A 279,110-nucleotide genomic window follows, 5' to 3' on the forward strand; every position below is an offset into this window, starting at 1 on the left:
CGGTGCTACGTCAAGCGTGGGTGATAAAAAGAAAGAAACGATATGATTTTACGGATCGCCACCACCACCATCGACTGTCAATGAAATGGTTTTATAACAATCTCACGCGGGAACCGTCTAATAAAGAAATATTTTCGGTCAAAGCCACTACGGAGAGAGTTGCACTGCATAGTCGTTAGGAAAATTCATGAACTCTCTAGGATGGGCAAACAAGGTTGCAAACTTTTGATTTTATTTCTTTGCAAATATCTGAATTTTACATCTACAACATCATCACAGACATCGATCGCACAAATAAAACTCTCCGAAATGGCATCCAAAAAAACGGGAGGTGGAGGATACACATCATGAGTAGCATTTAGAATGAAACTACAGGATGGGTCAATACAATATGCTGGATTGATCAGAGCTATTTAGTTCGATTTCGAGCACGTTGAGAATATAATAACAGATACCGAGTACATATTACCTCTTTCCGGAGAAAAAAACGCCACCTGGAAGAAGCAGAAAGTTAGAAAATGGAACTAATATGCCGGTTTCAAGATACACGCAAGTACTATCAGGAAGTCAACGCATCCCACAAAGACTTCGTACCACAAGCCAACATATGCAGCGGGAGCCCATTGGTGAACAAACGTGAGGTGATCGAAAGGTGGAAGCAGCCAGTGTTGGGAATACTCACTTGCAAGAGATATATTAATTTGCTTCTATCTCAGTTTAGAAGCATGTTATTAAAAAACGGTGTATGAAGGGCATTTACATTGTCGTGTTATCTAAAATTTTGCCAAATAAAGTAGAGGTCGCACACGCATACCAAAGTCGTGAGAGAGCTGTGAGCACGAGGTGAGTTACATATGATCACCTCGTGCTCACAGCTCTCTAACGACTTCTGCATGCATGTGCGACCTCTATTTTATTCGGCAAAATTTTAGATAACACTACAACACTCCTTCAAAAAAAAATGTTGTTATTAGCTAGTCAATAGATGTGAAAAATAAATTATTTTTTTGTTCAGACACTGCACAACCACACGTTATGGTTTCCACTGCAAGTGGTTATGGGCCCAGACAACGGGCAATTAGTAGCAGAGAATGTTTCGAGACGAAGAACGCAACATAAGTGGACTAGGTGACGGAAGCGGAAGTACGAGGACGACATCTGCGCATGCTGAAGGAACTGCAGGAGGCAGCGGACGACCCGGCGCAAGTGGGCGTGCCTGTGGAAACCCAGTAAGACTACCGGCCATCGAGAATTCGAGAAGTTGCGAGGACGACAGAACTACGCATCATGAGCGTTTGCGATGAAGATGAGATTGATACGAGATGGCTCTTGGAGAGCGGTCAAAGCGGATCAAAGTGCCTCTCCTTTATTCCATCTAGGTGTAACATGTTTACAATTGATTTCCATCATATTTCCCTACCAGTTGATGTACCTACAATCCAACTTGGACTTGGACATTTGAATCATCAAGGTATGTTCAAACTGGCAACAATGGTGGGTGAAATTAAACTCAAGAAAGAAGCTAAACTGGAATGCGTGTGTTAAACATGAACAGGCAAGAGATTCGTTTTGTTCCGGTTCGTCGAGAGCAAAAGGTTTGCTGGATTTACACTCTTAGAAAAAATCATGTAAATTGAAGTTCTCTTGGATGCACATAAAAGGAGCGGTCGGTTTGACACAAATTTACGACTTCTATCAAAGTAAAGAAAAGCAAAAATAACCACACACATCGTAGGGTAATTCGCTAATTGTTGAACACTACCCAAATGTTGAACAGTTTCTGAATATTTTATTATAAATCTTACTTAAGTAATTTTCATCCAACGTAAACGTATGATGTAGATGCATATACATGTTGGTGACGATATTGCTCTAATTAATTTACAAAATTATACATATGTCAAAAAAAATTGATTAAAAATTTAGTACCACTGATGACACGATAACTGCACAGTTCTTAAGAATAATTTTAAGAAATTGCTGTTACGAAATAAGCTTTGCGGGCAAATCGACCACAAATATCAAAGGCACACCATAGTTACAAGAACTGGAAGGATGTCCTTAACAGTTTAACATTGTTTAAAATCACATTTTCATTGTAATTTAATTTGTAAAAAATATTTTTCTTATCACACTATCATTATGCATCCATGATCCAATTGTTGAACACTGGCATAACCTACGATGTAAGCATGACTGCCGGTTTTTTTTTTCACTTTACCTAACCGTGCATTTCATGGCGTTTCAAGGGCATTGGAGGGATGTTCCAGGGGTGTTCCAGTGGGCTTCAGAAAGATTCCAGTGGTTTTAAATGGGTTTCAAGGGCATTCCAAAGGTGTTCAAGAGAAATTCAGAGTGTTAAGGGGGTCCCATGAGTATTTCAAGGCGTTCCAGGAGGTCAAGGGCAACCCACGGGTTTTCAAGGGATTTTAGGGTAGTTCCACGAGTGTTCTTGGGGGTTGAGTGGGTCCCATGGGTTTCCCGGAGTGTTTCAGGGGCTTTTAAAGGCATACTTTTTTTTCTGTCGTTTTCGCTTCTAATCAAATCTTTTCAGCCATTGTTGCATCTAGTCATGTTTAAAACGATTTCAGTCCACTAGCGCTCTCTTCAAATGAGCGATTCCTTGTCATTTAAATGAATTGTCACTAGCTCGGACAAGCTAGGCACAAAACACGAAAAACCCGGAAAATATCCGCCAGAGTGAAAAAATATCGGATGTCGGGTCAAAGTCGGATCAAATTTTATCAAATGTTGGACCACTCTTGGACTCACATCGGGTAACTGTTGGGTCTATGTTGGGTTTGGTGGCCAAAATAAAAACAGGTGAATGATAGGTTGATGTCGGGTTATACGTCATCAATTACGAATAAAGCTTCAACCGTTCAACAATTGGCGAGAACCGTCCAACATTAGGATGAGCTAGCTTGAGGAAGCGTTCAACATTTGGATTACAGACCTCCCATACAAATGTTCTATTTTTTCTTAGAAAATGAAATTTAAGGGAATACAAATTCAATGGACAGTATGAGGGATGAGTAGATCTAGACGTTCACTGGATATTTTTCAACTAAAGTGAAATTATGTAAGGAAAAACAAACGAAAACCAAAATGCCAGTACTAACCGTTCAACAATTGGCGAATTACCCTAGTTGCTACTCCGTGATTGGCCAGAACAATCAAAGCTGCAGAGAGATCCAATGAATGGTGCTTGGGACTAGCTACACACTCTCAATGTGCACAAATCTAGAGTTCAATATTTGAAAGTCAATATCGGCGCCGGCCACGTCCTTACGATCATCGGGAAAGGGGAAGGCATGTTAGTTCGACAACCGTTGTTACTAGAAACCGTGGAATCCACAGCATCCCCACAGTTGTCTCGAGAAGGAGTATTTGTTAGTAGGGTAGGTTAAGGTGTGGATCTTTGGGCCACCTTTGGTAGGTTATATGATCCACAAGTTATATGAAAATACACGACACGGTCTACATCCCGATTATGATTTATATGGTCGCGATAGTAAGCGTAATGCACATACGTCAACGATCGTTCTATATTAACCCTAAAAGGGATACCTGGGGTCCATTGGACCCCAGGCGCCATTCAGAGCTCGTCTTTGATGGAACATACTCAGCGAGGAGACGAAACTGAGGCCATAAAGGTATCCCTTTTAGGGTTAAACGCGTCACCGCATTGATCGTTTACACAACCGTGAAAACCGACTTTCCCACGAAAGTTGTCGCGTGCTTCTGATTTCGCATTCAATATTCGCGTCCCCATCTCCCGACCGAGAAAACACACCGACTCGCGAAAACAGTCACGCGTTCCTCACAGTATTGAACTTAGAGTATACGGAGAATAAACTTTCAAGCTTAGATAGCTATTTTCGAATTATCGGTCTCTTTCTACTCATAAGTATAAGGGAGTAGAGATCAAAGTGGATAATGAAATGATAGATATGATAGAATTCGATAGGTAGCGAACAAGTGTGAAAATTTTTTTTAGAAGGTGAAATTAGGCAAGTAGGCCATGTATTGAACGAATACATCGAGTGCGTGAAACTTCTGCCGTGCGACCTGTGTTTTTAAACAGATCGGCTTGGTTGGTAGTTCATACCACCTTACCAAGACTGGCAAAAGTTTCAGGCACCCGACTGCCTATGTATTGTTCTGTTTTCATCACAAATTCTATCGATCGGTAGCTTTTTCGGAATTCGCTCTCCGTTCATAGGAGTATGCCTATATCGCGGCGTGTTCTTCCTATTAGCTTTTTCGATCTTATTGGATAGAAAACTTTTTCTTTTTGAGCCAAACTTTTCATATCATGTACATACTGATTTATCGACCGTATTCTATAATTAACTTGATGATTTTTGTGGCTATATCGGTCTCTTTCTACTCATAAGTATAAGGGAGTAGATATCAAAGTGGATAGATATGATAGAATTCGCTAGGTAGCGAACAAGTGTGAAAATTTTTTTATAGAAGGTGAAATTAGGCAAGTAGGCCATGTATTGAACGAATACATGGCCTACTTGCCTAATACGGTCGATAATCAGTACATGATATGAAAAGTTTGGCTCAAAAAGAAAAGTGTTCTATCCAATAAGATCGAAACGAGCTTGAAGTTTGTATGGGAAATCTTGGCCAAATATATGCAGAAATCTTAAGTTTTCGAATGTTGCCGCTAGGTGGCGCTGTAAGCGTTAAACATTCAAACCCTTCGGTACTTTTGTAGGTGACTATATGCCAAACAACTTTGTCGAAGACCGCAAAGTGATCCAACGTCTGGGAAAAAAGTTTTACCCCTGGTAAAGTGAGGTGAAACATTATTGATATTTTTCAAGTATATGTAAAGGAATAATATCAATAATGAAATCTCAATACTTTGATTTCTGCATACATTTGGCCAAGATTTCCCATACAAACTTCAAGCTTGAGCGCCCCATTAGAATTTATCGATTTCACTCAAATTTTGAACGTAGCTTCTGGGAGTCCAAAACAAATAATTAAGGAGGTAAGACTTGGCATTTTTCATTTTTTTTTTGTTTTTCATATAAGTGTGGGCCACTCTAATGATGGATGGACTTCCATTGCCTTGATCCTTATTCAACAGCGTGTTAGGTACCTGTTTGTATATCTCTAGACTCTCAGCAACGTCCAATTTCCAAGGTGAAGTTATAACTGTATACATTTCGCAAAATCTGAATATCCTCTGTAGTTACAGGGTGACCCTCTTCAAAGACATGTTCAGCAACTTTCGACCTGAAATCGTATTCCAAACCTCTACTCACTGTCCTCTGCGCCTTTCCCACCTCCGCCATATGTTCCCTGAATCTAACCTCCAAAGACCGTTTTGTTTGACCAACGTAGACCTTATCACAATGGGAGCAACTGATTTTGTAAACGCCAGCCTTGTTAAGGGTGTTAACCGGATCCTTTGTAGAGCCTAATGAAGTCTTCAACTGATTGCTTCATCATCAGGAGGAAGCTGCTATTTTCTAACTTTTACGGATGATGCAAGTCGAAAAGTTTTCGTGTATTTCATGACATCGAAGGGACAGGTGTTCACAGCGTACGAGGACTTCAAAGCAATGAGGGTTAACTCAAGAATGTAAGGTAGCTTGAAGCGTAACGGAGGTGAAAAAAAAAGGCGTGGACACCGTCTTCAGCCAAAGGCTGCACAGACTGAATTAAACTTAACACTAGACAAAGGACATACGGAGCATGCACCAGTGGATACGGAGAAGAGACTATTCTCACGAAAAGTTTCATCGTCCCGGAGCGGGAATCGAACCCTCACCCCACAGCATGGTGCGATTAGAAGCTTGGTGACCTTAACCACACGGCTACGAGGCTCCACTCGATGTGTTCACCAGACATCGTGTCCGTATACGCCGGAACAAAATGGAACCTGGGAACGCTTGAACCAGACTCTCATCGAAAAAGAAAGACCCATGTTGACGCGGTTACCGAAGAAGTTTTGGGTGGAGGACAGCAGCTTACTTAGTAAACCGATGTCCGACCAGATTGTTAGAAGCAATTACGCCAGAAGAGGCGTGGACTAAAGGAAGTCGAATCATCAACACCTAAAAGTTCTCGGTAAAAGGGCAATGTATCACATTCCAAAACAAAAGCGAAGAAAGTTCGATTCTAAGTCTGCGGGAGGAATCTTTATCGGATATTCCGAGAACTCAAAGGGGTACAGAATCTACGACCCGGACCTGAAAGATCTCATCATCAGTCGAAACGTGGGGATAGTGAGTGAAGGCGAGTTTGGATCGTTTTCTTCATTGGCGTGCGAACAACAACTAGTTGATTTCATGGAACTCTATACTTGGATTGAGCCAGAAGAGCAGATTGAAGTTGGGGCGATTGGAACTACAACCGTGGTACAACACGAAGATCAAGCGAACTATAGTGACCCCGTTGGTTCCAGTTATGCCATGCCTGATGGTGTGCTCCCACTGCAACTTATTAGACCAGCTGAACAGGAGCAAGGGTTGAGGCGCAGTGGTCGTGAGCGCTTCTTTCCAGGCAAGTATACTGAGTTTATGTGTCAAAATGCCGTCCCAACAGTTGAATATGACAATGATCGACCATGATGACCTGAAAACAACGAGGAACTGATAGACAGGTGGTATGGCACAAAGCGCGGCTGGGATGTTCGCAGCTGGACAAGGCACTACAAGAGTTAGTCCTTGCAAAATCTAATCAAGATTCGTACCTGTATTTCATCATCGAAGGAGAACGAATGACGTTTGTTACCGTATATGTAAAAGATTTTTTGATTTTTACAAACAATGCTGAAATGGAGCTTAACCCAAATAACATTTTTTAGTCAAATAGACTAGAAGAGGTTCTTAAAATCATCATAAAACTAAAATAAAAGATATAAGGTTTAATAACGGTTCCCAAAACCTCTACAAGACTAATCTATATATATATATATATACATATAAATGCAGTGGCATACGTGGGACCACGCATAACTTGCGAACGGATGGTCCGATTTGGGTCGTCTAAGTTTTGTTCCATTAGTTTTCACCCAAGGAAGGTTTATGTGGCAAAAAAACATGGGAAAATTTAGAGGTTTTGAAAATCGGGTTTTCATACATTTTGAACGGGACTTGGTAGGGACTTGATACGTCAAAAAACGCAGTAGGCAAGACAAAGTTTGCCGGGGACAGCTAGTTGGTTATGAAAATGAAAGATTTAGATGAAGCAAAGTTTTGTCTGGGACTGAAAAAAACAAGAGATTGCGAAAAAGGTCAGAATTTCATCGATCAGCTTAATTACATTAAAGAAATTTTGAAGCGATTCAATATGCCAAACAGCAAGTTTGAAGTTAGGCAAAACGAAGAGTTCAAGTACTCCCGAAGAAGCAGAAGCGATTAAAGCTGTTCCGTTCAAAGAGGCAGATGATTTCTTTTTATATGCGGCTCAAGTAACCCGGTGGTGAACATGGTGAGTCAGCGGTACTGAGAGGCCGTGAAACGTATACTCAAGCGTATACTGTGGTATCTTCGTGTAACCACTGAAGCTAGACTGGAATATTCGGCGAATGGCACCTCGCAACTGATCGGCTATACTGATGCGGACTGGGGAGGAGACGTGGATACGCGGAAATCAACTACGGGCTATATTTTCATGAAGATGTGAGGAGCTGTTTCCTGGAGCGTAAAATGACAAGCAAGCGTAGCTTTATCGTCCTGTGAGGTGGAGTTTATGGCACTATCGGCAACAGTTCAAGAGGCTCTCTGGTGGCAACAGCTACTGGAACCAATTGATGGCAAGCAGGTTGGTACCAGTTTTGTGTGACAACCAACCCGCAATCTGTATCGCGATCGCCGGAAATAATGGATTCAAACCCCAGACCAAACCTGTATTCATCCATTACCATTTCGTCAAGGACTCTATTGAAAATAAATGCTGAGCATGTGGAGTTCCGGAAGATGATAGATATCGTAGGTTAAGGAGGAGTGTTGAGGCATAGCGTGTGATTGTAGAAACCTACGATTTAGCGAGGTCCTAGCAATCGAGTTTGTTATTAGCTAGTCAATAGATGCACACAATTCACAATTCCATTGCAAGTGAGTATTTCCAACACTGGAAGCCTTCTCGATCAGCACCTGAATGCAGTAAGGGTCGATTTCTTCACCTCGGCTTAACCGGTAAGCCAGGCTTACCCATATAGTTAAACCAGGTTTAACGCTTAAGCCAGGGTGAAGAAATCGATTCTAAGGGGTTCAGGCATGGTGTTACGGCGGAAGGCAAATTGGGGGTTCGGACACTGGGTTTTTAGCAGCTTCAACAGCGGGCTTCGGTTGAAGACAGCTTTAAACTGCAAATTCATTTTATTAGATTTGAAGGTTAGGTTTTACATTACAAGGAACTTACACTATCAGTGCTGTTACGTGAGAACGGTCTTGCGAACCCCTGACCATTTGTCGGACTAAATTATATTGTGTGTTTGTTATTCTTCGGTGTTTCGCTTTGCATACTTGCTTGTTGACAGTTCGCTTTTACTATCGTAACAAACAACAGCAAGGATGCAAACGAACAAACTGTGTGTTCCACGGCAGAAAAACCGAAGATGTGAATATTTAATGAAGTATTATGTGTTATATATAACCGGATGTTTCGGCCAGGATATCTTGCCCCACGTTGTGATTGATTTAATTTGATCCCGGGCGGCGGAGAGCTTCGTAGCTTGGTCGGTTTGAAGCAGCCTGTGATGACGCCGGCCGACGACGTTGGAGCGAGATCCAACACCGGAATATAAATAAATTCTAGCTTTATAGCATGAGACAGTATAACAACTGTGTGTTTTACTGCATTGCTCTGCTGGAAGATCGGTTTCCTGTGCTGTGTTTGTAACAAGTGCTTTCCCCGCACATATGCTCAAAATCTGTTACTGTACTGTAATTAAGGTACGTTTAGTTCATTTGCGTTCATTTTTTAAAGAATAATAATAATTACGTATAGAATTCACACAATTAAAGTGGTCTTAGAAGTTCACTTGTGGTTTCAGTACTCAGTTATCTATTCTATACTTTCCTGTCAATCGCTTTCGTTCTCGCCTGTCAATATCGGAGAGGAAGCAGTGTTTCCAGCGGCAACACATGGGTTCAGGTGGCCAAAAATCAAAAATTGACTTTATTCAATTTGAGATTTAATTTCGGGAGTTACAAGTAGACCACTTGGATCAGTAAACCATAGAATGTTAGTTTGTAATTTATATATAGGGGAACTAACGCATTTTCGGCAGTTTTGTACTCTTCGTCATTAGGGGTTTTTTGAAGCCTGTAGGTCTCAGAGTTGGCCCCAAATCCTTCCCAACCAAGCTGAGTTATATGCCAAAATTTCAGACAATTCGGCCCACAAAAACCCCCCATGACGAAGAGAACAAAACTGCCGATAATACCCTTCGGCACCCTATATGTATACTAGCAGTCCCGGCAAACGTCGTACTGCCTGCCTACTCTGTTTTTTGACATCCGGTTCCATAAAGAAATGCCTCTAAAAATGGAATTTCTGATTTTCCCGTTTTTCTTGCTTTCTCGGTCACTTTTCCTCATTATTTTTTCGTAGGAACCCTGGCGGAGTGCAACAGGAAAAGAATCATGTCGATCTGTTCGCCCGTTCCCGAGCCTATTCGTGACATACAAACACCATTCCATTTTTATTTATATAGATAGATATATAGATATTATGGGAGTTGATATAGAAGAATCAACGTTTTATCGAGATATTGGTAGCAGAATGAGGCCATTGTCAATGTTTGATAAATGGAACAGAGATCTTCATACACAGATAAACGCCTAAAAGTATGCTGTTGTTAGACCCACAACAACCAGGGGACGACAGTTGAACGGAAGAGGAAGAAGGATGGACAGGAGCGAAGGGACACCAAACCCAGGAGACTTATGGGGATAGGTGTCAAGCGCGAGAAAGGTGACGCGCTCGTCAAGACCGAACAGTCTAAGTACTCGGACGTCTCTGGGCGATTCTGAATTTGAAGAACCTAGACGAGATCACCGAAGTAGAAGATATCTTCACGGCACTGCGGCAACAGAGCGAGGTGCAGGTGTTCACCGTAGCCGTTCAACTACGTAAGGGCCTGGCAGGGACACAGGTACCCTTGGTACAGCTAAGTCTGTTAGAGTAGGGAAACTAATATTGGGCCTGTCAGTATGCCCTCTAAAACTGCACGCGCCACCGGAGGTTAGCTTCAGGTGTCTGAAACCAGGACACAAGTAATAGGATTGAAAAGTCCCTGACAGGCAAGACGTTATATTGGTTCCGGAAAATCCGCGAACAACAAACGCGCACCCAACGGGAGGTTCAAGGTGTCCGGCCTTTAGAAGAATCGTGGCTGACAAATCACAGTGCAGGTAACGCAGCTGAACCTGATCTACTGTGACGCAGCTGATTTGTCCGGCAGTTTCTGAGCGGTGGGCGGATATCGCCATCATAGCGGGGACTTCTTCTGTAGCTGTTATGCGCCTCCACGGTGGTCGATCAAGCAGTTCACGCAGATTCTGGAGTGTATGACGACCGTGCTAACTGGGCGAAGGCCGGTGGTATAATAGCGGGGCCCTATCCTGCTAGAGGCATTCGCCATGCTAAGTAGATGTCGATTTGGTTAATGTCGGTTCCAAAAGTACCTTTAGTCGGAACGGTGCGGAATTGTTGAATTGTTTTTCTGGTGCACACTGTAAAAGTTGCAATGAATAACTTGTACTCACAGTGAGTCGGTTTGTCAAATCGTTCGGTTGAGTGATAATAATTCCTCCCACGTACCTTGGGGACATTCATATCAGCAAAACATCATCATAACGCCGCCGTCGTCACTCCCCTTTCTGTTCATCCCCGGCGGCAGCCAGCTTAACCTTCTCTCTTTTTGGTCATGCATGATGTTCGCACTAACAAAAAGCAGCAATCACATTGATATAGAAATTCAAGCATAGAATGTGGCAACGCTCTTGCAGAAACAATTTGAATTCCGAACGTGCATTCGTTCGGGATTTGCTCCTTCCGTTTGTTGCTTCCAGTTCACTCCGTGTTGGGTCGTTTAGTACCTACCAACAAATGCACCTAAGTGTTGCGTTTCAAGCGGCAAAGAGCTGTCCGACAATTGGGGAAACGAAGGATTTGTGATAAGCATGCTAAACGAGGAGATTTCCGATACGGATATGAGGTTGGGTTCTTGCTATTTTTTACGTTCTGTACTTGTAGTAAGGGATGTAGAGATAACATATCCAGTGAAACAGTTTTAGCCATGAAACGCATAAAAATATTTTAGTTTCCGTATGTTTTCTTACAATATGACTCAATCAGTGAAGTATGTTCAAGAGCTGTAATAAAAAAAATCCAGATTAATCCACCTAGTGGTGATAGTGCCTTTCTAGTCGAATATGTACACCGTGTAAAAAGATTCACCCACGCACTAAATGCACCATGTACAAAACGCTAATAAGACCGGTGATCCTCTACGGGCACGAGACATGGACCATCCTCGAGGAGGACCTACAAGCACTCGAAGTTTTCGAGCGACGATCTTCGGCGGTGTACAGGAGAACGGTGTGTGGCGGAGAAGAATGAACCACGAGCTCGCTGCACTTTACGGCGAACCCAGCATCCAGAAGGTGGCCAAAGCCGGAAGGATACGGTGGGCAGGGCATGTTGCAAGAATGCCGGACAACAACCCTGCAAAGCTGGTGTTTGCAACGGATCCGGTTGGCACAAGAAGGCGTGGAGCGCAGAGAGCACGATGGGCGGACCAGGTGGAGCGTGACTTGGCGAGCATCGGGCGCGACCGAGGATGGAGAGCGGCACACATTGGAGTAAATCACATCAAAACCTGATCATAAGTGGAAAAACTCAAAATGAAGTAATTGGGTTTTCCGTTGTGTTTTTGCCAAGTGTAGTTATCGTGTAATCGTTTGACAGCTAAGCAGTGTACAAATGTTTTGTTTACGCTTATCAGAAGAGGTTAAGTGAAGCTGAAGTTTAGCCGTTTTCTTTGATATAACTCACAGCGCGTGCTAGTTTTGACCGTACAAAAAGAATGAAATTGATAGTCAATCAATTCAACAATGCAGTTTGTTAAAGAAGGTTAATGTTGTTATTCTGTTAATTTGAAACCCAAAGAAATTGACGTTGAATTTACATACAATATATGAAAATATTGAAAAAAATATTTGATGGAATCCTTTACCGTACATTCAAAATGAAATAAGTTGATTTTCCGGCTGTTTCCGGAAAATCTGCGTTTAGTGTATGATAAAACTATTGTTCCTCTTTCAAATGCAGAAAGAAAACCTTCCGAATGTTTCCGATTTCAAAAGTTGCAACACTTTGAAAAAATCGTGATAATTATATTATTGTATGATATTATTTGCCTTAAAACACTATTTGGCCCTCTGAACGTATTTTTGCTGAAAACTAGAACTCAACAGCTTTCAAGCAAAAAAAGAAGTTAAAAATCGGTCAACTGGTTCAAAAGTTGTGATTTTTTGAAAAATTTTAGTTTTGAAAAATCTTGACTTTTACAATCATAAAATTGGTCACCCTAATGACGAAATAAAAAAATACGAAAACTATGAAATACGTTTCATTACTAATTTGGGTTGCATTTGGGTTGTGAAAATGCGTCAAAATAATTTTGATCAGTTTTGATGTACTAGGTGCTCCACTGTGCGGTATCAACAAACTGAGTATTGTGGCGTACTATTGTTGATTATGTCATGTCTTAATGATGTTGAACAAATAAATGTATGTATGTATGTATGTACACCGTGTCCAATAAGTTCTCATACAAAATACAAATTAAGAAAATATAATTGTATTTCACATCTGTGTTTCATATTTTCAAAATGAATGCATGTATTGAAGGGCCACATAATACTGTTTAGAAAAACATTATTTTCTATTTGTTTTTATAAGCCTAGCAGTACACTTGCGTTTTCTGAAATCCGTTTGCTCCGGCACGCAAGAAAAACGTCCGAAAAGTTGTTTATTCTACGGAAGCTAAATAGAGTCCACAAGGTTAAATTTTGAGTTTTTGTCCCAAGTATTGTACCAATTGGATATACTAAAGCTGAAACATTACAATTTTGGTGATGATATGGTAAGAAATTTGCTAGTAAGCTTCACTTTAGCTGATTTCCTTGAAAATGTTCGTTATATTAAAGAAAAACATCATAAAATGTAAATTTTGGACAAAATTTACCACAATAGGAATACAAGTACGTTTTAGAAGTGAGAATGTTGTGAATCAACCAGATATGATACAGTCATGCTTCTTTAACACACAAATCTCATTAAAACAGGTAAATGGACATTTTTGTTTGATTCACGTTTTATTTTGCACAAAATAAAATGGCTTCGTACTCCACCAATACAGAGTCTCATATTTTTGCACTTTTGGCCATAGTTACTACTGGCAATGGTGAGGACACGAACCTAATTTGTTTCAACTTCAAACCATTTCTCGTTAAAATGTGACGAAATACCAAAGAAATGGCGTGCGTGTCAGCTGAAATGGACTTACGACACATAAGCGATCAGCAGAGAAGGATAAAGGACAGTTGATTCCAAAACATATGCTGCATTTGATCAGTGTTAGTTTGCCCTTTAATAAATGTATTTACTTTGATAATCCTAATTACAGATGTGAAATGAATTCAATTTGATTTTGTATGAGAACTTATTGGACACGGTGTACTTATGATGTATCTATCGACGTAAGCCGAAGTGTTCCTAAATCATGAGAATACTTTATTTAGAAAAGCAAGAATTTTATCAAAAAAATGTCGCTAATTCGGTTTTGAACTGAAAACATAATACACGCTCGAGGTAGGATATAACTTTTTTCACAATCACGGACCACTTTGTGGTATTCGACAAAGTTTTTTCTGCATACTTTGGGCTACATTTTGTTATCATTAATTACAAGTTTCATTAAAGATTTTACCAAAAAAAAAAATGCAAGCAAGTGATGTTTCCCATACTAAATCTCATTCAAATTTAAATTTAAAGAACTTTGTTGGGGATTGATGCGATTAAGCTTTAATTCTCCCATACACCATTGACTCATCCTACTATATGTTTACACCACAAGAATCTGAAATGGTGTGATTTGATGAGATCGCTTTAGTTTTGTCAAGTTTTTGCTCTCTTACACATATTTATTGCTAACATTAATGTTGTGTATTTTGCAATTCCGACGAAGCACCCAACGCTGGTTATGCAAAACTACTGGTAGTCTCCAATGTGATCTGACCCGTTTTTCTCATTTTCCCATCAGCTTACAAAAGCGCCGCGGTTGATGGTTTAATTTTACATTTCACCACTTCCAGTGGGTCCCAAATATGCTCTGAGACTAGCTTCTTCTTAACTGTTCATTAGGTTACCTAAAGTACCGCGATTTGATGTGCTGTTTGCATAGATTTGGTTCACTTTTATATTTAGCCACCTCCGGCGGGACACCCAAAACCGGTTTCAAAACACTAACGGTAGTCTTAGATGCAGGCTGAAACTATTTTCCTGCTGACCATTCTTCAGGTTATCGAAAAAGTCGCTATTCAATATGCCGCGTGCATGGGTTTGGTTTGCTTTTACAATTCCCAACTTCCAGCGGGACACCTGGAACCGGTAACACTACCAGTAGTAACTAATGTGGTCATAAGCATGTTTTACTAATCGTTTATAATTTTACATTTGACCACTTCCGGTGGGACACCCGTTCCAAACGTCCGATTCGGTGTGAGACTATTTTCTTGCTTACTGTTCATCGGGTTATCTAAAGAATTCCGCGATTGGATGTGTTTCTTTCAAGGGATTGGTTCACTTTTATATTTGGTCACTTCTGGCGGGACCCTCAGAACCGATTCCGGAAAACTGCCGGTAGATTCTAATGTGGTCTGAGCCTATTTTCATGATAACCGTTAATCAGGTTATCGAAAAAGCCGTGATTTGAGGTGTTGTATGCGCGAGTTAGGTTCATTTTTATCTTTTGCCACTCCCGGTGGATCACCCGAAACGCTACCGGTTCAGATATGGTCTGAGACTATTATCCTGCTAACCGTTTGTCAGGTAATCGAAAATGCCGCGGTTTGATGTGTCGCATGCTTCGGTTTGGTTCTCTTTTTTATTTGTCCACTTCTGAAGGGACACCCGGAACCGGTTCCGGAACATTACCGGTTCATATGTGGTCTGAAACTATTATCCTGCTTACCGTTCATCAGGATATCGAAAATGCCACGGTTTGATGTGCCGCATACATGGGTTTGTAACATTTTCATGTCTGGCCCCTTCCTGGGATACCTATCCGGAACACCTAAATGACCATAACTCCGGAACGACTGAACCAATCCGAACCATTTTCAATAGGAAACAATTGAACCAGATTCCGCGTCGAATGAACCGTCGGTCATTTAAATCGGTTGACGTTTACTGTCCAAAATTTGATGTGAGTTTATTTTGATCACACACATACACACAGACATCACCTCAATTCGTCGAGCTGAGTTGATTGCTATATGTGACTCGACCCTCCAGGCCTTCTATCAAAAAGACATTTTTTCCGTGAACATATAGCCTTTCCAGTACACTTAGTGTACGAGAAAGGCAAAAATCCGTGGATGAATTTCTAGAGGATTTCGTGGAGAAAATTGTGGACGAATTCCTGGATCCTGTATGCATTCCTCTAAAATGAGCATGAGCATGAGCATGAGCATAGATGACCGTACTATTCGTAGTTGCTACTCCGTGATTGACCAGAACAATCGAAGTTGCACAAGGAACCAACAGACGGAGCTTGGGAGTAGCTTACCGTCCTCAATGTGCATCTTCGAGAATTCCAAACTTTATTAGGTCAATAGCGGCGCCGGCCACGTCCTTACGGTCATCGAGGAGGGAAAGGAATGTTATTATGACGTGCGTTGCTTACTAAAGACCGAGATCACCTCTGCGTCTCCACGTCTGTCATGGGAAGGACTTTTTGTTAGTGGGGAGGAGAAAGGGCGCATGATATGAGTTCACTTTGGTAAGTGGAGTGATTCATGCAACCCTATTAATATGAAACCACTTATTTTCATTTGGACTAAAACAAAACACATGCCGACATCGAAGATGACGAACCATTCAGATAGTTTTCGAAGTGCGAAAATTAACGAAAGAGAAAATAAAGTGATTTGAATCAACGTGGCTTTGGAACTTGGGCCGACACTTGACGTGACGAACAAGCGAGCGCGCGAAACTTTGCTGCTGCCGAACTACCGCACACTACTGACTGCTTGGCATCCCGTCGTCGGAGCCCCGCAGAGGAAAGAGGAAAAAAAAAATCGCAAAAATCTAGCAAAGCGAGCGCGCGAAACTTTGCTGCTGCCGAACTACCGCACACTACTCTGTATGCATTCCTCTAAAATTATCTTGAACGATTCCAATATATATCACTGGAGGAACTCCTCTAGAAATCTTCGAAGTAATTTAATGAAAATTTGTAGGTATTTCTGGAGGCATCTCTGGAAAAAATCTGGGATGAATCCCTAGAAAAGATGCTGGAATGATTTCTGTATTTAATGACGGAACCCCTGAATAATTTTTTGAAGAGATCCCGTGCGGAATTTCTGAAGGAATCACAAGAGGAATTCCTGGAGAAATTCCTGAAGGAATGCCTGGAGAAATTTCTGGAAAAATCCCTCTAGGAATTACCGAAGAAGTACCTGAAAAAAATCTGAAGGAATTCCTAGAGGGATGCCTGGAAAAGTTCCTGAAGGAATTCATGCAGGAATGTCCGAAGGAGTGCCTGAAAGAATTCCTGGATGAATCCCTGGAGGAATCGCTAGAGGAATCCCTTGTGAAATTCCTTGTGGAATCACTGGAGGAGGAATTCCTGGATGAATTCCTGGAGGAATACCTGGAGTAATTCCTGAAGGAATTCCTGGAAAAAAAATCATAGAGGAATTCCTGAATGAATTTCTGAAGGCAGCCCTGGATGAGTACCTGGAGAAATTTCTGGAGGAATATCTGGAAGAAACCCTAGAGAACCTCGTGGAGAGATTCCTGGAGGGATCCTTGGAAGAACTGCTGAAGGAATTCCAGGAGGTATGCCTGAAGAAAGCCTGAAGAAATGCCTGTAAGAATTCCTGGGGGAATTCTAGGAGGAATCCCTGGAGAAATCTTGGAGGATTTCCTGTGAGAATTTCTGGAGGAACTCCTGCAAAAATCCCTGATGAGTTCTTGGAAAAAATGCGAGAATTCCGAGAGGAAATTCTGAAGGAATCCCTGAAGTTTTTTTTTCTGGAGAAATTCCTAGATAAATTTATGATGAAATTCCTGGAGGAATTCTTAGAAAAACTTAGAAACTCATGGAAAATTACCTGAGGAAATTCCTAAAGGAATCCCTGAAGGAATCTCTAAAAAAAATTTCCTGGAGAAATTCTAGAAAGAATGACGTGAAGAATCACTGGAGCAATTCGAGAAGGAACCATTGGAGGAATCCATGGAGCAATTCCTAAAGAAAGTTTAGGCTGAATCCCTGATGGAGTACCAAGAGTAGATCTCGAAAAAATCCTGAAGGAACCCCAAAAAGTGTCTTCGTGGACGAACTCCGGGAGAAATCCCTGTAGCCCTTCCTGAAGGAATACCTCGAGGAATTCATGAAGAAACCTCAGGAGGAATCCCAATTGGAATTCCTAAGGGAATCCGTAACCATTTTTTAAAGGATAAATTCCTGGAGGAGTTTCTGGAAAAAAAAATCCATGAAGACATCTTGAAGAAATCCCAAGAAGAATCATTGGAGGAACTTTCAAAATAATCACTGCTGCTGTTCCTGAAAAAATCCCTCAATGAATTCCAGAGTGAATCCTTGGAGGTATTCCTGGAGGAATTCTAAGAGGTATTCCTGAAGAAACCCCAGGAGATATCCTGGAAGTCATCCCATAAGAAATTTCTTAGGAAATCCCAGGAGAGAACGAACTCCTGGAATTGTAGGAATCGCTGAAAAAAAAATCTGAAGGAATCCATGTCTGCAGTAGTTTGTGAACGAATTATTGAAGGAATCCTCAAATGAACTCATAAAGGATTTTCTAGTCGATTTTCTGAACGAATTCATGGAAGAAATCCCAGCAGAAATACTCGAACGATTCCAGATAGACTTATTGGAGCAATCTTTAGTGAAAATTTTGAAGGCATGCATGGAGAAATCACTGAAAATTTTTCTGAAGAAATACCTGCAGACTTCCGTTTTATTTTGTACCATTATCACAGATAAACAAACGTTACACTCTAATAATTCACATCTTACACTGAATTATCGGTCTATTTAAAAAAACAATGCTGGATGAGTGCTACTGGAAAATTTCGTCAATTCGGCTCGAGCCGAAAACATCTTTTATTGGGCCTTTTTTAAAGGATAGGAAGGAACTTTTGACAGCAATCTGGGCCTTGAAAAAGGCCCAATAAAAAAGTCACAACGTCGGGCAAAGCAAAACACACCGTTTTGAATAGACTGAAGAATCCAGTTTATCGGAAGTAAAAAAAATATAGTTGACCAGCTGCCCGTCCATGGCGCTCGCATTGTTTTTGTTGGAGATTGACGTTTGTTTACTACCGCCATCTAGTTCATGGTTGATCAAACTTGGCCCCTTTAGCATTGGGCGACCATGTTTCCGTGACTATGATTTGAATCGCAAAATGTTCGAAGAATTACGTCTGTTTGTCTGTACCAGTAGTGTCTCGTATCAGCACATGGATACTAGGGTGTCCCAAAATAGGATAAAGACGAAATCTCGCTTATATTGAATAATACGATCGAGCATAGTATTCTAATCGGAATTGTATTTTACTTGAACTTGAAAAACAAAGGAATAATGAGAAAATTCGAAATAAGTAAAATGGTAAATAGTTCTACTTTGACATTTGAGGTCAACCTTGTGTGACTGAGCCTGACATGTTTCGCACTGGGATTTCAAAAATGTTCCTATCTGACATACACGGTGAAAAAAAAAATCACTCAAAGTATGTGTTATATAAGCTGGGGACGAGACAAAAGGCTAAAAAAATAAAAATTACATATTTTCAACTATGGTGAATAAAAACTTCTAAAAATGAGTAAATATGTACTCTTGAACCATATATTGTGGTTTAAAACAAGAATCCCGATAGGACTTTAGGAGCCTATTGCACATGGTCAAAAAGCTCGGGGTGCAAATGATAGGTAGCTAAGGGTATTAGAAATAATCTTTTGTATGCGGACAACTTTCAGAAATGACGTTTAGAGGTCGCCCCAGCGAGATTTGTGAAAAATGGCAATTTTTCGTAATAAATTTCATATTAATATTTTTACTGCACCAAAATTGGCAATACCCACCATTTTTATATTTTTGCCTTTCTCGTACACTAAGTGTACTGGAAAGGCTATATGTTCACTCCAAAAATGACTTTTTGATAGAAGGCCTGGAGGGTCGAGTCACATATACCAATCAACTCAGCTCGACGAATTGAGGTGATGTCTGTGTGTGTGTATGTATGTGTGTGTGTATGTGTGTGTGTGAGTATGTGGTGTACAAAAACAAACTCACATCACTTTTTAGCAGTAAACCTCAACCGATTCTAATGACCGACGGTTCATTCGACTCGGAATCTGGTCCCATTGTTTCCTATTGAAAATGGTTCGAATCGGTTCAGCCGTTCCGGAGTTATGGCCATTTAGGTGTTCCGGACCGGTACCCCAGGAAGGGGCCAGATATGAAAATGCTACAAAACCATGCATGCGACACATCAGACCGCGGCTTTTTCGATAGCCTGACGAACGGTAAGCAGGAAAATAGTCTCAGGCCATATCTGAAGCGGTAGTGTCCCGGAATAGGTTCCGGATGTCCCGCCGGAAGTGGCAAAATATAAAAGTGAGCCAAATCCATGCACGCGACACATCAAATAGCGGCTTTTTCGATAACCTGATGAATAGTTTCGCAGGAAAATAGCCTTTGATACACCAGAGACTACCGGTAGTGTTCCGGAACCGGTTCCAGGTGCCCCGCCGGAAGTTGCCAAATATAAAATTAAACCAAACCCATGCATGCGACACATTGAATCGCGGCTCTTTAGATAACCTGATGAACGGTTAGCAATAAAATGGTATATTTGGGAAAACCAATAGTATTTTGGAACTGATTTCATGTGTCCCGCCGGAAGTGATCAAATGTAGCTGGGAACCATACCCATGCATGCGACACATTAAATAGCAGCTTTTTCGATAACCTGAAGAACAGTAAGCAGGAAAATACCCTTAGATCACAGCAGAGACTATCGGTAGTATTCCGGAATCGGTTCCGGGTGTCCCGCCGGAAATGGCCAAATATAAAAATGAATCAAACCCATGCATGCGACACATCAAATAGCGGCTTTTTCAATAACCTGGTGAACGGTAAGCAGGAAAACAGCCTTGGATCACAACAGAGACTACCGGTAGTGCTCTATAACCGGTTCTGGATGTAACGTCGGAAGTAGTCAAACATAAAAGTGAACCAAACCCATGCATACGACATATAAATTCATGGCTCTTTAGGTAACCTGATAAACGGTTAACAAGAAAATGATTTCAGACCATATTTGGGACAACCAGTAGTATTTCGGAACTGGTTCCGGGTGTCGGGCTGGAAGTGGTCAAATGCATATGGGAGCCAAACTCATGCATGCGACACATTAAATTGCGGCTTTTTTGTTAACCTGATGAACGGTTTACAAACAAACTAGTCTCAAATCACATTGAAGTCGATTGGTTCCAAATTGACTGAGTTATAGCATCAAGTTCCCAAAATAGGTGCCCTACTCAAATGGTCCTATGTGTAAGAGAACAAAATCTTGACAAAACTGAAGCAGGCTCATCAAATCACACCTTTTCAACTTCCTGAGGTGTAAATATACAGAAGAATGAGGGTTGCAAGGGAAAATTGAAATTTAATCGCATCAACCTCGAACAAAGTTTTTCAATCCCCTTTTGCGTCTAAAATCACTGCGCAGAATTTTGATCCGACTGGTTGCTCCTCGCGCCTTGAGATATGTTTTAGTTGCGTTGAAACGGCTATCACAGTTTTAATTTTCAAATGGTTTCATGGAAGATAACGTCGACGGAAAGATCGCAAGTACATAATCGACGAGAAAGGCACTATCACCACTAGGTGGATTAATCCGGGTTTTTACAGCTTGATTTAGATCCAAACTACTTGGGAAAAATAATTTATGACATATTTAGCAGGTAACTTTTAAGACCTGAATTTTTGAATTTACTGAAATTTGTCATTTATTGATATTCTGTCTACCCCCGTTGGTTTGAACGACACATCATGCAAACCAACGGGGTTCATTTTCTAATTTGAACTTCTAGTAACCCTGTGGGCATCGAAAAACACACTAATGGTAACACTTTTTGCTGTTTTGTTTTGATTCTGCGTTCCGTTTCACCCCGTTCCTTAAGCAGAATGGCGTTAAAACCATTTTTAGTTTGAACGATGTGCAGATTAGAGGGGGTCAAATTAAAAAGTGTTCAGATTAGATGAGGTCAAACCAACGGGGGTAGACGGTTCTTCGCATTTTACCCATCATAAAAAGTATCTCCACCTAATGCTAATTTAAAACAATTTCCATAAAAAGATAGGAAATTTTATAAGCAAAGACTTTGCCGAAGACAGCATGGCGTTTTTTCTATCCGTTTTAGAATTATTCACGATTTACTATTTGGTGAAATTTGAATTTTTAGGTTTTTTTTAAATGTCACATAAGAACTTCCCAAAAACACATGCAAAGTAAAAAATCACGTATGCTCAACAAGTTTTTGTCTTGAATGTGCTTAGGAATTATGGTGATATCATTTATTGAGTTTTTGCTTCCGTTGGGAAACCCATTTTCTTTTATATAGCAAGGTACATACTAGCGAGAAACTTTATCATTAGGTACCATTTTGAGATGCCTCAGTAGGCCATGGCATTTTTAACAGTTATGTACTGACAATGGTTTATTAACGAACATAAAACATAATCAAACGCACGGCCCATTTTCAATAACATTTAGAAGGTGATACATTCCGCGAAACATGCCGTTTTTGATTTTCAATGATGCTGTTCAAATCGTTCAAAGGCATGAATAAAACGGCCTAGTAGTCCCTATTTGGTCAACATATAGGACGATAAAAATTACGTCACATGTTTACGTCCATTACTGTTGTTTACCAATAATAGCCTACCTTGTCTTATGGTATGCCGTGTATGTGTTACGGTAATCAAATTGTTCTAACCTTCGATAACATTACGTTAACTCGCTGGTTCATCTCATCCCAGCCGTTTCAATTTGCCTCGGTGTATCTTATTTTCGGTGTTGATAGTTAAAGTTGATAGTTAAAGTCAGTAAATGTAAAAAAGACATGCTCTGCTTTATAGAATGTCTTGAATTGGAACTTATTATCTAAAATTTGGTATTCTTACGAAAGGTGTTTGTAATCGCGATTTGAATATGGGATGGATCAACGGGTTCGCCTTTTTTCACATTGCTACTGTTTCCTGGGCTGTTTTACTGGTTCAGGGCTTAAACGTCTTCGTGCGGAGAAAAAAATGAGAAAATCGACAGGAAAGTAAGATAAACGCGAAAATATGGCTCAATATTTTGTGGAGAATAACTTTAAAAAATCAACATACAGAACGAAGCTTGTCGAGAGAGCTAACTTTTCTAGAATTCTTTGCTAGTTAATTTTTGTATGAAGGGATTGAATAACAAAACATAAAAATCAATTAATGATATCATCATAATTCCTTAACACAATCAAGACAAAAACTTGTTGAGCATACGTGACTTTTCACTTTGTTTATGCTTTTTGAAAGTTCTTATGTGACATTTTTAGAAAAAAAATACCTAAAAATCATATTTCTCCAAATAGTAAATGGTGAATATTGCTTTTTCACTGAAATTTTTTCTTGCTTCGCTGAACAACATGACCTTTTCTCCCAGCGAAGGCTAACGCGATACAGAAAATCGCTGAATTTCACACTAACACTGCAGAAAATCTGTCAACAATAACTCTAAAACGGATGGAAAAAAACGCCATGCTGTCTTCGGCAAAAATTTTCCTTATAAAATTTCCTAACTTTTTATGAAAATTGTTTGAAATTAGCATTTGGATGAGATACTTTTTATGATGGGTAAAATGCGAAATATATCAAAAAATGACAAATTTTAGTAAATTAAAAAATTCAGTATCGAAAAGTTACCTGCAAATATGTCTATAATTGTTTTTGCTAAGTAGTTTGGATTTATATCAAGCTGTAAAAAATATAAAAATGGTGGGTATTGCCAATTTTGGTACGGTAAAAAATATTTGTACCGTCAAGGCGCCATTCACCGTGTGCCTTCGAATATTTTTTCATTATTTCCATATTATGATTGAATGATATGACAATTTCCCTTCAATTTCACCAATACAACACTAATGTATTGTTACCATGTCAAAACGCTCATTAGAAACATTTAAAAGTATCATTTTGACACTCAAGTGTGTTTACATGAAGCAGGTTTCTGCTCGTTCTGCATTCATAGTGAAAAAAACGAAAACTGCGGTAAGGTCGTTTAAGCGATAAACTAAATGTAGTAACGTTTTTATTCCACCAAGAAGCAATTAATTTCACATATCAGGTATGTATTTTGCATTACCGAAGTAAGTTTAACAAGAACGTACGATTACTCGTACTTTTTAATTGAAACAAAAAGGCACGGTAAATGGGTACCCTAAAAATCAATGGTCTCCATTTAGCGTGCCCCATATTGTCCCATATATCTAGAAAAAAAAAATGAAAATTTGAATATTCGTTATTCTAATAAAATCTTGCAAGTTATTACTTGCAATGAATTTAAACGAAGAAAATTCATTTGGCTGGGTTGTTTTGATCATTTTTAAACAAAGTAGAATAAAATTTCTCATACACGGTGAGTGGGTCCCTACTACCACGGTGAATGGTGACCTACCACGGAATTAGGCGACCCTACTGCCTACTACCCTTTACTTATTGTACTATATCACCAAATTTTGTGAAAAATTTTCTACTTCTGTGGATATTGCTTAGATCCATGCGAATGGATGCGAATCCTCTTAGATCCACGGTGAATGGTGCCTTGACGGTATGAAATTTATTACGAGAAATGGCCATTTTTTAAAAATCTCGCTGGGGCGTCATTTCTGAAAGTTGCCGTCATACAAAAGTTTGTTTCTCCCTTAGTTATCATTTGCAGGGTGAGCCCCAAAGCTTTTTGACCATGTGCAATTTTGGGAGGGACACCCTAATGGATACGCTGTTCACCGACCTCGTACATTGTGGGCGTGATCCCACGTGGAAAACTCGTTCTCGCACGCTTATTTGCACCCGGATAAACATCCAATTGCTATCTACTGACAGTCGCAAGCATCATCATATCGAATCGCAACTGGAGCACCGCCATCAAGATAGACAGTGGATAAATAAAACTAACACGAGTACGAGTACCTTTCCTGTAATAGAATTTCTCCTGTTAGCCAATACAGAATTTTCTGTGCTACCGTAAGTGTTGGATTCGATCTAGGTTGTTTGCCATTAAATGTTACGCACGTTGAGTCACGTTCGTATACCGCAGATAGACAGCATGCAATTCAATCAATAGATGTAGTTGATTACACGGAATACTGCCGTTCTACGCATAATTGTCCCATGTTATATGGGATTCCCATATAACATGGGACAATCATGCGTAGAACGGCAGAATAGCACTAGATGAAGAGTTTTTGAGAGAGTTTTCGAGAACGTGTCTTACCGTCAAACCTACGGCACGTCCTTACGGTTACCGGAATGGAATGGGGAATGGACGGACACTCCCGCTCGCCAGATCACGTTCAACTGGTTCAACCATCTTTCCTGCTGCTTTTCGCCTTCTTGTACAAAGCAGATCTGTGGCAAACATAAACTTTGCAGGGTTGTTGTTCTGCAGTCTTGCAACATGCTCTGCCCACCATATTCATCATTTTGCCATAAGGTTTAAGAAATTTACTTGACCGGTTTGTTTCTGGACACTTTTTCATTTATGAACATATTCATACATTTCTCAGTGTTCTTTGTGGCACATCCTACGTTTTCTGTATTTTAGAAGTAAATTGTTATTTGATGGAGATATTAATATAGGTCCTCACAGCATCACTGCGGAAGATCCGAAATTGCAATCACTGACTATACAGTGCGAGAAATAAGTATAAAGACAGAGCCGTTTTCCATACAAAATAATCAAGTTTAGGGATCAAAACCTCTTTTTCTAGCGAATCGATTGTTATGGAATTTTGGCTGCAACCTTAAAATAACTAGAATTTTGGCTAGAAATATAAATCATCATCCATGAGAACGTTTATATCGACTTTTCAGATAAGTATATAGACACTATTTCCATATAAAAATGTGTCTTTATAGTTATTTGAATCTGAAAAGTCGATATAAACGTTTTCATGGATGATGATTTATATTTCTAGCCAAAATTCTAGTTATTTTAAGGTTGCAGCCAAAATTCCATAACAATCGAAAGAGATATTGATCCCTAAACATGATCATTTTGTATGAAAAAACGGCTTTGTCTTTATACTTATTTCTCGCACTACACTGTAGAACGAACATGACTGACACATTTTTACCTCCAAAAATGTTATATCAATCACAAAATTTACCACCAGACCGCGAGAAATTCAATTTGTGAGAGTTGGCGGCCGACCATATTTCAAACAACGTCACGTGCTCGTTTTCCGATAAACCTGAAAATGGAGCATTTTATGCAGCAGTCAGGCGGCAACTCGTCAAAGCCATACGTTGTCAGTCGTCGTACAACTCAACCAGACGAGAATCATTGCGATGCTTCCGATACGTTGGAAAGCCTATCTGATAGTGCTGCATAGTGCATACCTGATGAGGCGTTGATTAGCGTTTCAAGTTGGGGACGTCGTCGGATAGGAAATTGGATAAGTTTAGCCATTTTTATAGCTGTGCGTGCGTGAACGACGCATAGCGATGTGACGTGAGCTGTATGAAGGGCGATCATAAATCAAACCAAAAAAAACTGCATGAAGTTGAAGGTGCGTTCGAATATGTGTGAATCTAATGAGTACATCCAAAATTCATGGCACGAACTGGGCTGCTCGTAATGTGGGTCGAAATTAATATTTCACCGAGTTCAGAAACAGCGGAACACTGTCTTATTGAGCAGGTGATTTATGTTTCTAGACGAACATTTGAAAAGGGCCTATCTGCTTTGCATAAACAAACATGTTTCTGTCTTTGTAGGGCCCATCTGCATCCACCCACGCACATCAACACCCTTATCAGAAAGAGTATTCTTCAAGCTATCTGTTAAGGGTGTTGATGTGCGTGGGTGGATGCAGATGGGCCCTACAGAGACAGAAACATGTTTGTTTACAAAAAGCAGATAGGCCCTTTTCAAATGTTCGTCTAGGTTTATGTTTCACATTAAATTGACAGTCCTGAGGGGGGCACACTAATTACCGTTCAACGCGAGTAGCTCAACCTATTACTTTTTTGGTTCTATTACTATTCTCTGTAGTTATAATAAAATAGTAACACTAATTTCTTGAGAAATTTAATGAACATTTTTTAAAAACTCCTTCAAAAGACGGCGCAGTTTTGTATCATGCACCATTGACAGAAGCATAAATCCCCCGCATATCGTTCGGATGCAAGCTCTCTTGTGCATCAGCCATCAATACCTACATCTATACTATTCTGATGCGGTTGTTTCGTTCATCTTTTGCTCTTATCTTCTCGTATTGCTATTGAGTCGAGCACCAGCCGCGAGTGATTCCTAGAGGAATTTTCTCAACCGTTACTCGTTGCCAGTGCTGAAAATTTCATTTCGACATATTTAAATTCAATCACGTCCAGCTCGTTTTAGAAGCTCAACCTGAGAATATGATATATGAAAAACTTGTGCGGCTAGACCAGCTCCACAAGAAAGTCACGGAAAACCGATCTTTTTCGAGTATTTAAGATAAATGTCACGGACTGCCGTCGAAAAATGCCAATGATATTCATGGTGAATATCAATTGGCATTTTTCGAATGTAGTCCGTGACATTCAAAAAGGAGCGGTTGTTCCGTGACTTCCTTGTAGAACTGGTCTTGCCGCACAAGTTTTTAATAGGGTGTCTGTACCAGTTATCGCACTACCTAAAGAAAACTATTTCTACAAAAATAAGAACAAGCCCGGCGAATGTCTTCGATATGTCAAATGATAGAGTAGTTTTCATACTTTACAGGGGAAATATAGAAACCGAGCGAAAACTACTTTTAGTATTTATTATGGCGTGTGCCAATGATAGGAACCCTGTACCAGTTATGGACACATTTGTTAATTTCAGTTCCACTTCGCACTGTTTACATGCATTCCTTACGGGGTTAGCCATAACTGGTACACTATGGCAAAATAGGGTGCAAGGAAGCCGAAAAGTTAAGGAAAATGAACTATTAAATAATTAGAATTTTCTATCATAATTTGGGCAAATTGTGAAGTTTGAATGATTGCAACCATTTTTTGTAATCGTGATCTGTTGTTCTCGATTTTTTTTTCCTGTAGATTTGCATCATTGAAGGTTGAAAATCAAGTATGGCAAATTTGAGGTACTATTGCCATAACTGGTACACTGGGCCTATATCATATTCTCAGGTTGTTGAGCTTCTAAAATGAGCTGGATGTGGTTGAATTTAGGGGCTGCAAAACGGTAAGTCGATAAGGGGAGCGTCCGACATAGCTCTGGTCCTCACAAGTTCCTACCTAATGCTTCCACGGGTCAAGCGATGACAAAGACCGCCAGCTAAGAGTTGTGTGCTTAGCTGGTAGTGAAGCCTGGGCACTGTTGTCCTTCTGACTTCAGCTATATTGAGGAGGTACGATCCGAGCGTCTGTTCACCAAGGAGGTGCGGCTCAAACAGCGTCTGTTCTGGCATCCAGCGGCTGGGTAAGAAACGCTGCACCACGCCCAGCTATAGCTATAGATACAAGGTGGTAGCCCCATCAGCGTGGTCGTTCCAGTGTTGGTTAGGACGTTAAACAGAACTGGCACGATGGCCCTCCGGCGAGACAGGATTATTGGCGTAGGCCCAATGAGCAACCCGTAGAAATCCCCATTACGAATAACATACAGAAGAAAATACGACTCGATACAATAGGCAAAGACCCACGCGACGACAAAAGGACTACGATTGGAAGCTTGGAACATGGAATTGCAAGTCACTAGGTTTCACAGGATGTGACAGGATAACTTACGACGCAACTTTGACATCGTGGCGTTGCAGGTACTTTGTTGGACTGGACAGAAAGTGTGGAAAAGCGGGCATCGAGCGGCTACCTTCTACCAAAGCTGTGGCACCATCAATGAACTGGGAACAGCATTTATTGTGTTGGGCAAGATGCGACAAAGTGTGATCGGGTGGCAGCCGATCAACGCAAGGATGTGCATGTTGAGAATTAAGGGCCGTTTCTTCAACTACAGCATCATCAACGTCCACTGCCCACACGAAGGGAGACCCGATGACGAGAAAGAAGCGTTCTACGCGCAGTTAAAGCAAGCATACGATAGTTGCTCTCCGCGTGACGTGACGTGGCGTGACGTAGACTTTGCAGCCTCCCGTGGTATGGTAGGCCGAAGCACCTTCTTCCCCCGCAAAGATATCCACAAAGCCATTTGGATATCACCCGACCATCAAACAGAAAACCAAATCGACCACGTTCTAATCGACGGTAAATTCTTCTCGGATATAACCAACGTCCGCACATACCGCAGTGCGAATATAGATTCGGATCACTACTTAGTCGCTGTATGCATGCGCTCAAAACTTTCGACAGTTATCATCACGCGTCGAAGTCGAACGCCGCGGCTCAACATCGAGAAACTTCGTAACGTAGAAGTGGCTCAAGACTACGCGCAGCAGCTAGCAGTGGCCCTACCAACGGAAGAGCAGCTTGGCGCAGCTACACTTGAAGATGGCTGGAGGGACATCCGATCCGCCATAGGTAGTACCTCGGCTACAGCACTAGGCTTCGCGACTCCGAATCACAAAAACGACTGGTACGACGGCGAATGTGAACAGTTGAAAAACGAGAAGAATGCAGCATGGGCGAGAATGCTGCAACACCGTACGAGAGCGAATGAGGCACGTTACAGACAGGCGCGGAACAGACAGAACTCAGTCTTCCGGATGAAGAAGCGCCAACAGGAAGAACGAGATCGCGAAGCGATGGAAGAGCTGTACCGCGCTAAGGACACACGAAAGTTCTACGAGAAGCTGAACCGCTCGCGCAGAGGCTTTATGCCACAAGCCGATATTTTTTTTTTTTTTTTTTATTATAGAGGTTTTAAACCTAGGTTCATTCGCCTCTTAGAACAAGCCGATATGTGCCGAGATAATCACGGGAATATTCTCACGAGCGAGCGTGAGGTGGTCGAGAGGTGGCGGCAGCATTACGATGAGCACCTCAATGGCGACGTTGCAAGTACCGAAGGTGGCGTAGTAACATATCTAGGAGTATGTGCACAGGACGAAAGACTTCTGGCCCCTGATCTCCAAGAGATTGAGGAGGAGGTTGGCCGGTTGAAAAACAACAAAGCCGCTGGAGCAAATCAACTACCAAGCGAGCTTCTAAAATACGGTGGAGAAGCACTGGTGAGAGCACTACACTGGGTCATTCCCAAGATTTGGGAGGAGGAAATATTACCGGAGGAATGGATGGAAGGTATCGTGTGTCCATCTACAAAAAGGGCGACAAGTTGGATTTCGGGAACTACCGCGCGATCACACTACTGAGCGTTGCCTACAAGATACTCTCCCAAATTTTGTGCCGCCGTCTATCACCGATTGCGAAAAAGTTCGTGGGGCAATATCAAGCTGGATTCATGGGTGAACGCACTACAACGGACCAGATGTTCTGCGCCATCCGCCAGGTGTTGCAAAAATGCCGCGAATACAACGTATCCACACATCACTTGTTCATCGATTTCAAATCGGCGTATGATACAATCGATCGAGAACAGCTATGGCAGATTATGCACGAATACGGATTCCCGGATAAACTGATACGATTGATCAAGGCGACGATGGATCGAGTGATGTGCGTAGTTCGAGTATCAGGCACACTCTCGTGTCCCTTCGAATCTCGCAGAGGGTTATGGCAAGGTGAGCTCTTTCGTGCTTACTGTTCAACATTGGCTTAGAGGGTGTAATAAGGAAAGCGGGGATAAACACGAGTGGACCGATTTTCACGAAGTCCCTTCAGCTACTTGGTTTCGCTGATGATATTGCTAATTGCTCGTAAATTTGAGACGATGGTGGAATCGTACATCCCACTAAAGAGTGAAGCCAAACGAATCGGATTAGTCATTAATATGTCGAAGACAAAGTACATGATGGCAAAGGGCTCCAGGGAGGAATCACCGCGCCCGCCACCCCGAATTTATATCGACGGTGATGAAATCAAGGCGGTTGAAGATTTCGTGTACTAGGGCTCACTGGTGACCGCCGACAACGACACCAGCAGAGAAATTCAGAGGCGCATTGTGGCAGGAAATTGTGAGGTGCATACCGAACTGAATCATTTAGTCTCCTACCCCCTTCCTGTGATGATAGTTCAATGCAGAATAATTTGACAGCCTCATTGTGTTGGCATCACTGCATGAACCACTGCTGCACAGCGGATATCGAACATGCGCGATCGCGGGCTTCGCCATCGCCATTGCAAAGTACAGTGTCGAACGGTCAGGACGTATCTACGTGGATCGGTGTGTCTCGTGTCGGGTTATCCGTACAGTAATATTTCCGCAGGCTGTTATTCGCATATTTGGTCGTGTATTTACAGAAATCATGCTTATTTTGGACTCCACAGAATAAAGTTCGCCGTAACACGAAGTTAACCATCTACAAAACGCTGATTAGACCGGTCGTCCTCTATGGGCACGGAACATGGACCCGACGTGCAGAGGATCATCAACGCGCCCTTGGAGTTTTCGAACGGAAGGTGTTGGCAATCATACTTGTTAAAACTAATTAGAACCTAAATTGAACTATTAATATTGTACCTAATTAAAACACATGCAAAAGCACTCACGCCGTTAACAGAACACTGAGCCAAATGGTTCTCAGAGAGTACAAGTAGGATAGGGACTCCGATCGGTAGCGTGCCGATCGTGTTTGCGCGAATATAGTATAGGACAGATAGATTATTTTGGCTCAGTTCAAGTCAGTCTTATTTCGATACCGGTGAAATATAGTCGGGTCCAACAAACCTACCCTCGAGTTCATTATTCCGCGAGTGAAAGAAAGACCGTAGAGTTTCCTCGAAAGTGGTGTCCCTCCCCACGTGGTCAACGGAAAAACGTGGTCGCCGCCGTTCCAAAGTGGTTTGCTGCTGTCTGTTCCTGTTGTTGCTGGTGGCCGTTAGTCTCTCGGCCGTGTTCTCGTCGACGTAGCCAGGTTTGCCTACAGAAGGTGTTGCGTACCATTTACGGCGGAGTGCAGATGGAAGACGGGACTTGGAGAAGGCGAATGAACCACGAGCTGCATCAGCTGCTGAGAGAACCAACTATCGTCCATACCGCGAAAATCGGGAGGCTACGGTGGACGGGTCACGTCATCAGGATGTCGGACTAAAATGGTTCTCGAGAGTCATCCAACCGGTACAAGACGACGTGGAGCGCAGCGAGCTAGGTGGGTCGACCAAGTGGAGGACGATCGACGGACCCTACACAGAGTGCGGAACTGGAGACAAACAGGCACGGATGGACCGAGTGGAATGGAGACGGCTACTATGTACAGCAGAGGCCACCCAGGCCTTTGCCTGATCGGTAAGGTAAGTAAGTTGTGCGGATACTACGGAGTCAGCTTTGAGCATCTCAGCTAATATGCGATCGACTCCTGGGGCCCTGTTCGATTTCATACTACGGATGGCTGTTTCTATCTCTTGCACTGATGGAGCTTCGGTGTTGACACGGGTAATGCGTCGAACCCTTGGCGGGTCATTCTGATGTGTTGATGGTGTGGCCGACACTTGAAAAGGGTTTCCAATTTGATCGAACTAGCGTTTCCACTAGTCAGTCGGGTAGTAACTGTTCAGACGTGTCGTCATTTTAGTCCCACTAAGGCGACGTGTAACATCATAGAGGAGATAGATATCGCCGGTGTTTGCGACTTTCTCGCCTTCGTCGGCTAGGGAGTCCACCCACTCTCCTTTGTCCCGTCTACATTTTCACTTCCTTCTCGAGAGCCGAATGGCGCTGACGGGCTACGGCTTTGGCTCCTCGTTGTTTCGCTCGCTCTATCGCTCTATCGGCTTTGACGCTGAACAGACGCTGTTTGAGCCGCACCTCCTTGATGAACAACGCTCGGGACGTACCTCCTCAATCTAGCTGAAGTCAGAAGGACAACAGGGCCCAAGTTGCACTACCAGCTAAGCACACAACTCTTAGCTAGCGGTCCTTGTCATCGATTGACCCGTGGAAGCATGATATTGGAAATTGTGAGGACCGGAGCTGTGTTGGACGCTTCGGGTTGTCAACTCATCATTTTGCAAAAGATAGTAATATACAAATGAGAAGCTAAAGCCTCTATAGACCACCAAATCCGTCGTATGTGGTATCGATCAAACCTGTATGGAAATATCATGGTAAAGCTGCCAATTCAGTAACAAATTTTGAAAACCACGTATAATCAATGGTGTAGCATTGATTTTACGTCGTTTTCAAAATTTGTTACTGAATTAATTTTGATGAACACGCCAACATGATTTGCAATACATGCATGCTTCTACGGAGAGGAGATCCACCATTGATACCAACATTGCATTAATCGCAGCTCATGAATAAGACCAGCTCCTACCTAATGTAATTACCAAGTTATGGATAGCCACGATCCTTCCAAAACGAACGCTTTTCGCGTTTATCCAACTATTGAGATAATGGGTAACTGGTTTGATATGCATGCATATGCAAATGTAAAAGCGGCATTGATTCACTTCATCCTGCTGATACCCAACCAAAGTTCGCTTTCTCGTGATTACCTTCAATCCCGATAGATCCAGCAAGAACGGTTTAGAGCGCGATAATTGAAGAGCCTTACCATGATGCCCTTATCTTTGCGGACACATCTACCTATAAATACAATTTCTGCATATTCATTAGCATGCTCATTTCCACGACGTTAAGGCTGAAGAACGCAGATATGCAGGCAGGCACAGAGAAATGTGGCCTGTTGTATAGGATACCTGGGGATAGGGCTTCAATCGGGAAACGTTCGATGAGCTGTAGTTTAGCCCGGGTTCTTTGCGGGCTCTACTCTGGAGCTCAACGAAAAGGGCACTTCCCGTACCAAGACACGGTGAAGCAGTCATAAAATGTTTAGCAACAGTTCTAACTGAGCAAATCACCATGATCTAGAGTGTAGAAGCAATTATAATAGACAAGTAAAATTGGCACAAATGTACAAAATGCAAATGCTGAAGGAAAACTAATTTACATAAATGCCGAGTTAGTGAGAGTTAAGAGATTCCGAGAAAGTTCAGGTTCTGGAATGTACATTGAACTAAATGGCATTCAGTTGGAATGGAATCGATGCAAACATTGCTAACAGACTATTAGTAACAGTGCGTTGACTCATTTTTTTGAATCAAAATCTCTGGCTTGTCCCTGGAGCTGACACTAGTTTTCCCAAGGAAAAATATCCCAAAAACAGACGAAAAACTCGATACAGCGTACATAATGATAGGAGCCTATTCTAGATTTTTGGTATAAACCACAAAATATAATCTTAGAGTGCATATTTACTCATTTGTTGACGTTTTTTATAGGTTGTGATTGAAAATATAAATATCACGCGTTGAAGGTGCACGGATTCAAAGATTATCAATAATTCAGAGTTCCAGAAAAAATATCTCAAAAATTTTCATATTTTAATAGTTTAGGTTTTTATCCACAATAATTATTATCAAACCTTTTTACTCGAGATCCACAGGAAATTTCGACAAATATTTCTCCAAGAGTGAAGTGGTTCTCTTATCTTAGATTTTTTGAATGGATGGCTTGGTTGAATGGATTAAACTTTGTGATGTTTATTCATGGAATAAAAAACCAGCATACCAAATTTTCCAGATATGCCAAAACCGGTTCCGGTCGTTCCGGTACAGACCTGTGCGCCGCCGCGCCACGCCGCCGCCGCCGACACTTTTTGTCCCACGCCGACGCCGACCGAGGTATCGGCGGCGCGCCATACGCCGCCGATTTTCATTTTTCGCGCCGGTGATCAGTGCACGAACAAAATTAAGTTGGAAATCGCGCCACTTGGGCGGTGGCTTTTATATTCGTCTGTTTTCCACTATAACTCAGTCAAATTTGAACCAATTGACACAAATTTTGGAATGTGGTGAGATAGGTATAGTATCTACCCGTGTACAACATTTCAAGTCAATTGATTCAGAATTGACTGAGTTATAGTTGAAAACAGACGAATATAGAAGCCACCGCCCAAGTAGCGCGATACCCTTTATAGAAAGTTGAGATAAAAAAAAATCTCACGATTACTATCATTAGAGTTTGATTACAATAATTGATTTCTTCACTCTTAGAACACACATTCACATCTTTCCAGAAGTTTCTTCAGAGAATATTCCAGGAGGATTCAGTGATGCCTCCTGGAGATCCACCTGGGATTCCTCTGGAAAAATCTTCAGGGATGCTTCCAGGATGATTTTTTTTAGAAGATCTCTCAGGAAGATCTCGACAGGAGTACCTTCAAAAATCACGTGATTTTTACTGAACAACAGCTGAATTTATCTGTTGTTCAGTCGTTAACCATAATGTTGTGCTAATTCACCACTGCTGAATAGGAGTCAAAGTCTGATCATTATTAAACCGCGAGAAGTTTATGTTTTGATTTGAGCGCTGCAATTCATCATCTCTAGGATGGCGTAGATAGGAAGGCATGCGGCTGGCAATCGACGGGTCTCGAGTTCGAATCTGGATTTAGGTAAATTTGTGTGTAGTTATTATTTCACAATAATTGTTCACAGCATTAAGTTCCAATCATAAACTCTTGTGATAATGCAAAACTTTTGCATTTTTTTATTTTTAATCATTTTTGCTCAAGTTGAATAACAGCTTTACTCTATAGTTGTAAAACGATTTAACAACAAACAGTACAGTTGGTACACAACACTATGCTTTATAGTTTCTCCAAATTTGTGTGAACAAAACCCGAACAAAGGTTGTGCCTGAAAATTATCCAAATGTTATTCAGCATCATGCTAAATCAATTTGTCGTAAAGGTGCTTGTAAAATGAGTGATTGTTAGTTGGGTAATAACTACACACCAATTTACCTAAATCCAGATTCGAACTCGAGACCCGTCGATTGCCAGCCGCATGCCTTCCTATCTACGCCATCCTAGAGATGATGAATTGCAGCGCTCAAATCAAAACATAAACTTCTCGCGGTTTAATAATGATCAGACTTTGACTCCTATTCAGCAGTGGTGAATTAGCACAACATTATGGTTAACGACTGAACAACAGATAAATTCAGCTGTTGTTCAGTAAAAACCACGTGTTTTTCATCATGTACTCTGAGTCGAAGCATGATGAAACGAAAGCGCTTATTTGACTTCTGAAAAACACATTATACAGATACATGTGCTAATTTTTACATGAACTTAACAAGAAGCAGAAAAAAGTCTTGTTTAACTATGTTGTAAAGGAATTACCGCGAGTCGAATAAAAATCTTATTGAACGTTTTAATAGTGTTTTAAATTATCATTGTTAATACAAATATGAAAAGTTCAATATTGGCTACTTATTCAATTGAAATAGCATTTGTACAGTGATGTGTACAGCATAATTATAGTTCAGCTATAATTACTATTATAGAGCAACAATTCAGCATGTATGCTTGTTTGCGGCTGGTGATTGTTAGTTGGGTTTCTCTAGGATCTAGTCCAGGAGTTTCCTCAGAGGTTCTTCCAAGAGATCCATCAGAAATTCCTGGAATTTGTTCAAGAATCCCTCCTGAAATTCCTTCGGTGATTCCTCTTGGAATTACTTGCAGATAATCTTTCAGAAATTCTGCAAGGATTGCTCTAGAAGTTCCTTCGGTAATCTCTCCAGGAGCTTGGTCAGGGGTCTTCCTAATAGCTCCAGGAGGATTCAGGGATGCCTCCATGTGTTCATTAGGAATTCCTTCAGAAGTTCCCTAAGCTATTTCAACGAGAGTTCGTTCAGGTATCCTTCCAGAAGTCCCTTCAAATATTCTTTCAGGAGGATACATAAATGCCACCTGAAGATTCATCAAGAATCCCGTGATAAGTTTCATTAAGAATTCCTGCAGGAGGTCTTTAGAAATTAGTTCAGGAGTTCCTGCATGGATTCCTTCTGTAGTATCATTAGAAATTCATACAGCAGTTCTTTCCAGGAGTTTCATCAGAGATTCCTGCTGAATTTCTTCAAGGATTCCTACAGAATTTTCTTCAGAAATCATTACAGAAGATCCTTCAGAGAATCTTATACGAAGATCCAAGGATACCACCAGGAGAACTCAGGGATTACCCCAGAAGTTTATTCAGCGATTCCTATAAGAGCTCCTTCCAAGATTTCTTCAGAATATCCTTAGGGGATCGTTCGAGAAGTTCATTTAGGAATTCTTCCAGAAGTTCTTTCAAGGATCGTTCAGGTTTTTTTTTTTCAGATTGTAGATTGGAATTGAGATTGTTTTCTGGAAGACTCACGGATCAGAGATTTCTCCTTCAGGGGTTCCCTTGGACTTCCTTCAAGGATTCCTCCTGTCTTTTTTCTGGAATTCTTTCGGGGATTCCTCTTGGAATTCCTCCGGAAATTCTTCCTAGTTTTTCTTTCGGGGTTTCCTCCTAGACTTCCTTCGAGGATTCCTCCTGAAATTCTTTCGGGGTTTCCTTCTAATATTCCGTCAAATTTCTTTGGTGGTTCCTCTTAAAATTCTTTCGGAGATTCCTCATTGAATTCCTCCAGAGATTTCTTCTGCACTTTATTTAGGGATTCCTCTTGAATTTCCTTTGAGGATTCCTCTTAGGGTTCATTATGGAATGGCTCCTGGAATTCCTTTGGGGATTCCTTTTGCAATTCCATCAGGTATGCCTCCTAGACATCCTACATGGGTTCCTCCTGAAATTCTTTCGGGGCTTTCTTCTGATATTCTAACGTGGATTTCTCCTGAAATTTCTTCGGGGTTTTCTCCTGAAATTTCTTTAATGATTTCTTGCTGGCTTTGCTTCCGTGATTTCTCATAGAATTCCTTCAGGGGTTCCTCCTGGAATTTCTTCAGGGATTCCCCCTGGAATTCCTTCGGAGGTTTTTCTGGACTTCCTTTCGAAATTCCACTTGAAAATCCTTCGGGTATTTCGCTTGGAAATCCTCCAGAGATTCCTCCGAGAACTTCTTTAGGGGTCCCCTTGGGATTCCTGCAGGGATTTCTCCTTTCATTTCTTCGGGGATTTCTCCAGAAATTCCTTCAGGAATTCTTCCAGGAATCCCGTAGGATATTCCTGCGGGTCCTACTTCAAAGATCTCTCCTGGACTTCCTTCGGGGATTCCTCCTGGGATTAATTCGAAGATTCCACCTTAAATTCCTTCGGGGATTCCTTCTAGAGTTCCTTCGGGGATTTTTCCTGAAATTTCTTTGGGGACTCCTCCTGATATTCCGTCAAGGATTCCTCCTGAAATTTCTACGGGAATTCCTCTTCGATTTTTTTCGGAGATTTCTCCTGAAATTCTTACGGGGTTTCCTCATGAAAGTCCTGCGGGAACTCCTCCTAGAATTATTTCAGGGGTCTCTCATGAAATACCTTCGAGGACTCCTCCTGGATATTTTTCGATGGTTCCTCCTAGAAATACTTTGAGGATTTCTTCTCGAATTCCTTGAAAAAAATCTGGAATTTCTTTGGGGGTTCCTCCTGGACTCCTTCTTCTGTATGGCTCTACGTTCCCAATAGAACATGGCCTGCCTCCCTTCAACTTAGTGTTCTTTGAGCACTTCCAGAGTTATTAATTGAAGGGCTTTTTTGCCTGCCATTGCATGAATTTGATAATGGGAGTCGAGAGCATTTTCCCGACCGGAACGGGAATCGAACCCGCCGTCTCCGGATTGGTGATCCATAGCCATAACCACTAGGCTAACTGGAGACTCCTGGACTCCCTTCATTAAATCCTCCTAGAATTTGTTCGGGGATTCCTCTTGATATTCCGTCGTGGATTCCTCCTGGAATTCCTTTGGTGATTATACTCTTAGATTTCCTTCGGGGATTCTTCCTTTTATTCTTTCAAAAAATCCTCATGGAATCACTTCTCCTGGAATTCCTTCGGGATTTCCTTTTTGGATTTCCTCGGTGATTTCTCCTAGAATTCCTTTGGGAATTTCTTCTGGCATTCGAAGAGTCTTCCTTCGAGGATTCCTTTTTAAATTTCTTTGGAGATTCCTCCTTCACTTCCTATGGGGATTCCTCCTAGAATTCCTTCGGGGTTTCTTTTTTGAGGAATCCGCTTGTAATTACTTCGGAGGTTCCTCCCGGAATTCCGTCGGAGGTGACCTCTGGGATTTCTGCAGGGATTCAAACAATGATTTTTCATAAGGGCCTAACTGACTTGATCGATTTCTCTTCGTTGACTCTCTTTTTCGATAATAACTTGATCAAAACAAACAAAATCATTATTCGTTTTGTTTCTATAACAACATGTAGTCGTCTTCTTCGCATTTCAACCAGAAAATCTTTGGAAAACTCAATACACATTCTGTGATAACACAAAGAGAAAATCGATTAAGAGAACTCGACAATGTCAGCTAGGCCCAAATGAAAGATAAGTGTCGTGAAATTTTCTCTTGTAATTTCTTCGGGGATTCTTTCTAAACTTCTTTCGCGGATTCCTCCCAAAATTCATTCGGGGAGTTCTCCTGATCGGGGATTACTCCTGGAATTCCTTAGGGATTTTCTTATGCAATTCCTTTGGGAATTTCTCTTCAATTTCTTCGGAGATTCCTGCTGGAATTCTTTCGGGAGTCCTCCTAGAATTCCCGCAGGATTTCTTATTGGAATTCTTTCAGTGATTTTTCCTAGAACTATTTCGAGAATTTCTCCTGGAATTCTGCCTGGGATTTCTCTTGCAATTTCTTCAGGGATTCCTCTTAGAGTTTTTTCGGGGATTCCTTTTAGAATTCATTCGGGGCTTTCTTTTGAGGGGTTCTTCCTTCGAGGATCCTTCCTAAAACTCCTTCGGAGATATTTTGTCAGGAATTCCTTCTGGATTTCCTTCGGGATTCTATCTTGAAATTGCTATGGTGATTCCTCTTCGAATTTCTTCGGAGATTCCTCCTAGAATTTCTTCGGGGATCCCTCACGGAATTCATCCGGGGATTCCGCTTAGAATTCCTCCGACAATTCGTCTTTGAATTTCTCCGGGGATTCTTCCTAGAACTCCTTCGAAGTTTCCTGCTGGAATACCTTATGGGATTCCTCCTGAAATTCCTTCTTGCTAGTATTCTCTCAGGAATTTCTGCTGGAATTCCTTCAGAGATTCCTTCTCGATATTTTTCGTTGATTTCTCCTGGAAATCCTTTGGAGATTCTTTCTGGAAATTCTTTAGATATTCCCGCTAGAATTCCGTCGGGGATTCCTCCTGGTATTCCTTTGGAAATTCCTGCTGTAATTCCCTTGGGATTCCTGCTAGAATTCATTGGGGGAATACTCCTGGAATTTCTTTCGAAGATTCGTCCTGGATTTCCTTCTGAAATTCCTCGAAAACTTCTATCAGAGATTCTTAAACCTCAGAGATTCCTGTAGAAGTTTCTACAGGGTTTCATACAGCAGTTCTTGCAGATATTAGTCCAGAATTTTCTTCATGAAATTCTTCAGGATTTTCTTTCAGGCTCCTCCTAGGATCCCTTTTGAGATTACTCCCTGAAATCATTCGGGGATTCCTTAGTTCCTATTTACTAGTGTGACTTTATTGTCAAGTTTGATAGCTTCTGAAGGTTCTGAGAAAACAAAACAAAAAACTTTAGCAAAATCAAAATTTAGTTGCCCTTTATTTATTGGAGTAATGCAACATTAATTACACTAAGGATACCGGTAATGTCTCAACAACATTTCCAATTGGGTTGTTTAATGAATAAGATATTGCTATTTTTTATAGCCATTAGGCTTACGATTACGAAAGAGCTCATTTTTCTGAGTATAACTTGATTTTATTGGATTCCACTACCTTTGTTTTTATGGTTAAATCAACAAATAAATTATTTTCGTGGACAGAATGACAGTTCAATCGATATAATGACAGTTCAACCCGAACAAAAAAAATGTCCCCATACAAACTTTAAATGCATTTAAAAATAGTGCCCGGACTCCAAAAATTATGAAATTTTGGATTTCGACTAATTTTTGGACGGAGAATTTGATTGTGAAATAAAGAACCTAATTATAAATATTTGTTATCCCTAACCTTGAAACGAGCCGCGAGTACTTCGGCTTCCCAAACTAACATAGTATTAAGGCAGTTTAAAATTTGAAAAAATGTAAACAACGTAAAACAAAAAAGTTTAAATCATTTCGGCTCATTTATGCCCATCCCAGCAAACATTTTAGTTGTACAGGAGTGGAACAAAATAACTCTTGAGCAAACTTTAGTATAAGAAACTGTTATTCAACTTGTTCTGGTTCTTGGGATGTGGCGCTCGAATAAGTAAAAAAATGTCTAATCACGCAGTGACGGACCTGAACAGAAATAAAAAAGATATTCTTTCTAAAATAATAGTTTATGTCATCAATGGTCATGAAAAAGTTCAGGCTACAAATTGTAGAGCGTAATGACAACTTTTTCGCTTTGCCAATATTGAAATTATGGTCAAATTTTGGTCACGCCGATTCACGCCGCCGCCGCCGGTAGAAATGGCATGCGCCTCAGAGCGCTAAGTGAGAAGATAAAAAATACACATTATACACAGCCTGCATGATGAGAAAGAGTGCGTGTAAAGAATTATCTTCTGCGTAGTCCGACTGCACGCGCTCGGCATCATTGTCGCATCGCGCACAACGGTGAGCGCAGGAAAACAAGAGAAAGTACAGTCCAACACACAGCTCACATCGCAGCGCTGCGCTGCTCTGTACTGCCGAGAGCCAACAACTTGCAGCTCAGACAGCGCAGATGTGTAGCACATTCCTAGAAATGAGCGAAGCTCACGCAGAAGAAGTTTGAGCTCTGCGACGTCTCACGCAGCTCGTGTGGCAACTTACACATTCGCACACTCACGCAAAGTTTTACGGCTGAGCGATGTGTGTTTGTTGCCGGTCTACATTCGTTGCAAAGCAGAGCGGCGCACATTTTATTGAAAATGTGTACGCAGAGCTGTTTATCAGTGTATCTATGCCATCTCTGGCCGCCGGTCAAAAATAGCCCTCACGCCGCCGCCGAGCAAAATATAGTCGGCGCACATGTCTACCGATAGGGAAAAGGAAGGACTTTGTAGAACCATATGCTGCTACAGAGTGCAGTTATAAGCTACTGCAACACGAATTTACACTAGTATTCAGTTCAAAGAAACGTCATGCTAAGAGCAAAATACCTGGGATTTCTTTACGAATACTTTCGAGGACATCTTCAAAAATTCCTTTAGGCATTTATTCAGGAGCTTCTTCATGGATTCTTTCAGAAATTCCACAAGGGACTTCTCCCGGAGTTTCTCTTTCGTGAATTCTTCCATGAGCATCTTGCAGGGTTCTGATAGTGATTGTTTCAGGGTTTGTTCCAAGAAGTGCATCAAGAATTCCTCCCACGATTCCTTCAGATGCATCGACGAATTCCTCCAGGATTTTTTTCCATAGCTTCCTTCAGTAATTCCATCATAGATTGCTCCAGAGAATTTTTCAAGTGTTCCTCTATGGGTTACACCAGACATTCCTCCGGGAATTTATCCTAGAATACCTATAGAGATTCTTCAAGTGATTGTTCTAGTGTTTTTTTGAGGATTCCTCCAGGAACTTCTTCAGTGATTCCCAAAGGAATGTCAACAGAATTTTTTTAGGTATTTCTGCAAGTGTTCCTTCAGAGATTTCTTTAAGAATTTCTTCATATATTCCTTCAAGAACTCCACAAGAGATATAATTCAATCTAGAATAATTCAATATAAGGTACACCGGGGCAAGTTGAAACAGCGGGTTAACATGGTGTCATCCAATGACGGTGAACAGCTCGAATGCCATAACTCATAGTTTTTGATTCAAACAATCTTTTGGCGAGAGAAAAATTGCTAAATTGTATTGAAATATAATTCAAAACTTCGCGTTTCATCTTGCCCCACCCGTTTCAACTTGCCCCGGTGTACCTTATTTCAGCAGGAATATCTTCCAGAAACCCCTAACAGGAAATTTTATCAGAGATGTGCAAAAAAAATCTAGGAGTTCTTTAAAACATTATACAAAACATTCTTTTTGAGTCCTTCCAAAGATTTCAATAATAATTCGACCAAAAATTATAGCAGACATGCATTCCTCCACATTTTTTTTCAACATAAATTTTTCCAGCAATTTGTTAAAAAAGTTTTCCTGGGATTTCTAAAGGAATTCCTCGTGGGATTGCTTCCTGGATTCCTCATGTTTTTTTTAATTTAGGGATTCCTCCATGTTTTCCTCAAGAATTCCTCCAGGAATTCACCCGGAAATTTCTTCTGTGTTTCTTTCAGGATCAACTCAAGAGATTATGTAAAAATTCCTCGAACGATTCCCCCAGGAACACTTTTAAAGAAATTCCTCTTAAAATTCTTTCAAGGACTGTTTAGGAATTCCTTTAGAATGCCTCTAGGAAGTGCTTCCGGGATTCCTCCTGGGGGATTCCTTCAGGTACTGCTACAAGAATTCCTAAAAGAGTTCCTCAAATAACTCGCCTTAGAATTCCTTCAGGATTACTCCAAGGATTCCATCTGCAATTTCTTCAAGAACTTTTCCTAGGATTCCTACAGGAATTTCTCAATGGATTCCTCCACGAATTTCTTCGGAGATTCCTCCAAGAATTATTCCAGGGATTCCTCTGAGAATTGCTGCAGGGATTCCTCTAAACAATCATCCAGAGATCCCTTCAGAAATGCCTCTAGAGATTCCTCAAGCAACTCCTCCAGGATTTTTTCTAGAGATTTCTCCAGGAGTATTTCCAGAGATTCCTCCGTTTATCCCACAGGCATTTCTCTTGGATATCCTCCAGGAATTCTTCCATGGATTCCTTCAAAATTTTCTGCAGGACTTAACTCGGAATTCCCGAGTGATTCTGTGATTCTTTCTGGAACAACTTATTTAAAAAAAATCTACGAAAATTCTCCCAGGATCTCTTCGGGAGCGTCCATAAATTACGTCACGCAAAAATTGCCCATATTCAACCCCCCCCCCCCTCCCCCATAGGTCACACTTTTTGTATGGGACCTCTGAATTTTTTGTATGGGTTGTCACACTTTGCTGAACCCCCCCTCCCCCCTAAAAGCGTGACGTAATTTATGGACGTTCCCTTCTTAAGATTCCTTCAGGAATTCCACCTTGTATTCTTTGAGGAACTCCTCCAGGAAATAATTCAGTACTTCCTCCAGGAACTGTTTAGGAGTTCCCTTAGAAATTCCTCTTGAAATTGCTTCCGGGATTCCTTCTGGAATGTCTTCAGGAACTCTTCTTAGGATTCCTCCAGAATTTATTCAAGATTTCTTCAGGAATTATTCCTGGTATTTCTCTACGAAGTTCTTAAGAGATTCATCCACGAATTTCTTCAGGAATTCCTCTAGGAATTTCATTTCATCTTGAGATTCCTCCAGCAACTCCGCCAGAAGTTCCTCTAGAGATTTCTCCAGGAGTTCTTCTGGAGATTCCTTCAGGCATGCCTCTAAGATATTCTCCAGGGATCTCTCCAAGAATTCCTACAAGATTTGTTTTCCAGAGATTCCTCCAAGAAATCCTCCAAATTTTCCTCAATGCTCCAAATTTTCCTCTAATAGTTGCTTCCTGGATTATTCCAAGAACTCCACCAAGAATTCCATCAGAAATTTATCCTGGAAATCTGCAAGAGATGCCTCTAAGGTTTTTTTTTCAGAGACTCATACAGGAATTCATCCAAAGATTTCTCCAGGAATTACTTAAGGGAATCCTCCAAGAATTCCACTAGGAATTCTCCTAGGCATTCTTCCAGGAAATTTTCCAGGCATTCTTCCAGAGATCTTTCTTGGATTCTTGCAGAGATTTTTCCAGGATTTTTTAAGCGATTCCTCCAGGAATTCCCTCAGATATTCCTCCAGGAATTGCTTCAGAGATTCCTCCAGAAATTCCTTCAGGAATTCCCCAGGAGTTTCTCCTGGGATTGTTTCAGGAATTCTTCCTGGGATTCCTTCAGAAATCCACGCAGGCATTCCTCCAGTATTTCATCGAGGAATTCTTCAGGGTCCCTTCGAGGAATTTCTCCAGGGATTCCTCCAGGCATTTTACCAGGGAACAATCAAGGAATTCTATCATAAATTATCTCAGTAATTCATCGAGGAATTTCTCTAGGAAATCCTTCAGGGATTCCTTCAGTAAATAAAGGAGAAATCTTCCAGGAGGAGAATTTCTTGGAATACCTTCAGGATTTTTTCAGGGATTCCTCCAGGTATTTCTCCACAAATTCTTTCAGGAATTCTTTCTCCAGGAATTCCTCCGGAAATTCCGCTCCAGGAATTTCTCAAGGGATTTTTTCAGATAAAGAAATCTCCAAGAATCCCTCTGAAAATTCCTCCAGCTATCACAAGAATACCTCTAGGAATTCCTCCAGGCAATTATCCAGGAATTTCTGCAGAAAATATCCCAGGAATTCCTCCAGGAACTCCTCCAGGAAATTCTCCAAGAATTGCTCCTGGACGTCCTTCAGAAATTATGTCAGCAATTCAGGAAATCCTTAAGGGATTTCTTCAGAGATTCTTCCAGGAAATTTTCCAGAAATACTTTCAGCAATTTTCAAGATATTCCTCCAGACATTCCTCCAGGAATTCTTTCAGAGGTTCCTGAATCCAGGAATTGATTCAGGGGTTTCTGCAGGTAATTCTCCACGAATTACTTCAGGGATATTATCAGAGAGTCATCCCGGGAATCCTCCAGAAATTCCTACAAGGGTTCTTCCAGGAAATCCTCCTGGAATTTCTCAAGGATTTTTTTCGAAAATTTCTCCAGCAATTTCTCCCAGAATTCCTCTGGAGATTTCTCCAGTAATTTTTCCAGGGATTGCTCCAAGAAGTTTCTCCAGGAATTTGTTCAGGATTTCCTGGTTGGGTCTCATCCAATAATGCTTCCAGGAATTACGTCAGGAATTTGTTTAGAAGTTTCTCCAGGCATTTCTCCAGGATACTCTTTAGAGATTTTCCCAGGAATTGCTACGGGGATTCCTCCTGAAATTCCTTCACAGATTTCTCCAAGAACTCCCCCAAGTATTTTTATTAATTTCTCTGAAATTTCACTAGGAAGTCACCAAGAGATTTATTCTGAATTTTTCTTCATGGGTCCCTCCAAAAAATTATCTATAAATTTATCTAGAACTTCTTCTTCCTCATGAGATCTCTTCAGGTATTTCTCTAGGTATTCGTCCCATAATTTATACAGGAATTCCTCCAGGTATACTTTCAGAAATTCTGCCAGGGATTCCTCCGGGAATTCCTCCAGGGATTCTATAGGGCTTCCTCCAGGCATTCCCGTAGGAATTGCTCCAGGGATTTATCAAGGAAGTCTTCCGGGATTCCTCAAATTATTTCTTTAGAAATTCCTCTCAGGTTCTCTTCCAAAATTCATTCAGGAGTTCCTTCGGAAGTTTCAAAAATCCTTCAATCATCTTTTCAGAGATGTACCCAAAAACTCCTCAAGGTTTATCTGATGATTTATTTTAATAGTTTTAAGAGTTTCTGGAGGAATTCCTCCAGCGAATAGTATTGGAAGATAATTTAGAAAGGACTCATACAGGAACCAGGAAATTCTAGTCTTAAAAACCCTTAACCCATATCCGCCCAGCGTCCTATTAATAGGACAGTCCTTTTGATATGAATATCTCCAGAGTTATGCAAAATTTTGGAATACTTTCTTCAGAGAAGATGTTCTCCACACCCATGCCTTGCTCACAGTGGACAATATAGTATGTGACTGGTTCACTAGGTGGCGTTAACGATGCTGGAAAGAATGCATATTGTCACGATCTGTGAGCATCATTTCCAATGCGAAAAACAAGTTATTTCCCTGGAATCTTGACAATGGTTAATAATTTACAGTTCATTTCTTCGGCAGAGTTGTTAATCAATACATACAAAAGTCGATGTATGTTGATTGTATGTTTATATGCTTGTATGTTTATATGTTTGTATGTTTGTCTATTTGTATGTTTATATGTATGTAAGAATGTATATATGTATGCCGGAACATAGGCATAACTCTGAAATGCGTCAAGAAATTTAAATCAAATTTGGTATACACATTCCTTAGGATGTGGACTGTGGAGGTGGTAGCAGGGATATTGAAATTCAAGATGGCGGCTTAGGTTCCAAGATGGCGATCAAAACTACAGAATATATGCTTTTTAACGGCAAGGCTGCTTCGGATACTATGCAATATGAGTATCTATCGATCGGGCTTGATGAGTAGAAGTCAAAAATCGATATTTTACGCCATTTTAAAATCCAAGATGGCGGACCATATCGAAGATGGCGGCCACGGAATGATAATTTGAGCTATGATACCATGCAATATGGGTATCTATCGATCGGGCATGATGAGTAGAAGTAAAAAATCGATTTTTACGCCATTTTGAAATCCAAGATGGCGGACCATATCCAAGATGGCGGTCACGGAATGGTAGTTTGAGCTATGATACTATGCAATATGGGTATCGATCGATCGGGCTTTATGAGCAGAAGTCAAAAATCGACATTTGACCCTATTTTGAAATCAAAGATGGCGGACCATATCAAAGATGGCGCCCATGGAATGGTAGTTTGAGCTATGATACCATGCAATATGGGTATCTATCGATCGGACATGATGAGTAGAAGTAAAAAATCGATTTTTTACGCCATTTTGAAACCCAAGATGGCGGACCATACCCAAGTTGGTGGCCGCGGAATGGTAGTTTGCGCTATAATACCATGCAATATGGGTATCTAAAGGATAGATGGTAGGGTAGCGGGTAGGATAAAGGGTGGAGCAGACGGTCGGGTAGAGGGTTTGGGTGAAGGATGGAGTAGAGGGCGTGGAGAAGAAGGTTAGGGTAGAGGATAGGGTAGACCATAGGGAGAAGGGTAGAATAGAGAGTAGGTTTGAGGGTAGGAAAAATGTTAGGGTAGAGAGTAGGGTAGACGACAAAGGATAGGGCAGTGGTTATAGTAGAAGATAGTTTAGAGGGTAGGGCAGATGGTACGGTTGAAGGTTAGAGCGTAGGATAGAGGGTTGGAATAGAGGGCAAAGAAGACAGTAAAGTGGAGGCTAGAGAATAGGGTGAAGAATTGAGATGAGATTAGATGAGCTGAGGTTCTTTTTTGAGATACCTTCAGGAATTCTTTCCAGGATTTCTTCAGGCATTCCTTTCCGAGAATCTTCTCAGGTTTATTCCCGAGATTCCTTCAGATATTGCTTCCGAGATTGCTGTATGGATTGCTCCGGAGTTCTCTTCAGGGATTTTTGCAGGCGTTGTTTGGGAAAATCCTGAATGGATTCTGTTAGTTATTCTGTTCTGCATTCTTCGGGATTTGTGCTGGAATTTCTTCAAAAATTCCTTTTAGGATTCCAGCTGTTATTCCTTAAGGGATTCCTCCCGCAAAAAAAAATTGAAAAAATATATGTTTCTTCCGAGATTGTTTTCAGGCAACCCTAGATCATAGAGACATCTTCTATGGTTATTGTAGGAATACCTGCTCAGCTTCCGGCCGGCATCCCTGTCATGATCTCTCTGAGGATTCCATCAGATATTCTTTACGGGATTCCTTCAGGAATAACTTCAGGGATTTCTGCCTGAAAGGATTCTCTCAGAAATTTTACCCAGCATTCTTTCACGGATTTCTTCTGGAATTACTTTTCAGATTCATTTTAGTATACTTCCAAAGTGTTCTGTCGAAACATATTCAGAGAATCCTAATGCAATTCTTTCTATGAGCCGGTCTTCTTTTTCTTTTGTTGGGTTCGAGGGACTTTAACCCGAAGGTCATTCGTCCCTCCTCTCTATGAGCCGGGATCCTCACTCTGGATTTATACAGCAATTCCTCCCGGGATTTCTTCTGTGATTATTTCAGGGATTCCTACCAAGCTTTCTGTTGAGATTCCCTCAGAACTGTACCAGATATGACTCTCAGAATTCCTTCTGTATATCCTCCCGGGATTCCTTCGTGGATTTCACATTATCTTTTCGATGTAACTTTGATAGTGCCCAGAATAACACCATAAAAACAACATATAGTTCACGAATAAAAAATCATGAAGTAGTACAAACATAAGTGGAGAAGACGTGTAGAGTATATCTGGTTGAAATTTTATATCAAAACATGGAATGATGATAAACCTGGGCGTGTTAGTGGAATACCTGTAAATACGAGACACCGAAGGCGACCATATAGTTGAGGTCTGTCGTATCTGTCAAAGGATGCAAATGAAATGGAACAGTACTTAACACGATTTTCTTTTCTAAATATGAAAAACTTCTGATAAGTTTACGTATGGTGAGTACGTAGAGAGAGATTGTGGGGTGCTGAAGGAAAAACTCAATTACTTTATTAGAAATCATTGTCAGTGTAAAATCTAGCTTCTAAAGTATTTTAACGTTTGCTTATGCCACACATTGTGAGCTCTCTTTATTTGATTTGTTAAAAAAAATGAGAAATGTTGAACACTGCAGTCGAAATTACATGAAATTACAAGAACCATGCATTGCATACTTTTAGGCGTTTATCGGATAATATTTCTGTACCAATTTATAAGTCCTTTTTCTATTTTTTTTTTTTTTTTGAGTGGTTATCATCTCTCTCACTTGTTTAGAGCTGTATTTTATCTATACGGATCAGAATATAACGATAGCGTAGCAGTTGGTCTGAAATAGAACTCGAGAACATTATCAGATATTGAGGAACTACTATGAAGAATATTTTTGGAACTACACCATAGACTTCCATTTTTTTTTTTTCATCAAATCATGCTTATTTTATTGGAACTTGACCTTTGATAACAAATTTATTTGAAGATTTAAATTGTGAGACACCTTGGGGGGACATTCGCACAAGACAAGGGACACTCGCACCTTGTCGCAGAGGGTTATACGGCAAGGTGATGGTGTTTCGCTCTTGCTGTTTAACGGTTTAACATCGCCTTAGAAGGTGTAATAAGGAAGGCGGGGATAAACACGAGTGGAAAGACTTTCACGAAGTCTGTTCATCTGCTTTGTTTCGCTGATGATATTGATCACAACATCGTGTGCGTTTGGAGACCCTCCGGAAACAATTAGGAGTCAACCGAAGTGTAGTTTTCTTTCTATGGCTTTCCTAAAAGCTTGTACAAAGATCTACTAAGAATTCTTGAAGTCCTCCCCGAGCTAGGTGTAAATCGCATAATCTTAGAGGATCATCAGTCTTATTGACGTTCAACGGTACATTTTTGGCTGCAGTTTCTTCTGAAGCCCTTACACGGAGTAGGCACGACTTAAGCTGATGAATATGCATCTTCCAAGACAAAATTTCCAGCTTCAATACACCTGCAGAGCTGATTCACTTCGTCATTCGTATAGGAGAAGTTCAAACTGAGAACTTACAAAAGAAGTTACAACAAGGTGCGTTTTCTCATATTTTCCTCTGCAATTTAAACGGCGCATTCTTCTACATTTCTTCGTCTCTTTATTCATCACCATTATAATGGATCCCGGCTCTTTTGTTCTGAATTAGTTAAATTACATATGCTAGTGTCCCTCACTGTTTCGCTTTGTTGTTTTCTTAGTTTTAGTTTATTACTTTCTCCACAGGGTACCGTTTAACAACTAATTGTTCTTATTATTGTTTCTTCAATGGTTTTGTGTTTTAAAGTTTCACCCTTCGCGATCCACTTCGTCCACGCGTTTGGGTATAGTTGGGTGGACGCGTGGAAGTCCTCTCGCGGGCGAAACTTAATACGCAATAATGTAAATAATTGAAAGGTAAAACAAATATGAAATAAATAAGTATATCCTTCCTAGTAAATCAATGGTACGGTAGATTGCTTCCTTCGGCAGAAAATAGTTTTAGTATTTTGGATATGAATTTGTTAAATTAACATTGCATTTCTTCGGGTGACTACTTTTGGGACTTAGCCAGGACACCTCTCAGAGGACTACACCCTAAAAGATTTCTACTCAGTAGCTGAGTTGGTCTTGTACGTCAATTCAATCGCTTTTTCTGCTCAGTGTTATTCAATATTGTCAATGAGTTGACCATTGTTTAAAGGAAAACCATAGGTTTGAACACTGAAGTGAGACTCACTTAGCCTCTCAGAAGAAACCTTTTAGAGTGTACTGCCCTTTGCGCGCCACCTGGCCGTCAACGCAAGAAAACATGAAGCGTTTCACTAGCTGCTTCGCTAAAATTATATAGCGCCATTCTTTTTTTTAATGCTGATGGTGGGGTGTAGCCTGGTGCCACATATTTCGAGAAATGAACGGAAATCGACCTTCTAGGAGCAGGAATTCCAAGAAGAGTGTATAAATCTATTTACAAAAGAGTGCCTTTGAAAGGGTTTTACAGCCCAAATGCTGCCAATTGCTGCGACCCACCTTCCACCAGCGGATTTAACTACCACTAAACTAATCAGACTCCTCGCGCCTTGTTTGCTTGTTGCTTCGTTCCTTCCGGATAAGTTCTTTCCTATATAGTCGTTCGCTCGCTTCCTCTTCTCACAAGCCTTTTTCTTCGATTAGAGTCTAGTATATACAAAGTGGTACATTGAATGGAATAGCCTTCTTTTGAGGACTGCTCTGCCGCACAATCTTCCACTCGCATTCGCCCATCAGAAAACGGTTTCAAATAGGATTTAATCCTGAACGGTTCCCATCCTTCCACCACTTGCATTCGGGTTTTGCAATTTATTGGTTCTAATCCTAAATCCCTACCACTTGTTTTTTTTTTTTTGTTTCTTTTAAGAAGGTGCTTATTATCACCAAGTTTTAACAATATCTAGCCTTTGACTTAACTATTAAACTGGTTGCTGCTCCGTTTGGGGACCCCTGGGCCTTCACACACACGCACACGCGCGCGTAAATCACACTCACACACATGACACATACATTACACAGTTTTGCTTATATGGTACAAGGATAGAAGACATGTCGTGTATATGTGGAAAGAGTACGGCAAATAGTAAAACGGACGATTTTCACACCATGTGAATCAACAACAGGGTTGCAAAGATCACGACTTTCAATCTCAAATGACTATCAAGATTCTCAAATGATAAAAAAATATCTTAACTCACATGAGAATCACTTTCGTCATCATCGTCAACCATTATGAGTGCATATTGACAAACGTGATACTTTTGCAACACTACTGGTAAGTATACTGCCAACAAGGAAGTATCCCATTTGGCATAAAGCCGTTTGGCATAACACACAATGGCCATTTGACATAATATCAGTATCATCTCTTATTTTCAATAAATTTTCATTCTTTACATAATTCCAAATGACGTTATGCCTTATGACCATTATGCTAATTACACACAAAAAAACGATTGAGGGTTTCAGCAAAGTTTCAGCCTTCAGTTCAGCAAAAGTGTTGCTGAAATTCAGCCAAATTTTGCTGATTTGTTCAGTAAACTATGCTGATCACCAGTAACGTTTTGCTGAAATTCATCAAACTTTGCTGAAAGTTCAGCAAAAAATTTTGCTGGACCCTTCAGCTCGGCAATATTCAGCAAAATATTGCTGAAAGCGTTTAGTGTGAGGGTACTCTCGCCAACAACTTTTATTGAATGGCGCTAAGATCGTCAATAGACAAAAAAAAGGATGAAGAAAGAAATTGTTTAGAAAGTGTTGGTTATTCACAATAGTGTTTTATTCTTGCTCGTGGCTGGACGAAACATGAATGAAACAAGACAAAAGAAAGCAAAATCGTTTCGAAACGAAGAAAAAAAAACAAACATTTCGATTTATATAACTTGGACCTAACAATAAGGTAATACGGACAACAAATTTGACAAACATTGCCAAACATCAATCTTTTGTTCTTTCGTAAGCGCAACTCAGCTCTTTTCTGTACATTAACATTTTACACCGGAATCGAACCCGGAACAATATTGGATACTTTAATGTGTGGTCTAGAAGAGTACATACATAATTTTACATACTGGGATGTGTTTTTGAAGATGGGGAGGGGGAGGGGGATGAAGAATGAAAGCCGAATTTGATTCGGCCGCAGGTGCTGCCCCCCTCCAGGGACCAGGTGAGAGGCCAGGTTGCACAGCAAGATCTCCCGGTCCCGCGACAAGAAGATGACGCGGATGGTGATGATGTTGGGTAGTGGTTGATGACCGTCGTGACCCTTAAAACCAGGGGGTAACACTGCTGCTGCTGCTGCTACTGCTGCTGATAGGACTCTAAGGGCACACCCGGGGATTAGGAGGGACGGGCGATCTACGATGCGTACATCCGGCTGATTTCGTTCTTGTACCGTTCCTGGATGTCCTTGCGCTTGAGCTTGAAGGCCGCCGTTACCAGGCCCATGTCCGGGGTCCAGATGTCCTTGCACAGGGTTACCACAGTTGGAATTTCGAAACGATGCAGTTTGCCTGGGGGTTGGGAAAGATTGAGAAGGGCGTGAAATTAGTTGAAATACTATGGTGTTTACTGAATGTAATGTTGCTAATAGGGTAACCAAGAAGCAACAGGACCCAACTTAAACCCTTTAAGACACTTGGGAAGATATTATAGCAAGATCGATAAAATAAAACGGATCTGTGTTATTTGGCATAAAATAATTTTGCATAAAGCCGATTGGCATTAGGTCACTTGGCATAAAGACATTTGGCATAAGGGTCATTTGGCATAATGGACACTTGACATAATAAAGAAGGTGCATTTCAATTACGCCAAATGTCCATTATACCAAATGATCGTTATGTCACACGTCTTTATGCTAAATGACTTTATGCCAAATGACACAGACCCTCGATTTTATAAGCAGGTTGCTAGAATTTGCGAACGAAACTTCTGCGGGAATTCGTGATGGAATTCTTGCAGAAATTCCTAGTTGAACTCCTGCGGGGATTCCGGCCGAAGCTCATAAAAGAAACTCCGGTGATGTACCTAGACTAGAGGAATTCTCGGTGGAACTCCTGCGGCAATTTCTGGTGGAACTTCAGTTGGAGTTCTCGGCAGAGTTCCTACAAGAATATCCGGTGGCACTCCTGGAGAAATTCCCGGTATAACTCCTAGAGGAATTTGCGGTGGAACTCCTAGAGGATGTTCCTGTGGATTTTATAGAGGAATTCCTGGTAAAACTTATGAAGAACTTCCCGGTTGTGGAACTTCTAAAAGTTTCCGGTGGAGCTTCTAGAGGAATTCTCGGTAGAGCTCCTAGAGGAATCATCGACGGAACTCCTTGACGTGTTCCGGATGGAATTTGTTAAGGTATTCCCGAGGGAACTGCTAACGAAACTCCAAATTGAAACCCTAGAAGGATACCCGGTCCAACTCCTGCGGAAATTCCTAGTGGGAATACGCCAGGGAACTGGAGTTACTGGAGTTCTCCTTAGAATGGGATACCGTTTAGATAAGAATTAACGGAAACAGTTTGAAACGCGTGTGTCTTCAACTGAAGTTTATAGGACACTGCATGCCGCGGTTGCTATGACAAATTTTTCGAGGTCCTCTGGGTTCCACAGAAATTCCATCCGACATTGCTCCCTGAAATCCTTCCTAAATTTTTCTTCAAATTTGTTCCAAGGCTCCTCCAGGGGTTTCTTGTGTTTCTTCTCGGGAAGTTCTTGATGAGATTCTGCCGGGGATTTACTGAGAACTTCTTCAAAAATTCCCAATGGAATTCTTCCAGGAGTTTCTCCTGAGATTCCAAAAGAGGTTTCGTCTGGGATTGCTTCAATAGCTCTTGTCCAGGATTCTTCCAGGAAGTACTCCCGAGATTCTTGCAGAGCATTTTTCTGAGATTACTTCAAAAGTTACTAAATTCCTTCCGAAACTTCTCTGTAAAATATTTCCGAGATTCCTTTAGGAATTTCTGCTAGCAATACCCCAGCAATTTTTCCTGAGATTTCTCCGGAAATTCCGTCCGTGGTTTTTTCTCAGGGATCCTGTAAGATAATTAAACCCTTTTGAAATGTTCCACTGCGGTGAAAGCATACCTTGAAATAAAAATCTTGTGTTCTAGTACCTCATTTAATCTACGCCCAAGTAACCATTAAGCCGTAAAAATAGCATTAAGTCAGCTCTATAGTCGAATATAGAACATGATTAACTAAGCTAATAGGTTCTATATCCTCCAATAGAGCTGCTCAAAAGCCTCTTTTGGCGTATTATTCAGCTGATATACGGCCTACTCCAACCCACCGTACCGAGTCTCTGAGCGAGATAGCTGTCAAAAGTGGGTCAAAGAAGAAAGAAAAAAAAAAGATTTGTTTATCTTCTGTCTTTTTCTGGCATCTTATGCTTCTGTCGATTTTTTTTGCTGCTCTATCCAGATTCCAGTCGATGTCCTCAAGGTCCTCTCAAGTCGATTCGCATCAATCAAGCTTTTCAACATCATGATGTTCTAATCTAATGCATTAGATTCCGTCCAGTAGCATCGGCCGAGGAAACAGTTCCATACGAAACCGAGTAAGAAGCTGATGGAATCCGAGAGATCACCATCGTTGCTTTGTCCGGAGACAAACTTGAATATGTTCTAGTGGGGTTTGCGGGTTTGAGATAGAGGAGGCGAATCCGTAGCATATAGAGGAGAAATTTGAGCTATATTTCGTTTTTTAACGGCCAGACAAATATTTAGGAATCACAATTCCGGATAAATAATAGCATTTAGGGAAACAGCAACATACGTGGTCGATTGAATGCGGTGATACTCGCTAATAACTTTTGTTTTCTAACCTTTCTGCTGAACATCATACACATTCAATATTACCCCACAGTTTGTTTTGATTGAAACCAGTTTTGATTGACACGGTTGTCAGGCAGTTTAAGCCGTTCAACAACACTGGCAGCCCTCTTATTCGGCTTGAAGGCACAGGGTTAACAAGCACTACAAGTTAGCGTTGTATACCGGTATACGGCCGATATTTGGGCTTACGATTGACAGGGCCTGTAAGCATTTGGATACCTCTTACAGAGCTTGTTGGCACTGGAAAGCTGGTCAACGGCCTATATAACGCTTATAACAGTGCTTAATGGTTACCTGGGCGTCTACAGGGCCCATGTAGCCGAGGCGGTAAACGCATGGGTATTCAGCATGACCATGCTGAGGGTGACGGGTTCGATTCCCGATCGGTCCAGGATCTTTTCGTAAAAGGAAATTTCCTTGACTTCCTTGGGCATAGAGTATCTTTGTGCCTGCCACACGATATACGCATGCAAAATGGTCATTGGCAGAGGAAGCTCTCAGTTAATAACTGTGGAAGTGCTCATAGAACACTAAGCTGAGAAGCAGGCTTTGTCTCAATGAGGACGTTACGCCAAGAAGAGAGAGAGAGGGCGTATACAAAGCTCTCCACACAGCACCGCGAAGGCGTCACTGCTCTGAGCAACGCTGGACTTGTTCACTTCTCCTGCATCCAGCAAGTTGTACACACGCATTCGGTGTAAAAGTATTCAGACCTTTTCTGGGATTCCTTAAAGATTCCTCCAGGAACTCCTTTCGGGATTCCTTCAGATATTCCTTCTGGGATTTCTACAGGAGCTCCGGGAATTCTTCAGGAATTTCATCCTAGATACTCAATAGTTTCTTTTGCAGTATCTTCAGAAGTTTTTTTATGAGTCCAGAACTGCCCCCACTGGCATAACAGTCTCATGTGAATAGAAAACCCGCAAAGATGGGACTGTTATGCGAGTGGGGGCAGAGAAGGTGTTCACGGAAAATATACTCGGTAACTCCAGCAATTTTACCCGGGATTTCTTCCGGGATACCTCCAGGAGTTCTCTCGGGGATTGCTTCAGGATTCTTACAAGAAACTCCCTCCAAAGTTTCGTCTGAGATTTCTTCCAGGAATTTCATGCGAGATTCCTCCCGGAGTTCCTTCTTGGATTTGTTCAGGAATTCTAACTGAGATAAAGAATTTCCTTCGATATTCCTCCAACTTCTTCGGGATTCTTCCAGAAGTTCCTTCCGGGATTCTTTCAGTAACTACTTCTGAATCTGCTTCCAGAATTCCGGGAATATATTCTGGGTTTCTGTCAGAAATTGCTTTTAGAATTTCCTCAGGAACTTTTTCGTAGATTTTTTTCGGAAACCTCTTACGGGGTTCCCTTGAGGACTCTTGCCGGGAATCTTCCGGGAAATCCTTCTGGATTACTTTTTAAGAAACTGCTTCCGAGATTTCTTCAGATTTTATTTTTCAGGATTAATCTTGGAACAGTTATTCTGGTTTCCTTTAAGAGTTCCGTTAGGAATTCTTGCAGATCCTTCTGCAATACCTCCAGAAGTTCATTCTGAAATTCTTTCAGATGTTTCTAATGGACATCCTTCAAGAGTTTATTGGGGAATATCTTGAGAAAGTCCTCCTGCAGTTTTGGAAGTTTGCCGATGTTTTTTTTTTGGATTTCTCCAGTTATCCCAAGTTTTCATCCAGTGATTTTTACGTACTTGCTCCCACAAATAGCTCTTTCCGAGACTTTACGGTGTTCTTTCGGGATTTCGGGAGTTTATCCTGAAAATTTTATCAGAGTTCCTCCCAGGATTACAGCAGGAGTTCTTCACTGTGTCTCTATTGAAGTACCTCTTGAGATTTCCTTTACAGGTTTTTCCGATATGCTTCCAGAGTTGCTCGCCGGATTCCTCCAAGGGATGCTTCCAAAAGGTTTTCAAAGTTCCTTCAGGAATTTCTCTTAGTGTGATAACTTTCCAACAGCTTTTCTCGTGATTTTTGCGAAAAATTTGCAGAAGCTCTTCCTGGTGGTTCTTCGAGAGTTTTCCAACGTTTCTCTTCGATTTCTTCACGGATTTATACCCATAGTCCCTCCCGGGATTTTTATTAGAGATTTTCAGAATTTCTTCTGCAATTTCCTTAATATTTCCTCCCAGAATTACACCCAGAGCTTTTTATGGAGATGTCCACGTTTTTCTCAGGATTTCTTCCGAAGTTCCTCTCGAGATTTCTCCAATAAATCTTTGCGAATTTTCTCACTACGGTTCTTTCAGCTGAATTCTTTCAGCTATCCTAGGAGATATTCAGAAGAAAAATCCCTGCAAGTTCTACGGTATCAATTATTGAAGTAATCGCATAAGCAGCATCCAGAATCTCGAGACGATTTCTGATAGGAGTTCCGGGATGAGCTCCGAGAAAATCCCTTAAAACAAATCTCAGGTGGCTCTCTGCAAGAAATTCGATAATCAACTACGAGGAAAAGCCTGGTAAAAGCTGACAGAAGTTACAGAAGAAACGTATGAGAAATATCAGCAATAGCTCCTGCAGAAATCCCAAAAGCCGTGCCGGAATCACATTCAGAAGAAGTGAAACGAAATTCTAGAAGAATTCAGAAAAAAAGAACTGTGAGAGATATCCCAGGATCAACACCGGAAAAAAATTTCTGAGCTCCCGGGAGAAACTCCGAGAGAAATCTCTTGCGACACTTCGAAAAAAAAATCCCGCAAGGCTTCTGGAAATATTCCAGTTAAAACTTCAGTAGAAATTCGGAGAGAAACTCCGTAAGAAAGCTCACGGAAATTTATTTGGAAAAAAATACAGGAGAAACATCGGAAGAAATCCCAGGAGGAACTTCTGCAAAAATTCGTGGGAAAATTCATAAGAAATCCTTGGAGGAGCTCTATTAGAAATCCCTGAATTAAGAATCTTGTAGCAATTCTTCTGGGGAAGTCCCAAGAACACCTGAAGGAATTGCGGAAAATCTTCAAGAGGAATCCCGAGAGAAACCCCAGTAGAAACTTTGCAAAAGCTTGCGATATATCTTTCAAAAAACTCCTGTGGAGATTAGGTCAAAACGCAGGAGGAACTCCGAGAAGAATCCTACGAGGGACTCTGGGAGCAATACCCGCGGAACCTCTGCAAGACATTCTGGAAGGAAATGGTATAGGATCCCCGTGAAAAACTCCAGGAGAAACCGGTCGGAATTCAGGAATCCTGGAAGATGTACAAGAATCCTGAAAGGACTTGTTCGAATCTTGAAAAAATGCTGGTGGGAATTCGAAACACTCTCCGGAAGGAATTAAATAAGAACACCCTGGGTACGGTTGGTCTACTTCGACACCTTCTCGATTTAGCATCAGGCATTTTTTCATCGGGGTTTGAAATGGGTTGCAGTCACACATTCCAAAACGACTCATTAACTACTTCTCAATACTGGCATCGTGAGATAACTGCAGTTGTCCTTTTTTTTTGCGATTGTAGAAGATTCCCATCCCGAAAAAGTGTCGCAACTCTTCACAGTCGGATATCTCGACCATCGAGGCCAAAGGTTTCTTCAGCTCCATGATCGACTTCAGAGTGCGGCAGACTATTGAGCGATCAGCTACGGTCTACGTACAACATCAGGATGAGTTGATCTCCATCGTCCAACTTTGTAAACAGGCAATAATCGTGTCCTGATCTCTTGAAGCCCATCTTCAGAAGTGCATCGTTGAATCGATCGTTCCAACATCTAGGTGACTGCTTTTAGGCTATACATAAATTTCAGCAATCGACAGATTTGACCAGGCTTCGCAGCTGAACTTCTTGAGGAATTTCCAGTGCAACTCTTATGAGAGTTCCTGCCGGAAAACTCCCAGGAAAATTCCAGGTAAAACTTCCATCTGAATTTCCAGTGGATTTGCTACAGAACTTTCCGAAGGAATTCCTGCGGAAATTGCAGAGATAAGCTACTCATTTCTGTGGAAAGTTGCGGTAGTTTTCCTTTAGGAATTACTTGTGGAGCTCTTGCGGGAATTCCGATCAGAACTCCTAGAGAAGAATTTAGAGAAGAATTGCCAGTGAAATTCCTACAGGACTTTCCAGCAGAATTCCTACAGGAACTCTTAGTGCAACTCCTAGAGAAATTATCTCTAGAACTCGTATATAAATTTTCATCTAAACTCTTGCGGGAATTGCTAGTGCATCAGCTACAGGAAATCCCTGTGAAACTCCTGTGTCCTGTGGCGATTTGCGGTGTATCCCTTATTCCTGGTTATAGTAGGTGTAGGTAATATGATCATTAACGAGGATTACTTCAGAGATTCCTACAGGAGTTCCTTCAGAGCTCCTTCATCCAGGAGGATTCAGGGTTACCTCTAGGAGTTTGATCATGCTTTAGTTTTCAGCAGACCTTCAGATATTCTGACAGGAATTCCTTCACGGATTACTCCGGAAGTTGCTTTAGATAGATATATAGATCGATAGAACTCATAGAGAAATTATTTTTGAAACTTTTAGAGGGACTCCCTGTGGAATTGCTAAAGCAAATTCCGATGGAATTTAGAGAAGAATGTCCAGTGAAATTCCTACAGGACTTTCCAGCAGTTGTTAGTGCAACTCCTAGAGAAATTATCTCTAGAACTCGTATATATTCTGACAGGAATTCCTTTACGGATTACTCCGGAAGTTGCTTAAGATATTCTTTCAGGAGAAATCGGGGACACGTCCAGCAGCGATGCACAGAAAAGATTCTCAGGGATTTCCATAGGAAATCCTTCAGAAAAATAATCTAGGAGTTCCTTCAGAGATTCCTCTGAAGTTCCTTCAGGAATAAGCCCAGGAATAGGGTTCTTTCAGAGATTTCTCGAGTTCCTTCAGGAATTCATCTAGAATTCAAACCAGGGATTTCTCCTGGTGTTCCACCGGGGATCTCTGTAGCAGTACCTTCAGGGATCTCTCCAGGTGTTCCATCAAGGGTTTCTACAGGAGTTCCTTCTGGGATCCCTCCTAGAATTTCTTTAATCATCCCTACAGGAATTTCATCAATAATTCCTTCAAGAGTTCCTCCAGGATTTTTTTTTTCAGAAATTTGTCCCTTGGAGTTGCATCTGAAATCCATCCTGGAATTGCTTCACCCATGTACAATATTATGTCGAGTAGATTCCAAGAGGTCATAAAGCCAAAATAAAATACGACTGTTCTCAAAACCTCATGAAAGTAAATAAAGCATCACATTGATTTCAGAGATTCTTTCAGTAGTTATTTAAGGGGTTTCTCTAAGAGCTCCTTCAGGTATTCCTACAGAAGTTCCTTCTAGAATTCAGGGAGAATCCAGAACAGGAGTTCCCTCACATATTCCTCCAATAGTTCCTTCAGAAATTTTTTAAGGAGGATTCTGGAATGCCTCCAGCAGATCCATCGGATATTCCTCGAGAAGTTCCTTCAGGAATTCCTCCGGGAGTTTCAGGGATTCACGAAAATGTTTTCTTCAGAGATTTCTCCTGGATTTCCTTCAGGAATTCCTCCAGGAACTCCTTCAATGATATCTCCAGGTTTTCCGTCAGAGATTCTTACAGAAGGATCGAAGTATACCTCCAGTAGAAATCAGGGATGCCCAGAAGTTTCTTCAGGGATTCCAACAGAAGTTCATTCAGGGATTAGTCCAGGAGTTCCTTCCGAGGATCCTCCTGAAGTTCCTTCAGGGACTGTTCCAGGAGTTCTTCCATGGATCACTCCTGTAGTTTTTTCAGAGATTTTTCCAGGAAGATTCCTTCAGGAACTCATACTGTAGTTCCTTCAGAGATTCTTCTAGGAACTGTTTTTTCATGATTTTTTTTTTAATTCCATCGGGAGTTTGTTCAGAAATTTCTCAGGTAATATCTCTGGAAGCTCCTCCAAGAAATCCTTCGTTGGAAGACATTCCCTGAGGAACTCTAGGAGGGATTACTGGAAGACCTCTCAGAGGAATTCCTGAAGCAACTCTTGTCAGAAAGAAATTTCATTGAAGGAATCCTGTTATAGAAATTCTGGACAGAAACTAGCTGATATTATATATGAATGTGTCTTTGAGCAATTCCAGAAAATAGCCCTGAAGGGTCCAAAGCCGATGCAGAGAGCAAGAAACTTAGCTTTTCCGTTGAAACTGAAACTGGACCTGTATAACATCTCCCATTTAATAAAAACGTTTCATATGCCTTTCCATACAGCCAATCATTATAGGTTTGAGTCCCCACTAATTTTATAGCAACCCCATAAAAATATCATCGCATGCATGGCGGGGCACAGATACTCACATTTCTTGCCGTGTTCGGCCAGCTCCTGCACTACGGCCTTCTCCATGACCGGGGACGTGCACAGCTCCTCGAACTCCATCCCCTTCAGTCCCTGCCGTTCGGCAATTTCGTCCAGATGCTGCGGATTGGGCACGATCAGCGCCACCGTGTGCTGCTTGGTCGAGTCACCGTACACGCAAATGTTCTCCACCACCGGGCAGGTCTTCAGTTCCGATTCCACCTTGCCGAGCGATACGTACTCGCCGGCCTGCAGCTTAACCAGATCCTTCTTGCGGTCTGTGGGAGGTGATCAAAAGTTACGATTTCTGCTTGGAAGAAACATTACCGACGGGAAGAACTTACCGATGATCTTGAGCACTCCGTCGTGGTGCACCTCGCCGATGTCTCCGGTGCGGAACCACCGTTGGCCATCTTCCTCGAAGAATTCCTCCTCGGTCTTGCCGGGCAGTTTGTAGTAGCCCTTGGATACCGTTGCTCCACCGACGACGATCTCACCCTGCGGGTAGGGTTTGTTCGTGACGCGGTAGTTACCTTCCTCCCAGTTGATCAGCCGGATGTAGTTGCTCGAGGACGGCGCTCCCACCACGTTGTACTCCATGGAGAACTCTGTGAAATGTGAGTGGATGAATTAGCCGAATGTAGTGAAGTGTTTGGCATAATACTCACTGTCAGTGACGGCAGCTCCGGCAGTCGTTTCCGTCAGTCCGTAGCCCTGGATCATCTCGACGCACAGACACAGCTGAATCTGTTCGTGGGTATCGGCCGCCAGCGGTGCACCGCCGGACATGACACCACGGATGCGTCCTCCCATCAGCTTGGCGATCTTCTTGAAGAGAATCCTACACGGGAAGAAATATATGTTCGTTTATTTGAGAATCGGAAGCGATTGAAAGGTGCTAGTACTTGTCCAGGAATGGCGTCTGATAACCTCGGGCAACCCATTTCGATTTGTACTGGTAGGCAAACTTGAAGAAGGCCTTCTTCATTGGCGCCTCGGCATTCACCTTGGCGTTGATTCCCTTCGAGATGCGATCCAGAATGAGCTGTGAACAAAATAAAATTGTAAGTTTTGATACTTTTCCGGACCAATTCTTTTACGGTTAACCTACCGGAACGGACGTCATACAGGTCGGTCGCAGAATCGAAGCGTCACCCTTGCATCCCTTCATAACCTTCGAGCTGGAATCGATCAGCGTCAGGGCGGTGGAGTATCCGATGGGGACACCGGTCAGCAGGCAGACACTTTCGGCCAATAGTTCGAACACGTGCGCCAAGGGCAGGAATCCGATCAGCACATCGTCCGGGTAGATCTTGAAGATGTCGCAGAAGTTCTTCATGGTTCCGATGCAGTTGGCGTGCGACAGGAGGACACCCTTGGGCGTACCGGTGGAACCGGACGTGTACATGATGATGGCCGTGTCGTCGGGCGTCGGGGAACATCCAGCTGTGGAAGATGAAGCTTTATGAGTATTATACATATCGAGAAAAGATACTAGTGTTATTTTCTGCAGATATTTCTTTAAAACTTTAAAAGAAACTTAGCACTCATGCTTTCAATCTTAGATCTAATCGCCTTATGAACGGAATTACTACAGGCTTTTTGTCACTTTTGGAATATCTTTTTTTTTATAAATTCCATAAATCTTTCGTAGAATTGTCGAGGAACTTCAACGATAGCATGTCCAGGAAAACGAAAGAAATAGGAAAGAGCTCACCATTGGCCATTGTCTTGAAAATGCTACCAGAAATGTTCTGCTATTTCTCCCAGGTGTATTCTTGAAAAGGCTACTCAACGGGATGTGAGTCGTTTGGCATAATTAGAGTGACTAGAGGGAAAGGTGGCGGCAACATGTTATGATTTTGACATATCTCCTACTCGTTTGTAATTGGAATTTGTATAGAATTGCAGATGAATGCTATTCTGGCACGGTAAAGGCTGGGTATGCTGCGCAATTCAGATCCCATTGTGATCCACTAGCCTCTGCCCAGCAACTCCTATCCCTACCTCCACGCGGTACCGGCCGGAAACTATGAGCAACCTTAGGGAAGATCGGGTAACCAACCCCGGTGGGAACTTTGGTCGTAGGCTGACAGGGAAGGGGGGGTTTGCTTCGGCAAACCTGAGCGTCTGTTCTCCAGGAGTTCCAGCGTCTGATCCCCATGTTAGGGGCGGCTGATCTACGTCCGAGTGCCAGGGAAGGACTCTAAGCTCAACTGTGCACTATGGTCCTCCGGAAAGTAGGGGGTTGGTGTCAGGTCCTACGAGCCAGCCGTAAAAAACCATTGTAACGGAAAATCAGCAACAGAATAATACGAACCGAGACCAACGGCAACGACCCCAGCGAACAAAAAGGACTTGCGATTGGAAACTCGGTACGTGGAACTGCCGATCTCTCAACTTCATTGGGAGCACCCGCATACTCGCCGATCTACTGAAGGACCGCGGGTTCGGCATCGTAGCGCTGCAGGAGGTGTGTTGGACAGGATCCATGGTGCGAACGTTTAGAGGTAATCATACCATCTACCAGAGCTGCGGCAACACACGCGAGCTGGGAACAGCTTTCATCGTGATGGGTGATATGCAGAGGCGCGTGATCGGTTGGTGGCCGATCGACGAAAGAATGTGCAGGTTGAGGATCAAGGGCCGATTCTTCAACTTCAGCATAATAAACGTGCACAGCCCACACTCCGGAAGTACTGATGATGACAAGGACGCATGTTACGCGCAGCTCGAACGCGAGTACGATCGCTGCCCAAGCCACGACGTCAAGATCATCATAGGAGATTTGAACGCTCAGGTAGGCCAGGAGGAGGAATTCAGACCGACGATTGGTAAGTTCAGCGCCCACCAGCAGACGAACGAAAACGGCCTACGACTCATTGATTTCGCCGCCTCCAAAAATATGGCCATACGTAGCACCTTTTTCCAACACAGCCTCCCTTATCGTTACACCTGGAGATCACCACAGCAGACGGAATCTCAAATCGACCACGTTCTGATTGACGGACGGCACTTCTCCGACATTATCGACGTCAGGACCTATCGTGGCGCTAACATCGACTCCGACCACTATCTGGTGATGGTCAAACTGCGCCCAAAACTCTCCGTCATCAACAATGTACGGTACCGGCGACCGCCATAGTGCAACCTAGAGCGACTGAAGCAACCGGATGTCGCCTCAGCATACGCGCAGAATCTCGAAGCCGCGTTGCCAGACGAGGGCGAGCTCGATGAGGCCCCTCTAGAGGACTGCTGGAGTACAGTGAAAGCAGCCATCAACGACGCAGCCGAGAGCACCATCGGGTACGTGGAACGGAATCGACGTAACGAATGGTTCGACGAAGAGTGCAGAACGGTTTTGGAGGAGAAGAACGCAGCGAGGGCGGTAATGCTGCAGCAAGGGACTCGACAGAACGTGGAACGTTACAAACAGAAGCGGAAACAGCAGACCCGCCTCTTTCGGGAGAAAAAGCGCCGCCTGGAAGAAGCGGAGTGTGAAGAAATGGAACTGCTGTGCCGTTCCCAAGAAACACGGAAGTTCTATCAGAAGCTCAACGCATCCCGCAACGGCTTCGTGCCGCGAGCCGAAATATGCAGGGATACCCGGGTAGAGGCTAATGGCAAACAAAGGACAAAATAATAACTGGTTTTGCCATCATATCTCGTTTTAACATTCTTCTGTTATTATGAAAAACTTAAAATGGCAAATCGATAGCAAAATATAAAATCATAGCAAATCTTGTCATTGATATGTTATTCATGAATAATGCTAAATAACACATCAATAACAAAAATTACTATCATGGTAAAATTTGCAATTTAGCACCTTTTAAAATGAATTGTATAAAATATCAAAACAATAACATAATTTACATTCCTAAATTTGCCATTATTTTGATATTGTGAGAAATTATTTATAAACATTAGGCACCATAACATATTTTACTCTTAATATACCATTGACTATTATAGTACCCCGTAGGGATTGCGATGGAGAAATCCAAAATGGTTAATAAGCATATCGCGAATGTTATCGCAAACAACCCTCCGCTGCGCAAACGTTCCTAGATAGGAGAAGCCAGGGTAGATCGCGGGGCAACGGTGGCTACGTTCATCAAAGTGAATTTGATTTTTAAGTTCGTTCCGTTTTGAGTTTTTAATTTCCACAACATAAAACTGTTTTTACATTGGTTGATGAACTTAAATTTTATTGAAGAAAAAAAAAAGAAATAGCTAATTTAACCTTTCTTCTGAATCTACCATTATTTTAAAATTGAATTTGAACAACTAAACCTACCATTATTTTGATCGCCACATAAACAGCTAAATTTGTTCTTATTCTGTTATCAATAACTCAAGAATGTCATATTTTGTTATTCACCGATAACAGTTAATTTGGGTCTTATTTTGTTATCAATATCTCAATAATAACTTATTTCGTTCTTCAATTTAATCCGCATGCTTTACCATTACTTTGTTATTACAATGGCAAAATAAGTTATTTTTAAGTTTTTCTACTACCAAAATTTTGTTATTATTTTTGTTATTTTAACTCTTATTTCAAACAAACAGATAACACATTTTGCCATTCAAGCATTCTGTTTTAATGGTAAAATTTGTCATTATTTTGCCATTAAGCTCTACCCGGGTAAAGACGGAGGCCTCTTGACGGACGGACGTGAGGTGATCGAAAGGTGGAAGCAGCACTTCGATCAGCACCTGAACGGCATGGAGAACGTAGGCACGGGAGCCCACGGCAACGGAAGGAACGACGACGCCAGTGCAGCGGAGGACGGAAATGAACCAACTCCCACGCTGAGGGAAGTTAAGGATGCCATTCACCAGCTCAAAACCAACAAAGCAGCTGGTAAGGATGGTATCGCAGCTGAACTCATCAAGATGGGCCCAGAAAAGTTGGCCACCTGTCTGCATCGGCTGATAGTCAGGATCTGGGAAACCGAACAGCTACCGGAGGAGTGGAAGGAAGGGGTAATCTGCCCCATTCACAAGAAAGGCGACCATTTGGAATGTGAGAACTTCAGGGCGATCACTATTTTGAATGCTGCCTACAAAGTGCTATCCCAGATCATCTTCCGTCGTCTGTCACCTAAAACAAATGAGTTCGTGGGAAGTTATCAAGCCGGCTTCATCGACGGCCGGTCGACAACGGACCAGATCTTTACCGTACGGCAAATCCTCCAGAAATGCCGTGAATACCAGGTCCCAACGCACCACCTGTTCATCGACTTCAAAGCGGCATACGATAGTATCGACCGCGCAGAGCTATGGAGAATCATGGACGAAAACGGCTTTCCTGGGAAGCTGACTAGACTGATTAAAGCAACGATGGACGGTGTGCAAAACTGCGTAAGGGTTTCGGGTGAACTATCCAGTTCATTCGTATCTCGCCGGGGACTGCGACAAGGTGACGGACTCTCATGTCTACTCTTCAACATCGCGCTGGAAGGTGTGATGCGACGAGCCGGGCTCAACAGCCGGGGAACGATTTTCACAAAATCCGGTCAATTTGTGTGCTTTGCGGACGACATGGACATTATCGCTAGAACATTTGGAACGGTGGCAGAACTGTACACCCGCCTGAAACGCGAAGCAGCAAAGGTCGGACTGGTGGTGAATGCCTCAAAAACAAAGTACATGCTGGTAGGCGGAACCGAAAACGACCGGATCCGTCTGGGTTGTAATGTTACGATAGACGGGGATACTTTCGAGGTGGTGGAGGAATTCGTCTACCTCGGATCCTTACTGACGGCTGACAACAACGTGAGCCGTGAAATTCGGAGGCGCATCATCAGCGGAAGTCGGGCCTACTACGGACTCCAGAAGAAACTGCGGTCGAAAAAGATTCACCCCCCACCACAAGCACCATGTACAAAACGCTAATAAGACCGGTGATCCTCTACGGGCACGAGACATGGACCATGCTCGAGGAGGACCTGCAAGCACTCGGAGTTTTCGAGCGACGCGTGCTAAGAACGATCTTCGGCGGTGTACAGGACAACGGTGTGTGGCGGAGAAGAATGAACCACGAGCTCGCTGCACTTTACGGCGAACCCAGCATCCAGAAGGTGGCCAAAGCCGGAAGGATACGTTGGGCAGGGCATGTTGCAAGAATGCCGGACAACAACCCTGCAAAGCTGGTGTTTGCAACGGATCCGGTTGGCACAAGAAGGCGTGGAGCGCAGAGAGCACGATGAGCGGACCAGGTGGAGCGTGACTTGGCGAGCATTGGGCGCGACCGAGGATGGAGAGCGGCAGCCACAAACCGAGTATTGTGGCGTACTATTGTTGATTATGTCTTGTCTTAATGATGTTGAACTGTTGAACAAATAAATGTATGTATGTATGTATGAATGCTATCTATCGGTATAAACTCCGGGATGCATTCCGGAGGAATTGTAATTGTAATTGTAATTGCTCAGTCCACACCCAGGCCGACAACTGTCAGCCCATCTGCTTGTAGGCAGATGTGGACCTACTAAGCCTCCCCCGTTAACATGTCCTACACCGAATTAGCACACCGGGATCTTCCACAGGCAGGCGCTGGCGTTACCAGTCCCAACAAGTGTCAGATACATTAAATAGATGGGGTAGAGGATATAAGAAGATGTGGGAATAGAATGGGAAGAGGCAGAAATGAAGAGATAGTAGAGAGGTTTCGATTTTGTTGCTGAAACAAGAAAAAGAAAGAATGATAAAGAACATTAGCGATATGTTCATAGATTTTGATTTGGACGATAATTTCTCATCTATTTTGTTTCCATATCGTTGCATCGGTGATCATTTTCATCGCCTTTTCCGTTTTTGTTAGGGCCATCTCGCGTTTTTTCGTCATGTCCTCTTTGCCGGTTGGCGACGTTCGGGATGTAAGTAGAAGTAGAAAAGCATGCGTTTAATATGATTAGTACGACCACAGAGAACAGACATCTATCTTCGCTTTCTGCCTTGTGTAAAACTTTGTAACGGTCATTTCAGAGTATGTGGTTATGCTCCCGTTGCGCGGCGCTAGCGTCCCATCAATTACATTGTTGTGTTGTCAAATTTGTTTCCAGTGCTCACCGTTTTTGGCCGTTTGGCGCTCGCGTCGCTTTGTGGGCTAGTGTATTTTAACGATGAACACTGCCATCGTGGGGTCAAATCGACTTTATATGTGGGGCAGTCTCCGTTGGTGGCGTTGAGGTGCACTTAAATCCTTTACACACGATTTCGACGTATTTTTGTTCGAGCTTAAACGTCTGTTCTCTGTGGTACGACAGTAATTGTGATTGCTCAGTACTTCCAGCCCATTTGTCCGCAGTACATATCAGGCATCCCGTTTTAACAAGTCCTACACAGAATTAGAAACCCGGATCTTCCACAGACAGTCCTAACTAGTGTCAGATAAGTTCAATTGAAGATAGGAAGCGGCAAATGAGAAGACAGTAGAGAAGGTTTGGTTCATTGGTAGCTGTGTTCATGTGATGTTTGTCTGACATTGAAAAACAATTTTCCGTAAGTGTTTAACTCTCCACCCCAAATTTGATACCGGAAAAATATCTGTTCAGATGTATAGTTTGGTAATTCTATGTCCACATTGAAATGGTTTTGTTAATACATCTTTTATCTAGAAGGAATAATATTGTTTACTGTAATAATTCAGTTAAAGGACAGCTAATTGTAATCCAGAATAAACCTACAGAAAATGTCTCAATAAAAAGTTAATTCTAGTTCAACTAACTACACAAACTAAAAAGTGTTATTTTATTTCACCAATGATTTCATCCTAATCTTGACCCTAACATAGTTTTGCGCTTAGTGTAAGTGGACGCCGCTTATGATTTTGGTTGAACAATGACCAAAAATAGTGTTGTTTCGACAATAGTCACATACTATGCCCTACGACATTGACGATTCTATTGTCTATGGCTCACCTATTTAGCGCCACCCAGCAGGGACTTGGTCTGATACCCAATTCAGTATATCCGCTCCACGTAATGTACCGCACCTCTTTTGATTTGTGATATATTACGCGGAACATTACTCTCTTCATTCTGATAGCGGCTATGTAACCCATTGGATTAAAAACCTCCATCAAACATGAAGCGATTAATCGGAGACTGAAGACTCTATACCAAATTTGGCTCAGAGACAGGTAATCAGTGAGGTCAGTTTTTCTCGTTTGTCAGAGACGATTGATACGTATTAAGACAAACTTTCCACTGCATCTGCCAGCAATAATCGGTGATCGATCAACATTTCGAGTACCCCAATTTACACAAGAATACCAAGGATCACCGCTCATGCTTTACAATACAGTTGGAAAAACTAGAACAACACCTGGCCACAATGATGCATAAAGCACTAAAGCGGACCGGAAGTGTAGGTGAGCCAGCCCCACCCTCCGGGATGCATTCCGGAGGAATTCTAGAAAAAAAACTCCAAAAGAGTCTTTGAGAGAATAATGGTAGGAATCCTAGGAGAAATCTGCACGGAACCGCCAAACTACCCAAAATTGAGTTCTTTTGACGCAACCCCATAGTTCGGCCCAATAAGCCAAATTTGAGTAAATCGATTAAACTCACACTAGGTAAATTGCCTTCACCTCCAGCAAAAACATTTACTTAAGAGTAGGTAAATTCAACCCAAGACCCCCCCCCTCATTCAACCCAAATTTGAGTAAACCTGCATTTACCCAAAATTGGCTTATTGGGCTCAAGGACCCCCGTTGGGTAGATGCATCTCTGTTTGTTTTTGACAACATCGGTGAGGGAAAGAGGGAAAACAACCTAATTTTGGGTAACTAGTTTATTCGATATACTCAGCTTTGAGTAAAATCGACCCAAAAATTAGGTAGTTTGATTTCTCCGTGTGTGTAAGTATTCCGAAATGAAGCTACAAAAAGGAAATTCCAAAGGAACCCTGTATGAGATTAGTGGAGGAGTTGCATTTGCGAACACCTGAAGGAGCTCCAGGATGAATTCTTGAAGGATTCCCAAAGGGAATCTTGAGAAGAATCCTTGAAAAAATCTGGGAACACTCACCATAAGAATCTTGGTAGAAATACTCACTAAATGAACCCTGGAAGGAATTCTCGGGAAGAATTCGAGAAAGAATCCTGTAAGGAAGCTCTGAAGAACTCTCTGGAGAAATCCCTGATTTTTTTTCCTGCAAAGAATTCTGGGAAGAATCCTTAAATGAATCGCGGGAGAAATTCTTCGAAGTAGCGCTGTAAAAATCCATGAAGTCCGGGAGGAATCCCTGAACCAATCACGGCAGGAAACCGGATGGAAATAAACCCAAAAAATCTTGGTAGGAATCCAAGGAAGAATCCCGTAAATATGAAGAGCTTTCAGAACGAATCTCTGGAAGAATTTCGGAGGAGTTCTTGATCGGATATCGGGAAGAGTCCTTGAAGGAATCCCGGGAGAAGTTTCTGAAGGAATCCTAAGAGGAATCCCTGAAGGAAACACGGGAGGAATCCCTGAAGGAATTCCAGGAGTTCCTTCAGGATGCTTCGGGATGTATCCCAGAAGGAAACCCCGAAGAACTCTCCGGAGAAATCCCGGAATGATTTTCCCTGACAGGACTTCTGGAAAGCATCCTTAAAGGAATCGCGCGAGAAATGTTTCAAGGAAGCGCTCAAAAAATCCTTGGGAAGATTCATGAATGAAAGCCCGAGAGGAAAGGAATCTCTGAACCAATTGACTTCTTTAACGATGTTGAGATAATTCGATATTTTGAATCTGCATGCCAAACTGAGCCGAAATCCAAATTTTCATGAATTATGGTGCCCGGGAACCTATTAAAAATCAATTTGAAGTTTGTATGGAAGCGATTTGTCGAATCACCCCTTGTCGCAGTTTGTACTGGGCGGAGCTGTCAAACAGTTGTCCAGCTGTCAAAAGGTGATTTCAAAAAATCTCTTTGAAATTGATTTCAGGTACCAAAATGAAGTTTCAAAAATCTGAAAAAAATCATAGTGGCTCAGAAAAAGGTGCTCTTTTGAATAAAATCGAAAAATCAATACATTTTTCAAAATTAAAAACCTAATTCTACGGAATCCCGGAAGGAATCTTTGATATAATCGCTAAACGAATCCCGGGAGGAGTACCAAGAGAAATCACGGCAGGAATTCATGAAGGAATCCCGTAACTCTAATGAACTCTCTGGAGGAGTCCCTCAAATAACTACCGGAGGAATCCTTGGACGAATTTCGGGTAAAACACTTAAAGGAATCTCAAGAGAAATTTCTTAAGAAAACACGAGACGAAAGCCTGAAAGAATCCTCTTATCGCGAAAGAAACCCACAATGTATATACAATACCCTGTAAGAATCCTTTTGTAAATCTCTAGAGGACTCTATTTTCTGTCTGCTCTCTGTCTGTTTTCTGACTTTTTTATCTGTTCCGTCTGTTTTTTGTCTGTTTTCTGTCTGTTCTGTCTGTATTCTGTCTTTAGTCTGTTTTCTATCTGTATTCTGTCTATTCGGTCTGTTTTTTTCATTTTCGTCAGTTTTTTATATGTTTTCTGTCTGTTTCTGTATGTTTTTTTGCTTGTTCTGTCTGTTTTCTGTATATTTTCTATCTGCTATCTGTCTGTTTTCAGTCTGTTTTCTGTCTATTCTGTCTATTCGGTCTGTTTATGTCCGTTTTCTGTATAATGTATGTCTGTTGTTTGCCTGTTTTCTGTCTGTGTTCCGTTTGTTTTATGTCTGTTCTATCTATTTTCTGTCTATTCCCTGTCTGTTTCTGTCTAAACATCCAGACAGAAAACAGATAGAACAGTTTTCTGTCTGTATTTTTGACTGTTTTCTGTCTTTTCTGTCTATTATGTCTGTGTTCTGTCTATTTTCTGTCTGCGTTCTCTGTGTGTTCTGTCTTGTGTTCTGCCTGTGTTCTGTTTGTGTTTTGTCTGTTGATTAATCTGTTTGTTTATTCGCTGTTTATCATTTGGGTTTACAGGAAAGAAACCCGGCCGGAATTTCGAATCTCGGAAAGAATCCCTAAAGAACAACGTAAATTCCTAAAAAAATGTTTGAAAGAATTCTTGCAGAATTCCCAGAAGGAATCCTGAGAGTAATTCCGTTATTAACCTCGGGAGGTATGATATGAATCGCGGATAGCATCCCTGGAAAATTCCTGAAAAACGTTCAAGAGGAACTCACTAAGAAATCCCTAAAGGTAAAACGGGAAAAATCTCTCATGGAATTTGTTAGGAAGAGTTTCTTAAGGGAAGTATTCCGGGAGAAATCCCTGCAGGAATTCCTCGCAGAATACGGAGGTAAATTTCGGAACAAATCCTGGAGGAGTCTTGGAAAGATTCCTGAAAGGAAATACCTGATACAATTCAGAGAGAAAACCTTGAAGGAATCCATAAAAAAAATCTATGGAGGAAACCCACGATAAATCCGTTTCGGTATTCCGGAATTCCTTGAGAGTTTTTTATATTATTTTTTAGAAATCCCTGGAGCCAAAAACTTTAAAAAGGAATTACCAGACCCGAAGGAATCCCTAAAGAAATTCTTGAACATGGGAGGAATCTCGAGAGAGACCTCTAAAAAGAATGCTTGAAAGAATTCCTGCACAATTCCCGGAAGGAATTCTGAGCGAAACTCGAGAGAAAAGATTTCGGGAACAATCCATGAAGGAATTTTAGGAAGAATCTGTGATAAATTTCCGATCAAATCCTTGAAGAAATCCCAGTTGGAACGTATGAAGAAAAACCTAGAGGAATGAGGAATCCCTGAATGGACGTCGAGAGAAATCCATAAATGAATCATCTCTGAATGATTTCCAGGAGCTCTTTCTTTACTTCAAGAAGCACCCTTGGAAGAATATGGAGGAAAGCAATTTAGGAGAAATGTATGGAGGAATCTAGGAAGGCTTCCCTCGAGGAATCCCTGGAGAATCCCAAAAAGAATCTAGGCATGTAAACCAGAATGCCTGGAGGAATCCGTCGAGAAATCCAGTTGAAACTATCGTGAATAACGAGACCAATCCCGGGAAGAATCCATAACGATATATGTACTTGAACTTGGGAGAAATCCTGGGAGAATCACGGGTGGAATCTCTGAAGAAATCACGGGTGGAATCCCCTGAAAAAATCGGGACGAATCCCTAAATGAACAACGAGAAGGATTTACGGAATCACTAACAGAATCCCATGACAACATCTTGGAGAAATCCCTGAAGGAATCTCAAGAAAACATCCTTAATCATTACAATAATAAAAATATGAAAGAATCCGTAGAGAACTCACTGGAAGAAACCCAAAATAAATCCCTTTAGGAATTCATACAGTATTCCCTGGAAGAAACCCAGAAATAACTAGAGTAGAAGAATCTGTTTGAGATTACCAGGAAAACATCCAAGCGGGAATTACGCAACCAATCCTGGAATTACCTTTTAAAGAAATACTTAAACGTCGGAGAGATCCCGGAAGCGCTTGAAGAATGACAGGAAGAATATGAAGAAATTCCGAAAGCTCCTTCAGAGAACTTCTGGAGACATCTCGGGAGGCGTATCTATTGAGAAATCCTTTGAGGAATACGGAGGAAAATCTCAGGAGGAATTCCAGGATAAATTCCTGGAGGAATCCTTACATTTCGGGAGATCATTTACCCGGAAGCAATCTCGGGAGGAAACATTGGAGGGGGAATCTCTAAAGGGATTTCGGGAGCAGTAATCGAAAAAATCCTGGAAAGTATCTCGGAAGGATGTCCGAGGGAAATATCGGCGGAATCACTGAAGAAAACCCTGAACGATTCACTGGAGAAATTCCTGAAAGAACTCTGTAGGGAATCACAGGGCGAATCTCTGAAGGAATTTCGGGAGCTGCTTAAGGGAAATTCGGAGGAATCCCTGAAAGAATCGCATGAAGAATCTCAGAAGAAATTTTTGAAGGAATCGTGAAAAGATTACCTCGAGGAATCCTTCAAGAATGCGTTCAAAGTATCCTCACATATGAATAGTTTAAAGAACTCCGGGAGGGAATCCTGAGAGTAATCCGAGACAAATCTAGAAATTACGATATGAAACATGGTAGAAATCCTCGAAGAATCCCTGAAGGGATTTCGGTAGGTATCACTTAAGGAATTTCTAGAGGAATGTCTAAGTAAAAGAAAGGAATTTCTGAAGGATTTCAGATTTCAACGACAAATCATAGAAAGAATTTCTGAAGAACAGCCGGGAAAAATCCCACAATGAGTCCTGGGCGAAATCTCTGAAGAAGTCACTGGAATAATCCTGGGAAGAATTGGAGGAATGCGTTCACAAATCCTTTTGGGATTGCCGGAAAGAACCCCTGACTGGAATTATAAGACTCAACCCGGGAGTAGTCCCTTAGAACCCTTTAGTATAGGGGAAATGCCGGAGAGAAATCCATGGAGTATTTCAGGAGAAATCTCGGGAAGAATACTAAATGAATTCCTCAGCTTAACTTAAAAATTCATGGAGAACTCTATGTTGGCAGCATCTGTAATGCAAGATATTCATCTTGTGTTGCTTATTTTGAACCAGAAATCTTTTCTGTAAACACGAGTAACACTTACGCATTTTGCTCTTCTCGCCCTTCTCGACCACCGTGGAGAACGGAATGATCTCGACGCCCGCCTTGAACCCGGTCGTGTCCGTTTTGTGCAGCTGATCTTCCATGAAGATGATCTTCTTCACGTTGGGCGTGATGTTCAGCACGGTCTTGAACTTGGGCAGCAGCTCGTGCGAGGTGATGACCGTCGTCACTTCCGTTTCGTTGATACCGTGGGCGATTCCCTCGTCGCCGAGCGTGGCGTAGATCGTAACCAGGGGCATGTTCTGCTTGAAACAGCCGTGCGCCGCGATCAACCACTCGGCACGCGTTTCGGCAAAGATGACGATGTTCTGTCGCGGCTGCTGGCCCAGTTCCCGCAACCCCCGGCCGAAGCAGGCCGCTGCGTACTCCGTCTCGATGAAGCTCTTCCACATGTAGTCACCCATGTTGAACTTTTTGAATACCCGCCCGTTGGGCTGCATCTCGTCCTCTTCGCTGATGATTTTGCGCGTTCCGATGCACCGCTTGGTGCTGTGCACTTTGGTCACGAACTCGAACATCCGCTCGAGAGTGTCGATGTTGTTCTGCAGCATCTTGACGTGCATCTCACCGGGCGGATCCACTCCTCGGTATGTGATCGATGTGGCATCCTGCTGGATAACTTTGGCCTGAAACGAAACGGGAAAAGGGGAAACATATTTAAGTTAGTTATTTGTGTCTAGTCAGGTCTAGTCGAGCAGATACAGGGGATGGCCAAAATGTTTGGGATAGGCAACTTTTTTTTCTCTCACAAAAAAGTTCAGCATGCTATATCTTTTCATAGAGCGCATCAAAAAATCTCAAATTTTGACTGTTTGTCAACCTATTATATGTGCATCATTGGTACAAATTTGGGCTTGATTGATTAATATTTCGCGAAGTTAGAACCATTCGGGTAAAACACCTTTCTTTAGACAACGCATTTTTGAGCTGTCATATCTCGGAAACCAGTAAACCGAATTGAATGAAATTTTGAACGTACACTAACAATATGTAAATGCTTCACAAACTATTAAAACATAGATACTTTTTAAACGTTGAAAAAAGTTATCATGGATTGACACTTTTTGGACTTTTCTTGAAAAAATGTATTTTTTTTACATTAATGTGAAAAAATTTTAGTGTTGATATCCAAAGATTTTCCACTTCTGTTCTCAAATTATCTCTAATCAGATATATTTGAGCCTATTTAGATTGAAGGAAGAACACATTTAATAATTTTTGTGTGGTATTGTAAATTTTACTTATTTTCCTCTATATGGTTAAAAATTTCAACCCGATATAACTTAATTCGCCGTGAGAAAATATTACATTTTATAACGTCGTATTGAGTATCAATATATTGTTGATAAACGTTAAAAAATTCATTCAATTTGGTTCACTGGTTTCCGAGTTATGACAGCTCAAAAATGAGTTGTCTAAAAAATAGTGTTCTACGCGAACGGTTCTAACTTCGCGAAAAATTAATCAATCAAGCCCAAGTTTGTACCAATGATGCACACATAATAGATTGACAAACAGTCAAAATTTGAGATTTTTTGATGCACTCTATGAAAAGTTACAGCATGTTGAATTTTTTTGTGGGAGAAAAAAAGTTGCCTATCCCAAACATTTTGGCCATCCCCTGTATCTATTCTTCTCGGGTGCAAACACGACCTTGGGCATATTTTTAGACGCTAGCACGTGCCAACTGGAATTATTCGAATTCGCTTGATTCTCTCATTTTCCAATAACATAATAAAGAATAGCGCGAGAACACGGAACAAAGTTCATACCTATCTAGAGCTAAGGCAATTCACCCGATACACTGATATACATTTGCGAAGCATGTTCACTAGCGTGGTTCAAAAAATCGTTTTTGCTCCACACCGCTTATTCGATTCGTAACCAGATTCTAAGCCATCTCCCAAAAATTGAGCTGATTTGGTTGAAAATTAAGAGTGCACAAGCCCTTCAAAGTTTGTATGGGAATTACTATGGGAAAAGGACGTTTTTCATTCAATTGACCGTAGCATTTCCCCAGGTGCCCCAGAGTGTTAGTTGACCCTTGGCAGTCCTAGGCTACTCTATCACCTACAACTTTGCCGAAGACCGCATTCAAATCGGACGTCTCATTAATTAATTATCGATTTTTATCCAACTGGAGAAACTTTAACAGTGATCGTACAGCTTCCCAGCTGGCAACATTGCTGCACATGGCGTCAGAGATAGCACATAGAAATCATGGCTACTATGTTTCAAGGCAAATTGCAGTGATGCCCATCGAATAGTGTAACCATCATGATCAAAGATTTTCATTCTGGACAAAAATCAATAACTAATTAATGAGGCGTCCAATTTGAATGTGGTCTTCGGCAAAGTTGTAGCTGATAGAGTAGGCTAGGACTACCATGGGTCAACTAACACTCTAGGGCACTTGGAGGAATGCTACGGACAATTGAAAGAAAAACGACCTTTTCCCATAGTAATTCCCATACAAACTTCGAAGGGCTTGTGCACTCTCAATTTTCGACCAAATCAGCTCAATTTTTGGGAGAAGGCTTAGAATCTAGTTACGAATCGAATAAGCGGTGTGGAGCAAAAACGATTTTTTGAACCACGCTAATGTTCACGTGTTCCATTTTTGTACACTCCCGATCAAAAGTTTGGCTGAAACATCATTATTTAGGGCGACCTCAAACTTTTGTTGGATGATATCATTAGTTCGCATTTTCTGCGTCTAGTTTCAAGTAGATAATCAGAAATAAATACTTTGCGGTAGGTCGACTCTGCTTCAGCTCCTTCAGGAAAAACATTTCCCAACTTTAGAGAACGTTTCCAACAAAAGCATACGAGCAAATCAAAAGCACTTCCAATTCAATGGAAATCCTGCTGATATCGCAGCAAATATGAACACAGGAAGCACAAACAGTAGCGATGGTGAGTCTGGGGAAATACGCCGCCTCTACCTTCCGAGAATTGCCGGCTAGCTCGAGCTTTGATTCGCGTGGCTAGGCTAGACTTTGGCCCCACGTCAACAGGTTATGTTTTTGAGCAGTGAGCTCTAACCGGCTCGTTTGCTCACATGTAGGTACGGTACAACCTACACATCGTCACTTTATTGCTGGATACTGCCATTAGGTACTTACTCAACATTTTTAGTTGGGGCTATTGTTGCGAGGCCAGATAAAAACAAGATATCCACGCGCTACTTTTTATCGCAATGATAACCTTCTTGTAGGTTGTTTTTATCTGTTTTATTAGATTTTAAACGAAATTCGTAAATTGCTAGCTCATAGAGTAAGATCGCAGAATTGAAAGAGGTTATAAAGCTTGTCGGCAACAGCATTAGAGCCCAAGAAACAATGAATGCTGAACAGTGAGAGTATTAGCTCAACAATAGCTGATTAATGGTGACAATGGCTGATCACAATGACAGCTGAATATTGGTCTGAAGTATGACTTATCAATCTCTAAATCAGCAATAAATAGATGGCTGAATATCAAGTAATTCATCTGGGTAACCAGCTTTAAAACATACACCAACATGCAGAATTAATCATCTGTTGTTCAACCTTTAATCAGACAATTTTTGACAGCTGACCCAAGCATGATTTTCGTGAAGTCCACATCGCTTCTTCAGGCTCAATACAGACATAATTCAACTTATGTTCTTGGCTATTCAGACATAACAAGTAATGCTCTTGTTTTCGAGGATATCCAGTATGACCCATAAAAAAATGCGACATTCCATTTTTTTTTGCAGTAATTGATGATTTTTAATGAAATAATCCCAATGAATTAAACTTTTTTGGATAAGAATACAATAAGGAGGTCATTGTCATACAGGATCTCTAAAATTTTTGTCAAAATATTCATTGGTTACGTATATGGGATACCTTATAATTGTTAACAATTTCTAAATAAAATCAAGTTTTCCTATAATTTTCATAGCAAAATGAACTAAGATAAAAACTTTTAAACACATGGAAACCATGAAGAAATATGTACTCTTTAATACGCCCATGTTTGAAAAATATTTTAAAAATAATTTCAAATGTTTAGGAAACAAAAACTAAAAAAGGTGCTACATATTAAAAACCGTATTTAAGATAAATTAATAAAAAACTTAACACTGTTAGAACATTTTTCAAAACATTGTCGATAAAGGCATATATACCTACCTTTATGATAGGTACAAATACTATGTACTTAAAAACAATTTCATGCTTAAAACATAATATTTTCTAAAAATTATCATTTGTCAAATAATTCAATTTTCACAAAATGTCTCTTAATTTATAAGTTAATATTTTTTTCGTGCTTGTCCGACGAACCAACCAACTCCTGAAGACCTTATCCAGCCATAAAAGTACTATTTTGAAAATAAAATTTGATTGAATGTGATTGAAAGCAATTGAAAGAAAATTATATCCTTAAAAAACGGCCTCTGGCGCGTGGACGATTTCGACATCCATATGTTCAACGTTATATTTCCGAAGGTATTTGCATGGAATCAGTCTATGTTCCTTTGCCATTATAAGATTAGTGGCTCTACTATACTATCCAATAGATACATGCGAGGTTAATCAGTTCGAAGTAGAGAAACGATGATTTTGAAAACTGTCGCATTTTTTTATGGGTCATACTGTATATACAATTGTGTGTGTGGTGTAGATGCCTAGTGAGTGACTATAAATCAGGAGGCCCGAGTTCAATTCCCAGTTTTCCCACAGATTAATTCATACATTCCTAAACATCTCTTCTGGAACAGGACGCAGCTAATGGTAAAAAATAGGCTCACGAAAGGTGTTTTTATTTTATTTTTACACAATTATTAAATTTAATTGATTACTGATTAAGCGCATATTAAGCCTTAAATCAGCCTTCCAATGAACCTCAAATCAGCTAAAGGTTGAATAAAATCACCAAAATTAGATGTTTAGGAGCTGCTCAGCTTTTGTTCAAATGAAAACTGATTTAAAATAGTTGGAGAAATGTTTGTACAGCATCAAATTGTTACCTGGGAGGTCATATACATATAACACAATATTCATAATTATGAGGTGCCCATTTTTTTTAAATTTTAGTATACCTTATCTATGTAATTGGTTGAATTAAAGGGTATTTCACTTTTCTAATGTTCCTTTTTTGCTAACATTTTTACTCTAAAGTTGTCCTATGTTCAGTATATACACAAAAGTCTGTCCCACAAATCTTGGAGAGTGAGAAATGAGCAATGCAGAATGTGGAATGAGAAATTTTAGTAAACTGTGACGAGTACAGAGTGTAGGGCAGTGTGACAATTGAACTGTACAGAGTGAAAAGTGAGGAGTTTGGAGAGATAAATGAAGCAGTGATTAATGAGGGGCGAAGGGTGTAGAGTGAGGCAGTGAGAACCAGTGAAAAGAATTGTCAGACAAAAGAGGCACAAAACAAGCAACAAAGAAGGTGCGACGATTAGTCTTTATCCCTACTGGTGACAGATAATGACATGATCTCGAATTTTTTTGTTGCAGACAAAACGGAAGCTGAATTTGTTGCGTACTTTTCAACTCGTGAATAATCAATTATTACTAACCCAAAGTCGAAACTGTTTGATGATAGAGCTTCACCAGAGTTGTAGTGTTTACCGACTCGAAGTTACCGTTCGAAAATCGCAATGCAAGGCTTAAAAATCTCTAAACTCGTGGTGTACGATGTTAATCCCATTATTTTCAAGTTGGGACAAACTTATGTCGCATGGGTTGTTTTGTCGCAACAGATACAGGTTGCGACATTGTCATTATTGTTGCGCGATGGTTGAATTTTGATTCACTGGTGAAAACCGATGAGTGAGCAGTGAGTAGTAGGAGTGAGCAGTATTTACTAAGTATTGAGCGGTGAAGAATAAGGAGTCAGGTGTGAGCAACGCGGAGTGAAGATTGAGCGATAGAGAATAAGTAGAAAAGAATGAACAGTTAAAAGTGAGAAGTGATAAATAAGAAGTGTAAGCAAGGATCGGTATATTCACCTCACTCCATTCATATTCACTCCTCTTTGCTAAAGCGAATCGAGAAAGATGCAGCAAACGGATAGTCATGATCAAACATGCAATCCCATCAAGAGTGAGAAGCGATGCGCAAATTGTTTGATATGATTATACGTTGCCGTTCGTCGCAGTTTGGATCGCACGCGAATGAATGAATGGCGAATGGTGAAGAATGCTGGTGAGCCATCGAAGCGGCTATTATTATAACTAGAAGAGAATTTTTGCAGTAATGCATACATTACATAATACACTAATAGCAAAGAAAATAATAAACATTTTTTGGAAACCTAAAAAATTCGTATGCAGAATATCACTCACGAATCGCATCACCGCTCGATCGCTTGCGATGCGAATGTGGATTAATGAGTTATTTCCAAGTGTGGCTTCCCACCGTTCGCCGGAGTTTGCGTCGTCGCTGACAAGCAAACACTCAAACTAAAGCGACAACCGTTCGCTGCTGACTGTCTTCGAATGTGGAAGAAGATGAAAAGTTGAAATCAGGAACCCTGAGTGTAAGTAAGGTAGGGAGTAACCAGAGAGAGAGAAAAAAAAGTTTTTGCTCCTGTACACCTTTTGGGTTCCATTTCGATCTCATGTCAACTGTGTAAAATTTCAGTTCGATCGAAAAAGCTTTATTCTAGCACTTTTTCATACGATATACTGTGAGAAGCACAACTTTTTCAAAGAAAAATCGTCACGAAATTAACCCCTCAAAGGCGGCATTACGATTTGACGATGTGAAAAAGTTATTGAAAACTATATATTGAAAACTGATTTGGATGGTAACGCTGTTAAACATGTAAGAAATAACAATACTTGCTTTCATGGATCAAGGAATGCCCTGTGGCGATTTTTGTATAATAAAGAAATTATCCCAAACTGTAAATCGTATGAAAATTTAGAACGGCCGGCGCTGAAATATAGTTTCTCCGATCCCAGTCTACTGAGGAGTCAGAAGTAAGCAGAAAGGAATGGACAGTAAGGAGCGTAAAACATAGAGAAGTGAGCAATGAAGAATAAAGTAAAAAATGAGAAGTGAGAAATGAGCAGTGAAGAGTGAGAAGTAAACTATAATCAATAGGCAGTGAATGCGTGAGGAGTGACAAGTAAGGAATCAAGAGTTAGTACTGAGAGAAAGTGAGGGCTGAGAAGAGAGAAGTGGGAAATAAGCAGGCATCAATTTTTTCCCTCACTCACGCGAGTAATGATCTATCACACCGCGATATTATCCGGATAAAGCAGTCTGTGATATTTTACTTTTACTAGTAGAAGATTGAAAAGGTTCTCACTCAGGATCATTTGCGTGATAAAAGTATGCTCTCTCTAACTAGCGCTCACTCACAAAACGTAGCAACTTGCAGAAGAGAATGTTTGCTCAGGATGCACCACCAATTCACATTTTCACCCAGTTGATAGGTGTCGTGTTATCTAGATGGCCATGAAAACTAGTACATTTTGATTTTATGTAAACACCGTACCACTAATCGTCAAATTATTGATCTCGTACATCGGTGAAGGCGTTGATACTTTATTGTTTATCCGGATAATCTCATGCAGTGATAGTTCTGATTCGGCACAGAAAAGTGAGTTGTGGATAGAGAGAAAGATAATTATCGTAAGTGCTGGAGTGAGAGACTTTTATTTTTCATGGCATACAGCGAAAATTCATTATCGCGGATGTGGATAAATCCGTGGAATTCGATCACGTGAATGAGAAATTTGATGCCTAGAAATAAATAATGTGGAGTGAAGAGTGAGTAGTGTATGATGAGAATTGAGCGTGAAGCAGTCAGATGTGATCGATGAAAAGTTAAAAGTGAACTGTATGGAGTGGGCAATAAAAAACGGAGTGATGGAATGTGATGAAGCGAGGAGAGAGAAGTGACGAGTGACGAATGAGGAGTAAATGCAAAGTAAACAGAAATGAGCATTGAAATGATAATGCATATAAGCGTGAATCAGCCTGGAACGAGGAGTGTCAATCAGTGAACAATGAGGTGTGAGAAATGGACAGTAAAGAATCAGAAGTGAGTAGTAAGCAGTGAGGAATCAGAAATAACAACTGAAGAGCGAGAAGTGCGAAGAATAGTGCACAATCAGTGAAGTAGTGAGCTGGATTTTTGTATGATGAGACGATCAATTCTCAATTTCTGCAATGAAATGGTGCAAACAGCGTGGGTGTTATCATTTTTTGGCTAATTTGATGCTGTTTGAGCAAAAATTTGGGAAACTGTATTGTTGTATTATTTATTTCTTGCAACTTCAACCATTAAATATGGTTATTTTGAGTGGACCCGATTAGGGTGGTGCTTTGAATCCAATTCGACTTCCTTTTTCGCTGAATCGTATCTTATGGCTTAGTTGATTAAAGCACCGGACTAACGATGCGGAATCGTGCGATCGGATCCCACCAAAACAAGTGATATTTTTTCACAAATGTATCTTTTAATTTCATAATTAAACACACTTGCCTCGAAATGTTCCAAGTTTTGGCTGTTTGGCTGGCTGGCCAGAAATTGTTTAGGGATAATTGAATCTAAATTTAAGAATTCCTCCATGATATTTTGCAATTGAGAAAAATCACTTATTTTTCTACTACGAATTTTTAGCAAATACCGTCTGCAAGTTCAACCAAAACATTTCAGATAGAGGGAAGTACTGACAATCAGAATGTGATATTGGTTTGATGCATATAAGTGATATACTTCCGAGTGCAACATTTTTGTCTTATGTTTTATGAGAATCCCTATAAACATAAGTAATATGTATAAGTGATAAAAATCTGACAACAACTTTCCTCTTTTAATTATAGGCAAAACCCTCTCCAAATTAGAGAGAAAATCCTTCTTATATTCCATAAAGGAATCCTCTGAATTCTGAGATAGAACCCTTCCTGGATTCTGAGCGAAAATCCTTTCCGGTTTCCGATTTCGAGAAAGAATTCTCTGCGGCTCCTGGGAGAAGATTCCCTTTGGATTTCGAGAGATGGAATACCAAGAGAGAAACCTTTCGAGAGGATATCCTCCTTTGGAATCCTTTGGGTTTCGAAACAGAATCTTTGTACGGATTCCAAGAGAGAATCTTGCATCGATTTACACAGAGTATCATACTCTAATTTCCCGAGCCAAAATCATCTCCGGATTCCGAGGAAGAATCCTCTTAGAATTCCGAGAGAAAATCCTTGAATTATTTTTAGGACTCCTATGGATTCCGAGAGAGAATCCTTTTTGATTTTAAGAGAGAATCCAATTTGGATTTCGCAGAAAAACACTTTTTGGATTTTGAGAAGTTATCTTTTTTACATTCCGAGTGAGAATTAACTACGAGTTCCCAGAGAGAATCTTCATCGGATTGCTAGAGAAAATCCTCTCCGGATACTGAATAAGAAACTTTTCCGGAATCCGAGAGAGAATACGCTCCGATTTCCGAGTGAGAACACTCCTCGGGTTCAGAGATAGAATCCTCTCCGGATTCCAAGAGAAGACCCTTTCTGAATTCTCAAAAAAATACCTCAAAATAAATTCAGAAAGATAATCTTCTCCAAACCCCAAGTGAAAATCCTTCTTAAATTCCTTGTCGTCTGGATTTTGAGAGAGCCTCTTTTATGGATATTAATAGAGAACCCTCTTCGAATTACGAGACAAAATATTGTTTATCTTCCGAGAGACAATCCACCTTGAATCTCTTGAAGGAATTCTTTGGATTCCGGGACAGAATTCAGAAGCAAACAATGTGAGAATACTCTCTCTGATTTTAGAGAGAAAATGAGAGAGAAACCACTCTGGATACCGAGAAATAATAACCTCAGAATTCCGAGAAAGACTCCTCTTTGAATTCCGAGAGAAAATCGTTCTTGATTTTTTTTAACGAATCCTTTGGATTTCGAGAGAGAAAAGCTTTTTTTAATTGAAGGAGAATATCCTCTGGATTTGGCGCGATCCATAAACTACGTAGACTCGTTTTTGGTCATCTCAGACCACCCCCCCTCCCCCTCCGTAGACTTTTGTTCATACAAAAATTTGAAAATTTGTAGCGTAGACCTTGGCCAACTTTATTCGGCAAAATTTTAGGTAACACTACAATCTAAACGTCCTTCATACACCGTTTTTTGATAACGTGCATCTGAACTGAGATAGAAGCAAATCCCACATACGTGGGAGGACCCTTTTCCTTTCCGGCTTCAAGTAAACATACTCAGGATTTCGCGTAAAATATTATTTGAATTTCTTCAAGGAATCCTCTTGAAAGAGTTTTCTTAGGATCCCTAGCAAAACATCTATTTTAACTCCCGCAAGAAAACCGCTGCATTACGAGAGATTTTGCTCTCTAGATTTTGACCAGAGACTCGTATTCTCTAGATTTTGAAGATTCACTTTATGGCAATTTATGAGAGACTTTCATAAATTGCCATAAATTGAATCTTTTTGATTCCGATACACAATTTTCTTCGAATTCCGAGTGAGAATCGCTTTCGAGAAATAAAAATCTCCGGATTCCGAGAAAGAAACCTCTTTGAATTCCGAGAGAAAATCGTTCCAGAATTCGTTGGATTTCGAGAGAGAACCATTTTTTTTTAATTTTGGGATTCCGAGAAATCATTCTCTTTTTATTCCGAGAGAAAATTGTCTAATTATGAGAGAGAGAATCCTCTCCGGATTCCAAGTAAGCTCGAGTATACTCCGGATCTCACGAAAAATCCTATTTAAATTTTTTAAAGGAATCCTTTATCCGGATCTTCATAAAAAAAATCCTCTGTAAATTCAGGGAAAGAATCTGCTTCGCAAAAATATCCCGAACTAAAGAAAGCCAGTGCAGAACTAGGTTTTGTTTTAAATACACATAAAAAAGAAAGCCCAACAAATGTCATATCATTTTGTTATTTGTAAATTTCTCTCTAGTCTCTAGTAAGAAATGTTTATCGACGACAGCATTCATTTTCATAACAAGAGTATTGTGTTCATCCTTGTTGTGCATGCATGTATGGGGAGAGTATCGCAGCATAAACGAAAACGAAAACAATAGATGCACAATAGGGCACTGCACTGTTTTGATTTTGTATGGGATTTTGACGTTTCGTGGCCTTGTTGTTTACAAAATTTCTGTAATAGTGAAAGAGAAGGAGATAATTTCATGCACTGCCCTATTGAATGATGCAAGGTGACGTCACGAATGAACGTTCGGTTTATTCTCGTTCGTCCCTTCATTTTCCCTCTCACGCGAATTTTGACATTTTCCGGTGGTTTGTTTTGATTCCCATTCGTTGCCGTTCTTTTCTCTCTCGGAGAGAAAATTGAGGGTGAATTTCGATGCAAAACTCTATAGACAAGCACACCGATGAACTGAATTCATCGCGGTCCGAGAATTTTGACACTAGAGCGAGGCCAGTCCCAATCAGAATTGTTCGATTCTGATTGGAAATCGTTCACTTCTGATGGAAAGCGGCCCCGCTCTAGTGTCAAAATTCTCGAACCGCGATGAATTCAGTTCATCAGTGCACTTGTCTATTTGTGTGTATTTAGTACTAGCTGTCCCGGTAAACGTTGTCTTGCCAAGCTGGTTTGGTAGTTTGACAACTGTTGAGTTCATAAGATCACCGCACTCTAGATTGGTTTCATTTCGAGCATGTTGATTTTCTTTCCAGCTCACGAAAAATCAGTACTTTATCAATTTTCTTACTCTTCTAGTTGATTTTCGTAACTTTTTATACATATAAACACAGAAAGTACAAATACGAACCGAACCGTGCAAGAGTCAAGCTGATCGGTTCATTCGTTCTTGATTTTTGTTGCCTCAAACAAACTTCAAACTCATTTATATATATATAGATTGTGTCGTGCTTAGCTGTGAATGCATAGACTTATCCACCGATAAACCGCGATGAATTAGGTCCGAGAATTTTAACACTAGAGCGGGGCCTCTTCTAATCAGAATTGAACGATTTCCAATCAGAATTGAACAATTCTGATTGAGAATGGCCCCGCTCTAGTGTCAAAATTCTCGGACCGCGATGAATTCAGTTCATCGGTGGATAAGCCCATTACGAGTATCGCACGAGAATATTTGTGTTTGTGCGCGAGCATATACGAATATTAAACGTCCACCTGATGTGGATGATCGATTGTTTGCTTTCCGCGTGAAGTAAACAATAACTTGGCGGTCTGGATGGCATTATACATCAAAAGGTCATAATGCTTATCGAAATGAATCCTGAACCAACGAAAACCTTCCCTACTAATAAGCCCTTTTTCCTGCAACCTTTGGAAGGACGTGCACATTCCTTATAGACCTATTTATTCTGCGACTGACAGACTTCTTCAGTGTCAAGTCTTAATCGTCACGAAGCTTTTTCAAAACTACACACAGATAAAACAATACATAAACGTATATGCGTTTCCACAGTTTCCAGTAAGTGTTTTAAATTTTACAAATTTACTTCATCGCAACTTATGTATGTAAACAAATGAATTCACATCTGAAGACTCTTTGCGGAAGAAGGAGGGAAGCTTCAACGTGCTCAAGACAAGTTATGATTTCGAGAACCTACTTCAACAAGCCGGTAACAAATTCCAAGTATTTATATCCCACATGCTAATGGGCCTGCCCGACGTCATGTGTGCGGTTTATCATAGCTGTTTATACCTCTATGTGGCTACAAAAAAAACAGCAGTCTAAATTAGCAGCTACTCGTCAGTTGATTGCAAAAATCCCCTAACAAGAAATTTGTCAGAGTATCAACAACAACAACAATACAAAGTGCGATTACCTGCATTTTGTTGTTGTTTTGAGGTGGATATAATTTTATAGCTAGTTAAATCCTCGTTCATTGATAACAATTTCTTGGAGTTAAGCAATGAACTCGCATTAAAAAGTAATAATCCCCATTACGAAGAGGGTTCCCCAAAGAAGAAAAAAGATTTATCGTTTTACCTTCTCTTGTAGCCAAGGTCTTAATTTATCCAGTTGCTGTGTTCTTATCAGTTGGCTTTTATATAACAGTGCAAACAGCGCTAATCAACTACTGCTGCGAAAATGCGTCACAGTGTTTTATCGAACGGAATTGTATCGCGAAAAATGTGCCGGCTTTTTGCTATCCGATAATCACAGCGCTCATTATTCCAGCGGTATGATTTTGCAGGTGACTTGCACGGGGTGCAGTAATCTCCTTGCGTGGGTCCCCTCTATACTGACTGGCCGTGGTAGAATTTATGTTCAAGGGCAGGAGATCCGTCATCAACATCGCGACTTCACCAGTAGGTACGAGGAGAAATGTGGGCATGAAATTACCTTTTGTCGTTTGGCGAGGGCTCTTCGCTTCCAGGGCCGCTGCAACACCAGGTATACCGGGAACGTGATGATGTCGTACACCATGGCGATGATTTTGATCGCACCGATCGCCGTCTGCACCAGGAAGCTTTCCATGCTGTCGGGGGAAGGGAAAATAAGGGCAAATTAGAGATGTTTCAGTGCCAGAAATGTACAACCATTTTAAAAGTGATAACAAACATGCAGCGTGCCATTGTCATAAGCTCATAAACATTCGAGTTTCTATGTTAGAAATTAAAATTAGTTACGTACGGATGCTAGGGTATTGGTTCCCTTAACAAGCATGTGGCTCCCATTTTCATTCTACGAAAAACAAAGGATTGAAGCATTGTTTGTTTTGTTTCTATTTTTTTTTTTGTTGTTAGAAATGAGCACATATGAAAACAAAAAGAACGGAATCAATCGGTGCCGTAACCGCTTGTTTTCGAATAGGATGAACATGGGAGCGTGAGATTACTGATGGTACACATACCCTATATGTTTGGATGCGGGAATTAAGCAAGTTAGAAGTTGGGGTTGGAACAGTTGCTTTCTGTTTACGGTTTTAGCATGAAACAAATATAATGTGCATGCACAGCAAATCAGAACATAAAAAAACAGGTAAAGATAGCTTATGTTACTGGAAAAAAAAGACTCGGAGAAATAGACGCGGGAGGGCTAAATTTGGACATTTCGAAACATGTCATCTAGGTGACCATTTTTGGATTCACTCATATATGTCCTTGCATAAAAAAGATACTTAAGGTGAAACTGGAAGCATTTCCCCATTTTTTTAGTTTTTGATTTTTCATAAAATAACGAAGCAATATTTTCAAAATCGGTTTTCGTGCACATGTAGAGTATGGATCAAGGTATCTCCTGAATTTTTTTCAGATTGAAAATGTTTTTAATTTTTGCAGAAACCATTTTTTGTGAAATTTTGTTTAAAAATGGTTTCTGCAAAAACTAAAAACATTTTCCATCTGAAAAAAAATCAGGAGATACCTTGATCCATACTCTACATGTGCACGAAAACCGATTTTGAAAATATTGCTTCGTTATTTTATAAAAAATCAAAAACCAAAAAGTGAGGAAATGGATCCAGTTTTGCCTGAAGTGTTAAAAATATATAATATGCTCTCTTGCGGCACTTTCTATTGAACTACCTTGTCCTTGAATGTGCGGTAGCTTGGCAGCTGAAGTGCATGCCTACTAAAGCATGCTGGTCAGATATTGGATAGATGCGTATCAGTTGGTGAGCTTGTTCCATGTTATGTTTAATTGAGTACCCATCTCACAAACATTTTAGATAATTAGAATCTCGCTAATCTCGCACATGTCAAGACACCGTATGTCTCAAGGGTTTCGGAACCACTATCTTAGAACACCTTAGCGTAGCATCATACAAGTTCTGAACCAATAAGGTCATCAGCGGTTCGAAGAACTCCCTTACACCCAAATTGAAACAAAGCTTTCTCACAGCTTTATCTAGTGTTGTCTACAGAAAACAGTAGACGGCAGCTGAGGTACCTCTGTGGAAGAATCCCTAAAGAAATCTCCAAAAAAAATTCACTTGAATCACTTGAAAAATCCGTGGTGAAATTTCGGGTGAAATCGCTGAAGGAATTTCTGGATAAATTTCCTGAAACAGGACGAAACAAACCTCCAGAGGAGTTCCTGGATTAATCCCTTACGTAATATCTGCAGGAATATCTATTGAAATCTCCGAAAAAACTACTAGAGGCATCCCTGCAGCATTTCCTGAAAAAAAATCTTCGAGTAATTCTTAGAGGAATCATTGGAGGAATGTTTATAGAAATCTCTGAAAAAATCCAAATTGGGACATCAGATGAAATTCCTGGAGGAAATCAACGAAAAACTCTGGGGGAATATCTGGAGAACCTCTTGGTGGAATCCTAGAAATAAATGCTTGAGAAATTCTAGCATTAAATTCTGGAAAATTCCCAGCAAGATTTTTTAGAAGTTTTTTTTTTTGGGAATTCCGAAAGAAATTACAAGATAGCAATACCAATAAAAATACGGCAAGAATACCATGAGGAATTTATAGAGGATTCCAAAGAGAAACAGCCGAGAAATCCATGAAAGAAGTCTAAAGAAAATCCCTTGAGGATTTCCTGGATAGATTGTTTGAGTAATTTCTGGACTAAAGGCATCCATAGATTTTTTAAAAAGAAATTCCCGAGGAAATCCTCTGAGAAATCGCTGGATGAATCCGCGGTAGAATTTCTGGAAAATCCCAACAGGAATTTCTGAAGAAATCCCAAGAGAAAGTTTTGAAAAAATACTTAGGAAAAAACTCTAGATGAATTTCTGAGTAATTCTAGTAGGAATTATTGGAGAAATCCCTACAGAAATTTCTCAATACATCTCTAGAGAAGTTCATGTAAAAATTTCTGGAAAATTTTTTGCATGAACACCAGCAATGTTTTCTGGATCTGGAAATCTCTGCAGGAATTTCTGAAGAACAATAAAAACTACTGGAAGTATAACAAGAAGAATGCCAGGAAAAATCATAGGAAAATATTTGAAAGGATTCTTATAAAAATCCTGGGAAGAATTCCTGGATCAATTACCCTGGAGGAACACCATACCAAAATTCTAGAGAAATTGTAGGACGAATGTGTGAAAGGTTTCCGACAGGAATTCTTGGAGAAGTCCCAGGAAGAATTTATGGTGGAATCTCAGAAGTATAATACTGCGAAAACTCCCTGCAGGTAGTTTTAAATAAAACCCTGGAGACTCAGCAGCAATTCCTGAAATAATCCCGGCAGGAAAGCTACTACATAATCCACAGTAATTTCCGAAGGAATCCCAGTAAAAGTACTGGAAAAATTCTGGGGAAAATATTCGAAAAGATTCTTATAAAATCCTGGGAAGAATTCCTGGATGAATTTCCGGAAGAATTCGTGAAGGAACATAAAATAAATTTTTGGATGAAGACCAGAACAAATTCCTGGAGAAATTGCCACACGAATTTCTGAAGGGTAACCAATGGGAACTCTTGGAGAAGTCACAGGAAAAATGTATGGTGGAATCTCTGGCACAAAAACCTGGAGCAAACTTTGTAGAAAACCCTGTATACCGTAAAACGGGGTATCTTTGATAATGCGGGTAACTTTGATAGTGCGGCAGGCATTGTATAGTTTATCTTATAACTATGAATCCTTCAACCAGTTAAGAAAAAGGCAAACGTAAACTAATTCTATACGTATGAAAGTTCACCTTAGACATATATATAAACCTAGTTTATATACAACTTTTTGGACCCAAAAAAATTGTTGACATTTTTGTCATTTGTCAACACCTTCAAACAATCTGCTATACGACTTCGTTACAACTATTTTTTCAATGAATGGACTCTTATTCTCGATAGATCCGTCGTAGTAGATTCCAAATCAGGCCTTGAATCTCTTAACGAAGTGTGTTTTCACGAATTGGAAGCAATTTTGTAAATTGGGATATAAATTTCCATACATTGCTAAACGCCCAAAAGTATGCAATGCTCTTGTTATTTCATGTAGATAAATCTGTGTTCAAAATTTGTTAATAAAACATTAAAAAACTACCCAAAAAAGAAAACTCACCATGAATAGCATGTTATCATATGTTGATGTGCAGTTAACCATATATTACTACAAAGATAATGAATTTTGATAGCTAAATTCCCTGTGTTTTCCACTCAGTACTCCACAAACTCATTTTTATATGTAGAATTTAGTAAAAAATCAATGTTTTGATATAAAAATTCTATCTGATATCAAAGTTACCCCAAAATGAAAATCTGATTCTCGCTGATATGAAAAACTAAAAGTTAACCAAAATATTTCAGATTATCGAATCTTTCAATTGCAATTGATAACAGATACCTCAGTACTTGTTTAAAAAATATAAAATACTGTTAGGGTGGGTGTACCAATTATGGCACTACCTAAGGAAAACTATTTATACAAAAATAACGAGAAGACCAACAAATGTCATCAATAATTTAAAAGACAGCTTAGTTTCCATACTTTACAGGAAAAATATAGAAACGGAGTCAAAACTACTTTCAGTATTGATTACAGCGTGTGCCAATGATAGCAACCCTGTACCAGTTATGGATACATTTTATAACTTCGGTTCCTTTTCGCACTATTTGCATGCATTCCTTATGGGGTTAGCCATAACTGGTACACTATGGCGAAAAAGGGTGCAAGGAAGCCAAAATTTTAAGGAAAACGATTTATTTCTACCATGATTTGAGGAAAATGTGGAATTTAAATGAGTGCGACTATCTTTTGTGAACGTGATCTGTTGTTCACAAAATTTTTCTCGTTGATTTACATCGTTAAAGGATGAAAATTAACTATGGCGAATAATTGGTACTATGGCCATAATTGGTACACTTACCCTACATGGAAAAATATTGAGAAAATTTGCTGAAAAACTATCAAAGTTACCCCGTTTTACGGTACCTGTTTTCCTCATATTTTATTATTGAATGTATTAGGTAAAGCCACCTTTACACTGCAGTTTCCTTCAAACACACAAGACTGGGTCGTCCGTTGGAACAATGTAAAATTCGATCACAGTCAATCAGATCGAAGTTAATCAAGATTCCACATAACTGTGCAATATTTGAGCACGATTGGTTAAGCCTATGTTCTGCTCACCGCGATTAGAGTTTGCATTGCATTTTACATGAGAAAACATACCGTGTTTGCTTATTTCTCGTAAGAGACTCAAATTTGTCCTGAACCATGTTATACATGACATAAATGTGAAACTTTGTCAAGGATCACGCGGTAATCCGACATTTGTGAAAAAAGTTATAACTAACGTAAACATCCCATTACTTATGATCAATCACTTTTTATAGACCAGCATTTCGTAAGCCATGGATTTTGACCAACTAATGAGTAAAGGGATGATTTTATATGGGTCACGAAGATGTAGGCAATATTATCTTGTATTACTTCAAAAGAGGCACCAAAAATTTCAAGTTCTACGAAAAATGTCACGCAAAAACTGATCTCAGTGTTGAGACAGATTTTTCATAGATAAACGGACGTCACATTCTGCTTACTCTTCCGTGATCGAGGTACAAAATCTTACTACCTTTTTGGATTCCTATACTTTTTAGAATAATTAAAAACTCTATATGAAATTCCTTGGGAAATGCTTGCAACATTTTCTCAGTATTTTTTATAAACTGCATGGAACCTGAGACCATGGAACCTATCAGGTACTAATTTGTAGAACAATTGCACCGACAATTTTTAAAAATTGATTCTGACATTGAACCGGTGAATTATTACAAAGTTTCATGAAAAACTATTTCAAATTATGCTACCGAAATTAGTCTCAAAGAGTTCCACAAGAAATTCATTTTCACTTCAAATTCACTAGAAATCCGTCGAAAATTTGTCTCTAGGATGCACAGACCATAACATATTAAACAATCAAATCCCTCGCCAATTAGAATTCCAAGATAATTTCAGGTTTACAAGGTTTTTACTTGTAGCTAACATCATGTCAATACTTGCACTGCTGAGACAATTATTTTAATTCGGATTAACCTAGTGAGGTTACAACAACTTTAGGAATCACAGCCATCAAATTTTATTTTTATTGCGTTGGAATTCCACAAGTGGGGATTAAAGCATAGGCTGTTTATCACAGAAAACATTCGATTCAAACGCTACATAAAAATCAGTGCAGAATCGTAAAATATAGTAAAGTCATCACCCTCCAAAAAAACATGGCGACCGTGATATGCCGATCTATCAAATCTTCGAAAAAAAAAATCTAGAAGTAATACGTGTAAGTTAAATATGACAACTCAATAAGAAATGGTCACACTTCTTAATATGGCGACCGTGATATGTTGACCTCACGGACATACTTTAAGCCAATTATTTTGAAAGCAATCATCACACTCCATAATATGGCGACCGTGATATGCAGACCAAACAAACATACATCGCGTCAATTATTCTGAATGCAATACGTGTATGTTGAATGTAACAAATTAAGAAAAGATCAACTTATACAGTGCTTCCAAAACTATGCGCCTATAACTATAACTAAGTTATATGGATGTATTAGTAAAATCTGGTAACCATTATGAGAATTTCCAAGCTTGTATCGAAAACAAATTTCAAATATTTGAACTCTCACCTTACTTTTACATTTATATCCAGACTTTTAATCATACATAGAATAAACTCGATTCAAATGCTACATAAAAACAACCGCATAAGTGCAAAGTAAAGTCATCACGCTTCATAAAATGACGATCTATTAAACACTTCGACAAATTATTCTAAAAGTAGGAATAGGAGAAGGCGGGGCATAATGAGCAGCTTAAGCATGTTGCCACTAACTTCAGTGAATTAAGCGCAACTAACGCGTAATTTAAACGTATGATCCTCATTTGAACCTTAACTGACAAAAGATAACCGTTGAAATTCCAAATAAAGCTATAAATATTGCAAAATTTAATATTCTTCAAAATGTATAAAATCGTGGATTGCGTTTTGGGGGTGGGCCATAATGAGCACCCTAGGTGGGGCAGGATAATCAATCCCTGTTTTGTACATAATCAAATGCTAATGGACTGTTCTTGTCAACGATGAATCATACCGGCGACAACCAATGAGAGGTTGAAGGGATTACAGAGTTAAATTTGTAGGGAACTGTATGGTTCCAGGGAGTCTACTATTAAGGAATTTTCAAATGGTGATAATATATAGATACTGATTTTTTCAAGCTAATAAATCGAAAATTAATGACAAAAAATTACTATATGCATCAAAACATGAAATTCATTTGTTTAAGATGTTAACCATTTTCACATTTTTCCACCAGTTCCTCATTCTGCTCCACCATACTATCAACTTTTTAAAGCAGGGGAAATTGTGTATTTTCGGCAGTTTTGTTCTCTTCGTCATGGGGTTTTTTTTTAAAGCTTAAACTCAGCATTGGCCTCAAGTCCTTCCCAGCCAAGCTGAATCAATTTTCAGGAAATTTGGCCGACAAAAACCTCCCACGACGAAAAGAACAAACCTGTCGATAATATCCATCGTCACCCTATATGTTTTCAACAAAACAATTTTACAAATATTTGAAAAGTGTTACAAATACATTTCATTGGCCCAGGAAATATAAAAAAAAACTTGATAGATACCCACTACGTTGTTATTTCGATTTCAAAAATCTTAATTTAGGTCAGCTGAATTCTTATAAAATTTCCCCAGTACATGACCATTTCACGCATTTTGATTATCAATCAATTGAATTTTAGATAATTAAGCTACAATCGAGCAATTTGTTTTGCAAATTAGGATATTAACAGTGAAAATACAAGGTGCTCATTATGCCTCACCTGCTCGCCCCTACGTGTTACAATCATCACTCCATAACATGGCGACCATGATATGCCGACCTAACAGTTTCGAAAGCAATAATAGCTGAACAAGAATTCATCACACACCATGATATGGCGACCGTGACATGACAATTCAACAAACATTACAACCAATTATTCCTGAACTAATACGTGTAAAAAAACTGATTAAGAAATCATCACTCTTCATAACATGGCGACCGTGACATGCCGATGTAAGCAACATACTTCGCTTTTCGTGTACCGTCAAATGGGGTAACTTGCAACACTTTTCGACTTTGAAGCCATATCATTTAAAATCTAAACATTTGAAACATCCTGTGAAGCATCGTGTATGCTAATTACCCCGAGTAGAATACTATGCAGCACTTGGTTTACCAAAATACGTTGCCACCTAATCAGGAGGTGCGAAATACATGCTTGTTGCAAGTTTCCCCATCTGTGGGGTAACTTGCAACATAGGACATGAAGCCAAGTTAGCTATCATTAAACAGCACTAACATTCTAGTACATATATAGTCGTTTTGTAAATTGCATGAAACATACCATGAAAAGATGTACACTAACCAATTGACATATAATTTTTCATGAAAGGATTGATAGTTATTGCAAGCGAGAGTATATCGTTTAGCAACAGGTCTCACGTCTCTCAAACACAAAATATATATATTATTCTCGTGACTTAGCACTCATTACAAAATGTCAACAATGATTATTGTCATTTCTTGAAAAGGTAGAGTGAGTCATCTTCAAGTTGTTTTCAGTTTGAAGTGGTGTTTGGCCCTTTCAGCTAAATTAACATGATTGAAAGACACCTATTCTACTTTGTAAATGTCAAACTCGCTAATTTGGGTATTAAACTGAAATAATTTACTCCATCCATTCAGAATTGATGTTGCTGATTGCTTTACAGCGTTCATAAACAAAAATTGAACTTTTAACAAGATGAAACATGAATGAAACTTCAAAATGTGGTATTTCCTAACAATGTTCCTAACAATGTTCCTAACGTGACCTTCAAACGTGCAAAAAAAATGTAAAAAATGAATTGTCATTTGAAAATAACCGCGTTAGGTAATCAATAAATGAACCATTTCGGTTATTTCTGTCAAATATATCGTGAAATGAAGATAAATAATAGAAGGTTTCGTCAAATTCAACTGTTGCAAGTTACCCCACAGTGGTTGTCGAATATAATACTGATTTTTTGCATTACTTAGTCGATAAGTTTATCAAACTTTTATCGTTTAGCTAAGCTTACTATTAGGTACCCTAACTGCAAGCAAGGTCATCAGACTTATCGCACTAACCATAAGGGAGAGGTCAAGCACGATTTTCATACTTGTTTTTATGGCATAAAATGAGCAATCCGTTTTAACAGTGTAGCTAAACCATAAACAAAGAAACAAAGCTAATTTTTATACTAAATCGATCTTTGATACACATAATCTCTATAACCGAAATAGTAGGGCATACTAGTTTTCATTATTATTAGAAAATGCTTCACATTTAGTGTATGTCATCGTGTTGCAAGTTACACCGCTGTTGCAAGTAACCCCGTTTGACGGTATATTGAATATAACGCCGGGGCGCCCGTGAAATTGGGCTCAGTTTCTAGGAATTTGCAAGCTGGTATCGAAAACGTATTCCAAATTAAAGATAAGTTTGGCTTTTCCAATGTTTCGACACCGGATTCTTCAGGGAAAAAATGTCGTTGTTCTTTGTATTAGGAGATTTTTGTTCTGATCCGGTCAGTATGGAGTTTTGGTTGAAACATTTAGATTTTTATAATATTAACCAACCATATGCCATGTCTCGACTAAAACCCCATACTGATCGTCACAGAGCAAACATCTACTAAGACAAATAACTAACGTACATTTTTTTTTCTACAAAAGACGCCAAATCTGGGTTCGAAACGTCTGACAAAATTAAATAGTTTGTTCTATTTCAACAAGACTGCAAAGCCGAACCTTCCATCTCCAATCACAGTCGACACAGTGACATATTTCAAATATTTAAACTTCAACATCCATCCATACTTTTATATGAACATGTTTTGATAATTTTATTATTCTGAAATTATTTTTTGAATTTTACGATTTTACACACAAAACGCTTCCAGCAAAATTGTATACACAATTTGCAGAATTTCTCTGAAGAAGACTAAAATCACTCGCTCGCATGAAAAGTACATCTCATTGTTTACAAATTGATGGTTTATCAGTGAAACTTATCTAGTAAATAAGCCAAGCAAGAAAGTATTGACATTGTTTTTACTCAAAAATTCCTAAAACTTCTTTACTTTTAATTTATTTAGACAAATAGTACTTTATTTTTGTCACAAACTATTTTGTCGAAAAATTGATAAAAATCATCATAATAGCTTGCTTTATTTAACAAGCAAAGTATACTTATAATTTCTGATACAGTCTATATTGAAGAACTTTGCCAAAGCTCACCAAAAGCAATATAAACTAATCAGAATTATAAAAGAAAGAAATTTACTACTGGTTCACAAAAAGTTCATTGGAGTTATTCAACATTTGAAGCATGTTTTAACATTCATCCACGAGAAAACTCCACCAACAGTTCACCGTTTTCACCAGAACCTGTTCTTTCTGTCAGTAAATCAAACTGATTCATACTAGTTCATACTAGCAAGAGTAACTACTCAAAAACGTTGAAGTTGAACTTTTGCTCGCTGTTACTCCTGTTCCCTCTCACTTCCCTCCAGAACAGATGCTTACTTGTTCTTGTCGTTGCCCGTCGTAAATCAGCAAACGCAAAACAAAGAGACAGTCCCGCACGCAAAACTCAGAACACCGGACACGACGCGCCGACCACGAGGTTAAAACGGTTCAAGAAACTTTACTTAACCGGAGCAAGTCAAGTCTAGAACTGAAGTCCGGTGGCGACGACCTAGCTCATGTAGGCTGCGCGCCGGCGATAGGCCGAGTTCGATTTTCAAGATAAAATGTCAATCAGCGCCTGGCGGTGTGGTGCTGGTGCTACCGGAGCATTCTGTGATCCTTATCGAACAAGCGGATACGAGCTGGGCCTTATCTCCTACTGCGCATACATACCACAGCAGCGAAGGAGCCAGATAAGATCCAACCAAGGTGGTAAAGCCTGAACGCGGCGCACAAATACCCATCGATTTTTATCGAAGCAAAGAGCTTAACAACACCGCGACCTAGGTGCGAGAGATTTCCTCGGTCGCGATTGTTTTATGGCTCCTTGTGCTTGCTGCAAAATTGGATCAACATGGGTATTACATAAACGGGGAGAGGTATATAAAAATAACAGCGCTGCTGCATCGCATCGACCGGGGAAAGATTACCTCAAGCTGCTTCGATAAACTCGCGCAATTAGTGGAGGATGTATACGAAACCGAAACTCACGTTTGATCGTTTTATTTGATCAATGCACCGAACAACATCGGTTCGATGACCACAAACGTGACGCCTAAGACTAGAGTAAGGTGGGGTAAAAGCTCTACTTGAAGCGTTTTTAGATGTTTGTCGAAATCGTGCCTCCACCTTTTAATCACCTCAAGTCTTCGTAATGCGAATACTTTCCCAAGTAAATTTTTAGTTTAGTTTAGTCTAAAGGAGGTTGTCAGAACAATTATAAAACCAAAATAAAAGGTAAAAGGTTTTATGACGGTTCTTAAAACCTCTACAAGACTAGTTTGTCATCAAAATTTTAGTTGGGTTGTTACTATGCATGAACAAAAGCACATGTGAACTATTGCATGATATGCTTCCCATTTCACCCTACAAATTAATCCACCCATCAGTTGATACGGTGCCATATAAACCACGGACCCTGCAGCGAGAAGCAAAAACGAAAGTCCAAAGTAACTCGGGTGCATCGGAATTGCACCACTTTTTTTCTAAGTGGCGCGACGTGTACTTCACGGACTCGTTAAAAACTTGTTGTTTATGAAGCATTCTTTCTGATCCGACCATATTAGCACTCACCCTGCCGGGATTAAAGAGAGTGAGCGAAATGGACTTTGACGTTCGGAACCACATAAAACTTATAGGGTTACGTCGTATATCAGTTCCGACTAAATGGCGTGTGATAAGATAAGATAGGGACCGGACCGTGTTTAGCACGTGTAATTCCAAGGGAATCGCCTTTCGGTCTCTCTCTCTGTCTCTCTCAAGTGGATGCTCGGTTTGATATCAGACGAGAATTGAAATTCTTGATTGTTTGGTTTGGTTAGGTCATCCACCAAGCATGTTGACTAATAGCATACCGTTCAAGTACCGGTGACGCTACGCTTGCAATGTTTACCTATTCGGTGTAATCAAGTGCGCCGTAATTAGAGCTTTTTATTGAGCAGCTGTTCTTAGCGTTAGAGTAGTGTTCACAAAGCAAAGTCCATCTGACAGTTTGCTGTCTTCGGAGGGTGTTTATAAATTGTTGCGAGAATTCTCAACAAAATTCAGAGAGGATTCTTCACAGAATCTTGCAAGGATTCTCCATAGTATCCTGAAAGGATTCTCCCCAGAATCCTGAAAGGATTCTCCACAGAATCCTGAAAGGATTCTCCACAGAATCCTGAAAGGATTCTCCACAGAATCCTGAAAGGATTCTCCACAGAATCCTGAAAGGATTCTCCCCAGAATCCTGAAAGGATTCTCCCCAGAATCCTGAAAGGATTCTCCCCAGAATCCTGAAAGGATTCTCCCCAGAATCCTGAAAGGATTCTCCCCAGAATCCTGAAAGGATTCTCCCCAGAATCCTGAAAGGATTCTCCCCAGAATCCTGAAAGGATTCTCCCCAGAATCCTGAAAGGATTCTCCCCAGAATCCTGAAAGGATTCTCCCCAGAATCCTGATAGGATTCTCCCCAGAATCCTGATAGGATTCTCCCCAGAATCCTGATAGGATTCTCCCCAGAATCCTGATAGGATTCTCCCCAGAATCCTGAAAGGATTCTCCCCAGAATCCTGAAAGGATTCTCCCCAGAATCCTGAAAGGATTCTCCCCAGAATCCTGAAAGGATTCTCCCCAGATTCCTGAAAGGATTCTCCCCAGATTCCTGAAAGGATTCTCCCCAGAATCCTGAAAGGATTCTCCCCAGAATCCTGAAAGGATTCTCCCCAGAATCCTGAAAGGATTCTCCCCAGAATCCTGAAAGGATTCTCCCCAGAATCCTGAAAGGATTCTCCCCAGAATCCTGAAAGGATTCTCCCCAGAATCCTGAAAGGATTCTCCCCAGAATCCTGAAAGGATTCTCCCCAGATTCCTGAAAGGATTCTCCCCAGATTCCTGAAAGGATTCTCCCCAGAATTCTGAAAGGATTCTCCTCAGAATTCTGAAAGGATTCTCCCCAGAATTCTGAAAGGATTCTCCCCAGAATCCTGAAAGGATTCTCCCCAGAATCCTGAAAGAATTCTCCCCAGAATCCTGAAAGGATTCTCCCCAGAATCCTGAAAGGATACTCCCCAGAATCCTGAAAGGATTCTCCCCAGAATCCTGAGAGGATTCTCGACAGAATCCTGAGAGGATTCTCGACAGAATCCTGAGAGGATTCTCGACAGAATCCTGAGAGGATTCTCGACGGAATCCTGAGAGGATTCTCGACAGAATCCTGAGAGGATTCTCGACAGAATCCTGAGAGGATTCTCGACAGAATCCTGAGAGGATTCTCGACAGAATCCTGAGAGGATTCTCGACAGAATCCTGAGAGGATTCTCGACAGAATCCTGAGAGGATTCTCGACGGAATCCTGAGAGGATTCTCGACGGAATCCTGAGAGGATTATCGACAGAATCCTGAGAGGATTATCGACAGAATCCTGAGAGGATTATCGACAGAATCCTGAGAGGATTATCGACAGAATCCTGAGAGGATTCTCGACAGAATCCTGAGAGGATTCTCAACAGAAACCTGAGAGGAATCTTGCCCGAGTCTTGAGAGGATTCTCGCCAGAATCCTGAGAGGATTCTCGATATAATCCTGAGAGGATTCTCGACAGAATCCAGAGAGGGTTCTCGACAGGATCCTGAGAGGATTTTCAACAGAATCTTGAGAGGATTCTCAATAGAATCCTGAGAGGATTCTCAATAGAATCCTGAGAGGATTCTCAATAGAATCCTGAGAGGATTCCACACAGAATCCCAAGAGGATTCTCCAGAGAATCCTGAGAGGATTCTCTACAGAATCCTGAGAGGATTCTCCACAGAATCCTGAGAGGATTCTCCACAGAATCCTGAGAGGAATCTCGACAGCATCCTATGAGGATTGTCCACAGAATCCTAACAGGATTGTCCACAGAATCCTGAAAGCATTCTCAACAGATTATTCAAAGGATTCACAACAGAATCCAGAGATGATTCTCAACAGAATCTTGAGAGGATTCTCTACAGAATCCTGAGAGGATTCTCCACAGAATCCTGAGAGGATTCTCAACAGAATCCTGAGAGGATTCTCGACAGAATCCTGAGAGGATTCTCGACAGAATCCTGAGAGGATTCTCGACAGAATTCTGAGAGGATTCTCGACATAATCCTGAGAGGGTACTCGACAGAATCTTGAGAGGGTTCTCGTCAGGATCCTGAGAGGATTCTCAACAGAATCCTGAGAGGATTCTCTACAGAATCCTGGGAGAGTTCTCTACAGAATCCTGGGAGAGTTCTCAACAGAATTCTGGGAGAATTCTCAACAGAATCCTGGGAGAGTTCTCAACAGAATCCTGAAAGGATTCTCAACCGAATCCTGCGAGAATTCTCTACAAAAACCTGAGAGGATTTTCCACACAATCCAGAGAGAATTCTCCACAGAATCCTGAGAGGATTCTCTACACCACATAAACCTGAGTGGATTCTCCACAGAATCTTAAGAGGATTCTCCACAGAATCCTGAGAGGATTCTCAACAGGATCCTGAGAGGATTCTCAACAGATTATTCACAACAGAATCCAGAGAGGATTCGCAACAGAATCCTGAGAGGATTCGCAACAGGATCCTGAGAGGATTCTCAATAGAATACTGAGAGGATTCTCAACAGAATTCTGAGATGATTCTGAACAGAGTCCTGAGAGGATTCTCGACAGGATGCTGAGAGGATTAGCAACAGAATCCTGAGAAGATTTTGGAAAGCATCTTGAGGAGATTTTGATAATAACCTTGAAAAGAACCTAAGAAGCATCTTAAGTGGATTCCCAAGAAGATAAATATTATAATTTTGATGAAAATCTTGACAGGACATCCATATTAAAATCCAGATCAAATGAGAATGCTGATACCATTCTGATAAAAATGGCTGTAAGGATTTGTAACGGAACCACACAATACAGAACTATTTTTAAGAAAGCTTTTTGACAGTAAGAAGAGAATTCTACATTTCTAGTAAAATTTCTTAAAGATTTCCTGCAGTAAGTCCTTGCGAATTTCTTAGAGATATTAGTAGTTATATTGAACAGTAAACGACACATTTTTTTAATAATTTTCTACATTCTATATGCTCACATGATAACGAAACACAAACAAAATCAATTAGTGAAGAGATTGCTTGTAGTCAAAACAGGTGATTTTGTTTGACAACATCCCTTGACAAATAGACCATGTAGATTTATTTAGATGTAGATTTATTTAGATAAAGCAAGCAGAACACTCTAAACAATGTTAAATTAGATGATAAAAACAGAAGTTAATGTGTACCAACACCAAGTCACACAATGTTAGATCTATCAAAGCATGCAAACCCAAATCACTCGAATCACAGAAAAAGACAACATCCGGCCAGTCCCGGACGTTACTTACTGAACATCCTCCTCGATGAACATTTTTGACGAACTAATGATGACAGGGTTTCACGAACTACCGAATGGGATGAATGATTGATTTGGAATATAGACTAGCTTCTAGTGATTCCTCCAGAAATTTCCTCCCCTTTTAACACTTGATTACAACAATAACAAAAACACCAACACTTATTCCACTTGTGCACAGGATGACTATTTTTTGCGAATTTCACTTCGCACTTTTTTCACCTGCCACCTCACAACTCACTTTTTTCTGATTTGAAATCGAATTTCAAATTCCACTTTTCCCAGTAGCTAGCGGCGGTTTCGCTAGATATGATCACAACACAGCACACACACGGATTGCCGTCAACGTCGCGAGATCAACTCGCGACTCATTCTCTGCTTCGACGCGTCCGGATTACTGAAACACTTCGGTGTCGTGGTCCACCAGGTTATCTGCTGCCTCTCGTGTTGCTCGGGAACCCGCGAGACGGATAATATATATGTAGGAAGGTTGTTGTCTGCCGTTGTTGAGGTGCCGCTACAATCCTCCCGGTCGGTCGCCACTGGCAGGAGATTCTGCAAGATAAGCGGAAAGAGAGACAAACGACGTGAGAGAGTTGTTCCTGGTAGAGTTGGACGGTACGGATAATGATACAGTGGTTTTTCGATTTTGTCACGGTTCTATTTAATCACGCTTCATTATATCACTCTCGATTCTAGCACGGTATTTTTTTCGAGTTTATCACGCTATGATAATTGATAGAAATATTTCCAAATACATATTCCAATCTAAATAGGGCATAGGTATGCTATTTTTGCACATAAGTAGGGTTCGCGCACCAGTTTCGGTCAATCTAAGCGAAATTATTCCTGAAAAAAATGACAAATTAATCAATTAAAACTACCAATATGCCAATATGATAGGTGTCAATCTGTACTATGGCCAAAACTGATGCTCTACCCTAAATGGTTTCAGTGACAAAGGTGATAAAGGATTACAGACTGAACTCGATTATCTAGAATCGCATTCTAAAACATAATAAAAATAAAACATAATATTTATCAAACAAACGAAAAGCTGCATAAACTGCAATTTTAACTCATTTCAATCAAAGTTAGTTTGACAAAATTCAAGCATTAAAAGGTATTCCGTTCGCAACTTCATATAAAGTTTAGGAAGATTCCTAGCATAATAAAATCCAAAAAATTTCGTCACAATAGACCATCAAAATCACTTAAACGGCTGTCACGAAATGATCAATTATCATTTGCTACCATGCAAATACCGATAGCAAGGATGTCATAACTTAAATAATACTCAAAATTGAAAGTGCTACTCATTGTTTTCTCACTCTAGGAAACTTTAAAGTGCCATTATTTCAGACTTCATGCGTTCCATTTCATGTGGCTCCATTTCGTCTTCACTAGTTAGTTGAGGCGTTGAGGAGATATTTTCACATTGCTCTAATGCAGCATAAATACAGTCTAGGATGACTTCTTGATCTTTATTGACGGTTGGCTAAATTTATTTTTCAAAATGCTGCCTGAAGTTTTCAATTTCCATTTCGTGGTTTTATGTTTCGTTCGTTTTATATTTGCTTTTTTCTATTCAGGTGTATTTTGAGCAATATAAACACCCGCAAAAAATATGTTTCAATTTTATCACGCTCCAGTATATCACGCGATTATTTTTTTCATTCGTGATAAAATCGAAAAAGTACTGTAATGATGATGATTGGGGTATTGTTGTAAGTGGGACACGTTGCGGTCAAATACTCTGGCGACGTGCGTCAGCTGAATCGGGTAGGAAGTTGTACACAGAAGCAGCACTAGCTGCAATTTTAGATTAAAGTTTTTTTTTTGCTGTAGAGTACTTAGAGTTAGGTTGACGTCGTCAGTTGGACGTTGGTGTCCGAAAACCGGTTGACGAGGCGCACTATCGGTGCGTAGACGAAGTGTTTACTAGGGCTGCTGTGGCGCGCTAGAGCAGATCTAGCAAATATTGTCAATTACCTACTGCTCGCTAAAAGGAGTTACGCAAGCTAGTAAATCGATCAGGTTTTCAAGCAAGGTAATCATGTGCGCCAACCTCACCAGGTACATCAACCTTTTGGGGTAATTACATTCGCCAAAGTATGGTTTAGCAGCGTGTTAGATGTTATACGCTAGAGAATTATTGAAACATTACCCGTTATAAATTACTTTACTAATATATAACCATGGTTGGAATGTGCAGTGGTTTAAAAAAATGAAGTTCATCTTAAAATGCTAAAACATGACGAAGCTCTCTGAAATCAATGAATCAGTTGGTGCCACGCCGGCCATGTACTTACGGCTATTGCGGAAGGGAAGGAAGGAATGTTAGTAAGCGTGACACTTTCTTTTAAAAATCCTGAAAAATTATGGACGTCATATTTGATTCGTTGAAAACTATGGAAGAACTCATAGAAAAGCTGTGAAGCACACTTTGTCTCAGTTGAGCATGAGCATGAGCATAGATGACCGTACTATTCGTAGTTGCTACTCCGTGATTGACCAGAACAATCGAAGTTGCACAAGGAACCAACAGACGGAGCTTGGGAGTAGCTTACCGTCCTCAATGTGCATCTTCGAGAATTCCAAACTTTATTAGGTCAATAACGGCGCCGGCCACGTCCTTACGGTCATCGAGGAAGGAAAGGAATGTTATTATGACGTGCGTTGCTTACTAAAGACCGAGATCACCTCTGCGTCTCCACGTCTGTCATGGGAAGGACTTTTTGTTAGTGGGGAGGGGAAAGGGCGCATGATATGAGTTCACTTTGGTAAGTGGAGTGATTCATGCAACCCTATTAATATCAAACCACTTATTTTCATTTGGACTAAAACAAAACACATGCCGACATCGAAGATGACGAACCATTCAGATAGTTTTCGAAGTGCGAAAATTAACGAAAGAGAAAATAAAGTGATTTGAACCAACGTGGCTTTGGAACTTGGGCCGACACTTGACGTGACGAACATTTCAATGTCTGTTGACTAAAATCGCAAAAAATGTTGATGTTGCATTTATCGAATCATAAATCGCCCCGTACGAAGATGAGCAGTCAAATAGACGACGACGACGACGACGACGACGTGCACGCGGACGATCCGAATGAAAACGCGGCCTGTACACTTTTCAAAGCCAGCGCGCGATGCTTTGCTGCTGCCGAACTAGAACTACCGCACACTACTGACTGCTTGGCGTCCCGTCGTCGGAGCCCGCAGAGAAAAGAGAAAAAATCGCAAAAATCTAGCAAACCCAGCGCGCGATGCTTTGCTGCTGCCGAACTACCGCACACTACTGACTGCTTGGCGTCCCGTCGTCGGAGCTCACGGAGAAAAGAGAAAAAATCGCAAAAATCTAGCAAACCCAGCGCGCGATGCTTTGCTGCTGCCGAACTACCGCACACTACTGACTGCTTGGCGTCCCGTCGTCGGAACTCGCAGAGAAAAGAGAAAAAAAATCGCAAAAATCTAGCAAAGCCAGCGCGCGATGCTTTGCTGCTGCCGAACTAGAACTACCGCACACTACTGACTGCTTGGCGTCCCGTCGTCGGAGCCCCGCAGAGAAAAGAGAAAAAATCGCAAAAATCTAGCAAAGGCAGCGCGCGATGCTTTGCTGCTGCCGAACTAGAACTACCGCACACTACTGACTGCTTGGCGTCCCGTCGTCGGAGCCCCGCAGAGAAAAGAGAAAAAATCGCAAAAATCTAGCAAAGCCAGCGCGCGATGCTTTGCTGCTGCCGAACTAGAACTACCGCACACTACTGACTGCTTGGCGTTCCGTTGTCGGAGCCCGCAGAGAAAAGAGAAAAAATCGCAAAAATCTAGCAAACCCAGCGCGCGATGCTTTGCTGCTGCCGAACTACCGCACACTACTGACTGCTTGGCGTCCCGTCGTCGGAGCTCACGGAGAAAAGAGAAAAAATCGCAAAAATCTAGCAAAGCCAGCGCGCGATGCTTTGCTGCTGCCGAACTAGAACTACCGCACACTACTGACTGCTTGGCGTCCCGTCGTCGGAGCCCCGCAGAGAAAAGAGAAAAAATCGCAAAAATCTAGCAAAGCCAGCGCGCGATGCTTTGCTGCTGCCGAACTAGAACTACCGCACACTACTGACTGCTTGGCGTCCCGTCGTCGGAGCCCCGCAGAGAAAAGAGAAAAAATCGCAAAAATCTAACAAAGCCAGCGCGCGATGCTTTGCTGCTGCCGAACTAGAACTACCGCACACTACTCAGTGAAGCACACTTTGTCTCAGTTGGGACGTAACGCCAAGAAATATCAAAATAGGAAGCAGAACCCGGGTTGAAGAAAATAACTAACGAAGATCAAATTTTGCCATTAAAAATGAATGGCTGAATGTCAAAATTTGTTATTGGTTTGTTGGGAATAAGAGCTAAAAGAACAAAAATAATATCTGACTTTGTACCGGAAAATAACTCAATAATAACTAATTTTGTCCTTATAAGAACAAGCCAAGGACAAAATATTTCAAAATGAAGAATATCTTAATAATTTATTATCGAGTTATTGAGAACAAAATAAGTTATTTCAAATAAGATCATCATAATTGTAAATTTTGTTCCTATGATTGAAAAAAACTGTATTGTAATCCCGGGTAGATAGAAATAACTAAAGAAGATCAAATTTTGCCATTTAAAAAGAATTGCTGAATGGCAAAATGTGTTATTTGTTTGTTAAAAGATAAAATAACAAAAATAATAACTGACTTTGTACCGGAAAATAACTCAATAATTACTCATTTTATCCTTATAAGAACAAACCAAGGACAAACTATTTTAAAATTTAGATTAAAAGAATAAGTTATTATCGAGTTATTGAGAACAAAGTAAGTACAAAATAAGTTATTCCAAAAAAGATTATCATAATTGTAAATTTTGTTCTTATGATTGAAAAAAACTGTATTGTAAGTTCAGAAATTAGTTATTATTTCCTTTTTTCAGGAACAATGTGAGTTATTATTTTTTATTTCTTTTGGCTCTTATTCCTAACAAACCAATAACTACATTTGCTCTTCTTCAATATTCTATAAAATAAAATAACTAAATAACTCATCAATAACAAAACAAGTTATGATTGCAAAATATGCCATTGGGATGTGATTTTACTTATGATGCTCAAAAGAACTTATTTTGCTATGATTGCACATTTTGTTATTATTTAGTAATTTATTGTTATTCAATAATAACTCAGAAATATCAAATTTTGCAATGATAACATATTTTGTTCTTAGCGAGTTATTCAGTGTTATTCATAAATAATTCAAGAATGATTATACACGTGATATGATGGCAAAATTCGTTATTATTTTGTCCTTGATTTGTTCTTTGCCTCTACCTCGGAAGTTCTGAAATGTTTTGTCCTTGATTTGATCTTATAATAACAAAATAAGTTATTATTTACTTTTTTCTGGAAAAAGGTGAGCTATTTTTTTGTTCTTTTAGCTCTTATTCCTAACGAACCAATAACAAAATTTATTCTTCATAAATATTCTATTTCAAATAAAATAAATACTAAATACGCTCCCCCCCGACATTTGGCATAAAGTCATTTGGTATAAGGTCGTTTGGCATAAGGCCACTTGGCATAACGACAATTGGCATAACGGTCATATGGCATAATGACCATTTTGCATAATCGAAATGCACCCTTCTTTATTATGCCAAGTGTCTATTATGCCAAATGACCGTTATGCCAAATGACACAGACCCCTAAATAACTCATCAATAACAAAACAAGTTATGATTGCAAAATATGCAATTAGGATGTTATTTTACTTAGGATGCTCAGAATAACTTATTTTGCTATGATTGCATATTTTGTTATTATTCAGTTATTTATTGTTATTCAATTATAACTCAGAAATAACAAATTATGCAATGATAATATTTTTTGTTCTTAGCTAGTTATTTAGTGTTATCCATAAATAACATAAGAATGATAAAATGAGATATGACGGCAAAATTTGTTATTATTTTGTCCTTGATTTGTTCTTCGCCTCTACCCGGGAAGGAACGAGATCACCAATTACAGGTATTCTTCGATATAACGTACCCTCGATATAGCGTACCCTCGATATAACGAATTCGATATAACGTACATTTTGCTTCGATATAACGAACAAAATTGAAAATTTTAATTTTTTCCAGGAATAACCCTCATATAAGCTACGAAACCACTCAAATCAATGTTTTCTTGCAGTATTAACCTTGTATCCTAGAATTAGCGCAAATTGGGAAAAGAATTAGTGTACGTTATATCGAAGCAAAATGTACGTTATATCGAAGCACAAAAAACTAAATTACTTTTTTGTGAAAACTCATGTTTTTCATTATTGGTTTTGTGAATTTCACCGAAATCATTGTTTGGGGTTAATTTCACGTCAAAATAATCAATATAAGCATAAATAATATTAATTTTTTCTCTGCTTCGATATAACGTACACTTCGATATAACGTACAAAGAGAAAACTTTTTTGTACGTTATATCGAAGAGTACCTGTATTATCAATTCAAGTGTTCACCGGAGAATATAGTCGACGCGGCCGAAGCGGCTTCATTACTAAATTTCTATTATTCAAGGTTTCAATAGAATGAAAGTGATTTCAGCATCAGTGAACCTTAGGATTTTCAACAAAATTCGAGGGAGATTGGTGGATTTGTTTACACAGCTATTAACGTATCTCTCTCTTGAAGAACAACAATTTGCACTGGCGAGATGTTTCAAACGTATTTTGCAAGTTCACTAACAAACACTATGCTTCGGATTAGCAAAATAGAAATAGTTGATAGTAGTGAACACAGCTTTTGTAGCATTTCAGGCACTTGAACTCACCAATTGCGTATAATTGCAAATGTGTTTGGAATTCCTTTAAATTCCATTTTTTTTGTCTGTATTAACGAGATTTTTGACCCTAGGCTATTTCAACTCGGGACCCACGCTTTACTTCCCTTCCAAAGGAAGATCTCACATTTTGTAAGTATGTCGGGAGTGGGATTCGATCCCAGGTCCTCGGTGTGGTAGTCTTGTGTTCTAACCACCACACCATTTCATTTCATTTTCTAAACGATATTATAACATTTGCACCGTTAGTCTTAAGCCCATATGTTGAACGCATTCTTAAACTAGCTCATCCTAATGTTGACCGATTCTCGCTAATTGTTGAGCGGTTCATTCCGGTAGTCGGAATTTCTTTTTAAAATTTCATAGGGACTTCAGAAGGGTTAACGAGGCTTTCAAGGCACTGGTTTTCAGAGGGGTTTTAATGCGTTTCAGGGGGTTTCATGTGGTGTTTCAAAGCGACTACAGACCTTTCAAGGCGTTCCAATGTGTTCAGGTCGTTTCATGAGGTTTCTGGGGGGCTTGAGAAGGCTTCAGAGGCCCGCAGATGAATTCACTGAAATTTCATGGAGGTTTCAGAGGCTTTCAAGACATTTTAATTCATTTCAGGAGGTATCAGATTGGTTTTAGGGGGATTCAGAGGCTGTCAGGTGAATTCCACGGAGATTTAATGGGAGTTTAAGAGGCGTTTCATGGGATTTTCTGGAAGTTTAAGGGGACTGCAGTATGTTTCAGGACGTTTCATGAGGTTTTAGAGGAGTTTAAGGGGGCTCCAGACGCTCGCAGGTGAATTTCGCAAAGGTTTTATGGGTATTTCAGAAGCACGTCAAGGCATTTCAACGCATTTCAGGGCGCTTCTGGGGGTTTAAGGGGGCTTTAGAGGCGCGCAGTTGAATTTCAATACCTTAGTAGATCTGTTAACCTATACTGAATGGAGTTCTTTAGGTCCTTAAACAGGCAATAAAATCACTTAGCACATACTTGCATGAGGCTGTATGACATACATTTAATTCATAATGCTCCAATAAATCGCTGATTACGCCCCAGGGAGTTCTCGGATACTTCTATACCCACCCCTTGATAGATCAGAGCCTGTGTGAGTATGAACCTTAGTCATAAAGCTCTTAGAGACAACCAACTACGTTGGTAGATTCCGCTCCGATCGGAGCACATTCCAAAATTTTTTGCAAGCAAGTTTGGCCATATCAGTTGCGACAGAAGATTTTTCACTGATGGGTCAAAAACAAATGATTCCACTGGATTTGGTGTATTTAATGAGCTTCATATCGCCGCCCATAAACATCAAAGTCCTTGCTCAGTATATGTCGCAGAATAAGCGGCTATACACTACGCATTAGAGCGAATCGCCTCTCTTCCCTCTGATCAATATTTCATTTTCACGGATAGCCTCAGTTCAATTGACGCTATTCGCTCAATGAGGCCGGTAAAGCACTCCAAGTATTTCCTAAGCGAAATACGAGTGCTCTATCAAATCAAGCATATAACATCACCCTGGTTTGGGTCCCTTCGCATTGCTCGATCCCGGGCAATGAGAAAGCGGACTCACTCGTCAAGGTGGGCGCTATGGAAGGCGATATTTATGACCGTCATATCGTCTTCAAGGATTTTTTATCGATTGCTCGTCAGCATGCCTTGGCCAGTTGGCAACAAAAATGGGATGCAGGAGAGTTGGGCAGGTGGTTACATTCAATTCTCCTACAGGTATTGAAGACGGCGTGGTTCAAGGGGTTGGATATGGGTCGAGATTTTATCAAGATAATGTGTCGACTTATGTCCAATCACTACTCTCTGGGCTCGAATTTCTTTCGAATAGGGCTCACAGGTAGCAATCGTTGTAGCAATCGTTGTAGCTGTGGTACAGGCTATCAAGATATCAATCATGTTGTGTGGGAATGTCCCGAATACGGTATTGCCAGATCCGATTTATGTGCATCCTACAGGGCCCGAGGGAAACCAGAAAAGGAAGACATTAGAGATGTGTTGGGTAAACTTGATCTTGAGTATATAAAGCTTGTGTATGACTTCTTGAAGCAAGCTGAAGTCTTCGTTTGATATCCCCGCCTTGTTGTCAACTTGTCCACCTCGTGTCCCTTCGAAAATCGTCTGTATGTATTGTTACAGGTTGTTTGTCCACTCTACGTTTGACCAGCAGCAATACGTCACACCAAGCTGTCACGTGACAACGAAAAGCCCTATCACCCTATCCTTTCCTCAAATATTTTTGTTCCCCCTAACCTAGACCAAACCGTGAGTTTTACGGTTCCCCAAAACTAACATAGTTTATAAGACAAAAACATGAAATTTTAAATAGTTTTAACAACTGAATTCGGCTCCGTTATGCCTGTTGGCGCATGAGCCTTAAATAAAAGATTAAGTAAAAAAAACGTTGGTAGATCCGATGACCTATACTCAATCAAATTCGTGGAGATCCTCAGATTAACAATAAACTCGCTACTTGACAACACGTAGTTACATGAGACTGTGTAAACATGAATTTAATTCATAGACCCCCAATACATCACTTACTACACTTATAGATAGATGGCCTAAACTCCAGGGAGATCTTGGATTCTACTATACAATTGTAGAACTTAAGACTTCATAGAACATAGATAGAGGATGTGTGAGTATGAACCTAATTCATAATCCTAATAGATACAACTAATAGCTCCTGCGGATTAGATGATCATTACTCAATGGAGACGCGTGAAGAATCATTAAACTCACCACTTGATAGGTCATAGCTACCCGAGACTGTGTGAATATGTACCTTATTCATAAAGTTCTTAGAGACAACCAAATACGTTGGTAGATCCGTCGACCTATACTCAAGGGGGCGTTCTTGGTGGTACTCAAACAGAAAATACACTCACAACTTGACAGCGCATAAATGCATAGGGCTGTGCAAACATGAATTTTATTCAAAAAGCTCCTATAGATCACTGATTACGCTAGTAGATCAGATGACCTAAACTCCAGGAAGTTCTCGGATGCTCTTTAATTTTTAACCCTTAAACATGCCCCTTAAAATTCCACTCTGTGTCTTTTCCCGTAAACTAACTTTATCCTCAATCTTTAGTACTCCAACTGCTCTGAATATAACCAAATTTTATTTAGGTAATGGGACCTAAATAGATATTACCTAAATAGATTTTATCAAAATAGAGGTTTGAGTGTAGAAGATTGGTCTGTTGTTTTGGGGGATTTTAGCATACTTCTAAAGAGTTTTCTATTATATTTTAGAGGGGTTTCAAGGCATTTCAAGATGTTTCAGGAGGTTTTAAAAAGAGAGTGTTTGAAGTGTATCAAGAGTATCAGCATCAGGGGATTTTAGGTGATTTTAGGAGATTCAAGGGGAGTTTGGAAGTGATTTCCGGAAACTATAAAACGTTCAATGAGATTTCAGGGATGTTTTAGAGAGATGTTCAATATGTGGTGGATTATCAGCTGAAACAGATCGAGAATCCCTTCTTTTCAATTACAAATTCCGGAAAAATGCTAAACTCATTGAGGACCAGATAACTTTGCATTGATTTTTCAAGAAAGTGTTTGTTAATAAAATTGTACCAGATTTATCTTTAGACAGTTCTGCAAATCCTCATTACCTCGCAATATCGGTCCATCTGCACATTCCAAGATAATTCAGCTACGACTGTAGATTCCAAGAGCTGCTACCGTGGAATCCAAACAATCTATCAGGTCAATGCATCCATTTGGAAACGTACGTCTTCCACTCATCGATTTCGAACCAATTCATTCCGAATTCAATTCGCGTAGTGGCTTTCAAGTCCACTTAGTAAACAAGGGTATTCGGTGAAGACCAGCAGTAGTTTTTCCTCTTTCTCTTTGCAAAACCATTCGTTCAAAGTGTCGGGACTACATACGCCGCGGCGGGTCTTCAAATTTCATGAATAAGAAAATTACAAGTTTCGGCACGTCATTGACCGTTTTACGAACAAAACCGGTTTGAGTGTGGATTCCGAGTCGAATCAAACGATGCGAATCCATTTCATTGCCTTAGAATTCCTAGAACATACGCTCCAGATTCCGCAATAGTGTAATCCCAAGGTTCTAGATGGAGGTCAATTACCTCCCTTCGGCTGCTGTTTTTTCCGGTTCGGTGTATTGGAAACTAATTGTAACACCCGCGATGTAGGAAGACTTCCTCCTCGGAGAATTAGTTCCGTGGTTCCGACCCTCGCACCACCAGGAAACAGCTTCGATCACTTGGCGGATCCCCGCAATCTAGATTCTAGAACGTGGGGTTTGGATCGTTACAGGTAGGTAGTCAGCCGACCAGCAGCAACATAGGTGAACCGGTCAGCCTCATTAATTTGCGCGTCTAATTAAAGGAAAACTCTGTGGAACGGCCCGCGACTGCAGTGTATCTTAGAGAGAAGCCTCTTGGTGTCTACATTCGCGCGCAAGTGTTGGTTGTTCATCGGTATTGTGCATTTTATGCTCATACATCACCTGTGGACTTAGACTGGGCGGTGGTGGGGGAACAGGATTGAAAAAATAATACAGAGTAGGTAATTAGCATTTAATTATAGCTTGGAGTCAGTTACAACGAAATCGCCCGCTTTGTGACGGGCCTTCGGCTAAAGGCGTGTACATACAGGAGATTCCGTATGTTGCGCACATTGGTCGAGCACGTGCAGCTGTAAAGCGATATGTGGTTGATCTGCGTTGGTCAGTTGCGCTTTTTGTGTATGTGATCTGCATATTGGAAGATACGTGAAATTTTACGTGAAGTATAACTATCTCAACACAAAAGCAAATTTATCCAATAGTTGTTGTAGAAATGCTCGTCAAAGTGAAATTTGATTGCGGCGACTTTTTGTCTTTTGACTTATAAGCAAAGGTGCCATATAAACAAATTGATCAATACTTATGTATATATGGATTGATTTTTTTTACTGAGATTCACAGTTTTTTGAATATATCGTCCGGTAGCTTTTCATACACTTTGTGCGCGCTACAAATATTCGTTTCATTAAAATAGTTAAGACGATACCGACGCCCGGTATTTTAACTTCAAAGGACAATATTATATAGCATAAACAAAATTTCGATGTCAAATTTAGGCAAAAACATAAAAAAATCACTAATAAAGTGGTGAAGCAATCGATAGAACCATACACAGATAGAATCCTGTTTGGCTTCAACCTCCTTAACCTACCGCAATTTGAGCCGCATTTGCACCATTCAAGGTTCGGTATCGTGTATGTATGTATTGCGAACGAGCGCGGTGGGTGTCTGCACATATGCTGCAGCACCACGACCACGAGGAAGCCATTTCCGCGAAACGTCGGCGTGGCGTCCGGTGCAGCTGTACTCAGGTTCCCCACCATAAAAGACCCAACCCATAGGCAGGCAGGAAAGCGAAGCTGCTATGCAGTAAGCATCAAAGCAGTGTGGTGAAAACATATTTATGCGCTCCAACGGCAACCAGATGCCTGCTGCGTCGCTCCATCGTAGCCCCCGCAATCCCATAGCTGCGCTCCAAGGAGCGCGAGCGGTAGAGCGAAAAGTCGAAGAAGATTGGCAACAAAACGGAAGAGTTGCAGAACCTGTTTAGTTTGTTGTTGTTTCTTTTTCGCGATATCTACAAATGAACGGTTCGGTTTTGTTGTGTTTTTGCGAGAAACTTTCTTCGTACCATGTCCTACTCTTGGTGCTACGACTACGACTAGTTGTGTTCGAATGAAAGCTGTTTTTTTAGATATTCTTTGATTCTAGTTTCAGTGGGTTCCCCCAAGCAAGCAAGGAACAAAGCGACTTATAATAGCTGGGATGACGACGAATTCACACTTTAGTGTGAAATTGGAAAAGTACAGCTAGACTGATGGTGGACTAAATGTTGATCTGACTCACATTTAGTCATGTCTAAAGGTCCTATCTGCAGAAGAGAGGCTCTCTTTGGTTTCCCTCTCTTTCGTTAATATCACAGCAATTTATTTGTAATAAGATTGTCTCCTTGCATTGAACGATGATCAAAACAATCTTCTTTCGATTTGTACTGCAAAAATAGTTGAAAAGTGTACCATTACGTTGCAATAATTGAAAGGGAAAGTGAATAAAGAAAGCCTCTCAAATGCAGATAGGACCTATTGAAATGTTTGGCCTGATTTATGTTTCCCCTGAGGAAGACACTACGCCCGTGTCGAAACGTCGGCTAAATAATAAAACTCGTTTTTCAAAGCCTAAGACTGCGTAGCGGTTAACTAAAATGAAGAATAAATTTTCCGTTAATACAAAATAACATAAACAAAGCACTATAAATAAAAACGGGCGTGCTCTCATTTCATCCACGGATATAAAAACTATTTTATTATTAATTTGACGGTTAAACAAAAATACGGAATCGCTAAAAATGTTTTGCCACGGACAAAATTAAGTTTATATAAAGTTAAGACGAAAAATACTCACGATCACAAATCCCAAGCATCAACTGTTGGTTCTTTGTGTAAATGCAGTTGTCCTTGCAATAACAGAGGAGCAACCGCGGGCGGTCAATCATGCTCATGCTCATGCTCAGTTAAGACGAAAAATTCTCACGATCACTATCAAAAGAGTTTGGATGCAATAATTGATTTGTAATAATCGATTTTAATAACATGATAATTACCGAGAGAGAAAATAAATGATTTATATTCGGTTACTTTTGCAAGTCTAGACACTAGACCACCATGAGATTATCCAAAAACCAAAAACACAATTTTGGATATAATTCTATCAAGAGAAAATCAACCAAAAGGAATCAATCGCTAAGGTTATGCCTTTATGATATTGAAATTGAAAACAGAACGTTCTTACCCTTTAAAGTCTGGTAAATGGAACTGTGGTCTATCCCCTTTTGTTTCGATATTTTTAGGCAAACTATGTAGATGACACAGGAATTTCTGAAGAAAATCAAATGAAATTCCAGGGTGTCCATTCAATTACAAGATTTTTTTTATTTATTCATCAAATTTCATCACCAACTCTGCAGAAGTTTCTTCAGGGATTCCTACAGAAAATTCTTCAGAGTTTCCTACAGGAGTTTCTTCTGAGATTAAACCAGAAGTTTCTCCGGCGATTTCTACAGGAGTTCTTTTAAAGCATCCTCCTAATATGCCTTTAAGAATTTTTCTAAAATTATCAATCCTATCAGGAATTTCAGCAAAAGTTCTCTTAGAGATCTCTTCGGGAGTTCCTTCAAAGATTTCTCCAGAAGTTCCTTCAGAGATTCATCCAGAAGAATTCAGGGAAGCCTGTAGGAGTTTTACCATGGATTTCTTTCAGGTTTTTCGATAGGAGATTACCCTCTTGATTACCCCAGCAGTGCCTTCCGTAATTTCAGCAGGAACTCCTTCATGGCTTTTTACAGAAAATCTTCGTAAAATTTCCCTTTGAGTTTCTTCTGGGATCTCTCCTGGAATCCATCCTGAAATTTCTTCGAAGATTTCTCTTAGAATTCCTTCGAGATGCCTCATAAAGACTTTTCAGTGATTCTTTCAGAAGTTTTTTACGAGACTTTTGTAGGTTCCATCAAGTAATCCTACAGAAATTCCTCCGGGGATTAATCCAGGATTACCTTCGAAGATTCCTGCAGAATAGTAGTGCCTTCAAGGATCTCCTCAGTAGTTAGTAGTAGGATTCAAGAATACATCCAGGTGTTTCATGCATGTGATTCCTTTAGAAGTTCCCTCAGCTATTACAACAGAGATCCCTCAGGTATTCACTCAGAAGGTCCTTCGGAGATTCTTTCAGGGATGCCTCCAGGAGGTCCAACAGGAATGTCTCCAGAAGTTTCATCATGAATTCTTGCAGGAGGTCCTTTAGAAATTAGTCTAGGAGTTCCTCCAAGGATTCCTTCAGGAATTTCTACAGGAATTTGTCCAGACAGTGCCGATTTCCTAACTTCAAATCTACCTGTACCCCAATTATAAAGTCTTGAATTTTCTGAACAAATTTGCTTGTAATAATTAGAATATGACGAGAATAACTGCTTTCACTCAGGCGCTGTCCATAAACTACGCATGTTTGGCCATCTAAGAACCCAGCCCCCCCCCCCCCCCCCCCCCCCCCATCTCCCTATCGTAGACTAATATCCACACAAAATTTTTGAAATTTGTATGGAGCGTAGACTTTGGCCAGACTCCCCCTCCCTCCCTAATAGTCTACGTTGTTTATGGACAGACCCTCATTTCTATTTCGATTTTGATCATAAATTCCCTGCAATTGCAAGTTTAAGGGTCGGTCACAGGTAAAAACTGAGGTAACGCGACGCCACTGAGTCCAGGAGTTCGTTCACAGATTCCTTCAGAAGTTCTAGGGATTCGTGCCGATGTTTAAGGGATTTTTTCTGGAATTTCTTTAGGGATTCCTTCAGAAGATCCGTCAGAGATCTGATCAACAATGTTGATCAGTGGAATGAAGAGAGAATATTCCCTGTTTGTTTATGCTACTGGAATTTACTTATTCTATTTCGATCTGTGCAAGCTCTCGGCTACAATTCGCTCCATTGAATCTACGCCAAATGAGGCATCCTTCTCCACTGAGCTCAGTTCTGCGCCAAATGCTTCCATTGCAGTCCCTTGGTCGTTGACTACTCTTTGCCCCACTTCAAACTCAGTCATCTTGTGCACGGCCTGACACACGGTCGCCGGCATCTCTCTGGGTATCTACTGAATATTATTTCCACCTGTCCTTCTTATGGCTTCCTTGCGACGGGACCAGCCCAACGCAGCCAGAAGTGATGTATGAACCTCACAATATTCTTATCTTACACTTGGTATAGCTCGTGATACACGCGAAGCCGCCAGATGCCGTTTTCTTCAATTCGGCCGAGTATTGTTCGCAGGAACTTACATACGTACAAATACTCCAAACGCTCTCCGTCCGACTTCTTTCGACGTCCATGTCTCGTGACCTAGTAGCTACTACAGTTCTATCTGTCAGCAAGCTACATTCGCGGTTGTTGCAAGATTCGGCCTAGGCTTTTGACCTAAACAGTTTGTGACTGTTCTTGCTAACTTTTGCTTGGGTATGTGTTAGTGTTGGACTAGCCGGTATTATGTATTCCGGTGTAAATGTGTTACTGTGTATCATGGCTATTACGTGTTCTATTTATTTCGTAATTTTTGTAAATTATTCCTGAGAAGAGTGCAAGTAAGACTTCAATATCTGTTCTTTTGTTCATTCAACTTTTGTAACTTGCTATGTGGCCCATCTCTAGACATTGTAACTGTAGTGTGCGCGTGTTGATATTTTTGTCTAATATCTACTCTTATCGGATCGAATAGATGTTGTTTGTTGATATGTGATTCATCAATGCTGTTTTTTTAGAGCAACAATTTGTGAGTCGTTTGCTTCCATGTTTCAGCAGTTTTTCCAGAGTATTGTAATGTGTTTGGTAGGCGAATTATTGTCATTCCATATGTACGCAACTTCACAGTCGCTGCATGGAATGATGTAGACGACATTACTCCGTTACTCTGGTAGGACTGGATCTTTTACCATGATGAAGAGCTCCCTGGTCGACCGAACATTGTATGTGCGAGTCGTATGTGGCCGTAATCTCGCTGAAAGACTCTGTCGATTCTGCTAGATAAATATGTTATGTATGGAGTGCGATTGTAGGTATTTTCCAGGTTTTGTGGCTGCTGTTGGTGTTCATCTACGTGCTCATTCATTCATGTTGGCGATCCTACTTCGTAGCGGTTTTGGATACTCGTTTAGTTTGCAGTTGTGTATCGATTATTCGTGCTTTTTCACGTTCGCCTAGATCCGTCTAGCGAAATTTTTTGCCATGTTTAGCTTTTGGCTGAGAGGATGGTATGACCAGAAAGTTCAGAAATCTTCTACTTACAATGGATTTATGGTACCATTGTACCTTCTGGTTGCTGTTGGAAGCATGCGTAGCAAGGGTAGTTTGTTGTCCACTTCCAGCTCGTAAGTGAACTGGATATAGCTATTAAAAGTGTCTAGAACATGTTGCAATTTGCTGATATCAGGTCATCGAAAAATTTTCGCATAAAGGGCAACGGGATATTGAGCATTCGGACGACAGTATCCAGCAAGGTTTCAATCACAAAGTCCGCTATCCTATCGCTGGAGGCAGCGGATTGCCCATCGTGGTGCCGAAGATCTGCTGGTAATGCTGCCCGTCAAATTTGAATAAACCAAGTAAAATTCAACTTAAAAAATAGATCCAAACAAATGCCGATAGTTAGTACGTTTTATCGTCGCTGATATCCAGATTTATGATCCGTCGAACTATGTTGCTGTTCAGTCTTTCGTACCTGGAAGTTGGACCGCGTAGGATTGGGACGTAGGTTATTCGATCCTTTATTAAGGTATGCGCACAGCAAATTCCAGCCAAAGAAAATCAAGCAGTAATAATGCATTTGAACATATTCCCAAACCAAAAGCAATTCATCGTAAAAAGCATTAATTTACTATAAATCAACATTAAGACATTGTTGCTTTGACTTATTATATCCGTCATCTCGAGCTTTGCGCTTGAGTCCTTCCGTAAAGTTTTGCACAGTACCTTCGATCGCTTGCCAAGAAATTTTTACCACCTTTGTGTCTAAATCAATCTTAGTTTTTGACGAAAGCTGCTTTTCTTGACATTTTTTGAAGATTCCAATTCACGGTTACTCAATATTTTTCAATAGGTGTGAGTTTTAAGGTGTATGAGATTTTAGCTTTTTTCGGAAAAATGCGGTACAATTTTTACATAGTTTTCTGCATACAAACGCAAGAATTCTCCACCATAAGCACGGCACAAAAATCAATCCAAATCAATACACAATATATAAGCTTTTAAGGGGTGCCAGCCATTTTTTTCGACATTCCCCGTAGTGACAAAGATGATTCGTTGTACATGTATTATTGAAAGCTCGGTTTTTCAAACCAAAATTTCATATTATAGGCCAAACTATGTATTTCTTGCCAAACATCGATTATTTCTGGGTCTTAAGTCAATCTGCAACCTTTCCACGTTGAAATAATGCATAGAACCGAATTCTTGAAAGCTAACTAAAGTCAGCGGGGACGGTCGTTTGTGCAAAAAAAAAATCGAGAACTTCTTGTTCCCTTGACTCTATTTTAAACACTATATCAAAATATCTCCCGAAGTAAATATTTTTTTTATTCCTCTCACAATAAGCTTCCGTTTACGCCATAGGTTATGACGATTCGTTGAAAATTGTGAAATTTCTATCCAAAACTAGCTGTCCCGGCAAACTTTGTCTTGCCAAGCTGTGGTGTTTTGACAGCTGTTGGGTTCATTGCAGCACGGCACTCTAGATCGGTTTTATTGCGATCGTGATGATTTTCTTCCCAGTTCATAAAAAAATCAGATTTTTATCAATTTTCTTACTTTTCTAGTTTATTTTCATAACTTTTTATACATATAAACACAGCCACCATGAATACGAATCGAACCGTGCAAGAGTCACACTGATCGGTTCACCCGTTCGTGAGTTTTGTTGCCTCAAAGGTACATCAAACTTATTTTTATATATATAGATGCGGTGGCTAGATTTTGCTGTGTGCATACCTTAGTTGACGCTTCTTCTTCTTGTAGTCCTCGGATTCCATCGGGACCGTCTTGTGGCCCTTGTCCGATCCGACAACGTGCGACTGCTTGGGCATATCCGTAGAATTTTGCTACTGGCTCTACCGGAACAGACCTATTTCTGCTGCTATGGATGTAGTTCGTGATGATTTTCACTACTGCAAAACGGTTGCTATCCTGCCTTTCAGAAATGGGATTTGTCTCGATAATTCGTTCCACATCGGTCTTCAGATGCAGGAATAGGACACGGTTAATGAAGAGAATTGTCGGATAAAAGAGACGCAAAGCAAGCAACAAAGCAGGCACGGCGATTACTCTTTATCCCAACTGGTAGCAGATAATGACATAATCCCGATTTTTTTTTTGTTGGGGACAAAACAGAAGCTGAATTTGTTGCGTATTTTTCAACTCATGAATAATCGATTATTATTTACCCAAAATTGAATCTGTTTGATGGTAAGTATTCAGCAGCGTTGCGGTGTTTACCGACTCGAAGTTACTTCTCGAAAATCGCAATGCAAGGCTAAAAAATCTCCAAACTCGTGTTTTACGATCTTTGTCCTATTCTGTTGGCACAAACATATGTCGCATTGGGTCGATTGTCGCAACAAATGCAGGTTGCGACATTGTCATTATTGTTGCGCGATGAATGAATTTTGATTCACTGGACACGGTCCGCTGAAGTGACGGGTAAAGCGATCATTGAACCAAGGCTAAGTACCTACTTAGCCGAGTCGTCCGAGTTGATTGATCCCCATATTCGCTAATCCAGCTTCTGGCGGTACTCATCTGTCACACCTTCTGCGAACCGTTGGATATTTGATCCTCTGTAGTTCCGTCCCCAGCTGTCCACCAGGACATTGTCTATTTGGTAGTAAGTTTCGTCATTTGGGAGCATCTAGGTGTACTGATGGATATGTGTGCATGCAAAGTAGGTACAGCTGATGGCAATCCCTCTAACTGCAGCGAATGAAACTAGTCTCAGACCATTATCGTTGATAGCAGACTGTATCGGCCGGAAAAAGCCCTCTCTATCGACCAGAGGATTGGCGTCACATAAAACAATTTCCAGGTCATATTTTGGGCACTCTCCGTGAGTGTTCTCGAGACATTTGTAGAACGCGTCCTTCGTGTCATCGTTTTTATCGTTTGTCGGCCCATAGAAGTCGATTAAACTGTAGTTGAGAATTTTCTTCGTATACTCAACACACAGATTCGGTTACTTCGTATACTCAACAATCAATCGGTTTTCTCGATTCATCTGCTTACCGATCACTATGAAACCGACTCTCCATATTCTAACTTAACTGCTATGGTAGATGTTGTATTTGAAGGAATTGTTGGCAATGGGATTCACTGCTCCGAATTCACGTTCACCAGATATAGGAGGTGCTGTTCCTGAGTCGCAGGCAGCTATGCTCATTCTAATGGTCTGCAGTTCACGAGCCAAAATACTCACTCGTCCGGGTTCCTTTATTGTCCTGACATTCCATGTCAGGCTGCAAAATGGTGAGTCGATAACCTGGAAGAAGCGTCCAACATAGCTCTGGTCCTCATACCTATCTCATGCTTCCATGGGTCAATAGATGACAGAAATCGCCAGTTAAGAGTTGTGTGTTTAGCTGCTAGTGCAGCCTTTTATGCTTCTGACTTCAGCTAGAATGAGGAGGTACGTCCTGTTCGTTTGTTCACCAAGGAGGTGCGGTTCAAACAGCGTCTGTTCTGACATCCAGCTACTGGGTATGAAATGCTGTATCGCGTCAGCTATATGTACCTATGGTGGCAGCCCCAAAAATGCTCTTCTCAAGACAAAATTCTTAAAGTATACAACAAATCATTCCGAAGTATCGTGACTTCAATTTTCCAATTTCCCGTGGATGTGACACTAGATTGCACCCACTTCAATCATAACGACACGAGTCCTTTGCACTACATAAATCCATCTCCGGAATCGTCTTATCAAAGTCCTCGAGGTATAATATTAGAGAGCATCCAATCAATCAATTAAACTCTCAGTAGTGGCAACCATGAACACTTCCGCCACTGTAGTGTTGTCTTACCTACCGGCGCGGTGCGGGCGATGATAACCACAATCATACCAGCGGTGTCCAAAGGTTAAAACCTCGGCCATTATCGCGCTATACGACCCGCATTTATTTAATAGTTGCAATTTAATCTTCGTGTGTCGCCCGCTCGCCGGCGACTACTGCCCACTATCTACCGGCCGTAGCCAATTCTCGTAGTGTCACTCTGTAAAACAAACGGTTACCGTAAAACTGGGTAATATCGATCATCTTACTCTTTGCTGTCAGTGAAGAGGAATATCAGATAAATGAGACACAAAACAAACCACAACAAAAAAGGTACAGCAATTATTCTTTATTCAAGTTTGACATACTCTCGAAAATGTCTTGTCAATGACAAAGCACAAGCACAATCTTTAAGGATTATACTTTTAATACATTTGAGTACTTTTGATGGTTCTAAAATCTCTAAATTCAAGCTTCTAAAATCTCTTAACACGCGGTGTACGATCTTTATCGTATTCTGAACAAGTGAGGACAAACCAATGTTGCATTGGGTGGATTGTCACAACAAATGCAGATTCCAAATTTGTTGTTATTGTTGCGCGATGGTTGGAAATTGATTCACTGCCTATTATTGGAAACGACAAATAAGTCGACACTGATTCTTCATTAGGGCCTAACTGACATTTTCGATTTCTCTTTCGATCCTCTCTTTGTGTTATTGCGAAAAGTGTATTAAGTTTTCCAAAGATTTTTTGGTTAAAATGTGAAGACGACGACTAGGTACATTTTGCTCTAGAAACAAAAAGAATAATGATTTATTTCGTTTTGATCAAGTTAATAGCGAATGAGAGAGTTGACGAAGAGAAATCGATCAAGTCAGTTAGGCCCTTAAGAAAAATCATTGTCGAATTATCCTTTTTTTTCGAATATTGTTGATCAACGAATGTTCGATTTTCAACCTGCGACGAGCACTGCGATTGAGAAGTTTTAAATTCCCATTTTATTCAAAAAATAAAACTATAGGCGTATTATCAATCACGTATAAAGATCGAATATATGACCAACGTAACCCCGAATCACGGTACCTACCTCTATCTCATCCTTCGCGCCTCAAAGTCGTAAATCATTTCGTCGTCGTCGGACGGTAATAATCGCAAAAGTAAGCCACAAAGCAGAGATACTTGTGTCGGAGTAATGCTTCACTAGTCGCGACTCTGAGCGCGAAATAAAACGCAAGATGCAGTTCTCTTTCTGTCGCAATAACGACAACGAACGGATCACGTGTCGGTGTACAAAGTACAACAATCTGCGCGTTTCCTCTTTCGTTGTTGTGCCTCTGCGCGTCGCGTCACCACCCGACGCGGTTCATCGCGGTCATTATCAACATGTGATCGTGGCTGGCGGAGAGAAGTTGAGAAGAGATCTCGACGCACGACCGAGATAGTCTACTATACTAGCGCAAATCTTAATCCCTCCCATCCGTGGTGTTGATAAATACAAACAGTTCCAGTCGCATACACATTGATTATTTTGTTTATTAAATGATCTGACCATGCATTTTGATCTAGTTTAAACTTTCCCATATGCTATCGGTGCATTTCTGTTCGAATTTGGATGGGATGAACTGTGGATGTGATTTCGTCAGGGCCACGAGATCAGTTGTGCAGTTCTACAATTCACCCGCAGATAAATGCAGTAATCTTCGGGTGCGCAACCACTGGCTATTTGAAACGTTTGGTAAAGGTTATCGACAAAAATGATGCTTTCTCTGGTCAAAATACAGGTCAATGTTTGAAAATAAGAGAACATGTTGCTAGCGAAGCGAACATTAAAGCAGCTTAAAATGTATGTGTTTGCTGGATTCGAATCACATTCAATTCCGTTATTTAGCTATATCCGTGAAAAAATCATGAATTTTGAAGTGAAGTATATTCAGTGATGTATTATAAGAATTTATATCTGCATTTTATAGCAGAACTATTACATTACATTTCACTTCTTCTTGTTATGACATCCCTACAGGGAACACAGCCTTCTCGCAGCTAGCTATATTTCTGCTTGAATTCCCAAAATTTTTCAAGCTGAACAAATGTCCTATCACGTGTCCGTCCATGACACTGTCGTAATACTGAGAGCGGTTACACCAGTAACGGGATAGCACGATTATCTTAAACAATAAGTGAAATTTTCAAAGGAATCTGTGGAGAAATTCATAGATAAATCTTTGGAAAAATATGTTGATGCATCACTGTGGAGTGGAAGAATTCCAATAGTAACCTCTAAAGAATTTCAAGAAGAATCAGAGAAGAAATCCTCGGTGAAATTCCAGCTGAAACTTATGAAAGACCTGGAAGAATTCCCGAAGAAATTACCTGAGGAATTACAGGACGAAACCCTACAGTAATACCTAAAGGAATCCCGTGAGTAATTTCAGCAGACACCTCTAGATGAACTTCCGGATAGTTCCCTTAAGAAATTTCTGTAGGAATCCCTATTGCCAACTTCAAAGAAAACCCTAACGCACCCCTAGAGAAATTGCTGAAAAAAATATTGCAATAATTCTTAATTTTGGGAGGAACCCAGCAGAAATGTTTCGATAAAAAATTTGTATGAATTCCATGCGAATTCCCAGATATAAATCCTAGAAGAATCTTTGCAAGACATCCGGAGGAAATCACAAGAAAAAATCCTTCAGCAATAACAAAGAAACCAGGAGAAATCCCTGAAAGAGTCCCGACGGCAACTCCAGTAGGAAGTCTGCCACATAATTCTCAGCATATATTCCTGTAGCAATCCCAGCTGTTCATCAACCACATAGACCAAATTTTGGTCATCTCAGACCAGAATTCCTTCTCGTAGACTTTCGTTTATACAAATATTTGAAAATTTGTATGTGAAGTGTAGACCTTGGCCGGATCCCTCCTTTTCCTCCTGAAAGTCTTCAGTGGTTCATGATGAACGGCATTCAAGTAATGTTTCTTTTAATTCCAACTAAGTGTTTGCATTCTATCCCGAGCAGAAGGGAATAACAACAGCATAAGGAGCTGCGTTATTTGGGCAAAATAACTGAATAATAAAATCGATTATTTTAAAGTTATTACCATAACATATTGTGTTATAAACTTGTCTGTCATAAGCGGCAAAATAACAAATTCCATAACAAAAAAATGTTCCTGGAAAACCATTCCAATAACTTGTTTTGTTAGTTTCAATAACTATTAAGTTACAGTGAATTCGGAAAATATTTCAATAACAAATTTTGATATTAATATGTTATTGATAGTAATCGGAGAGCAGAATTTGCTATGATATCAAACTCGTCACTAAACAAGTTTTAATACTTATTATATAAAATTATTCACTTTGTCTCACAAACCCGCCATTAACATGAGGTTCATCACTCTGACGTAAGAAATATTTTCAAATGATCGAAGAATACTTTACTCAGCTTTTAATTCATTCTAAGATATTTGAAGTCACCGCAAATACAACGTGCCCACACACCACTTGTTCATCGATTTCAAATCGGCGTATGATACAATCGATCGAGAACAGCTATGGCAGATTATGCACGAATACGGATTCCCGGATAAACTGATACGGTTGATCAAGGCGACGATGGATCGAGTGATGTGCGTAGTTCGAGTATCAGGGACACTCTCGAGTCCCTTCGAATCTCGCAGAGGGTTACGGCAAGGTGATGGTCTTTCGTGCTTGCTGTTCAACATTGCTTTGGAGGGTGTAATAAGAAGAGCGGGGATAAACACGAGTGGGACGATTTTCACGAAGTCCGTTCAGCTGCTTGGTTTCGCCGATGATATTGATATTATTGCTCGTAAATTTGAGACGATGGCGGAAACGTACATCCGACTAAAGAGGGAAGCCAGGCGAATCGGATTAGTCATTAATGTGTCGAAGACAAAGTACATGATGGCAAAGGGCTCCAGGGAGGAATCACCGCGCCCGCCACCCCGAATTTATATCGACGGTGATGAAATCGAGGCGGTTGAAGAATTCATGTACTTGGGCTCACTGGTGACCGACGACAACGACACAAGCAGAAAAATTCAGAGGCGCATTGTGGCAGGAAATCGTGCCTACTTTGGACTCCGCAGAACTCTACGATCGAATAAAGTTCGCCGTAACACGAAGTTAACCATCTACAAAACGTTGATTAGACCGGTCGTCCTCTATGGGCACGAAACATGGACCCTACGTGCAGAGGACCAACGCGCCCTTGGAGTTTTCGAACGGAAGGTGTTGCGTACCATCTACGGCGGAGTGCAGATGGAAGACGGGACCTGGAGAAGGCGAATGAACCACGAGCTGCATCAGCTGCTGGGAGAACCAACCATCGTCCATACCGCGAAAATCGGGAGGCTACGGTGGGCGGGTCACGTCATCAGGATGTCGGATAGCAACCCGACTAAAATGGTTCTCGAGAGTCATCCGACCGGTACAAGACGACGTGGAGCGCAGCGAGCTAGGTGGGTCGACCAAGTGGAGGACGATCTGCGGACCCTACGCAGAGTGCGGAACTGGAGACAAACAGCCATGGACCGAGTGGAATGGAGGCGGCTACTATGTACAGCAGAGGCCACCCCGGCCTTAGCCTGACCGGTAAGGTAAGTATATTTGAAGTCACAAGATAATCGAACTTTAGTAGTTTCTATATTATCAAATACGACGAGCTTCGATTTCCACCTGTAATTCATAAACTGTTCTAGTCTTCCACCTGTAATTCATAAACTGTTGTAGTTGTAGTCTTTAATTGTTTTCGGAGCACGGTTTTGAAATCAACACGGGTATTTGAAAAAGTTTGATCGTCGATAGCAATTTGTGACTTTTGGTTTGTTTTTTTTTTCAGCATAGAAACTGAAGAATTTTTAGAATGCTCAACTGTTTTGCAGAAATTTTTTGGGTTATTGGAAATATTGTACAGATTATTACAACTTTTCTGGAAACTTTGTTTTAATTCCTACGATTTTCCCTGGGTTCAAGAATTATGTCGAATACTCCTCCTGGATTTTACAAGGGTTCCTCCAAAAATTTTGCTATAATTTCTCCTGAACTTCCTCTGATGATTCCTACAGGACTTTCACCAGAAATTTTTGCAATATTTTTTCTAAAATTCCTCTATTTATTTCTTTAAGGATTCCGTCAAAAACTCATTTTGTGTTTATCAAGTGACTTTGTCATTAAATTCTTCCAGAAATTCTTCGACAGATTTCGTCATAAACTTTTCCATAAATTACATAACAAATATTCCAGAAATTTCTCCGAGAGTTCTTCGACGGAGTCTTTCATGGATTTTTAAAGACTCCTCTAGAAAATGTTCCAGAATCCTGCATAGAATCCCTTCAATGATTTCTTCAGAATTTCCTGTGATCATTAGTTCATTTTAAGATTTCTCTGAAAATTTCTTTGAGGATTTCACCATGAGTTTTTCCGAATGATTCTCCAGGAGTTTTTCAAAAGATTCTGCCAAGAATTTAAATAATCGCTCAGAGAATTACCTTCGGAATTTCTATGAAAATTTCGCTAGAAGTTCTCTTGAAGACTTCTCCAGGGATTTATTGAAAGGTTTCTCCAGAACTTCCAAGTGCTTATCCGAAAATAATTCAAGGAATTCTTTAAAGGAATAGTTCAGAAATTTCCTTCTGATGGAAGGAACAATACAAAGGTACAGGTCGTAATCGTCGAATTGTTGCTGTGATTTCAAAATTTGTTACTGTTGTATTATTGTTGATAAGTTGATCAATAGTACAACAATAACTAAACATGTACTTCAACAAAACATGTTATTTAAATGTAATTTAGTTAATGTATATCAGTAGCTTGATTATAACAAAATGAGATTGTCCAACAAAATTTGTTATGGAAAAGCTATGCCTTGATGATTTAATAATAACAAAACAAGATATAAAAACAGGTTTGGTGATTTCGTAGTTATTAACTTGATATTCTCTTCTGCTCGGGATGACAGATACGTATTTCGACTTCAACTGTAAGGTCTTCTTCAGCGTTTCGTACTAGACTCGTACTCAAGTACTAGACGCTGAAGACTACCTTACAGTTGAGGTTGACTTGACTCAAATATGATATACTGAAGACTGTGAGGTCGTTAGAAACCAACGATGGCAGCCACAATGGCCGCCTTATACTTAACTCCAATTTTCAAGAGCACAAACCTGGTTATGTAGCAAGCCAACAAGTCTGAAAATTCTACTTGTTGCTGAATATTCCCTCGCAAAGAATGCTGAGTTACATTTACAGCCTGCTTCGTATGACGGATCCTTAGATTTGTGCTCATAAAAACGTGAGGCAAAATGCATAATTTAAAATTGGGACACAAGGGATCTCATCTTAAAAAAGGATATCTATGGGGGCAGAGTACTCATTCCTAAGCAAAATGTTTGATAATCCGTAATGGCAGCTCATAATTTTCATGCGTTCAGTTCGGGTAAGCAATTTCACCGGGGTATGCAGCTAGAGCACCACTGAAACAATTCTAGATGGTCAAAAACAAAAAGAGAAATGCTAATGCAGTCTCGTTAATACAGACAAAAAAAAATGCTAATGCAAGACCACTTCCCTGTTACTCGTAAAGCTTAGTTCGTCCATCGATTCACCTCGCACTGCAGTGTAACGCATGAGTTGAGTAGGTATATTCTATAATTAAAACTTACACTCGGTCATCATCGTCGTCGTCACAAAGTTGCTGTGACTGCTGCTAACCTACGCGACAAACCAGCGGACACGATTGACGAATATTGACAGACACCGTCTATCAAAATCCACGATCGGCCAAGCCATGCAACGCTCCACAGTCGCAGTCGAAGTTGCACATTTGTCTTCGCCTTGCTCATATCTAAATAGTGAGTCGTCCCACACGATGTGTAAATAAACACGGTGACAGGTGTCAACCCTGATAATCAGGTCGATAAGCCTGAAATCCTATTTCAGAGCTGGTCTTATCACAAAATCGCTCACAATGTTGCATACAATACTTGATAAATTGCCCTGGGTAGCTCATACGATTCTTGAGCAACTTTTGAAAAGGACTTAAGCATAAATGATCCGTTTTTTCATCACTTCGTCCACGTCCTGCTCGAAGAACGAAGTTGCACGAAGAACAAAGCCTAGGAAAGTCCCATTACGAAGAGTTAATAAACCAAACGGAAATCGAACCCGTCACCCTCAGTAATGGTAATGCTCAATGCAGGCCCGTTTAGCGCTATGAACAATTTTTAATGGACTGTAAAGCGACAGTCAAAATGCTATAGTGAAACTCGTAAAGCGGCCTTTAAGGTGAATATACGAAGCCACACCTAGAATTTTCAAGAGCACAAATCTGAAGAACCGAATGTCGTTTTGAGCTGAAAAGTTGATCGATTGGTTACCCGCTGGTGGTGACGAATCGATTAACTTTTCAGCTCAAACCGACATTCGGTTCTTCAGATTTGTGCTCTTGAAAATTCGAGGTGTGGCTTCGTCATATATTCACCTTAAATAAGAGAGTAGTATTATTATTACGACGGCTTTATTAGCGTGGTTTTCACCATAAACGAGAATAAGACATATACATATATACCTTACCAAAATAGTGCAGGAATTTTGTTTTTAAAAGCTGTTACAAAACCATAGAAAATGTCCAACGGGAAAACTTCTTCACGCTTTTTTCACTATATCTCACTAAAGCGAACTGAAGACTTACGGCAGCGGGACGAACGCGATGAAGCCGTTACAAAAATAATTCGAATGTGTAAAATTCGCTCGCAGCAGCTCGCGGTGCGGCAACTAATGGGGACAAAATTATGTAATGACCTCCTTCTTCTCCTTCTCGGACGACGATGACCACGACAGGGCAAACAGACGCAATGTTTGCCACTGTCTGTGTCTGTCCACCAACCGACCAACCGACGGCAACGGCAATGTTTATCTTCCTTCGTTCGTTCGCGCAAAAACCGTTGACGAAATTGGCAGAATGTGTTTACATGGTGCGCGCATTTCGCGAATGAGCTGTTGAAGACGAGACGGTGTCAAAGGTATCGCGCGCAGACAGGGGCAGACTTTGGACTGTGGAGGTAAAAATAGTTGTGTCTTTTCAGCAGTGAGGCGGCCGGCCTTCGGGTGCCAAATTCTCTGTGGAACTTTGAACCGGTACAAGGATCAGCTTGTAGGCGCCAGTTGTAGTTCTATTTAATTATCTCACAAACGGACTTCAGTTTTTGGCCGTTATTGACAATATTTAAATAACATAAACAATGCATTACATTGTACCATGTCATGCAAGCCATGATGTAGAAAGAGCATCAGTGACAATAGTGAATCTTGAGACAGACCCTTGGGCAAACAAAAACTTGTTGAACTCAAACTAAGCCTCAGAACTTTTCCCCTCAATCCGAATTATATATCCAAGTTTTGGACAATTCGGCTGACAAAAAACTGTCATGAAGGAAGCAAAAAACTACCGAATAAATCACAATATTCTGTTTTCATTTTTTTTTGCTCTGAAATGGTCACATGCCATTTTATTTGATAGAAATAATAATGTTGTTTTGGACTCCTAGAAGCCACAATCAAAACTTGGGCGAAACAGATTAAGTCTAAGGGAGCACTTGAGGGAGCTTAACTTTAACTTCAGTGTGAGAAAACTTGGCCAAATGTATGCAAAAATCACAACTTTTCGAATTTTGCCACTAGGTGGCGTTGTAAGCGTTCATTCTTTATTATGTTTTGAATTCTTGTGGGTAACTATATGCCAAACCACTTTGTAGAAGACCTCAATGTGATCCGACGCCGGCGAAAAAAGGCATACAGTTAGTTAAAGTGAGGGATTTCAATGAGGTTTTAGAGGGTTTAAGTGTTTTAAGGGTTTCGAGAGCGTTGCAAGGGTTTTAAGAGCGCTTTAGGGTGTTTCATGGAGTTTGACAGGAATTAACACGATATTCTGAGGGGATTAGGGACCGTATAAGGGTTTTTCAGGGAATTTGAGGGAAGTTTAGGGGTTTCATGAGAGATTTAGATAGTATCGGGGCATCTCAAGTGGAACTAGTGACGATTCATAGGTTTTTGGGAGCGATTCAGGGGTTTCAGAATTTCTGGAGCATTTTCGGAGGTTTACACAGAGATTTTTGGTGGATTTTAGAAGCGTTTCACGGGCTTTCATGGTATTTCAAGGGGTTTCAGTGACGTTTCGGAGCCATAGAAAGATTTCGAGGTGTTTTGAGGCATTTCTTTAATGCACATTTCATGAAGTTTGAAGGGGATTCACAAATGTGTTAGAAATTTCGGGTTTTTGAATGGGTCTTAGAGGCGTTCAAGGGGTTTCGGGAGAGTTTCAGATTAGTTACACGAGGGTTTCAGAGCGTTTTCAATAGTTTCAGAACAGTTGTTTCATGAATATAGCGTTTCAATAGAATGATAGATGTTTACTTTTCTATTTAATGCTCCCAGTTAGCGCCAGCAGCGAAAAGTGTAGACAAGAACCTTTATAGCATCTAGTTTCCAGCACTGATAGCCCGGCGGCGACATTATCACTTGTATACAATCCATCGCCTGTTCTACTCTCGGTTGTCGACTTTCTCAAATTCTCACCTCAAGCTCACGGAAGAATGGTAGTCAAGAACTGTCAAATCATTTGGGAGAATCGCTAAAAACATTGATTGCTGGAAAACGGGGAAGTTTTGTGAAAAATTTGTGAACTGAAATCAATAATGGTTTGGATTGCCAACTATTTGTTGTTTACTTCATGTTCCGGAATAGCTTCTTTACCGAGAAAATTTGATTTTACTACCACACAAATAAAGAGCCATCTGTTATATTTTTAGTTTGGAATGTCGATCTATTGGTTTCAGACCAAGTTGTCCATGATAGCAAACAAAACCCACTGCAACTCCTTAAACCGTCTCTGAAATTCACTGAGTTTCCCTGAAACTTTTCTAAACAACTACTTGAAATCCCCTGCAACTCCCTGAGACACTCTGAAACATCCCTAACTACACAGCAAAAATTTTTGAAAATTACACCAGACGTAAAATAAATTGCATATAAATTTCTATTTTATTTCACTGAGATTTACATTAAGGAATTCCTTGTATGGAATGTTGAATACAAGCTTCATACTGAGAGCAAACTGTAAATTTATAAACAGATGGAAAAAAATAAGCAATCTATGGTAAAAAAAAAGTCATCACATTCGAATTTAAAGCAAAATTATAATAAGTACAGTATCCCAAAATTCTTGGTGACTTTTTGGCATTTATCCGCATGACTTACGGCCTAAATTATTTTTGGTCGAATGGCTGGACATCTTCTCGGTCATTCTCAGCATCAAAAAGTCAGCCAGTTGGCGTGGTCTGAATCAAGTATTCGGTAATAAATAATGTATTTTGGGGGAATGGTTATTAGGCTGTTTACTTAAATGGACAGCCAAATTTTAAAAGAAGAAAAAATGTCAGTATAGGATGGAGAAGGGTTTTCGTGCCTTAGTTACTGAATTCCCTTTTCTAACTTATACTTGACTTTCGGGGTAGTGACCTATTCGGGATAATGGGGTGGAACCGATTAACAATATGTCTATACTGTTAAGTTTTCAGAACCGTAGTGTGACGAAAGAATCAAGTTGAGTAAGCTCTGCAGCAAGGGGTAAGAGCAGGGTTGTGCAGTTTCAGGATGGTCAATGTCGAATGACACTCGCTCTAACCATCATACGACATACGCAGTCCATCATAACATAATCTATTCACGCAAAAGCCACTCAAGCCAACCCTCGTTCAATGCAGAGTCAACCACATCCAACAGCAGCGATCGTCTCTTGTTTCCGAACCACACGATGAAACACCGAAGCGAGTTTTTGTTCTACGCTTTGCATTCTATTCATAGGGCGTGCTATGTTTGTGTTTGCTGCGTCATGCAAATACTACTTAACAAATTGACCCTCATCCTGGCATTTTCAGACGAGAGTCACCCCGCAGTGAGTGACATAGCTCTGCGTCGGAACGACGGTTAAGAAGCGTTCGGCTACTCAAGAGATTTGCAGAGAAAGAGCGTGGCGGCGGCAGCCACCGTATCAATGCGTTCGTCTCGAATGTGTTCGATAGCAACATAGAGACGGTCGGCTGTAGCGTTGATGGAGGAAGAAGGGCAATGTTGATGTTGCGGCTTTTTTGTGTTATGATGGTGATAATGCACAAGACTGGGTAAGAGTGTTTATTTTGTAAGCAAAATTATCTGAAAATAAAATTAAGTGCAACCCGTCAAAGATTCTTGCAAACCGCCAAAGATAGTTCTGGCCACCGATGTTCGACTGCTCAGTCAGTCATTCTCGAGCCTATTCCTATACATATGAATTGTTCGTTTTAGGTACCCAAAAACGATAAAAACAAACACTAGATTCATAAACAAGGCTTATGATTTCATAAATTTTCGTCCTGATTCTAGAGTGCATACATCATGATATCATCACTCAACTTGTCACTTTCCGCTTATGAAATCGGAATCATATAATGTATAGTAGGGTAGTGGGCATGTGGCTCCCATTTTCGTCCTACGAAAAACAAAGGATTGAAGCGTTGTTGGTTTTGTTTCTTATTTTTATATTTTTTGTTAGAAGTCAGCACGCATGAAAACAAAAAGAGCGAAATCAATCGGTGCCGAACTCGCTTGTTTTCGAATAGGATAAAAATGGGAGCGTGAGATTACTGATGGCACATATACCCTACTAGATTCGTGAATAAAGATTATGGTTTCATAAATTTTCATCATGATTCTAGAGAACATATAACATGATATGATGACTCAACTTGCCACTCAACCGCCAATGAAACCAGAATCACAAATGACAAATAAAATATTCATAAATAAGGATTAAGGTTTCATACACTTTCGTCATGATTCTAGGGCACATATGTTATTTGCCACGTTTTGCGACATAAATGACAAATAGTTACATGAAGAAGGTTTATGGTTCTATGAATTCAGGTCATGGGTCTAGAGTGCATGCGTCATGATTACACAAAACATTTTATTAAAAATGTACACCAATATCCCTTTCGTGACGGACCATAAAAGAATGATTATCTCAAATTTTCTCTCATAAACTTAACGTCCTCTAGAATAAAACTTTCTTTACTTCGGCTACTTTATCCACCTATGCACTTTTTGGGGTCAAATTAGGACAAGCACAATTGTGCTGGTCCGTCCTCAAGCCGGTCGATGTTCTCTAAGTAATTGCTAAAAATTGCCTACTTTTAGGCGTTTTATGGTACGGAAGATCTTGCGGAAGATTTATTGTAATTATAATCACTGCAAAGTGTTAGTTTGTAGAAATTTAGACGCATAATTTTAAATCTAGGAACACGAGATCGGCTCAACAGGGTATTCAAATCATAGAAGTGAATAAGAAGAAGATAATAAGAACAGTAAATCCCTGTCCCAATCTAATTCATGATATCGATAATATGGAGTAATATTATTCACCTAAGCATTCAAAGTTCTTTAAAAAAAACTCATACAAGCTGATATCGTGTTCCTTGAGTTGAAATTATACGTCTAAGTTTTTACAAACTAACACTTTGTAGTGATTTAATAGTTAAAATCAATCTTCATAAAACGCCTAAGAAAAGGCAATTCCCGATGGAACTTGGACCGCCTTGGGGACGGAACAGCACAATTGTGCTGGTCTCACTTTGACCACCCAGAAATCTTGTGCTTTTCAACAAAGCACCACTTTTTCTTCGTCGTTTTGCAGAACTACTCTTTTTCTATCGATTTTTATCTCTGCATACCTGGTTTAAAAAAATATTTGCAAAAATACGACAGATAAAACTTTTTCAACTTCTAGGATGATTGTTTACATTTTGTTTAACTTATTGTGGCGTTTTTATAAACAATTCCAATCAAAGCTGAGGTTCAGAAATACAAGTTAGAGTAATAACTCGATCATAAAAATTATTTACATCACATATTTTGAGGAAAAAACAAATGAAAAAAATGTGGTAAACCAATGCCGAAAAACAGCACGATTGTGCTGGTTCGTCACGAAAGGGATATGGAAAACATAATGTCACGGCTATGTAACGATAAAAGGAGTTATGATATCCTGACATTTTTATTCATGGTATAATTTTATAGCATAAAAACACACTTATCGTTAATTCATACTAAATATCTGGTCAGCGGTACACAATGTAAGGAACATTTCATAAGCTGGCCTAACCTTGTAGAATCTGTATAGCTATGCGGCTTCGTGGTCGTCGGGCTAGTGTCACCAAGCTCTTAGCCGCATCGTGCTGAGGAGCGCGGGTTCGATTCCCGCCGCAGCTGTCAGGAAAAGTTTTCGGCTGTGCCACTGGGCGTTGGATGCTAGTCTGTTGTGTAGTGTCGTGATTCCTTCAAAGAGCGAAAAAGCTCACTGGAAGCATTGAACGTGTCCGTATAGCTATCTTAAGATCTGAATTTCAGAACATCTATAATAGACAAGAAATTAGTTGGAATTCGATCTTATCGCCAGTGGTCTTGCTGTATAATGCTTCCACTACTTTTTCTTTCTGACGATACGTTCTAACTAGAACAGAGTCTGCTTCTCAGCTCGGTGTTCAAAGTTCCATTCAATTCACTTTATCTAAGAAACTTTCAGCCATTGGCTGGTTGGTCTTAAACTTTTTGAGTTATAAACTGAGAGCCATTTCGCAATCGTATATCTTTTGAAAGTTATAATGATACTGTATGCACAACAAAGTTCGGGAGTCGAACCCGTCACCCTCTTGTAAGGCTTCTCTTCTTCACATTGAGCCACTAAGGGAGCATCGCACGCGAACAGCTCGCTGAACCTTGCTTTATCAGCCATTAGCATCACCGTCATTCCCCATCAAATACATGTTTCCCCAAAACCCGTTTTTCTTACAATACAATGTACATCATCGACCAAGCGCAAGTAAACCTTCAATTGTTTCCCATCGTCGTCGTAACAAACCGCCAATCAATTAACGCCACGCGAAACCGTCTGCTTCATTTGCGCAGCAGCCAGCTAGTACTCGTGTGGTTTAAGGTGTTGGTCGAATGATCACTCGATTACCAGAGAAAAAAAAACATCGCCGATCGCTCGGCGATCGACCGTCAAAACACCAACCACCCCAAACTCAATTGACACCCGGCCCGACTCGACTCGGCAATCGCTCAACAATCAATTAACGTCACCAGGTTTGCGCTTTGTGGAGTAAATGGTACGGTTTCATACATGTCCATCAGATCCAGACGTTTACTTCGGTTACGTTTGATGGTAGGTATATCGTAACGCTTAATGCTTAGCAGCTTCTGCTTTGTTGTCGGTAGTTGTAGCACAACCGTTGAGGATGGTAGTGTTGAGGAGATGATAAACTAGTGATCGTATCCAGTAGTTGTATAGTTAACATTGAACTTGAACTTCTGACTATACTACAGCAAACATGGGAGGAACTTTGTTCGTGATGGCGCCACTCGCTCATTGTGTGATGGTTAAAGTCCTCGCCTCGCGTGCCTCTGCAAATTCTGTAGAGCGCATTCAGTGCTGGCCTGGCTGATTGGATCACAATGACGAAGGCACGAGGGCACATGTTAGTCGGTCATCGCGCAGCTTCCCGAGCAGAGTCTGACAACAAAATGATGGCAAATCGAAAACTCGATTTGTATTCAATAGCAAACTGATATCACATTTTGATATCAGTTGGCCTTGACTAAATTTGATTTCAAACTTAGATTTCGTTTTGCTGTCACTTCAAACTATTTTAAAAAATAAGTTTTTAAGTTAGTTCATAACTTTTAGGCAATCTTGTATAATAACTTCAGGAATGTACCATTAGTGTAGTTATCTTATGGCATTTGGGATTTGATATCAATCGAAAACTCCCTATATTTAACGATTTTTCCATTTTTTCGTACTGATAGCAAAAACAGTTATCAATTTGCTATCACTGATAGCAGGAATTGTTTTCAACTTGCTGTTATGGAAACATTTTTCTGCTCTCATTTTTGATGTTTTAACCGTTAAAACGACCAAAACGATAACAACCTGAGTTATCATAATTTGCAATATCACAACATCAAAATTTGTTTTCAATTTGCTGTCAGACTTTGCTCGGGTTGTTTATCATTGTGACAAAAGACTTCGACGATGAGCAGAGCACCCAAACAACAACTGGCCAGCTGTTCCAGTGTGCTACATAGCTACATGCATATCTACGCAGAATAAGCTCTAGAGGAACAACGAGCTCAGAGCAAGAACATACCGGTTCGAGTTGGTTCTCTGGCGGCGGAGTAAAGTGCGTGCGCGAGGTCCTTATCAGCGTTAATTGACAATTGGGTCAATTGCTTTGACCGTTCCGTGCTGTTGAGGATCTATGCGCTGTCGGTTGACAGGTTTAGATTTATTGATCTTGTGTTAGCGGAAGTGTATTGAGTGAAATTTTGTTCTCTGGATGGTCGATACTGCCGTATGCAGCATTCCGATTGATGAGTTTCTGGAGGATTTGCCGTACGGTGAAGATCTGGTCCGTTGTCGACCGGCCGTCGATGATGCCAGCTTGATCATTTTCTTCAAACTCATTCTTTGCTCATTCTTCCTCAAAAGTTCTCACTCTGTCTTGTCGCCTTCCTTGTAAATATGACAATTTACGCCTTCCAATCCTTCGGTAGTTGTTCCATATCTCAGAAGCTGATCAGATAATGCAGACACAGCCAGCGCAAGCACAACTTGATGAATTCAACTACAATACCATATTTACCACCTGCTTTACTGCCTTTCTACGCCCGATTGTCCCATGGTATATGGGATTCCCATATAACATGGGACAATCGGGCGTAGAACGGTAGCTTATTGCTTTTGGTCGACGCAGTTATTTGGTTGATCCTCAAGACCCGCTGTGCTAACGTAAGATGCGCATCTGGAGCTTCCGCTTCCGCTTGCATCGTTTCACGTTATGCCGGGTTCCATGCTGCAGCATCACCGCCCGCGCTACGCTCTTATCGACTTAACTGTCGTGGAACTAATCATTCCGTCGACTCCATTCCACGTAACCGAAGCATCGATAATCGCGGCAACATCGTTGATGGCTGCTTCAGCTATACTCCAGCAGTCCTCAAAAGATTCCTCGTTGAGATCGCCCTCGTTCGACAACGCTGTCTCGAATTTTGTACGTATTTGATGGCGACATCCGTGGTTGCTTTGTATTAGTTGCACTGGATCGTACCGAGGCGGACTTCGATACCAAAAGTTGTTGATTTCGGAGATTTTTGGAAGGGGTTTGGCCATCACTAAGTAGTGGTTATAGTCGATATTAGCGCGTGGATAGTTGCTGACGTTGACATTGTCGGATTAGTGTGGACCATCAATCGGAACGTGGTCGATATAGGATTCCGTCTGCTGTGACGTTCTCCAGGTGTAGCGATAAAGGAGGCTGTATCAGAAGTAGGTGATACTTACGATTTCAGCTTCATCAGTACTTCCAGAGTTAGGCCTGTGACTGTGCACGTTCATTATGCTGATGTTGAAGAATTGGCTTTATATTCTTGTATCGATCGACCACCTACCACCGATCACGCGTTGTTGAATATCGCCCAACACGACGAAAGTGTTCCCGAATCGTATATTTCTGAATCCCTGGTAGATGGTATGATGAATCTCAAAGTTGAACGTTCACATTGTACCATTGGTTCTGTCTAACACATTTCGTACAACGTTACGATCTAGAATACACGTTCCTTTAGTACATTGGCAAGTATGCGGGTGCTTCCGATTAAGCTAAGAGATGATCCAGGGTGGCCAGCAAATTACAGGTTTAAATTTACCGGTTTTCACTGATTTTTGAAAATTTTCACGGGTTCTTTATTTTTACTTGAAAGAAGAAATATGATATTAGAATAATATATCAATTTTTAAATTAATTTTGAACGTGCCCATTCTAGTATTTCATTACCTTTAAAGGATTTCATCTGATATTCCGCCAGGAGTTCCTTCTGCGATTACTCTTCGAGTTTTTTTTAAACTCCTGGGACTCCCTTCAGGGTTCTTTCTTGGAATTCTATCTGATATCAGGTGCTCCTTCTGCGATTATTCCAGTATAATTCCTTTTGGGATTCCTCCAGGTGTTCATTTTAAGATTGCACCAGAAGGTTCTTCTGAGATTCTCTTCGGGGTTTCTATAAAGATTTTTCCACTGGTTCTTTGGGGATTTCTTCACGCGTTAGTTTTATGACTTCCTCCAGTATTTCCTTCTGAAATTTCTCAAGATATTCTTCCTGGAATTTCTTCAGAACTTCTCCCTCAGATTCCCTTCGAAATTCTTGTTGGGATTTCACCAGGAGTTCTTTCTAAGATTCTTCTAGAAAGTTACTTCAAGGATTACACCCTAAGATACAGCCAGGAATTCCTTTTGATTCCCCCATGAGTTACTTCAAGGATGCCCTCTGGGATTCTACAAATATATTGTAGGTATGCTCCCCAGATGGAATCGCTAAGTAGTTTGAGTTCAGTACATTATTTTTGTATACCGTTTTGAATCGGTGTTTCTTTCAAGTACCGTCCTGCGATCAAGAAAAATGCAAAGCTTGTACATTACTTGAGCGATTTGTTTAACCCTGGTAGGATGTCGGATGGTAACCCGACTAAAATGGTTCTCGAGAGTCATCCGACTGGAACAAGACGACGTGGAGCGCAGCGAGCTAGGTGGGTCGATCAAGTGGAGGACGATCTGCGGACCCTACGCAGAGTGCGGAACTGGAGACAAACAGCCATGGACCGAGTGGAATGGAGACGGCTCCTATGTACAGCAGAGGCCACCCCGGCCTTAGCCTGATCGGTAAGGTAAATAAGGATGTTGGGGTCAATATGACCCAGACAGGCACGTTAAACTGTGCTGCGTCACTGTGGTGCTAAAAAAACAACATTTTAAGAGGGTTAATGGATTTTCCACGCATCGAGATATGCCAAGAAATTTCTTGCGATCTGCGTACTACCCAACATGGTTTGGCTCTTGATGAAAAAAAAGTGCAGCTAACTGACCATGAATGTTTAAACTTTTTGAAAACTTGAAATAGGGTATCGGGATGCTTCGTTGGCATAGTCCCCTCGTTCGGCCTATCTCAACGTAAACCAAAAACTCAAACAAACACGCATAACTGGAGATCGGAAAAGCTATGCGACAAACAACTGCAACATTTCGTTTCAATTTTAGCACTTTGGAACATCAAAATTTAATGAAATTATCACTTTGTTTAGCTTTTGTAGACGCCATGATTCTTCGGCTTAGTGGGTAGTCTATACACATGATCATAAATGGCATGATTCTGGAACTTTTCGAAATGACTTTTCAATAATTGAACATTTGATGCGACGGTCAGAGGCGCTATTTAGAGCTTGTGTATTTGTTGTCAACGAATAATAATTATTTTACAAATTGAATGTGGGCCGAATATTGAGGACATTTTTTTCACTATGTATCCAAATCTTGGCCCATCCGTAAAGTAACGTCAAAAACACCGATAAAAAGACGTCAACAACATTTCTTGCGTAAGAACCAGAAAGAACGAACAGGAAGAAAGATTTTGTGTGCGGTGACTGTAAAAATATAACACAATAATAGGGTTGCGTTGTTTTCGTTACTAAATTAAGAAAGAACTTTAGTTTAAGTGCTTTATTTATAGTTTTTTGAAAATTTGGCTCCGAAAATGTAATTTAAAAGTAAGATTGGTAAACAAGCAGAGTGGTTCTAGTGCATGGAAAGCAATAGGCCAACGTTGTATCCACTAATAGGCCAATTTTTGTACCATAGACCAACGTTGCATACCATCGCATCGAATCTTTTCAACTAAATCAAGTTAATTCTTGAATATTTACGTTAGTTTACTTCCAATTGGTGAAACATGCATTGCCTAGAGTGTGTAATAGGGTCAACATATTATTTCTAGTGCTATTAATTCATGAGTTATGGTCAAAATTGTCAAAGTGGCTTGCAAATTAGGCCAAGGAATGGTACATATACCCTATATAGTTTTGCGCTTAAATCTTCGTTTTACTTCTTGAGGAATTTCTTAAAGAATTCACTACGGAATCTAAAATTTTGTAGAATGAAAATTCCAAAAGTGGCTGCTAAACATTCTGCTTTATTTCCCTAGGAAATAAAAAAAACATTTTCAATAATTTTTCACGAAATTTGGAAAAAAAATGTAGCATTTTGGCCACGTATATGACATCCCTATTCCCACCCAATAGGATTGTTTGCAGCCAACATCAATTGGGCTCCCCCATTCACAATGCATTTGGGTTCCCCAAACATTGGTACAAGATGCAGGAATCGAAAACGTGACGTCATCGCACCCTGGTGATTTTGGCCCATTTAAATCGAATCACAGAATTGTATAAGCATGTTCAGTGGAACTCTTGCAGTAATTCAGAGCGGAAACTTCTGAAGAATTTCTATCCAATTTTCTTTAGAGAAATATGGTTAAGATCGTGAGTGATTTTCTTTTAAGATATTTTTTAGGGAAAACGCAGAAGAAATTTGTGGAGAAATCTTGCATTTCATCGATCTTAATGGACAAGTAATTCTTGTAAATGTCCTCAATAAATTTGTTCTGAATTTCCATTAAAAATCTATTCGAGTACTCACAGTAAATTCGGTTTGAAATGAAGTCATAAATTCTTGCACACAAGGATGTTTTCGATCACCTGGCAATCATTTGACTCATTTATCCATAGCATAGTTCAGAAGCATAATATTGAAATGAGGTTTTCAGCAAACTTGTAGACAAGTGTTTTTCCTACAATTATCACCAAGGACGCCATATGCTAACTCTCATATATACGGTGTGAGAGCGCTAGTAACACCTACTCATACTAAACTATCGAAATCCATTTGGATAACGGGGCTCAATAATTTATGTTTTGTGTTGTATGTTCGTTTGTATTGTATTCTTGTGTATTTGTAGGGTTTTGTTTATATCATAATATCGTCAAACGTGGAACAAGATGCATTTGTGGTGTTCTGCAGAACTTTTTTTTTGTAACAACGCTTATATCAAATACAAGACCCTACCATTTTAACAGTAATGTTACATATTATACACGAAGTTGCAATATATTAAATTCATTGTATACTAACAGACTACAAAAGTATCACATGATGGAAAATCCGATAATTATTCGACTACTCTCTCTATTCTAAAGGATACCACAACTACAAGCACTCAATTACAGAAACAAAGACCATATGGGGCTGTTGAATGGTTAAAGGTAGTATTATCGACCAGCATCTAGAATTCAATTACGTATTCATGAGATATCACGCACACAGGTATAACTATATGTAGGTAACTCGACCAGAGTGATTAACTGCAGCAGAATCGATATATCAATTATCATTTCCCCAATGGGGAAGACTTTTCTCAACACCAACGAAACGGACATGTAGTAATCAAACACAGAGGTTACGGTATCATTTTTGATGAGATGGCATTGGCAGGGAAAGAAATTATGATTGAAACGTATAGCGTAAGCTTTCCCCTAGTGGTGGTATTAGTATTTTCTCTGATGATTTTTCTCGAAATTCTTCCTTGAATTAATAACGAATTTCCTCCTTGGATTTTTACTGCAGTACCTGTGGAGCGGACCTGGTGTGATGATTAAAGTACGTGACTATCACGCCGAGGATCTGGGATCGAATCCCACTCCCGACAAACTCACAAAATTTGAGTTCTTCCTTCGGAAGGGAAGTAAAGCGTGGGTCCCGAGATGAACTAGCCTAGGGCTAAAAATCTTGTTAATATACATAAAAAGACTGCAGTACCTTTTTAAAATTATTTCACAGAATTCTTCCCGCGATCCCTGGGAGTTTTCCTAGAGCTCATCGAATATTATTTTTCCTGAAGGTTCATTGGCGTATGTTTTTCTGAAGAAGTTTCTCCCAAGATTCCATCCAGAGGTTTTTTATCGGATTGGCTCCCAGAGTTCCTTCCGAGATTTTCACAGTATTTCTTCCGGGATTTTTGGGAGTTGTTCCTGGGATATCTACCAGAGTGCCTCCAGGATTTCTGCAGGAATTTTTCATAGGGTTTTCGCTGGGAGTATCTCACTGGATTTGCTCCTGGAATTTCCTGAATATTCTATTCCCGATCCAGGATTTCATCCAAAACCACTCTCAAGATTTCTCCAATGAGCCTTGCCGGAGTTTCTTGCAAGAGTTTACCCTACGGAAATTTCTCACAAGAAATTCCATAGATTCCAAGGAGGTATTCCCAGAAAAACAGCTGAAAATCCCTGCAAGAGCTCCGGCAGCAACCATTAGGGAAATTCCAAAAGCAGTGCACAGTGGTCCACGAATCAGATTTACGAGTAAAGATGCGTTCAATGCCTTCAAATGAGTTTTTAGACAAATATGGTCTTCTACAAAGTTGTCCCTAATTATAAGGCCCACTTTCCAATGTGCATGAAAATTAGGGTGATCCAAATTTTCAAAGAAATTGGAAACCATTTTTTTTTTCAAGAATAACTTTATACATTCTTTGAGAAAGTTGTAGATCTATCAATTTTGAGCAAGTATGCTGAAGACAGTTTTTATGTAGCTTTAGAATTGAAGAAAAACCGTTTTTCTGGCATTAACTTTTTCAGTTTTGATTTTTCATCAAAGCCTCCAAAGAAACACTTGTTGAGCACTTGAAGACGCGTCATTTCGTGCGCTGAGATGGTCGTTATCTCTTTTGGTTCAATAGTTACAAGTATTTTTCTTAAAAAATCATAGTTTTTTTTTTTGAAAAAGTAATATGACGGGTTGGAGCAAACATAAAAAATACCTTTTGCCCGCATTCAAAAGAAGAAATGTTGTTATAAAACATATCATAAAATTAGAGGGATGTTATTTTTGTAACTCAAGTAAAAAATACTCGGATACTTTTTCAAAACGACGTATAATACACGCAAATCCTATATTGATACGTCGTTTTGAATAAGTATCCGAGAATACTTGAAAAGTGCCTATTTTTCTAGAAAATCATCAAAAAAATCTCCTGGAAATTATCTCAGCAAGACTTCTGGGAGGGCAACCATTAGAGAAATCCGAAAAAGAATTATACAGAATCACGGGACAAATTCCGGTAAAGATTACAATAAGAGCTCTGTGAGAAATCCCGGGAAAATATCTAGAAAGAAAAACTCACTGCAAGAAATCCTGGGAATCACTAGGAAGAAAGAGCTGAGGAAAACCTCTGAAAGAAATGGCAGGAAGAAATCCATGAAAAATATTAGCAAAAGAGGAACATCCAAAAAGTTACTCCGGAAATACCTCTGATAAAAAAACAAGGGAATAGTCCAGGATAAATCATGAAAATTCACGGAGGACTACAGCAGAAAATTCGTGAAAACTCTCTGAAAAATACAGGGAAGAATTCCTGGGGAAGTAAGCGAAATTCGAAAGGAGTAAACGCTTTATGTTCGATTTTTTTATTCATACCAACAATGCATTACAAATGTAGTAAACTCTGTGAACTTTACTTCTGTGTAGATACTAGAAGAAGTCGCATTCGCTACTTTTTATTCATATCTTAGAATTACTTTATCATATATGCTTCATTTTAGGCATGCAAACTTGTAGATCTTCTCCTCTTGTTGGCGTTACGTCCTCATCGGCATACTTCTCGGGATAGTCTTCTATGAGCACATCCACAGTTATTAACTGAGAGCTTCCTCTGCCAGTGACCATTTTTCATGTGTATACGTATCGTGTGGTAGGTATGTACGAAGATCTCTCGTTTCTCTCGTTTGTCGGGTGAAGATCACTGCGTCAAGATTTTAGAACTATTGTGATATACCCTTTTGCTGTGAGGTACGCAAGTTATCTCAGTAACATGTTTGTCACTGAGATACCTGAGTATCGTCTGAACTCAAGACCATTTATTATTGATGAATAGAGATCCTGAGTTACAGTATTTGACTCCCCCATTCTGGCGAGATTAGCCAACCACGTCCTTCGGGGAAAAGATCCATATATCAGCAGACCCTTAAAAGGGCTTGCTGAGAACTGAATCTACGTTGGGTGAGTGCACTGCAGTCTGCAATAGCAGAGGATGTGTTCTGATGTTTCTCTCTCCTCGTCACAGAAGCGGCAATTTGAGGTTTGGATTGCTCCGATCTTTTGTAGGTAGTATCTGCCAGGGCAGTGTCCAGATATTAGACCGGTGTCAGTGAATCAAAATTCAACCATCGCGCAGCAATAATGACAATGTCGCAACCTGTATTTGTTGCGACAAAACAACCCATGCGACATAAGTTTGTCCCAACTTGAAAATAATGGGATTAACATCGTACACCACGAGTTTAGAGATTTTTAAGCCTTGCATTGCGATTTTCGAACGGTAACTTCGAGTCGGTAAACACTGCAACTCTGGAGAAGCTCTATCATCAAACAGTTTCGACTTTGGGTTAGTAATAATTGATTATTCACGAGTTGAAAAGTACGTAACAAATTCCGTAACAAAGTTTCCGTTTTGTCTGCAACAAAAAATTTCGAGATCATGTCATTATCTGTCACCAGTAGGGATAAAGACTAATCGTCGCACCTTCTTTGTTGCTTGTTTTGTGCCTCTTTTGTCTGACAATTCTCTTCACTGACCGGTGTAGATGTTGAGATCCCTTTTGTTGAGACCTAATAGTTGTTGGTTTTTCTTGGGGTTAATCGTTACGAGTCTTTTGGATTGGCTCGTATGGGGAAGTGTATTCCAGTTTGATGTGATTTGACTGACCATATATTTGTTCAGTTCCATTTTTACAGAGCAGTCTGAGATCCCTCAGAAGGGCTCAGGGTAAATGAACCTTTCATTAAATCCATTCCTGGCTAGCTCATCAGCAATCTCGTTTCCCTCTAGACCCGTATGTCCTGAGATCCAATATAGGTAGACTCGATTGCGTATGGATAAGTTTTTCAAAGCCAGAATGCATTCCCATACTAGCTTTGAGTTACTAGTGTAGTTATTAGGAGACTTAAGTGCCGCTTGCCTGTCAGAGAAAATACATATTTTTGCAAACCTCTCCTCAGGCATAATAACACGCATTCTAATATTGCATAATTTTCCGCCTGAAATACTGTGGGCCACTGTCCTAAATGGACAGAGATTTTCGTTCTAGGGCCATAGATTCCGGAGCCTGTCAGATTATTCATTTTCGAACCATATGTGAAGAAATTTACAGAGCTTCCAGCTTTATGAATTGATCTAGCCGGGGCAGGTGAAGCATTGCGTCTAAGGCCATAGTGGGTGTACTACGAACTGCACCAGTGATGGCTTTGCAATCGGTGCGTTGGATTTTGTTGAGCTTAGCCCATTAGTTTTAGGCCACCAGACAAGGGAAGCGTAAGTAGTCCTGTACGAAGATACTCTATACCCAAAGAAGCCATGGAAATCTCCATTACGAAAAGTTCTGGGACCGACCAAAAATTGAATCCGTCACTCCCAGTTCCCATGGTCTTGCTGAATATCAGCGCGCGCTTACCGCATCGGCTTTATGGGTCAACCAGTTATACATATTTAAATAATTTAGTTCAAGGTGTCAATAGTATAACCACTGTTGGTAGCTCATGTGTATAGAAAATCGCTTTCCCGCATTGCCATTGCCGGGTGCCGCACCCTACAAACACGATTGACCGACATGAGCATCACGCCATACACGGCCAGTTCGTATTGCTTCCGCTTATCCAAGCGCACCTGGAAACCTTCAGAGAATACACACTGCTCCTGTCCTGTCGTCCATTACCCAACCCTTGCTGCACTTGACAGATTTCCTCACCTCCATGATGGGTATCAAATACGACCTCACGAAAGCCGGGCCGGGCGGGCGGCATCCGACTCTGCAGCGGGCCGACTGGAATCGGAACGTGATTGTGTATCGTCTGTCTGTCTGCCTGTCTCTCTAGATGTGTACTTGGTCGGTACATACCTATACGTACCTACTGTATATACACCACAGCACAACAACAGAGAGTGCTCTTCTTCGTGTCTTACTGTTGGGACCAGCTCACATGTTTTGGATGGATGACTGGATTCTGCGCCGTTCGTATCCAACATCGTACGATACGGAATGCGATTCCCATTGGGAGTTGTGCAGAGGGGCATCTCCCAATCAAAATCATGTGCATGATTCATATTTTATTCCGTGATAGGATTATTAAATTCTTACAATTAAACCAATTTGGTGATCCAGAATCAACAATTGGTTTTCACAATTTGAAAGGGGATGACACAAACTAGAATGTGTTAAACCTAGTTCTAAGTCTACTGACTTCGACATAGAACATACTGGAACGATGCAGCCGGAGTTCCCGTTACAAGTCCTATTTCTGGCAAGAGAAAAAAGACGATTTTGGACTAGTGTTATCTGACAAGTGAACAAGAGAATCATTACGAGGAGAGAAGTTATAATCATAGTGCAGTGGAAAGTAGGACAAATATGCACACGATACAGATTCATTCTTCACGCCGGTAGAGCAATCAATGTTGCCAGTTTGGCAAAAGGAAATGTGTGAATGACCACATGGTTCAAGATGAATCTTCAACGACACTAGCAGGAGCTTCTAAACTATTTGCAAAATATTTCAAAATTTCAGTGGAATTCCATAAAATTAGAAGCGAAATTTTACATCCAATGTTTGATTGAGTTTCAACAAAATTTCTATACAGAAGGCCTTCAGCATTTTTCGGTGAGTTGTAAAATATATAACAAAACATTTTTTTGTCAGAATCTCTTAAAACTTCTTATACCTAGGTTCGACTAAGCAAAATACCCTCCTCAGGTTGAGCGAAATGAGTTAGTGTACCTTTTGATTCCGAATATGAAGATGTTGTAAATTAGTTTACATTTTCACCTATAGGGCTTCGCATTGTGCGATTTACACAGTGTATTCTGTGTATCTCCGCCTTTGGCGTTTTCTAAACGACACCGATTTGGTTTTATTGATGTAGTTCTTTATTGTGCTGTGATGGCAATGTGTTTAATCTTGCCTAGTTTGGATAGTGGTTACGGTTAGGATAGCTCAGATAAATCTTCAGCAACGATCAATCTTTGCAGACTTTTACAAAGTGGTACAGCCATTTTGTACATGATGTCTTTTCTTATAGTTATGATTCCCTGGCTTCGGCTCGGAGTACCGTAACTATAGAATCGATTGAGTGAGCACTAAATAGTTTGGCTCCTTTCAAATCTCCTGCAGCAGATGGGATATATCCTATTTTGCTTCAGAAAGGATTTGATTATTTCCAACATGCTTTAAAAAAAAACTACTTGTTTACAGTTTTGCTACAGGATACACTCCCGATCAAAAGTTTGGGGTTACCCCCTCAAAAACATGTCATTTGTTAGGCCCACATCTTCGCCAATATGCGTCCGATTTCCAAACCCTAGGTTTCACTCAAAAGATAATAAAACAAAGAAACTTTAAACATGATTTAAAAGAAACTTTTTCAAATAAATTTGCATGTAAACTTAACCCAAGGTTGCCAAATTTTCTAAAAAATGAATATAAACTTACGGCAGTGTCGCTGGGAATTGCGTCGATCAAATTTTAAGATGAGAGCGGTAATATAACCCATTTTCTATTAGCTTTTAACTGTTTTTTACAGAACTAAGCTAAAAAATCTAGAGAAAAAGTTATTAAGTAAATTAACTCTTCATGTAATCGACCAAAAGTTTGGGGTCACCCCTCAATATAATGTATCAGCCAAAAGTTTGGGGTCACTTTCGTAAAACATGGAAAAATGATTTGGTGATATCTTCGTCATCTATAGTTCAATTTTAATTCTTTTTGGCTCATTTGAAAGATAATTAAATAAATTTAGGTTTGACTTAACGTATTTAACGATTTTTGAATATAAAAAATTATTTAAGGTTAACACATTTCTCCACACTTCAAAAAATGAGGCAACTTTACGTTAAGTTTTAGTATATAAATTTCAACAAATATGTGTGGTTCAATGCCTATGCAGTAAGTATCATTATTTTTGTTTCAAATAAACCAAGAAGAATTAAAATTGAATGAAAGATGACAAAGATATCAACAAATCACTTTTCCATGTTTTACGATAGTGACTCCAAATTTCTGGCCGATACATCATTTTGAGGGGTGACCCCAAACTTTTGGTCGATGACATCAAGGATTAATTTACTTAATAACTTTTTTCTAGATGTTTTAGCTAAGTTCTGTAAAAAGCAGTTGAAAGCTAATAGATAATGGGTTATAATACCGCTCTCATCTTAAAATTTGGTCGACCCAATTTCCAGCGACACTGCCGTAAGTTTATATTCATTTTTTAGAAAATTTGGCAACTTTGGGTTAAGTTTACATGCAAATTTATTTGAAAAAGTTTCTTTTAAATCATGTTTAAAGTTTCTTTGTTTTATTATCTTTTGAGTGAGACCTAGGGTTTTTAAATCGGACGCATATTGGCGAAGATATGGTCCTAAAAATGACATGTTTTTGAGGGGGTGACCCCAAACTTTTGATCGGGAGTGTATATTCCCAAATTCTGACGGGATATTACTGTAAAGTTTATTCCGAAAATTGGTCGTGCGTCGTATAAAGAAGCAAAAAGTTTCAGACCTCAGTTTGAACTGTTTTCGACTAAAAAGCTTAGAACGCATGGTCGATCATCACATCCGTGATGTTCATCTGGCCAACGTGCCTCTTCATGTGAACCAACATGCTTACCAATCTGGAAAGTCCACTGTGACTCTTTTACACAAGGTGGTTTACAATATTGAGAAAGCATTCGCTCAAAAGCAATCCTGCTTGGATGCTTTCTTAGATATCAAGGGTGCTTTTGACAACGTGTCTTTCGATGCCACATTGGAAGCCGCACGGAGTCATGGTATATCTCCAATGATATCCAATTGGATTTATCAAATGCTCAAAAACCGAAATCTTTTCTCGACATTGCGTCAAGCAGCGATTAGGAAATGAAATGTTTATGGATGCCCCAAAGGGGGAGTCTTCTCATATTTTTTGTGGAATCTCGTAGCAGATTCAGATAGTTAATCCGAGTAAAACATTTATTGTTCTTTTTACGGAAGGGCGAAACCGTAATGGCGTTCGACCTTTGCGTCTCTTTGATGCTGAAATCGATGTGACTGAACAGATAAAGTACGTTGGATTCATTCTTGATTCCAAGCTTTCCTGGACACCTCACATTGAGTTCAGAATCAAAAAAGCTTGTATGGCCTTCGGGCAATGCCGGCGAACCTTTGGTACAACTTGGGGTCTAAAACCCAAGTATATCAAATGGATCTACACAACTGTTGTTCGGCCAATATTGGCTTATGGATGTCTTGTGTGGTGGCAAAAGGGCGAAATGAGACCGGTCCAATCAAAATTAGGCCATCTCCAATGTATGTGCTTAACGGCGATATCTGGAGCGTTCTCTTTAAGGTTGAAGGATTCGTCATTGATATAATCGTCATCATTGAAAATTCGAAAGCAGTTTTCTCGTTCAGCGCTTAAATTTCTGCAATGAAAATGTATTCACTGTATCACGGACGTAGAAAGGATTACAGTGAATACATTTTTAAAACAAACATTCAAGTTTTGAGCAAGAAAACTGATTTAGAATTTTCGATGATGACGGTTATGTCAATGATGAATCCTTTAACCTTAACTCCCACGGCAGCGCTCGAAGTTCTCTTTGACGTTGCTCCACTACACATTCATCTCAAACAAGAAGCACTTTCTTGCACTTACCGTCTACGGGTACTCGGTCTACTAGAGGAAACTCCTGTGAACCGCACATCAACACACACCTCGTTGTTTCCATTTTTGGTGAATTGGGACAAAATTGTCCTTGCTCCAAGTGATCTTACAATTGCTTGTAATTTTCCATATAGGACATTTTCCACGAAATTCCTTTTCCTGGAAGAGTGGACATCTGGATATCTGGAAAGAAGTATTTCAGACGGCATCGTATGTTACACTGATGGCTCCCTTCTCGAAGGTCGAGCAGGTGCTGGTGTTTATTCTCGTGAGCTAAGGCTGTATCAGTCTTACTCACTTGGTAGACACTGCACCGTTTTTCAGGCCGAAATCTTTGCTCTTATGTGCGGAGTGCAATCAGCACTTCAGCAGCACGTAATGGGCAAAGTAATATACTTCTGTTCAGATAGCCAGGCAGCTATTAAAGCACTTGCTTCGGCTAACTCCAGGTCGAAGATAGTTATTGCTTGTCGAACTCAAATCGAGGAGCTGAATTCAGCAAACGCTGTTCACCTTGTATGGGTGCCTGGCCATTCTTCCATCGCTGGAAATGAATTGGCTGATGAGTTAGCTCGCACTGGAGCATCACATGACTTCATTGGCCCTGAGCCAGCTATTCCGATATCGAAGTGTTGGGTAAAGCTTCAGATTCACACCTGGGCTGCTACTCAACACAGACAATACTGGAATAGTTTGGAGTCATGTCGTCAAACCAAATTGTATTGTACTGAGCCATCTCCAAGGGTCCACTGCCAGCTCATCTATCACATGGCGAATATTCAGCAAACTGATTCATTTGCATGTGATAGCTGTAAATCCGATTATGGAACTTCGTATCATTTGATATGTAACTGTCTAGTTTTTGCGCAACTGCGTTTCCGAGTAAACACTTATTAAGTTAAACTGACTTCAGAGACCTGAATATTCAGGATATTCTGTTGTTCTTAGCCCGCTGTGGTAAAGAGCTATACCCAAGTAACAGAACTAGCTGATTAATAGTTCCATAAGCTGAAGTTTGCTTAAGATGGGATTGTTCCACTTTTGTACAGCAAAAATGTTTGTTGGGTAGGCTCTCTTTCGCTTTATGCGTTATTACAGTGCCCTTTTCAGGGCGCTGTTTGAACCCATTGTGGTACGCTTATGCGTTAGTATCCTCTTCCAGGGTACTTTTCCTATTTCCCTACCTGTCCTTATCCCCATCGCTATCCTTATTTCCTTCCTTTTCCCTCAGGTAGATGATGAAATAGGCTATTATTTTTGCGATGGCACAAATGTCCCAAATGGAGGATAACGTGCCTCTGGAGCCGGCCTTCTGATACCTGATGGGATTTTTTTTGTTCGGGGCAAACTGTCATTTTATCGATAGAACTGTCATTCTATCCACGGAAATTAAACTAGTTTGTCTATTTAACCATTAAAACAAAGGAATTGGAACGCAATAAAGTCACGTTTTACTGAGAAAAATGAGCTCTTTCGATTAGATTATATATAGAAATATTTTATTAACTAGACAACCAAAAATTTGGATAAGATTTATATTTATTAGTGAGTGATCTACACTTCGATCAATACCGAGACCATTTTACGGTACAAAATTATGATCCTCTGGAAAATCCATAACATCCATAAAGGAGATATTCCATTACAGCACCACCATTACATCACGATTTTATTCAAACGGCTTGTGACCGTCGTTAAACGTATGGTATATGATATCAGAATCGTTTAATCCTAAAGCCTGTATCCGCAATAATCGGGACACAGAAATACAGCTGTACCTCTGCAATAGATACATTGAAATTACTAAAATTTTGTCTAATAACATCTTAAGTTGTGTTCATTTTACCTACAAAATTTCATGTGAATCGGTGCAATGCTTTTTGTTGTAGCAATGAAAGAGTAGAATGTGCGCCATTGAATTTTGTACATCCCCTAGTTTTGCTTATCAGCGCTGTAACTTTTGAATTTGGCAAAGGAAATGGCTGAAATTTTGAACACAAATATCTCAATCTACATTTGTTGTTTAGGCAAAATTTCAAAAAAATCGATGCACTATCAACAATTTTATAGTCGAAACATGTATTGGGACTGAACGTGATTTTAGTCTCTTAGACAGCAATTAGTCAGCACCCTTTATTGTTTCGATTGTACTATTGAAAGTACTATACCAATAATCATCAAATTTTGCAGGCATAATATACACATAATCAACTAGCTTCTGTGAAAATTTCATGAAAATTGGGAGAGAAATTCAAAAGTAATGAATAGGCAAACATCGCACATGAAAAACACGAAAAATGTTCACTAACACTCACCCCTATCAACACCAGTAGCTTTCAAACCAACTGATCAAAGTTGATGAAATTTTGCAAGAAAGTGTCTCTATAAGTATCATAACTGCTAACGAAATTTCATAATTATCATCACAGAACTTCGAACTGTAGCGTAAAATAACCATCTAGTATGCGAATGAAAATTGATCCTGATTGTACAAAATGCTTAAAACCACGTCTGTTTGTTTTTCATCCACAGTCAAAAGTAATGCATCGGTTTTTATGAAATTTGGCACAAATAATAAACATACACCAAAGAGTTCTCAGTCAATTATTTGGCCGATTTTACCGATTCATTACAGAGCTACTGACGTACTTCTGTGTCCCGATTATTGCGGATACAGGCTTTAAACGATCTTTTAGTGGTCTCCCGGAAGATACAGATCATCCGCAAGTGTTTGTGAGACATAAAACTTCATGATTTGATGAAATTCGTTTATGGAGCACCTAGTATTAACTACAATTTAAGGTTATTATTATAACCAAGTTTCACCAAGACATCGATGATATCTTTAAAACGACTGACCCGTAGCTTAAAGTTAGAATAATTGTGTAATCAAACATGATACGCAACTTCAAAACAATAATAAAAATAACTGAATCTTGGCCACCATGCCTTCGATATAAAAATCCGGCATGTGGTTGCGAAAGACCAAAGCAGAGAGAATGCTTACAAAAAAAAAAGAGAGCGAGTAAACGGAGTGGTAAGGGGCCGGACGGATAGAAGCAAGGTACAAATAAACCATCAACACTCGATTCGCCTTCGTGGCTATTGCAACTTCCAACAACCATCATCGAGCGAGCGAGTGAGCGAGCAATCAACCAAACCGTACCGACCGACCACCACGATACGTACGATGGCCATGGTTCGAAATGGGTCGTACAATGGATATGGAAGGGAATGGAAAAGTGAGGTTAGGACACACAGGCCGGGCCCTGCCTGGCTGGGTTGTGGAAGTGGGACGGAAGCTCACCAAAATATCGATTAAATGTCTCTCCCAACCTCGTGAACACGGCCCACCTTCTTTTGTCAGGCAAAATGCAATATTCTTTGTTGGCAAAATGTAAATAGATCGAAGAAAACTTGCTACATACCTTCCGAGAGATGCTCCGAACGTTGTCGAGTTGTCGCAGCGACGTGTGAAGATAAAGTTATCCGAATTACGTCAAGCCGCGGAGTTTCACCAAACCACGAACGACGACGAATGTAATCCACACACTGACTCTGATGGCGAAGAAAAAATTTCTCTTCTCCTTTCTCCGTTAACTTTTTTTTGTTTCTTGGCTTTTTTTTCCTGAATCGGAACGCACACTTTTCTGCACTGTGCACCGCCTTGTGAAATTCCCGTAAATTGTTGGTCACCAGGAACGGCACTTATGCACTTCCTATTTACTTTCACTCCCACCAGCGAATCGAAGTTATTCGATTGTCTAAAATTTTCTTTTCACTTATAGACACAGGAGACACTTGATGGCCTCTTGCTTCCTGGTTGAACAAAAAAAGAAACTTATAATGACACTGACGTGTATCACACGAGTTTCGTACAATGACAAATCGGAGCAAACTTCCGTTTTTGGATGATTCACGATAGCTAGGGCATTTACTTCCTAACTAGGAATTTGTACACTTCTACACACGCTAGGCTCTCTATCCGCAACGGAACACTCTTCTTCGCTAGAATACGTCGTCTATCAAACCACAACGCGACTATTGTTTCTTCTGAAATGGTATGAGATATACACACTTGAACGGGGAAGAACTCTCCGGAACGGAACCTACGCTCAAAACGCGGAGTGCTACCGAAGTTGCGGACGTCTGGCTAGCTGTGATCAAGGGGAATGACTGCCGTCGTCTCGCCACTGAAAGGTGTGCGATGAGCAGATTTTTCGCCTTTCTTTTCACCACACTACTGCGCTGTTGTGTTGTATATAGCTGTAGCAAGATTTAACTCACAAGGCAGAGGCTCTTCCACTAGTTGTCTACCGACTGAGCAGAAATACACATGATTCAGCAGCAGCACTCTCAGTCAGCGTCGGCGAGCGGCGGTGATGATCACGATGATCCACTCTGCTGGTTTGGATTGGATATTTGAAAACACGCGATTGTTGCATACACGAAGCTCTCTGCCCCAACAACCAATAACCATCATCATCGTCATCGATAGTGAGAAAATTCCGGAACGGGAGAGGGATCGGAAGGTATCTTCCGAAAACCATGAGTTTTACAGAGAAAAAACTATTGAAATAATCCAAACACTTGTTTTTAGTTTTCTCAAACAAAAATACAACTTATCTTTCTTCTAATTAAATGAACAAGAACAATCCTATTCAAAAACTGTTTACTTTTTTCGCGTAATTACTCTCTCATATCAGCATTTTCTCTCTGTCTATGGTCTATCAGCCTTTCGCCTTCAGGACCGCAACACAGAGCCAACCGTTAACAGCCCCGTCACATGTATCTACCAAGATAAACACCCCAGCCGACGTGGACCTCTAGCGTACAATCGTTCAATGCCGCGGGATTCCGCTGCACAGTAGTAGCGAACATTGAAATGATTGGCCATTTTTATCGTTGGATAACGTCTTTCTAGGTATAAGGCAATCTGGCGTTCATCGCCCTTCTCTCTCAACCAGTCACAGAAGATAGCAATTTTTTGTTCAATATTTCACAGGGAAACGTTTCCGTATGAAAACAAACCTTCTTCAGGGTGGTCAAACAAAATCAAAAAAAAAATCCCGCTTTTTTCCCGACTTTTCCCGCATTGATTTTAAATTTTCCCGACTTTTCTCTATATGCTTTTAGAGCTTGTTAAACATCCTAGAAACCAAACTGTGGTACTCTCCAGCTTGACAGATCGAATGATAGTAATTTTTACCCACGTCATAACCTACTCAGTTATACACCAAACTACCACATCTCATTTTGTTCAACGAATGCAATTGCAATGCAATTCTACTTTAAATTTTTTAAACGTCATTTTTTTTTACTTGTACTAGCATATTGTGCGTTGCAAGAAAAACATAATTATGGCGACTACTTTCCAAGGCCTTCAATGATGGACAAAATTTAATCGCAGTGCAAATGCCACGTGCAGTCGCAGCAATCATCATATCACCCGGCCATGTGGGTGACCTTATTTCAAGAATTATCAAGGAGCGCTATGATGGAAAATTTGAAAACAGGTCTGTTTTCTTAGGTGACTGTCTCGCGCGTATTTTTGACTGCGGGTAAAAGTAGTCGCGAAAGTAGATTTTATTTTGATTCGTATAATAATAATAAATTCAAATAAAACATTTCAATATTAACTCGAGTTTTCATTCGCTTTTTGAAATTCCTCTGAAATTGTTTATCCCGGTCAGACATTCATCTATTGCCATCATTTATTGCCAGCCCCGGCCAGATTTTCATCTGCCGCTTTGGCGTCTCCCTTCTCTAAGGCGAGACATTATTGCCAGCCCCGGCCAGAATTTCATCTGCCGCTTTGGCGTCTCCCTCTTACGAGGCGAGATTTTTCGATTTCCCTCATGTTGTCTGATCCGGTCAGATGCTATCCGTCGGAAGTTCAGGCAGCTTATATTTACTTAGAGTCTTCATTATTTCAATTGGCGACAAACGCCTTTTTCTCGAATTCAAGCTGTTCCCGTTGCAGTTGTCCTTCCAGGGATTTTAACGTTTCCTCGCTAGTAGTATAGATTTCCTTCTTCCAAAATCAATTCTGGAGTCCAAGCTTCTTTTTGTTAGAAGTCAACCAGCTCTTCTTTCTTTCTCGCGTTGCAAAGGGTTCTTCCCGTCGCCAATGTGGTACTCTCCAGCTTGACAGATCGAATGATAATAATTTTCACCCACGTCATAACTATAGGGACAATGGAAATAAGGCAATCCATGAGACAGATGCGATCAGCTGATTTTTTTTGTTTACCATGTATTTTTGACATCCGATGATCGGGGTGACAGTTGAACACAAAGAAATTTGTTAAGCACCGACGACACTTGACGAAACTTTGTTAAGTTGTACTCACACTGTGTTTACATTTTTGGCTGTCACCCCCATCGCGAAAAGTCGTCATGGATTGCCTTATTCGCGGCAAAATTTCTTAAATTTCGCGGGTCAACATTGCATATTTTTGACCGTATCGTTGAAGAAAACACCAATTTCGCATGCGTAATGAATAATCCACTTGGATTTTGCGTGGCGTTATCATAAATGTACATAAAAGTAACAAATTTGATGGAAAATCAGAAGAGAATCTGCTTCTCTTCTGATTTTCCATCAAATTTGTCAAATAATGTATAATATACATTAAACTTTTATTTTCCAGGATTCGGAATCGTACATTACTTTATACTGCTAAAAATTATCAGCCAATTTATGTTAAAAAATTTAAAATTTGTGGAATTTTGATGTTATTTTCTAAAATTTGTCAAATTTCGCGACATTTCGCGGGACTTCTTGAATTTCGCGACAATTGCCCAATTTCGCGGATCTCGCGGCTTTCGCGAAATCGTGAATTTCCATTGTCCTTAGTCATAACCTACTCAGTTATACACCAAACTACCACACAAACCTTTAAAATTTACTGGAATATTTATAGTGTCACTGTCACACTGGTATACTGCCCCTCTTCGCATGTCAGTCCCATGTTGTTTTTCAAAGTGCCTACGTTTTGCACTATAACTCCAATTGTTTTCAATAAAAATGTATTCATGTGATGCATAAACTTTTCGTAGCACATTGAGCTGTGAAATGAGGCGAGAAAAATATCAAATTTATTTGAAATGGGCTCGTGAGACAAAAATATGATTCGCATTAGAAACAACATGGGACTGACATGCCAAGGGGGGCAGTATAGTTACGTATTGTTCGAAAGCGTTAAAAACATACCAAAACAATCCTACATGTAACATATGCTTAAAGTTTGATTATTATTTTTCCGGTCTTGTAACGAAACCCATATTTGAATTTATTTGTATCGTAATTCCCTAAAGATTTTTTTGTGATCTCCTTAATCCTAGTATGACGTCGGGGTCAATATGACCCAAACAGGCTTGCTAAACGTGCGCTTAGCCTAACATCTTACAAGGGTAAGAAATACTTGATGAAGCTCCAGTTACAAATCTGTACGGCTCCAGTAATTTCTTACAGGGATTTGTTTACTCTATCACGGAAATTCTGAAGATGTGAATAATGGAATTATTGATGTAATTCTGGTATAATTCCTATACTGCTCCCCTTCGCATGCCAGTCCAATGTCGTTCCTTATGCGAATCGTATCTTTGTAACTCATGAGGTCATTTAAAATAAATTTGAATTCTTTCTCTCCTCATTTCACACCTCAATATGTAACGAAAAGGGTATACCTACATGAAGTGAATAGTTTTTTTGAAAATAATTGGAGTACAAAAGGTATGCGCTTTGAAAAACAACATGGGACTGACATACAACGAAGGGCAGAATAGGTAGTTCCAATAGAATTATTAGATAAGATTGGATAGAATTATTGAATTTATGGTGAAATTTTTCAAAGAATTTCCTGCAAAAAGTTGAGTGCAAAAATACCGAATAAATGTATGTGATATTTTCTCATACACTCTGCTGGTAACAAATCAGGAAGTCTATTCAATAATTAAGTTCATACATAATTGATAAGGAAATTAAATTCCGTAAGATTTACAGGCTCATATGCAAACGTTCAGATTAAAAAAAATAGTCAAAATCCTTTCATTTATACATAGTTTAATGTTTACATAGAAAGGGTTCTTTGAGGTGCAATTTGAAATTGGTGGAGACTCTTGTTCGATTGATACATCTTCCGGCAACGCTTCCGAAGCTGAATTATTGCATAAAACAACCCAAATAATTTCATAAAACCGAGATGGATAGCTGTGAAGTACTTGTGTTGCAGCTACATATCCCGATTACAGTTTGTTTGTTTATTACAGCTTCTTGCTGTAATAATATCGCATAACGAGCTTCGAAACGCTGTTGTTTAGTGATTTCGGCAACATTACAAAGTGTACTGTATAATCTATTGCAATTTTTAGAAATCGTTATTAGGATATCAGTTGGAATCATTGCAGAATTATCTATAGAACTCTCTGGAATATACCTAGAGGAGTTCCCGCAAAAAAAATGGATAAAGTCCTACAAGAATACCAAAGTTCCGAAAGGAACACCTGCGTGTATCGCAGTGGACGTTATGCCCCGGAAAATCACGCCTTCAAGTCCAGGCAGGGTCATCCGGAGCTCAAGCAGAATCATAACGAGTAATAAAAAGTTTTCGATACTGATCCAGCAGAAAATAAATATCTGTTGAACAGTTAGTTTTCATAGGAAAAGTATGTTAAAAATGAGAATGAGTAGCTTGATGTTACAGCGTTGTAACGTCACGCTACTAATTCCCATTTTTAACATAGGGTAGGTAATCAAAATTTGAACCAAATTGCGGCTTTCTGAAGCAGTGCAAATTTTAAGTGATTTTTTCTCCCACATGGAAATAATTTACTACGGCAAAATCGTATGTACATGAAAGCCACGGGTATAAGCTTTCTGTTAAATGGTAAAAAGTTTGTATTTGCACCGAATTTCATTGAAATATTTGATTTTTCATCAACAATGATTTTAATCTTAATTTGAACCATCGTAATCAAAATTTGAACCAATTTAAATCTTAATTTGAACTACTGGCGGCAGCAGCTCGAGTAACTCACAAAACAGCCAATTCCATGCTAAACAATGAAAAATCACATGAATCTGCTAATTCTCATACCCATTTTTCTTTAGGCAGTGGAATCTCAACTCAGAATGTTCGAAATTCTTTAGGAATTTGGAAACTAAATTTGGATTTTTTCATCCCCCAAGAGTAAACAAAGCAACCACTAGCGCAATCTACAGGCCAACACTAGAAGCTCACCCCCGTTTACTAGTTCAAATTTAGATTACAAATGGTTCAACTTAAGATAACATTCTCCAAGTAAGAATCACTTAAATTTGATAATTTTATGACAAATAATGCGGAATATTATTCGGTTGGTCGATTCTACGATAAATAAGCTTTCATTTGACGTGTTAACATATTGCGTGTACAATGCATTAGCTGTACGAGTGCACCGAAAATGTACTTTCTCTTGGGGGAAATGGGTGAAATCACAGTGATTTTTCAATTGCCTGTTTTCCATGACAAAAGCGCTTTTTTTCAATGCTTTCAAAGTCCATGTTATCAGGTTATATTACAGAAAGCTGTTTAACATCTTTTTCGGGACAATATTTGCCTGAAAAGTACGTCGTTTTAATGAATTTTGAAATGGTTCAAATTAAGATTATAATTTGACTAGTTCAAAGTTTGATTTCTTACCCTAATTTTCCAATGAAAACTAACTGTTCAACAGATTAAACTTATTGGGAATTCTATAAGGAATCCGAATATGCAAAAATATTTGAGGGTTTACGGTCGAATTTACGAGAAATAGTAAAACCATAGATAGAATACTAAAACTTCTGACCAAAAAGGCGTCAACACGTTGTAGCTTCAAGGTAGAATGTGACAAATACAAAAACACAACATGTCATGTAAAAATATACAACCATGAGATTCGCTGTGGTACAATTGGGTTTTGACAGCGGGATAGCGCGGACGTCAACCACGAATAGATGAGCCGTAGTCCACATGAATTTGACATGTTTGGGAAATTGACACTTTTGGGCACTCTGACAGATCTGGGATGTGCACGACATTTGCGAATTAGTCATTACCATAAGTTATTACTTAAGTAAAACGTGTAAAACTAGCAAAAGGTTACCAAAATTTTGGCGTGCAATCGTTCGAAATTACACGACAACGCGGAGATAGCAAATAAATCAGTAAGAAATTGTGTAATGCATCAATTTTCAGCACAAACCATTTTAAACGTGTTTTTGTTGTGAGCTACGGGGATTCTGCCTTTTGCTGCCCCCCTGGGTTTTGACCATTTTTATCACATCCCACACCACTGTTGTACGCGACTCATTGCTTGCACGCAAAGCAATAAACAAAACAACGCACATGATCACTCCACCGAAGCACAGCGTCGCGAGACGTTGAGAAAGAGAGCCAGAGAAAACACTGACTGGCGTGCACCGAGAAAAATTTCTACTCAATGACTGAGTTGGCCTTACTCAGAAATCGAAAAATCCTTTGTTTTCTTACTCAGTTTCGGCTAAAAGTGGGACAACCCATTGGCAATGGGTTGTCCCACTTTTAACGGAAACTGAGTAAGAAAACAAAGGATTTTTCGATTTCTGAGTAAGACCAACTCAACCACTGAGTAGAAATTTTTCCCTGTGTGGTACTGCCGATGACGATGATAATGATGATGGCATTCCTTCCGCTCGCTCGCCCCATCCCTTCGCCGACAAAGACCAACGAATCGACCAATCCAACCAATCAGCGCACGGGAAATAGTGGCGTGATGTTTACGTCACCATGTTTCACTGCTTTGCGGAGTCACCCGACGCACATGGTGATTCAATGATCGCGGAGAGCGAGAGCGCAAACCGCGGAGGAACACGTCGCGAGAGAAACTTGCTTCCACCACGCGAGAAGAAATTTTTCCCGCAACGAACTTTCTACGATTCGGTTTTGCACTAAATTTCACCGATAATCCTACGATCCAAATATCCCTGTTTTACCGTTAAGCTTTGATCACTCACTTTATCACTACAGATTGCGACCGAAACGGTACACTGATAACAGTAATAATTTCATTGATAAACACGTCCCGTTATCTTTCAAGCGCATATCGATTCGACGACTGCTTTTTACTTTGTGGTGGCGCTTTCGCGGGTATCGATTTTTGATTCTTTTCTTTTTTCTCCCTTTTGTTTTGTGCTGGCCTTCCGCACCCCACTGTTAAAAGTATGAGCGGCATCCAAGCCATGAACATTCTACACGAAAAATCGAGACTATCTATTTTTTTGGGTTTATAGTGGTCTGCACACACTAAAACTGCTCAGCACTAAAATCTGGCGTTCGATTTGAATACACTGAACGGAAACACCCTTGGGGCAAGACACTGTGCTGGAGAGTACATTTTCCGTCACAGAGTTGCTCAGAATTTCTCCGGATTGCTCCCGTTTTCACATAAGTGTTGCCTGATTTATCGCAAAATCAAAACAATGTTGCCCGATATCTCACTTTTCTTGCAGTTTTAGGGGTGTTTTTCAACAAATTTCGTCGATCATTGGTGGAAAGTGTTACTCAGAATATCTCAGAGTTACTCTCGTTTGCACAGTGTCTTGCCCCTAGACTCTACCCATATTTGGATGAAAAAAATAATAAACTTCACAACAAATGCAAAGTCGAAGTCAACCTGTCGGGTGGTCGAATTATTCTTGTTATTTTTATATGACTCTCGTATATTAAATATTATTGCGTAATTATGTATATTTCAATTATACATTATTACCTCGTAAAATTAACGGTTTCGTATTCTCCGTTGAAATCCGTTTCAACAGATTTTACTAACTGATTTGGAATATCAAAACGGTTACTGTGGAGAGCCGAACCACATCCAATATTCTGGTAAGTTTTGTTATTTCTGTTTATGCATAGAAGGTAAATTAGAACTTTTCTATTTGATAATTCTAGTGTCGCTAGTTGAAGTTTTTGTTCCGGAAAGATAGTCACGGAACGCGCTCAATGGGTCGACGAGAAGGAATCAGAGACGTACTTAGAATAAACGACTGAGATCCGGAAGATGAGCTCCGGAATGTGCATGAGGAAGTTTTCAAGGAGAAACTGTTCGATCGCTCGACTGTGGAATGTTTTTTTTTTTTTTTTTTAATTTCTTTGTATTTGTGAATTTTAACTTATTGCTAATTCTTCACACACTGTGGAATGTCGTGAATCCTCTGTATCAAATCAATCAGTGCTGCCCAAGAGCGACGTTCCTTTATCGCCAGTGCCATGATGTTTTTCGACGTCAGGAACATTACTGCAAAGAAGCGAAAGTTCATCGAGATAATGACCACAGACAAACAGACGTAACTTTTAGAGGAAATGCTTCAGAAATTATTGCCCGGTGTCATTTTCATGAGCCCACTGCCACCTGTTGGTAGAACCGCGCGAGACACTGTCGGCCATGATGGATTTTGATTTGACATTTATCTAACACGCACACTACTACACAAATAGCCTGTAGTTTTCGTTTGCATCATTCAGCAACGTGTACACTGCCAAACGTCAAAGCGATCGAACACTAGCACCTCTGGTGGAAGGATCGCGTAAATCAAATGAAATTTGAATTGATCGTTAAATGCATGTACCAAGCCGTTTTGAAGAGTGTTACGTCTGTTTGTCTGTGTAATGACTATTTCAACTGCGATGAAGTCCTACTAGAAAAAGAAGATGTCCAATATCGGGAAGGATTCTCCGAGAACTGTTCCGTCCGAGCGTAGCTGATGTCGCCTGTATCCAGCTACCGGAGATTTTTATTTAAATGGTTAGTGTTGTGTTTGTGTTCTTCTTGGGGCAAGACACTCTGCTGGAGAGTACATTTTCCTTCACAGTGTTGCTCAGAATTCCTCCGGATTGCTCCCGTTTTTGCTTTGGCGTTGGGCATGGTGCACTAATTACGTAACGCAAAAATTTGCCATTCCAGACCCCCTCCCTCCCCCCATGTAACGCTTTTTGTATGAAAAGCCAAAAATATTTGTATGGATCGTAACGCTAAGCGAGCCTCCCCTCCTCCCCCTATAGCGTTACGTAATTTGTGTACGATCCCTTGCCTGATTCATCGCAAAATCAAAACAATATTGCCCGATATCTCGCCTTTCTTGCAGTTTTAGGGGTGTTTCTCAACCAATTTCGTCGATCATTAGTGAAAAGAGTTGCTCAGAATTTCTCAGAGTAACTCTCGTTTGCACAGTGTCTTGCCCCTAGGTGTTCTTGTAAAATAAAATGTGATGTTTATTTGTTTCTATTTTTGATGTACTTAATATTTATGAATCATCTGAAATCTATCGAAATATTTAAAAAAAAAATAGCAAACATTTACCCATATACGAGTAAAAATATTCTACCCACATATGAGTAAAGTGGCTTTACCTATGTTTGAGTAAAGCCGCATTACCCATAAAATGCGAATGTGCACTTTTCATCAATTATGTGTAAACTTCACCCATATTTGGGTAAACTGACCTTAGCTCAGTGACCTCATAATGCATAATTTTCATACCACTCATAAAATGTGTAAAAGTTACACATCCACAAAATCTGCACGTACACTATTCTAGATGCGAAATTGCTATATTTTTTGGTTCGCCAAGGTCACTAGTAAACCTAGCTGCCTAGATTGCCATACAAAAAAATACAACTTTAACGATTTTGTGGAAGCAGGAGCAGCTTTTGTGAATGTGTAACTCTTACACACACGCTAAAACCACCTAAAACCGCTCAGCACCTAGAATGTGTAAGCCCTACTCATAAGTGCATAATTTCCCGACCACACAAAAATGTGTAACAGTTACATATTCTCAAAAACAGCTCGCCCAAGTAACCACGAAGCCGTATATAAGTGCATCAATTTTGCCATATATTGATAATTAAAATTGTGAATATTGCGATTTTTTTTTCGACTTAGACTTTGATGCAAAAAATTTCGTCGTACTCATATTTCGCTCTCGATTTCGCTGTCACTCTCAGTCGCAGGGTTTTTGCAACTCGCCCGATAATGTGACAGTTTTCGCCGGCCGTCTCAATGTTTACCATTATGGCCTTTTGTTCTCGGTCCACCAGCTGGTCATGTTTACACAACAAAACCAGCTGGTTCACCGATGTTTACGTTCATCTTTATTGTTCTCAGCTACCAGCTGTTTATGTTTTCATAACAAAATCAGCTGGTTTCGCCTAAATCGTGGGAAAAAGGCGAAAATGTGCCATAAATGTTAGGTAAGTACCATATTAGGGCGAGTTAAATTTCGTCGCCAAAGTCTGATTATTCGTAAAAAATACAATATAATGCTGCATTACTTTAAACACCTCATTGAAGCAATATTAAAGTCGAAAAGGGCCCCACTAAAATCAAATTAGTGCCACATATTGCAGCACGCTGACAGCCATTGCTAAAGTAACATAAATGCATGTGCTGTACATTTGCATTTGCACATGCTTGATACGTGCAACACGAAAAACCAAAACCAAAATCTATTTTTAGCACCGTTTCATTATCGACGGTACTGATTCCCCCACACATGAATGTTTTGACCATTATTTTTTTTGTCGTCGGGTCGGGAGTCGAACCAGAAGTGTTGAGTTCCATACGCGCTGGCACCTTGGACCGTTTCTGCTGCAGTGATAACAACAGATATTTCATTAACTAACAGGAAACTGTTCTTCTGTCTCAATCATTGCAGTAGAGAGTAAAACGACTATGCCATATGTAATAGAATACAGTAATTTATCACATTCTGATAAACTACTGATTAATACATAATGCATTTTAGAAGATACACACTAAGATCAGCAGATTTTCCGCATCTTTTTACTGAGTTCTCAACAGCAGATTTAACTCGGTACGCTCGGTTGTTTATTTTGCGGATATTCTGTAAATGAGTTACCGAGCTCAGCTAATTAACTGTCAAAAGTTACTGATGCACGGTAAATATCGTTACTGGTGAACGGTAAATACGATTACCGAGTGTACCGAGATAAATCTGCTGTTGAAAACTCAGTAAAAAGATGGAAAAAATACAGAACTCAGTGAAAAAATTACTGAGCTGGAACATCTGAGTCTTAGTGTGTATTTAATCAACATAAGAAAATTAAAACCTCGATTAAAACACCCTTCGCACACTGCTCATATGCTAATTGTGATTTCCATCATTATTGGCATGTGATAGCAGCCTAAAAGGTCATCTCTAAAAAGGTTTTGCTGTCATCGATCGGTGGCTCAAACGGGGATTAAGTTGGTCGGGAGTCGAACCAGAAATGTTAAAGACCGCTAGAGTTGACCGTAAAGTTGTTCAATCTTCTTGATTTCATTTGTTTACCATTAGAGTCAAGCTTTTATAATTGTATTGTTAGAGCAAACTTTGCTAGTTTGTACATTGCCTAGTACATTGCATTTATTCAGTTTTTGCAGTGTTTAATTATTGAATTATCCCGCATAATCACGAACCATACTTGTACTGTTCACCATACTGTTGGCAACTATTTACAACAATAGCTCAATAGTGTGGTAGAACATCCAAAGCAACAATAAGCCAACAGTACCATAAACGGTTTCAACAGTGTGGCAGACGGTTATCGACCAAAAAACAGTATGGGGAATAGGCGGTTAAGTTATGTTACAATAAAAAATCGCCCATTTTCTCGAACAAAAATTTTCGTTTACAGTTTGTCAAAAGGGCTACATACTATCCATTTTTTGCTCAGATCACTGATAAGCAAACAGTTAAAGAACAGTTCTTTATTGTGCAATATGCAAGAATGAACCATATACCATATTGTTCAAATATTGTTTCACAATTCTAGATTCTAGATTTAAATTCAATCAACTTGATATTTTTAGTAACTACTTTCGCAAACAAACAGCTTTCATATCGATTTACAATCAAATAAATTGCAAATTCCAATGAAAACCGTTTACCTATAAAAGCAGTTACTAAGAAATAACAAATTGTTTCACAAAAAAACGCAAACTTACAAATTTTTAGATCACATTTTTAAAATGCGAAAAATAATTTTATTTCTAAAATATGTTTTTTATTATTTGTAGCATGTCAACATCAATGTCTATTCACCGATACATTACTTGCATAGTTGTCCCATGTTGGTAGGGATTCCCATAGAACATTGGACAACTATGCTGCACACGGCAGTTCAATTTAACTCGCTACTCCAGCTTCTCACTGCCTCTCCTGCCTGCATGTTTACTTTTCCGGGTAGCAATCGTTTCGAGGGCCCTTTTCCATGATATTTATTTGCGGCTTCCTGGTTTGGTTGATCCTGTGTGGTGTCCGCTTAATGCTATCGAAACGGGAATCTTTCAACGGGAACACCAGCTGGAGGACGGGAACGGTTCCTGACGGGATGATAAATCGTAGAAAAACAATGAAATATTGTATTTATTCGTTTTTACTACTCGTGAAGGTGAATCAACTTACCTTTTAGCAGCAGTATCCTACGTTAGAATTATGTATGTGGTGCAGCAGCACAATTTTTGAGCAAAAAAACAGCTGCCACTAAACGCGAAAAAAAATGTTTTTTTTTTTATTTTTCTTTTGGCAGCATGACGGCGGCGATGGGATAGTCGGTATGAAAAGAAAAATTACTCACAAATACTGATGTATGCCACTATTTGTCAAACTGTTGAATAAGGGTGCAACAGTATGAATCTCATATGTATGAGTGTGCTGCGCAACGAGAAGCTTGAGCAGCTTGACAAAAGGTGCTCTTACAGTAAAATAATGTTTCATGAGCTACCATCCTCATATCATTTGACAATGTGCAGACACTATCATATATTGTTACTGATTGACATGGATTACTAATACTGTTTTTGATAGTTTGAAACATCTGGCTTTATATTGTTCAACAAAAAAGCGACAGTATGTGATAAGTTAACCCGTAAAAAAAGGAACCAATAAATCTATTGTAAAAACTGAAGAAAACCAGTAGATTCTTATGTTAACAATGGTTTCTATTGTAAATGTATTGTTAGTCACATTTCAAATTTGCATTCGTTGTGACGATTACAATAGGTTTACATTAGATTTTATTGTTACATTATTTTCTATGGGCATACAGTAGATAAACATTAGATTTCATTGTTACAATACTTTCTATATGCCCCTTCAGTAGATTCACTCGGATTCACATTAGATTCCATTGTTATCTTTCAGTTTCACACCAAACCCGATGGCACCCGATGAGTGCCATGGGATTTGGTTGATTTTGCGCAACACTCATATATGTTTGTGTTATGTATTTTAAGCGTGTTTGTTTTGCTCGCACAATCGATTACGGAAGAAGAAAAAATAAAAAATGCTGGAGCCCATTTGTTCGGTTCGGAATTTTCGCGTTGTAGCCGTGCAAATCACCTTTTCGGTTGTATTTCACCGGACCGTGTAACCGTGTCACACCTAAATCGTTTGCGGGTACGTACGGCTGGGAATTGGTAAGTTTCGGGGCCCGGAAAATCGAGTTATCTGACCAGTTCGAAATCGCCTAATTCAACTCTCTCTACTTCTATTTTCTTTACTATAGGAGCTGGATTTCTTCAAGCGGAACCACTTCATCCAGAGTTACCTTTCGCACCAGCCCATCCTCGCGGCTCGGACATCACGCTTGAGGCACTCCAGGTCACCTTGATGCTGGCGGAAAGGAATGAATGATCTACGCTGCTGGTCTTCAAGGAATCCAAGCGTGGCATCCGGGAACTGATCGAGGGCTTCACTCCCATCACCAAGTTCCGGTTACACCGGGTGTGGATAAACTACTCGGCTGGAGAACTACCGCAGGAGTAAAGGCAAGTTCCTCCATCAAGGGGCAATGTACGAAAGCTCCTTCTAAACCCAGATCCGGCGATGGATGGAGCGGGATCCGGTGATGTTGCCGCAGTGGCATCTACATTGCCACCTACATTTTTTTTTTCGCTTAATAAAGGTTCGTTCAATTACTACCTAACGCTAAATGGGAAGAGAAGGTCGTAGCGCTGTGTTAAACTACATACTCAAAATTTCTTCGCTTTAATCTCAAAATTTTCCATACAAAAGTAGTTACGTGGGAGAGGGGGGTCTAAAACTAAAATGTTTTGTCAAGTAATATTTGAATGAACCCTAACAATTATATATCTTCTTTACACGTATCAATTATTTTTGGAATTACCTAATCTGATAAAGAGTTTTCAGAAGTTCTGTTGAAATTCCTGAAAAAAAATGTGCTAAATTTCTACGGAAACATAAGTGCCATTTCTAGAGAAAGGCTTGACGAAAAGTCATCATTGAACGACGAAAGATTTTGTTTAGGGACCATGCTAAACATAATTTGGAATTTATATTAATAGGAATTGTTCATAAACTGCAACTGTAAATAGGATTTCTCCTGTAAAATGTCCTTACATAGTTAACTAAAAATCGTATTGTGCTTCTAAATTCTTACAAGAACACTGCTAATCTTTCAAGGTACCTAGTTTTATTTATGACAACCGCTTTTTAAATTTTTACTTTAAGAAATTTAAGAATAATCTTTTGCATTTGGATGCTTTGAGGGGTCTTCAAATGTAGGTTCACTCTTTAAGCTTGGAGCGCTTGAATACGTTTGTGTCAAATTTAATAGCTTTCTCATGCGGCAACTATCAAATTTGACACAATCGTATGCTTGTTCTCCGTGCCGTAGTCCGTCGAGTGTCTTGTTACAATAATGGTTAAGCACGCTGTAATGTTACTTTTGTACCTCATCGCCCACTAAATGCAACTACATTAGTGGACTAATAACACTTAGCGCGCTTCGGCACGGTTCCATCATGCAGCTTATAGTGTTGCCACATATAATGTTAGTCTGCTAAACCCAGTTATCTGGCTGGTGGGGCATGGGAGCCTAAGCTTCGACCATTAATGCAATCAGACGTTATTTGAACTATGACATGAGCGATCCGAATATTTGAAGAACTTTCCAAACTATATAGAAGCTTGTGTATGTCAACATATAACGAACTAAATCTATGCAATATTTTGCATTTTAACGCTTCGAACGATCTTCAAGTATAGGTTCAAGTTGTAGTATATAGAGTATTTTAAATGCTACAATACAATAATGGTTAAGCACGCTGTAATGCTACTTTTGTACCTCATCACCCACTAAATGCAACTACATTAGTGGTCTAATAACACTTAGCGCGCTTCGGCACGGTTCCATCATGCCGCTTATAGTGTTGCCACATATAATGTTAGTCTGCTAAACCCAGTTATCTGGCTGGTGGGGCATGGGAGCCTAAGCTTCAACCATCAATGCAATTAAACATTACTCGATTTACAACATAAGTGATCCAAATATTTGATAATTAATCGATCGATCTGTGATTTCGAAATGTAGCTTAACATATACAAGATTCTAGTCCAAATGCATTATGATAGTTCAGTTTCGTTTCATTCAGGATTTGTTCAAGCAGTTTATATTTTTTTGTAAAGTTTAACTTAGAAGTTAAAGTTAGAATTTTCAGTTTCACAATAGAAAACAATTTCCAAACGATTGGATTTAACGTAAAAATAATGCAACACAGAATGTTCTGTATCACAATAGAAAACAATGCCAAAACAATTAAATCTAACGTGGAGCCAATAATACAGTCACTGCTCAAAGCAATACGTTTACCGTACATTTCACTGTTTAGAACAATTAAAAAAAACATAAGAATCTTCTGTATCACAATATAGAAAACATTTCCCAAACGATTGAATCAAATGTGGAACCTGAAATAAAATCACTATTCCAAACAATACGTTTACCGTGCATTTCACTGTTTGAAACAATTCGAAAACATAAGAATCTTCTGTATCACAATAGAAAACAATACTCAAACCATTGAATTCAATGTAAAAACAGTACAAACAGTATGTTCTGCTTCACATTAGAAAACAATTCCAAAACAATTGAATCAAATGTGGAACCAGCAATAAAATCACTGGTCAAAACAATACGTTTACCGTACATTTCACTGTTTGCATTAATTCGAAAACATAAGAATCTTCTGTATCACAATAGAAAACCATTCCTAAACCATTGAATTCAATGTAAAACCACAGTTCACAACAGAATGTTCTTGGCATATTTAACGGTTCAAAACAATACAAATACATAAAAATCTACGGTATATTCCATTCCACGTATCGGCATTAACAACATTTCATTAACATTAGAATTTTCTGTTTTGCGAAAAAAGTTGTATGGAAAAAAGTCTTTTTTTGTATTGTTACGATACTTAACAACCTATACAATTCAATGTGAAATGCTCATTCACATTTGATTCTATTGTCAGAAACATTCGATTCAATTGTTTTTCTATTGTTATTTTAACATTGAATTTTATTGTGAGAGCATTGTTTTCAATGGTTCTGTTACAATAGAATCCTATGTTTTTCTATCGTATTTTTTATCCGGGAACTCCAACTGTTAGATGACATTTACTGTTTGGAACTTAAGACAAACTGTGTTTTTCTATGCGGGATCTTATATCACCTTTTAATAAACCCTAATGTAAAGAAAAATGCAATGCATCATCACATTGATAATGGCAATCAAAAGGATTATTGCATGACAAGTGTGGAATTACTGCATTTCGCATTGCAAAGGTTGATATTCAGTCTAATTCGTGCACTGATATTCTGAATTTAGTTGAAAATCGGAGTTTTCGACTAGCGAAGTTGGATTTTTCTCCAAATCCGTGCGTCGGACCTAACTTCGGAAGTGGTGCGCTGTATAGCAAACCTGGTCCGCTATACAGCGCACCACTTCCGAAGTTAGGTCCGACGCACGGATTTGGAGAAAAATCCAACTTCGCTAGTCGAAAATTCCGGGTTTCAACTGTACGTACAATATAATGCCTGTGGTTACTTGGGCGTACACTCGTCTAGAAGCAAAAGGTCGATAATTTTTTTTGTTCCCCAAGGTCATTAGTAAACCTAGCTAGATTGCCATATAAATTTTTGCGAATTTAACGATTTTGTGGACACAGGAGCTGATTTTGTGAATGTGCAAGGGTTACACATTTTTGGTGTAGTCTGAAATTTTGCACATTAGTGCATAGCGGTGTTAGCGTGCATTTTATGAGTGGTATGGAAATCATGCATTTATCTGAGTCTCGCGGACTGACTCAATATGCTCTCTCAGCGGGAGCCAAACTTCGGGAGCCAAACATTGAAGATGGAGGTTCTGTTAGACCTTGTTGAACCTGTGTGATTGATTGAAGAGTATTGTTATCTACACACCAAATTTCGATTTTTTCGTCCAGCAAAATGAATTGCTGGAACGGTATCAGCAAACGATAGTTTGCCGAAAATTCAGTAACAATAACTGAAAAGCCAGCTCAATTAGAAATTGCTGAAACATCAGCAAAAATGTTGTCAAACACTTAATGTTTTCATGGGTACATTTCGCGCGCATCTGTCTCCAACACAAAGCAAGCAGGAGGAGATGGAAATTTCTTCGAGAAAACTGAAATTTTCCTAGGATTTTTTCTCTGAATCATAATTTAAATGGAATGCGCCACATACACAGAAGGCCCTCCTAGCATCTACTCACCGTTGGCTACCGAAAATCAACTTAAAATTAACATTTCTGATCAATTATTATTTTGATTGAAAAGAAAAAAAAAACAAAAAACTAGGAGTGGGTAATGTCTGAGACATAACCGCAATGTTGACGTAGGACAAAGACTGGAACGAGATTCCGACTTTTATATTTCCATAATACAATGTTTGTTGTTATGATAATACAAATGGTGGACTGATGTGTTGAGTAGAGTTGTTGTGTGATCGCTTTCGCTGAACGCATTCATAACCCAACAAACATTTTTGCTGTATAAGAGTAAAACAAATCACTCTTAAGCTAACTTTAACTCAAGAAGCTGTTATTCAGCTGGTTTGGTTACTTGGAAAGATGTTGACTAGTTCAAGAGTTATTTGGTTTTGAAGAGAAATGGTCAAATTACTGTTCTACGAGAGAATTTTCATCGAGCGGATAAAATTATTAGATAATTGAACGGCGTTGGATAGATCTTTTCAACTAAAGTTTAACGTGAAACTCTTTCGACAATGAGCCATTTTACGAAGTGACAACAATGTTGATGATGATATTGGTTTTCACGGGTTATTGGACGCTACCTTCTGTCAAAATTCATTCATAAAATCGGCTCGTTAAATGGACTATACGTTGTTTTCATCCGGGAAGAACATATTAGTGGCCGATTTCACTATTGGTGAACTACCAAGCTTTCAGTCTGTCGCTTTTAATCATCCGATTCATAACTCTTGAGGAATCATTTTCACTGATCCTGAAAAAGACCATTTATAAAACGGAAGATTTTGGCAAGACAATTGCATGAATTCATCACGCAATGCGATTTTACCCATACTGAATGCGGCCGTTTGCTGTCGTGGATGAGATTCCTGGTGCTGCCACCACGATAGCCGAGAGTCATCGCTGAGTTTGTGTGCTGCTGCCTAGCTGGGAGGTGACATCTCCCTTCTCCTTGACTGATCCAAGGAAAATGACGAAAGATAACAGAGGAAACAGCTGTTATGCCCCTAGATTAGCAGATGAAGCTCCTCCAATTCGGCGGGCTTTCCAGTTTATTCCGTTTGCATGACCCGCCCACATTGTGTCAGATGCTTCAAACGACTAATCAACCGTTCTTTGAGACAATTTCTAATCGAACGGATAAACTAATTGAAGTATTGAATAGTTAAGATCATTTTAATTCGATAAATATTAGAATGAAACAATGATCCAGGCACAATTGTCCGAATAAGATATTGCGCGCAAACCCCAAAATTTTATTCCCACCTTTGGGTTTCCGCGCCGAAGACCCAGCGCCAGATTCGGCGACACAGAGACCCCGCATAATCACAAACTGTAAATGCAACATTTCTCATACTGTAGATGACCATTAGCAATTGTCATTTAACCATATCTCAGACTATCGGAGATAACAGTAAGCTCACCATTCCATGTACATATTTGCAAGTTTGACAAATGGTAACCCGCCAATTTACAGTATGTGGAATAGGCGGTTAAGATAGGTTACCATAAAAAATCGGTCATTTTCCCGAACAAATTTTTCGCAATACAGTAAAGAATATGGTCAATTTACTATCCAGATTTTCAAACAATTCACTGCATAGCAAATGGTTAGAGAACAATTTGACCATAAATTTGTAAGAAAAACGAGTACTGTATACCGTATTGTGTTTATATAGCTATAAACAGTGCATTGTACTGTTTTTTTATTAGTACCATAAAAGAAAACAAAAGAAGAGAACAAATTTAACTATGTATAATGAGTGAATCAATTACTTTTATTCGAGCTTTTATTAACCGTGATAGACTCCATCATCCCTTATGTCTAAATTGAATGTGTCCTAGGACCAACTCCTTCGTAGTTTGTTTCCCGCTCCAGCTTGCACACCGGGTCGCGATGGATGGTTGCTGGATCGTCCGGATGTTGTGTAAATGAAGCGGACGTTGGTCTCCGGTAAGTATGCTGTCGATTAATGCCTCCCGCCGGGTAGAAACCGTTTCCGACTATAAGAGAAGAGTTGTGAGTTGGATGTATGCAACTTTTCTGTCATATTAAGTAGGTACTTACCGCTAACAGCACGTTAGCTGCTGGTCCTGGTACAATGCTCCGATTTACTACGGCAGTTGTTCAAATCCGGGCTCTGAAATGGCTCTGAAACAAAATTGCCCTTTCAGTTGACTGCTTCCAATTTTTTTTTCTTTTTTTTTGATGTTGTCAACACAAGCATCAGTTGATTTTCATTAATTCACGAATACAGATGCGTACAACTATTTGTCACATTGTTCAACTTCAGTGGCATATAGTGAAACGCATGCATGTAGGTGTGTTGCACAGAATATGCACAAACAGTTTGTCATAAGGTGAATTAATATTGCCACCATTAATTGCGAGCTTCCATCTTTATATCCTTCAACAATATCTGCATAGTATAATATGATGTCACTACTTGGTATGGATTGCATAGACCGTGGTATATAGTTGAATGCGTTGCATCTTATATTCTTCGACATAAAAGCAACTATTAGTTATACATTAACAGCAACAGATAGAAGAGATTTACTGTTTGGAGATTAAGGCAAACTGTAAATCTCTATGCGGGACATGACAGCAGTCGCCGGACAGTTGGCAATCCTGATATTTGACGGCGGTCATCCGTTAGTTGCGAGAGTGGATTGTTTTCATTCAAATAGAGCATTTCGCTGAAAATGCACGTGTATTAAGTGAATGTTGACAGATTTCTTGCTGTGTTAGTGTGGAACATAGCGGTTTGCTGCACCGCGGAAGCCGTCGGTGGAAGAAAACGTCATGAAATTCAACGAAGCATCGAAAATGTTCAATGAAAAAAGCAGTAATGCGTTGCTAAATTTCGTGTAGAAAGATTAGTGATCGATTTTGCTGTTGCTGAGCCATCAAGCATTCAACCATTCACTTTTCGAATGCACGACACTTTTACCGATCGATGGAATATATCCGAAAATTATCCGGTTCATAACTCTTAAGGAATAATTTTCTCTGGTCCTGAAAAGGTCCGTTCAAATAACGGTTGATTTTAGAAAGACAATTGAAAATTATCCGCACTGAATGCGGGAAGCCATCGAAAACTGCCGCCGCCTGCTGCCGAGAATGAGATTCCTAGTTCTATCAGATAGATAGTCGAGAGTCGTCGCTGGGTTGGTGCGCAGCTTACCCAGCTGCGGAGGTAACTTCCATTGCCGGGCCCACCGCAGCCGTGATCAGTGGATGAGATTCCTGGTGCTATCACTCGTCGCAGTTGACGTGCTGCTGCGCAGCCGTGGACGTGATATCCTCCTCCACCCTCCCTGACTGATCCAACGAAAATGACGAAAAAAATCAGAGGGAGCATCTTTTATGTCCCTAGATTAGCAGATGAAGCTCCTCCCATTCAGCAGGCTTTCCGGTTTATTTCGATTGCATGACCCGCCCCGCATGCTTCAGACGCTTCAAACGATTTTCGACCAAAAATGAGAAAATTTTTCATTAAACGGATAAAGTAACCAAAATATAGGAAGATTCAGATCATTTTAATTCGAAAAATGCTAGAATTAAACAAGAGATCGTCTTTAAATTACGGCACGCAAAAATTAGTCATTTTCAACCCCTCCTCATCCCTGTCACACTTTTTGTACGGAACCTCTGAAATTTTTGTATGGGTCGTCACACTTTGCTGACCCCTCCCCTTTAAACGTGACGAAATTTATGGACGCTCCCCAATTTTTCACGAAAAATGGTTCTGATAGGACAATGCGTTGCTAAATTCTGGGTGGAACGATTAGTGGCCGGAATTCAATCTTTCATTTCTCGATTGAACCACACTTTTCTCGATTGATGGAATGAAATTATGCATGTCACGCAATGCGTTTTGGTGTTCTCCTTGCTAAATACAGGATGCCACCGAAAACTGGTACGCCGCTTTCTGCCATGGATGAGATTCCTGGTGCTATCCGCACGATAGCCGAGAGTTTTGCGGCTGGGTTGATGTGCCACTGTTCAGATGTGGAGGTGACATCCACCCTGCCTGACTGATCCAACGAAAATGACGAAAGAAATAAGAGGGAACAGCTTTTATGTCCCTAGATTGGCAGATGAAGCTCCTCCCATTCGGCTGGCTTTCCAGTTTATTTCGTTTGCATGTCCCGCCCCGCATGCAACAGACGCTTGAATCGGTTAATCAACCGAGAAATGAGAAAATTTTCATTTAACGAATAAAGTAATCAAAATATTGGAAGATTTAGATAACTTTAATTGGAAAAATGGTTAAATTAAACAATGTTTCACGAAAAATGCTCTGGATAGGATAAAGCGTTGCTAAATTCCTGGTGGAATCATTAGTGGCCGGCATCATTATTGTTGCGGGGCCACCAAGCATACAATTTTTCACTTTTCGGTTGCACCACACTTTTACCGAGCGATGGAATGAAATAATTATCTGATTCACAACTCTTGAGGAATAATTTTCTATGGTCCTGAAAAGAACCGTTTGAATATTGAACGATTTCAGACAGAAAATTGACATGAATTAATCATGCCACGCAATGCGTTTTTAAATTTCTCCGTGCTGAATGCTGAACGCCGTCGAAAATTGGCCCGCCGCTTGCTGCCGTGGATGAGATTAGTGATCGCCCTCACTGTTGCTGAACCACTACCAAGAATTCAATCTCCCACTATTTGGTTTCACTACACTTTCTCGGTCGATGCAGGAAATTTATCCAATTAACTCTCTAGGAAGCATTTTCGAAGAAATTGAAATCAATTCATCATGCCACGCAATGCGTGTTGGATTTCTCCGTGCTGTTTGCTGGAAGCCGTAGAAAATTGTCCCGCCGCTTGATGCCGTGGGTGCGATTCCGGATTTTGCTGCTGCCTCTGCCACCACCGTCGATCAATCCGATGTTCAAACACTTCCTTGGTCTGCCGTGTTAGATGGTTAAAAGGTGAATGCGCAACAGCACCCTTGCCGAAAACCACCGCCACCGAGCCGACACGGCCGTCAAAGAAGAATGACGAAAACGCAAACGAAGAAAGTGGGCAGCTCTCGTTCGATGCGTTCACCTCGAGACGACAAAGACAAATGAGGGAAGATGCGAAGAAGCAGTAGCTTTTATATTCGACGGGAGCATCCAAAATGTGCTCGATCGTGATTGGCTGGAATAAACATGGGTTCACTTTTCCCAATTTTTCAATAGTTTGTTATTGAAAATCAGCAAATGTTAATATTGTACATAATTGGTGTAAAGATTTCCAATCGATTGGAGCCAAAATTTTGAAAATTCAACGAGAAATGGCTGAGTTATTAACGCTCAAAATCTCCACTTCAAACGTAACGCGGCCGATTTCTGAAAATTTAGAATGACACCCGGTATAGAAAAGAGAGACGTAGTCCTACGTCAAAAAAATCGGCCAGACTTCAGCTCGGACAAAAATGCTGAACGACCAGCAAAGCAAGCTGTCATAACGTATTACTGAAAAATCAGCAAGAAATATTTTGCTGGATGGATTGCTGGTTTTACAGCATGTCAAAAACCAGCAAATTTTTGCTGTTTTCCAGCGAAATAAAAATAGTGTGTAGGTGCTGCGGATATAATCAAAATTGTTGTCACGATGTCTCCATTTGCCGCTGTCAAGCCGTTGGACAGCGAGGAGAAAGAGAAACATTGTTTTGAGCCTATTTTAGCTAATTTTGTAACAATTATCCATCAAAATTCCAATAGCGAATGGAATTAATATGTTTAAAAAACGCAAAAATATGTAAACTACGCAGCAGTGTGTTGTTTCCTCGCTCTCCAACTCGCAATGTTGTCAAAAACAAAGAATAAGCTACATAGCTGATAATGTCCGTGAGAGATGCCAAATTTGGGTGTTTTGCCGTTTACCCAAAAGTGGGTTTATTTCAACCCACTAGGGTACTTTGAAAGTCAACGCTGGGTAGATGGATTGCAATTTTCTGCAGGACATGGCAGATTCGTACAGAGGCTCACTGTCATATATAAATACTTAAAAAAACCCTCACACCACACTGAAATAAATTTTGTTGTCGTTTCCACCGAATCCATGGTAGAACTAAGAACTGTACCAACAATTTTCAACCGAATGCAAAATTCTGTTAATTGTACTGAAACATTGTCAATATTACCATGCGTGAAGTACCATTGACTAAAAACATTCTTGATGTTACTATTTTGACATTGTATTTTTGACCATGTTTATCTAAGACGCGCAACATTCAAGTCTACATGGTCGAAATTACAATGCCCAAATAATAGAACCAATAATGTTTTTAGTCAACAGTAATACACGCATGGTAATATTGACAATGTTTCAGTGCAATTAACAGAATTTTGCATTCGGTTGAAAATTGTTGGTACAGTTCTTAATTCTACCATGGATTCGGTGGAAACGACGACAAAATTTATTTCAGTGCATGCATCTTGTCATGCATCACACCATGATTCACGTAATTTTCGAATGTGCCCTAATGAGTCAGAAAAAAAACAAAATTCATTTAGTGAACAAAGTGTTCACCCGTGACAAAGCTGCTAATCATCATCGTCATTAGTTTGTTTTGGGCATGTCAGGTTGAGGTTAGTCAAAAGGAAACCTTCCCCATCGGAAAGTCGCACTTTTCGCAGTTTCTAAAAAACTAGTGATTATCTGATCGGAGGAAACCTCGCAGGCAGCACCGACACACAGTCATCGAGAGCGCTAGCGTATTGTTCCACGGGACAAAAGAATGGTATTTTACTTCACAAGCAATGTCGTCCAACCGCCGGTGACCCTCTTCATGGGGATTGATAAGTATGAAAGTAAGGGACCGAATCCTGTCGCTTTTCGGATTGTCTTTGACGCTTTGTTATAGTTAGGAGGTTTACGATGGCGGTTTATTCTCTGTTCCAGATGAAGAGCTGATCAAATGGGGCTGGCCGGAAGATGTTTGGTTTCATGTGGATAAGGTGTCCTCAGCGCACGTATATCTGCGACTGGCACCGGTAAGTTGATTTTCCTAGAAGTTGTTTACTCTTTGAAATGAAACTTGTTCAGCCATGAACTTCATATGAATCTTTCGACAGGGACAATCACTGGACGACGTTCCGGCGACCGTGCTGGAAGATGCCTGCCAGCTGGTCAAAGCTAACAGTATTAATGGCAACAAGATGAACAACATCGATATCGTCTACACAATGTGGGAAAACCTCAAGAAGACTCCGGCCATGGAGGTGGGTCAGGTGGCGTTCCACAAGGACAAAGAGGTCCGCAAGATGCGCGTCGAGAAGCGTGTCAACGAGATCGTGAACCGGCTGAATAAAACCAAACGCGAAGAGCATCCGGACTTCCGGGCGGAACGTGAGAAGCGCGATGCCGACGAACGGGCGGACAAGAAGCGCGCGGCTCGGGATGTCCGCGAGAAGGAGAAGGAGGAGGAAAAGCGACGGAAGGAGGAAGCGGAAATGAGAAGCTACAACTCGCTGATGAAGTCGGAGAACATGACTAGCAACTACGACGCTGGGAACGATTCGGATGAGTTCATGTAAGAAAATTGGGCTGAATTTCGATGAAAAACAATATAAATTATAAAAATGTGATTACATTTTTTCTTTGCATTTCGTGACTAGCACGAGTACCTATACTGGATCGAATCCGAATGTCCTTTATGCACTATCGCTGATCCCTGCTGCGCATCAGAGCTGCACATTGACGGCTGCTAGTGCGTCCACAATCCACTGTGGAACCTGACCATCCGGGAAGCGTTCTTTCATATACGATTGGACGAATTGTGGGAAAGTGTCAGCTTTGATATTCTCTCGCATTTCGTTCATCAGTTTAAGCTGAAAACAACCATTTGATTGATTTTAACGATGTGTAAAGTGATCTCGGGGACAAATCTCCGATGTAGTTCTAGACCTGGCATATATAATAAATATATATATATATATATATATACATCGAAAGACTAGAAAGGTTTGCGAGTAGGGTTTGTTTATCGATGCCTGATGTAGGTACCGGATGCCAATTCAAACTACTCAAAACATGATGTTATCCACTTACCTGGAATGCCACATTGTGAATACTAATGATACTGCAGGCCACCGGTTCCACCGTAACAACATGATGCAGATACGACCGGGTGTACGTCTTGCAGGTTGAACATTCACAGCCTTCCTCTATTGGTCTCATGTCGGTTTTAAAACTTTGCTGTTTCAAATTCATCTGTCCTCGCCGCGTCAACGCACAGCCGAATCTGGCCGTCCTAGTAGGATACACACAATCGAACATATCGATTCCCAGCGCCACGCAAACCACCAAATCCGCGGCGAATCCAACCCCCATCAGGTACCGGGGCTTGTTCTCCGGAAGCAGATCCGTGCACAAATGCACCGTCCTCCAGAACTCGTCTTTGCTTTCGCCTCCGCTCAGCCCGCCAACCGCGTATCCTCGGGTATTCCTCTTGTTCAATTCTGCCGCACAGACCTTCCGCAGCTCCGGCTGCAGCCCACCCTGGACAATCGGAAATATACTTTGCTCGTCATCCCGGGCGTGGGCGGAAATGCTCCGGTCCAACCAGCGAATCGTCCGGTGCATCGCTTCCTCTACCCTCGGCCCGGTAGTCGTGGTCTTCACCACATCGTCCAACTGCATCATAATGTCCGCCCCGATGGCGTTCTGGATCTCCATCGAGCGCTCCGGCGTCAGCATGCACTGGCTCTTATCGTATGGAGATTCAAATTTCACACCCTCTTCGGTTATCTCCGCCAGCTGAAGCAGCGAAACCATCTGGAAGCCACCGGAATCCGTCAACAGCGCCTTTGGCCATCCCATGAACTGGTGCAGTCCACCGACTTTCTTCAACACCTCCGTCCCGGGTCGCATACCCAGATGGTAAGTGTTTCCCAGCATTATCTGACAGCCCAAGTTCAGGATCTGATCCGGAAGCAGCCCTTTCAGGGTACCCTACAACAAAAACCACTCAAACATTATCCAACCACAACCAACCAGTGTACCAACCTGCGTTCCAACGGGCATAAACACCGGCGTGTCGACATCACTGTGCCTCAGGCTCATCACTCCGACGCGGGCTTTGGTCGTGGAGCACTTTGCTTCCACCCGGTACCGCAGTGGTGGGTGATCTACTTGAGGCGTATCCTCCATGTCTTCGGCGACCATTGACTGCTCACAATTATTGGTTCCCGTTGTAGATATGTGTTTCCTGTTTCCAGATAACAGTTGATTTCCTAGGGATATCACAACTGGTCGACGGGCTGTGTTGGACAACGGCAGCATAACCTTTTGCGTAAGAGTGCGCCTCCCAACAGATGGATACCGGCGAACTGACGCGCGGACGATCGACCGGCCGTGGTGAAGAACCAATCAAAACACACGCGCTTGACGGCGACGGACTTGCACGCAGATTTGATGACGGTGTTCATTTGGTTCATCGTTGCCCCTGTGTAAAATTGATGGAGGTTCGTTTGGAAAGGAGTGCTCAATTTTCGCAATAGAGTTAATATTAATAATAAACTATAGAGGAAGAATGTCGCTGGCGTCGCTGCCGAAACATCTCTTGCTGGCGGAGATAGGCCGGGCTATAAGTGTCAAAGCGAAAAAGTATGCAGTTTGACAGATAGATACCCGACATGTTTGCGAGTTTATTAACTCTATTATTTTCGCACGCCGTCATTCTTTACACAGTTATTGAAATATGCACAAAAATGAGTACACTGAACCAAAACCCTCGCGGTGAATTGGCTTTTTAAGCGGTGATGAGATCCCATATTCTGAATCTGCATGCCAAACTGAGCCGAAATCCAAATTTACATGAATTTTTGGTGCCCGGGAACCTATTTAAAATTCAATTTGAAGTTTGTATGGGAGCGATTTGTCAAATCACCCCTCGTCGCATTTTGTACTGCGCGGAGCTGTCAAGCAGTTGCCCAGCTGTCAAAAGGTGATTTCAAAAAACTGCTTTGAAATTGATTTTAGGTATAAAAATGAAGTGGGCTGCAAAACGGTGAGTCGATAAGGAGAGCGTCCAATATAGCTCTGGTCCTAGGATCTGCTTCTTATCAGATTTCTCCACTATAATTTTCATTCATTTTCTATAAGAAACCCTCACCGGAATTGCCATTCAAAACCTAACCGAACAAAAATATTTAATCTAATATTCAGTGTTTCCCTAAGTATTATAATGTATACTATTGGCAGGGCCGGATCTAAGGGGGGGCGGGGGGGCCCGGGCCCCGGGCCCCCACATTTTAGGGGCCCCCACAAAAACCTTTTTTGGTTGCTAACACTAGCTTTATTTTGCATATTACTCAAGTACTGTACTGAAAATAAGGAAAAACAATTTTGGTCATCTCTCCGAGGGGCCTCCACATGTCCTCGGGCCCCGGGCCCCCACAATCCTTAATCCGGGCCTGACTATTGGAAAAAACATAAATTCGTTCCCGAAATATGAATAGAAAAAAGTCGTCCCGAAAGGGTTAAAACAATCAATTTTGTTGTTATTTCATAGCAGTACGCAGTATTTAGTTGAAACAACAAATTATCCAGTTTGTTTCAAACTGAAATGGTGGATTTAATACAACAAAATTACAGTTTGACACATCTTTTTTTCCAGTTTGTAGTTGAACAAGCATGTTTGTTGATTCAAACCAAATTTATATTTCTCCGTGTAGTTATTTTCCAGTTTCACTTCCATTAAAGATAAATGCTTATTGATCCATAACTAACTAGTATTATTGATTGTTGATGCTCTGTTCACGGATGGAAATTCGCACAGGAAATGGTGGAGGTGGAACTGTAACATGTCATGACATTTTCCATCCCTGGTACCGTCGCTTAAGATTCCAGTACACAGGAGGCCGTATGAATAAAGTGCCCCACACAATGCATACGTTTGCGTGTGCGTGACAGTAGTTTGACAGATTTCCCATGGAAAAACTGTCAAAAAAACGCAAACCTCGACGGAACGGACGCTATGTGTTCCAGGCTTAAAGCTGAGTAAACACTCTTCTCTAATAAGATTCACAGAGATTTGCTCCACGGCTTCACATAGATTTAGTAAAGAGCTGTAAAGAGTATTTACTCAGCTTTATTCATATGACCTAGGGAGATCGCAGTAGTCTGTGCGCGCGGACGGTTGTGTTTTTGAATCACCTGTCACGTTTTCCTTCGATTGCGCGTTTATTTCAGTAGATGAAATGGCTGACAAAAAGAAAAATATCAGTGAAGTTCCAAGTTGCGTTTTGTATGTAAGATTTCGTAGGCCGTCGTGCTCTCGCTGGTGTTCGGTTCGGATGAAAAACTTACATGTTTGTGTTGAATCGATGCTCTGCTGCCGTGGGATTGGTGATTCGGCAAGAGCTATGCCACCCGGATCGTGAAAGATTTGATTATTAATTTCCTTAACCGAAAATCCCTTTCCTTGAAGTGTGCCATTTCTAGGGATAGCAATAAACATAGTGCGTGTTTTGAAAGCGTCCTAAATTATCGCGATCGCCATTAAATATCGGTTACATGAAGTATAATCACGAAGTGTTTGGCACATAGCATAAACTGAAAAAGCGTTTTGAAGATACATGAGTGACGTGTGTGTTAAGTTTTAGTGCCTGAAGACAACTGCGACGTAAACTAATAATGCTACAATGAAACTGCAAGTGCACAGGGACTTTCAAATAACCATTTTTTTGGTTGATGTGTTATACCCAAGTAACCACAAGCATTATAACATTGCACGAATTAGACTGAATATTAACTTTTGCAATGCGAAATGCAGTAATTCCACACTTGTCATGCAATAATCCTTTAGATTGGCATTATCAGTGTGATGATGCATTGCATTTTTCTTTACATTCGGGTTTATTAAAAGGTGATATAAGATAATTCAATAATTCAACACTGCAAAAACTGAATAAATGCAATGTACAAACTAGCAAAGTTTGCTCTAACAATACAATTATAAAAGCTTGACTCTAATGGTAAACAAATAAAATCAAGAAGATTGAACAACTTTACGGTCAACTCTAGCGGTCTTCAACATTTCTGGTTCGACTACCGACCAACTGATTCCCCGTTTGAGCCACCGATCGACGACAGCAAAACCTATTTAGAGATGAATTTTTCTGTTTTCTGTAGGCTGCTATCACATACCAATAACGATGGAAATCACAATTAGCATATGAGCAGTGTGCGAAGGGTGTTTTAATCGAGGTTTTAATTTTCTTATGTTGATTGAATATCTTCTAAAATGTATTATGTATTTATCAGTAATTTAACGGAATGAGATAATTTACTGTATTCTATTACATATGACATAGTCGTTTTACCCTCTACTACAATGATTGGGACAGAAGAACAGGTTCCTTTTAGTGAATCAAATATCTGTTGTTATCACTGCAGCAGAAACGGTCCAAGGCGCCAGCGCGTATGGAACTCATCTAGCGGTCTTCAACACTTCTGGTTCGACTCCCGACCCGACGACAAAAAAATAAAGGTTAAACATTCATGTGTGGGGGCATCAGTACCGTCGATAATGAAACGGTGCTAAAAATAGATTTTTGTTTTGGTTTTTCGTGTTGCACTTTTCAAGCATGTGCAATGCAAATGTACAGCACATGCATTTATATTACTTTAGCAATGGCTGTCAGCGTGCTGCAAAATGTGGCACTAGTTTGATTTTAGTGGGGCCCTTTTCGACTTTAATATTGCTTCAATGAGGTGTATAAAGTAATGCAGCATTATACTCATAATTTTTGATGTATAGTAACCCGCGACTGACCCTAGCTACGCGACGACCATAGATACCTAAGTTGTTGATTTCTAATAAATTTTCATTCCCATTCCAACAATCAATCCCGAAGTACGTGTTTTTATCAAGCTCTGCTATAGGTTATGGGCCCAGACCGTAACCGGAAGATCATCAGAAAATCAAGATGCCAGCGAATGGAGGAAGTTCTGGAATTCAGCACGGCGGCGGAAACGGAAGTCGTAGCGAAGCAGGAAGCGTTCGAGTAACGACCGGATCTGTGGCGATGCCGGCCATAGAGAAACTGAAGGGGCGTGAGAACTATTCGACCTGGGCGTTTGCGATGAGGATGATTTTGATCAGAGAAGGAAGCTGGAGTGCGGTTGAACCGGTGGAAGGCGAAGTCGTACCAAATGACGTCAAGATGCGAGCGCTGGCGACGATCTGTCTCAGCCTGGAAAGTTTCAACTATAGTCTTGTCCAGGATGCGGCGGATGCAGCAGAAGCATGGAAGAAGTTAGCGACAGCGTTTCAAGACACCGGGCTGACGCGGAAGATTGGATTACTACGGAAGTTGACGTCGATTCGTTTGGCCAGCAGTTCGAGTGTGGAGGAATACGTCAATGAACTAATGAGCACCGCCCACAAGCTCGCTTCGATTGGATTCAAGGTGGACGACTCGTGGTTGGTGGCGTTGCTGCTGATGGGACTGCCAGATCATTACGAACCGATGATCATGGGATTGGAAGCCTCGGGAGCCAACCTAACCTCAGATGCGGTGAAAGCCAAGATCTTGCAAGATGTGAAGTTCGAAAGAAGGCCTACAAGTGGTAATGACGATGGAGCGTTGTACACGCGGAACGCAAATCCAAGCAAGTTGAAGACGCAGGGGAAGAAGAAACCTGAGAAGACGTGCTTCAATTGCGGAAAGGCCGGTCATTTCGCAGCCAAGTGTCCGGAGAAATTTTCAACTAGAGCGAAACCGAAGTCGAACGGATTGTGCAGCATTTTTGCGATTGGCGATGTTCAAGCTGGAGCGTGGTATTTTGACTCGGGAGCGACGTGTCATATGGCCAGGCCGAATCAGAAGTTCACTGAAGAAACACCGATGCAACATGCCGTTGGGACTGCGAATAACGGAAGCATGAAGGCGTTGGCGAAAGGTATGGTTGAGATGCAGATTCTGGAAGGTACGATTGATGTCCATGGTGTACTGAAGATACCGGATTTGGCAACTAACCTATTGTCCGTAAGTGCGATCTGCAAGCGTTGGCATACCATGATCTTCACAGCGGATAAATGCGAAGTTTTGAACGAGGATGGTGAGCTGATCGTTTCTGGAAGCGAAGAAGGCGGCCTGTACCGAGTAAACCAGCCGGAGCGAACTTTTCTGGCAAACGGAATCCAGCTTTGGCATAGAAGGATGGCACATCTAAATGAGGCAAGTTTGAAGCAACTCCAGGACGTGACGGACGGTGTAGATTTTCAAGGCGGAAAGGTAGACGACTGTACAGCGTGTTTGATGGGTAAGCAAGCTCGGAAACCATTCCCGAAAAGTGATTCCAGGGCATCGGACCTGCTGGAGTTAGTGCATTCCGATATATGCGGACCAGTTGAAGTCTCTTCCTACGGCGGCAGCCGATATTTTATCACGTTTGTGGACGACGCTAGCAAGAAAGTGGCCGTATATTTCCTGAAGGCAAAAAGCGAGGCATTGGCGGCATTCAAATTATTTCAAGCAAAGGCGGAACGGCAAACTGGCAGAAAACTCAAAATTCTCAGGACGGACAATGGACAGGAATACGTTTCCAACGAATTTCGGAGAGCGCTGGAGAAGGACGGCATTCGTCATCAAAAGACCTGCCCATACACTCCGGAGCAGAATGGCACGGCTGAAAGGATGAACCGGACCCTGGTGGAGAAGGCAAGGTGTTTGCTGAACGATGCGCACATGCAGAAAGGATTCTGGGCGGAGGCGATATCAACGGCAGCATACTTGGTGAACCGGTCTCCAACAAGAGCCATTGGAAACAAGACTCCCGAAGAAATCTGGACTGGAAGGAGACCTGATTTGCGGCACCTGAAAGTATTTGGCGCTAGTGTGGCGATTCACATACCAAAGGTCAAGCGTAGGAAGTTCGACCCTAAGGCAACAAAAGGAACGTTTGTCGGGTACTGTGAGGACACCAAAGGGTATCGCGTGTACTGTCCAGAAAGCAACAAGTTCGAGATCAGCCGCGACATGATAGTGATCAACGAGAATGGAAAGTGTTCAAGTTCAGACTGCGTTCAGGACGTCGTTCCGGTGCAATTCATGGAGCTTTTTGTTGAAGAAATCGTGATGTCTAATGAAAATCCAGCTAATCCTGTTCCAAATGGTGTCGAAGACGATGATGAAGCTTCTGGAAACGATACGTTAGAGACGTCCATTGAAGATTTTGAAGATGTCTGTACCGATCCCGCGCTCCCACCGCAACAATCAAGACCAGTTGAAATGAGTCAACAAGGGTTGAGGCGCAGCGGTAGGGAGCGCACTTGTCCAGGCAAGTATGATGATTTTATTACGTATGGTTCTTTTACTGGCGATGTAATTCCCTCCCAGCAACTTGCTCCGCCGGCGATACTTGTGGACGACGTTCCACAGAGCTACGACGAGGTCATGAGGCGACCTGATCGCGAATACTGGATCAAGGCGATGCACGAAGAGATGGCGTCGTTGAGCGAAAATCAGACGTGGACGTTGACGAATCTACCCGAAGGACGCAAGGCTATCCGGAACAAATGGGTTTTCGCAATCAAGCGAGGACCTGATGGACGTTTGGAACGATACAAGGCACGGCTAGTCGTTAAGGGATGTTCCCAAAAACCCGGAATCGATTATGAAGAAGTGTATGCACCTGTAGTTCGGTATTCCACAATTCGATATTTGATGGCGGTGGCGACGAAACTCGATTTGGATGTGGACCAGATGGACGTGGTTACCGCATTTCTGCAAGGCGAGCTGGGCAGCGAGGAAATTTACATGGACCAACCTGAGGGTTTTGCAGTTCCAAATAAGAAGGTTTGCCTGCTCAAGAAATCGTTATACGGTCTGAAACAATCAAGCCGTGTATGGAACGGCAAGCTGGATCAAGTGCTGCGACAGTTTGGCCTGCAACGATCACAAGTTGACACCTGTCTGTACTGGATGATGGATGGTGAGACGATGCTTTTCGTAACCATATACGTGGATGACCTGCTGATTTTCACGAATGATGGTCGATTGAAGAAGAAGCTTAAGCAATTCTTGATGCAGAACTTCAAGATGAAGGACTTGGGTCCGGCTACTCATTGCCTTGGTATTCGGATCAAGAGGAATCGACGAGAAGGTAAGCTTTCATTGGACCAGCAGGCGTATATCGAGGAGATCGTGCGACGCTTCGGAATGGAAAATGCATACAGTATTGCGACCCCAGCGGATTCCGGAGTCAGACTTGAAAAATCGATGGCACCCAAAACTGAAGAAGAAGAAATGGAGATGAGAAACGTACCCTACAAGGAAGCAGTTGGATGTTTATCCTTTGTGGCACAGACAACTCGACCCGATATTGCGTATGCAGTGAATGCCGTGAGTCAGTTTTCATCGAACCCAGGAAAGCCACATTGGGAAGCAGTCAAACGAATTATCCGTTACCTAAAGGGAACAGCGACGAAGAAGTTGGAGTATAGTAGAAATCCTACCGATGAACTAAAAGGATATAGCGATGCTGATTGGGGAGGAGATCCTGATAGCCGCAGATCGACAAGTGGATATGTTTTCACGCTGCAGGGAGCAGCAATAGCCTGGAACGTGAAGAAGCAACCGACAGTGGCTCTTTCATCATGCGAGGCGGAGTATATGGCTCTTTCCCGAAGCATTCAAGAAGCCATGTGGTGGAGAAATCTTCGATCTGAATTCAGCAACGTTGGACCGGTTTCAGTTCTCTGCGACAATCAGTCAGCAATAAGCATAGCCAACAACGGATCCTACAATCCCCGGACCAAACATGTTAGCATTTGCTATCATTTTGTACACGAGAACCTGGAGAACGGCGTAGTCAAGCTCAACTACATTCCAACCTTCAGCCAACCGGCAGATGGATTCACCAAGCCAATGACGAAGCAGAATCAGGAGAAGTTTTGTCGTTTGATAGGCGTCGCAGATTAGGGAGGAGTGATGTATAGTAACCCGCGACTGACCCTAGCTACGCGACGACCATAGATACCTAAGTTGTTGATTCCTAATAAATTTATTTTAATTATCAATATATAGCAAAATTGATGCACTTATATACGGCTTCGTGGTTACTTGGGTGTATTACCGAGGATAAAACCACCGACTGTCGGTAATAAAACGATAGAGCTCAAGGCCCCAATCAGAATCAATATGGTGAGATCTTTCTGATTTGTTTTTCTATTTGTACTCATAACATCCAAATATAACGGGTAAATATTTATTTGGGGAGGGCTGGATACCATAACTTTTGATCTCGTTTCAGAGAGCGAGTAAAGGCGCTTAAGCCTAGGCTTGACAGCCAGGGCATACGGGGGAAATACCGTTGTCCCATCCCAGGATTCCAGAGGACATGGAGTGACATTAATATTCTTAGCAAAGTCACTCCCAACGAACGTTATATAATTTTCCCTTTACACAGAACGGTTGGTACGAGATGTCCCCGTTTACTGATTCTAAAAACAATAAAAACGCTGCACAGTAGGCCTGGCCGCTTTAATGCTTGTAATGTATCTCTGATGCACTGTAACCATTAATAATGACAAGAAAAATGATAGGAGTAGTCGATCCTATCATTTTCCAGGATTCTTTCAATGAATGGCTGTGCATGTGTAGACTAGACTAGACTAGACTAGACTAGACTAGCTTTATTCATATGACCTAGGGTCAAATATTTGTCCAAAAAGAAACCAATGCTCAAACATCTTATTTGACTCGATCGATTTTTCATTAGTGTCAAACAGATGTTATTTCTTGGGTTCTTTCCTTGTCAAATATTTGACCCAGTGTAATTAAGGAGTTATTGTACTATATTTTTATTTCGGAACGTCTTAGCTACATGTCAAATTACAACACACTCAATTCACTTAAACTTTATTTCATCTTTCATTAGAATTAATCTGTCTTTCAAAGCCATCTCACCGAACAATCCATGTTCCGTATTCGTGTACTATACCTCATTCCATGTCCTTTTGCATGTATGTAAGGATCCCAAGAATGGTGCCTTACGCGCTAAGCACTTTCCAAGCTTTCGCGACGATTGCTTTGCATTTTTATAGATATTTTCTTTTAGATTTTCCAATTGCTTGCCAACAAATTAAAACCACACGCATTACCTGCTTACTTGATTGTTTCCAATGCATTCCTAATGGTCGATCCTTTTCAATGATCGCTTCGCCTCAAACTGTACGTTTGTTTTTTTTTTCTACAGGATGATAATTAGATTCTATTTCGGATTTTATTGCCGTTCCCATAGTGAACAGGTTACCAGAGAATCAAGCGAATGAATTTCGGCACATTTTGAATGTACTAAACATCGGCAATGGAATTTATCCGACATTGATAAATTGAAATTGCCCATACCGGCTGATTTCACACCCATTTCAAAAGACAATTATTTTTTTATTGATTACTGACACTTTTAGATTTTTTTGTATGTGCTCTTAAGGCGAAACTGGATCCATTTCCTCATTTTTTGGTTTTTGATTTTTTTTTATAAATTAACGAAGCAATATTTTCAAAATTGGTTTTCGTACACATGTAGAGTATAGATCAAGTTATCTCCTGATTTTTTTCCTGGTGGAAATTGTTTTTCGTTTTTGCAGAAACCATTTTTGAACAAAATTTCACATAAAAATGGTTTCTACAAAAATGGAAAACATTTTCCACTAGAAAAAAAAAATAAGGAGATACCTTGATCCATACTCTATATGTGTACGAAAACCGATTTTGAAAATATTGCTTCGTTATTTTATAAAAAATCAAAAACCAAAAAAATGAGGAAATGCTTCCAGTTTCGTCTTAATGTCAACTTGAATCTAGTTCTTGCAATTTATTTAATATGGAGCTTCGGGCGAAAATTTTGCGAACATGTCAAAAAATGATTTATGCAATTCTGTATCATAATTTCTATTTTATATAACTCATTTTGGTATCATAATAGCCAATTTATCCGAACTGGTTCGTCATTCGAGTTCCATACAAAATTTTATGCAATGATTTTTTTCATTATAAAACTCATTTGACTTGCATAATGTTCATAATGCAACTCAAATGGGTTGCATTATGAACATTATGCAACTATTTTTCATTATGCAACTCAATTCAGTTGCATGACGAACCAGTTCGGAAAAATTGGCTATTATGATACCAAAATGAGTTATATAAAATAGAAATTATGATACAGAATTGCATAAATCTTTTGTATGGAACTCGTTGCAAAGTTCGGTTTTTCCCGCACTCTTCGTATTTATTCAACTCAGCAAGCCTCGTTGGATAAATGTACGACTCGTGCTGAAAAAATCAACTTTTTGCAACTCGTAACATAAATAATTATTATCACATTGTATTGTATTATTTAATTCATGAAATTGCTAAATAAAAATCTAAAAGCGTTATATATCGTGTGAAATAATTATCTTTCCAAGAGTAATGGGATTCTCGGCAATATCGCGATTACTTTTAGAATTTATGTATGAATTTACTAATACGGACGAAATGAGAAAAGCAATTTTAATTCACCTTCGATTTGGATACACTCGATGCCAATTTTACTACACGTATTTTTTTTTCTAATAAAATATAACACTAGAATGTTGCCGATATATTCACTAAACGATCTATACAACGCACCGACGATGGTCCTCCAAGGCAGATGCCCCTGGGTAGGTCCAGTATTTACGAACATCGAAAGATTTTTTTGTACAAATGGAACTACAGTAGACGTTCGGTAACTGCAACATGCTTACGTTTAATCTATCAAACGGGATTCTATGGAGTTATCCACCGGTGAACTGAATTCACTCCCAAGTAACCAAAAGTTCAGTTAAAAGGGTACTTTTTAAGCTAAGCAGCTTGTTCGAGGTCGCTCATTAGCCTTCTAAGCAGCTTCATTTTTAAGTAATTTTGGAACTTGAAAGTTCACATAAGCACGCTGGATAGCCTTCTAAGCAGCTTCTGACAGAACTTTGCCAAAATTCATACAGAAACAAAAATGTGTTTTTCAGAATCACACCCTGTTGGTGGGGGTTTTTGATTCACGTCTGGAAATTGCTTCTGATAATTATATTTTCACATATGTCGCTGCTATGTAGATTTGAACTGGATTCTCCTGCGTGATAGCCTGCCGACTTACCGCTGCGCTGCTGAAGACACTTGACAAAGTCAAGCTAACTTCACTACTGTACAAATGTGCAAAACTAGTTGCCGACAGAAAATCGATTCAAGTCAGACTTTACCTGCTGTCCACTCAATCGCAGCTGTAGTACTGTGGTAGAGCGAAGGGCTCTCACGCAGCGACTATCGGTTCGAATCCGATGGGCGGCAATTTTTTTTTTGCTCAAGCCTAGTATTCATTGATTTGATAAATTCATATTTGTCTTTTATTCGTGTACGCTTAAACAGTTGTTTTCTGTAAAAATAAAATAAATTTAATCTTCATTGAAACACAATGCTACTGAACTGAACTTCTATGAACTTGAATGTTCCGACAAAGTTCCGACATAGCATCTTAAGCAGCTTTAAAGTTCTGCGAAGTTCAGATAAAGTTCCAAATGGAATTTTCTGGCTGCTTAAGAGGCTAACAATTAGCCTTGCCGGAACTTGTGACCGAAGTTCCAGCAAGGCTCATCGTTAGCCTCTTAAGCAGCCATAAAGTTCCGTTTGGAACTTTATCTGAACTTCGCGGAACTTGAAAGTGCATTTTGTCATGGGAAGCGGAACTTTTGGTTACTTGGGCTCTGTCCAAGAATTTTGACATTAGGGGTCGTTTCCAATCAGAATTTGACGATTCTGATTGGAAATGGCCCCGATCTAGAGTCAAAATTCGAGAACGGAGTGAATTTTGTTCATCGGTGGATAAGTCCATAACTGATGTAACTGTAACACAGATGAACTGAATTCACTCGATCCGAGAATTTTGACACTAGAGCGGGCCATATCCAATAAGAATCATTCAATTCTGATTGGAAACGACCCCGCTCCAGTGTCAAAATTCACGGACCGCGTGAATTCGGTTCATCGGTGAATAAATCCATGGACCGTCAGTTGGCATTTCATGAACTTGATGTTCATTTGATGGCTCATCAAGCCAGTGCAGTTGGATGTGTTGCATTTACCGAACGTGTGCTGTGCCGTGGAAATGATACAAGTACATTAGGGCTTAAAACGTACGGTTTTTCACGCGTGAGCATTTACGATTGAGATAGGTTAAAAGTTTCGAGCTTTAGTTTATAAAAATACGCGGATGTCGATAATTTCGCCTACTATGTAGTACCTTGCTTATAGGTCACACAAAATTCTACTCACCGGATCCGAATTTAACCTCTAGGTATGGTAGTATGTATTTTTCTTTACAATGGGGAATCTATCAGTCTTTGTAAACTTTATGTTTTATTAGGTTCAATAGTCGAAATATGTCAATTTCTTGTATAAATAACATCATCATTTAGATACTCTCGTTTTTATTCCTTCCATATCGTATGATATCCGATTTGTATGTATGTATTGTTAGGAAATGGAAATGACTTGGTTTTGCAAATATAGGAAAATTCCGTTAAAAAATTGTTTTATTCTTAAATTCAAGGGAATGAGCTCGATTATGTCCATTTTAGGGGGAACCAACGCCAACAATGATTAATTTTTCTAACCGATTTACATGTTTCTTGCCGTTATAAGCGATAATATGACCATATGGCTGACTATACGAAACGTTTTCCGTAAATCGTTTTAGCAATAGCAATCCATAACACAAACTAGCAGAATGTATATCTACTGATCACTCTTTATTTATTCTGTAGGAAAAGGAACACAAATATGTTGCGAAGTGTAGACCCGTGCCATCAGAGGTGGCTATGAGATGAGAAATGTTTTCCTTCAAAAAATAAATAATTTATACATAATTGATTATCTCAGACTTAGTGAACTAATAAATTGCTTAAGATGGTTTTCACTTCGCTTCGTTTTCTCTCAGAATGATTCAAATGAATACACCAGTGACAGATTCAATAGACGAGTGCACCGATGAACTGAATTCATCGCGGTCCGAGAATTTGACACTAGAGCGTGGTCATTCCCAATCAGAATTGAACGATTTCCAATCAGAAATGAACAATTCTGATTGGGAATGGCCCCGCTCTAGTGTCAAAATTTTTTTACCGCGATGAATTCAGTTCGTCTATCAGTCCGAAAATTTTGACACTAGGGCGGGGATATTTCCAATCGGAATCTTCCAATTTTGATTCGAAATGGCCCCGCTCTAGTGTCAAAATTCTGGGCCCGAGTGAATTTAGTTTACCGGCGGATTAGTCCGTATGATGAATGTAGATGAACGAGTGAATTGTTTTTATGAACTTATTTACCGATGAACCGAATTCATTCGGGCCGAGAATTTTGACACTACAGCGGGATCGTTTCTAATCAGAATTTGAAAATTCTGGTTTGAAATGACCCCGCTCTAGTGTCAAAATTCTCGGACCGAGTGAATTTAGTTCACTGATGGATGAGCGAGTTCCGCTCTATGGTCGCAATTCTTCGACCCAGTGGATTGTATTCACTAGTGAATCAGTCCATTCTTATTCATTGATTCTTCCCTAATGGACACACCCATATAGCCGAGGCGGTAAACGCAGGGTGACGGGTTCGATTCCCGATCGGTCCAGGATCTTTTCGTAAAGGAAATTTCCTTGACTTCCTTGGGCATAGAGTATCTTCGTGCCTGCCACACGATATACGCATGCAAAATGGTCATTGGCAGAGGAAGCTCTCAGATAATAACTGTGGAAGTGCTCATAGAACACTAAGCTGAGAAGCAGGCTTTGTCCCAATGAGGACGTTACGCCAAGAAGAGAGGAGAGAGGGACACACCATAGGGCACTGCATTGTTTTGATTTTGTATGGGATTTTGACGTTTCTTGGCCTTGTTGGTAACAAAATTTCTGTAAGAGTGAAAGAGAAGGAGATAATTTCATGCAGTGCCCTATTTCCACCAGGATCGATGAAATACTGGTTCTTATAAGGTAACTTAGATCAGCTGGTATGCAACTCATGGACAAATGTCAAACGATATGAATGCGATGAATCATGCTTGTTAAGCATCGTTTTGGCATTTGCAAATGACTTGTTTAACCGTCGCTCCCCCCGGTTTAGCCTATTCATACGACAGGATAATTGCGTGAAAGTGGATGTTATTACCCAAATAGATTTACATTGTAGAATCAACTTACCGATACACTTAATTCACACGGCTCCAAAATGTTCATACTTGAGCGGAGCCATTTGCAATCAGAGATAAGACTTTCTCAGTGTAAATGACCCAACTCAAGTGTCAAAGTTCTCGAGCAGAGTGAATTTAGTTCACTTATGGATCAGTTCATTACGTTTTGCAAGATGACGTGGTCTTTCCTCCAACGGAGCCACCAATACGAATTTTGACAGTTTCACGTTATTTGTTTTAATTTCCGTTCGTTGCCAGAGAGAAAATTGAGTTAAGCTTTCCATGCAAAACGCTATGAACTTATCCACTGACGCACATCACAATTATGATTGGAATCGACCCCGCTCTTGCGTCAGAATGATCGCACCAGGATAATTGCTTGAATGCGGATGTTCTTATCAAAATAGATTTATCGTGTAGAACAGACTTACCGATACACACACGCAGAAAAAAAGTATGGTAGAATCAAAAATATTTGAGGTAAAATCAAACGAATTGTCAATTTGTTCAGACCATAAAAATAAAACTATTTGAAACAAATTGAACATTAGATTTGAAGCAAATGTAATCCATGCTTGAAATAAACATGCATCTTTCGTACATTTCTGGCAGGTTATGTTAGAAATAAATGCAAAAAAAAATTGTTTTGTGTGGCAGGTCGGCCATACGAAAATATTTATTATCTCATTAAATTTACAAATTCTTTACCATCTCCGGGAAACTCCTCCCCTGTGCCACATGCAATGTCAACATCATGTAGATCACAATCGCTCCCGAAAACAACAGAATTCCGTTAAAATTTTTAGGAAAACTCTAACGAAAAAGGAACAGATCTAACGAGAGAAAATCTGTGCTCGAAATGTTGTTCAGAATTCCTCACAGTTCCTCAGAATTTCTCCAATTTATGCCAAAGTGTGATCTGGCACCAATGTCAAACTGCGAAGTGTTGCGTGTACTGAATGAAAATTGCAGTTTTGGGGATGTCTTTCATCAAATTTCGTCGATCATTGATAAAAAGAGTAACTCAGAATTCCTCAGAGTTGCTCTCGTTTGCACAGTGTCTTGCCCCTAGGGAAAACTTAACACTTTTTGCAGGTGGAAATCTTCTTCCATTCTGCCTCTGGAACTAGTGAGCTTTGTTTATGTTCTCGACGGTGGAAAGAGGGGCTCCTCAATAGATATTGAAGAAATCAATATGCATTTGAGTTTGTATTCAAAATGAAAATTTTAGTTTCAAACATTTTATCAGTTTACCGAATAAACATGAATATTTTTGTTTCAAATGAACGAAATTTGTCTCCGTGATCACACGGCTCGAGAATGTTGAGCAGAGCACCGATTCATCGTGGTCCGAGGATTTTGACACTAGAGCGGGGCCATTCCCAATCAGAATTGTACAATTCTGATTGGAAATCGTTCGCTTCTGATTGAAAGCGGCCCCGCTCTAGTGTCAAAATTCTCGGACCACGATGAATTCAGTTCATCGGTGCACTAGTCTATACCGATGAACCATATTTACTCGGTCCGAGAATTTTGACACTACAATGGGATCGTTTCTAATCAGAAATTGACGATTCTGGTAGGAAATGGCCCCGCTCTATTGTCAAATTCAGTTCACTGGTGCATAAGTTAATTTTGTGTTGCGGTATGGATCTTGGTGAACTGAATTCACTCGATCCGAGAATTTCGACACTAGTACTGAACCATTTCCTATTAGAAAATCTAACTTCTGATTTGAAATGGTCCCGCTCTAGTGTCAAAATTCTCGGACCGAGTGAACTTGATTCACGGATGGATAAGAGAGCACCGCTCTAGGGTCGAAATTCTCCAACCCAGTTAATTTGATTCACCAGTGTTCATTGTTATTTATTGGTTCCTTGATTGGTTCATCAAAAATGGACACCATGGATCAAATAGTGGTTCTCATAAGGTAAATCAGATTAGCTGGCATGCAACTCACCGACAAATGTCAAACGGTATGTGATGAATCACGCTCAACATCGTTTTACATTTCAAATGACTTTTTTACCCTATTCATACGCCAGGATAATTGCTTGAATACAGATGTTCTTATCCAAATAGATTTACCTTGTAGAACCGACTTACCGATGCACTTAATTCACACGGCTCCAGAATGATCACACTTGAGTGGAGCCATTTCCAATCAGAGACACGACTTTTTCATTGTAAATGTGAGTCATTTACAGTTGAGTACTCAAGTGTGGAAATTCTCGATGCGAGTTAGTTTTGTTCACTAGTAGATTAGTCCATTACGTTTTGCAAGATCACGTACTCTTTCCTCCAACGGAGCCACCAACACGAATTTTGACAGTTTCCGATGGTTTGTTTCAATTCCAGTTCGTTGATGTTTTTATCTCATAGAGAGAAAATTGAGGTTGGTTTTCCATGCAAAACGCTACGAACTTATCTACTGATGTACATTTTCAATCAGAAACGTCTAGTTCTGATTGGAAATGGCCCGCTCTAGCGTCAACATTTTCGGACCGAGTGAATTCAGTTCACCGAATTCACTCGTTCTGAGAATTAAGGGTTCCCCAAACCACGGCGATAATCGCCCGCGACAGCGATTTTTCAGGCGAAGGTTCATTGAAGCCAAACCTCGCACTTACAACAGCACAATTGAGAGAGATTAAACATCGAATCGCGCTGAAAATTTTATCAATTTATTATCACCAGTGAGAATAGAAATACACTAGAACTCCAATGGCGCTGTAGTCACTTTCTCTATTTATTTATTTTAATAACTTTAATTGTAATAAATGACTATTTTCAAGTGTTCACCTTGTAGAGGAACTTTTGTTTTGGTAAACAAAATTTATTTGACACTTATAGTACCGCTAGTGACGCCGTAAGGACGTGGCAAACTAGAGGTCACACGAACAGTCGCGATATTGGACTTCTGTGGCTAGTTATTCTAATCCAGTGAGCAATTAATCGTTAAAAATTTCAGCGCAAAACATTGTTCGGTTTTTCCTATAGGTCTTTTTGAAAATGCACTTCGGGGCTTCAATGTTCACTCACCTGAAAAATCGCTGTCGCCGGCGACAGTCGCGTCGGTTTGGGGGAGCCCTTATGACACTTCCAATCAGAAGTAATCGATTTCCAATCAGAATGATTCATTTGACACCAGAGGCATGGACTTATCCTTTGAAGAACTGAATCCGCTTAGTCCGAAAACTTTGGCACTGAATGGGGTCGAATTGAACGATTATGACTGGAAATAACCCCGCGCTAGTGTCAAAATTCTCGGAGTGACTGAATATTGTTCATCGGTGAATAAGTCAATGGATATATCCACCGACAGTGATGGCATTTTACTCTGTGTACAAAAGAGCATGTGTCATGCTACACACATTTCTTTTCTCCCAGCCAGAGCGCCACACACTGGCTTGCGTTCACCATACGTGCTCGCTGAGAGCTGTGACGATCGGTGATGCGAGAAAAGGAATAACTCACCACAGCCGACTACAATCTTCAGAGAGAAATGAGTGCACCAAGATTCTCTAGAGTGGACAAGTGTTCGTTCACCCTAGTTAACTCTGGCAAAGAACACTGGAGAGAGCGATCTGCAGTGCGCACTGACGAGAATCGGGAAGCATGGTTTATCGTGGTGAAAACATTGTAGTTTTCTTCTCTGCGAAACGAACCATCATTCGGCAGCGTGCCGACCTTTACGTCGTCGTTGTCGTCGTACCAAAAATTCGCGACTACCAAGTTGATGCTTTTGTTTGCGGTTTTCCGAAAGTAATGCCGCTTGTATGTACTACACTGGATCAAATATTTTACCAAAAACAAACCAATGCTCAAACATCTGGTTTGACTCAATCGAATTTAAATTAGCATCAACGAAGCGAAGAATGTACCTTATTCCCTCCATCATTCGAAAAATGTTGGCGCGTCGATCGTTGCACGATAATGATTTTGCGGTGGGATGAAGGCGTTTGATAACGAATAAAATGCACCAACACCCGAATTTTTTTTGTTTGTTCAGTGCATATTTGGGCAAGATTGGACTATTTTACATAAAGTGATTCTTGTAATATGCCTGCCATTTTGAACTAGTATTATCAACACAATCGAAACTCGGTATTTGGTGTGAGCGAAAATCGATTTTTTTTTCATAATCCTGGGACTTAACTTTGGAAGTGATGCGCTGTGTAATTCATCAGAACCGCTAAATAGCGCGATATAAAAAAAAACTATTTTTGTTCGCATCATATTCCGGATTTCGATTGGGTTGATAATATTTTTTATTAAATACCGGTAAAAAAGTGTAGAATTAGCCCCAATTAAAATACACCTAAATACATTGAAAATGAAAATAAAAACAACCCGACCAACGTCGTAATACCATACGCACGTTCCCTCTCAACTCGTTTTTGTGTGTCAACAAAGTATACGAAGTTTCGCTTTGGAACGGTTTCCCTGCGTTTCCACAGAGGATGCATAATGATAAGTTCTTTCTCAGCATCATCAACAATTTTCTACTTGCTGAAAAACATTCCCACATCATCCTCGCGCTTCTTTTATTCCGCCATTTTTCGTTTTGCATGCAACAGGAATCCACAATGCCGCGGATGCTTGCAAACAAACTGCTCTCGCTGCTTTGCTTTTACCAACCAGAGAAAATTTCTTCAGAGTGATGCTCTGGAGTGGGCTCACTACAGTGTACACGCGCGTGTGGTGATCCCACAAGTAGGTTGGTGTGAGAGAACTGAGGTGCGCAGAAAGTATATTTCTCTTGGGTGGTGAGTTCAGTTTCGCTCTATGGCTTTGCTTTACCGGCACTCTCTCGCACTGAATAGTTTCAACTAGGGGCTGTCCATAAACCACGTGGTCATTTTTTTGGGACTTTTCAAACCGCCCTCCCCCCTCCCCCCGCGTGGTCATTTGTTCATACAAATTTTTTTATTTGTCCATACAAAATGGTCATTGGCCGAACCCCCCCCTCATGACCACGTGGTTTATGGACAGCCCCCTACCAGTGAAAACATTCTCTTTGTCTCCCTGGTGATACGGTACATGCATCCTCAGAGAAGCCGGTTCTCTCGCTCGTCAGTGCCGAACTCTAGTGAAATGCCATCACTGTCCACCGATGAACCGAATTCATCGCGGTCCAAAAATTTTGACACTAGAGCGGGGCCGTTTCCAATCAGAATTGGACGATTCTAATGTAGAAAATATTATTTTCCAAATAAAAGCAGTAATGTCTGACGGGACGAGTCTACACGTTGCCATAACAACAATGCTAAGGATTCAATCATTTATTTCCGTTACTTAGTTAACTGCTTCTTCTCTTTCTAAAAAGCTGTGTAGATCCATCATATCTACACCGAAAGAAAAGAACCGTTTTTCCTGTTTCCAGTGTCCAGCTGTGGTACATACTTAAGTATTCCGTCAGTTGAGATTTTCTTTCAAAAGTCAGATGACTAGATTCGATTTTTGTCGTCAGCAGTGCTCACCTAAAGCGCCGTCCGTTCGTCGTAGACCACGACCGCATCCTGATCGGCCATAGGCAGTGCCGAGAGGTTTTGAGATCGCGACCGGCACAGCGCGATGATGGCCGCCTCGTCGTTGCGCATTCGATTGCGGCGCTTTTTGCTAAAATTGACCTGCAAAACGAGAAGGGTGGGAAACGTTAACCCTTTGAAGCCGGATTTTTTTTTTTCAAGCGTTATTATAGAGTTTTAAGTATTTCTGTGGTTTTGGTGCTTAATAGTATAGAAAGGGTAGAATGTGATGTAGATTTTTTTTCTGGATATCTTAGGTCATCCAAATTGTTCTTGGGTTTAGATCCTAAAGTCTACGCGTTTAACGGTAACTTCTTTCGTTATACAAATTTACGATTTGTATTCTATCATGTCCAGAAAGTTTTCTGAAAGTTTAGTAGACAGTATCAGATCAGTCAGGATATCCTAGGTAATCCAAACTGTTCTTGAGTTTAGATCCTAAGGTCTACGTGTGTAACGATAACTTCTTTCATTATATAAAGCTACGATTTGTTTTCTATCATGTCCAGTAAGTTTTCTGAAAGTTCAATAGACAGTATCAGATCAGGCGGGATATCCTTGGACATCCAAACTGTTCTTGAGTTTATATCCTAAAGTCTACCCGTGTTACGGTAACTTCTTTCATTATACAAATTCACGATTTGTATTCTATCATATCCAGTAAGTCTTCTGAAAGTTTAGTAGACAGTATCAGATCAGTCGGTTTATCCTAGGTCATCCAAACTGTTCTTGAATTTAGATCCTAAAGTCTACGCGTGTTACGGTAACTCCTTTCATTATACACAGCTACGATATGTAATCCATCATGTCTAGTAAATCTTCTGAATGTTAAATGGACCTTATCAAATCGGCTGCGGTCATCCAAACTATTATGATGTTATAAATCTATCATCTACAGCAATTGAAGTTTTTGTTGTAATGGTCAATTATAATTAAACTGAATCAACAATTCTTCACACCAATACTCGGATCGTGCCTGCCGTTCTTATCCTCGGCCTCGACCGCTTTTCACATTTGCCTTTAGATTTTTGCTCGAGATGTGACTTCGTCAAACCTTCACCTTAACTGGGAGTTTTTTTGTCTGTATTAACGAGATTTTTAACCCTAGGCTAGTTCATCTCGGGACCCACGTTTAACTTCCCTTCCGAAGGAAGAACCCACATTTTGTGAATATGTCGGGAATGGGGTTCGATCCCATGTCCTCGGCGTGATAAGTGTTCTAACCACCACACCAGGTCCGCTCCACAATAACTGGAAACTCTTAGTTGTAGGGAAGTTTAGTAATCCTGAAATATCTTAAAGATATTTTGGAATGCCTCTGAGTTTGAACAACCTTAAATGTTTCAATTGTACAGAACAATGCCCACTAGTCTTTGAAAAATTAGTAAATATGTTTCATTATTTAGTGTAGCAGGCTAGCATTGCAAGTGGAGATATAAAGCTGTGTACTCAATGAAAGATTGAATAACCTAAATAATCACAAATCTATCGTGAAGTGACCTTTGAAAGTTAAGAGGTTCATGGGCCCTATTTGGTAGTGTAACGTTACTATCTAAAACGAAATCATCTAATGTTACAGTGGTTGTTCTTATCAACTAAGCTCCATAACAGTAACGATGGCCCATAGTATCCCAAAAATATATAACAACGCCTATTGTTCCTCGAACTACGTTGGTAAATACAGTGAATGTAACACTAATTAACGTACTGTCAAAAGCTATTATCCCAAGTGTAGACCTAAAGGTATAGTCTCCAAAGTAGTTTAGTTGATCTGGAATATTTCAGAACTATCTTGGAATGATTCATGCAATGCCAGGGGGATTACAGATTACAGTTGGATCTGTAAAGGTACAGTTCATTGTGAGAATTACTACTGTTACTGTCAAGAGCAAAACTTCAACATAGTTTGGACGACCCTTGTTATCCGAAAGGTTCATAATATATAGTAGACTTCAGGTTGATCCAGTAATCAAGATTGATTATGCAACGTTATTCAATATATGGTTTCTGCTACGAGTGTAGACCAGAAGTTTTGAACTCTAAGATGACATTTGAGATTTCAAGAGTTTCGCGGATCCCAGCAGATTATGTAATGCCATAATTTATGGCGAAAACATGAAAACATATTTTTGTAGATTGAAGGACTTTATTATAGAGGACAGTTCAGACGACCATGAATGTCCCAAAGGTTAATAATAATTTCTAGTAGATTTCAGGTTGGTCCTGTAACCGCAGTTGATTATGCAACTTTACGCAGTATAGTAGATATGCCTGTTGTTACGAGTGCAGACCTGAAGTTCTGAACTCCAAGGTAGTTTGGCTGACCTGGAATATCCTTAGTATTTCTAAATGACATTGTAGATTTCAAGAGCTTCACGGATCCCAGTAGGTTATGTAATGCTATTGTTTATGACGAAAACACATAAAGTTATTCTTGTAAATTTGAAGAACTTTACTACAGGACAGTTTGGAACACCTAGAACATCCCAGAATATTAACACTCCAAATACCGTGATAAAAAAAACTCACGCGGAATACCGTGATCAGAAAAAAGTTGGAACTTTTACTTTGAGCAGCTCGTTCTCAGCCGTCTGTGGTCCAATTCAAATAAAATATTCAGGGATCTTCTACCCAACTCTTCTGTTTTTGTGTTCTGTAAAAATATGTTTCTAGGGATGCTCATTTTTCCCCCAGACTTGCATGACTAAGGAACATTTTTAAAAAATCTCGCTATTTTTGATTAGCGTTCTAAATTTTAAGAGTGATCACGAAAAATGACTAGAAATCGGTAAACTTGGCAAAAAGGTATGATATAGAGGTAGTAAACTTATTGCGTAGCTATCTTGAACATCTCTAGCTACAAATGATCACGGCTCCCGACCGGCAAGTATTCTAGTGCTCTTGATAAGCATCCTAGAAGGTTCGAGTCTTCAACAAAGTGTTTTATATTGATTGGTACTATACTTTCACGTATTCTATATTGATTTAGATCTGCTGTAACTGATCTAGATAAGTTCAATTATTTATATGGCTCTCTAGAATACTCGATATGCATTCTGGAAGGTTGCAGCACAGACAAACAGACGTAACACTTGAGAAATTTCCATCGACCACGCATTTAACGATCATTTTAAATTTTCATAGTTGTGGCTTTCACAACCAGAGGCGCGCGCATCGTTTTCCCACGCGTTTGACGTTTCACACTAGCGCCTACTGTTGACGATATTGCACAACAGTGATTCGTGCAACTTTTCCACCAGGTGATGGTAGTGTGAACTGGGCGATGGATTTCCATGAAAATCGTTCAAGGTGTTACGTCTGTTTGTCTGTGGTTGCAGTCTTCGGCAAAATTCTTTGGATTAGATAGTACTGCACTTCGACTTCTTCAGTTTTGACCTAGATTTGCTGTAATTGATCTGGTGTGTGCGTACTCATCTTCGTACGAGGCGGTTTAGTGTGTTTTTGGCCGCTTTTTTCATTCGGATCGGGCGCGTTGTCGTCGACAATTTCAATGTGCACATCGTCGTACCCGTGTGTTGTTGTAGCAGTTCAGTGTAATTTCGAGGCCAGTTAGTGGAAGATGCTGGTTTTTGTGTATTTATCTAACAAATATTGAAAAGTCCGTCACGTCATGTGTCGGCGCTAGTTCCAAATGCACATTTAGTTGATAATAAATAATTTCCTTTCATTTTTTGCATGAACACAAAAATTTGAATGGTTCGTCATCTTCGGTGTCGACATTTGTAATACTTTAGTCCGAATGAATAAATGTTTTGACTCAAATAAAGGTTGCATGAATTTCTGGAAAAAGAGAGGGTCGGTAAAAGATAGACGGCGAGCCATGCGGTAAGATCTTTCTGATTTATTTATTGCAGACTACATCCCAAATTGGACTATCACACTTTTTATGGTACGCCTAAAAAGTGTGATAAAAGTGCACATTTGCCTCGGATCGTTTCGACGTCTTCGGGGCACTTATTCCTCCATTTACAAGGAATAAGTGCACCGAAGACCTCAATTCGATCCGACGTATCCCTGCGCTGTAATCACACTTTGAAGGTGCGTGCACACTATTGTGTCAGTCCAATTTGGGGTGCAGTCAGCAATATCACGTGTTATTTTGTTAATACTTGTGAATTGATCGCGTTCAGCATTGTCTCGCGCGGAAACGCAAACTACAGTTGCGTCGGTGTTTAGCATTGTGTTCTCCTTAGTTGCGAATGAATAACTTATGTAGGGTGAGTTTTGAGGCACAAAAGATCGCGTTCGTCGTCCAAGGTTTAGAAGGGTATTTCTTCGCGAGCGCATTATTAATCGCGAACTAAAACATTACACTCGTTTACCACGACAAAATCCTCAACACATCTCCATTTCCCCTGTCCAAACTCCTAGTGATTTCTCGTAGTAACGCAGAGAATTCCTCGGTTATTGGCCCAAGCGAGAATCACGTCATCACTTCCTTCCCTATCCTCAATTGACCTGCATTCGGACGCGGCCGGCGCTGGTATTGCTTATTGAAAAGTATTGGGATTCCAGCATTTACACAATGAAGAGAAAGCTAATCCCAAGCATCATCTGTTGGTTCTTTGTGTAAATGCAGTTGTCCTTGCAATAACAGAGGAGCAACCGCGGGCGGTCAATCATGCTCATGCTCATGCTCATGCTCAGATTTGCTGTAATTGATCTAGACAAGTTTTATTTTTCTATATGATTTTCTAGAATCCTCGATAGGCATCCTATAGAGTTGCAGTCTTCGGCAAAGTTCTTTGGGTTGGTTATTACTTCACGTTTTCATCTGTGATTTTGACCTAAATCTGCTGTAATTTATCTAGATAAGTTTTAGTTTTCTACATGACTTTCTGGAGTTCTAGCTATGTATCCTAGAGGGTTGCAGTCTTCGGCAAAATTCTCTGCGTTGGTCAGTACTTCACTTTTACCTCATCGGTTTTGATCTAGATCTGCTGTAATTTATCTTGATAAGTATTATTTTTCTAATTTAGTACATATCTAGAATTCTCTACATGGGTGAAAATAACTTACCACCGGGTGATTTTTTTTTTCCGCGATCAAGTAAAGACTATCGCCGTTTGAAGCATTGTTAAGTAATTTCAGGAAGGTGTGAGGCTGCGTAAGAAAAAAAACCTACATTTGTGTTGATTTGTAGTTTCGTGTACGAAAGGACGAGTTTTTATTTTAAATTTGTTTTTGCAGAATCTCCTTAGTCCAGAGAAGATAAAAACTTTTTTTTTGTCATGAATTTCAAAAATTGATATTTTGGCGTTTCATAATAAATGGATGAAAACCTGGAGGTTGATGCACTAGGGAGTCATTACAAAAGAAAAACAAATATCTAGATCAGTCACAGCTAATCTAGGCCAAAGAAATCTTTCAGAAAGCATATCCAGAGCCCTAGTGGACACTAGAGCATTAAAGAGACAATCAGAAAGATAAATTTGAATTAGAGCTAATCTAGATCAAAAGATTTACACATGTTACCAGTCAATCCAAGCAACTTCGCCAAAAACTATAAACCTACAAGAGCATTGAAGAGACATTTCAAATTATGAAACCCTTCTAGATCAGTGCAATCAAAACAATACCACAATCCAAGGAGTAAGAGTGTAGTGCCATGTGTTCATCTAAAAGGGATGCATATTCAAAACAGTGAAGATTCTAGTTTAGGCTAGTCCAGTCTACACATACACAGCCTATCATTGAAAGAATCTTGAATTGACTACTTTTATCATCTTTATTGTCATTATCAACCCTTGAAGTGCATCGGTGACGCATTACCAGCATGTCCGCCATTGAAGGACCAATGTACGAAAAACACAACTCAACCGTAGAATTTCCACTATAATCACACAACCATTTATTTTACCAAACATGTTCTAGCCGGGTGCCGTAGTTCCACCGATCAAATTAAATTATACAGGACAACATCGAAAACACGCAACTCAAAAAGTTCTTGGTATCAACTAGTGGTGGGCAAAATGACTCACTTTAGTGAGCGGCTCAGAGCTACTCCGCTCATTAAGGTGAGCTAGTTCATTTGAACGGCTCATCCGCTCACTTTTTATTTATTATGTAAATTGAACACAAGTGTTTAAAAAAATGCAAGATTTAATCATTAGATGCGATATAGATATCGTTCGGTTTTTACCAACAGTATACCATACATATTCTTTTGCTCAAAATGTTTCCCTGCTCTGTGTGACCGTTTATTTTCAAAAGAAAATAACTTGGGACAGCATCAACAGTGCGAAGGAATACAAATGAGCAGTATTTGCAAGGTATTACGTGTAAACTGTTGTACCTGGAAGGTTTTTTTTTTTGTTTAAGAAAATGATTAACCACGAAAATGGAATCGTGAATGAGTCAACTGGCGAGATCAGACAACCCTGGCTTTACCCCGATTATACTAGTGAAAAACTAAAAAAAAGCAAATCGACCGCTTGGGCAGTTATTCTATTTAAGATCTGAGTGTCATCAGTAATATAACGCTAATATTCGAACACCATAAATTACAGTACCAATTGTTCTTTTTCTTCTAATTTTTCTAACAAAAAAAAACAAAAATAAGAAACAAAACAAACAACCCTTCAACCATTTGTTTTGTGTAGGATGAAATTGGGAGCACTATTCTTAATAAGGGAGCCAATACCCTACTTTAATCTACCTTATTTGTTCGTACCAAATCCCACCCCACTTCAATCATCAATCGACTGCGTACAGCAGCAGAAGTCAACGCGATGATGCTCAGTTGAACGCTACACCCTAAAATGAAACAACACAGGCTTGTGTACAATGTACACAGGCTTGTGTACTATGTACACAGATTTGTGTACTACTAGATCAGCCTCCACCCCTGTGTCAAATGTACACAGTCACTTTTCTGGCTCTAGCGCTGGTATGGGAGCAAAGTTCATAACTAATTTTCTCTGAACGATGACATGCATTATCAGGAATCGATCAGTGCAAAAATAATTGTTAATTTTGTTTTCATGCCAGCGCTGGAGCCGGAAAAGTATCTGTGTACATTTGACACAGCGGTGAGGCTGATCTAGTAGTACACAAATCTATGTAACTTCTGTAACCGCACGGTTACAGAAGTTACATAGATTTGTGTACTACTAGATCAGCCTCACCGCTGTGTCAAATGTACACAGATACTTTTCCGGCTCCAGCGCTGGCATGAAAACAAAATTAACAATTATTTTTGCACTGATCGATTCCTGATAATGCATGTCATCGTTCAGAGAAAATTAGTTATGAACTTTGCTCCCATACCAGCGCTAGAGCCAGAAAAGTGACTGTGTACATTTGACACAGGGGTGGAGGCTGATCTAGTAGTACACAAATCTGTGTACATAGTACACAAGCCTGTGTACATTGTACACAAGCCTGTGTTGTTTCATTTTAGGGTGCGTGTAGCGTTCAGTCCGTTCCCGCTCTGTGGATCTCGTTCCCGCTCTCGCTCCCGTTTTGTACTGGATTGTAACGAGCGAGCCAAAGAACTAGTTCTTGGCGCGTTCTTTTGCTCCTACCGCTCGTTCATTGAGCTAAAGAACTACACGGTTACAGAAGTTACATAGATTTGTGTACTACTAGATCAGCCTCACCGCTGTGTCAAATGTACACAGATACTTTTCCGGCTCCAGCGCTGGCATGAAAACAAAATTAACAATTATTTTTGCACTGATCGATTCCTGATAATGCATGTCATCGTTCAGAGAAAATTAGTTATGAACTTTGCTCCCATACCAGCGCTAGAGCCAGAAAAGTGACTGTGTACATTTGACACAGGGGTGGAGGCTGATCTAGTAGTACACAAATCTGTGTACATAGTACACAAGCCTGTGTACATTGTACACAAGCCTGTGTTGTTTCATTTTAGGGTGTAGTTCAGTGAACGAACGGTGGGAGCAAAAGAACGCACCACCACTGAGCTGGTTCTTCGGCTCGCTCGTGACATTCCAGTGTAAAACAGGAGCGAGAACGAGATCCAAAGAGCGGGAACGGACTGAACGGTTTGAACTGAGTGCAGCGTCGCGTCGCCTCCTGCTGCTGTGCAAACTCGTGACGGCTGATGAGAGACCTGGGGGGGGGGTCGAGTAGAAAAACGAGAACGAACTAGACTACGTGCTTTGTGGTGTTCGTTCATTTGCCGTATGCGCGGCAAACTATCCTGGCGAGCTGATGGTGCAATCAAAGAAAGGAAGTACATGTTCAGTATCAGAAAGTGGCAAATTTTCAACGCTGATCGGTGCGCCACCTTGCGGTTGAAATCACGCTTTTTACACGGAAAATTTCAAATTTTTATACATCATTTTAGACCAGCTGGTATACATAAGCAAGGTACCAAGAAGAAGGTGCGTCACAATATTTTTTTGTTATTATTGCGCATTTAGTTCACCACTGGACTGCGCAAATGTTGATGTTGATGTTGATAATGCGAAAATCTTAATAAAAGTGCGCGATTGCATCAAATCCAGTTGATGTCTTCGGCGCACTATTTCTTTGATATATGCTGAATTAGTGTTCTGAACACACCAAGTTGATTTGTTGCAATCGCGCACTTTTTTTTAAGTTTTTGCACTCTTGAAAACTCGTGCGCTATATTTATTGTGCGTTGCAAGAAAACTATCGCACAAACTTGTGCGAAAACGCAAATAGGTTTGCGCGGTTGCATTCAATCGATTAGATATTGCAGATATCGCCCTAACTACGCACGCCATCAAGCAGCTGAAACTGCACCGCGCTCGCGCTGAATACGACGGGCGAGGTTTTTAGGAAGAAAAAAAAAAAAAACTGGAGAAAGAGAAGGCCGTCTTTGCGAGTCTCGTCTCATGTAATTTCTATAGACAGTAGAGTAAACATAGATCCGCGGATACCACTGAGTGAAATGTTTCAAGTGTGCAAATAGTAATTTTCAAGAGTGTGATGACGTCATGCGTTCCATTCATGTTGTTGACATTTGTATTTGGCGGGATCAGGCGTAAACTATTCACTCAGTGCTATTAAGCAGGTTAGTACACAGGGTCAAATGTTTGTCCAAAATGAAACCAATGCTCAAACATCTTGTTTGGCTCGTTCGAATTTTCATTAGTGACAAACAGATGTACTTTCTTGAGTTCTTTCCATGTTAAATGTGCTGTATCCCTGTAACCTCAGTCAAATTTGGATTCTCGCACGGAAGAGTCGATGTCACTTTCTGGTAGGGATCAGCCGATTTGACATTTTGCTTGTGTCATTTGACAGCTGATCGATAAGTGTCGATAAGATTGATGATCGATTATATCGATTAGCTGTTAAACGACACAAGGTAAACGTCAAATCGACTGATCCCTACCAGAAAGTGAGCAAAATTCTGGCGGCCTATATTTGGATTGATTTCTGATTCCGTGCTACACCGCTTAGGGAACGTTCATAAATTACGCCACGAAAACCCCGTCCTTCTCGAAGCCACACTTTTTATGAGACCTCCGGAAATTATGCACAGGTCGTTACACTTTGATAAATCCCCATCCCGCTTCAATGCGTGACATAGTTTCTGGACGTTCTCTCAGCATCCGATTCAACATGGCATCCAATGTTTTTGTTTTGATGGCTTAATTCATGAAAAAATGCACTTGAAACATCGACACTGCTTCGCTGCGACATATAATATCGTGCAAAGTGATAAAGAAAGAGAAACAATCATAAAAACAACCATTTCGTTTGAAATGTGTAATTTCCGAAATAAGCACTAGCAACACACGAGCCGCACACCCGAAAATCAGGAGCAAGTTAGGGAAAACCGACCAGAAAGTGAGTACCAAAACGCTCCGTACCAAAAACGATGATGGTGAGAGCGGCGATGTACGGCGTTTGATAGCTGTGTCACCCCACTGCTTTGACGCCTCGAACTGTTGTAGGAACGTATCCACTTATCCGCGAGCGGTAATGGCGACGGCGGGCATAACCAACCGGTACGAATTTTGACGTTTCTTGGGGGAACGTCAAAACAGTTTCATTCTTCTCCTCACCCCTTCGCCCACTGTTCGGTGGCGCCAACCGATTGCGATCCCCATGAAACGTCAAAAAGCGAATCGGTTAGTTGTGCCCGCCGCCGCCATTACCGCTCGCGGATAAGTATGGATAGCTATAGCAAAACAAGTGGATCAGATTTAAAGAAAAAAGATTCATTTTGAGGCTCGTAGTTTTAGCGTGTACTTTGACAGGAGAAAACATTTGACTTCGCTGCAAGGAGTGAGAGTAAACAACGCGAAATAAACCGTGCTTCCGGCAAAGTTGAACTACGTTACAATGCGCAGAAAAACGTGTGCTATTTTGAACTGTTTCTCTTCTTCCACATCAAACGTTTCATTTTTCGCTGTGGATAAAAGGTTGAATGTGTAGTTATCAATTTGATGTATTTATTACCGAATATCTTGCTTACAGGAGCGTCGAAAATAAACAAAAATGGATGCAATACATAAGTCCAGACTTGAAAAGCGTGAAAAATCTTCTGGTGTGTTCCGAACATTTTATGCAGACAGACTTTAAGAATGCTTCCTGCAAATCTAAAGGGTAAGTACTCGTGATGTAATACAGTATAAAAATGCCATGACGTATGCAGATATCACCAATAATAACACATACGCGCTTCTATTCCAATCCACGGAAATTGTGACGTCACTTGGTGTGTTTTCAGATATTGATTCTCTCCAATACATTCTTGTTACATCATTTTGTCTACTTTGTTGATCTTTCCATTGGCTCTCGCATCGGTTGACATTTTAAAAGTGGTATAACGTTTGAAAAAGGAGTTATTACAGACCATCCCTCATAATACGAGTCAACACTGAAGATTCCGTTTCCATTGCAAACTGATATTTTTTTAGCATTTTCATCGTAGGGAAAGAGGCAGGGTGATGTTCAAGACCTTTTCAAATTAATAATATGGGTCAAATACTACTTATGGAATTCACATCTCTAGCCTTGTCTGCCACTGATAAAGGAAACAGGCATGTATGACAAATCACTGGCGTTTTGCAAATTCTAAACAAAGTCATTATACTCTTGAGTTTTGACTAGATGCATTGCAATAACAGAGAATTTGTTACACTAGCATTCTCCATCCGTTGTGCGCATGTTAGTCGAGTTTTAGTGGATTTTATGTGTACAACAACAACAACCTTCGGCCGTTTATCAGTTTAGCGCTTCTACTGGCACTGTAGCATAAATCCTGGTGGTTGCTTGCCGTTATCAAAGAAATATCATTAAACTGACCATTATTCCTCGGGGTAAATCTTTACTTTACACAATTTTTGGTCATTCAGGTGCCTCAGATGATTTCGGGACGTTTCTGGTAGTTTTGGGAAGTACAAGTGTTTCGAAGTGTTTTATAAAGTTTCAGGATTGAAAAGGAATTAAAGGTTTTGCGGAGAGTTTGCGGGAGGTTTCAGGACGTTAGCAGAGGATTTCTCCTAATATACATATATATATGATCGGCGTTAAGTCAGAGGGGACCAAGTAACAAAATTGAAGAAAATTTGATTTTTAGGGCATTTGATTAAGAATTACTTAAGCTACTTGGAACATTCACCCAATTTTCTTAATGTTACAATGAACGAGAGTTATAGCACAATTTTCTTTTGATTGAACTGCAAAAATCGATAATAATGTGCAGTCAGAGTAGACCATATGCTTAATGTCAAGAGAGTTTAAAAAATATGTATTGGTTAAAATCCAATAAATAAAGTAGTTTATCATCAAAATGTGGTACGTTTCCAAATCGTATGACTCCCTAACGCATTTTCTGATGATTATTGATCAAGAAAGCACGTGAAATTTCTTTTTATTATGGCCAACATCATATTTTACAGATCATCGTGTTGAAGCATATTGTGGCATTTGGCGTGCAGACAGAATAGACCATGTGTCTCTAAGAAAAATAGTTGAAATTACATTATTCTTCGCAATCCTTTCCAAATCAAAATATGTTTGTTTAGTAGCTGTTGGGCATCATATTAAAATGTACCAATACCCGTTTTATGAAAAAAATAATTTTATCAATTATTTAAGAATTGTGTACTTGGTTCACTCTGTCTGAACGAATTTTTGAAAAATGCCAGTCCTCTGAATAAATTATTATGAACTGTGTAACAACAATATTCCAAAAACGCACCGAACTATGAAAATACATTCATAAGTTGTTAGCTATTACATGTTTAAGTTAAGAATTTTTAAATAGCTCATTAATTGACTACCCTTCCTGTGATATTGAACTGTTGTACTTGGTCCACTCTGACTGAACATAAAAATTGAAAATGGAAATCAACAGTGTAACAACAGAAATATCAAATTTCAAACTTCCTGCTCACATTATACATCACTCCTATTAACTGTTGTCCTATTTGCGCATTATTTTTTCATCAACTATGTAAGAACTTGAGTGTGAACTGTAGTTGGTTGAAGATTTTCCAAAAACCTTTCAGTCAGAGTGGACTAAGTACAATTAATTACTTAGCAATTTCTCGGTTTTAAGCTTTATTTTACGTTTTTTTCGCGACCAATACAGAGAGATGCTATGATGAATAGTTATCAAGATTTATGGCAAAAATTCAAGAACATTAGTTGAAAAACTCAAAACTTATGGAGTTGCAAACTTTAAAATCGTTTTTCTAGAAATATAGTTAAAGACACATGGTCCTCTCTGACTTAACGCCGACCATATAAGATATTACACACTAAGAATAAATCACAGAATTAGGTGAAATTTCACAGAAATCTCAACAGCAGAATTTTCGTTGAACTGTTCGGTGATTTTTTGATTCACCGAACATACTGTAAATAATAAAAATGCTCATTTGTCAAATTCATCGAACATTTCAATGATTTGTTTTATAGATTTTCACAGCACTTTCCGTGATTTTTTTACAAGTTTTCGGTAAATTTTGCTGCTTCCTCAAATCAAAACCATAATAAAATAAGTTTTTTTTCCAATTTGAATTCGTATTATTTATTAATGTTCAAACACTGGACAATGAGAGGGCATAACACGCAAATTGATGGGACGAAAGTGGCTGTTGTCTTGTATGATCGTTCATGAGATGTTGCTCTACCCAACGCGATGACGGATCCGGTAACTGCAATTCAACAGAATGACTGCAAAACATATATTATGGTTGGGAAATTAGCACTTACTGTAAATACCAGCAACCAACATCTCCCACTTCTGTTAAAAATCTTAAAATCTTCATTTTTTGTTGTTTTGCTGTTTTATCTTTAGCCCGCACTTAGCAATATGGCCGGCCGACTACTGGTTTCACAGAAGTTCGGTAAAAATCGCAGCGTACGGTGGAAATGTTAATGTTCACCGAACCTTAATGTAAAAATTTCACAGAATTTGGTAATTTGTTTGCATTCACCCAATTTTCTGTGAATTTGTGACAGTTAGATTTGAAAACATCAAATTTCACAGAAAGATCGGTGAAAACATATTTTACAGTTTAGATTCGGTGAATAGTTTCACAAAATTCTGCGATTCATTCTTAGTGTGTACAATTGAATAATACATTTTAAGGCTTCTAGCTAGAAACAAGACAGATCTAACGAGAGACAATCTGTGTTGGAAGTGTTGTTCAGAATTCGCCATAGTTCCTCAAATAATCTCCCATTCATAACAAATGTGATCTGAAACCAATGTCAAACTGCAAAGTGTTGCGTATGCTGAATGAAATTTGCAGTTCTGGGAATGTCTGGGTATTCGTCGATCAAAAGAGTAACTCTGAATTTCTCAGAGTTGCTCTCGATTGCACAGTGTCTTACCCCAAGGTTCTCTTCATGTTTTTGGGGTGTTTGATATCGTAAATAACAGAAATATTATTGCATACCGTAAACCGGGGTCAAATTGATCTTCGGGTCGAAATTGATCAGACGTTTTGACGCAAGATAAAGCATGTATTTAATAATTTTCTTAACATTATCGTATAGTATCAGATTCCAACAGCACGATACTTGCAAAGATACTACTTAGAATATGCTTAATCTTGTAGAAATACGTCTGATCAATTTCGACCCGACGATCAATTTGACCCCGGTTTACGGTACTCGTTTTCCCCATTTTGTTTGCTTTTCGAAAACCTATTTTTTACCCATTATGACAGGCTTCGAGAATGGGCGGTTCCATCACTTAATCTCGGAACAGATCACGAAGAAAGCTTCGAAATCTCATACGAGGATCATATCTATGTTGGTGGATATGAAGAAGTTGATGCCCCAACAGATACTAACAAAAGAAAACGCAGAAAGACAGAAGTTGTACCAAATAACAAGGGATTGAAAAAAGCCAAAACTGACCACGCAGATACAGATCATGACTACGCCTGTTCGCAAGAAAAATATCAAAAATTACTCAAAACTGTAAAATTGCTGAAAAAGGAAAATATGCGACTTCGAAGCAAAACTTATTCACAATCCCGAACCATAAAACGGAAAGCGGCTTCCGTTCTCATGTGAAAAAAAAGGCTAAAACTTATCGAAAGCGAAAGCTTAGTGGAGTTGGTAAAGTGACTGATACTCTGTTCATGGAGTTGCAGCGGAATGCTTCAAGAGCTGCCAAAGGTGCGAGGTACTCAGAAAAGCTGAAATCGTTGGCTTTAAGAGTGTATTATTGCTCTCCGCGTGCTTATAGAGAAATGCAAAGCGTTTTCAGACTTCCGAGCGTATCGTTGATAAAGAAATGGTTGCAACGCATCAAGATCGAGGAAGGTTTCAGTGTCAATATCCAGACACTCCTTCGTGAAAAAGCACAAACACTGTCGAAAGCAGAAAGAGTTGTATCGATTGTGGTGGATGAGATGACTTTGCGACCAAATTTGACTTACCATGGAAAAAGCAAACCGGACGTGATTTTGGGATTTCCAACGAAACTCCCAGGAAAGGAACACCAAACAGATGTGGCAGCAGCGTCTGTGCTAGTTGTCATGATAAAAGGCGTTGTGCTAGGATTTAAACAAAGTATCGGCTATTTCTTTAGTCAGAAGGGATTTAAGTCGGATGAACTGCAATCAATCATCTTAGAAGCGGTGGATTTCATACAACAGGCAGGATTCTTCCCCAAGCTAATTATTTGCGATCAAAACTCGACTAATCGTTCACTCTTCAGTAAGCTGGGAATAACTGTAGATGTTCCATACTTCGAGCATAATGGTAACAAAGTATACGGCTTTTATGATCCACCTCACCTGCTTAAGTCGTCGAGGAACAATCTCATACGTCACAACGCTGTTTACGAAGAAGCGGTGGTAATGTGGGACCACATAAAGATGCTCTACGACCAAGACTCCGAGCAAATTCCAAGAGCAGCTCCGAAATTATCAAACAAGCATATATACCTTCCAGCGTTTGGTGAAATGCGTGTGGGTGTGGCGGCCGAAACATTGAGTAATTCAGTGGCAGCAGCAATAAAAATGTATGTTGACACATCCGATCTACCACCGGAATGTTTAGCAACAGCTAAATACGTTGAAGGTGTGGATAAACTTTTCGATTGCTTCAACGCTACGGATAAATCTCGCAAACAGAACAAGGTAATTCCTTACAATTTTTTTTTATTTAGAAATTTATGGCAAATGTTATCAAAACTATTTAATAGATTTACTTGAAACCAATCACCGAAAACTCGGCTCACTGGGAGTATCTTCAAGATATGTCAAATGCGCTTGGAAGTCTCCGATTCGTGGATAAAAAGTGCGAAACGCTAACTGACGTAAGTGAGAATAGAATAGAATTGAGTTCACAGTTTGAATATTTCGTTGCCTATTTTTCTGTATTTTCAGGAAGCAAATCTTAAGCCTTTGCCAAAGCAAAGCAGAAAACCTTGGTTTATTGAAGGCTGGTTGCTTAATATCAGCAGTTTAAAAATGTTATATAATGATCTCTCGAAGAACTTCGGCATTGTAAAGTTATCGACCCGAAACTTAAACCAGGACTGTCTGGAGAATTTCTTTGGAATAATTAGAATGGCGAATGGAACAAACAATCGTCCAGACGTTTTTTCCTTTATTTCAGCATACCGAGCAGCTGTAGTTAACCAAATAATGCAACTGAGTGAAAAATGTAACAGTAAAGCGGATCCAGGTCAGCACCTTTTGAAACTTGGCGATTTTAAGCAATTCAGCCTTCAAATGACAAAGCAAGAAGTATTAACGAAGCCCTCACTTGAACTGAACACAAATCTTGAAGAGTTCGACAATGCTCAATTTAATAACATTTCGTACACATCTGGCTGGATAACATCGATGATTACCCATGAGACTTGCGCTGAAAATTTGAAGAACGATGACAGTGTATGCGAAAGTGGCTTGTCAAAATACAAAAATTCAAAGCATCAGGGTACTAGCAAGAAATTGATGGGATTTTTATCTTCGATTGTATCGGTTTTTAACGAAAATTTTGACATTTTTTTATCCAAAAGTCCCGTGGGCGTTAAACATCGTACAATCGATTGTACGTTACAAATTGATCGAGAAGATGTATTGTGCAGCCAATGCCGGTTGTTGGTTTGCGATAAATATGTAAATATGCTTATGAAAGCCAAAATCAAATCGCTAAATGAAAAGTTTCAGGCGAGAAAAAAGGTGACTAAGAAAAAAACCCGCACCACAGGAACTGAGAAAGCACAAAAGCTGAATATTTGTTAATTTTTTGCTGGGTAATCCTATATAAAAGTGTGTACATATACAAGTGAACAAGAAATACCCAAAAATGTTATCTAAGACTGTCTATATGTAAATATGTGATGTTTTACGTTTATAAGTGAATATATAACTTTGTTAATATGTAAATATGTAAATGTGTAAACATGTAAATATGGAAATATGTAAATATGTAAATATGTAAATATGTAAATATGTAAATATGTAAATATGTAAATATGTAAATATTTAAATATGTAAATATGTAAATATGTAAATATGCAATTATGTAAATATGTAGATATGTAAATATGTAAATATGTAAATATGCAATTATGTAAATATGTAGATATGTAAATATGTAAATATGTAAATATGTAAAGATGTAAAGATGTAAAGATGTAGATATGTAAATATGTAAATATGTAAATAGAGTTTAAAAAAGATAGTTTAAGTTAGAGTTAGAGCGTGGTTAGAGTTAGAGTTTAAGTAAAAGTTTGTTATTTTAGATACATAAGTTTGTAAATACGTAAATATTTGGATTAATTCATAAGTTTTATTTTTGAATATTGAGATTTTATTACATTCTTTTAAAATTTTGATACTTAACATTTAAATTTGTAAGCATAAGTTTGTAAATATGTGAAAATAATAGCTTATATGTATGTAAACATGTTTTTTAAATATTGAGTATGCTGTTGATTAAAATTCTATGCAACTCGGTGAGCTGAAGTATATTTTCAGTCTAGAATCCTGGAATCCGAAAACCTGTAGGAAAATAATACTCGTATTTTTAGTTGTTACGTTGTCTTCGTCATGGGTTTTTAACAAAGCTATTGTTTGTAGCTTTCACAACAATACGCGCTGCCAACGTCCAGTCGACACTTCTGAATCATCGCGACGAGTCAAGTACCACTTCTGGTGCTGTTTGTGTTATTGAGATCGGAGAAACGTCAGACTCCTGCCTTGGCTGGCGACGGTTTCACTCGCGACGAATTCAAATCGTTGCGTTCGATAAGGGGGAAAATCGACAATATAGCGCATTTAGTTCACCACTGGACTATCGCACTAGTTTTCACAAGGGCGAAATTGCAAATAAAAGTGCGCGATTGCATCCAATCGGCTACGTGTCTTCACAGCACTTATTCAGCATACTTCGAAGAAATAGTGCGCCGAAGACATCAATTTGATTTGATGCAATCGCGCAGTTTTATTTACGTTTTCGCACTTATGAATATTCAGTGCGCAGTCCAGTGGTGAACTAAATGCGGTATATTTCCAACCAAGCTGAAAACGACCAAGTTTCAGAAAATTTGGCCGACAAAAACCGACCCCAAGCCGAAGCAAACCAACCTGCTGATAATACGCAAAGTCAGTTGCAAACTTCATACATATTAATCTCCGTAACCGATTGAGCTGATATTTTATTTTATCTTGCTAGAAAAATCATACATCTCAAATGTATGTTGAATATGAAATTTTATGTTGTGTTTTATTCTTCATACCAAATTCTGAAAAAAATCATAGTGGCTCAGAAAAAGGTGTTCCTCGTTTGAAATTTAAAAAAATCACATTTTTTAATTGAAAAATCCCAATTATCAAAGACATATTTATTTTATAAAATGAACAGCGTAAGCAAGGGTAAACAAAAAAGGTAAGTTATGAGTGAAAATAAAACTATATGATACAGTTTCAAGTCATTTGGTTGAATGCCATTTGGCCGAATTCCGTTTGGCCGAAAAATGAATGGTGAACACAAGTGATCATGCCAGAACAGTGACACCACATCAGTATATCTCGAAAGAACAGCCTATGATATAGAGAGGACCGTTTCAGCGCCAACTTATCCTTGAATGATAAAACTAGAAATACGCTAATTGCTGTAAAACACCACCCCGTTCATTTTACCCCTCCTGTTCATTTTACCCACAATTCCCCTACCCAAGTTTTGTGGTGATTGGAAGTTTAATCGGGAGTTATGATCTAGTTTTGTTGCTCAGTGAAAATTGTCAGTGACAGAACAACGAACGCACAAGTGAAATAATTCCTTTACCAAAATGAATTTTATGATGGTCCCTCAATAGGAGGCAATCAGTGAAGTACTAGATTGAAAGTAGTGAGCTGGATTTTTGTATGGTGAGATGATCAATTCTCCATTTCTGCAATGAAATGGTGCAAACAGCGTAGGTTATATGATTTATTGACTAATTTGATGCTGTTTGAGCAAAAGTTTGGAAAACTGTGTTGCTGAAGTTGCAGGAAAAAATAATACAACAACACAGTTATTCAAACTTTTGCTCAAATAGCATCAAATTAGCCAATAAATCATATAACCTACGCTGTTTGCACCATTTCATTGCAGAAATGGAGAATTGATCATCTCACCATACAAAAATCCAGCTCACTACTTTCAATCTAGTACTTCACTGATTGCCTCCTATTGAGAACTTTCGAAATTCACGTTGATTTCACTCATTGAAAATGAAAATTTTATACTCTGGTAATGACAGTTAAAATCAGCCGTGATATCAAATCAAAAAACATGATTATCGCATTAGGTGGTGTTGACTGTGACCAACGGACGATTCAAAACATTTATACCAGTCGACTTGTTGTCTAATTACACTGTCGAAATTAAATGCGTAAGAACGAAAAAATCTTAAGGACGTTTTCAAGGATAGCAGTTTCCACTTTTTGATTGCACAATTTGTACTGAGTTGTACTTCCGTTCCGTGATTCGACCCACCATGTGTTTTAAATTTTATTTATCTAAATTTTATACAGAAAAGCTCAACCTATTGATATCATTTTCCTAATAAGCGAGCTGTGCAGGTAAGTAGGTGTTACTAGTTATATATACAAACCCTTTTTATTTTTTTTTCTTGATGTAATAATTTTCAGGACTACCAGAAACTGGTAAACAATACTCGAGATGCTGGCGTCGAGTAACTGTTGTGCATTTGTTTTCAATGCTTTCAACACGCTTGATCTCCCGGCCCGCATATACAAGAAAGTGATCCATTCGGCAGTGTTGATTGCTATCAAAGACATACCGCTGTGGCCACGGATGTGGCAGTACCATCGACGACAGTAGCAGCACCGACGAAGGAGCAGTGCGAAATAGTGCGATTAATGATGATCTTGGCCACCATGTGCACACTACTTTGACGAGAACATTCGCCGCGACTATGTTTGGATGGCACGGAGATAGATAGAAATGCAACGGAGAACGCTTTAGCAAAACACCAGCCAAGTGCTTCACAACAGTAATGAAAATCGTTATTTCCAAGATTTCACACCTATCCAGTTCCACCCGTTCCAGTCATTGAAACCGTCATCGGAAGAATGTCGTGTGAATCAACATAACCATGGAACTCAGCTGATTCAAAACCCTTAGGATGACCCAGTAAGTTTGCGAGAAGTATGTCCCGTCTGGTGTATGTCAGCTGGCCAGCCAGACCTGATCAAGGGTCTGATGCATCGGACAGTTAGCTGGAAGGCATGATAATGTGATGTACATCGGTAAATTCATATGCTAATATTATTTGGTTTAATGAACACATTGATTAAATAAAACAGATATATTTATATTTAGTTAGTTTGTATATTAATTCTATTTACATCAAAGTGTGTATCTTCTCATCCTTTCTTTTATTCACATATTCCCAAATCAATCTTCCTTGAATATGTATAAGTAAAATCGAAGACTACTTTATCAGACTACTACCAGCAGAGCCGTTATACAAGAACCGTAACAGCACCAGAGAGCTTAACGGTACGATTTCTAATCATCACGGGCACCTGGACCTTCGAACTTGGCAACCAGCAGAACGGTTGAACTGGATCAGATTGTCCTACAATTTCTTGCGGGAGCCTTAATCCACATATTTCTGATAGAAGGAAACCAGATGGCGATGGCCTGGCGGATGGCGTAGATTTGGGCGACATAACCACAACTAAAGACGCGGACCCGGATGTCGACGCTGGCGAAATTTTCCTTACCGAGCAGCAGAAGCGGCTCCTGGAGCTTATACTGTAGAACCTTGGGCTCGATCTGGTCCAGCTAGCAGTCGTTCACTCGCAGCAGACCTTTTCCTCGCTTGCAGTTCCCAACGGTGGTCGCGATAATCTTGCGTCCGAAGACCTGGACAGCGTTGAAGGGTTCCTTGTGGGCCTTCGCCATGTGTGATTATGAACACAAAACCTTTATAGCTAAATACTTCTCTGAACTGACAACTGCTATGGATAGTCCGACTCCGAGGCATAGTCGGATATGGCTACATTTTTCGTTTCTTGCAATGGACAATATTTGGTGGTGGAGAGCTAATCATAATACAGCAGTTCCAGCTCTTCTGTGCTTTCCTGCGGTTTGTGAGATTGGGGCAGGCTGCATGCATTGAAAGTGCTTATACAGTTCGCGATCGATAACATTATTCCGACCTGAAATCTGGACGAACATTTGAAAAGGGCCTATCTGCTTTTTGTAAACAAACATGTTTTTGTCTCTGTAGGGCCCATCTGCATCCACCCACGCACATCAACACCCTTAACAGATAGCTTGAAGAACACTCTTTCTGATAAGGGTGTTGACGTGCGTGGGTGGATGCAGATGGGCCCTACAGAGACAAAAACATGTTTGTTTACGCAAAGCAGATAGGCCCTTTTCAAATGTTCGTCCAGAAATGTATCAAAAGTGCCAATAAATTCTAAGCAAATATTACAGTTTAACTTTAAAAGAATTTTTAAAGATCAAAGGATATCCTTACCTAGAATTAATTGTAGGGCTACCGAGCTACACGGTTCCGAGATCATTTTTGAAATGATTCCAGTTTTCCGCTGAGGAATACTCAACAACATGCACCTTGCTGCGTATTCTCTATAACCGCAAAGTAAAAAATTAGGGAATGAAATTTGTTTGTTTTATTTGAATAACTTACCTGACTACTAGTTCAATATATTCGCACTCTATTCACGGAATTATGTACAGATATTCCAATAATTCTAAGCAAAAATCTTTAAAAATCAATGCCAACAAAAAGTCGTAAGAACAAATTTCTTGAGTTTGACAGCTTCTGTTCCATAAGACCTTCTGCTGACATAAGGTCGAATGCACACTTTTTCATATTTAGGTATTTTTTTTACATTACGACCATTTTCCGACATTAGGTCGAATGGACAGGATTCAGCGTAAAAATAATGTTGTCGGTTAGGTCGAAATGTTTAAACTTTTTTGAAAAAAATCGGGATAAACTATCGACACCAAATTTTTTTCACGCATCAAAGAGTATACAATCTATCGTTCAAAACAATAAACTTAATTTCCTAAATTTTGTTACTTACGACCTATTCAAATCGAACTCCAGAATTTTTCGTGGCCACCACTAAAACTTGGCATGCAAATAAAAAATTACGATTTAAAAAAAAAAGTTCCTTACTCACGCTAGTCTGGGCGAAAAATGAGCATCCCTAAAAATATTTTTTTTGCAGAACATAAAAGTAGAAGAGTTGGGTAGAAGATCCCTGATTTTTTTTGACGTAGGACTACGTCTCTCTTTTCTATACCGGGTGTCATTCTAAATTTTCAGAAATCAGCCGCGTTACGTTTAAAGTGGAGATTTTGAGCGTTAATAGCTCAGCCATTTCTTGTTGAATTTTCAAAATTTTGGCACCAATCGAATGCAAATCTTTACACCAATTATGTCCAATAATAATATTTGCTGTTTTTCAATAACAAATTATTGAAAAATTGGGAAAAGTGAACCCATGTTTATTCCAGCCAATCACGATCGAGCACATTTTGGAGCACATTTTGGATGCTCCCGTCGAATATAAAAGCTACTGCTTCTTCGCATCTTCCCTCATTTGCCTTTGTCGTCTCGAGGTGAACGCATCGAACGAGAGCTGCCCACTTTCATCGTTTGCGTTTTCGCTCATTATTCTTTGACGGCCGTGTTGGCTCGGCGTCGGTGGTTGTCGGCAAGGGTGCTGTTGCACATTCGCCTTCTAACCGTCTAACGCGGCAGACGAAGGAAAGAATACGTTTCATCGATTGCTCGGCGGTGGTGGCAGAGGCAGCAAAATCCACAGAAAGATCAGCGACATACGAATTTGCGAGTTGCGTCGCTGTCCTCGGGGCTCGGTCCTTTCGCCGATTGATTGGCGGTGGCGCATTGCTGATAGCATCAGGAACATCCAGGGCAACAAGCGGCGGGCCAATTTTCGACGGCGTTCAGCATTCAGCACGGAGGAATCCAACACGCATTGCGTGGCATGATAAATTCATGTCATTTTTTGTCTAAAATCGTCCAATATTCAATCGGTTCTTTTCAGGACCATAGAAAATTATTCATCAAGAGTTGTGAATCAGATAATTATTTCATTCCATCATGGATCGGTAAAAGTGTGGTGCAACCGAAAAGTGAAAGATTGAATTCTTGGTGGCCCCGCAAGAATGATGATGCCGGCCACTAATGGTTCCATCCGGAATTTATCAACCCTATCCGAACCATTTTTCGTGAAACATCGATAAATTATAACGTTGTTCGAGTTAAAATGATCTTAACCTTACAATATTTTGATTACTTTATTCGTTAAATGGAAATTTTCTCATTTCTCGGTTGATTAACCGTTTCAAGCGTCTGGTGCATGCGGGGCGGGACATGCAAATAAAATATACTGAAAAGCCAGCCGAATGGGAGGAGCTTCATCTGCTAATCTAGGGCATAAAAGCTGCTCCCTCTGATTTCTTTCGTCATTTTCGTTGGATCAGTCAAGCAGGGTGGATGTCACCTCCACACCTGAGCACTACCCATCGGCGACTCTCGGCTATCGTGCTGATAGCGTCATGAATCTTATCCACGGCAGAAAGCGGCCTACCAATTTTCGGTGGCATCCTGCAGGATTAGCACGGAGAAAACCAACACGCATTGCGTGGCAAGGCGGTTTCATGCCATTTTCTTCCTGAAATCGTTACTTTATCAAACGGTCCTTATCAGGATCACCAAAAAATGATTCTTCAAGAGTTGTAAATCAGATAATTTTACTCCATCAATCGAGAAAAGTGTGGTTCACCCGAAAAATGAATGATTGAATTCCGGCCACTAATGGTTCCACCCAGAATTCAGCAACGCATTACCCTATCAGAACTATTTTCCGTAAAACATTGTTTAACTCTAACAATTTTCGAATTAAAATGATCTAAATCATCCAATATTTTGTTTACTTTAACGCTTAATGAATTTTTTTTCCATTTCTGGGTTGATTAATCGTTTGAAGCGTCTGAAGCAGGCGGGGCAACACAACACCACAAATTTCGTCGGTTTCCTGCAATAGGGGCACAACTCAAAAAATGTGAATTTTCAGAATAAGCGTTTGAAAATTGGCAATCATGAAGCACCTCCTGCAAATTCACTTATTTCTCTCATCATTTGACAAAAGTAAACAAATTTTGATTGTTGTATCATTGAAAGGGGCTGAAGGACTATCTGTTTCATGAATTTTTGACAACTATTTTTCAACGACTATTGAAAAAGTTGACTGATTTTGAGTTGTGCCCTTACTGCGGAAAATTGGTGAAAATGCCCAAATCTCGCGTTTCACAACGAATTTTGGAACGGGTCTTTGTGAGATGAAATTTTACATAGTTTTTCATCATTTGCCATCAAAATCTCAAAAATGACAAATTTTGAGTTGTGCCCCTATTGCAGGAAACCGACGATTTATGCTTCCTAGCTGGGGCTCAATTGAATGATGTGCCTTGACTGAGGCTGGAGCTGAAAATTAGTAAAAGCTCGAGATCAGTCTTACCCAACCAATCACAATCAAGCATAGTTCTGTGAGGCGACACGACGAAACTTATATAAGTGGTGCACACACTCATTTCGATCATTTCATCGGCACACATAGCAGCGGACGGACAGCACCGAGCGGCAGCAAGATCCCAAAAAAGATCCGCTTCAACGGATGAGCAAGCGGGTGGCACCGCCCTCTGTCCAACGAAGCCTCGATTCTTTTCGGATCCATCGGCGGTGGAGGCAACAGCGGAAGCAACATCCAAAGAAAAATCCGCCTCGGCAAACGAAAATTCGATTGGCGTCACTTTTTGTTTGCCGGGGCCCCGATTCTTTCATGGATTGTCGGTAGCAGCAGCAGCAAGATCCCAAAAAAGATCCGCTTCAACGGATGAGCAAGCGGGTGGCACCGCCCTCTGTCCAATGAAGCCTCGATTCTTTTCGGATCAATCGGTGGTGGCGGCATGGGTTGCAATGAATTATACCAAAATGGTTCTTTTAAGGGCCCCAAAGCTTCCGAAAGAGTTATTTGGAGCATTATTCAATTATTTCTAAAAATTCAACTAGTTCTAATTTTTATAGTTTAGTTTATCGATAAAGTTTAATTTTTATACTAAATATACACCGCTGTATATTTGGTATTTGAAATTCCAAATTTACTGTCAATGTCATTCCAATCGAGTAGGATACCTGTCTAATGCGCTTTAAGGTTGAAGGATTCGTCATTGACATAATCGTCATCATTGAAAGTTCGAAAGCAGTTTTCTCATTCTAAACTGAAATTTCTGCAGTGAAAATAAGTTCACTGTACTCCAATCTTCAGCCGCAATACAGTGAATACATTTTCACTGCGGAAATTTCAGCTTTGTACGAGAAAACTGCTTTCGAATTTTCAATGATGACGATTATGTCAATGACGAATCCTTCAACTTTAAAGGCATTGCTCGGCAGCATCATCGTCATGATACGGGAATCATCATTACCAGCAACAATCGCCAGATTTCGAGTCTTTAGCATATAGTGATTTTACTCTGGCCGTTATTTCGTCGGTTTCCTGCAATAGGGGCACAACTCAAAATTTGTCATTTTTGAGGTTTTGATGACAAATGATGAAAAACCATGCAAACTTTCATCTGACAAAGACCCGTTCCGAAATTCGATGAGAAACGCGAGATTTTTGCATTTTCACCAATTTTCCGCAGTAAAGGCACAACTCAAAATCAGTCAACTTTTTCAATAGTCGATGAAAAATAGTAATCTAAAATTTATGAAAGAGATAGTCCTTCAGTCCCTTTCCATGATACAACAATCAAAATTCGTATACTTTTGTCTAATAATGAGAGAAATAAGTGAACTTGTAGGATGTGCTTCAAGATTGCCAAATTTCAAACGCTCATTCTGAAAATTCACATTTTTTGAGTTGTGCCCCTATTGCAGGAAACCGACGATTTATGCTGAATAGATACACGTTTACTTCATCTGTGAGCCCCAAATTCTTTATTATGCGTTAAAAATTAGTCCTACGTCAACATTGCGGTTATGTCTCAGACATTACACACTCCTAGTTTTTTTAAATCGGATCACAGACGGCTGAGAACGAGCTGTTCAAACTTTTAGTTCCCACTTTTTTTCCTATCACGGTATTTGGAGTGTTAAACACCTTTCGACTTGCCTTTCGATATTCTTGACGAAGGAACGTAAACCATATCCAAATTCAGCTTTTAAAACAACCATAAATTTCCCCTAGAAACTCTTCAACAAATTTCCGGATGAACTCGAATATTCGGAGGAATTTCTCAAGGGATTCTCGAAGAAATTCCTAAAGGTATTCACGGGAGAACTCTCAAAGGAATTCCTGACCAAAAAATTCTCAAAGAAATCCTGAAGCGACTAAGGCTAGAAGAATTACGAGAGGAATTCCTAAATAAATCTCGGAGAAACTTCTCAAAGGATATCCGGCAATGCTTCCGAAAGGATTCCCGGAGCAACTTCTTAACACATTCCCAGTGGAACTCCTGAAAGCATTTCCAGATGATCTCTTGAAGTTATTCCCTGAGTGATCTTCAAGAAAGTTTCGGATGAACTCATCAAGGTGTTATAATAGGTACATGTCTAGGAGTTATAGGAAAAAATCTTAAAAGAACTCAAGCAATACCGTAGCAACTTTTAAAAGGGGTTCTAGGGAAAACTGCAGAAGGCATTTCCGTAAGAAATCCTGAAGGAATCACCGGAATACCATGCATCATATAAGATACTTGCACTGCTTTTCATTAAACCGTTTTTTTTTTTCTAAATAACCTACCTTGGCATACAGTTCTTCCAAGTCGTCCGCGTTGGAAAGCGGCCGTTGCTTGTTTTTGCCCCACGACGGTAGGGACCGCGTCCGGTAGGATGTACTGCCGCAGTCCTCGTCCGTGCCATCGCCGCCACCACCCGTGGAACTGTCGTTTATCACTGGATGGATAGGTGCAACGAATGAGAGATTTTTGAACCAACAAAAAAACAAAAACGAAAAATCAACATGAATTCAATAATACATAAAATTTGAAATTTCACAGTGTCATGGAAAGGAGTGGGTGGGAGAATGGGTCAGTTTCGCGCGATGGAATCCCAGATGGAATAGTTGAGCGTTGGTAAATATGTCCATTATTGTTTGCTACTCACCCCCACTGGAGGCATAGAGTGGATTAATGGCCCACATGGATTTGTGGTGCACCAATTGGCCCTGATGTTGCTGCTGCTGCTGCTGCTGGTGATGATGTTGTTGCTGGTGGTGAAAGTGATGCTGTTGGATTTGATGTTCCCTGTAAAATGAGCACGAACCAAAAGGACACGTGTCATTAAAATGCGGATGGAAAAATTAATATTTGATGGGTATGCCACATTGTTTAAAAACGGTATTTCATTTTGTATGTCATCATCATATTTTTGCATTACAAATTAGTAGGAACTAGATGTATACGCAAGCAATTGTATCTTTTTTATAATATGAACTCATTTTTAATCGGCTATTCTTACATGAATTTATTTGTCGAACATAAAATTCATCACCACTCCACCTTTGCTGCTTCGCCTTTCAGTTGAGTGTACACTGTACAGAGCTGATACCGCTACAAATGTTCCGGCAATAATGTTCAGTGAATATTGTTCATGCCAACCGCAAAGCAGAACAATTGACAGGATTTTGAACAAATCGTACTCCGAATTGTTTCTTTTATACCTTGCTGGGCGATGTTAAACAGTGGGCATAGGCAACTCCTAGCGTTAGAGTGTTCGTCGAAGTGCTGCTTCCACCTTTCGATCTCAACACGTATCTTTAGAACGGCACAACAATTCCATTTTGTCGAACGCTACTTCTTCCAGGTGGCGTTTAATTTCTCCCGAAAGATGCAGGTCTGCTACTTCCGCTTCTGCAATGTACCACATTCTGCCGGGTTCCATGCTGCAGCATTACCACCCGCGCTGCATTCTTTTCCTTCCAAACCTTTCTGATGTCCTCATCATATCAATAGCTCTATCGTTTCGTCGTTTGACACTTTCCTCATCAGAAGAAGTCAGATCGCCATTTGGCAAACGAAGTTCACTCGGAAATCCTCAGATTTCGCAAGGATTTTGTTTAACCGACTGACTTCACTCAAACTGGAAACATTTGTACAAAGGTTTTTCCAGCCGGATCGTTCAGCAGACCGGAGAGCTTTCCTGTAGGCCTTGCGAGCCAACCTGAAAGCCCCCGAACCAGCCGAATGTCGTCTGTTCTAACTTTTTCTACATTGTTTCCTGCGTATCGCCAGATCAGAGTTCCACCAAGGGGTTCGTCTTGTGATCTTCACAGACCGTAGAGGGCATGCTTCTTCAAAAGCTCTATGATGAAGGTCGTTGTAATATCAACGGCATCAGCTAAATCACTTGGAGTGTCAATGGATGGTGAGTATCCATGAAATTTGGCCGTAACCGAATCAGTAAAAAGATCTCAGTTTGTCGCCCGGGGATTCCTGAAACGCACTGTTTGCGCAGTAACATTTAAATGTTCAAAAAAGATGTAGCGATGGTCAGATAAAGACTCTTCATCTGACACATGCCAATTGGTCAGCTCGTGACTAATTCTACTAGAGCAAAACGTTATGTCTAACACTTCCTCTCTAGCACATACCATGAAGGTTGGGTGGTTGCCTACGTAAAGTAATGTAAGATCTGTACTACTTAAGTACTCCATCAAGCTGGAGCCTCTCAAGTTAATGTCTGAGCTGCCCCAGATGATATGGTGAGTATTAGCATTACTGCCAACAATTAGCGGAAGGCCTACAGTATGCGATGACTTGTTTGAAAGCATCCGTAAGGGACGGTTCATCATGCGGTGAATAAACCGAATAATAGACGTATTTCCTGTTGAGGTTTCCAACAGATACATCTCTGGTGGTTAGTTCAGAGATGAGTGTAGCAACTATTGCGTTGTTGACAAGCACACAGGCTCGAGGCATGACACGCGAGTTTGCCATTTCATGTTTACTGAAAGTAGCAAAGTTTCCTAGATAGAAATTCCCCTTACGGAAGTAAGGTTCTTGGACCAAGGCCACTTGGGCTGAACCATGTTGCATAAGTCTGCAAAGATTGATTGTTGCTGTTCTTTTATACTGAAGATTGATCTGAGCTATCCTAATCGTAGCCACTACCCAAACTAGGCAAGATTAAACTCTTCGCAACAACAGCACAACAAAGAACAGCAGCAACAAATCCAGATCGGTATCGATTGGAAAACGCCAAAGGCGAGGATACACAGAATACACTGTGTAAATCGCATAACGCGAAACCATATAGGTGAAAATTTAAACTAATTATCCCGCCCTAATTTAGCCTCAAATGAGACTAAAGAAGGGCGGCTGATTGTCTCGGAGAAACACATGGTCCACTGCACCATTGCTCCGGTTTGCGCAGTGTGGGCAACATACTGTTGAGGGCGCCCTGGTACTCCACAGGCTCCGTTAGCGGTTAAGTTTTTTATTAGACCCCCCCTAGCCATTCATTCCTAGGCACGGACAGCATAAAGCCGCATCACACCATGAATTAGGGGCCACCTGTTGGTGGATTCTTACACCGAAAAAGGCGGTCCGTAGTGTTATTCTTAGCCAATAGGAGGCAATCAGTGAAGTACTAGATTGAAAGTAGTGAGCTGGATTTTTGTATGGTGAGATGTTCAGTTCTCCATTTTTGCAATGAACTGGTGCAAACAGCGTGGGTTATATGATTTCTTGGCTAATTTGATGCTGTTTGAGCAAAAGTTTGGGTAACTTTGTTGTTGTATTATTTATTTCATGCAACTTCAACAACACAGTTACCCAAACTTTTGCTCAAACAGCATCAAATTAGTCAAGAAATCATGATACCCACGCTGTTTGAACCATTTCAGTGCAGAAATGGAGAATTGAACATCTCACCATACAAAAATCCAGCTCACTACTTTCAATCTAGTACTTCACTGATTGCCTCCCCTTGAGACAATCGCTACCGACACAGCTATCTAGGCTGATCGAGAAAAGAAGTTAATATTGATGATCAATTTCATACGGGCTCGAACAGCCGTTCCTGGGTTTCGGTTGGCTATCCGAAAACCAACAACATTCGTGTTGAATGATTGGGTAGTTCTTAGAGAAACTGCTTGACAAATTTCATAAAATGGGACACGATCGGTGAAGTACTAGATTTGCTGCAATGAGCTGGATTTTTGTATGGTGAGAATCTTTAATTCTGCAGCAAAATGGTGCAAAAAGCGTAGGTATTGTAAATATTGCGTAACTTACTGGATCCATCCATTCCCCGCCATCTTAGCAAACTACAGTAAAATCACTTGGCATATTCCGCAGCCACACTATGAAGGCGACTTGCTCCGCGAAAGCTCCTCTCCTCAACGAGGCAGCTTCACATTGACACCGTCGTCATGGTGCTGGCTGTCGCTGATGCTTGCTAGGGGACGGACACGTAAGGGGAACAACAGTAAACTATATTCACACCCCACAGGTTTTATGATTCTTTGTCTTTGGGTAACCGTGTTGTTTTCTCCATTTCTTGCAACTTAAACAGCACAGTTACCCAATGTTTTGCTCAAACAACATCAAATTAGACAAGGAATCATAATACCAACGCTTTTTCCACCACTTCGTTGCAGAAACGGAGAATTTACCTTCTCACCATACGAAACTTCAGCGATCGCGTCCTATTGTCAACAAAAACACCAATTTGGAATTGATTTAACCCTTTGGAGCCGGAGGGGTCATATATGACCCCAACATAGAAACGACTGTATAAATTCACCAATTCGATAAAACAGAATACTGTCTTCGGCAAAGATATTGCAAATTGAGTTCTCTATTAGAGAAAAATTGGAATATTTGTGTTTGGGACTTCATTGATAACCTAGAACATCCTGAACACCATGCAAATTGCAAAAACGAAATAATTGACATACCAGTTGTTCTAAAAGCTGAATTTGGGTGTGGGTTTCGTGTATATGTATCCATTTAGCCTTTATAAAGAATATCAAAAGGTATTTTATATTCTGGGATGTCCTAGGTGCTCCAAACTGTCCTATAGTGAAGTCCTTCAAATCTACAAGAATAATTTTATGTATTTTCGCCACAATTAAAAGCATTGCATAACCTACTGGGATCCGTGAAGCTCTTGACATCTACTATGACATTTATAGACACTATAGGGATATTCCAGGTCAGCTAAACTACCTTGGAGTTCAGGACTTCAGGTCTACACTCGTAACAGTATCCATATCTGCTATACTGAAAAACGCTGCATAATCAACTGCAGTCACTGGAACAATCTGAAGTCTACTAGCTTATTATAAACTTTTGGGACATCTATGGTCGTCCAAACTGTTCTATAATAAAGTCCTTCAAATCTACAAGAACAACTTTATGTGTTTTCACCAGTCCTGCAAAATATCAGTCTCAGTGCCTGTTTTTCAGCCGAAAATGAATGACTGCGGCGGTCGTTTTCAGTTCCTCGATGTGAGAACTGACAGAGTCCGAGAGCTCCATTCGTGAGCGACCCAACAAGATCAATTCCCAATCATCCACACACTACTCATGCTGAAAGGCCATTCGTCTCAAGCGGTGGCTTGTGAGAGTGAGTGCCCTATACGTTAGCACGGGTGAAAACACTCAACTACAGAAAATTGAATGGAAATTTAGCCCTGTCAGCTCTCGCTTTCAGCACGCTGCGTGCGAGTGTGAGTACCTATTTCATTTCGCTCCCGTGTTGCTGATCGGAAAGCAACTTTGACAGGAAAACCAAAACAGAGAAAATGAAAAAAGCAAAATATCGCTATCATAAGGGCCTGTCGAAAAATTGCAGCACTGGTTTTCACCATATATAATAGTATTGTATAATCTGCTGGGGTCCGCGGAGCTCTTGAAATCTCAAATGTCATTCAGAAACACTATAGGGATATTCCAGGTCAGTCAATAGAGTTCAGCACTTCAGGTCTACACTCGTAACAACAGCCACATCTGTTATACTGAGTAACGTTGCATATTTATCCGTGGTTACTGGACCAATCAGAAGTCAACTTTTTTATTATAACCCTTTGGGACATTCAGGTTCGTCCAAACTGTTCTATAATGAACTCCTGCAAATCTACAAGAATAACTTTAAGTGTTTTACCATAAATAATAATATTGCATAACCTGCTGGGATTCGCGAAGCTCTTGAAATCTCGAATGTCATTTAGAGACACTACAGGGATATCCAGGTCAGTCAAACTACCTTGGAGTTTAGGACTTCAGGTCTACACTCGTAACAGTATCCATCCATATCTGTTATATTGAGTAACGCTGCATTATCAACCGCAGTTACTGGAGCAATCTGAAGTCTACTTTTTTGTAATAAACCTTTGGGACATTCACGGTCGTCCAAACTGTTCTATAATGAAGTCCTTCAAACCGTTAAGAATAACTTCATTTGTTTTCACCATAAATAATAGTATAGCATAATTTGCTGAGATCCGTGAAGCTCTTGAAATCTCAAATGTCATTTAGACACTATGGGAATGTTCCTTCCAGGTCAGCCAAACTATCTATGAGTTCAGAGCTTCAGGTCTACACTCGTAACATCATCTATATCTGACATACTGAGTAACGTTTCATAATCAATAGCGGTGACGGGACCAACTTGAAGTCTTCTATATATTATTATGAACCTTTGGGACATTGAGGGTCGTCCAAAATATCCTGGAGTTTAGCTCTTGATAGTAACAGTTGTTATTCTCACAATGAACTTTAGACTATAATCTGTAATCCCCCTGGCATATCATGAGTCATTTCAAGATAGTTTTGAGATATTCCAGATCCACATCACTACTCAGGAGGCCATAGCTTCAGGTCTACACTTGTGATAATAGCTTTTGCCACTACGTTAAGGTGTTACATAATCCTCTGTACTTACCAAAGCAGTTAGAGAAACAATGGGCGTTGTTATATATTTTTGGGATATTATGGGCTCCTTACTGTTATGAAGGTTAGTTGATAAAAACAACCACTGTTACTTTCAGAAGACTTACTGGACATGATAGATTACAAATCGTAGCTTTGTAAAATGAAAGAAAAAAGAAAATCGTGTTAAGTACTGTTCCTTTGAATTCCAATTCTTAGTGGAATTCAAAGGAACAGTACTTAACACGATTTTCTTTTTACTTACAGATATTCCAATACCAAGCCCAGGTACATCACCATCAAAATGAAAGAAGTTACCGTTACACCCACAGACTTTAGGATCTAAACTCAAGAACTGTTACAGTTTGGATGACCTAGGATACCCCAACTCATCTGATATTAAAAAAGAAAATCGTGTAAAGTACTGTTCCTTTGAATTCCACTAAGAATTTGCATCTTTTGACAGATATGTATTTCGACCTCAACTGTAAGGTCGTCTTCAGTGTTTTGTACTTGACTCGACTGATCTGATATTGTCTATTGAATTTTCAGAAGACTCACTGGATATGATAGATTACAAATCGCAGCTTTGTATAATGAAAGAAGTTACCGTTACACCTGCAGACTTTAGGATCTAATCTCAAGAACAGTTTGGATGACCTAGGATACCCCGACTGATCTGATACTGTCTTGCTGGACATGATAGATTACAAATCACAGCTTTGTGTAATGAAAGCAGTTACCATAGACTTTAGCATCTAAACTCAAGAACAGTTTCGATGACCTTGGATATTCCTACTGATCTAATATTGTCTATTTACCTTTTAGAAGACTTGCTGGACATGATAGTTTACAAATCGCAGCTTTGTATAATGAAAGCAGTTACCGTTACACCCATAGACTCTAGGATCAAAACTCAATAACAGTTTGGATGACCTACGATATCCCGACTGATCTGATACTGTCTACTGAACTTTCAGAAGACTTACTGGACATGATAGATTACAAATTGTAGCTTTGTATAATGAAAGCAGTTACCGTTACTCCCATAGACTTTAGGATCTAAACTCAAGGACAGTTTGGATGACCTAGGATATCCTGACTGATTTGACATTGTCTATTTATCTTTCAGAAGACTTGCTGGACATGATAGATTACAAATCACAGCTTTGTATAATGAAAACCGAGTCAGTTACACCCGTAGACTTTAGGATCTAAACTCAAGAACAGTTTGGATGACCTAGGATATTCCGACTGATCTGATACTTTCTTTTAAATTTTCAGAAGACTTACTGGACATGATAGATTACAAATCAAAGGGTAAAAAAATGCACAATCCAGAAGTAATATCCAAAGCATATATCATGTATGAAATTCTATGAAAATTTTGATAGAAAAAAAATCTGTTTAACTTACCTCTGTTGCTGCTGTTGAAGGGCCTGCTGCTGTGTCGGATGAATGTATTGTGTTATTTGCTGATGTTGGTGCTGTTGTTGTTGTTGCTGCTGCTGCTGTTGTTGATGTTGTTGCTGCTGCTGATTGTAATATTGTTGAAGAGTTTGCTGCTGATGGGCGTATTGACTACTCTGTTGATGCTGCAATTGGGCATAATGGGCATGATACTGTTGTTGTTGTTGTTGCTGCTGCTGTTGCTGATGATGGATGCACTGATGATGATGCTGATACTGTTGTTGCTGCTGCTGTTGTTGTTGATGATACGCATGCGAATACTGCTGTGGTGAACTGCCGTATTTGCCATGATGTCCGGCGGTGTTACCGGCACTGCCTCCAGCAGGATGACATGGTATACCGGTTGATGTTACTGCCGTGCAGTTTTGCTGGTGTTGATTGCTGTTGCTACTGCCGCTGTTGCTCGTCGGGGGAGGAGGTGCACTATACTGTGGTGGGCATATCCCGATGGACAAGGGCATTACTAGCTGGTTCGAATCACTGGTTTGAGATTTGGGCACGATCGAGTTGTGCGATACTGTGGAAGAGAAATAGGATGATTGGTTGTAGCGTTGTTGAATTTGTTGAGCAACTGCTGATCATTGCTGGAATTTGGAAGCAATTTGATGACCTAGCATAGCGCATAACATCCGATTATCTCTTTGGTGTCACCTGCAAGTCAGAGGTTGTACCCCTCAACATAAAAATAGGATAAAACAGCTGAACTTCAAACTCTACCTAGATGAATTACGGCGTTGCGTATAAAGACCGAGGCAGACTGAGTATCGTTAGTGCTGAGAATGTGCCAGATGGGATTTTTCGAAGAATAATTCTTTAAAAATGAAAAATTGTATAGTGGTTGCCAAAAAGCACGGAATACGTAATTAGCGTAGATCCGCATCTTATAAGAAACAGAAATCGTTCTGTTCATCTTTTGCGGATATGAGACGAGATCTAAGGTCTTTTTTTACACGGGTAGTTTTTCTGCTTTAACTCGGTCAATTTTGAACCTACCTATCTGATTTTCCGTACACAGGTAGTACTAACCGTGTCTACCTGTGTACAAATTTTCATGTGTATTGGCCCAAAATTGACCGAGTTAAAGCAGAAAAACTACCCGTGTAAAAAAAGACCTTAGTGTATCAGGCACAAATGCACAGCCAAAGCGTCAAGAGGGAAGTATTGTCAACAGTAGATTTAAAACTCACAAAACTTATTGTACCAATCACAATTAAGTGGTTCATTACCGCTGCTTCCGGTGTAGTAGCTCGAGCTGAGTAGTTTCCGCGTCCGTGGTTGTAGCCAACAGCAGAAGAACAGTGTCGCTAGGATGACGATCAGTATCACAATGGTCCCGATCAGGATACCCCAGATCAGCGTCGGTAGGCCCCAGATTGACTTTGCCGCGGTGGCCTCAATCGGATACATCCGGGCGGTTAGCGTCACCGACTGCTGGTACAGACCATTGGAGCTGTTGAACAACAGGACGTCCTCCGGCCCTGCGAACGAGGGAAGAAGAAATGTAAGGTTCAAATATGATGAAATGTACAAATAAACAGACAAAACATTCCCGGGTAGAGAATAATAACGTTCAAGTCCGAGATTCTAACTTTCGTGAGAAGTTCTAGCTAGGTAAACTATCTCCAGCAAAAATGAAATGCTGAACTTGCGTGTCATGTCTCGAGCATGTGTGCTTGCCAACAACGCAATTATCCCTAGAAAAATTTAAATTATTCATAGTTGAATAATAAATTGGTTCGAATCACTTCTACCCGGATATGTTATAATGCTATGCAATAAATTTGTAAATGTGAGCTCACTGTCTGTTGCACAAAAATTTACACAAAAAATCGCACAATCCGATCTACAAGAACAATGACTTTCCATACCAAAGATTTACCTGGAAGCACGACAAAATCTTCGGTCCCGACGGAAGTACCAACCGTACTGCTAGTCGTAACCAGCGTGGGTGTCTGGCTGGGTGACGCGATTGCAACGGAGGACGAGCTTACATTGAGTGCGTCAAACGGAAAACCCATGATGGAGGGCACTGCCAACCGTGGCGGAGAGGATGGGACCGACGACAACGATGACGTTGTGGCGGCAACTGATGGGAACGGAGGCGTTCCCGACTTGTCGAACATGTCCAACGCATTCAGACTGGCTACGTAGCCAGACGACGACGACGACGGCATCATGACGGGGTGCTGCTCTACGATTTCGATGACCGATGGTTTGCCGCCAAGAATTGCAATTTGGTTGGCGCCACCGCCGGCCTCACCACTGTATGAACACAACACACTTGTTGCTTGCTACACTTGTGAGGTTTTGATTCGTAAAGGATTTACACAGATTCTGTTTGTAGTTTCATCGAAAGTGTATGTCGCGCCGCCAGTATGGTGGAAGACACTTGCCAAGCATGGTTTTTGCGTGACTAAAGTATCGATTTTGCAGTTTATTATTAAATTATTTAGTCGTATGATGCTACGACGGTGATTTTGTATGACGAACTGTGTGTGTCCAGTGCAGGGCGAATTAAATAAAATCAAGGGATTGCTATTTTTGTTTTATTCGTAATCGGTTTATGGGATGGGATGGGACTTCAGATGCAGTGTTTTTTGTGGAATTTTGTTCGGATTTTCAGACATCAGAATGAGTCTTTGGAACAAACTACATATCTAGATATTTCTGTAAACTTTTTAATTAGCGTAACCGATTTCGGTTCAATCCTTTTTAGTACCTTTCCAATCAATCTGTATGTACTTCTAAAGGGAGGATAATTTACATTTTGCAAAAATTCACTATTCAGTATTGTTCAGTATTTTATCACTTTTATGTAACATCAAAAGATTATCTACATTAACATAATATTTTGGCGATGGTCACTTCAAATTATCAGAATACCACAGGAAATTTGTTGTTTGAATATTATCAACCATGCGTCTCCATCGGTTCGCGTCCTTGACGCCCGACAGCACATTTTTAAATTGATAACTATCAATCCGATTATCCGATTTTCTTGACACAGCCGTGTCGGGCCCGTATGAAATTGGTCATGAATATTAACTGCTTTTCCCGATCAGTTTTGATAGCTGTGTAGTGTCGGTAGAGGTTAATTCAAATGCCTAAGAAAAACACTACGGACCACCTGTTACATGGTAGAAGCCCACTATTCAGGTGTTATGCGACCTATCATTTCTGTCGGGAACTCCCTTCGCCCAGGTCCCAACACGTATTGTAGAGTTCATGCCCACGGAAGGGTCCTTTCCAAGGGGTGTAAGGGATGATTGTGATCTACATATTCGACCTTCCAGAACTCGGCCTGAGTCATATGTGGTTCTCGGTCATGGTCAATATAGACACAGGCACATATGTTTAACACTGACTACACTTTATTTGGACTCACTAAATACATTTATTTTATAGTAATAGAATCTACATATTTACAATTTGGTACATTTAACATTGAAAGCACAACCGTTTGTCTTGTAGCCAATTGGACACTAAAGAGATACAAATCTTAAAAACTTATATATCCAGTATCCAGTAGCCTACAGAGATGGAAACACACTCATCGTGAATCAACTCGCGAGTGTAAAAGCAACAAACGGTTTACTCACGGTGCCGAGAATAAGCCGTGTGTGAGTTTATTCGCACCCGCTTGCTTCACGAGTATGAAGCAAAACAAAAACAAAAACACTCATGAATTTTTATTCGCGAAGAACAAGTGGAGATGCGGGAATTGCATTTTAGTGCGATTTTAATAGCAAAACAAATAATTATCCATCAGATAGTAGTATTTTGTGCTTTATTGTTCCTGAAAAGTTAATCTGTCGGCCGTGTAAATTCGTTTTTTCACAAAATTGAAAAATGTTCAGAGCTGCTTCGCGAATCAATCACGAGTGCGACCAGCTTCGTTAGCTCGCGAGTGAAGGAAGTGCGAATATATTCTGGCTGCTGTTGTTCACGAGTAGGATAGCTTTGCGTTTGTGTCTACTCAGCTGCATTCCTCACTGTTTTCAATCACTGGTAGCCTATCGATGACGTCATTGAAGCCTCTCAAAGAGTGTTTCTCCTCATTGATGTCTATGGAGCTTTGGGTGGGTTGGGGTGATGAGTTTCACTTTAGCCATTCGATCCAGGGTTGAAGTTAAGGGTGTATGAACGTACGTCAGTCCCAAACAATTTCCGTGCTTAGGAATGAATGGAAGGGGGGGGGGGGGGGGTCTAATAAAAACTTAATCGCAAATGGAGCCTGTTAAGTATTAGGGCACCATCCACAGTATTTTGCCCTTTCTGTGACAATCAACTGCCCTTCTTTAATCTCTTGAGGCTGAATAAAGGCGGAATTATGTGAAGATAATTTATTAACCTTCACGTACCCGAGCCCCGACAACTCATTTTCAAAATGCTGGTATTTCGTCAATTTTCATCCGATTTTTTTGAAGTCGCCCTCAATCGATCATAAATTGGTGCTAGTTTATTATAGTGCAGTGGCCATGTAATATCCGGCACCATTCCGGAGATATTCCGGATTGTACTGGGGTCAGGGGGTGGGCAAGGGTTCTGTTTTGCCAAATGGTTAAAAGTGATTATTTTGTGCGTTATTTTGTTTGAGAGGCCTCTGCGGAACCTGTTCCAGGTGTTCCGGAGCGGCCACATCAGTGGATACACACTTCAGACATTTTTTTTCTGCCCCATTCTTTCGAAATCATGAAGGTTGATACGTCGCACGGCACGTTTTGGTTTTTTTATTCTTAATCACTTAACCTAGTTACAGCTCTATTGTCCACTACGGCACTACGTAAGCGATTTCAATTGACAGCTGCACTAACATTTTGCGCAGCGCCTAGGTGTATATTGTATGCTACTTTATCAAACTGGTTTGCCTTTTCTGCTGCTTCCACCTTTCTACTCTATACATGGTAGAAGGATGAGCACAATGATGATGGATGGCCGTTGTTCCTTTCCAGTCCGATTGGGAGTCCATTATGAGTAGCAGTTCGCCGATGTCCAGGTATCCGGGACCGTCTGAGCACCGGGGCTCAGAAGAGGGTCAGTGCCAGCCGCTCTCGGGGGAAGAGCAACTGACGAAAAATTGCAAGCGCCGGTGCTGAGAATTAAACCCATGACCATCCGCATATGAAGCGAACGTGTGACCAACTACGCCACGGGCCCCGGCATACGTTTTGGTTGCAAATCAGAAAGGTGCCCTATGACAACCCCATGGAACTTATGATAGATGTGCCGGGGTGGCCATATTAGTTGATACAGACTTCATTCTATCGTTTCTAACTCAGTCATTCGAAATCATGAAGATTGATATGTCGCACGGCATGTTTAGGTTGAAAATCAGAAGTGTCCCCAATGAGGCCCCGCGGAACCTGTCACGGTGATCCGAATGGGTCAACTTATTCAAATCTGGATATCGCAGTTGTGTTTCATTGTTCGCTACAAAAAAAAATGTTGGAAATCGAAGCTTTAAACACAATAACACACGAAATAATCACTTTTAGCCATTTTGGCAACCCCCCTGACCCCAGCACAATCCGGAATATCCCCGGAATGGTTCCGGATATTGCATAGCTACTCCAATTTATGATCGATTGAGGGCGACTTCAAAAAAATCGGATGAAAATTTACGAAATGCCAGCATTTTGAAAATGAGTTGTCGGGTACGTGAAGATAAATAGTTATTTATGTAACGAGTTGCAAAATGATATTTTTTACAGCACGAGTTGTACATTTATCCAACGAGGCTTGTCGAACCAACACCCCATCAACTTTAGAATCGATTGAGTGGGCATTGAATAGTTTCGCCCCGATTAAATCTCCTGGGGCAGATTGGATTATCCTATTTTGCTGCAGAAAAGATTTAATTATTTCAAACATGTTTTGAAAAAAAAACTACTTGTTTGCAGTTTTGTTACAGGGTATAATCCCAAATCTTGGCGCCATATTACTGACTACAAGACTAACATGACAAGACGAATGACTACTGACAATTGGCGATTTGATGTTGCATGAAGAAGAAGAAGAGCGATGATGTTTTGAAAAATCCTTATCCCTGTAACACAGGGAAAGATTTTAAAATGCCTCTATAACATCTAAAACAAAATCTATTTAAAAACGGTTTGATGTACGGTGTTAGACTTTGGACAGACTACATATTGAATGTATAAATTTAAAATTGACATTTTTTCTTGATAAGATACTTAATTTGTAGTCCGTCCAAAGTCTAACACCGTACATCAAACCGTTTTTAATTAGATTTTCTTTTAGATTTTATTGCGGCATTTTAAAATCTTCCCCTGTGTTATAGGGATAGGGATTTTTCAAAACATCATCATTCTACTTCTTCTTCTTCTTCATGCAACATCAAATCACCAATAGACCAATAAGAATATAGATGGATGCTGATGACGACGTCATTGTTGCGACACAGATAGTTGTCATTGATGAGTTCAGCTGTTAGAGATGTTCATTAGGGCAGTTCAGGCGTTAAATATATAAAAAAAAATCAAAGCTCCCATATGTTCATTACAATCCTTGGTGCAAAACTAGAGTCATGTCAAATTTTCAGCCATTTCGGTGGTGATTTAATGGTGGCCCAAAAGCAAAATAGGTTTATATGGGAATTACTATGAAAAATTTTCAAACAAGGTTCTCCACGTTGTAGAGCATTAACACATGGATGAAGTCATAGGGTCAAAGTTAAATTGAATTCTTCAGACCTTAATGATGAATGTTGCCGAATATTTTTTCCGGAGTGCGAAAATAGTTTTTTGCAATTTCTCATTGTAATAGGCTGTTTTTCCTCACGCAAACCTGACAGGAAAAAGCCTACTTTCCCACACCAAATTAGCAGTGCTGTAATGGTTCATTACAGCACTGATTTGCGTTGCGTAATGAACCATTACAGCACTGTTTTCTGTTTTGATCAACTTCTTGATGCTTTCTGGACACAGGTTTGAAAAATTGTGACAACTGCACAGTATAACCTGCTATGATCAGACTTTCATAAACATGGCTATGAAATCAGCGTGCAGTTTGATGAAAACGTTTTATGAAAAACTATCCTCAAGTGGTGATTTATGAAATTGCAAAAAACGTTGTACGCAACTCAGTGCAGAATTTGATTTTTACAGCACTCGTCGTAATTATCCAACTCGGCAAGCCTCGTTGGATAAATGTGCGACTCGTGCTGTAAAAATCTTCATTCTGCACCTTGTTGCGTAAACTACTATTTCCGACTTTTGCAACCGATTTTCCTCAACAGTGAAAAATTTTGTGGAAAACAATTTTCATTTAGCATTTTTATTCAATTGCTAAGAAAATTTGCTTATGATTTCACAAAAAAAACATTGTGCCTACGATGCTTCGTTCTTGAGTTATGATTTTTCAAGGTAGGTTGCTGTCTGTGGAAAATGTTGGTTTTCCACTAGAGATTTCTGGAAAATTAGGCGACCCAGATTTTTTTCAATTTTGTTTTTGTTAATATATATATGAACCTTAGGCCGGAACAAATCTCATTTTCTTCTTTTGTCACAATACTTGTTGGCTCGCTAAGGGGGCGGACAATAAATAATAAATGTATTTGACGAAGAAATATCCAAACAATTCGGCAAAATCTATAAACTCATCGGATTTGTTAAGTAATTTTCTGTGCAACTCTAATTCCACCTTCAAGTTTTAAAATTTCTTGAATAATTCATTGGTGTCCCCCCTCAAAATGTTGAATTTCGACCAAAGTTTTCCGAGGGGGCGGTGACACAAGAGAAAATCAAAATTTGTGTCAGCCTTACCTGTGAAAAAAATTTCATTGAATTCTGAGAACCTTGGTACCAATTTGTACGATACTTAAAAAAACTCCAAGAGTGACAACCATGCGTATCCATGCGATTGTTTAGAAGATCAACAATCAATTTAATAATTATTATTATTCTAAGGTGAAGTTGATAATCGATCAACAGATTTGTGTTCTTAAAAATTAGAGGAGTTACTTCGTTATTCGTCAAGTGATGTAATCCCTTAGAACGCAACTGAGATCACCGCATTTATAGACATTGTTAGTCACGCAAACGGCAATCTCGAGCATTCATTGCACGTTACCGATCACTGGATGGTATCAGAAGGCCGGCTCCAGAGGCACGTTATCCTCCATTTGGGACATTTGTGCTATCGCCAAAATAACAGCCTATTTCATCATCTACCTGAGGGAAAAGGAAGGAAAAAGGATTTGGATGGGGATAGGGACAGGTAGGGAAATAGGAAAAATACCCTGGAAGAGGGTACTAACGCACAAGCGTACCACAATGGGTTCAAACAGCGCCCTGAAAAGGGCACTGTAATAACGCATAAAGCGAAAGAGAGCCTATAGCTCTTTACCACAGCGGGTTAAGAACAACAGAATATCCTGAAGATTCAGGTTTCTGAAGTCAGTTTCACTTAATAAGTGTTTACCGAATACTCGGAAACGCAGTTGCGCGAAAACTGGACAGTTACATATCAAATGATACGAAGTTCCATAATCGGATTCACAGCTATCACAGGCAAATGAATCAGCTTGCTGAATATTCGCCATGTGATAGCTGAGTCGGCAGTGGCCAGTCAATGCTTTGACCAGCATGCTGCAATTCTGCTTAGACAGATTAGTTAGATACTTCCCCACCCGTAGAGATGGCTCAGCACTATACAATTTGGTTTGATGACATGACTCCAAACTATTCCAATATTGTCTGTGTTGAGTGACAGCCCAGGTGTGAATCTGAAGCTTAATCCAACACTTCGATATCGGAATAGCTGGCTCAGGGCCAATGAAGTCATGTGATGCTCCAGAGCGAGCTAACTCATCAGCCAATTCATTTCCAGCGATGGAAGAATGACCAGGTACCCATAGAAGGTGAACAGCGTTTGCTGAATTCAGCTCCTCGATTTGAGTTCGACAAGCGATAACTATCTTCGACCTGGAGTTGGCCGAAGCAAGTGCTTTAATAGCAGCCTGGCTATCTGAACAGAAGTATATTACTTTGCCCATTACGTGCTGCTGAAGTGCTGATTGCACTCCGCACATAAGAGCAAAGATTTCGGCCTGAAAAACGGTACAGTGTCTACCAAGTGAATAAGACTGATACAGCCTTAGCTCACGAGAATAAACACCAGCACCTGCTCGACCTTCGAGAAGGGAGCCATCAGTGTAACATACGATGCCGTCTGAAATACTTCTTTCCAGATAACCAGATGTCCACTCTTCTCGGGAAGGGAATTTCGTGGAAAATGTCCTATATGGAAAATTACAAGCAATTGTAAGATCACTTGGAGCAAGGACAATTTTGTCCCAATTCACCAAAAGTGGAAACAACGAGGTGTGTGTTGAACTGCGGTTCACAGGAGTTTCCTCTAGTAGACCGAGTACCCGTAACCGGTAAGTGCAAGAAAGGGCTTCTTGTTTGAGATGAATGTGTAGTGGGGCAACGTCAAAGAGAACTTCTAGCGCTGCCGTAGGAGTTGAAGAGAACGCTCCAGACATCGCCATTAAGCACATCCTTTGGAGATGGCCTAATTTTGATTGGACCGTTCTCACTTCACCCTTTTGCCACCACACAAGACATCCATAAGCCAATATTGGCCGAACCACAGTTGTGTAAATCCATTTGATATACTTGGGTTTTAGACCCCAAGTTGTACCAAAAGTACGCCGGCATTGCCCGAAGGCCATACAAGCTTTCTTGATTCTGAACTCAATGTGAGGTGTCCAGGAAAGCTTGGAATCAAGAATGACTCCAACGTACTTTACCTGTTCAGTCACATCGATTTCAGAATCAAAGAGACGCAAAGGTCGAACGCCATTACGGTTTCGCCTTTCCGTGAAAAGAACAATAGATGTTTTACTCGGATTAACCGAAAGGCCATATTGGCGACACCAACCCTCAACTACCTGAAGGGCGTTTTGCATCAGGTCGAAAAGGGTGCTGATGCACATACCAACTAACAATGTTAGGTAGTCGTCGGCAAAACCATAAGTAGGAAAACCGCTATTATTGAGTTGCCTCAATAGCGTATCTGCTACGAGATTCCACAAAAGCGGTGATAAGACTCCCCCTTGGGGGCATCCACAAACACTCAATTTCCTAATCCCTGCTAGACGCAATGTCGAGAAGAGATATCGGTTTTTGAGCATTTGGTGAATCCAATTGGAAATCATTGGAGATATACCATGACTCCGTGCGGCTTCCAATATGGCATCGAAAGGCACGTTGTCAAAGGCACCCTCGATATCTAAGAAAACACCCAAACAAGATTGCTTTTGAGCGAATGCTTTCTCGATATGATGATCCACAATGCGTTCTAAGCATTTCAGAAGAAAAGAGGTCAAACTGATAGGTCTGAAACTCTTTGCTTCTTCATACGACGCACGACCCACTTTCGGAATAAACTTTACAGTAATATCCCAAAATAGGATAAATCCCATCTGCCCCAGGAGATTTGAAAGGAGCAAAGCTATTAAGAGCCCACTCAATCGATTCTATAGTTACAATACTCCGAGCCGAAGCTAAAGAATCATAACTACAAGAAAAGACATCAGGGTCATCCGAAGATGTAATATCCACACATCCAGGGAAGTGTGTGCTGAATAAGCATTCCAGAACTTCCTCATCAGAGGAAGTCAGATCGCCATTTGGCAAACGAAGTTCGTTCACCCGGAAATCCTTAGATTTCGCAAGGATTTTGTTCAACCGACAGACTTCACTCAAGCTGGAAACATTTGTACAAAGGTTTTTCCAGCCGGATCGTTCAGCAGACCGGAGAGCTTTCCTGTAGGCCTTGCGAGCCGACCTGAAAGCCTCCGAACCAGCCGAACGTCGTCTGTTCCAACTCTTTCTACATTGTTTCCTGAGTTTCGCCAAATCAGAGTTCCACCAAGGGGTTCCTCTTGTGATCTTCACAGACCGTAGAGGGCATGCTTCTTCAAAAGCTTCCATGATGAAGGTCGTTGTAGTATCAACGGCATCATCTAAATCACTTGGAGTGTCAATGGATGGTGAATATCCATGAAATTTGGCTGCAACCAAATCAGTATAAAGATCCCAGTTTGTTGACCGAGGATTCCTGAAACGCAATGTTTGCGAAGTAACATTTAAATGTTCAAAAAAGATATAGCGATGGTCAGATAAAGATTCTTCATCTGACACATGCCAATTGGTCAGCTCGTGACTAATTCTGCTAGAGCAAAGCGTTATATCTAACACTTCCTCTCTAGCAGATACCATGAAGGTTGGGCGGTTGCCTATGCTAAGTAATGCAAGATCTGTACTACTTAAGTACTCCATCAAACTGGAGCCTCTCAAGTTAATATCTGAGCTGCCCCAGATGATATGGTGAGCATTAGCATCACTGCCAACAATTAGCGGAAGGCCTTTTGAAGTGCAGTATGCGATGACTTGTTTGAAAGCATCCGTAGGGGATGGTTCATCATGTGGTAAATACACAGAACAATAGACGTATTTCCTGTTGAGGTTTCCAACAGATACATCAATTGTGATAGCACATACATCTCGGGTGGTTAGTTCAGAGATGAGTGTAGCAACTATTGCGTTGTTGACAAGCACACAGGCTCGAGGCATGACACGCGAGTTTGCCATTTCATGTTTACTGAAAGTGGCAAACACCGGGTTCACAAGGTTTCCTAGATAGAAATTTCCCTTACGAAAGTAAGGTTCTTGTACCAAGGCCACTTGGGCTGTACCATTTTGCATACGTCTGCAAAGATTGATCGTTGCTGTTCTTTTATGCTGAAGATTGATCTGAGCTATCCTAACCGTAGCCACTACCCAAACTAGGTAAGATTAAACTCTTCGCAACAGCAGCACAACAAAGAACAGCAACAATAAAACCAAATCGGTATCGATTGGAAAACGCCAAAGGCGAGGATACACAGAATACACTGTGTAAATCGCATAATGCGAAACCATATAGGTGAAAATTTAAACTAATTAACAACATCTTCATAATCCCGCCCTTATTTAGCCTCAAGTGAGACTAAAGAAGGGCAGCTGATTGTCTCGGAGAAACACAAGGTCCACTGCACCATTGCTCCGGTTAGCGCAGTAAGGGCTACATACTGTGGAGGGCGCCCTGGTACTCCACAGGCTCCGTTAGCGGTTAGGTTTTTATTAGACCCCCCTAGCCATTCATTCCTAGGCACGGTAAGCATAAAGCCGCATCACACCATGAATTAGGGGTCACCTGTTGGTGGATTCTTACCACCGGAACAGGCGGTCCGTAGTGTTATTCTTAGCCAATTGAGACAATCGCTACCGACACTACACAGCTATCTAGGCTGATCGAGAAAAGAAGTTAATATTGATGATCAACTTCATACGGACTCGAACAGCCGAAAAAGTTACTTCGTTATTCGTCAAGTGATGTAATCCCTTAGAACGCAACTGAGATCACCGCATTTATAGACATTGTTAGTCACGCAAACGGCAATCTCGAGCATTCATTGCACGTTACCGATCACTGGATGGTGGGCACCACCTCATTAAGTGAATTCCAATTTCATTTTACTATGAGTTAGTTTAAAACGGAATATGCTGTTTCAAAATGACGGCAGTCACTGTACAGCCAACCAACAATGGGATTGCTCATGACTAATTTGCTTAAACAGTAACGAACCGTGGAAACGTGACTGTTTTTTTTATTTGTTGTCGTCACCACCGTTAACGTCATGTCACGCATTTGGACACAGATAAAGAGAAATAACATTAGAAAAAAAAATGTTTGTGTATGTTTAATGTATGTTCTGAGCTTAGAAAGCTCGATCATTATATCATAAATAAGACAAATTCGTCATATCTTAATATACACACGGCAACAATACGACTTGTAATATCCGATAATCTGTGAGCAGACCTAGCAGACGGCGTGAATTAAAGTAATAATTATTGAGATTTGATGCATGGAAACGTTTGCGCACCAACGTTGTGAATCATGTGTTTCAGAAACTATATAGGTAACATTAGTGACGAAACTGGATCTTTATTCTGTAAAGAATTCTCCTAATGTATCAGTATATATTTTATTTAGTCTACCACATTTTCACAACAACAAACGTAAAATGAGAATTAAAAAAATACTGGAAACGTTACGCGACTAAGTCGATGCTTTTTAGAGATCAAAACAAGCTAATAATGCTAGTATTAGCAAATAAGTATTTAGTGTTAACTTTGCGTAAAAGTAATCTTTTCGTTGTTTCCTCGCAATTGAAGCGGATGGACTTTTGTGATGTCTCGAACAACAATTCATGTGTGATGATGTGCTTTTTGATTGATGCGATGACCAAAACTGATCGACTGGACTGCTTCCGAATCGGCACGCAAATAGCAACAGCACCTCTGTCATAAGCGCAAATAAGGAAGACCATTGTATTTCAATGTCGCTAGCTATGTGCATGGCGGTTTTGGATTGATTGATAAATCTATCATTGAATTACTCTTCACTCTGGCTAACGATGGATTAAGTTATGCTGAAATGAGAGAAATCGATGGAATGACTTTGTGCGTACACTCTCAGTTAGTTCAGAAAAAATTGAACTGTTCTGGAACAGTTGAGAGGTTTCTCGCAAAAAAAATGTTGTTTAGGAGTGAGCATGTATCATACATAAAGAATGGAAACCACCACTTATGAAATAGTTTTCATAAAAAAGGTGAATATGGTGGTATGGAATTAATAATCATATCCAATTTTATGAAATATTTATTTAGTTCTTAAAATGCTTAAAATTAGAACAGCAACCCAAAAACTACAAAAGAATATACGATTTGGTTTATCACGTGATGCGCTTATTCAGTACAAAACTCAGCTTAACTATGCCTATCTACCAGCTGTCAGTAATAAAGTTGTGTTGGATAGCATGTACCTACTGCATTTGTTTGGCTGCAATTTGCATCCGAATAACATAAAGACACTCGCTTACCCACCGTGCATACATTTGTGCAGCAAACACTCACTCAGCAGCTCATTTCCAAGTTCAATAGCGAACTACCAATTCGGCCTTGGAGTGTGTTAACAAACAATCAGAAACGATAATAGATTCGTTGATCTGCTTCTGATTGGTTTGTTGGAACGTGAGAATTTGGATGACAGAAAAAAATCTCTTGGATTTCGGGTGCAGATTTGTGTAGAATTTCAGCACGATAATTAAAACAACCCGTTTTCAAAGTTGCATGAACGATGAATTTTTCAGTACGGTGATGATAAAACCGACCTTTGTCCAATCCATATTCTTTTTGACTATTCTCGACTTCTACTGGGCAAAATGTTTGCCGAAGCTCAGCGATGAAATGGGAAAATTTCTGCGATCTTGGTAAACTTTTTACTGGTGATTTGTAAAAATACTTATATTTTGGCAATCTGAATCAAGTGTGAAGTTGAACAAGAAGATCACGTTAGAGTAAGAACGTGAAAAAAAGGAATTTATAATTACGACAATGATTATAGATTTAGGCTTAACAATCGGTTTCTCTTTGGATACTACAGATCCCTCTCCGCGGATCTATGTTTACTCTACTCTCTACAGTTTTAAACAATAAAAAATGATCATCTTGCTTATTATACAAAACACATTCCAGCATGACATTACAAAGTCTAAACATATTGTTGTTAAATTTTACTGCAACGAAGTAATTATTTAAGACTTTACTCGACAAATATGCAACGCAGAATAATAGTATATAATCATAAACATCATATGTTCAAAAAAGTAGTTTTTTGACCAGGAATTGTATATTCTGAGCAACTGATACCATAAAAAGGGCTGCAAAACGGTGAGTCGATAAGGAGAGCGTTCAACATAGCTCTGGTCCTCACAAGTTCCTACCTCATGCTTCCACGGGTCAAGCGATGACAAAGATCGCCAGCTAAGAGTTGTGTGATTAGCTGGTAGTGCAGCCTGGGCACTGTTGCCCTTCAGACTTCAGCTAGATTGAGGAGGTACGAACCGAGCGTCTATCCACCAAGGAGGCGCGGCTCAAACAGCGTCTGTTCTGGCATCCAGCGACTGAATCACTGCATCACGCCCAGCTAGATCCAAGGTGGTAGCCCCATCAGCGTGGTCGTCTCAGTGTTGGTTGGGACGTTAAACAGAACTGAAGAAAATACGACTCGATACAATCGGCAAAGACACACGACGAAAAAAGGACTACGATTAGAAAATTGGAACATGGAATAATGATTCACTGTTTAGGAATCTCCCAAAAAGTGACCACGTGGTTTATGGACAGCCCTTAGTCGCTGTATGCATGCGCCCAAAACTTTCGACAGTTATTACCACGCGTCGAAGTCGAACGCAGCGGCTCAACATCGAGCAGCTGCGTAACGTAGAAGTGGCTCAAGACTACGCGCCGCAGCTAGCAGTGGCCCTACCAACGGAAGAGAAGTTTGGCGCAGCTACACTTGAAGATGGCTGGAGGGACATCCGATGCGCCTAGTAGTACCTGCGGTAGTACCTCAGCTACAGCACTAGGCTTGCGACTCCGAATCACAGAAACGACTGGTACGACGGCGAATGTGAACAGTTGAAAAACGAGAAGAATGCAGCAACACCTTACGAGAGCAAATGAGGCACGTTATAGACAGGCGAGGAACAGGTAGAACTCAATATTCCGGAGGAAGAATCGCCAGCAGGAAGAACGAGATCACGAATCGATGGAAGAGCTGTACCGCGCTCGCACAGAGGCTTTGTGCCACAAGCCGACATGAGCCGAGATAATCACGGGAATAGTCTCACGAGCAAGTGTGAGGTGGTCGAGAGGTGGCGGCAGCATTACGATGAGCACCTCAATGGCGACGTTGCAAGCACTGAAGGTGGCGTGGTAATAGATCTAGGAGTACGTGCGCTGGACGAAAGATTTCCAGCCCCTAACCTCCAAGAGATTTAGGAAGAGGTTGGCCGGTGGAAAAACAACAAAGCTGCTGGAGCAGATCAACTACCAATCCCTTGTTGCCAACAGGCCGTTGAATCCTCTGCACCTGCACAAGCTCATGCGGATGTCGGAGTGTTGGTGGGAAATGTTCTATTTTTGGCACAAGGTTCATGCATTGGTCCATGGATGCCAGGCGTAAAGTGATAGATTTTGTGAAGATTACTGTGAAGCGGCACAGTTCGCTGGTCGCATAGCTTGTAGGCGTTATATGATAGATTGACACTGTGCTGTGATGTAGGTTGGAAGCAGAGAGTAAAAAATTCGAAGATTGAAAGTGAAGATTGACATTCTTATTTTTTCATTCGTGTTTGGCCACATTCATTGTCAGTTGAATGCCTCGCTTTTTTCATTCAATTCTCTGTCACGAATATTTTTCGCACGTCGTGAAATGTCCAATTTCTTTTAACAGACGCACAATCCGATTTAATGGACAAATAGAGAACATAATATTGTTCTAATTAATTACTATACACAAGTTTTGAGGTGATTGGAAGTATAATCGGGAGTTACGGTTCAGTTTTATTTCTCAGTGAAAATTGTCAGTGACAGAAAAATTAATGAATAGGTGAAAAATTCATTCACCAAAATGAATTTTATTTTGATCCCTCAGTTGAGAATTTTTAAAATTCACGTTGAATTTCATTCATTGAAAATGAAAATATTAAACTCTGGTAGGAAGGACGGGAAACGTTTTTTTTTTTTTTAATCCGTGTCTGGTTCTAGCGATCGCTGTGAACATACGAATATACATGAGATGTATATGTAGGAGAAAGAGAGAGAAAGTAGATTGAAACTACTTTTTGACCCCAAGAGAATCTTGACGCTCCAGAAGGGAACGTCGCTAGGCCCCAAGCAGCTGGTCTGAGCCGCGGCCGCTTCCGGGGTGGGCACAGAAGGCCTCTTAAGATTAAGCTTAAGATTAAGCCTCTTAATTAAGCTTCCGGGTGCCAGGGCGTTGAAGTGTGGGGAAGTTTTCGAATGTGGGTGGTCCTAAAAAGTGGTTACATTGGTATTCCTATTACGTACCTACTTTATTATAGTGTCCCAAAGGGGGAGGGGGATGGTATCTTGGGCTTGTCTTGCGCGGCGTGCATCATTCGAGGCGGCCTCCTTTGAGGCGACACTGGGAACCGAGGGCAGCGAAGCTGGACACACGACGCTTGGCATAGTAGTAACGTTGATTGAAGGTTTAGCAGGGCTTCCTTAACACGAGCCACGGATTCGGCCACACGGCCTGATACAGGTTTCGTTTTTCGCAGAAGGATATTAGCATCACATCCAGAGACTCAAAAGGCGCATAGTTCCTTGAGGCCAGGGCTGTAATAGTTTGTCCTTCAGGTACCGCCTCGTGGATGGTCGTGAGGTACACGAAGGTGTGGAGAATAGTAACCGACCGGTCGGGAGAGTAGTAGACCACCGCTGCCGTAATTCTGCAAAGTGACGTAAGCGACATTGATAGTTTTGGCCAATTTTTTGGATATTATCCATAAAACTCTTGCTCATTCTCTACGTTTCTTTCCACAGATGATAGATTACGACTAGATCTTGCATTCTAATACAGCAGGAATACCACAGTGTTATTTTTACACCAGATATTATATATAATATACCACAAAATATTGAAATTTTGAATGGCGCTTACGTCACTTTGCAGAATTACGGCAGACCGGTGTTGAATCACTACGCTGGACCTCGCAAAGCGCCTCCCCTAAAGGGGGGGGGGGGGGGGCGGTGAGTTGTTAAACGTTCGGAACTCTGGGAATCCGCACTGGGCACCGCTTTTTGGCTAGCTCCGGAAAGTCGATCATTGACCGGTCGATCGTACCGTGGCACCGAGAACTTGAGACTTGAGAGATGGTGGGTAGTGTAGAAATCGCTCACACGAAACTGTTTCGGCTTTACGACAGCCGTTCACTTTATTTCGGCCGCCCCACTAATAAGGGGGGGGCGGTCCGTTCTGCGATGTTATTCCGCGTGACGCTGTGTCTTCTTCGGCCGAGGGCCGAAGATCAACTGTCTATTGTTACGATCCCGATTGCATTTATCCTTTTCTCCTCATTCGGCGTTTTGGTATATTCGTTGTTTGGACCGCAGCTAGTGACGAGTAGCTTCCCGGATAGAGGCGAAGAACAAACCAAGGACAAAATAATAACAAATTTTGCCATCATATCTCATTTTATCATTCTTATGTTATTTATGAATAACACTAACTATGGACATTATCGCTAGAACATTTGGAACGGTGGCAGAACTGTACACCCGCCTGAAACGCGAAGCAGCAAAGGTCGGACTGGTGGTGAATGCCTCAAAAACAAAGTACATGCTGGTAGGCGGAACCGAACACGACCGGATCCGTCTGGGTAGTAATGTTACGATAGACGGGGATACTTTCGAGGTGGTGGAGGAATTCGTCTACCTCGGATCCTTACTGACGGCTGACAACAACGTGAGCCGTGAAATTCGGAGGCGCATCATCAGCGGAAGTCGGGCCTACTACGGGCTCCAGAAGAAACTGCGGTCGAAAAAGATTCACCCACGCACCAAATGCACCATGTACAAAACGCTAATAAGACCGGTGATCCTCTACGAGCACGAGACATGGGCCATGCTCGAGGAGGACCTGCAAGCACTCGGAGTTTTCGAGCAACGCGTGCTAAGAACGATCTTCGGTGGTGTGCAGGAGAACGGTGTGTGGCGGAGAAGGATGAACCACGAGCTATCTGCACTTTACGGCGAACCCAGCATCCAGAAGGTGGCCAAAGCCGGAAGGATACGGTGGGCAGGGCATGTTGCAAGAATGCCGGACAAAAACCCTGCAAAGCTGGTGTTTGCTACTGATCCGGTTGGCACAAGAAGGCGTGGACCGCAGAGAGCACGATGGGCGGACCAGGTGGAGCGTGACTTGGCGAGCATTGGGCGCGACCGAGGATGGAGAGCGGCGTATTGTGGCGTATTATTGTTGATTATGTCTTGTCTTAATTATGTTGAACAAATAAATGTAATGTATGTATGTACCAATGATAGGAACCCTGTTCCAGTTATTTTTTAACTGCGGTTCCTTTTCGCACCATTTGCATGCATTCTTTATGGGGTATCCATAATTGGTACACTATGGCAAAAAAGGGTGCAGGGAACCCGAAATTTTAAGGAAAATTATTTATTTCTACCATAATTTGAGTAAAATGTGGAGTTTAAATGAGTGAAACCACCTTTTGTGAACCTGATCTGTTGTTCACAAAATTTTTCTTGTTGATTTACATCGTTAAAGGGTGTAAATCAACTATGGCGAATAATTGGTACTATAGCCATAATTGGAATACTTACCCCTAGCAATAGAAATAAAAAGACGAAATATGTATAATAAAGTAATCTTCTCGCTACATAACAACATGCACCAAACTGTAAACTGAGATTCCCTTTGGGCTTATTCTGTTACTGAAGTCCCCTCATGTCATCAGTCACGTGTTTCAACTCTGACCTGACATAGCGGTGTAACAAAATAAAAACAAACCCAACGCTGGCTACTGACTGCCTGCTTGTGTCCCATAAACATTTCCTATAGTTTAGTACCGACAACCTAGAACAACTTATAGCAGTACACTATCACCTAGCAGCGAGGAAAATGACTGGAAAGCACAAAATGCAGAAAATGTGCAGAGTGGCCGATTACAGGAACTGGGCGGAAAAACTGGGCTGGCAAACAGAAGAAGTCGACCAGCCAGCACCGCTTGTCATCCGCCAGTCCACAGGACATGAGGATATTTCGTTCAACCAACTCGTGGGACGATAATAAGATTAGCTTCCTCAACGGGCGGCTCTTTTCGTGTGCTCCGGTAGCCACATAAGTAGCACCGTCCAATGGGGTAGCTTGGAGTACTGCAAGAATCTTGCATCTATACCGGAAAAATGCAGCTTTATTGTGCTACACTTAGATAAAAAAAAAAAAACAAACTACAAAAAATTCGAGGAGTTTATCCTTTGTCACGACTTCTACAGATAATGAAATCAAATTTTCGTAAATGTTTGTCTAGTCTAGTCTAGTCTACACATACACAGCCATTCATTGAAAGAATCCTGGAAAATGATAGAATCGACTCTATAATCAACTACTTCTATCATTTGTCTTGTCATCGGAGATGCAATACAAGAATTGAAGCGGCCAGGCCTACTGTGCAGCGTCTTGTTTGTGGATATTAATGTCACAATAAAGCTATAGAATGAGGACAGGATGGTATGAAGTTTACATGACATATATACTTTATGACACATTTTGTCATATGGGTCTAATATGGGTGCTCCACAAAATAATTTATTGATATAAAGTGCTCCACGAGTCAAAAGGGCTGAAAATCCCTGCATTATAAGTCATCATGATACAAACTGCAAGTATTAAACTGATTGAATACAGTTGGATTCCGTTTTTGGCATGCTCCATTTTTGGCATGTTCCGTTTTTGGCATCCCCTGAATTTGGCAACAAAGGATTCCGTTTTTGGCAACATTTTTTAATCTTATCAAGATATAGCTAATATCGATAAAAAATTCTTCCAATAGACAACTTGTATTATATCAATAAGACATAATAACGTTTTTTGCTATTCCGGCATCCCAACAAAGGAACCAGCCCATTCATGTTTGCCACACATATCCTGAATACGTGATGTATGGGTCCATATATCATTTTATATTATGTCCAACTGTTTATTGTGTGCAGGGTGCACAAAACCGAGTAGATCTTTCTTCTTTGGCATAACATCCCAACTTGGACAACGCCTACTTCTCAGCTTAGTGTTCTATGATCACTTCCACAGATATTAATGTGAATAGCGTGCGGCAGTCACGAGTATACTCCATGCCTAAGAAAGTTAAGGTAATTTCCTTTACAAAATGTTTCTAAACCAACCGGGAATTGAACCCGTTACCACAGACAAACAGACGTAACACTTGTGAAATTTCCATCGACCACGCTTTTAACGATCATTTTGAATTTTCATAGTCGTGGCTTTCACAACCAGAGGCGCGCGCATCGTTTTTCAATGCGTTTGACATTTCACACTAGCGCCTTCTGTTGACGATATTGCACAATATTGTTGGTGGCAGGGCTGGGAATTGAATCTCTGACCATTTACTTACAACGCGAACGTGTTGCCCTTAAGAGCACAAAGGTCCGCTGGGGGTACTCTTGCCTTAGATAATTTGGTGGAAAATTGCATTGAGAGAATCATTTCATAATATTTAAGGGTACGACCTCACTATTTGTCTAAAAGTGATAAATTTTGGCTGATTGTTTGGCTTTGTTTATAACTCTAGACATCAAGAAATATATAAAAAAAAAAACAATCTCATTCACCGAATTTCGAATTCACCAAGGAAGTGTTCAAATAAGTTCATCCAGGGCTCCAAAAAAATTACAAGTTTCACCAGGATGTCCAAATGGTTCATAGGCATACCTAAAAAACAGAAGTAGCTGAACAACAGTTTGTTTAGTTGAAGTTTCTAGCCCTAGGCTAGTTCATCTCGGGACCCACGCTTCACTTCCCTTCCTACGGAAGAACTAACATTTTTGTGAGTTTGTCGGGAGTGGGATTTGATCCCTGGTTCTTAGCGTGATAGTCACGTGTTCTAACCATCACACTAGGTCCACTCCACTTTTAGTTGAAGTTAGGTTAACCTTCCGTAGCTCGCGCGGTTGGCCACCAACGTCAGCACCACGCTAATGATGAGAACAAAAAAGCGAGATTATTTCGACGTGTTGTACAAAATACTGCAGCGTGATCAATCGAGAGTTAAAAGCAGTTTATGCGATGCCTATACGACCAAAATGTTTGTTGAGTGCTAGTCTCTGTCGACTTGGTGTTCGCAGTTCTGTAATGAGTCGTTTAGTCTGTATGGCTCATTTCGAGAATTCCATAGATTTTTATATGAATTTACACATGAATTTCGCTGCGAATGGGAAGATTCATTTTTCAGTAACATCTGCAGAAATTTTGCCAGAATTTTTAAAGAGTTTTCACGAAATATAACAAGATAGGATTTTTTCAGCAATTGGGTTATTTAGTGAATAAAATATTGCTATTTTCTATAGCCAAATCGATAGCGCTCATTTTTCTGAGTATAACGTGATTTTATTGGATTCCAATAGCTTTGTTTTGATGGTTAAAATAACAAAACAGTTCTAATTTTCATGGATAGAATGACAGTTCAATCGATAAAATGACAGTTCGACCCGAACAAAAAAACTTTCCCATACAAACTTTAAATGCATTTTAAAAATAGTTCCCGCACTCCAAAAATTATGAAATTTTGGATTTCGGGTGGAGAATCCGATTATAAATTAATCCGGATACCCTCAAAGAACCCAATTCCTGTTAAATTTCGTGAATATTATCCACATATTATGATCAGAAATTTTGTTTAGAATTTCGAGAAAGTTGATGTTCCTTTAAGCAGTTTTATCAATTAAATGTCTGCTTTTTTTCTTTTTTGTTGTCCCATTCTGTATATTATGCGGTAGTATGTAGACTGGGTAAATTTGTTCATGATTTTTTCGTTTGTATCTGCCACGAATGATCCTGTTTTTGCGACGACGTAAATGCTGCCTCTTTGCTTTACAACTTAATTTTAACACCTTCTTTCCTGACAAACAAGGCCATATTTTTTAAGGCCTTACTCAACTGTAAGCAACATAAAACGTCAAAATTTTCTATAGTGTATTATTGACTGTTCTGTTTGTCATTTTACATCTCCAAAAACACTACCTGTAAAGTCTCTGAGAAACAGTTAATATCTAAATCAATCTAATCATAGATATAATGCTTTGAAGGCGTTTTAACGTCACTAATGCGGTTATAAATTGCACAAATGACATTTATGGAAAGAGTTCACATAGAATTTATTCTATGTTTCAAAAAAAGTAACAAATATTCCTAGCTACACGCATAAGGATATTTGATTTTAGAGATCCATTCATTTATAGCAATGATGAGGCTACAAATTGCTCTACGAAAAGATGATCTAACTAATTGTTCCGGGGTTAGATCGTCATATGGTTCCATAACGGTAACTAGGTATATTATGTAATCATTTACAAACAGAGAAAGGTAAAAAAATGTTGAAGAAAAAGGATTCCGTTTTTAGCACGGTTCCATTTTTGGCAACTGAAAATAAAAATTTTGTTGCCAAAATCGGAACCCCACTGTATTACAAATTTTATCATTTAAAAAAATGTACATAAAATCGAGGTAAAATGTACATAAAATCGAAGTACATAAAATCGAGGGTCTATATAATCGAGGGTCCACTAAATCGAGGTATACCTGTATAATGTAAAGTTCATGAAATATCATGTAAACTTCCATTATATGTCATGTAATTCAGCATGACTTTGAGAGTTTACATGACATATAACACAAATTTACATAAATGATATATCATAACACTAAGTTTACATGACTAAAATGAAGTTTACATGACCTGTAAATCTCATTAGGGGGATTCACTTAACAGCGTAAACTGATTAAACGTCGTGATCACCAAGGCAATCGTTGATTATTTCATTAGCAAAATCATGAAACATTTCAAATAAGCTGAAAATCATGGCTTACGCAGCAATTTAATCTGTTTAGTGAGTACCCCTATTATTTTTAGCTATGTGGCTGTCAGTGAGCTGTCTCCTCTCTCTCAGGTATGTAGTATAAATGTGAAATCAATACGTTGGGAGTGACTGCTAAGAAAGTTAATGTCACTCCGTCGATGCTCTTTTTTCAGGGGTGAGACATAGAAATTTAACTATTACGTCCGGGCTGAAAAGCCTGTTTGACTGTGACAAAACAGAAGGTAATTTTGTTTCGTATTTTTTAACTCTTGAAAAATCAATTATTATGAACTCAATATTAAAAAAGTTTGATGGTGTTTTTGCAACAGGTAGGTAGGTATATGGTAGGTATATATCGCAACACAAGGCTTAGAACCTCAAACACGTGGTCTACAATCTTTATCATACTCTGTTCAAGTTGGGATGAACCTATGTCTCATTGCGAAACATAAAATATGATGTGCCTCCCACTCTATCAAAATTACTCCACTTTACGGTTACTGCAAAAACTTTTTCCCCACACCCGTTTTTCGTGCCAAGTTGGTGACACTGTCGCTGCTTTGCTGCTACTAACTGCTGCACTTAATCGAAGTAAGAGAAAAACTTTCAACCGAAATTTTCAAGGCTAATTGCCTTTTTCCGGATTACCTCACTGGTGGTAATCTATATCTGAAGAATCGCATCGCAAACCACTACCTGCTGATGATCAACGATTTATTCACACGTGATTGCATCTCGGTACGAGGTTGGTGTTTACCGTATCAATAAAACCGATTGCAAATTTATGGTATATCTCCCAGAATGATGATGATTAATCACCGCGTCTCTGCTGTGGTAATTTAGATGAAGCTGACACTTGGACACACACAGTTGCGCATCTCTTCTAGCTGAACAATAGACTTTGTTGAAACAAGCCGACTCGGTTCAACGTTGTTTGATGTTGTTTGTAGCGCTTCTATGATATGCACATTAGACTGGTCTAAAGTAAGGGGAATCCCGAAATCGAAATTTAGTAGCATTTTATGAATGTGGACATACCTAGTGATGTTCACTAAAAACTTTACCTCAATCGGTGCATGAGAACCAATTGTTATATTCAACTGAAGTTTACTTCGCTGGTTCAGCTAAATTTGTCAGGGATCTTTACTAGCCCAAGTAACATTTTTTAGTCGAATAAACCAGAAGAGGTTCTTAGAACCATCATAAAACCAAAATAAAAAGTATTATGTTATATGACGGTTCTCAGAACCTCTTCAAGACTAATTGATTATCAAAATGTTACTTGAGTAGATAAGTCTACTCTTAAAAACTACTGCAAGGTTTTAGATTCCTGACTTATTATTTTCTCATAATAGTTTGAGCCACTCTAATGAACATACAGAAAAGCACTATCTCACTGAAATACTGATTGCGCGAACCGATAGATGTTTCCTCTAAACAACTGAAGTCGAAGTTCAGTGTATGACACGTTTCACTCAAATGACACAATTAATCTTTGGGAAACAACCGTCGCACTGTACGAAACCGAAACCATATCGTCACATCTCTGCAAAATCACCACAGGCCATCCGTTTGCCATTCGTTTCATACTCCAAAGCCATATAAACCCGTCATCCGCAGTTTAGCACTAAATCTTCGTGACGAAACAGCAATTCTTCATATCCCAATGGGACGACGGCCCAGTATATCCGTATATCTGTAGATTCACATTCCCATATCCACTACCTTACTACTACTGGCAGGCAAACAAGATTTCGGATTTCGGCGGAATCCTACCGAGACCGTTTCCGGAAAAGCGCGCCCCGCGAACTATCCGACGGACCGATGGAAAACAGCTGACCGATGGCGAAATGTGTACACTAGTGCGTGCTTAAACGGTCCTCCTATAACAACTTGTGTGTGCTTTGCTTATGGAAGCGCACGGTAGTTTGCGAGAGCACACCCGTTTCGACCGACGCCGTTCTATCAACTGAGAACGCCGACGGACGAACGTCGATGATGAGCAAGCAAGCGAGCAAGCGAACAAGAGGAACGATATCGTACTGGCCGGGTTAGTTACTTTTCACTGGCTTTGCTGTCGGCACGGGACGGCTCAACAGCTAGGGGAGGAGTGGTGTAAAATTATCCCTCCTTGTTCAAAATAGTTGGTAAACATATTTTTTAAAGCTATTTCGTTTATTTATAAGGTTCATACGTTGTTGAAGAATTGGTCAATGTGTATTAAGGAACTTTTCTTGTACCGTAAACCGGGGTCGAAATTGATCAGACATCAGGCGTTTTTCCGTAAAGCAAAAAGTTTCCTTACAAATATCGTTTGGTATGTACATATGTGAGTCCGAGAAACGCTACTTGAAAGGAAAGCATTAAAAGTATGCTTAATCTAACAGAAGAAAACATCTGATCAATTTTGACCCGGAGAATCAAATTGACCTCGGTATCTGGCAGAGAGGAAGTGTTAAACATAACGCTTTGTCCTTTAGTATAATTATTCACGAGCTGACCAATTGGCGTGTGTCAGATGAAGAATCTTTTCCTGACCATCGCTACATTTTTTTAGGATTATTGAAGCTTTTGAAAAAGCTTGTCATCTATGGTCTGTAAATACCACAAGAGGAACCCCTTGGCGGAACTCTAATCTATCGAAGGTCAGGAAATATTGTAGAAAGAGTTGTTGGAACAGACGACTTTCGGCTGGTTCATAGATTTTCAGGTCAGTTCGCAAGGCCTACAAGAAAACTCTCTGGTCTGCTGAACGATCCGGTGGGTCCTGTGTACAAATGTTTCCAGTTTGAGTGAAGTCAGTTGGTTAAACAAAATCCTTGCGAAATCTAAGGATTTCCGAGTGAACGAACTTCGTTTGCCAAATGGCGATCTGACTTCCTCTGATGAGGAAGTTCTGGAATGCTTATGCAGCACACACTCCCTCGGATGCGTGGATATTACATCTTCGGATGGACCTGACGTCTTTTCCTGTATTTACGATTCCCTGGCTTCGGCTCGGAGCATCGTAACTATAGAATCGATTGAGTGGGCATTTAATAGCTTTGCTCCTTTCAAATCTCCTGGGGCAGATGGGATTTATCGTATTTTGCTTCAGAAAGAATTTGATTATTTCAAACATGTTTTGAAACAAAAATACTTGTTTGCAATTTTGCTACAGGGTATATTCCCAAATCTTGGCGGGATGTTACTGTGTAGTTTATTCCGAAAATGGGTCGTGTGTCGTATGAAGTAGCAAAGAGTTTCAGACATATTAATTTGACCTCTTTTCTTCTGAAATGCTTAGAACGCATTGTGGATCATCACATCCGTGATGTTCATCTGGCCAACGTGCCTCTTCATGTAAACCAACATGCCTACCAATGTGGTAAGTCCACTATGACTCTTTTACACAAGGTTGTTTACGATATCGAGAAAGCATTCGTTCAAAAGCAATCCTGTTTGGGTGTTTTCTTAGATATCGATACATCGAGGGTGCCTTTGACAACGTGCATTTCGATCGATGCCATATTGGAAGCTGCACGGAGTCATGGTATATCTCAAATGATTTCCAATTGAATTCACCAAATGCTCAAAAACCGACATCTCTTCTCGACATTGCGCCAAGCAGCGATTAGGAAATTGAGTGTTTGTGGATGCCCTCAAAGGGGGAGACTTGTACCCGCTTTTGTCGAATCTCGTAGCTGATATGTTATTGAGGCAACTCAATAATAGCGGTTTTCCTACTCATGGTTTTGCCGACGACTACCTAGCATTGTTAGTTGGCATGTGCATCAGCACCCTTTTCGACCAGCTACCAGGTTGGTGTCTCCAATATGGCCTTTCGGTTGATCAGAGTAAAACATCTATTGTTCTTTTCACGGAATGGCGTTTGACCTTCGGGTCAGTTTGTTTCTGAAATCGATGAACAAGTATAGTTAGTTGGAGTTTTTCTTGACTCCAAGCTTTTCTGGACACTACACATTGAGTCCAGAATCAAGAAAGCTTGTATGGCCTTCCGGCAATGCCGACGAACCTTTGGTACAACTTGGGGTCTAAAACCCAAGTACACACGATTCTTTTTTGCACGGGTCGATTTTTTGCTATAACTCATTCAGTTTTGGACCATTTCTGAATTGAAAATGCTCGGAAATGAATTTTTGTGCACAGGCGGATATGGTTAGTACTATCTGTATTCCAATTGGTTACACATTGGCTGAATTATAGCGAAAAAAGGGCGAAGTGAGGGCGATTCTATCAAAATTGCGGCACGAATGCTCAATTGTGTAAAGTGTCGATAATAATCAACAAACAAACCTATCAAAATTAGGTCATCTTCAAAGGATGTGCTTAATGGCGATGACTGGAGCGTTTTCTTCAACTCCCATGGCATCGCTCGAAGTTCTCTTTGACGTTGCCCCACTACACATTCATCTCAAACAAGAAGCACTTAAAAAGACGCGGACACCATCAGAGGCTGTACAACTGTACAGACTGAATGAAACTTAACACTAGACAAAGGACACACGGAGCATGAACCAGTGGATGCGGAGAAGAAACTGTTCTCTCGAAAAGTTTCATCGACCGGAGCGGGAATCGAACCCTCACCCCATAGCATGGTGCGATTAGAAGCTTGGTGACCCTAACCGCACGGCTACGAGGCTCCACAACACTTTCTTGCACTTACCGTCTACGGGTACTCGGTCTACATCAACACACACCTTGTTACTTCCACTTTTGATGAATTAGGACAAAATTGTCCTTGTAGTACCGACGGTAATGCTGCAGCATGGAACCCGACAGAATGTGGAGCGATACAGACAGAAGCGGAAGCAGCAGACCCGTCTCTTCCGGGAGAAAAAGCGCCGCCTGGAAGAAGCGGAGTACGAGGAAATGGAACTGCGAAATGGAGGCTTCGTGCCGCAAGCCGAAATCTGCAGGGATAAGGACGGGAGCCTCCTGACGGACAAACTTGAGGTGATCGAAAGGTGGAAGCAGCACTTCGACGAGCACCTGAATGGCGAAGAGAATGTAGGCACGGAGGACCAAGGCAGCGAAGGAAATTACTATGTTGGTGCAGCAGAGGACGGGAACGAACCAACTCCCACGCTGAGGGAAGTTAAGGATGCTATCCACCAGCTCAAAAACAACAAAGCGGCTGGTAAGGACGGTATTGCAGCAGAACTCATCAAAATGGGCCAGGAAAAGTTGGGCACCTGTTTGCACCAGTTAGTAGTCAAGATCTGGGAAACCGAACAGCTACCGGGGCAGTGGAAGGTAGGGATAATCTGTTCCATCCACAAGAAAGGCAACAAGGTAATGTGTGAGAACTTTCGAGCGATCACCATTTTAAATGCCGCCTACAAAGTGCTATTCCAGATCATCTTCCGTCGTCTTTCACCTAAAGTAAATGAATTAATGGGAAGTTACCAAGCCGGTTTCATCGACGGCCGGTCGACAACGGACCAGATCTTCACCGTACGGCAAATCCTCCAGAAATGCCGTGAACACCAGGTCTCAACGCACCACCTGTTCATCGACTTCAAAGCGGCATACGACAGTATCGACCGCACACAGCAATTGAAAATCATGGACGAGAACAGAACAGCTTTACCGGGAAGCTTACCAGACTGATAAGAGCAACGATGGACGGTGTGCAGAACAGCGTAAGGATTTCGGGTGAACTATCCAGTTCATTCGAATCTCGACGGGGACTACGACAAGGTGATGGACTTTCCTGCCTACTATTCAACATCGCCCTGGAAGGTGTTATGCGACGAGCCGGGCTCAACAGCCGGGGTACGATCTTCACGAAATCCGGTCAATTTGTCTGTTTTGTGGATGACATGGATATTATTGCTAGAACATTTGGAACGGTGCACATTGGAGTAAATCATATCAAAACCTAATCATAAGTGGAAAAACTCAAAATGCAGTAATTGGGTTTTCCGTTGTGTTTTTGCCAAGTGTAGTTATCGTGTAATCGTTTGACAGCTAGGCAGTGTCCAAATGTTTTGTTTACGCTTATCAGAAGAGGTTTAGTGAAGCTGAATGTTAGCCGTTTTCTTTGATATGACTCACAGCGCGTACAAGTTTTGACCGTACAAAGTGAATAAAATTGTTAGTCAATCAATTCAACGATGCAGTTTGTTAAAGAAGGTTAATGTTGTTATTCTGTTAAGTTGAACCCCAAATAAATTGACGTTAAGTTTACATACAATATATGAAAATATTGAAAAAAAAATATTTGATGGAATCCTTTACCGTACATTCAAAATGAAATAAGTTGATTTTCCGGCTGTTTCCGAGAAATCTGCTTTTAGTGTATGATAAAACTATTGTTCCTCTTCCAAATGCAGAAAGAAAACCTTCCGGATGTTTCCGATTTTAATAGTTGCAACACTTTGAAAAAATCGTGATAATTATATTATTATATGATATTATTTGCCCAAAAGCACTATTTCGCATTCTGAACGTATTTTTCCTGAAAACTTGAATTCAACAGCTTTCAGGCAAAAAAAAAGAAGTTGAAAACCGGTTAACTGGTTCAAAAGCTGTGATTTTTTGAAAAATTTTAGTTTCGAAAAATCTTGATTTTTACAATCATAAAATTGGTCACCCTAATGATGAAATAAAAAAATACGGTTCTAATTATTTTCGATATACTACAAAACCACCAAGTATCACGATGTTCGGAGACACACTATATCAATTTTCTATAGAATGGTGGTATTATTATTAAAAAAAATCTTTTTGAAGTCGGTTAGATTGGTTGTTTCTCACTGCTAGGTGAATTTATTGTTATAAAATTCATTGAAAACTATGAAATACGTTTCATTATTAATTTGGGTTGTATTTGGGTTGCGAAAATACGTCAAAATAATTTTGATCAGTTTTGATGTACTAGGTGCTCCACTGTGCGGTGGCAGAACTGTACACCCGCCTGAAACGTGAAGCAGCAAAGGTCGGACTGGTGGTGATTGCGGCTAAGACAAAGTACCGTATGCGGGATAATGTTTGCACCATCGTACAAATAAGGTACCCATATCACCTGCACACACAATGTCACACACAATGTTTTTATTGCATGTACGTAAGCTCTAACTCATATCACAGTAGATTGCGGGTAAACAAATCCGATTTATTATGTTCAAAATTTGCACCATGAAGGGGTGGCAGCATTAGTCGGGACTTGTCCACGCGCAAATGTTAAAAAATACATTTCAGGAGTGTTCAGGAGAACCGTAAAATGACCTTAGACCGAAAAAAGCATGGGCAACTATTCCCGAAGGTGTCCACTGGTCGTCCAAGGTTAACATGGATTAAGAAGGCTATCGCTGCCACCAAAAAGAAGATTTGGGTGAATTATATGCGCTCAATGGGAAAAATGGCAAAGAAACGCGAAATCAGCGACTTAACGGCATGGCATATCGAAAAGGAAAATTACGGTGGCCTTTATGATCCTTCGACCATAGAAAAAAAAAACTTACATTATTACCAATGGCATCCAGGAGCTACGAGTGGCGCCATATAAGAAAGTCTTGAATTTGCCCGAACGCAACATCCGTTTTTTTTTAATTTCCGAAAAACTATCGATCCGTACCAAATTCCAAAATCAATAGTTATATTAACTTTTGTTTGTGTGTCAATGTCTACACCATTAAGCATTGTCGAAATAAAAAAATAAACTCAAAAATTGATAGTCTTGACTTTGACACTACCACGGACACTTTTCGACATTTGCGCGTGGACAAATCACGAGCTAGGTTTGCCACTTAGTCATTATGCACGTGTTAAACTAAGAAAATCAACACTTTTTATTCACAGCCTACTATGATATGAGTTATAGCTTGAATGCCTGCAAATAAAACAAATACATTGTATTCACAAGTAAACCTGGAACGTTATTTAACGATGGTGCAAACATTATCACGCATACGGTACATGCTGGTACACTGAAACCTCCATTTAAGTCGATGCATGGCTGATCGAAAATAATTTTTACCGTACAGGCAATGACTAAACTATACAGTTTTATATTTTTTGACAAATCTCCTTTGTCATGCGAAGTGTTAAAAAATATAAAAGTTTATAGTTTTGTCATTGCCTGCGTGGTAAAAATTATTTTCGTTCAGCCATGTATCGACTTAAATGGAGGTTTCAGTGTAGGTGGGACTGAGCGAGACAGGACAAGCCTTGGCAGCAATGTTACGATAGACGGGGTTACTTTCGAAGTGGTAGAAGAATTCCTCTACCTCGGTTCCTTGCTAACGGCTGACAATAACGTGAGCCGTAAAAAACGAAGGCGCATCATCAGTGGAAGTCGTGCCTACTACGGGCTCCAGAAGAAACTGCGGTCAAAAAAGATTCACCCCCGCACCAAATGTACCTTGTACAAGACGTTAATAAGACCGGTGGTTCTCTACGGACACGAGACATGGACGATGCTCGAGGAGGACCTGCAAGCACTCGGAGTTTTCGAGCGACGGATGCTAAGGACGATCTTCGGCGGCGTGCAAGAGAACGGTGTGTGGCGGAGAAGGATGAACCACGAACTCGTTGCACTTTACGGCGAACCCAGCATCCAGAAAGTGGCTAAAACTGGACGGATACGGTGGGCAGGACATGTTGCAAGAATGCCGGACAACAACCCTGCAAAATTGGTGTTTGCTAACCATCCGGTTGGTACAAGAAGGTGTGGGCGAACCAGGTGGAGCGTGATCTGGCGAGTGTTGGGCGTGACCGAGGTTGGAGAGCTGCAGCTGCAAATCGAGTATTATGGCGGCAAATTGTTGATTCAGTATTATCATGAATTTGATGTTAACTAAATAAATGAAAATGAACATGTCACATCGCAATATGCCTACGTTAACGATTCTAGCTTATGCGAGTTGGTATGTACATTTGAACGAGTTTATTTTCACTTTTATGCGATTTAGTTTGTACACCAATGCGGATTAAACTGACATAATTAGAAAAGTATCAAGCGAAGTCGTATAGTCATCGCAGTACGCAATTATACGAATTCAATTGACACTTTGCGAGTTCACTCGAACGCTTTTGCGAATAAGCCAAGTTCGTCGCAACAAAACATCGGAATATCGTCTACTACGATGTAGTCATACATTATTAAAGTTAATTTGCACTCTTATATGATTTTACCAGATACATCGCAGTAAGTTCAAAAAATAACATTATATGCGATGAAAATTGTCTCTCAGCCGTACATATATGCGATAGTGACTTAAAATAGTACTTTATACGATGTACAGCGTGCATCCTTATGCGATTCCTGGTTATCTGGGTTATTTAGTTTTCCTTTTTCCCTACCTGTCCTTATCCCCATCCTTATCCTTACTTCCTTCCTTTTCCCTCAGGTAGATGATAAAATAGGCTATTATTATGGCGATGACACAAATGTCCCAAATGGAGGATAACGTGCCTCTGGAGCCGGCTTTCTGATATGCATGCGACACATAAATTCGGGTCTTTTTAATGACTGTATCGGAATTTAACTATAAACGTTCACAACTGCCTAAAATATAATCTATTCGAAATAAACATAATTTTATTTTTGGAAATACTATATAAAACTTTTAAATAGAGAATGGCAGTTCTAATTTTCAAAAAATATTCATTTAACTTGGACTTTTATCTCGAAGATTGAACATATATTTTTAAAATTTTGGACACCTCCTAAAAATTTGAAATTGTGAAAACTGTGGGAAAATATTCAATTTTTTCTCTTATTTTTGCACAGATATATTCTTTTCCAGAATGTTCATAATATGAGAAAATTATTTTTATCAAAAAAGATTTCCTCCGCAGTTAAGCGCCATTCTTAAAAATGAAAAATAGGCCATTTTTTGAGGAACTCTTTTTTTATGCGACTTCGAAGAACGAAAACGCAATTAAAAAATAGATAAAGTTGAAAATTCGCATTTTTTCTATTGGGCATGTATTTAAATTTATTAAACAGGTAGTTTTACCAGAGAACGGAATTTTATAACCTTTGAAGATATTTTAAACAGAGCGTCAAAGTTCGACCAAAAAGTAGGTGTTTTTTGGGATAGACCACTTTCTACGTGTTGGAGGATTTTCTATCCAAAATAAGAATTTTAAAAGTCGGTATTGAGTGATATGTTATGTGTACATAAGTGCTTGTAATAATCATTATTTTCCAGATTTTTCCTCGTACAATTTTTTTGCGCTACAAATTATTGAAACGTTAAATTAAAAAAAATGCACTTTGTACAGATTGTTATTTTGTGCGATGTACTCATTAAATCATATTTTCAATAATACTAAACATTTTCCAAATTTCTTCAAGCTGTTCTAAATTTTATTATATTGTGAAGGTTTCATAGAAGACCCGGAATAAAATTACCAACCGTGCTTCGAGATAGAGCATTTTGAACGTTTATAGTTAATTTCCGATACAGTCCTTAGGTAACCTGCTGAGCAATCAACAGGAAAATAATCTCAGACCATATTTGGGACAACCGGTACTGTCATGGAATCGATTCCGGGTGTACCGCTGGAAGTGGTGAAACGTAAAAATGAACTATACCCATGCCTGCGGCACATCAATAGTGGCTGATAACCTAATGAACATTGAGCGGTTAGCGAAAGAAATTTGTCTCAGACCACATTTAAGACTACTGATAGTGCTCCGAAAAGATCATGAGTACATATACGACGAGAAAGACGCTATCACCACTAGGTGGATTAATCTGGTTTTTTTTTAAACTACAATTTAATATCTTTAAAAAAAATAAAAAAATAAATAAAAATCGGCCAACTGATTCAAAGGTTATGCTTTTTTGATTTTTGTTTGAAATTAATGAAAATTCGATCAAGCCAAACCAAACGTTTGAGCATTGATGTTTTTTGGTCATATATTTGACCCTGTGTGCTAACGGCTTTAGTGTCCATCAGCTTGGAAAGTTATGTGCACAAAGCTCGTTGGACAAAAGAGACACATTTTCAAATATTTGAAAAAAAAAACAGAATCATGATGGCCATCCAAAAGACGTGCGAGTTTACTTGAGCCATTTCATTACTCACGAATCAAGCAAAAAATGATTGACGAAAAGACAGTTTTGTAAGAGGTGGCATGTGTAGCATAATTGGTATCGTTAATTATATTGAATTATAATAAAAATTAAATAAACTAACGGATGCAGATAACAGGCATTCAATTCTTTTTGAATTGTTATTTTTTCTATACGACGACTGGCGATGAGATATTTTTCGTATTACTACATATAAATCGTAGATGTTGATTAGGGCGGAACAAATCTCATTTTCTTCTTTTGTCACTTTGCTCGTTGACTCGTCAAGGGGGGGATGATAAATAATAAATGTATTTGATTAAAAATTACCCAAACAATTAGGTAAAATCGTCAAACTCATCGGATTTGTTGAGAAATTTTCTCGACGACTCTAATTTCGTTTTAAAATTTTTAAATTTCTTATATAGTTTATTTGTGTCCCCCCTCAAAATGTCCAATTCCGACAAAAAAATTCCGAGGGAGGGGTGACATAAGAGAAAATCGAAATTTGTGTCAGCCTTATTATTACAAAAAAAACACTAATTTCGATATCACATCACTGTCAACAGCACGTTCAATTTCATCCAACATAATAGATATCGGTCTGACGTAATAGTAACTGCTTGACCGTCTTCATTTCTAATTATAACGAACTACAGGTGTCACAGTACGGGACCATTCGTTCAAGTGGATACCTGCTGATACGACTCCATCCTCCACTCGGACTGTTGTGACATTTGATCTTATTGTGCAATAATGGGAACGGGGGGTTCATCACACAGTATCTCTCACCGGGTTCGTACAGTAATCCCTCTACTGAGGGGTCGGTTGTTCTCGGTTGTTTCGATCCAATGAAGCCGAGGTTCCAATCTGGATTTTAACTGGTTCAATATGTGTAGTAGTTACAAGAGACCATGCGTTTACATCAATGTACACACATAGTTGTTTGTTTCGTTGACTTGCTGATGGGATCGCTTATGGCCGATTTCTTCACCTCGGCTTAACCGGTAAGCCAGGCTTACCCATACAGTTAAACCTGGTTTAACGCTTAAGCCAGGGTGAAGAAATCGACCCTTAGTGAATATAATAATATCCATATGCTCGACTTACACTGTTTCCATCTACCATTACTTGTAAGCATCCTACATCGGGGTATTACTGTTCACCTCATTATAGGAAGGATCAAATATTTCAGCATTTCAGTTTATTAGCCATCACCCCATGCTGGGATGTGATGTAGCTGTTTCTCCAAAAGAATTGCTGTTCTGATGGGAGTATTTGCTTTATGCAGCAAAAGGTTAAACATATCAGCGATTGCACAGGCTGGTAGGCTCAAAGAAAACATGTTTTTTGGAACGCTAGTCGAAATAGATTATCAAAGCTTATAACCTATTTTTTGAGTAACAGGCTAGAACCACTCAACACTGAATTGAGACCTGCTCATTAGTGGATAACTTCCAGATCACACAAAAAAATCAGTTACAACTGCACATATTTACAAATTGTTCTTACACTCTTATGAATTCAAAATGCCTAGACTTTTTGGTTCACAAAGTTCTCTAGTAAACTGAGGTAGATTGGTGTGCCAAAATTGATGCAAATTTCACGATTATGTGGACGCATTGGGTTGATTTAAAGAATTAGTTAATGTTACAAATTTTATGTACTGATAAGTAGATTTCATACAATTTAGATTTGAGTTTTTTTTAGCATGTTCAACACTTTGAAACGGTCTCCTTCAAATCAAAACCAAATCACTTTATCAGCGAAACCGTTAAGCTCGGAAAAAAAAAACATCATGCAAATCCTTAATTCTCCAAGCTACCTCCGTGCTGCAACACCTCAGAAATGTGTTTTTGAAATAGCTAGTGTTAGTTAAGTCCTAATTTCGCTACAGTTGATCATGCCAGATGCCGTACCGAGTCGGGACGAAAAACAGCATCAAAGAAACCCTCATCATCATATTCATCTGAAGCCTGTTGCAACACCCTTCCCTCCCCCCAGTTCTCATCACATTGAGGAAAATCCTAGGACTAGCAGGACGAGGACACATTTTGCAACCCGCATTTTTTTTAGGCCGAGGCAAATCTTCGATGCGAAAGTGAAACAACCGGTAACCAACCAGCTGTGAGCTGTGACTATGAGCATCCGACGACCGACGATGACATGACGACGCGACGGGAGAAAAGGAGTAAGTCATGCGAATGGCCGAGTTTTCCGCGAGTGGGAATGGCAAACGGTTTCTGTGCTTTGCTATTTCATCACTTTGGCGGTTTTCATTTTCATTTGTGCGCGGAGTAGGTTTTTTTGCGTTGGAAGGGTAAAAAGTAGAACAACTTTTACATTAGAGTATTAAGTACTCTGATTTGATATCATTTTTGAATAAGGCCGTTACAAATATTTATCTCACTTTTTGTCCCACTACTCTTTGACTGGTCGAGGGGGGGGGGGGGGGGGGGGGCGGGGGATAAAAATAATAAAGCATTTAATTTGAAAAATATTAAAAACTCATCGGATTTGATAAAGAATTTTGAGCAAGACTCGAAATTTTGATAAATATTTTTTATCTGCCCCCTCAAAATGCAAAATCCAGCCAAAATTTTTTGAAGGGGGGGGGAGACAAAAAGTCAAAATAAAATTTGTATCAGCCTAATTGTTTTGAAGCTGACATGGTTTACAAATAAATCATCAACAATTTAAGACTGGTGCATTGTGGTTTATAAAGACTCGCCATAAGGCCTACACCGGGAGAAACTTTTCAAATTAGCTGTTTATCTATAATTTTTCATACTTTTTTGATAGTTTTAAATGCAAACTGGATTATTGAAGCATAGATACATCTATTCTTGTGTCATTAAAACGGAAAGCATGTTGAAAAATCCGAAAATTGTGAACTACGAATAGAAAATGTGATGGAAAATGTTTGTATCGATTTTTCTCAATGTTTACGTTCTGGGGATAGGCCCTTTTCAAATGTAACGCGAGAAATAAGCATTGCAACTGAAAATCAACAAGAGAATAATACGAACCGAGACAATCGGCAACGACCCCAGCAAAAAAAGGACTTGCGATTTGAAAATCGGTATGTGGAACTGGTCTCCAGTTAGTCTAGTGGTTAAGGCTATGGATCGCCAATCCGGAGACGGCGGGTTCGATTCCCGTTCCGGTCGGGAAAATTTTCTCGACTCCCTGGGCATAGTGTATCATTGTACTTGCCTCACAATATACAAATTCATGCAATGGCAGGCAAAGAAAGCCCTTCAATTAATAACTGTGGAAGTGCTCAAAGAACACTAAGTTGAAGCGAGGCAGGCCAAGTCCCAGTGAGGACGTCGAGCCATAAAGAAGAAGAAGAAGAAGATGTGGAACTGCCGATCTCTCAACTTCATTGGGAGCACGCGCATACTCGCCGATCTACTGAAGGGCCGTGGATTCGGCATCGTAGCGCTGTGGGAGGTGTGTTGAACAGGATCCATGGTACGAACGTTTAGAGGTAATCATATCATCTACCAGAGCTGCGGCACCACATGTACATGCGAGCTGGGAACAGCTTTTATCGTGATGGGTGATATGCCGAGGCGCGTGATCGGATGGTGGCCAATCAACCAAAGAATGTGCTGGTTGAGGATCAAGAGCCGGTTCTTCAGCAATCAACGTGCACAGCCCACACTCCGGAAGCACAAGGGCGCATTCTACGCGTAGCTCAAACGCGAGTACGACCGCTTCCAAAGCCACGACGTCAAGATCATCATTGGAGATTTAAACGCTCAGGTAGGCAAGGAGGAGGAATTCATAGGCCGACGTTTCATCTGCCTCTAGCTCAGTGATTCCCAAAGTGAGCGAAATCGCCCCCTGGGGGGGGGGGCGAAAATTCTATCAAAGGGGGCGAAAATTTTAAAATTAGAAATTGGGGGGCAAAAAATCCAACAAGGGGGCGATTTTCCAAAAAAAAAAAATTCAATTATAGTGATTTTTGGTATGTTTTTGCAGTTTTGGTCTCTTCGTCAAGAGGGGTTTTGTCATTAGAACTGTCTCAATTTGGTCCAATAATTCAGCTCGATTGGAAAAGTTTTGATGTCAATTTGAATCTCATAATATATCCTAATATATCACCCCATGATAAATAGAACACCGTTATAAATTCCCCTTCGAGGACTTTTATTTATTTTCAGAAAGAATAACTTTATAAACCGAATCTCAACTCAAGTGCAACTATTTCGGAGAATTGGATCAAGTATTAAAACATATCACACTTTAGTTTTCTGGTATTTAAAAAAATGAAGTAATTATAGAAATTATACTTGTTGATTATCGCATTTTAGCAACAACATGATATGATAGATTATGCATGTTTCAAGAAATACGAAACTTGTCTGTTTTTGATTTGTCTCAGGTGTGAATTCAAAACGCATTTTTTTTTCTTCAAGCTTTCAAGATATAGGAAAGCTCTGAAAATATTTTGATATTGCCAGAGTTTTTTAAACTTCCTGTAGTCTGAGATTTTCTGATAGAATTTTAAACAAAATTTGAGATTTAAAGATTTTAATTCTTTATGACTTTCCTTTTTCTATGATTTTACAAATATCTCGTTATTCGAAGTTGATATCCAAGATAACATTTTACGCCTACATATTTAGTGACATTGATGAAATTTGCCACTCCACTTGAAAGGTTTTTGTTTTATTATTTGGCATATTTATTACAAATTATCTAATTTTCGGTAAAATTTCAATCTTTTTCGAACTGTTGGAGTTTCTGTGAGCAAAACCAAGACGACTTAAAAAGCTGAATCCTTAAACCCTACATTCAATCATCCTTATTTGACATTTGAAAATGAATATATTTAGAAATTACATTTTCTTAAAATTCTCGAAAAATATGTTTCTCAATGTTATAAATTTTAAACTGGAAGTTGAATGAAAATGTAACAACATTTGTTTGTGCGTCAAAACATTTTCAAAAAAAAAAAAATCTAAAAAAGGCAGTGAAAATAAGAAGATTTTGTTCCAGTAACCTACAAAGTAGGCAAAGTTTGTAGATTTTAATGCAATTCCAAAATTTTGAATGTTATTTCAAAATATGCAAACTTAGGGGGGGGGGGGGGGGGTGCAAAAATATTTTTCAACGGCTTCAAGGGGGCGATCACTCCGACAAGTTTGGGAACTATTGCTCTAGCTGAAGAACAAAAACGGCTTACAACTCATCGATTTCACCGCCTTCAAAACATGGTCATTCGTAAACACCTTTTTCCAACACAGCTTCCCTTATCGTTGGACATCTGGAGCTAACCACAGCAGACGGAATCGCAAATCTACCACATTTTGATTGATGGACGGCACTTTTCCGGCATTATCAACGTCAGGATTTATCATGGCACTAACATCGACTCCGACCACTACCTGGTGATGATCAAACTGCGCCCAAAACTCTCCGTCATCAACAATGTACGGTACAGGCGGCCGCCACGGTACAACCTAGAGGCTGGCGTATATTAATAGCAGCCATCAACAACGCAGCCGAGAGCACCATCGAGTATGTGGAATGGAATCGACGGAACGAATGGTTCGACGAAGAGTGCAGAAATGTTTTGGAGTCCTGAGAAGAACGCAGCGCGGGCGGTAATGCTGCAGCAAGGGACCCGACAGAACGTGGAACGTTACAAACAGCAGATCCGCCTCTTTCGGGAGGAAAAGCGCCGCCTGGAAGAAGCGGAGTGCGAAGAAATGGAACTACTGTGCCGTTCCCAAGAAACACGGAAGTTCTACCAGAACTCAACGCATCCCGCAACGGACGGACGTGAGGTGATCGAAATGTGGAAGCAGCACTTCGATCAGCACCTGAACGGCGTGGAGAACGTAGGCACGGGACACCACGGCAACGGAGGAAACGACGATGCCAGTGCAGCGGAGGACGTAAATGAACCAACTCCCAAGCTGAGGGAAGTTAAGGATACCATTCATCAGCCTGAAACCATCGATCAGCTGGTAAGGATGGTATCGCAGCTGAACTCATCAAAATGGCCCAGAAAAGTTGGCCACCTGTCTACACCGGCTGATAGTATGGATCTGGGAAACCCAACAGCTACCGAGTGGAAGGAAGGGGTAATCTACCCCATTCACAAGAAAGACGACCATTTGGAATGTGCACAGCAAAAAATAAATGCAACCCGCCCGATGTAATTCATTCCGATGTGCTAAATAATCAATGTAATCACGATTCCTATGTACGATTACATCGTTTTGATGTAAAATCTTTTGTTCTTATGTGTACATCGTCCGATGTAATATTCATGCAACCGACGTATTGATCGACTTGCAGCAGCTCAAATGTAATATTACACAACAGTTTTTTTCTGTGTGAGCACTTCAGAGCGATCACTATTTTAATAAATAAATAAATTGCTATCCAAGATCATCTTCCGTTGTCTGTCACCGAAAACGAATGAGATCGTGGGAAGTTATCAAGCCGGCTTCATCGACGGCCGGTCGACAATGGACCAAATCTTCACCGTACGGCAAATCCTCCAGAATTGTCATGAATACCAACTATCCAGTTCATTCGAATCTCGCCGAGGATTGCGAAAAGGTGACGGACTCTCATGCCTACTCTTTAACATCGCTCTGGAAAGTATAATGCGACGAGCCGGGCTCAACAACCGATCTTTACAAAATTTGATCAATTTGTATTTTTGCGGACGACATAGAAATTATCCCCAGAACATTTATATAGAATGGTAACAGAACTGTACACCCGCCTGAAACGCGAAGCAGAAAAGGTCAGACTGTTGGTGAATGCGTCCAAAACAAAGTACATGCTGGTATACGGAATCGAACACGACCGAATCCGTCTGGGCAGTGATGTTTACGATAGGCGGAGATACCTTCGAAGTGGTGGAGGAATTCGTCTACCTTACTGACGGCTGACAACAATGTGAGTCGTGAAATTCGGAGGAGCATCATCACGGGCTCTAAAATAAGCTGCGGTCTAAAAATATTCATCCAGGTAC

The 279,110-nt window shown here is 40.2% G+C and overlaps 4 protein-coding genes and 3 long non-coding RNA genes across 15 annotated transcripts; 3 read left to right on the forward strand and 4 right to left on the reverse strand.

Annotated features, from left to right (window-relative positions):
- Positions 1-50,706: 50,706 nt before the first annotated feature.
- Positions 50,707-163,922, reverse strand: LOC115253916 (long-chain-fatty-acid--CoA ligase 4). 4 transcript variants are annotated; one of them, XM_062856934.1, is made up of 11 exons: positions 163,797-163,922; positions 156,205-156,595; positions 103,527-104,089; positions 88,321-88,456; positions 75,010-75,655; positions 62,572-62,906; positions 62,366-62,505; positions 62,129-62,301; positions 61,805-62,068; positions 61,463-61,738; positions 50,707-52,892 (listed from the first exon to the last, which is right to left on the reverse strand). In XM_062856934.1, exons 3-11 carry the CDS (start codon positions 103,547-103,549, stop codon positions 52,738-52,740), a joined length of 2,148 nt encoding a protein of 715 aa, XP_062712918.1. In that variant the 5' UTR covers positions 103,550-104,089; positions 156,205-156,595; positions 163,797-163,922; the 3' UTR covers positions 50,707-52,737. The 4 variants fall into 4 exon arrangements, with proteins under 4 accessions (XP_062712918.1, XP_062712919.1, XP_029730031.1 ...); XM_062856935.1 differs by having other exon boundaries at positions 163,776-163,912; XM_029874171.2 differs by lacking the exon at positions 163,797-163,922 and having other exon boundaries at positions 103,776-104,089; positions 156,205-156,950.
- A 5,844-nt stretch (positions 163,923-169,766) lies between these two features.
- LOC115269822 (uncharacterized) lies at positions 169,767-172,583 on the forward strand. Its single transcript, XR_003898982.2, has 2 exons — positions 169,767-170,263; positions 170,353-172,583. It is a non-coding gene; the product is annotated as an uncharacterized LOC115269822 (long non-coding RNA).
- An 8,391-nt stretch (positions 172,584-180,974) lies between these two features.
- Positions 180,975-182,006, forward strand: LOC109410905 (coiled-coil domain-containing protein 25). The gene is made up of 3 exons (XM_019684422.3): positions 180,975-181,203; positions 181,295-181,386; positions 181,468-182,006. Exons 1-3 carry the CDS (start codon positions 181,131-181,133, stop codon positions 181,927-181,929), a joined length of 627 nt encoding a protein of 208 aa, XP_019539967.3. The 5' UTR covers positions 180,975-181,130; the 3' UTR covers positions 181,930-182,006.
- On the reverse strand, positions 181,941-183,785 carry LOC109411099 (queuine tRNA-ribosyltransferase catalytic subunit). The gene is made up of 3 exons (XM_019684548.3): positions 183,401-183,785; positions 182,444-183,346; positions 181,941-182,223 (listed from the first exon to the last, which is right to left on the reverse strand). Exons 1-3 carry the CDS (start codon positions 183,674-183,676, stop codon positions 182,077-182,079), a joined length of 1,326 nt encoding a protein of 441 aa, XP_019540093.3. The 5' UTR covers positions 183,677-183,785; the 3' UTR covers positions 181,941-182,076.
- A 19,170-nt stretch (positions 183,786-202,955) lies between these two features.
- On the reverse strand, positions 202,956-263,066 carry LOC115256309 (BMP-2-inducible protein kinase). Of its 6 annotated transcripts, none has more exons than XM_062856936.1 (7): positions 262,848-263,066; positions 239,393-239,926; positions 238,740-238,991; positions 237,460-238,030; positions 230,273-230,412; positions 229,911-230,062; positions 202,956-203,235 (listed from the first exon to the last, which is right to left on the reverse strand). In XM_062856936.1, exons 2-7 carry the CDS (start codon positions 239,688-239,690, stop codon positions 203,086-203,088), a joined length of 1,563 nt encoding a protein of 520 aa, XP_062712920.1. In that variant the 5' UTR covers positions 239,691-239,926; positions 262,848-263,066; the 3' UTR covers positions 202,956-203,085. The 6 variants fall into 6 exon arrangements, with proteins under 6 accessions (XP_062712920.1, XP_029710404.1, XP_029710401.1 ...); XM_029854544.2 differs by having other exon boundaries at positions 239,393-239,901; positions 262,805-263,066; XM_029854541.2 differs by having other exon boundaries at positions 262,805-263,066.
- Positions 222,554-223,412, forward strand: LOC115256310 (uncharacterized). The gene is made up of 2 exons (XR_003892554.2): positions 222,554-222,650; positions 222,720-223,412. It is a non-coding gene; the product is annotated as an uncharacterized LOC115256310 (long non-coding RNA).
- LOC115256311 (uncharacterized) lies at positions 223,529-225,179 on the reverse strand. The gene is made up of 3 exons (XR_003892555.2): positions 224,756-225,179; positions 224,585-224,694; positions 223,529-224,258 (listed from the first exon to the last, which is right to left on the reverse strand). It is a non-coding gene; the product is annotated as an uncharacterized LOC115256311 (long non-coding RNA).
- Positions 263,067-279,110: the final 16,044 nt, after the last annotated feature.

The sequence above is a fragment of the Aedes albopictus genome, chromosome 3 (genome assembly GCF_035046485.1).
Source record: "Aedes albopictus strain Foshan chromosome 3, AalbF5, whole genome shotgun sequence".
Lineage (NCBI taxonomy): Eukaryota > Metazoa > Arthropoda > Insecta > Diptera > Culicidae > Aedes > Aedes albopictus.

Bases quoted from the DNA above. Each gene is read 5' to 3' on its own strand.
- LOC115253916 (XM_062856934.1), bottom strand. From the start codon at position 103,549: ATGTTCATCGAGGAGGATGTTCA. The intron at 88,457-103,526 runs GTAAGTAACGTC...TTCCCCCGACAG, and splicing joins TTCATCGAGGAGGATGTTCA to CATGGAAAGCTTCCTGGTGC. The intron at 75,656-88,320 runs GTAATTTCATGC...GTTTCGTTTCAG, and splicing joins CCCTCGCCAAACGACAAAAG to GCCAAAGTTATCCAGCAGGA.
- LOC109410905 (XM_019684422.3), top strand. From the start codon at position 181,131: ATGGTATTTTACTTCACAAGCAATGTCGTCCAACCGCCGGTGACCCTC. The intron at 181,204-181,294 runs GTAAGGGACCGA...TCTCTGTTCCAG, and splicing joins GGGGATTGATAAGTATGAAA to ATGAAGAGCTGATCAAATGG. The intron at 181,387-181,467 runs GTAAGTTGATTT...ATCTTTCGACAG, and splicing joins TATATCTGCGACTGGCACCG to GGACAATCACTGGACGACGT.
- LOC109411099 (XM_019684548.3), bottom strand. From the start codon at position 183,676: ATGCTGCCGTTGTCCAACACAGCCCGTCGACCAGTTGTGATATCCCTA. The intron at 183,347-183,400 runs GTTGGTACACTG...TTTTTGTTGTAG, and splicing joins TTATGCCCGTTGGAACGCAG to GGTACCCTGAAAGGGCTGCT. The intron at 182,224-182,443 runs GTAAGTGGATAA...GGTTGTTTTCAG, and splicing joins TTCACAATGTGGCATTCCAG to CTTAAACTGATGAACGAAAT.
- LOC115256309 (XM_062856936.1), bottom strand. From the start codon at position 239,690: ATGATGCCGTCGTCGTCGTCGTCTGGCTACGTAGCCAGTCTGAATGCG. The intron at 238,031-238,739 runs GTAATGAACCAC...TCTCTTCCACAG, and splicing joins CTACTACACCGGAAGCAGCG to TATCGCACAACTCGATCGTG. The intron at 230,063-230,272 runs GTGAGTAGCAAA...CTATCCATCCAG, and splicing joins ACTCTATGCCTCCAGTGGGG to TGATAAACGACAGTTCCACG.